The 288,358-nt window shown below is 46.8% G+C and overlaps 1 protein-coding gene and 1 long non-coding RNA gene across 2 annotated transcripts; both read left to right on the top strand.

Moving 5' to 3' along the window:
• The first annotated feature begins 94,727 nt into the window (after nt 1–94,727).
• Nucleotides 94,728–273,349, top strand: TMTC1 (transmembrane O-mannosyltransferase targeting cadherins 1). Its single transcript, XM_054167616.1, has 17 exons — nt 94,728–95,123; nt 112,171–112,348; nt 114,586–114,659; nt 115,797–115,973; nt 164,258–164,339; nt 165,303–165,406; nt 193,698–193,887; nt 215,484–215,605; nt 229,514–229,678; nt 237,781–237,894; nt 255,832–255,975; nt 264,191–264,299; nt 269,116–269,218; nt 272,013–272,148; nt 272,842–272,986; nt 273,113–273,250; nt 273,296–273,349. Exons 1-17 carry the CDS (start codon nt 94,804–94,806, stop codon nt 273,347–273,349), a joined length of 2,355 nt encoding a protein of 784 aa, XP_054023591.1. The 5' UTR covers nt 94,728–94,803.
• A 230-nt stretch (nt 273,350–273,579) lies between these two features.
• On the top strand, nt 273,580–278,565 carry LOC128897882 (uncharacterized). Its single transcript, XR_008462621.1, has 3 exons — nt 273,580–273,698; nt 274,731–274,808; nt 276,053–278,565. It is a non-coding gene; the product is annotated as an uncharacterized LOC128897882 (long non-coding RNA).
• Nucleotides 278,566–288,358: the final 9,793 nt, after the last annotated feature.

The following is a 288,358-nucleotide window of genomic DNA, read 5'->3' as shown; positions in this document are numbered from 1 at the left end:
AAGGCCCTGTACTTCTGAAAGTGTGAAGTGCCAGGCCACTGGATGTACACATCCCAATAGATTCTGTTATCTGTATTACCCCTCTCCTCCCCCTGGCGGGAGGCAGGGCACCCCTAGTTATGGGGAACATGTCCACAGGTGCAACGAGCACACTGTGCAGTGTTAGAACTGGAGCCACTGTTGGAGCTACTAGAGTTGTCCTGGGGAACTGTAGAAGTAACAGCTACCCTTCTGGTATTGCTACCTCGGGTTCTGCCACTTTGCAGTTCTCTCAGTCTCCTGAAAAGATTAGAAGTTGGTTGACCATCCCACCTGTTCATGTTCTCACCAAACTGATCACGCAGGGTAATCCAAATAGTCCTACGTGACTGCCTTGGTGGTCTGTTTTGGTTTGATCTGTTTTGGAATGACCTCCTTGGAGGATGTCTATTCCTCACAGATGAAACCTGTACCCACCTGGAGGAAGAATTGGAATCATCTCTTTGTGCCAGTTGGGAGATGGTGTTTTTAAATTCATCCTTCAGCTCTTTCATGCAATTCTCCAGTTTTCCAGACAGAGTTTCAATGGCTGAAACCAAAGAAACACGTGTCATGCTATCATCCAATTGTCTCAATTGATCAGTGAATTGGCCAACCGTAAGAGGAGCTCCACCATAATTTCTTGCTACAATTCTGCTTGCCAGAATGTTTGCATAATTAGAAGGAGCAAGCTTGATGAGCTTTTTAGCAAGACCATTTCCTACAGGAACATCATCAGGATTCAGAGATTCATGTTCACCATAGAGTACCTCTCTAACAGCAAATTCTCTCAGACGCTTGATTCCCTCATCTATGGTAGTCCAGGGCTTAGGATTCCACGGAAGATCATCTCGGGAAGGGTATCTCATGAGAACCGCCATTAGAAGGCGTATCCACAGATTAACCTTACCGAGAGCCTTGCCTAGATGTCTATCTATTCCATTATCCTTTGAGAGAGTTCCTAGCTGGGCTGCTGACTTGTCTCCAACCATTAGAGCTGGAGCACCTGTATCATAGCATCTACCAAGCCAAGCGAGAACTGGCTCCTTATCTGCTCTGAGATAGTCTTTTCTTACATTTCTAAGCTCCTCCCGGGGTGAAGAGCAGTCGGTTATGTCATCTTGTTGCTCTTCTGCCTCCTCTTCCTCAACTTGTGGTCCAAACAACCTTTCTGTCACTCTCTCAAGGATCCCTTTAAACTGAGAGGCACCACCACTAGCTGCTGTCCTACCAAGAGATGCATCTCGATCCTCTGATGATCTCAATAACTCAGCTATATTTTTAAGACAGATTTTCTCTTCCTCCCCAGCAGAAGAACCTTGCTGTGCATCCCCGTCAGCTCCTGAATCAGCTTTAGTCTTACCCTTCCTTGTTGTTAAAACTGCTACTTGCTTTACTGGAGCTGTGTTTGGGTTTCCAGCTGCCTTATTATCAGAAGCTGATAAGCTTTGAGACAGATTAGCTGCTTTGGAGGACGCTTCCGCTCCTGCCATGGAAGAAGGAGGAAATGACTTTGCCTCGTTAATGGTGGCTGCCTGGGACACAGGAGCCGCCATGTTTGGGGCTACTGTAGCCCCTGGCTGCTTGCCAGAATCATCACCATTGCTATTCAGAGCTGCCTTGCCGATTGACTTTTTAGCTTTATCTTTAACTGACACAGATTCTCCATTATCATCCTCACTGGATGTTCCTGAAACAGAGCTAGGGTGGCGTTTTCGTCTCTTTGTCCTCCGTCTAATAACAAAACATGCCTTATAAACTTTTCTCTCCCGGTACAGTGTCACTAGCAAATACACATTACTTATCACCAGCAGCAGGACTACACACATCAAGAAAATCAGCTTTGGATCCCAGCCATCACTTAAAATTACCCTTTCACCGAGAGGAATCTTAAACTCTTTTATCTCAATAGGGAGTGTGCTAGATGTAACATTCCTGTACTTTTTAACATAAAAGAATTCCAGGCACTGATCATACAGAAGCCGAATCTTGTACTTAAACCACAAATATAATTTTTGCATTATATATTTACCTATCTTATCGATAATCATACCCAGGCAATACTTGTAGATCAATACACCAAAGACCGAGAAGAACAGACGCTCAAAAAGCCAAAACACCTTCATGTTTGCTCGTTCGACTTAAGCAAGCAATAAATCAAACTAATTTGTCAGCAAGCCCCACGTTGGGCGCCAATAAATGCGGTAGGTTGAGAGAGGCCTTAGCTCTCCCTCCTCCACAGAGTAAGAAACCACAGCTAACTCAGTCGAAGAGCAAAAGCTATATATTTACAAGCATATATGGAAAGCAGGTTATATATAACACAATATATATAGGTATTTACAATATATACACAGAAATACACAGCAAAGACAAATAACACAACAAAAATCCCTCCCTCAGGGAGGGATCCCCTCTTTGGAACCCCCTCTCTCCCCCCCTTACCTCCCTTTTTCCCCAAAAAGGGGTTAGAGAGAGAGAAAGGCAAGTTACTAAGGAAAAGAGTTGTTAGCAAGCTTCAAAAGCCCATGCAGGATTAGTGTTTGCTTATCTGAAGGCCAAGTCCAGCAGTTCGCAGAAGAAGCAGGCAGGGAGAACAGGCTGAAACACCAAACTCCCCCAACTCCCAAACCGAACTGAACTGAGGAAAAAATTTTCCAACCGCTTCACAATCTAAAGCTGAATTTTTGTTTATCAACCAATGAAATTCGTTTAGAATATCAGAATGTTTTGGTTCTAGTACCAAAAACATTAGCCAGTGTGTTCCAGCAGTGTTTGTTCTTAAAGGCACAGCCTCAAACGACCACACCAGGGAATCAGACCCAAATCCTGGGAATCAGACCCAAATCCGTGGGGAACAGACCCAAATCTCTAGGGATCAGTCGCAAATCCAGGGAATCAGACCCAATTCCATGAGCATCACTCCCATATTCAGGGGATCACTGAGAAATACAGGGCATCAGACTGAAATCCGTAGGGATCAGACCCAAATCCAGGGACTCAGACCCAACTCCAGGATATCAGTCCCAAAACCAGGGAATCAGATCCAAATCCAGGGAATCAGACCCAAATCCTGGGAATCAGACCCAAATGCGTAGGGATCAGACCCAAATCCAGGGGAATCAGACCCAAATCCAGGGAATCAGACCCAAATGCGTAGGGATCAGACCCAAATCCAGAGAAATCAGACCTAATGTGTAGGAATGAGTCCCAAATCCAGGGTATTGGACCGAATTCATGCGGTTTAAGCCACAATACAGTGAAATCAGACCCAAATCCAGGGAATCAGACCCAAATCCAGGGAATCAGACCCAATTCCATGAGCATCAGACCCATATTGAGGGGATCACTGAGAAATCCAGGGAATCAGACCCAATTCCTGGGGATCAGACCCAAATCCGTAGGCATTAGACCCAAATCCAGGGGAATCAGACCCAAATCTGTAGGGATAAGAGCCAAATCCAGGGGAATCAGACCGAAATGTGTAGGAATGAGGCCCAAATCCAGGGAATCAGACCTAAATCCTGGGAATCAGTCCCAAATCCATGGGGATTACTCCCAAATCCGTAGGGATCAGTGCCAAATCCAGGGAATCAGACACAATTCCATGCGTATCAGACCCATATCCAGGGGATCACTCAGAAATCCAGGGAATCAGACCCAAATCCTGGGAATCAGACCCAAATCCAGGGAATCAGGCCCAAATCCAGGGAATCAGACCCAAATCCAGGGAATAAGACCCAAATCCGTGGGGATCAGACACAATTGCTGGGGAATCAGACCGAAATCCAGGAGATCAGCTCCAAAACCAGGGAATCAGACCCAAATCCTGGGAAGCAGACCCAAATCCAGGGAATCAGACCCAAATCCAGGGACTCAGACCCAAATCCGTGGGGATCAGACACAATTGCTGGGGAATGAGACCGAAATCCAGATCAGCTCCAAAACCAGGGAATCAGACCCAAATCCAGGAGATCAGCCCCAAAACCAGGGAATCACACCCAAATCAGTTGGGATCAGACACAATTGCTGGGGAATCAGACCGAAATCCAGGAGATCAGCTCCAAAACCAGGGAATCAGACCCAAAGCCTGGGAATCAGACCCAAATCCGTGGGGATCAGACCCAAATCTGTAGGGATCAGTCACAAATCCAGGGAATCAGACGCAATTCCATGAGCATCACCCCCATATTCAGGGGATCACTGAGAAATACAGGGCATCAGACTGAAATCCGTGGGAATCAGACCCAATTGCAGGGGAATCAGACCCAAATCCAGGATATCAGTCCCAAAACCAGGGAATCAGATCCAAATCCAGGGAATCAGACCCAAATCCTGGGAATCAGACCCAAATCCAGGGAATGAGACCTAAATCCAGGGGATCAGGCCCAAATCCGTAGGGATCAGACCCAAATCCAGGGAGTCAGACACAAATGCATAGGGATCAGACCCAAATCCAGGGGAATCAGACCCAAATCCAGGGAATCAGACCCCAATGCGTAGGGATCAGACCCAAATCCAGGGAAATCAGACCTAATGTGTAGGAATGAGTCCCAAATCCAGGGTATTGGACCGAATTCATGCGGTTTAAGCCACAATACAGTGAAATCAGACCCAAATCCAGGGAATCAGACCCAAATCCTGGGAATCAGACCCAAATCCGTGGGGATCAGACCGAAATACGCAGGGATCAGTCCCAAATCCAGGGAATCAGACCCAATTCCATGAGCATCAGACCCATATTGAGGGGATCACTGAGAAATCCAGGGAATCAGACCCAATTCCTGGGGATCAGACCCAAATCCGTAGGCATGAGACCCAAATCCAGGGGAATCAGACCCAAATCTGTAGGGATAAGAGCCAAATCCAGGGGAATCAGACCGAAATGTGTAGGAATGAGTCCCAAATCCAGGGAATCAGACCTAAATCCTGGGAATCAGACCCAAATCCATGGGGATTACTCCCAAATCCGTAGGGATCAGTGCCAAATCCAGGGAATGAGACCCAATTCCATGCGTATCAGACCCATATCCAGGGGATCACTCAGAAATCCAGGGAATCAGACCCAAATCCTGGGAATCAGACCCAAATCCAGGGAATCAGGCCCAAATCCAGGGAATCAGACCCAAATCCAGGGAATAAGACCCAAATCCGTGGGGATCAGACACAATTGCTGGGGAATCAGACCGAAATCCAGGAGATCAGCTCCAAAACCAGGGAATCAGACCCAAATCCTGGGAAGCAGACCCAAATCCAGGGAATCAGACCCAAATCCAGGGACTCAGACCCAAATCCGTGGGGATCAGACACAATTGCTGGGGAATGAGACCGAAATCCAGATCAGCTCCAAAACCAGGGAATCAGACCCAAATCCAGGAGATCAGCCCCAAAACCAGGGAATCACACCCAAATCAGTTGGGATCAGACACAATTGCTGGGGAATCAGACCGAAATCCAGGAGATCAGCTCCAAAACCAGGGAATCAGACCCAAAGCCTGGGAATCAGACCCAAATCCGTGGGGATCAGACCCAAATCTGTAGGGATCAGTCACAAATCCAGGGAATCAGACGCAATTCCATGAGCATCACCCCCATATTCAGGGGATCACTGAGAAATACAGGGCATCAGACTGAAATCCGTGGGAATCAGACCCAATTGCAGGGGAATCAGACCCAAATCCAGGATATCAGTCCCAAAACCAGGGAATCAGATCCAAATCCAGGGAATCAGACCCAAATCCTGGGAATCAGACCCAAATCCAGGGAATGAGACCTAAATCCAGGGGATCAGGCCCAAATCCGTAGGGATCAGACCCAAATCCAGGGAGTCAGACACAAATGCATAGGGATCAGACCCAAATCCAGGGGAATCAGACCCAAATCCAGGGAATCAGACCCCAATGCGTAGGGATCAGACCCAAATCCAGGGAAATCAGACCTAATGTGTAGGAATGAGTCCCAAATCCAGGGTATTGGACCGAATTCATGCGGTTTAAGCCACAATACAGTGAAATCAGACCCAAATCCAGGGAATCAGACCCAAATCCTGGGAATCAGACCCAAATCCGTGGGGATCAGACCGAAATACGCAGGGATCAGTCCCAAATCCAGGGAATCAGACCCAATTCCATGAGCATCAGACCCATATTGAGGGGATCACTGAGAAATCCAGGGAATCAGACCCAATTCCTGGGGATCAGACCCAAATCCGTAGGCATGAGACCCAAATCCAGGGGAATCAGACCCAAATCTGTAGGGATAAGAGCCAAATCCAGGGGAATCAGACCGAAATGTGTAGGAATGAGTCCCAAATCCAGGGAATCAGACCTAAATCCTGGGAATCAGACCCAAATCCATGGGGATTACTCCCAAATCCGTAGGGATCAGTGCCAAATCCAGGGAATGAGACCCAATTCCATGCGTATCAGACCCATATCCAGGGGATCACTCAGAAATCCAGGGAATCAGACCCAAATCCTGGGAATCAGACCCAAATCCAGGAGATCAGCCCCAAAACCAGGGAATCAGACCCAAATCCAGGGAATAAGACCCAAATCCGTGGGGATCAGACACAATTGCTGGGGAATCAGACCGAAATCCAGGAGATCAGCTCCAAAACCAGGGAATCAGACCCAAATCCTGGGAAGCAGACCCAAATCCAGGGAACCAGACCCAAATCCTGGGAACCAGAACCCAATCCAGGGAAACAGACCCAAATCCGTGGGGATCAGACACAATTGCTGGGGAATCAGTCCAAAATCCAGGAGATCAGCTCCAAAACCAGGGAATCACACCCAAATCCAGGAGATCAGCCCCAAAACCAGGGAATAAGACCCAAATCCGTTTGGATCAGACACAATTGCTGGGGAATCAGACCGAAATCCAGGAGATCTGCTCCAAAACCAAGGAATCAGACCCAAATCCTGGGAATCAGACCCAAATCCGTGGGGATCAGACCCAAATCTGTAGGGATCAGTCACAAATCCAGGGAATCAGAGCTAATTGCAGGGGAATCAGACCCAAATCCAGGATATCAGTCCCAAAACCAGGGAATCAGATCCAAATCCAGGGAATCAGACCCAAATCCTGGGAATCAGACCCAAATCCAGGGAATGAGACCTAAATCCAGGGGATCAGGCCCAAATCCGTAGGGATCAGACCCAAATCCAGGGAATTGCCCAGATCCGTGGGGATCAGACACAATTGCAGGGGAATCGGACCCAAATCCGTGGGGATCAGCCCCAAAACCAGGGAATCAGACCCAATTCCATGAGCATCACTCCCATATTCAGGGGACAACTGAGAAATACAGGGAATCAGACCGAAATCCGTGGGAATCAGACCCAATTGCAGGGGAATCAGACCCAAATCCAGGAGATCAGTACCAAATCCAGGGAATTAGACCCAAATCCACGGGAATCAGACCCAAATCCAGGGGATCAGACCCAAATCCATAGGAATCAGTCCCAAATCCAGGGAATCAGGCCCAATTCCATAAGCATCAGACCCATATTGAGGGGATCACAGAGAAATCCATGGAATCAGACCCAAATCCAGGGAATCAGACCCAAATCCAGGGAATCAGGCCCAAATCCTGGGAATCAGACCCAAATCCTGGGAATCAGGCCCAAATCCAGGGAATCGCCCAGATCCGTTTGGATCAGACCGAATTGCAGGGTAATCAGACCCAAATCCAGGAGATCAGCCCCAAAACCAGGGAATCAGACCCAAATCCTGGGAAGCAGACCCAAATCCAGGGAATCAGACCCAAATCTGTGGGGATCAGACACAATTGCTGGGGAATCAGACTGAAACCCAGGAGATCAGCTCCAAAACCAGGGAATCAGACCCAAATCCTGGGAATCAGACCCAAATCCGTGGGGAACAGACCCAAATCTCTAGGGATCAGTCGCAAATCCAGGGAATCAGACCCAATTCCATGAGCATCACTCCCATATTCAGGGGATCACTGAGAAATACAGGGCATCAGACTGAAATACGTAGGGATCAGACCCAAATCCAGGGAATCAGACCCAACTCCAGGATATCAGTCCCAAAACCAGGGAATCAGATCCAAATCCAGGGAATCAGACCCAAATCCTGGGAATCAGACACAAATGCGTAGGGATCAGACCCAAATCCAGGGGAATCAGACCCAAATCCAGGGAATCAGACCCAAATGCGTAGGGATCAGACCCAAATCCAGGGAAATCAGACCTAATGTGTAGGAATGAGTCCCAAATCCAGGGTATTGGACCGAATTCATGCGGTTTAAGCCACAATACAGTGAAATCAGACCCAAATCCAGGGAATCAGACCCAATTCCATGAGCATCAGACCCATATTGAGGGGATCACTGAGAAATCCAGGGAATCAGACCCAATTCCTGGGGATAAGACCCAAATCCGTAGGCATGAGACCCAAATCCAGGGGAATCAGACCCAAGTCTGAAGGGATAAGAGCCAAATCCAGGGGAATCAGACCGAAATGTGTAGGAATGAGGCCCAAATCCAGGGAATCAGACCTAAATCCTGGGAATCAGTCCCAAATCCATGGGGATTACTCCCAAATCCGTAGGGATCAGTGCCAAATCCAGGGAATCAAACACAATTCCATGCGTATCAGACCCATATCCAGGGGATCACTCAGAAATCCAGGGAATCAGACCCAAATCCTGGGAATCAGACCCAAATCCAGGGAATCAGGCCCAAATCCAGGGAATCAGACCCAAATCCAGGGGATTACTCCCAAATCCGTGGGGATCAGACACAATTGCTGGGGAATCACAACGAAATCCAGGAGATCAGCTCCAAAACCAGGGAATCAGACCCAAATTCTGGGAAGCAGACCCAAATCCAGGGAATCAGACCCAAATCCTGGGAAGCAGTCCCAAATCCAGGGAATCAGACCCAAATCTGTGGGGATCAGACACAATTGCTGGGGAATCAGACCGAAATCCAGGAGATCAGCTCCAAAACCAGGGAATCAGACCCAAATCCAGGAGATCAGCCCCAAAACCAGGGAATAAGACCCAAATCCGTTTGGATCAGACACAATTGCTGGGGAATCAGACCGAAATCCAGGAGATCAGCTCCAAAACCAGGGAATCAGACCCAAATCCTGGGAATCAGACCCAAATCCATGGGGATCAGACCCATATCTGTAGGGATCAGTCACAAATCCAGGGAATCAGAGCCAATTCCATGAGCATCACCCCCATATTCAGGGGATCACTGAGAAATACAGGGCATCAGACTGAAATCCGTGGGAATCAGCCCCAATTGCAGGGGAATCAGGCCCAAATCCAGGATATCAGTCCCAAAACCAGGGAATCAGATCCAAATCCAGGGAATCAGACCCAAATCCTGGGAATCAGACCCAAATCCAGGGAATGAGACCTAAATCCAGGGGATCAGGCCCAAATCCGTAGGGATCAGACCCAAATCCAGGGAATTGCCCAGATCCGTGGGGATCAGACACAATTGCAGGGGAATCGGACCCAAATCCAGGAGATCAGCCCCAAAACAGGGAATCAGACCCAATTCCATGAGCATCACTCCCATATTCAGGGGACAACTGAGAAATACAGGGAATCAGACCGAAATCCGTGGGAATCAGACCCAATTGCAGGGGAATCAGACCCAAATCCAGGAGATCAGTACCAAATCCAGGGAATTAGACCCAAATCCACGGGAATGAGACCCAAATCCTGGGGATCAGATCCAAATCCATAGGAATCAGTCCCAAATCCAGGGAATCAGGCCAAAATCCGTAGGGATAAGAGCCAAATCCAGGGGAATTTAGACCAAAATGTGTAGGAATGAGTCCCTAATCCTGGGAATCAGACCCAAATCCTGGGAATCAGACCCAAATCCGTGGGGATTAGACCCAAACCCGTTGGGATCAGACCCAAATCTAGGGAACCAGACCAAATTCCATGCGCATCAGACCCATATCCAGGGGATCAATCAGATAATCCAGGGAATCAGAACCAAATCCTGGGAATCAGACCCAAATCCGTAGGGATAAGAGCCAAATCCAGGGGAATTTAGACCGAAATGTGTGGGAATGAGTCCCAAATCCATGGAATCAGACCCAAATCCAGGGAATCAGACCCAAATCCTGGGAATCAGATACAAGTCCGTGGGGATTAGACCCAAATCTGTTGGGATCATACCCAAATCCAGGGAACCAGACCCAATTCCATGCGCATCAGACCCATATCCAGGGGATCACTCAGATAATCCAGGGAATCAGACCCAAATCCAGGGAATCAGACCCCAATGCGTAGGGATCAGACCCAAATCCAGGGAAATCAGACCTAATGTGTAGGAATGAGTCCCAAATCCAGGGTATTGGACCGAATTCATGCGGTTTAAGCCACAATACAGTGAAATCAGACCCAAATCCAGGGAATCAGACCCAAATCCATGAGCATCAGACCCAAATCTGTGGGGATCAGACCGAAATACGCAGGGATCAGTCCCAAATCCAGGGAATCAGACCCAATTCCATGAGCATCAGACCCATATTGAGGGGATCACTGAGAAATCCAGGGAATCAGACCGAATTCCTGGGGATCAGACCCAAATCCGTAGGCATGAGACCCAAATCCAGGGAATCAGACCCAAATCTGTAGGGATAAGTGCCAAATCCAGGGGAGTCAGACTGAAATGTGCAGGAATGAGTCCCAAATCCAGGGAATCGGACCTCAATCCTGGGAATCAGACCCAAATCCATGGGGATTACTCCCAAATCCGTAGGGATCAGTGCCAAATCCAGGGAATCAGACCCAATTCCATGCGCATCAGACCCATATCCAGGGGATCACTCAGAAATCCAGGGAATCAGACCCAAATCCTGGGAATCAGACCCAAATCCTGGGAATCAGACCCAAATCCAGGGAATTGCCCAGATCCGTGTGGATCAGACCGAATTGCAGGGGAATCAGACCCAAATCCAGGAGATCAGCCCTAAAACCAGGGAATCAGACCCAAATCCTGGGAAGCAGATCCAAATCCAGGGAATAAGACCCAAATCTGTGGGGATCAGACACAATTGCTGGGGAATCAGACCGAAATCAAGGAGATCAGCTCCAAAACCAGGGAATCAGACCCAAATCCTGGGAAGGAGACCCAAATCCGTGCTGATCAGACCGAAATACGCAGGGATCAGTCCCAAATCCAGGGAATCAGACCCAATTCCATGAGCATCAGACCCATACTGAGGGATCACTGAGAAATCCAGGGAATCAGACCCAAATCCAGGGAATTGCCCAGATCCATGTGGATCAGAAAGAATTGCAGGGGAATCAGACCCAAATCCAGGAGATCAGCCCCAAAACCAGGGTATCAGACCCAAATCCTGGGAAGCAGACCCAAATCCAGGGAATCAGACCCAAATCCGTGGGGATCAGACACAATTGCTGGGGACTCAGACCGAAATCCAGGAGATCAGCTCCAAAACCAGGGAATCAGACCCAAATTCTGGGAAGCAGACCCAAATCCAGGGAATCAGACCCAAATCCTGGGAAGCAGTCCCTAATCCAGGGAATCAGACCCAAATCTGTGGGGATCAGACACAATTGCTGGGGAATCAGACCGAAATCCAGGAGATCAGCTCCAAAACCAGGGAATCAGACCCAAATCCAGGAGATCAGCCCCAAAACCAGGGAATAAGACCCAAATCCGTTTGGATCAGACACAATTGCTGGGGAATCAGACCGAAATCCAGGAGATCAGCTCCAAAACCAGGGAATCAGACCCAAATGCTGGGAATCAGACCCAAATCCATGGGGATCAGACCCAAATCTGTAGGGATCAGTCACAAATCCAGGGAATCAGAGCCAATTCCATGAGCATCACCCCCATATTCAGGGGATCACTGAGAAATACAGGGCATCAGACTGAAATCCGTGGGAATCAGCCCCAATTGCAGGGGAATCAATCCCAAATCCAGGATATCAGTCCCAAAACCAGGGAATCAGATCCAAATCCAGGGAATCAGACCCAAATCCTGGGAATCAGACCCAAATCCAGGGAATGAGACCTAAATCCAGGGAATCAGGCCAAAATCCGTAGGGATAAGAGCCAAATCCAGGGGAATTTAGACCCAAATGTGTAGGAATGAGTCCCAAATCCATGGAATCAGACCCAAATCCAGGGAATCAGACCCAAATCCTGGGAATCAGACCCAAATCCGTGGGGATTAAACCCAAACCCGTTGGGATCAGACCCAAATCTAGGGAACCAGACCAAATTCCATGCGCATCAGACCCATATCCAGGGGATCACTCAGATAATCCAGGGAATCAGAACCAAATCCTGGGAATCAGACCCAAATCCGTAGGGATAAGAGCCAAATCCAGGGGAATTTAGACCGAAATGTGTAGGAATGAGTCCCAAATCCATGGAATCAGACCCAAATCCAGGGAATCAGACCGAAATCCTGGGAATCAGATCCAAATCTGTGGGGATTAGACCCAAATCTGTTGGGATCAGACCCAAATCCAGGGAACCAGACCCAAATCCAGGGAATCAGACCCATATCCAGGGGATCACTCAGATAATCCAGGGAATCAGACCCAAATCCAGGGAATCAGACCCAAATGCGTAGGGATCAGACCCAAATCCAGGGATATCAGACCTAATGTGTAGGAATGAGTCCCACATCCAGGGTATTGGACCGAATTCATGCGGTTTAAGCCACAATACAGTGAAATCAGACCCAAATCCAGGGAATCAGACCCAAATCCACGGGAATCAGACCCAAATCTGTGGGGATCAGACCGAAATACGCAGGGATCAGTCCCAAATCCAGGGAATCAGACCCAATTCCATGAGCATCAGACCCATATTGAGGGGATCACTGAGAAATCCAGGGAATCAGACCCAATTCCTGGGGATCAGACCCAAATCCGTAGGCATGAGACCCAAATCCAGGGAATCAGACCCAAATCTGTAGGGATAAGAGCCAAATCCAGGGGAGTCAGACTGAAATGTGCAGGAATGAGTCCCAAATCCAGGGAATCGGACCTCAATCCTGGGAATCAGACCCAAATCCATGGGGATTACTCGAAAATCCGTAGTGATCAGTGCCAAATCCAGGGAATCAGACCCAATTCCATGCGCATCAGACCCATATCCGGGGGATCACTCAGAAATCCAGGGAATCAGACCCAAATCCTGGGAATCAGACCCAAATCCAGGGAATCAGACCCAAATCCAGGGAATTGCCCAGATCCGTGTGGATCAGACCGAATTGCAGGGGAATCAGACCCAAATCCAGGAGATCAGCCCTAAAACCAGGGAATCAGACCCAAATCCTGGGAAGCAGATCCAAATCCAGGGAATCAGACCCAAATCTGTGGGGATCAGACACAATTGCTGGGGAATCAGACCGAAATCAAGGAGATCAGCTCCAAAACCAGGGAATCAGACCCAAATCCTGGGAAGGAGACCCAAATCCGTGCTGATCAGACCGAAATACGCAGGGATCAGTCCCAAATCCAGGGAATCAGACCCAATTCCATGAGCATCAGACCCATACTGAGGGATCACTGAGAAATCCAGGGAATCAGACCCAATTCCTGGGGATCAGACCCAAATCCGTAGGCATGAGACCCAAATCCAGGGAATCAGACACAAATCTGTAGGGATAAGAGCCAAATCCAGGGGAATCAGACTGAAATGTGTAGGAATGAGTCCCAAATCCAGGGAATCGGACCTCAATCCTGGGAATCAGACCCAAATCCATGGGGATTACTCCCAAATCCGTAGGGATCAGTGCCAAATCCAGGGAATCAGACCCAATTCCATGCGCATCAGACCCATATGCAGGGGATCACTCAGAAATCCAGGGAATCAGACCCAAATCCAGGGAATCAGACCCAAATCTGGGGAATTGCCCAGATCCCTGTGGATCAGACCGAATTGCAGGGGAATCAGACCGAAATCCAGGAGATCAGCTCCAAAACCAGGGAATCAGACCCAAATCCAGGAGATCAGCCCCAAAACCAGGGAATAAGACCCAAATCCGTTTGGATCAGACACAATTGCTGGGGAATCAGACTGAAATCCAGGAGATCAGCTCCAAAACCAGGGAATCAGACCCAAATCCTGGGAATCAGACCCAAATCCATGGGGATCAGACCCAAATCTGTAGGGATCAGTCACAAATCCAGGGAATCAGAGCCAATTCCATGAGCATCACCCCCATATTCAGGGGATCACTGAGAAATACAGGGCATCAGACTGAAATCCGTGGGAATCAGACCCAATTGCAGGGGAATCAGGCCCAAATCCAGGATATCAGTCCCAAAACCAGCGAATCAGATCCAAATCCAGGGAATCAGACCCAAATCCTGGGAATCAGACCCAAATCCAGGGAATGAGACCTAAATCCAGGGGATCAGGCCCAAATCCGTAGGGATCAGACCCAAATCCAGGGAATTGCCCAGATCCGTGGGGATCAGACACAATTGCAGGGGAATCGGACACAAATCCAGGAGATCAGCCCCAAAACAGGGAATCAGACCCAATTCCATGAGCATCACTCCCATATTCAGGGGACAACTGAGAAATACAGGGAATCAGACCGAAATCTGTGGGAATCAGACCCAATTGCAGGGGAATCAGACCCAAATCCAGGAGATCATTACCAAATCCAGGGAATTAGACCCAAATCCACGGGAATGAGACCCAAATCCTGGGGATCAGACCCAAATCCATAGGAATCAGTCCCAAATCCAGGGAATCAGGCCAAAATCCGTAGGGATAAGAGACAAATCCAGGGGAATTTAGACCGAAATGTGTAGGAATGAGTCCCAAATCCATGGAATCAGACCCAAATCCAGGGAATCAGACCCAAATCCTGGGAATCAGATCCAAATCCGTGGGGATTAGACCCAAATCTGTTGGGATCAGACCCAATCCAGGGAACCAGACCCAATTCCATGTGCATCAGACCCATATCCAGGGGATCACACAGATAATCCAGGGAATCAGACCCAAATCCAGGGAATCAGACCCAAATGCGTAGGGATGAGACCCAAATCCATAGGGATCAGACCCAAATCCAGGGAATCGCCCAGATCCGTGGGGATCAGACACAATTGCAGGGGAATCTGACCCAAATCCAGGAGATCAGTCCCAAATCCAGGGAATCAGACCCAAATCCGTAGGGATCAGACCCAAATCCAGGGAAATCAGACCTAATGTGTAGGAGTGAGTCCCAAATCCACGGAATCGGACCCGAATTCAAGGGGTTTAAGGCCAAAATACAGTGAAATAAGACCCAAATCAAGGGAATCAGACCCAAATGCGTAGGGATCAGACCCAAATCCAGGGAAATCAGACCTAATGTGTAGGAATGAGTCCCAATTCCAGGGTATTGGACCGAATTCATGCGGTTTAAGCCACAATACAGTGAAATCAGACCCGAATACAGGGAATCAGACCCAAATCCAGGGAATCAGACCCAAATCCGTAGGGATCAGACCCAAATCCAGGGAGTCGGACACAAATCCGTAGGGATCAGACCCAAATCCAGGGGAATCAGACCCAAATCCAGGGAATCAGACCCAAATGCGTAGGGATCAGACCCAAATCCAGGGGAATCAGACCCAAATCCAGGGAATCAGACCCAAATGCGTAGGGATCAGACCCAAATCCAGGGAAATCAGACCCAAATCCAGGGAATCAGACCCAAATGCGTAGGGATCAGACCCAAATCCAGGGGAATCAGACCTAATGTGTAGGAATGAGTCCCAAATCCAGGTTATTGGACCAAATTCATGCGGTTTAAGCCACAATACAGTGAAATCAGACCCAAATCCAGGGAATCAGACCCAAATCCTGGGAATCAGACCCAAATCCATGGGGATCAGACCGAAATACGCAGGGATCAGTCCCAAATCCAGGGAATCAGACCCAATTCCATGAGCATCAGACCCATATTGAGGGGATCACTGAGAAATCCAGGGAATCAGACCCTAATTCCTGGGGATCACACCCAAATCCAGGGGAATCAGACCTTATGTGTAGGAGTGAGTCACAAATCCACAGAATCGGACGCGAATTCATGGGGTTTAAGGCCAAAATACAGTGAAATAAGACCCAAATCAAGGGAATCAGGCCCAAATCCGTGGGAATCAGATGGAAATCCAGGGGATCACTCAGAAATCCAGGGAATCAGACCCAAATCCGTAGGCATCAGACCCAAATACTGTGGAATCAGACCCAAATCCAGGGAATCAGACCCAAATGCGTAGGGATCAGACCCAAATCCAGGGAAATCAGACCCAAATCCACGGGAATGAGACCCAAATCCAGGGGAATCAGACCCAAATCCGTAGGGATCAGACCCAAATCCAGGGAGTCAGACTCAAATCCGTAGGGATCAGACCCAAATCCAGGGAAATCAGACCTAATGTGTAGGAATGAGACCCAAATCCAGGGGAATCAGACCCAAATCCAGGGAATCAGACCCAAATGCGTAGGGATCAGACCCAAATCCAGGGAAATCAGACCTAATGTGTAGGAATGAGTCCCAAATCCAGGGTATTGGACCGAATTCATGCGGTTTAAGCCACAATACAGTGAAATCAGACCCAAATCCTGGGAATCAGACCCAAATCCTAGGAATCAGACCCAAATCCGTGGGGATCAGACCGAAATACGCAGGGATCAGTCCCAAATCCAGGGAATCAGACCCAATTCCATGAGCATCAGACCCATATTGAGGGGATCACTGAGAAATCCAGGGAATCAGACCCAATTCCTGGGGATCAGACCCAAATCCATAGGCATGAGACCCAAATCCAGGGAATCAGACCCAAATCCGTAGGGATAAGAGCAAAATCCAGGGGAATTTAGACCGAAATGTGTAGGAATGAGTCCCAAATCCATGGAATCAGACCCAAATCCAGGGAATCAGACCCAAATCCTGGGAATCAGACCCAAATCCGTGGGGATTAGACCCAAATCCGTTGGGATCAGACCCAAATCCAGGGAACCAGACCCAATTCCATGCGCATCAGACCCATATCCAGGGGATCACTCAGGTAATCCAGGGAATCAGAACCAAATCCTGGGAATCAGTCCCAAATCCAGGGAATCAAACCCAAATCCGTAGGGATCAGACCCAAATCCAGGGGAATCAGACCTAATGTGAAGGAGTGAGTCCCAAATCCACGGAATCAGACCCGAATTCATGGGGTTTAAGGCCAAAATACAGTGAAATAAGACCCAAATCAAGGGAATCAGACCCAAATGCGTGGGGATCAGATGGAAATCCAGGGGATCACTCAGAAATCCAGGGAATCAGACCCAAATCCGTAGGCATCAGACCCAAATACTGTGGAATCAGACCCAAATCCAGGGAATCAGACACAAATGCGTAGGGATCAGACCCAAATCCAGGGAAATCAGACCTAATGTGTAGGAATGAGTCCCAAATCCAGGGTATTGGACCGAATTCATGCGGTTTAAGCCACAATACAGTGAAATCAGACCCAAATCCATGGAATCAGACCCAAATCCAGGGAATCAGACCCAAATCCTGGGAATCAGACCCAAATCCGTGGGGATCAGACCCAAATCTAGGGAACCAGACCCAATTCCATGCGCATCAGACCCATATCCAGGGGATCACTCAGATAATCCAGGGAATCAGAACCAAATACTGGGAATCAGACCCAAATCCGTAGGGATAAGAGCCAAATCCAGGGGAATTTAGACCGAAATGTGTAGGAATGAGTCCCAAATCCATGGAATCAGACCCAAATCCGTAGGGATCAGACCCAAATCCGTGGGAACCAGACCCAATTCCATGCGCATCAGACCCATATCCAGGGGATCACTCAGATAATCCAGGGAATCACAACCAAATCCTGGGAATCAGACCCAAATCCAGGGAATCAGACCCAAATCCGTAGGGATCAGACCCAAATCCAGGGAATCGCCCAGATCCGTGGGGATCAGACACAATTGCAGGGGAATCAGACCCAAATCCAGGAGATCAGTCCCAAATCCAGGGAATCAGACCCAAATCCATAGGGATCAGACCCAAATCCAGGGGAATCAGACCTAATGTGTAGGAGTGAATCCCAAATCCACGGAATGGGACCCGAATTCATGGGGTTTAGGCCAAAATACAGTGAAATAAGACCCAAATCAAGGGAATCAGACCCAAATCCGTGGGGATCAGACAGAAATCCAGGGGATCACTCAGAAATCCAGGGAATCAGACCCAAATCCGTAGGCATCAGACCCAAATACTGTGGAATCAGACCCAAATCCAGGGAATCAGACCCAAATGCGTAGGGATCAGACCCAAATCCAGGGAAATCAGACCTAATGTGTAGGAATGAGTCCCAAATCCAGGGTATTGGAACGAATTCATGCGGATTAAGCCACAATACAGTGAAATCAGACCCAAATCCAGGGAATCAGACCCAAATCCAGGGAATCAGACCCAAATCCGTAGGGATCAGACCCAAATCCAGGGGAATCAGACCTAATGTGTAGGAGTGAGTCCCAAATCCACGGAATCGGACCCGAATTCATGGGGTTTAGGCCAAAATACAGTGAAATAAGACCCAAATCCTGGGAATCAGACCCAAATCCGTCGGGAACAGACCCAAATCTCTAGGGATCAGTCGCAAATCCAGGGGAATCAGACCCAAATCCAGGGAATCAGACCCAAATGCGTAGGGATCAGACCCAAATCCAGGGAAATCAGACCTAATGTGTAGGAATGAGTCCCAAATCCAGGGTATTGGACCGAATTCATGCGGTTTAAGCCACAATACAGTGAAATCAGACCCAAATCCAGGGAATCAGACCCAAATCCTGGGAATCAGACCCAAATCTGTGGGGATCAGACCGAAATACGCAGGGATCAGTCCCAAATCCAGGGAATCAGACCCAACTGCGTAGGGATCAGACCCAAATCCAGGGAATCCCAAGTCCAGGGAGTTAGACCCAATTCCATAAGCAGCGGACCCGTATTGAGGGGATCACAGAGAAATCCAGGGAATCAGACCCAATTCCTGGGGATCAGACCCAAATCCGTAGGCATGAGACCCAAATCCAGGGAATCAGACCCAAATCCGTAGGGATAAGAGCCAAATCCAGGGGAGTCAGACTGAAATGTGCAGGAATGAGTCCCAAATCCAGGGAATCGGACCTCAATCCTGGGAATCAGACCCAAATCCATGGGGATTACTCCCAAATCCGTAGGGATCAGTGCCAAATCCAGGGAATCAGACCCAATTCCATGCGCATCAGACCCATATCCAGGGGATCACTCAGAAATCCAGGGAATCAGACCCAAATCCAGGGAATCAGACCCAAATCTGGGGAAATGCCCAGATCCGTGTGGATCAGACCGAATTGCAGGGGAATCAGACACAAATCCAGGAGATCAGCCCCAAAACCAGGGAATCAGACCCAAATCCTGGGAAGCAGATGCAAATCCAGGGAATCAGACCCAAATCCTGGGAAGCAGACCCAAATCCAGGGAATCAGACCCCAATTCGTGGGGATCAGACACAATTGCTGGGGAATCAGACCGAAAACCAGGAGATCAGCTCCAAAACCAGGGAATCAGACCCAAATCCTGGGAATCAGACCCAAATCCGTAGGCATCAGACCCAAATCTGTAGGGATCAGTCAGAAATCCAGGGAATCAGACCCAATTCCATGAGCATCACCCCCCATATTCAGGGGATCACTGAGAAATACAGGGCATCAGAATGAAATCCTTGGGAATCAGACCCAATTGCAGGGGAATCAGACCCAAATCCAGGAAATCAGTCCCAAAACCACGGAATCAGATCCAAATCCAGGGAATCAGACCCAAATCCGTAGGGATCAGACCCAAATCCAGGGAGTCAGACACAAATCCGTAGGGATCAGACCCAAATCCGTAGGGATCAGACCCAAATCCAGAGAGTCAGACACAAATCCGTAGGGATCAGACCCAAATCCAGGGGAATCAGACCCATATCCAGGGAATCAGACCCAAATGCGTAGGGAACAGACCCAAATCCAGGGGAATCAGACCCAAATCCAGGGAATCAGACCCAAATGCGTAGGGATCAGACCCAAATCCAGGGAAATCAGACCTAATGTGTAGGAATGAGTCCCAAATCCAGGGTATTGGACCGATTTCATGCGGTTTAAGCCACAATATAGTGAAATCAGACCCAAATCCAGGGAATCAGACCCAAATCCTGGGAATCAGACCCAAATCCGTGGGGATCAGACCAAAATACGCAGGGATCAGTCCCAAATCCAGGGAATCAGACCCAATTCCATGAGCATCAGACCCATATTGAGGCAATCACTGAGAAATCCAGGGAATCAGACCCAATTCCTGGGGATCAGACCCAAATCCGTAGGCATTAGACCCAAATCCAGGGAATCAGACCCAAATCCGTAGGGATAAGAGCCAAATCAAGGGGAATCAGACTGAAATGTGTAGGAATGAGTCCCAAATCCATGGAATCAGACCTAAATCCTGGGAATCAGGCCCAAATCCATGGGGATTACTCCCAAATCCGTAGGGATCAGTGCCAAATCCAGGGAATCAGACCAAATTCCATGCGCATCAGACCCATATCCAGGGGATCACTCAGAAATCCAGGGAATCAGACCCAAATCCTGGGAAGCAGACCCAAATCCAGGGAATGAGGACCAAATCCTGGGAATGGCCCAGATCCGTGTGGATCAGACCGAATTGCACGGGAATCAGACCCAAATCCAGGAGATCAGCAACAAAAACCAGGGAATCAGACCCAAATCCTGGGAAGCAGACCCAAATCCAGGGAATCAGACCCAAATCCGTGGGGATCAGACACAATTGCTGGGGAATCAGACCGAAATCCAGGAGATCAGCTCCAAAACCAGGGAATCAGACCCAAATCCTGGGAATCAGACACAAATCCGTGGGGATCAGACCCAAATCTGTAGGGATCAGTCACAAATCCAGGGAATCAGAGCCAATTCCATGAGCATCACCCCCATATTCAGGGGATCACTGAGAAATACAGGGCATCAGACTGAAATCCGTGGGAATCAGACCCAATTGCAGGGGAATCAGACCCAAATCCAGGATATCAGTCCCAAAACCAGGGAATCAGATCCAAATCCATGAGCATCAGACCCAAATCCTGGGAATCAGACCCAAATCCAGGGAATGAGACCTAAATCCAGGGGATCAGGCCCAAAACCGTAGGGATCAGACCCAAATCCAGGGAGTCAGACACAAATCCGTAGGGATCAGACCCAAATCCAGGGGAATCAGACCCAAATCCAGGGAATCAGGCCCAAATGCGTAGGGATCAGACCCAAATCCTGGGAATCAGACCCAAATCCGTGGGGATCAGACCAAAATACGCAGGGATCAGTCCCAAATCCAAGGAATCAGTCCCAATTCCATGAGCATCAGACCCATATTGAGGGGATCACTGAGAAATCCAGGGAATCAGACCCAATTCCTTGGGATCAGACCCAAATCCGTAGGCATGAGACCCAAATCCAGGGAATCAGAACCAAATCTGTAGGGATAAGATCCAAATCCAGGGGAATCAGACTGAAATGTGTAGGAATGAGTCCCAAATCTAGGGAATCGGACCTCAATCCTGGGAATCAGACCCAAATTCATGGGGATTACTCCCAAATCCGTAGGGATCAGTGCCAAATCCAGGGAATCAGACCCAATTCCATGCGCATCAGACCCATATCCAGGGGATCACTCAGAAATCCAGGGAATCAGACCCAAATCCTGGGAATCAGACCCAAATCCTGGGAATCAGGCCCAAATCCAGGAAATTGCCCAGATCCGTGTGGATCAGACCGAATTGCAGGGGAATCAGACCCAAATCCAGGAGATCAGCCCCAAAACCAGGGAATCAGACCCAAATCCTGGGAAGCAGACCCAAATCCAGGGAATCAGACATAAATCCGTGGGGATCAGACACAATTGCTGGGGACTCAGACCGAAATCCAGGAGATCAGCTCCAAAACCAGGGAATCAGACCCAAATTCTGGGAAGCAGACCCAAATACAGGGAACCAGACCCAAATCCTGGGAACCAGACCCAAATCCAGGGAAACAGACCCAAATCCGTGGGGATCAGACACAATTGCTGGGGAATCAGTCCAAAATCCAGGAGATCAGCTCCAAAACCAGGGAATCAGACCCAAATCCAGGAGATCAGCCCCAAAACCAGGGAATAAGACCCAAATCCGTTTGGATCAGACACAATTGCTGGGGAATCAGACCGAAATCCAGGAGATCAGCTCCAAAACCAAGGAATCAGACCCATATCCTGGGAATCAGACCCAAATCCGTGGGGATCAGACCCAAATCTGTAGGGATCAGTCACAAATCCAGGGAATCAGAGCCAATTGCAGGGGAATCAGACCCAAATCCAGGATATCAGTCCCAAAACCAGGGAATCAGATCCAAATCCAGGGAATCAGACCCAAATCCTGGGAATCAGACCCAAATCCAGGGAATGAGACCTAAATCCAGGGGATCAGGCCCAAATCCGTAGGGATCAGACCCAAATCCAGGGAATTGCCCAGATCCGTGGGGATCAGACACAATTGCAGGGGAATCGGACCCAAATCCATGGGGATCAGCCCCAAAACCAGGGAATCAGACCCAATTCCATGAGCATCACTCCCATATTCAGGGGACAACTGAGAAATACAGGGAATCAGACTGAAATCCGTGGGAATCAGACCCAATTGCAGGGGAATCAGACCCAAATCCAGGAGATCAGTACCAAATCCAGGGAATTAGACCGAAATCCACAGGAATGAGACCCAAATCCTGGGGATCAGACCCAAATCCATAGGAATCAGTCCCAAATCCAGGGAATCAGGCCCAATTCCATAAGCATCAGACCCATATTGAGGGGATCAAAGAGAAATCCAGGGAATCAGACCCAAATCCAGGGAATCAGGCCCAAATCCTGGGAATCAGACCCAAATCCTGGGAATCAGGCCCAAATCCAGGGAATCACCCAGATCCGTGTGGATCAGACCGAATTGCAGGGGAATCAGACCCAAAGCCAGGAGATCAGCCCCAAAACCAGGGAATCAGACCCAAATCCTGGGAAGCAGACCCAAATCCAGGGAATCAGACCCAAATCTGTGGGGATCAGACACAATTGCTGGGGAATCAGAACGAAACCCAGGAGATCAGCTCCAAAACCAGGGAATCAGACCCAAATCCCGGGAATCAGACCCAAATCCGTGGGGAACAGACCCAAATCTCTAGGGATCAGTCGCAAATCCAGGGAATCAGACCCAATTCCATGAGCATCACTCCCATATTCAGGGGATCACTGAGAAATACAGGGCATCAGACTGAAATCCGTAGGGATCAGACCCAAATCCAGGGAATCAGACCCAACTCCAGGATATCAGTCCCAAAACCAGGGAATCAGATCCAAATCCAGGGGAATCAGACCCAAATCCAGGGAATCAGACCCAAATGCGTAGGGATCAGACCCAAATCCAGGGGAATCAGACCCAAATCCAGGGAATCAGACCCAAATGCGTAGGGATCAGACCCAAATCCAGGGGAATCAGACCCAAATCCAGGGAATCAGACCCAAATGCGTAGGGATCAGACCCAAATCCAGGGAAATCAGACCTAATGTGTAGGAATGAGTCCCAAATCCAGGGTATTGGACCGAATTCATGCGGTTTAAGCCACAATACAGTGAAATCAGACCCAAATCCAGGGAATCAGACCCAAATCCTGGGAATCAGACCCAAATCCGTGGGGATCAGACCGAAATACGCAGGGATCAGTCCCAAATCCAGGGAATCAGACCCAATTCCATGAGCATCAGACCCATATTGAGGGGATCACTGAGAAATCCAGGGAATCAGACCCAATTCCTGGGGATCAGACCCAAATCCATAGGCATGAGACCCAAATCCAGGGAATCAGACCCAAATCCGTAGGGATAAGAGCCAAATCCAGGGGAATTTAGACCGAAATGTGTAGGAATGAGTCCCAAATCCATGGAATCAGACCCAAATCCAGGGAATCAGACCCAAATCCTGGGAATCAGACCCAAATCCGTGGGGATTAGACCCAAATCCGTTGGGATCAGACCCAAATCCAGGGAACCAGACCCAATTCCATGCGCATCAGACCCATATCCAGGGGATCACTCAGATAATCCAGGGAATCAGAACCAAATCCTGGGAATCAGACTCAAATCCAGGGAATCAGACCCAAATCCGTAGGGATCAGACCCAAATCCAGGGAATCGCCCAGATCCGTGGGGATCAGACACAATTGCAGGGGAATCAGACCCAAATCCAGGAGATCAGTCCCAAATCCAGGGAATCAGACCCAAATCCGTAGGGATCAGACCCAAATCCAGGGGAATCAGACCTAATGTGTAGGAGTGAGTCCCAAATCCACGGAATCGGACCCGAATTCATGGGGTTTAGGCCAAAATACAGTGAAATAAGACCCAAATCAAGGGAATCAGACCCAAATCCGTGGGGATCAGATGGAAATCCAGGGGATCACTCAGAAATCCAGGGAATCAGACCCAAATCCGTAGGCATCAGACCCAAATACTGTGGAATCAGACCCAAATCCAGGGAATCAGACCCAAATGCGTAGGGATCAGACCCAAATCCAGGGAAATCAGACCTAATGTGTAGGAATGAGTCCCAAATCCAGGGTATTGGACCGAATTCATGCGGTTTAAGCCACAATACAGTGAAATCAGACCCAAATCCAGGGAATCAGACCCAAATCCACGGGAATGAGACCCAAATCCAGGGGAATCAGACCCAAATGCGTAGGGATCAGACCCAAATCCATGGAGTCAGACACAAATCCGTAGGGATCAGACCCAAATCCAGGGGAATCAGACCCAAATACAGGGAATCAGACCCAAATCCGTAGGGATCAGACCCAAATCCAGGGGAATCAGACCCAAATCCTGGGAATCAGACCCAAATGTGTAGGGATCAGATCCAAATCCAGGGGAATCAGACCCAAATCCAGGGAATCAGACCCAAATGCGTAGGGATCAGACCCAAATCCAGGGAAATCAGACCTAATGTGTAGGAATGAGTCCCAAATCCAGGGTATTGGACCGAACTCATGCGGTTTAAGCCACAATACAGTGAAATCAGACCCAAATCCAGGGAATCAGACCCAAATCCACGGGAATGAGACCCAAATCCAGGGGAATCAGACCCAAATGCGTAGGGATCAGACCCAAATCCATGGAGTCAGACACAAATCCGTAGGGATCAGACCCAAATCCAGGGGAATCAGACCCAAATACAGGGAATCAGACCCAAATCCGTAGGGATCAGACCCAAATCCAGGGGAATCAGACCCAAATCCTGGGAATCAGACCCAAATGTGTAGGGATCAGACCCAAATCCAGCGAATCAGACCCAAATCCAGGGAATCAGACCCAAATGCGTAGGGATCAGACCCAAATCCAGGGAAATCAGACCTAATGTGTAGGAATGAGTCCCAAATCCAGGGTATTGGACCGAATTCATGCGGTTTAAGCCACAATACAGTGAAATCAGACCCAAATCCAGGGAATCAGACCCAAATCCTGGGAATCAGACCCAAATCCGTGGGGATCAGACCGAAATACGCAGGGATCAGTCCCAAATCCAGGGAATCAGACCCAATTCCATGAGCATCAGACCCATATTGAGGGGATCACTGAGAAATCCAGGGAATCAGACCCAATTCCTGGGGATCAGACCCAAATCCATAGGCATGAGACCCAAATCCAGGGAATCAGACCCAAATCCGTAGGGATAAGAGCCAAATCCAGGGGAATTTAGACCAAAATCTGTAGGAATGAGTCCCAAATCCATGGAATCAGACCCAAATCCAGGGAATCAGACCCAAATCCTGGGAATCAGATCCAAATCCGAGGGGATTAGACCCAAATCCGTTGGGATCAGACCCAAATCCAGGGAACCAAACCCAATTCCATGCGCATCAGACCCATATCCAGGGGATCACTCAGATAATCCAGGGAATCACAACCAAATCCTGGGAATCAGACCCAAATCCAGGGAATCAGACCCAAATCCGTAGGGATCAGACCCAAATCCAGGGAGTCAGACACAAATCCGTAGGGATCAGACCCAAATCCAGGGGAATCAGACCCAAATCCAGGGAATCAGACCCAAATGCGTAGGGATCAGACCCAAATCCAGGGGAATCAGACCCAAATCCAGGGAATCAGACCCAAATGCGTAGGAATCAGACCCAAATCCAGGGGAATCAGACCCAAATCCAGGGAATCAGACCCAAATGCGTAGGGATCAGACCCAAATCCAGGGAAATCAGACCTAATGTGTAGGAATGAGTCCCAAATCCAGGGTATTGGACCGAATTCATGCGGTTTAAGCCACAATACATTGAAATCAGACCCAAATCCAGGGAATCAGACCCAAATCCTGGGAATCAGACCCAAATCCGTGGGGATCAGACCGAAATACGCAGGGATCAGTCCCAAATCCAGGGAATCAGACCCAATTCCATGAGCATCAGACCCATATTGAGGGGATCACAGAGAAATCCAGGGAATCAGACCCAATTCCTGGGGATCAGACCCAAATCCGTAGGCATGAGACCCAAATCCAGGGAATCAGACCCAAATCTGTAGGGATAAGAGCCAAATCCAGGGGAATCAGATCGAAATATGTAGGAATGAGTCCCAAATCCAGGGAATCAGACCTGAATCCTGGGAATCAGACCCAAATCCATGGGGATTACTCCCAAATCCATAGGGATCAGTGCCAAATCCAGGGAATCAGACACAATTCCATGCGCATCAGACCCATATCCAGGGGATCACTCAGAAATCCAGGGAATCAGACCTAATCCTGGGAATCAGACCCAAATCCAGTGAATCAGGCACAAATCCAGGCAATTGCCCAGATCTGTGTGGATCAGACCGAATTGCAGGGGAATCAGACCCAAATCCAGGAGATCAGCCCCAAAACCAGGGAATCAGACCCAAATCCTGGGAAGCAGACCCAAATCCACGGAATCAGACCCAAATCCTGGGAAGCAGACCCAAATCCAGGGAATCAGAACCAAATCCATGGGGATCAGTCACAATTGCTGGGGAATCAGACCGAAATCCAGGAGATCAGCTCCAAAACCAGGGAATCAGACCCAAATCCTGGGGACCAGACCCAAATCCAGGGAATCAGGCCCAAATCCAGGGAATCGCCTAGATCCGTGTGGATCAGACCGAATTGCAGGGGAATCAGACCCAAATCCAGGAGATCAGCCCCAAAACCAGGGAATCAGACCCAAATCCTGGGAATCAGACCCAAATCCAGGGAATGAGACCTAAATCCAGGGGATCAGGCCCAAATCCGTAGGGATCAGACCCAAATCCAGGGAGTCAGACACAAATCCGTAGGGATCAGACCCAAATCCAGGGGAATCAGACCCAAATCCAGGTAATCAGACCCAAATCCGTAGGGATCAGACCCAAATCCGGGGAATCAGACCCAAATCCAGGGAATCAGACCCAAATGCGTAATGATCAGACCCAAATCCAGGGAAATCAGACCTAATGTGTAGGAATGAATCCAAAATCCAGGGTTTTAGACCGAATTCATGCAGTTTATGCCACAATATACTGAAATCAGACCCAAATCCAGGGATTGAGACCCAAATCCTGGGAATCAGACCCAAATCCGTGGGGATCAGACCAAAATACGCAGGGATCAGTCCCAAATCCAGGGAATCAGACCCAATTCCATGAGCATCACACCCATATTGAGGGGATCACTGAGAAATCCAGGGAATCAGACCCAATTCCTGGGGATCAGACCCAAATCCGTAGGCATGAGACCCAAATCCAGGGAATCAGACCCAAATCTGTAGGGATAAGAGCCAAATCCAGGGGAATCAGACCGAAATGTGGAGGAATGAGTCCCAAATCCAGGGAATCAGACCTAAATCCTGGGAATCACAACCAAATCCGTGGGGATTAGACCCAAATGCGTTGGGATCAGTGCCAAATCCAGGGAATCAGACCCAATTCCATGCGCATCAGACCCATATCCAGGGGATCACTCAGAAATCCAGGGAATCAGACCGAAATCCTGGGAATCAGACCCAAATCCAGGGAATCAGACCCAAATCCAGGGGATCAGACCCAAATCCTTGGGGATCAGACACAATTGCTGGGGAATCAGACCGAAATCCAGGAGATCAGCCCCAAAACCAGGGAATCAGACCCAAATCCTGGGAATCAGACCCAAATCCAGGGAATCAGACCCAAATCCGTGGGGATCAGACACAATTGCTGGGGAATCAGACCGAAATCCAGGAGATCAGCTCCAAAACCAGGGAATCAGACCCAACTCCTGGGAATCAGACCCAAATCCGTGGGGATCAGACCCTAATCTGTAGGCATCAGTCACAAATCCAGGGAATCAGAGCCAATTCCATGATCATCACCCCCATATTCAGGGGATCACTGAGAAATACAGGGCATCAGACTGAAATCCGTGGGAATCAGCCCCAATTGCAGGGGAATCAGACCCAAATCCAGGATATCAGTCCCAAAACCAGGGAATCAGATCCAAATCCAGGGAATCAGACCCAAATCCTGGGAATCAGGCCCAAATCCAGGGAATGAGACCTAAATCCAGGGGATCAGGCCCAAATCCGTAGGGATCAGACCCAAATCCAGGGAGTTGCCCAGATCCATGGGGATCAGACACAATTGCAGGGGAATCGGACCCAAATCCAGGAGATCAGCCCCAAAACCAGGGAATCAGACCCAATTCCATGAACATCACTCCCATATTCAGGGGACAACTGAGAAATACAGGGAATCAGACCGAAATCCGTGGGAATCTGACCCAATTGCAGGGGAATCAGGCCCAAATCCAGGAGATCAGTACCAAATCCAGGGAATTAGACCCAAATCCACGGGAATGAGACCCAAATCCTGGGGATCAGACCCAAATCCATAGGAATCAGTCCCAAATCCAGGGAATCAGGCCCAATTCCATAAGCATCAGACCCATATTGAGGGGATCACTGAGAAATCCAGGGAATCAGACCCAAATCCTGGGAATCAGACCCAAATCCAGGGAATCAGGCTCAAATCCTAGGAATCAGACCCAAATCCTGGGAATCAGGCCCAAATCCAGGGAATCGCCCAGATCCGTGTGGATGAGACCGAATTGCAGGGGATTCAGACCCAAATCCAGGAGATCACCCCAAAACCAGGGAATCAGACCCAAATCCTGGGAAGCAGACCCAAATCCAGGGAATCAGACCCAAATCCGTGGGGATCAGACACAATTGCTGGGGAATCAGACCGAAAACTAGGAGATCAGCTCCAAAACCAGGGAATCAGACCCAAATCCGTGGGGATCAGACCCAAATCTGTAGGGATCAGTTGCAAATCCAGGGAATCAGACCCAATTCCATGAGCATCACTCCCATATTCAGGGGATCACTGAGAAATACAGGGCATCAGACTGAAATCCGTGGGAATCAGACCCAATTGCAGGGGAATCAGACCCAACTCCGGGATATCAGTCCCAAAACCAGGGAATCAGATCCAAATCCAGGGAATCAGACCCAAATCCTGGGAATCAGACCCAAATGCGTAGGGATCAGACCCAAATCCAGGGGAATCAGACCGAAATCCAGGGAATCAGACCCAAATGCGTAGGGATCAGACCCAAATCCAGGGAAATCAGACCTAATGTGTAGGAATGAGTCCCAAATCCAGGGTATTGGACCGAATTCATGCGGTTTAAGCCACAATATAGTGAAATCAGACCCAAATCCAGGGAATCAGACCCAAATCCTGGGAATCAGACCCAAATCCGTGGGGATCAGCCCGAAATACACAGGGATCAGTCCCAAATCCAGGGAATCAGACCCAATTCCATGAGCATCAGACCCATATTGAGGGGATCACTGAGAAATCCAGGGAATCAGACTCAATTCCTGGGGATCAGACCCAAATCCGTAGGCATGAGACCCAAATCCAGGGAATCAGACCCAAATCTGTAGGGATAAGAGCCAAATCCAGGGGAATCAGACCCAAATCCAGGGAATCAGACCCAAATCCAGGGAGTCAGACACAAATCCGTAGGGATTAGACCCAAATCCAGGGGAATCAGACCCAAATCCAGGGAATCAGACCCAAATGCGTAGGGAACAGACCCAAATCCAGGGGAATCAGACCCAAATCCAGGGAATCAGACCCAAATGCGTAGGGATCAGACCCAAATCCAGGGAAATCAGACCTAATGTGTAGGAATGAGTCCCAAATCCAGGGTATTGGACCGATTTCATGCGGTTTAAGCCACAATATAGTGAAATCAGACCCAAATCCAGGGAATCAGACCCAAATCCTGGGAATCAGACCCAAATCCGTGGGGATCAGACCAAAATACGCAGGGATCAGTCCCAAATCCAGGGAATCAGACCCAATTCCATGAGCATCACACCCATATTGAGGCAATCACTGAGAAATCCAGGGAATCAGACCCAATTCCTGGGGATCAGACCCAAATCCGTAGGCATTAGACCCAAATCCAGGGAATCAGACCCAAATCCGTAGGGATAAGAGCCAAATCAAGGGGAATCAGACTGAAATGTGTAGGAATGAGTCCCAAATCCATGGAATCAGACCTAAATCCTGGGAATCAGGCCCAAATCCATGGGGATTACTCCCAAATCCGTAGGGATCAGTGCCAAATCCAGGGAATCAGACCAAATTCCATGCGCATCAGACCCATATCCAGGGGATCACTCAGAAATCCAGGGAATCAGACCCAAATCCTGGGAAGCAGACCCAAATCCAGGGAATGAGGACCAAATCCTGGGAATGGCCCAGATCCGTGTGGATCAGACCGAATTGCACGGGAATCAGACCCAAATCCAGGAGATCAGCAACAAAAACCAGGGAATCAGACCCAAATCCTGGGAAGCAGACCCAAATCCAGGGAATCAGACCCAAATCCGTGGGGATCAGACACAATTGCTGGGGAATCAGACCGAAATCCAGGAGATCAGCTCCAAAACCAGGGAATCAGACCCAAATCCTGGGAATCAGACACAAATCCGTGGGGATCAGACCCAAATCTGTAGGGATCAGTCACAAATCCAGGGAATCAGAGCCAATTCCATGAGCATCACCCCCATATTCAGGGGATCACTGAGAAATACAGGGCATCAGACTGAAATCCGTGGGAATCAGACCCAATTGCAGGGGAATCAGACCCAAATCCAGGATATCAGTCCCAAAACCAGGGAATCAGATCCAAATCCATGAGCATCAGACCCAAATCCTGGGAATCAGACCCAAATCCAGGGAATGAGACCTAAATCCAGGGGATCAGGCCCAAAACCGTAGGGATCAGACCCAAATCCAGGGAGTCAGACACAAATCCGTAGGGATCAGACCCAAATCCAGGGGAATCAGACCCAAATCCAGGGAATCAGGCCCAAATGCGTAGGGATCAGACCCAAATCCTGGGAATCAGACCCAAATCCGTGGGGATCAGACCAAAATACGCAGGGATCAGTCCCAAATCCAAGGAATCAGTCCCAATTCCATGAGCATCAGACCCATATTGAGGGGATCACTGAGAAATCCAGGGAATCAGACCCAATTCCTTGGGATCAGACCCAAATCCGTAGGCATGAGACCCAAATCCAGGGAATCAGAACCAAATCTGTAGGGATAAGATCCAAATCCAGGGGAATCAGACTGAAATGTGTAGGAATGAGTCCCAAATCTAGGGAATCGGACCTCAATCCTGGGAATCAGACCCAAATTCATGGGGATTACTCCCAAATCCGTAGGGATCAGTGCCAAATCCAGGGAATCAGACCCAATTCCATGCGCATCAGACCCATATCCAGGGGATCACTCAGAAATCCAGGGAATCAGACCCAAATCCTGGGAATCAGACCCAAATCCTGGGAATCAGGCCCAAATCCAGGAAATTGCCCAGATCCGTGTGGATCAGACCGAATTGCAGGGGAATCAGACCCAAATCCAGGAGATCAGCCCCAAAACCAGGGAATCAGACCCAAATCCTGGGAAGCAGACCCAAATCCAGGGAATCAGACATAAATCCGTGGGGATCAGACACAATTGCTGGGGACTCAGACCGAAATCCAGGAGATCAGCTCCAAAACCAGGGAATCAGACCCAAATTCTGGGAAGCAGACCCAAATACAGGGAACCAGACCCAAATCCTGGGAACCAGACCCAAATCCAGGGAAACAGACCCAAATCCGTGGGGATCAGACACAATTGCTGGGGAATCAGTCCAAAATCCAGGAGATCAGCTCCAAAACCAGGGAATCAGACCCAAATCCAGGAGATCAGCCCCAAAACCAGGGAATAAGACCCAAATCCGTTTGGATCAGACACAATTGCTGGGGAATCAGACCGAAATCCAGGAGATCAGCTCCAAAACCAAGGAATCAGACCCATATCCTGGGAATCAGACCCAAATCCGTGGGGATCAGACCCAAATCTGTAGGGATCAGTCACAAATCCAGGGAATCAGAGCCAATTGCAGGGGAATCAGACCCAAATCCAGGATATCAGTCCCAAAACCAGGGAATCAGATCCAAATCCAGGGAATCAGACCCAAATCCTGGGAATCAGACCCAAATCCAGGGAATGAGACCTAAATCCAGGGGATCAGGCCCAAATCCGTAGGGATCAGACCCAAATCCAGGGAATTGCCCAGATCCGTGGGGATCAGACACAATTGCAGGGGAATCGGACCCAAATCCATGGGGATCAGCCCCAAAACCAGGGAATCAGACCCAATTCCATGAGCATCACTCCCATATTCAGGGGACAACTGAGAAATACAGGGAATCAGACCGAAATCTGTGGGAATCAGACCCAATTGCAGGGGAATCAGACCCAAATCCAGGAGATCAGTACCAAATCCAGGGAATTAGACCCAAATCCACGGGAATGAGACCCAAATCCTGGGGATCAGACCCAAATCCATAGGAATCAGTCCCAAATCCAGGGAATCAGGCCCAATTCCATAAGCATCAGACCCATATTGAGGGGATCAAAGAGAAATCCAGGGAATCAGACCCAAATCCAGGGAATCAGGCCCAAATCCTGGGAATCAGACCCAAATCCTGGGAATCAGGCCCAAATCCAGGGAATCACCCAGATCCGTGTGGATCAGACCGAATTGCAGGGGAATCAGACCCAAATCCAGGAGATCAGCCCCAAAACCAGGGAATCAGACCCAAATCCTGGGAAGCAGACCCAAATCCAGGGAATCAGACCCAAATCTGTGGGGATCAGACACAATTGCTGGGGAATCAGAACGAAACCCAGGAGATCAGCTCCAAAACCAGGGAATCAGACCCAAATCCCGGGAATCAGACCCAAATCCGTGGGGAACAGACCCAAATCTCTAGGGATCAGTCGCAAATCCAGGGAATCAGACCCAATTCCATGAGCATCACTCCCATATTCAGGGGATCACTGAGAAATACAGGGCATCAGACTGAAATCCGTAGGGATCAGACCCAAATCCAGGGAATCAGACCCAACTCCAGGATATCAGTCCCAAAACCAGGGAATCAGACCCAAATCCAGGGGAATCAGACCCAAATCCAGGGAATCAGACCCAAATGCGTAGGGATCAGACCCAAATCCAGGGGAATCAGACCCAAATCCAGGAAATCAGACCCAAATGCGTAGGGATCAGACCCAAATCCAGGGGAATCAGACCCAAATCCAGGGAATCAGACCCAAATGCGTAGGGATCAGACCCAAATCCAGGGAAATCAGACCTAATGTGTAGGAATGAGTCCCAAATCCAGGGTATTGGACCGAATTCATGCGGTTTTAAGCCACAATACAGTGAAATCAGACCCAAATCCAGGGAATCAGACCCAAATCCTGGGAATCAGACCCAAATCCGTGGGGATCAGACCGAAATACGCAGGGATCAGTCCCAAATCCAGGGAATCAGACCCAATTCCATGAGCATCAGACCCATATTGAGGGGATCACTGAGAAATCCAGGGAATCAGACCCAATTCCTGGGGATCAGACCCAAATCCATAGGCATGAGACCCAAATCCAGGGAATCAGACCCAAATCCGTAGGGATAAGAGCCAAATCCAGGGGAATTTAGACCGAAATGTGTAGGAATGAGTCCCAAATCCATGGAATCAGACCCAAATCCAGGGAATCAGACCCAAATCCTGGGAATCAGACCCAAATCCGTGGGGATTAGACCCAAATCCGTTGGGATCAGACCCAAATCCAGGGAACCAGACCCAATTCCATGCGCATCAGACCCATATCCAGGGGATCACTCAGATAATCCAGGGAATCAGAACCAAATCCTGGGAATCAGACTCAAATCCAGGGAATCAGACCCAAATCCGTAGGGATCAGACCCAAATCCAGGGAATCGCCCAGATCCGTGGGGATCAGACACAATTGCAGGGGAATCAGACCCAAATCCAGGAGATCAGTCCCAAATCCAGGGAATCAGACCCAAATCCGTAGGGATCAGACCCAAATCCAGGGGAATCAGACCTAATGTGCAGGAGTGAGTCCCAAATCCACGGAATCGGACCCGAATTCATGGGGTTTAGGCCAAAATACAGTGAAATAAGACCCAAATCAAGGGAATCAGACCCAAATCCGTGGGGATCAGATGGAAATCCAGGGGATCACTCAGAAATCCAGGGAATCAGACCCAAATCCGTAGGCATCAGACCCAAATACTGTGGAATCAGACCCAAATCCAGGAAATCAGACCCAAATGCGTAGGGATCAGACCCAAATCCAGGGAAATCAGACCTAATGTGTAGGAATGAGTCCCAAATCCAGGGTATTGGACCGAATTCATGCGTTTTAAGCCACAATACAGTGAAATCAGACCCAAATCCAGGGAATCAGACCCAAATCCACGGGAATGAGACCCAAATCCAGGGGAATCAGACCCAAATGCGTAGGGATCAGACCCAAATCCATGGAGTCAGACACAAATCCGTAGGGATCAGACCCAAATCCAGGGGAATCAGACCCAAATACAGGGAATCAGACCCAAATCCGTAGGGATCAGACCCAAATCCAGGGGAATCAGACCCAAATCCTGGGAATCAGACCCAAATGTGTAGGGATCAGATCCAAATCCAGGGGAATCAGACCCAAATCCAGGGAATCAGACCCAAATGCGTAGGGATCAGACCCAAATCCAGGGAAATCAGACCTAATGTGTAGGAATGAGTCCCAAATCCAGGGTATTGGACCGAACTCATGCGGTTTAAGCCACAATACAGTGAAATCAGACCCAAATCCAGGGAATCAGACCCAAATCCACGGGAATGAGACCCAAATCCAGGGGAATCAGACCCAAATCCGTAGGGATCAGACCCAAATCCATGGAGTCAGACACAAATCCGTAGGGATCAGACCCAAATCCAGGGGAATCAGACCCAAATCCAGGGAATCAGACCCAAATCCGTAGGGATCAGACCCAAATCCAGGGGAATCAGACCCAAATCCAGGGAATCAGACCCAAATGTGTAGGGATCAGACCCAAATCCAGCGAATCAGACCCAAATCCAGGGAATCAGACCCAAATGCGTAGGGATCAGACCCAAATCCAGGGAAATCAGACCTAATGTGTAGGAATGAGTCCCAAATCCAGGGTATTGGACCGAATTCATGCGGTTTAAGCCACAATACAGTGAAATCAGACCCAAATCCAGGGAATCAGACCCAAATCCTGGGAATCAGACCCAAATCCGTGGGGATCAGACCGAAATACGCAGGGATCAGTCCCAAATCCAGGGAATCAGACCCAATTCCATGAGCATCAGACCCATATTGAGGGGATCACTGAGAAATCCAGGGAATCAGACCCAATTCCTGGGGATCAGACCCAAATCCATAGGCATGAGACCCAAATCCAGGGAATCAGACCCAAATCCGTAGGGATAAGAGCCAAATCCAGGGGAATTTAGACCAAAATGTGTAGGAATGAGTCCCAAATCCATGGAATCAGACCCAAATCCAGGGAATCAGACCCAAATCCTGGGAATCAGACCCAAATCCGAGGGGATTAGACCCAAATCCGTTGGGATCAGACCCAAATCCAGGGAACCAAACCCAATTCCATGCGCATCAGACCCATATCCAGGGGATCACTCAGATAATCCAGGGAATCAGAACCAAATCCTGGGAATCAGACCCAAATCCAGGGAATCAGACCCAAATCCGTAGGGATCAGACCCAAATCCAGGGAGTCAGACACAAATCCGTAGGGATCAGACCCAAATCCAGGGGAATCAGACCCAAATCCAGGGAATCAGACCCAAATGCGTAGGGATCAGACCCAAATCCAGGGGAATCAGACCCAAATCCAGGGAATCAGACCCAAATGCGTAGGAATCAGACCCAAATCCAGGGGAATCAGACCCAAATCCAGGGAATCAGACCCAAATGCGTAGGGATCAGACCCAAATCCAGGGAAATCAGACCTAATGTGTAGGAATGAGTCCCAAATCCAGGGTATTGGACCGAATTCATGCGGTTTAAGCCACAATACATTGAAATCAGACCCAAATCCAGGGAATCAGACCCAAATCCTGGGAATCAGACCCAAATCCGTGGGGATCAGACCGAAATACGCAGGGATCAGTCCCAAATCCAGGGAATCAGACCCAATTCCATGAGCATCAGACCCATATTGAGGGGATCACAGAGAAATCCAGGGAATCAGACCCAATTCCTGGGGATCAGACCCAAATCCGTAGGCATGAGACCCAAATCCAGGGAATCAGACCCAAATCTGTAGGGATAAGAGCCAAATCCAGGGGAATCAGATCGAAATATGTAGGAATGAGTCCCAAATCCAGGGAATCAGACCTGAATCCTGGGAATCAGACCCAAATCCATGGGGATTACTCCCAAATCCATAGGGATCAGTGCCAAATCCAGGGAATCAGACACAATTCCATGCGCATCAGACCCATATCCAGGGGATCACTCAGAAATCCAGGGAATCAGACCTAATCCTGGGAATCAGACCCAAATCCAGTGAATCAGGCACAAATCCAGGCAATTGCCCAGATCTGTGTGGATCAGACCGAATTGCAGGGGAATCAGACCCAAATCCAGGAGATCAGCCCCAAAACCAGGGAATCAGACCCAAATCCTGGGAAGCAGACCCAAATCCACGGAATCAGACCCAAATCCTGGGAAGCAGACCCAAATCCAGGGAATCAGAACCAAATCCATGGGGATCAGTCACAATTGCTGGGGAATCAGACCGAAATCCAGGAGATCAGCTCCAAAACCAGGGAATCAGACCCAAATCCTGGGAAGCAGACCCAAATCCAGGGAATCAGGCCCAAATCCAGGGAATCGCAGAGATCCGTGTGGATCAGACCGAATTGCAGGGGAATCAGACCCAAATCCAGGAGATCAGCCCCAAAACTAGGGAATCAGACCCAAATCCTGGGAATCAGACCCAAATCCAGGGAATGAGACCTAAATCCAGGGGATCAGGCCCAAATCCGTAGGGATCAGACCCAAATCCAGGGAGTCAGACACAAATGCATAGGGATCAGACCCAAATCCAGGGGAATCAGACCCAAATCCAGGTAATCAGACACAAATCCGTAGGGATCAGACCCAAATCCGGGGGAATCAGACCCAAATCCAGGGAATCAGACCCAAATGCGTATTGATCAGACCCAAATCCAGGGGAATCAGACCTAATGTGTAGGAATGAGTCCCAAATCCAGGGTTTTAGACCGAATTCATGCAGTTTATGCCACAATATACTGAAATCAGACCCAAATCCAGGGATTGAGACCCAAATCCTGGGAATCAGACCCAAATCCGTGGGGATCAGACCAAAATACGCAGGGATCAGTCCCAAATCCAGGGAATCAGACCCAATTCCATGAGCATCACACCCATATTGAGGGGATCACTGAGAAATCCAGGGAATCAGACCCAATTCCTGGGGATCAGACCCAAATCCGTAGGCATGAGACCCAAATCCAGGGAATCAGACCCAAATCTGTAGGGATAAGAGCCAAATCCAGGGGAATCAGACCGAAATGTGGAGGAATGAGTCCCAAATCCAGGGAATCAGACCTAAATCCTGGGAATCACAACCAAATCCATGGGGATTACTCCCAAATCCGTAGGGATCAGTGCCAAATCCAGGGAATCAGACCCAATTCCATGCGCATCAGACCCATATCCAGGGGATCACTCAGAAATCCAGGGAATCAGACCCAAATCCTGGGAATCAGACCCAAATCCTGGGAAGCAGACCCAAATCCAGGGAATCAGACCCAAATCCGTGGGGATCAGACACAATTGCTGGGGAATCAGACCGAAATCCAGGAGATCAGCCCCAAAACCAGGGAATCAGACCCAAATCCTGGGAATCAGACCCAAATCCAGGGAATCAGACCCAAATCCGTGGGGATCAGACACAATTGCTGGGGAATCAGACCGAAATCCAGGAGATCAGCTCCAAAACCAGGGAATCAGACCCAACTCCTGGGAATCAGACCCAAATCCGTGGGGATCAGACCCTAATCTGTAGGCATCAGTCACAAATCCAGGGAATCAGAGCCAATTCCATGATCATCACCCCCATATTCAGGGGATCACTGAGAAATACAGGGCATCAGACTGAAATCCGTGGGAATCAGCCCCAATTGCAGGGGAATCAGACCCAAATCCAGGATATCAGTCCCAAAACCAGGGAATCAGATCCAAATCCAGGGAATCAGACCCAAATCCTGGGAATCAGGCCCAAATCCAGGGAATGAGACCTAAATCCAGGGGATCAGGCCCAAATCCGTAGGGATCAGACCCAAATCCAGGGAGTTGCCCAGATCCATGGGGATCAGACACAATTGCAGGGGAATCGGACCCAAATCCAGGAGATCAGCCCCAAAACCAGGGAATCAGACCCAATTCCATGAACATCACTCCCATATTCAGGGGACAACTGAGAAATACAGGGAATCAGACCGAAATCCGTGGGAATCTGACCCAATTGCAGGGGAATCAGACCCAAATCCAGGAGATCAGTACCAAATCCAGGGAATTAGACCGAAATCCACAGGAATGAGACCCAAATCCTGGGGATCAGACCCAAATCCATAGGAATCAGTCCCAAATCCAGGGAATCAGGCCCAATTCCATAAGCATCAGACCCATATTGAGGGGATCACTGAGAAATCCAGGGAATCAGACCCAAATCCTGGGAATCAGACCCAAATCCAGGGAATCAGACCCAAATCCAGAGAATCAGACCCAAATCCTGGGAATCAGGCCCAAATCCAGGGAATCGCCCAGATCCGTGTGGATCAGACCGAATTGCAGGGGATTCAGACCCAAATCCAGGAGATCACCCCAAAACCAGGGAATCAGACCCAAATCCTGGGAAGCAGACCCAAATCCAGGGAATCAGACCCAAATCCGTGGGGATCAGACACAATTGCTGGGGAATCAGACCGAAAACTAGGAGATCAGCTCCAAAACCAGGGAATCAGACCCAAATCCGTGGGGATCAGACCCAAATCTGTAGGGATCAGTTGCAAATCCAGGGAATCAGACCCAATTCCATGAGCATCACTCCCATATTCAGGGGATCACTGAGAAATACAGGGCATCAGACTGAAATCCGTGGGAATCAGACCCAATTGCAGGGGAATCAGACCCAACTCCGGGATATCAGTCCCAAAACCAGGGAATCAGATCCAAATCCAGGGAATCAGACCCAAATCCTGGGAATCAGACCCAAATGCGTAGGGATCAGACCCAAATCCAGGGGAATCAGACCGAAATCCAGGGAATCAGACCCAAATGCGTAGGGATCAGACCCAAATCCAGGGAAATCAGACCTAATGTGTAGGAATGAGTCCCAAATCCAGGGTATTGGACCGAATTCATGCGGTTTAAGCCACAATATAGTGAAATCAGACCCAAATCCAGGGAATCAGACCCAAATCCTGGGAATCAGACCCAAATCCGTGGGGATCAGCCCGAAATACACAGGGATCAGTCCCAAATCCAGGGAATCAGACCCAATTCCATGAGCATCAGACCCATATTGAGGGGATCACTGAGAAATCCAGGGAATCAGACCCAATTCCTGGGGATCAGACCCAAATCCGTAGGCATGAGACCCAAATCCAGGGAATCAGACCCAAATCTGTAGGGATAAGAGCCAAATCCAGGGGAATCAGACCCAAATCCTGGGAATCAGACCCAAATCCAGGGAGTCAGACACAAATCCGTAGGGATCAGACCCAAATCCAGGGGAATCAGACCCAAATCCAGGGAATCAGACCCAAATGCGTAGGGATCAGACCCAAATCCAGGGGAATCAGACCCAAATCCAGGGAATCAGACCCAAATGCGTAGGGATCAGACCCAAATCCAGGGAAATCAGACCTAATGTGTAGGAATGAGTCCCAAATCCAGGGTATTGGACCGAATTCATGCGGTTTAAGCCACAATATAGTGAAATCAGACCCAAATCCAGGGAATCAGACCCAAATCCTGGGAATCAGACCCAAATCCGTGGGGATCAGACCAAAATACGCAGGGATCAGTCCCAAATCCAGGGAATCAGACCCAATTCCATGAGCATCACACCCATATTGAGGGGATCACTGAGAAATCCAGGGAATCAGACCCAATTCCTGGGGATCAGACCCAAATCCATAGGCATGAGACCCAAATCCAGGGAATCAGACCCAAATCCGTACGGATAAGAGCCAAATCCAGGGGAATCAGACTGAAATGTGTAGGAATGAGTCCCAAATCCATGGAATCAGACCTCAATCCTGGGAATCAGACCCAAATCCTGGGGATTACTCCCAAATCCGTAGGGATCAGTGCCAAATCCAGGGAATCAGACCAAATTCCATGCGCATCAGACCCATATCCAGGGGATCACTCAGAAATCCAGGGAATCAGACCCAAATCCTGGGAAGCAGACCCAAATCCAGGGAATGAGGACCAAATCCTGGGAATGGCCCAGATCCGTGTGGATCAGACCGAATTGCACGGGAATCAGACCCAAATCCAGGAGATCAGCAACAAAAACCAGGGAATCAGACCCAAATCCTGGGAAGCAGACCCAAATCCAGGGAATCAGACCCAAATCCGTGGGGATCAGACACAATTGCTGGGGAATCAGACCGAAATCCAGGAGATCAGCTCCAAAACCAGGGAATCAGACCCAAATCCTGGGAATCAGACCCAAATCCGTGGGGATCAGACCCAAATCTGTAGGGATCAGTCACAAATCCAGGGAATCAGAGCCAATTCCATGAGCATCACCCCCATATTCAGGGGATCACTGAGAAATACAGGGCATCAGACTGAAATCCGTGGGAATCAGACCCAATTGCAGGGGAATCAGACCCAAATCCAGGATATCAGTCCCAAATCCAGGGAATCAGACCCAAATCCATGAGCATCAGACCCAAATCCTGGGAATCAGACCCAAATCCAGGGAATGAGACCTAAATCCAGGGGATCAGGCCCAAATCCGTAGGGATGAGACCCAAATCCAGGGAGTCAGACACAAATCCGTAGGGATCAGACCCAAATCCAGGGGAATCAGACCCAAATCCAGGGAATCAGACCCCAATGCGTAGGGATCAGACCCAAATCCTGGGAATCAGACCCAAATCCGTGGGGATCAGACCAAAATACGCAGGGATCAGTCCCAAATCCAGGGAATCAGACCCAATTCCATGAGCATCAGACCCATATTGAGGGGATCACTGAGAAATCCAGGGAATCAGACCCAATTCCTTGGGATCAGACCCAAATCCGTAGGCATGAGACCCAAATCCAGGGAATCAGAACCAAATCTGTAGGGATAAGATCCAAATCCAGGGGAATCAGACTGAAATGTGTAGGAATGAGTCCCAAATCTAGGGAATCGGACCTCAATCCTGGGAATCGGACCCAAATCCATGGGGATTACTTCCAAATCAGTAGGGATCAGTGCCAAATCCAGGGAATCAGACCCAATTCCATGCGCATCAGACCCATATCCAGGGGATCACTCAGAAATCCAGGGAATCAGACCCAAATCCTGGGAATCAGACCCAAATCCTGGGAATCAGGCCCAAATCCAGGAAATTGCCCAGATCCGTGTGGATCAGACCGAATTGCAGGGGAATCAGACCCAAATCCAGGAGATCAGCCCCAAAACCAGGGAATCAGACCCAAATCCTGGGAAGCAGACCCAAATCCAGGGAATCAGACATAAATCCGTGGGGATCAGACACAATTGCTGGGGACTCAGACCGAAATCCAGGAGATCAGCTCCAAAACCAGGGAATCAGACCCAAATCCAGGAGAGACCCAAATCCTGGGAACCAGACCCAAATCCAGGGAAACAGACCCAAATCCGTGGGGATCAGACACAATTGCTGGGGAATCAGTCCAAAATCCAGGAGATCAGCTCCAAAACCAGGGAATCAGACCCAAATCCAGGAGATCAGCCCCAAAACCAGGGAATAAGACCCAAATCCGTTTGGATCAGACACAATTGCTGGGAATCAGACCGAAATCCAGGAGATCAGCTCCAAAAACCAAGGAATCAGACCCATATCCTGGGAATCAGACCCAAATCCGTGGGGATCAGACCCAAATCTGTAGGGATCAGTCACAAATCCAGGGAATCAGAGCCAATTGCAGGGGAATCAGACCCAAATCCAGGATATCAGTCCCAAAACCAGGGAATCAGATCCAAATCCAGGGAATCAGACCCAAATCCTGGGAATCAGACCCAAATCCAGGGAATGAGACCTAAATCCAGGGGATCAGGCCCAAATCCGTAGGGATCAGACCCAAATCCAGGGAATTGCCCAGATCCGTGGGGATCAGACACAATTGCAGGGGAATCGGACCCAAATCCATGGGGATCAGCCCCAAAACCAGGGAATCAGACCCAATTCCATGAGCATCACTCCCATATTCAGGGGACAACTGAGAAATACAGGGAATCAGACCGAAATCTGTGGGAATCAGACCCAATTGCAGGGGAATCAGACCCAAATCCAGGAGATCAGTACCAAATCCAGGGAATTAGACCCAAATCCACGGGAATGAGACCCAAATCCTGGGGATCAGACCCAAATCCATAGGAATCAGTCCCAAATCCAGGGAATCAGGCCCAATTCCATAAGCATCAGACCCATATTGAGGGGATCAAAGAGAAATCCAGGGAATCAGACCCAAATCCAGGGAATCAGGCCCAAATCCTGGGAATCAGACCCAAATCCTGGGAATCAGGCCCAAATCCAGGGAATCACCCAGATCCGTGTGGATCAGACCGAATTGCAGGGGAATCAGACCCAAATCCAGGAGATCAGCCCCAAAACCAGGGAATCAGACCCAAATCCTGGGAAGCAGACCCAAATCCAGGGAATCAGACCCAAATCTGTGGGGATCAGACACAATTGCTGGGGAATCAGAACGAAACCCAGGAGATCAGCTCCAAAACCAGGGAATCAGACCCAAATCCCGGGAATCAGACCCAAATCCGTGGGGAACAGACCCAAATCTCTAGGGATCAGTCGCAAATCCAGGGAATCAGACCCAATTCCATGAGCATCACTCCCATATTCAGGGGATCACTGAGAAATACAGGGCATCAGACTGAAATCCGTAGGGATCAGACCCAAATCCAGGGAATCAGACCCAACTCCAGGATATCAGTCCCAAAACCAGGGAATCAGATCCAAATCCAGGGGAATCAGACCCAAATCCAGGGAATCAGACCCAAATGCGTAGGGATCAGACCCAAATCCAGGGGAATCAGACCCAAATCCAGGGAATCAGACCCAAATGCGTAGGGATCAGACCCAAATCCAGGGGAATCAGACCCAAATCCAGGGAATCAGACCCAAATGCGTAGGGATCAGACCCAAATCCAGGGAAATCAGACCTAATGTGTAGGAATGAGTCCCAAATCCAGGGTATTGGACCGAATTCATGCGGTTTAAGCCACAATACAGTGAAATCAGACCCAAATCCAGGGAATCAGACCCAAATCCTGGGAATCAGACCCAAATCCGTGGGGATCAGACCGAAATACGCAGGGATCAGTCCCAAATCCAGGGAATCAGACCCAATTCCATGAGCATCAGACCCATATTGAGGGGATCACTGAGAAATCCAGGGAATCAGACCCAATTCCTGGGGATCAGACCCAAATCCATAGGCATGAGACCCAAATCCAGGGAATCAGACCCAAATCCGTAGGGATAAGAGCCAAATCCAGGGGAATTTAGACCGAAATGTGTAGGAATGAGTCCCAAATCCATGGAATCAGACCCAAATCCAGGGAATCAGACCCAAATCCTGGGAATCAGACCCAAATCCGTGGGGATTAGACCCAAATCCGTTGGGATCAGACCCAAATCCAGGGAACCAGACCCAATTCCATGCGCATCAGACCCATATCCAGGGGATCACTCAGATAATCCAGGGAATCAGAACCAAATCCTGGGAATCAGACCCAAATCCAGGGAATCAGACCCAAATCCGTAGGGATCAGACCCAAATCCAGGGAATCGCCCAGATCCGTGGGGATCAGACACAATTGCAGGGGAATCAGACCCAAATCCAGGAGATCAGTCCCAAATCCAGGGAATCAGACCCAAATCCGTAGGGATCAGACCCAAATCCAGGGGAATCAGACCTAATGTGTAGGAGTGAGTCCCAAATCCACGGAATCGGACCCGAATTCATGGGGTTTAGGCCAAAATACAGTGAAATAAGACCCAAATCAAGGGAATCAGACCCAAATCCGTGGGGATCAGATGGAAATCCAGGGGATCACTCAGAAATCCAGGGAATCAGACCCAAATCCGTAGGCATCAGACCCAAATACTGTGGAATCAGACCCAAATCCAGGGAATCAGACCCAAATGCGTAGGGATCAGACCCAAATCCAGGGAAATCAGACCTAATGTGTAGGAATGAGTCCCAAATCCAGGGTATTGGACCGAATTCATGCGGTTTAAGCCACAATACAGTGAAATCAGACCCAAATCCAGGGAATCAGACCCAAATCCACGGGAATGAGACCCAAATCCAGGGGAATCAGACCCAAATCCGTAGGGATCAGACCCAAATCCAGGGAGTCAGACACAAATCCGTAGGGATCAGACCCAAATCCAGGGGAATCAGACCCAAATACAGGGAATCAGACCCAAATCCGTAGGGATCAGACCCAAATCCAGGGGAATCAGACCCAAATCCAGGGAATCAGACCCAAATGTGTAGGGATCAGACCCAAATCCAGGGGAATCAGACCCAAATCCAGGGAATCAGACCCAAATGCGTAGGGATCAGACCCAAATCCAGGGAAATCAGACCTAATGTGTAGGAATGAGTCCCAAATCCAGGGTATTGGACCGAATTCATGCGGTTTAAGCCACAATACAGTGAAATCAGACCCAAATCCAGGGAATCAGACCCAAATCCACGGGAATGAGACCCAAATCCAGGGGAATCAGACCCAAATGCGTAGGGATCAGACCCAAATCCAGGGAGTCAGACACAAATCCGTAGGGATCAGACCCAAATCCAGGGGAATCAGACCCAAATCCAGGGAATCAGACCCAAATCCGTAGGGATCAGACCCAAATCCAGGGGAATCAGACCCAAATCCTTAGGGATCAGACCCAAATCCAGGGAATCAGACCCAAATCCAGGGAATCAGACCCAAATGCGTAGGGATCAGACCCAAATCCAGGGAAATCAGACCTAATGTGTAGGAATGAGTCCCAAATCCAGGGTATTGGACCGAATTCATGCGGTTTAAGCCACAATACAGTGAAATCAGACCCAAATCCAGGGAATCAGACCCAAATCCTGGGAATCAGACCCAAATCCGTGGGGATCAGACCGAAATACGCAGGGATCAGTCCCAAATCCAGGGAATCAGACCCAATTCCATGAGCATCAGACCCATATTGAGGGGATCACTGAGAAATCCAGGGAATCAGACCCAATTCCTGGGGATCAGACCCAAATCCATAGGCATGAGACCCAAATCCAGGGAATCAGACCCAAATCCGTAGGGATAAGAGCCAAATCCAGGGGAATTTAGACCAAAATGTGTAGGAATGAGTCCCAAATCCATGGAATCAGACCCAAATCCAGGGAATCAGACCCAAATCCTGGGAATCAGACCCAAATCCGAGGGGATTAGACCCAAATCCGTTGGGATCAGACCCAAATCCAGGGAACCAGACCCAATTCCATGCGCATCAGACCCATATCCAGGGGATCACTCAGATAATCCAGGGAATCAGAACCAAATCCTGGGAATCAGACCCAAATCCAGGGAATCAGACCCAAATCCGTAGGGATCAGACCCAAATCCAGGGAGTCAGACACAAATCCGTAGGGATCAGACCCAAATCCAGGGGAATCAGACCCAAATCCAGGGAATCAGACCCAAATGCGTAGGGATCAGACCCAAATCCAGGGGAATCAGACCCAAATCCAGGGAATCAGACCCAAATGCGTAGGAATCAGACCCAAATCCAGGGGAATCAGACCCAAATCCAGGGAATCAGACCCAAATGCGTAGGGATCAGACCCAAATCCAGGGAAATCAGACCTAATGTGTAGGAATGAGTCCCAAATCCAGGGTATTGGACCGAATTCATGCGGTTTAAGCCACAATACATTGAAATCAGACCCAAATCCAGGGAATCAGACCCAAATCCTGGGAATCAGACCCAAATCCGTGGGGATCAGACCGAAATACGCAGGGATCAGTCCAAATCCAGGGAATCAGACCCAATTCCATGAGCATCAGACCCATATTGAGGGGATCACAGAGAAATCCAGGGAATCAGACCCAATTCCTGGGGATCAGACCCAAATCCGTAGGCATGAGACCCAAATCCAGGGAATCAGACCCAAATCTGTAGGGATAAGAGCCAAATCCAGGGGAATCAGATCGAAATATGTAGGAATGAGTCCCAAATCCAGGGAATCAGACCTGAATCCTGGGAATCAGACCCAAATCCATGGGATTACTCCCAAATCCATAGGGATCAGTGCCAAATCCAGGGAATCAGACACAATTCCATGCGCATCAGACCCATATCCAGGGGATCACTCAGAAATCCAGGGAATCAGACCTAATCCTGGGAATCAGACCCAAATCCAGTGAATCAGGCACAAATCCAGGCAATTGCCCAGATCTGTGTGGATCAGACCGAATTGCAGGGGAATCAGACCCAAATCCAGGAGATCAGCCCCAAAACCAGGGAATCAGACCCAAATCCTGGGAAGCAGACCCAAATCCACGGAATCAGACCCAAATCCTGGGAAGCAGACCCAAATCCAGGGAATCAGAACCAAATCCATGGGGATCAGTCACAATTGCTGGGGAATCAGACCGAAATCCAGGAGATCAGCTCCAAAACCAGGGAATCAGACCCAAATCCTGGGAAGCAGACCCAAATCCAGGGAATCAGGCCCAAATCCAGGGAATCGCAGAGATCCGTGTGGATCAGACCGAATTGCAGGGGAATCAGACCCAAATCCAGGAGATCAGCCCCAAAACTAGGGAATCAGACCCAAATCCTGGGAATCAGACCCAAATCCAGGGAATGAGACCTAAATCCAGGGGATCAGGCCCAAATCCGTAGGGATCAGACCCAAATCCAGGGAGTCAGACACAAATGCATAGGGATCAGACCCAAATCCAGGGGAATCAGACCCAAATCCAGGGAATCAGACACAAATCCGTAGGGATCAGACCCAAATCCGGGGGAATCAGACCCAAATCCAGGGAATCAGACCCAAATGCGTATTGATCAGACCCAAATCCAGGGGAATCAGACCTAATGTGTAGGAATGAGTCCCAAATCCAGGGTTTTAGACCGAATTCATGCAGTTTATGCCACAATATACTGAAATCAGACCCAAATCCAGGGATTGAGACCCAAATCCTGGGAATCAGACCCAAATCCGTGGGGATCAGACCAAAATACGCAGGGATCAGTCCCAAATCCAGGGAATCAGACCCAATTCCATGAGCATCACACCCATATTGAGGGGATCACTGAGAAATCCAGGGAATCAGACCCAATTCCTGGGGATCAGACCCAAATCCGTAGGCATGAGACCCAAATCCAGGGAATCAGACCCAAATCTGTAGGGATAAGAGCCAAATCCAGGGGAATCAGACCAAAATGTGGAGGAATGAGTCCCAAATCCAGGGAATCAGACCTAAATCCTGGGAATCACAACCAAATCCATGGGGATTACTCCCAAATCCGTAGGGATCAGTGCCAAATCCAGGGAATCAGACCCAATTCCATGCGCATCAGACCCATATCCAGGGGATCACTCAGAAATCCAGGGAATCAGACCCAAATCCTGGGAATCAGACCCAAATCCTGGGAAGCAGACCCAAATCCAGGGAATCAGACCCAAATCCTTGGGGATCAGACACAATTGCTGGGGAATCAGACCGAAATCCAGGAGATCAGCCCCAAAACCAGGGAATCAGACCCAAATCCTGGGAATCAGACCCAAATCCAGGGAATCAGACCCAAATCCGTGGGGATCAGACACAATTGCTGGGGAATCAGACCGAAATCCAGGAGATCAGCTCCAAAACCAGGGAATCAGACCCAACTCCTGGGAATCAGACCCAAATCCGTGGGGATCAGACCCTAATCTGTAGGCATCAGTCACAAATCCAGGGAATCAGAGCCAATTCCATGATCATCACCCCCATATTCAGGGGATCACTGAGAAATACAGGGCATCAGACTGAAATCCGTGGGAATCAGCCCCAATTGCAGGGGAATCAGACCCAAATCCAGGATATCAGTCCCAAAACCAGGGAATCAGATCCAAATCCAGGGAATCAGACCCAAATCCTGGGAATCAGGCCCAAATCCAGGGAATGAGACCTAAATCCAGGGGATCAGGCCCAAATCCGTAGGGATCAGACCCAAATCCAGGGAATTGCCCAGATCCATGGGGATCAGACACAATTGCAGGGGAATCGGACCCAAATCCAGGAGATCAGCCCCAAAACCAGGGAATCAGACCCAATTCCATGAACATCACTCCCATATTCAGGGGACAACTGAGAAATACAGGGAATCAGACCGAAATCCGTGGGAATCTGACCCAATTGCAGGGGAATCAGGCCCAAATCCAGGAGATCAGTACCAAATCCAGGGAATTAGACCCAAATCCACGGGAATGAGACCCAAATCCTGGGGATCAGACCCAAATCCATAGGAATCAGTCCCAAATCCAGGGAATCAGGCCCAATTCCATAAGCATCAGACCCATATTGAGGGGATCACTGAGAAATCCAGGGAATCAGACCCAAATCCTGGGAATCAGACCCAAATCCAGGGAATCAGACCCAAATCCAGAGAATCAGACCCAAATCCTGGGAATCAGGCCCAAATCCAGGGAATCGCCCAGATCCGTGTGGATCAGACCGAATTGCAGGGGATTCAGACCCAAATCCAGGAGATCACCCCAAAACCAGGGAATCAGACCCAAATCCTGGGAAGCAGACCCAAATCCAGGGAATCAGACCCAAATCCGTGGGGATCAGACACAATTGCTGGGGAATCAGACCGAAAACTAGGAGATCAGCTCCAAAACCAGGGAATCAGACCCAAATCCGTGGGGATCAGACCCAAATCTGTAGGGATCAGTCGCAAATCCAGGGAATCAGACCCAATTCCATGAGCATCACCCCCATATTCAGGGGATCACTGAGAAATACAGGGCATCAGACTGAAATCCGTGGGAATCAGACCCAATTGCAGGGGAATCAGACCCAACTCCGGGATATCAGTCCCAAAACCAGGGAATCAGATCCAAATCCAGGGAATCAGACCCAAATCCTGGGAATCAGACCCAAATGCGTAGGGATCAGACCCAAATCCAGGGGAATCAGACCCAAATCCAGGGAATCAGACCCAAATGCGTAGGGATCAGACCCAAATCCAGGGAAATCAGACCTAATGTGTAGGAATGAGTCCCAAATCCAGGGTATTGGACCGAATTCATGCGGTTTAAGCCACAATATAGTGAAATCAGACCCAAATCCAGGGAATCAGACCCAAATCCTGGGAATCAGACCCAAATCCGTGGGGATCAGCCCGAAATACACAGGGATCAGTCCCAAATCCAGGGAATCAGACCCAATTCCATGAGCATCAGACCCATATTGAGGGGATCACTGAGAAATCCAGGGAATCAGACTCAATTCCTGGGGATCAGACCCAAATCCGTAGGCATGAGACCCAAATCCAGGGAATCAGACCCAAATCTGTAGGGATAAGAGCCAAATCCAGGGGAATCAGACCCAAATCCAGGGAATCAGACCCAAATCCAGGGAGTCAGACACAAATCCGTAGGGATTAGACCCAAATCCAGGGGAATCAGACCCAAATCCAGGGAATCAGACCCAAATGCGTAGGGATCAGACCCAAATCCAGGGAAATCAGACCTAATGTGTAGGAATGAGTCCCAAATCCAGGGTATTGGACCGCATTCATGAGGTTTAAGCCACAATATAGTGAAATCAGACCCAAATCCAGGGAATCAGACCCAAATGCTGGGAATCAGACCCAAATCCGTGGGGATCAGCCCGAAATACACAGGGATCAGTCCCAAATCCAGGGAATCAGACCCAATTCCATGAGCATCAGACCCATATTGAGGGGATCACTGAGAAATCCAGGGAATCAGACCCAAATCCTGGGAATCAGACCCAAATCCGTGGGGATCAGACCCAAATCTGTAGGGATCAGTCGCAAATCCAGGGAATCAGACCCAATTCCATGAGCATCACCCCCATATTCAGGGGATCACTGAGAAATACAGGGCATCTGACTGAAATCCGTGGGAATCAGAACCAATTGCAGGGGAATCAGACCCAAATCCAGGATATCAGTCCCAAAACCAGGAAATCAGATCGAAATTCGTGGGGATCAGACCCAAATCCTGGGAATCAGACCCAAATGCGTAGGGATCAGACCCAAATCCAGGGGAATCAGACCCAAATCCAGGGAATCAGACCCAAATGCTCGCGGATCAGACCCAAATCCAGGGAAATCAGACCTAATGTGTAGGAATGAGTCCCAAATCCAGGGTATTGGACCGAATTCATGCGGTTTAAGCCACAATATAGTGAAATCAGACCCAAATCCAGGGAATCAGACCCAAATCCTGGGAATCAGACCCAAATCAGTGGGGATCAGACCGAAATACGCAGGGAAAAGTCCCAAATCCAGGGAATCAGACCCAATTCCATGAGCATCAGACCCATATTTAGGGGATCACTGAGAAATCCAGGGAATCAGACTCAATTCCTGGGGATCAGACCCAAATCCGTAGGCATGAGACCCAAATCCAGGGAATCAGACCCAAATCTGTAGGGATAAGAGCCAAATCCAGGGGAATCAGACCGAAATGTGTAGGAATGAGTCCCAAATCCAGGGAATGAGACCTAAATCCAGGGGATCAGGCCCAAATCCGTAGGGATCAGACCCAAATCCAGGGAATAGCCCAGATCCGTGGGGATCAGACACAATTGCAGGGGAATCGGACCCAAATCCGTGGGGATCAGCCCCAAAACCAGGGAATCAGACCCAATTCCATGAGCATCACTCCCATATTCAGGGGACAACTGAGAAATACAGGGAATCAGACCAAAATCTGTGGGAATCAGACCCAATTGCAGGGGAATCAGACCCAAATCCAGGAGATCAGTACCAAATCCAGGGAATTAGACCCAAATCCACGGGAATGAGACCCAAATCCTGGGGATCAGACCCAAATCCATAGGAATCAGTCCCAAATCCAGGGAATCAGGCCCAATTCCATAAGCATCAGACCCATATTGAGGGGATCACAGAGAAATCCAGGGAATCAGACCCAAATCCTGGGAATCAGACCCAAATCCGTAGGGATCAGTCCCAAATCCAGGGGAATCAGAACTAATGTATCAGAAGGAGTCCCAAATCCAGGGAATCGGACCTGAATTCATGGGGTTTAGGCCAAAATACAATGAAATCAGACCCAAATCCAGAGAATCAGACCCAAATCTGTGGGGTTCAGACCGAAATCCAGGCGATCACTCAGAAATCCAGGGATCAGACCCAAATCCAGGGAATCAGACCCAAATCCGCAGGGATCAGACCCAAATCCAGGAAATCACCCAAATCCATGGGGATCAGACCCAATTGCAGGGGAATCTGACCCAAATCCAGGAGATCAGTAACAAATCCAGGGAATCAGACCCAAATCCAGGAAGTCAGTCCTAAATCCTGGGGCTCAGACCCAAATTCGTGGGGATCAGTCCCAAAACCAGGGAGTCAGAACCAAATCCACGGGAATGAGACCAATATCCTGGGGATCAGACCCAAATCCGTGGGGATCAGTCCCAAATCCATGGAATCAGACTCAATTCCATGATCATCAGAACCATATTGAGGGGATCACTGAGAAATCCAGGGAATCAGACCCAAACCCGTAGGGATCAGACCCAAATCCATGGGAATCAGAACCAATTCCAGGGAATCAGACCCAAATCCGTAGAGATAAGACGCGAATCCAGGGGAATCAGACCGAAATGTGTAGGAATAAGTCCCACATCCAGGGAACCAGACCCAAATCCTGGGAAGCAGACCCAAATCCGTGGGGATTAGACCCAAATCTGTAGGGATCAGTGCCTAATCCAGGGAATCAGGGCCAATTCCATACGTGTCAGAGCCATATCCAGGGGAATCAGACCCAAATCCAGGGAATCAGACCCAAATCCTGGGAAGCAGACCCAAATCCAGGGAATCGCCCAGATCCGTGGGGTTCAGACATAATTGCAGGGGAATCAGACCCAAACCCAGGAGATCAGCCCCAAAAACAGGGAATCAGACCCAAATCCTGGGAAGCAGACCCAAATCCGTGGGGATCAGACCCATATCCATAGGGATCAGTTGCAAATCCAGGGAATCAGACCCAATTCCATGAGCATCACTCCCCTATTCAGGGGATCACTGAGAAATCCAGGGAATAAGACCGAAATCCGTGGGAATCAGGCCGAATTGCACGGGAATCAGACCCATATCCAGGAGATCAGTCCCAAATCCAGGGAATCAGACCCTAATCCAGGGAATCAGACGCAAATCCGTAGGCATCACACCCAAATCCAGGGGAATCAGACCTAAATGTGTAGGAATGAGTCCCAAATCCAGGGAATCAGGCCCAAATCCATGGGGATGAGACGAAAATACAGTGGAATCAGACCCAAATCCAGGGAATCAGACCCAATTCCATGCGCATCAGACCCATTTCCAGGGCATCACTCAGATAATCCAGGGAATCAGACCCAAATCCAGGGAATCAGACCCAAATCCAGGGAATCAGACCCAAATCCGTAGGGATCAGACCCAAATCCAGAGAATCACCCAAATCCGTGGGGATGAGACCCAATTGTAGGGGAATCAGACCCAAATCCAGGAGATCAGTCCCAAATCCGTAGGTATTCAGACCCAAATCCAGAGAATCACCCAAATCCGTGGGGATCAGACCCAATTGTAGGGGAATCAGACCCAAATCCAGGAGATCAGTCCCAAATCCAGGGGATCAGACCCAAATCCAGGAATCAGACCCAAATCCATGGGGATCAGACCAAACTCCACCTTTCTGAGACAATATGAATAGAACCAAAACAATGCTGTGGTACAACCTAAAGGGAAAAGGCTAGTACCAAATTGCATGTTCCAGATGACTTGCCTTCTGGGGGCAGTCAAAATGAGGTTTTGAATTTTGCCCTACCTCTTTCCTGTGCTGAGATACATGCTGTTCTCTGCAGATGACAAAGGCTTGATTTCGGGGTTAATCGAAACTACTGAAAGCAGTGTTGTGGTACAACCTAAAGGGAAAAGGCTAGTACCAAATTGCATGTTCCAGATGACTTGCCTTCTGGGAGCAGTCAAAATGACGTTTTGAATTATGGCCTACCTCTTTCTGTGCTGAGATACATACTGTAATCTTCCCAGGCAAACTCCACCTTTCTGAGACAATATGAATAGCACCAAAACAATGCTGTGGTACAACCTAAAGGGAAAAGGCTAGTACGAAATTGCATGTTCCAGATGACTTGCCTTCTGGGGGCAGTCAAAATGATGTTTTGAATTCTGGTCTACCTCTTTCCTGTGCTGAGATACATGCTGTTCTCTGTAGATGACAAAGGCTAGATTTCGGGGTTAATCGAAACTACTGAAAGCAGTGTTGTGGTACAACCTAAAGGGAAAAGGCTAGTACCAAATTGCATGTTCCAGATGACTTGCCTTCTGGGGGCAGTCAAAATGAGGTTTTGAATTCTGGCCTACCTCTTTCCTGTGCTGAGATACATGCTGTAATCTTCCCAGGCAAACTGCACCTTTCTGAGACAATATGAATAGAACCAAAACAATGCTGTGGTACAACCTAAAGGGAAAAGGCTAGTACCAAATTGCATGTTCCAGATGACTTGCCTTCTGGGGGCAGTCAAAATGAGGTTTTGAATTCTGGCCTACCTCTTTCCTGTGCTGAGATACAAGCCGTTCTCTGCAGATGACAAAGGCTTGATTTCGAGGTTAATCGAAACTACTGAAAGCAGTGTTGTGGTACAACCTAAAGGGAAAAGGCTAGTACCAAATTGCATGTTCCAGATGACTTGCCTTCTGGGGGCAGTCAAAATGAGGTTTTGAATTCTGGCTACCTCTTTCCTGTGCTGAGATACATGCTGTTCTCTGCAGATGCCAAAGGCTTGATTTCGAGGTTAATCGAAACTACTGAAAGCAGTGTTGTGGTACAACCTAAAGGGAAAAGGCTAGTACCAAATTGCATGTTCCAGATGACTTGCCTTCTGGGGGAGTCAAAATGAGGTTTTGAATTCTGGCCTACCTCTTTCCTGTGCTGAGATACATGCTGTAATCTTCCCAGGCAAACTGCACCTTTCTGAGACAATATGAATAGAACCAAAACAATGCTGTGGTACAACCTAAAGGGAAAAGGCTAGTACCAAATTGCATGTTCCAGATGACTTGCCTTCTGGGGGCAGTCAAAATGAGGTTTTGAATTTTGGCCTACCTCTTTCCTGTGCTGAGATACATGCTGTTCTCTGCAGATGCAAAGGCTTGATTTCGGGGTTAATCGAAACTACTGGAAGCAGTGTTGTGGTACAACCTAAAGGGAAAAGGCTAGTACCAAATTGCATGTTCCAGATGACTTGCCTTCTGGGGGCAGTCAAAATGAGGTTTTGAATTCTGGCCTACCTCTTTCCTGTGCTGAGATACATGCTGTTCTCTGCAGATGCCAAAGGCTTGATTTCGAGGTTAATCGAAACTACTGAAAGCAGTGTTGTGGTACAACCTAAAGGGAAAAGGCTAGTACCAAATTGCATGTTCCAGATGACTTGCCTTCTGGGGGCAGTCAAAATGAGGTTTTGAATTCTGGCCTACCTCTTTCCTGTGCTGAGATACATGCTGTAATCTTCCCAGGCAAACTCCACCTTTCTGAGACAATATGAATAGAACCAAAACAATGCTGTGGTACAACCTAAAGGGAAAAGGCTAGTACCAAATTGCATGTTCCAGATGACTTGCCTTCTGGGGGCAGTCAAAATGAGGTTTTGAATTCTGGCCTACCTCTTTCCTGTGCTGAGATACATGCTGTAATCTTCCCAGGCAAACTCCACCTTTCTGAGACAATATGAATAGAACCAAAACAATGCTGTGGTACAACCTAAAGGGAAAAGGCTAGTACCAAATTGCATGTTCCAGATGACTTGCCTTCTGGGGGAGTCAAAATGAGGTTTTGAATTCTGGCCTACCTCTTTCCTGTGCTGAGATACATGCTGTTCTCTGCAGATGCCAAAGGCTTGATTTCGAGGTTAATCGAAACTACTGAAAGCAGTGTTGTGGTACAACCTAAAGGGAAAAGGCTAGTACCAAATTGCATGTTCCAGATGACTTGCCTTCTGGGGGCAGTCAAAATGAGGTTTTGAATTCTGGCCTACCTCTTTCCTGTGCTGAGTTACATGCTCCCTAGGAAAGTCCCAGCTCTGGATCCCAAGCAGATCCTGTGCTCTTGCCTCTGGGCAGTTTCTGACTGGCTTTTAGGCAGTTCCCCATCTCTGGCTCCTCGAAATTCCCAGCTCTGGATTTCAGGCTCTTTCTGAGCTCTGGATCCCAGACAGCACCGAAGCTCTGGTTCCTGGGCAGTTCACTGATCTGGGTCTCAAGCAGATCCCCACCTCTAAGTTCTGGCCAGAAAATGATTGAGGAAGAAAGTGTAGAAAGAAGTTGAATTCTGTAGGTCTCAGGAGGTACAGAAGGCTCTTAGGGTAAACTCTTCCCCACTAACAAACCCAGGAGGCCCTTTCACTGCAACCTTGGCCTAGGGCAGCTTGGGAACAGGTTTACTCAGTGCGAGTGAGCCCTTTTAGGGCAGTCCTGGTTTGCCCACAGTGCCAGGAAAGGCTGCTGTGGTATTTCCCTTAGTCACCCAGGGGGCTGCTATTTATTCCCTTGTCATTTATGTGGAACAACCTGAATCTACTTGATTTTTCTCCCCTCCTCTCACTGCTAATGCTCTGAATAACCTTTATGAAGTTGTTTGTACTTCAAAACCACAAAGGTGCTGAAATCAGAGGCACAAAACCACAAAGAACACTTCTCTCTGAAGAATGGAAGGGTGAGAGCAAGTGGGGAGCAAGGTGCTGCCAAAGTCCACCAGCTGTTTGCTGAATTCCATGCCAAGTGATTTTCTTGCTGTGCAGAACAAGTTTTCCTCCCATCCTTCGAAGGAATGCAGAGATGGGAAGTGGGCATTTGATGGAACTGGGTGGTGTGTTCGATGTGCTGGAGGGAAGGGAGCTCACCCAGAGGGACCTGGGCAGGCTGCAGAGCTGGGTCATCAAATTCAGCAAAGAAAAGTGCAAGGCTCTGCCCCTGGGTTGGGGCAATCCCAAGCATAAATCCAGGATGGACAGAGGATGGATGGAGAGCAGTCCTATACAGAAGGACTTGGGGGTGCTCGGTGAAGAGCACTGAGCACTGCCAGCCCAGCCCCAGGCTGTCCTGGGCTGATCCCCAGCAGTGTGGGCAGCAGGGGCAGGGAGGGGATTCTGCGCTTCTACTGTGCTCTGCTGAGACCTCCCCCTGAAGTGCTGGAGCCAGCTCTGGAGTCCCCAGCACAGCCAGGGACCTGCTGGAGCAGAGCCAGCGCCACAGCAATGCTGGCAGGGCTCGAAGCCCTCTGCTGTGAGGCCAGGCTGAGAGAGTTGGGGTTGTGCCACCTGGAGAAGAGAAGGCTCCAGGGAAACCTTCTGGTGGCCTCTCAGTGCTGAAAGGAGCAGACTTTTGAGCAGTGCCTCTTGTGACAGGACAAGAAGTGATGGTTTGAACTGAGAGAGGGAGATTTAGGCTGGAGAGAAGAAGGAATTTTTTATGCCAAGGGTGGTGAGAGCCTGTCCCAGGTTGTCCAGAGAGGTGGGAGGTGCCCCATGGCTGGAACCATCCCAGGTCAGCTGGTTTGGGGCTGTGACCACCCTGCTCTAGTTGCAGCTGTCCCTGCTGGCTGCAGGGGGTTTGGACTGGGTGAGCTGGAGAGGTTCCTTCCAAGCCAAGGCATTCTGGGACTGTACAATTCATGGGTGCATGCTGAAATCTTTCACATTAAACAAGAGTGGAAGTTGTTCTTGATCTCATTCAGTAGAACTCAGGACTTTTTATCACAGGGTGAGGAATCACAGCCATGTATCCAGAACATTCAGCAGCAGCAAAGGAAGATTTTCCCCCTTGCTCTTCTACAATACCTGCCACCCACCCCTTTCCTCCCACTCACTTCCCATCTTCACCCTGGATATGACCTTTCTGGTGCCTGGGGTTGTTCAGTCTGAACAATAGAAGGCTCCAAGGATACCTTCTTGTGGCCTTCCAGTATCTGAAGAGGGCTACAAGAAAGCTGGGGAGGGACTGTTTAGGGTGTCAGGGAGTGATAGGACTGGAGGGGGATGGAACAAAACTAGAGGAGGGGAGATTTAGATTAGCCATTAGGAAGAAATTTTTGCCCATCAGGGTGGTGAGAGCCTGGCACAGGTTGCTCAGGGAGGTGGTGGAAGCCTCATCCCTGGAGGTTTTGAAGGCCAGGCTGGATGTGGCTGTGAGCAACCTGCTGTAGTGTGAGGTTTCCCTGCCTATGGCAGGGGGTTGGGAACTGTCTGATCCTTGAGGTCCCTTCCAACCCTGACAGTTTTGTGATCCTGTGAAACTCGATGGCTCTCATGTGCCCTGTGAGTTCAGTCTCAGATGGCTCTCAGCTGCACTGCAGGTTAGGGTTTGTCACAGACAAATGCAGGAGATTGCTCTTTAACTCGTGTGTCGGGCGCCGAAATAGAAGCATAACACAAGAAACTTACTGAGTCTCTTGTCTTGCTCTAAGTCAATGCTGTGCTGTCTTGGAGCAGCAAAGCAAGGTGCAGTCAGATGTAGAATTTATTTCTTTGAAGCTGTTGGGTGTGCCAGGTATGTGTGTGGATGCTGCGCTGCCGCTTGAGGAGCCGTGGGTGCCTGCCCAGGGCTTTAGTGGGGTTAAGGTAGAGTGTCCTCTCCACATATGCACAGCTGCACCAAGCCCCCTGCCCTTGCTGGGGCTGCTTTTGCTGGGGGCCCTGCTGGGGCTCTGGACACTGCTGCTGCGGCAGGAAATGGCAGTGCTGCCGGAGTGGGAGCTGTGCCTGCCAGGGGCTCGGTGGGTCTGGAGCTGCCTCCTGGAGGAATGGGGTTGTTGAGAAATGTTAACATTAGAATGTTTTGTAATCTAAACACTTAATCAAGACTGTGAAACCAGAACACTTAGTTATTTATGATTGATGCATAACTATCTGCATTTAGCTTTGCAGTACTTGGTACGTACTGTAACCTCTATGTACCAATATTCAAAGATATGGCAAATTCTACTGCCAGATAACAAATTGTGCTTAGCACCAAGTATCTGTAGAATTTCAGGTAATCCTATGGAATGTGTTTTGAAGATACCTATCCCATGATCTTAAAGGTTACTGCTGAGAATTAAAATTTTTATGATAATAAGTTGTATCCAAAACTGTATAAATGCTGCTTAAAATTGATGGTTCAGTGGAACAGTGCTTTGGACACTAGTCCCCTGTTCCCTGGCACCAGAATAAAGCACCTTTGCATTATCCTGTACGTTCATGTGATCCGTCTGCTTACATTTTGGTGACCCAGGTGGGACAAGGTGAGTGCTGCTGAGTGAGTCTGTGACTTACGACACTCCAGCCAGCACCGAGGCTTTCTCGGGGAGTCTCTCGGCTGCATCCACTTCTGCTGCTCATAACGTCCCTCCCCATCAGGTAAGATGCTTTATTCATTATTGAGTCTGGTGCCTGCCAGTAAGTTGTAGCGAAAGTTACACTGGTGGGAAGGAGTTCCGGGTGATTAGGAGCCTAGGTATCGTTCCGTAAGACATGGCAAAAGCTGCGCAGGTCCAACATGTAGTGGTATTGTTTGAAGGCTTGGTGGAAAACTCCAGGTCTTCTTAACACCAAGAACTGGAAGGATGCAGGCTGCTAAAAAGATGTTCGGGGCTATGGATGATTTGATATCGTCCAGCAGCTCATTGGGTTGTATCCTAAATCACTGGCAAATGGCTTGGAAAATAGCAGGGATAAGTATGGGAAAATTGATTTATTTCTGTAATACATTATGGCCTACATATCCACTGGATAGGGACCCATGGCCTAGGAATGGAACAATTGATGATAAAATTTTATTTTATATGGCATTTTATTTGAAAACAAAAAATAAGGATGAGGAAATGTTGTATTTACACTGGTTTAATGAATTGCAAGATCATAGTGACTGGAGGAAGGAGTGTGGCATTGGGAACAATAATCTAATGATTGTAAAGGATGTAAAGATATTAAGAAATGTATGTCCTGTCTATGTTTGGAAAATCAGAAAGAACATAAGGAATTAGACTTTGATACTAATTTCATAGCAAATGAAGGCAGGGCTACACCTACAGCTTCCCCTGATACTGATGAAGAAGATGACGAAAGGGATGAAAGACAAGGACCTCACCAGACTCCTGTCTCTAGGAGGACTCGGGGCCAACAAAGACAAAAGGAGAGAGAAAATACTGCTACCATAGCTCCATTAAGACAAGCAGCAGGAGCAACAGGTCCAATATTTGTTAAATTACCATTCTCTCCATCAGACCTGGTAATATGGAAGCAATCAGCAGGGGCTTATAGGGAAAATCCAGAAAAGACTGCAAGGGTATTTAAAATGATTGTAGAAATTCAGAATCAGGACCGGGATGATACACAGGTAATCTTAGATACTCTCATGGACCCTACCGAAAAGGATATGGTCTTGAGGAAAGGCAGAGAATGAGCTGAGGAAGACATTAGGACAGTAGTGATGGTAGGAAATATTAATGTTCTATTTTCATTGGCAAATCCAGGGTGGGACCCGAATGACAACAATGACGTGGTCTCCTTGAGAGCCTACCAGGGTTGGGTTCAAAGGTTCAAAACTGGGCTAGACTTTATGACATTAGACAGGAGCCTAAGGACTTGCCCTCGGCATTTCTCCAGAGGTTGAGGGAAGCATTTTCTAAGCATACAGATTTGTGGGAGGCTGATGAGCAGACTCCTATTCAGTTAGCACTCATCTTCCTGGGACAATCCAGTGATGACATAAGGAGAAAATTGCAGAAACTAGAAGGAAGGGAATTACAAAACCTGGATTGGCTTCTGGAGGTAGCCTGGAAAGTGTATAATAACAGAGAAAAGGGTAAAAAGGTAATCCCAGAGGAAGGGAATGAGGGATGAACAAGGGAAATTTTAGAGGACAAGGTCCTAATAGGGGAAGAAGAATAAATAGAGGAATAATACCTCAGTTAGAATTCAGCCAGTGTGCTTTCTGTAAACAGATAGGACACTGGAAAAATGAGCGCCCAGCAAGGCAAAATCCTTATTTAGGACAAGAACAGATGGAGGAGAGCATGGCAAAGGCCTTGGTCTTAGGGGAATATTGTAGCTGACTAGGCAATGGGGATGAACCAGTTGTAACAATCCAAACTGGAGATGAGGATGTTACCTTTTTACTAGACACAGGAGCAACATACTCAGTATTAAACAAATTGATAGGCAAAATTGGGAAAAAGAATACAGATGTAGAAGGGGCCACAGGGATTAGCATCACTCAACCATTCCTTAAACCATTAGAGTTAAGCTTTGGAGGTAAAGCTATGCAACATGAATTTTTATATATGCCAGAATGTCCAGTCCCACTATTAGGTCGAGACCTCTTGGCAAAACTTGAGGCTACAATTAAATTTAAGAAGGATAAATTGATTATGGAATTACCTGAGAAAAACATAGAAGTTTTATTTCTAATTAAAGAAAAGGTGCAAGGAGGAATTCCTGAAGAAGTAAAAGCTGCAGTAATCCCAATTGTATGGGAAACAGAGGTTCCAGGCAAAGCAAATTCAGTGATACCAACTCATATTGATTTAAAGGAAGGATCGCACAAGGTGCAACAGAAACAATACTATCTAAAGCCAGAAGCTAAGCAGGGAATTAGAGGAGTAATTGACAAATTTCTGACATGCAACATTTCAGAAGGATGTGACTCGGAGTATAATGCTCCAATATTTGTGGTGAAGAAACCAAATGGTGAGTATAGGTTAGTTCAGGATCTAAGGGCAATAAATGGAATTGTGAAAGATATTCACCCAGTGGTGCCCAACCCATACATTTTGCTGACAGCCATCAAAGACAATCACGAATGGTTTACTGTTTCAGACTTTAAAGATGCCTTCTTTTGTATACCTTTGGATGAGTCAAGCTGGAACCTCTTTGCCTTTGAATGGGATGGAGATGGGAGAAAGCAACAAATAACATGGACCAGGCTTCTGCAAGGGTTTAAATCCAGCCCAACGACATTCGGAAGGTGCCTTGCCAGAGACCTGGAAAAGTGGAGTACTCAGGGTAGGATACCAGAGTCCCAATACCTATTATTACATCAATGACATCCTGATTGCAGCAGAAAGTCGAGAAACAGGTTTGCAAGTGACAATTGATATCTTGAACTATTTGGGGTTAGGAGGGTATAGGGTCTCTCCTAATAAAGTACAGATTGGTTTACAGACTGTTATATACCGAGGGTGCCAACTCTCAAAAGGACGACGGAAGCTAGGAACAGAGCGAGTGAAACTTAAATGTTCCTGAAAAACACCGGAAAATTTTCATGAGCTCTGAGCCTTTTTGGGAATGGCAGGATGGTGCCAGTTGTGGATCATGGGTTTTGGTTTAATAGCTAAACCTCTGTACGATCTTTTGAAAGGATCTGTTTTTCAGTGGGAAAATGTCCATCAGAAGGCTTTTGTCCAAATTAAGAAGACCTTAAGCAGTGCTCCAGCTCTCAGACTACCAGACCTCTTGAAAGATTTTCTGCTATATGTAAATGAGAGGCAGAATCTTGCCCTGGGAGTGCTGACTCAGAAACTGGGGTCCTGGAAGAGACCTGTGGGATATTTCTCTAAACAATAGGACCCTGTAAGTAAAGGATGGCCTATTTGCCGGCAGGCAGGAGCAGCCACTGTTCTTTTGATACAGGAAGCTCAAAAATTAGCAATGGGTCAGCCAATGGTGGGATATGTTCCACATATGGTAACTATGGTACTGGAACAAAAGGGAGGACATTGGTTATCTCCCAGTAGGATGATGAAATATCAAGTGGTCCTGACAGAACAAGATGATGTGACCCTGAAGGTAACAAATTCAACAAATCCAGCAGTGTTTTTAAGTTCTTTGCAGGAAGAAGGGGAGTTGGAACACGATTGTGTCAAAATAATTGAATATACTCATTCATCGAGGGAAGATTTAAAGGACCAACCCCTGACCAGCCCAGATGTCGAATGGTTTTCAGATGGAAGTAGTTTTATGGAAAATGGGGTGCAGTATGCTGGTTATGCAGTAACTTCAGTAAAAGCAGTAATTGAAGCCAAGGCATTGCCCCCAGGTACTTCTGCACAGAAAGCTGAATTAATAGCTCTAACCAGAGCACTGACATTGGCCAAAGACAAGAAAGCCAACATTTGGACAGATTCTAGATATGCGTTTGGAGTCCTGCATGTACACGGAGCCTTATGGAAGGAAAGGGGACTACTGACTGCTAAGCATGAGGAAGAGGTAATATCTCTTTTAAAAGCTGTTCAGGAACCCAAGGAAATTGCAGTGATGCATTGTAAAGCTCATCAACCAGGGCAATCGATGATACACAAAGGAAATCGACTCGCTGACATTACTGCCCGACGAGCAGCAAAGGTAGTGACACAGCTGATTCTGATCCCCTGTAAGACTGTTTCCTCCTTACCCAAAGAACCACCTCTATACTCCCCTATTGATGATAGGCTTGCTCAGTCTCTGAAGGCGCAGAAAAATCCTGATGGCTGATGTGTAACAGCAAATGGTCAGGTTGTGGTATCCACATTAATAATGAAAGAAATTTTAAATTTGAAACATAAGGAAAATCCTTGGGGAGCAGATGCTCTAGTAACATTTGCATGCAGAAATATAGTCTCGGTAAGAGTGTTATCCCTTGCCAAATCTGTTATAATGCACTGTGATACATGTTTAAAGAATAATCCAGTAGCAAGGAAACATGCAAAATTAGGAAGGCTTAGAGTTGGCATTGAACCAGGAGACTATTGGCAGGTAGATTTTGTGGAACTACCTAAAGCAAGAGGAGGATTCAAGTACCTGATAGTGGGAGTGGATACATTTTCTGGATGGCCTGAGGCTCTTCCCTGTCGCACCTGTCAAGCATCTGAAGTCAGTAAATGGCTATTACAAGAGATAATTCCAAGGTTCGGGGTACCCTTGGGTGTATCATCAGATAGGGGTCCACATTTTGTGGCTAAGGTAATCAAGGACATTAATGTGATGCTAGGGATATCATGGGACCTGCATACCCCCTGGAGACCACAGTCTAGTGGACAAGTTGAGAGGATGAATCAGACAATAAAGCAACAACTAAGCAAAATCTGTCAGGAGACTCGGCTGCAGTGGCCACAGGCCTTGCCAATAGCTTTGTTAAGAATCAGTTAAACCACATAGTGGCATGGGAGTTAGTCCCTATGAAATCTTACATGGAAAACCATATGAATCTCCAATACCAAACCCAAATACCCATGTGATAGGTAAACAAGAGATTTATAACTATATTTTTTCATTAGGAAAAACTTTATTGGTCTGGAACAGGCCTTTGTCTCTGGAAAACCCAGTCCACGACATTGTTCCAGGTGACATGGTATATGTTAAGGTCTGGAAAGAGGAGCCTTCAAAGGAAGGACGGGAAGGTCCTTTTCAAGTATTATTAACTACTTTTACAGCTGCTAAAATTGCAGGATACGAGCCTTGGATTCATTCTACTCATCTGAAGAAGGTGTGGAATTGGGAGTCTCCAGACGTCTGGAGGACACAGCAAACAGGACCTACAACTCTTCGTTTCACTCAAGTGGGATGTCTTCAGCACCCTATCAAATAGTGATTTTCACTTGGAGGCAATTACTAACTGTTTGCTCTGGCTTTTAGGAAACTGTGCCTCAATACGCTAATGATGTTCCTATCATTGGGTGACCAGTGATGCTGCTTTGCCCTTTTACTCATTATGGCAACATGGCATTCACCCAGGCACACGTTGTTTGGCAATCCATAGGGCATTAGGGGGATCAGGGTATTTATGACGGTCATTCTGTTAAGCCCCAATGGGCAAGTAGAGTTTATGTTACAGTCCACATTAATAGAAATGTCAGACATTGGTGAATCACCTGTTTAGAATTTGTTACTCCAACTTTGGGAGACACAGGTGAATATAGGTGCATCGTACGCTCTGGTAAGGAAGCTGATTATTGGCAACGCTCTCTACGAGTTCCCATGGGTTACGGCTATGGAACCAAAGAACGGCACAAACATTACATGGCCGTTCCAGGTATGAACATCATCATGACTTGTGACCTCGTAAGTCCTAATGAAGTTCAATGGGTTAAAATCAATAATCAAAGCCAAATTCTGTTGGAAGGGGGGAAAGGGAAATATGATTTCCAATCTGTAAATAAGGGAAGAGAGATGGACTTAATCATTTATGGTATCTCTGAGAAAGATAAAGGTCAGTATCAGTGCATACATGAGCCTCTGTAGAGAGGCTCTGCAGAGGGACCTCGACAGGCTGGACAGATGGGCAGAGTCCAATGGCATGAGATTTAACACATCCAAGTGTCGGGTTCTGCACATTGGCCACAGCAACCCCATGCAGAGCTACAGGCTGGGGTCAGAGTGGCTGGAGAGCAGTCAGGTGGAAAGGGACCTGGGGGTGCTGGTTGATGGTAGGCTGAACATGAGCCTGCAATGTGCCCAGGCAGCCAGGAAGGCCAATGGCATCCTGGCCTGCATCAGGAACAGTGAGGCCAGCAGGAGCAGGGAGGTCATTCTGCCCCTGTACACTGCACTGGTTAGGCCGCACCTCGAGTACTGTGTCCAGTTCTGGGCCCCTCAGTTTAGGAAGGAGGTTGACTTGCTGGAGTGTGTCCAGAGAAGGGCAACAAGGTTGGTGAGGGGCTTGGAGCATAAGCCCTATGAGGAGAGACTGAGGGAGCTGGGGTTGCTTAGCCTGGAGAAGAGGAGACTCAGGGGTGACCTTATTGCTCTCTACAACTACCTGAAGGGAGGTTGTACTGAGGCAGAGGTTGGTCTCTTCTCCCAGGTAACCAGTACCAGAACAAGAGGACACAGTCTCAGGCTGCATCAGGGGAGGTTTAGGTTGGAGGTTAGGAGGAAGTTTTACACAGAGAGAGTGATTGCCCACTGGAATGGGCTGCCTGAGGAGGTGGTGGGGTCGCCGTCGCTGGGGGTGTTCAGGGCGAGGCTTGACAGGGTGCTTGGTTGCATGGTTTAGTTGATTAGGTGGTGTTGGATGATAGGTTGGACATGATGATCTTGAAGGTCTCTTCCAACCTGGTTTATTCTATTCTATTCTATTCTATTCTATTCTATTCTATTCTATTCTATTCTATTCTATTCTATAATGGACTATGGGGCTATGGATCAATTAATGTAGAGGTGATTGAACAAAATCAATATGGTAGGAAGAGAGAGTTCAAACAAGCCGATGAGCAGGCAGAAAAGTTATTGATAGGTTTAATACGAGACTTTGCAAATCTTAGGAATTTGAGCAGTATTACAGCTTGCCTGCCTTTCCCACAGGCAGCCGGGGCTCCGATTGTGTGGGGGATCTTAACATCACCCCTTCCAGAAATGGAGGGAAACGAAACAGTCAGATGTGAGTGAGTCGTGAAACCTAGGCAAATCATAAAAAACATTTTGAGAAAGGTAGGGGAATCGATTCACCAGCTGACAAGACGGGACTGTCTTAAACAACATGGAGTAGCTGGAGAATTTATTAGCTGGATACAAGCAGGTAAAGGAGAATTAGGAAAAAGGAAATGTATTATACCTCGTTATGAACGGGTCCCTGAATGAGTAACAGAAAATGGAGTTGAATGGCAATAGAACAAACCAGGTTGGAAGAGACCTTCAAGAGCATCATGTCCAACCTATCAACCAATCCAACCCACCTAATCAAGTAAACCATGGCACCAAGCACTCTATCAAGTCTCCTCCCTCCTCCCTCACCTCCAATGACGGTGACTCCACCACCTCCCTGGACAGCCCATTCCAATGGGCAATCACTCTCTCTGTGTAGAACTTCTTCCTAACCTCCAGCCTAAACCTCCCCTGGCACAGCCTGAGACTGTGTCCTCTTGTTCTGGTACTGGCTGCCTGGGAGAAGAGACCAACCTCTGCCTGTCTACAGCCTCCCTTCAGGTAGTTGTAGAGAGCAATAAGGTCACCCCTGAGTCTCCTCTTCTCCAGGCTAAGCAGCCCCAGCTCCCTCAGCCTCTCCTCATAGGGCTTGCGTTCCAAATCCCTCACCAACTTCGTTTCCCTTCTCTGGACTTGTTCCAGCAAGTCAACCTCCTTCCTAAACTGAGGGGCCCAGAACTGGACACAGTACTCAAGCCTAACAATGTGAACAGCAGAATAAAACAATAAAGAAGGATTGGAACAGCATTTGGGGGACAAGTATAATTCAAAAGGTTTCATATATGGAAACCACCCCCTGGTGTATTAAGTGGATTGGCACACAAAATTATATTGATAGTGTCTCTAAAACTAAAAAGGCAACACGACATTTGATGGAGAAGGAACAGGTTTGGAATTGTAGCCAGATTTATACTTGTGATTCAGCAGCCCCGTCATTAGAAAGTACCTGCCACTGGCAGGAGCGATACAGTCTGGCTGTGCCTGTAGAGGGTATAAACAAAACTTAGGTAAACTGAAGGATAGATTAGGAAATGTGAACCTCAATTGCACCTCGACTGTTAAATCTCCAGGAGCCTTTGTATGGGTAAAGAGTGATGGAACCTGGATGACGCACCTCCCATTAGATGGACCGGTGATGGAAATTACCTTAGGCCTCCCGACTCTGTGTCCTCTATGGAAACAGTCCTCAATACCTATGTCTAGGGTGACCAGTAGAAGACGAGAGTTAAAAGACAATAATGGGGAAGAATGGCATGAGCCATCCTTCAGTGACAAGTTTAGTTGGGCTTTAGAATCTATGTTTGCCCCAATAGCAGTCATGACTAACTAAACCATAAACTAGAAACAGCTCCTACAGAAAATACAGGCAGGAGTTGAAAACACACTCCTGACTGCAAGGCCATCTTCTGTCCCTGAGGCCACAGATGGATTGGAAAGAGAAAGACCTGCTTGCAGCAAGAAAGGCTCTCCCTTTGGGATTTCACTGGCTCGTGTTCTGGTTCACACTGGGAGGAGGTGGGAGAGAGAAAAGTGGGCATTATTGTGTCAGTGCTTCTAGCAAAAACTTCAGCAGTAGCTGTTGTTAGAGGTCTCAATAGAACCAGCTGTGTCTCTGCCCCGGCCAAGGACCACTACACTATACCAGAGGTTGGAACAGGGCTTTCAGGCTTTTTCTGTCTTTGTACTCCAGGATTTTCAGAGGGACAGGACTTCTCTTAGGAGACAAAATCCCATGCCCTCCCACTTCTGAGCTCAGGACAGGGTTTTCTGTAAACCAAGCCTACAGCAAATTCCCTAACAGGGAGTATGGGAAGATGTCACATCACCACGGCTTCTTGCAGCAGCCTGTGCTTGTGTCAGAGTCTGAAAAGCAGGAATGCACGTGCCCTTACAGTGACAGCATGGGAGATTTTGTTTTGGTTTTGAATAAATGATTGCTGGGCTAAAGGCAGCTAGGGGAGGAGTGGTCATATACAGCTAACAAAAAAACCAAATCCAGTCATCATCATGTTATATGCTAATAGTGTTTAGCAGAGCTTGTGTGTTGTAAGTCTTAAGGTTATCATCAGAGTGACTGCAGAGCTAGTTAGAATTCATCCTGCATCTGTGACTGTAATCCAGCAATTTAGATGAAATGTACTCTGCATAGGTGCATGACATAGACTATTAATCATACAGTAATAGTTATAATAAATCACATATTGAGTGTGTTTGTGATTCTGAGAAAAAGTTAACTACCATTTCTAAGCTGGCAGCATTTGATTTACTTTTTGCTATCTCTGAAATGGTGTAATTAGTTCCCAAGTTAGAACTCCTGTGAAAATCTCTGCCCTGTTGAGAGTAGGAGATGTGGAGTTGCATCTGCAGCTATTGCTTTGGCAAAGACAGCTTTCCCTTGAGAATATAAATTTTTAACATAAAAATGAAAAACGAGTAAAAATTCCCTAAAAAGGGTGCAGCGGGAGGGGATGGGGGAGGGGAATCGGGGGATGCTAGGAAGATGCCTATCAAGGAGCCTCCCTTCGCATTGTTGGTCTGAGCTGTCTTGGGTAAAAGGAGCCCTCTAGTGGTCAGTTGTAATACTGCAGCTCAGGCAAAAGGTAACTGAGCACACTTGATCCAAGCAGCAAACAGATCTCTAGGTCTCTTCTTTTAGGTACTCAGTGATAATGTGTAAACTGCAAAGTGCTACTTAAACTACACTGTCACCCAAACCTCTCCATGGCACATCACTCAGGAAAGGCCAAGAAGTGAAAAAAGATAATTGGAAATAGTTTTTCTCGTTATTCACTCTTTCTTTTCATGGCCTTTCTTGCTCAAGATAGGCCGAGAAGGTGGGGGGGGAGGAGAGAAAGAACATGTTTCTTCTCCTCCTTATCTCTTTATTTTTTTCTAATTACCCTTTTTTTTGTTAAAGAAAGACCAGGAAGAGAAAAGAAATTGCAAGTTATTTCTTCAACCTCTTCTCTCTGACTTTTTCTACTTTTCTACTTGGAATAGAATAGAATAGAATAGAATAGAATAGAATAGAATAGAATAGAATAGAATAGAATAGACCAGGTTGGAAAAGACCTTCAAGATTGTTGCGTCCAACCTATTATCTAACACCACCTAACCAACTAAACCATGGCACCAAGCACCCTATCAAGTCTCCTCCTAAACACTTCCAGTGATGGTAACTCCACCACCTTCCTGGGCAGCACATTCCAGTGGACAATCACTCTCTCTGTGAAGAACTTCTTCCTAACATCCAGCCTGAACCTCCCCTGGCACAGCTTGAGACTCTTGTTCTGGTGCTGGCTGCCTGGGAGAAGAGACCAAACCCCACCTGGTTACAACCTCCCTTCAGGTCTCCCCTGAGCCTCCTCTTCTCCAGGCTAAGCAACCCCAGCTCCCTCAGCCTCTCCTCACTGGGCTGTGTTCCAAACCCCTCACCAACTTTGTTGCCCTTCTCTGGACATGTTCCAGCAAGTCAACATCCTTCCTAAACTGAGGGGCCCAGAACTGGGAAACCTTTTTCTGGTCTAAACCTTTTTCAAGAAAAGCCAAGAAGAGAAAATTGGACAACTTTTCTTCTCTTCCTTCTCTCTTTCTTTTCTCTACTTGGCCATTCTTGTTCAAAAAAGGCCAAGAAGAGAAAAGAAAATTAAATATAATTGTTCTTCTTCTCTCTTTCTTTTCTGTACTTGGCCATACTTGAACAAGAAAGGCCAAAAAGAGAAAAGAAACTGGAAAAATACTTCTTGTCTTCCTTCTTTGTGGTGAAAAGGAGGTTATTAATTTATGAATTATGAAAATTATGAATTATGAAAATTACGAATTATGAAAATCATTATTTTTTTAATATTATAAAATTGTCAATAACCAATGAATCACCAACTTATATACATGTTCTAGTGCACGTTCGTGAAATATATCCCATAACTGGCTTAGTATTATGATTAGAACTTGTTTGAACTAATTACAAACTATTTCTGTATTTATATGCAAGAAGGGTGCAGTTCCGCCGCTTGGCCACTAGATGGCGACTCGACGGGATGTGTGCGGCTTCTGGTTGAGCTTAGACGAAGCTCTGTTCTGTGTGGAGCCGGTTCGAGGCAGGGGTCCTGTAGAGTTGGCTCGCATGAAAGGACGGGCTGGCAGGGCTGGTCCGGAGATGAGCTGGCCCTCAGAGCTGATCCGTACCACACGGCAGGACGACGATCGCCGGCAGGCGTGCCTGGGGGACACGGCGGTACGCGGGTCTGCAGAGGCAGCCCCAGGAGTGAGGAATACCGGTGGGGCGGGCCCGACAGGGGTTGGCCCGGCTCAGCAGGTTTCTCAGCCAGCGGCTTCTTGTTCGCTGGGCTCAAAGCAACAGCAGGCTACCCGGAGCGGTCCAGGGGTTTCGGTACAGTGTAAGCACGAATGCTGCTGAGTAATCCCTGGAGTTAACAGGGCTCAGAGCGGCACGTGGCGCTCTTCTCTCCACTATAGTGGGGTTAAGCAATTGCGCGGGCGACCTGGTACGGTCAAGTCCCTTCTTCCCTGATAATTAGGCAGATCTTACCCTCAGGGATTGATCCAGTCCATGCAGTAGCGACAGGGGGGGTTCCTCTCCCGGTTGGGGTGACTGGCTGTGGCAACGCTGGCTTCTCAGCTCAGCGCGATGTCCTTCCTCTATGGAAATAACTCCTCCAGTTGCTTCTCACATGCAGATGCCTTGATATGCGTGCATGTATGTAACAGAAGCTAAACAACAAACTCAGTTGCAGAGGCAGCGGCTTGGACTCTGTGCTCGAGCTAGCACAGAGACAGAAATGGAGGAGGAAGGCAGGAAGGCAGGAAGGCACTTGTTTGCTCACTGGGGTAATATTTATAGAATCCCTCGAGGCTAGGTTTGACCAATGGGCATTCTCATAAACAACTGGCTTCAGCCTAAGGGAAAGCATGAAGCTAGAATTCTTCCATATTTGGGGAATGCACGAGCACAGCATGCACCAGCAGCGTGCTAGCCTGGCTTTTCACAGTATCACAGTATCACAGTAACTAAGGTTGGAAGAGACCCCAAGGATCATCAAGTCCAACCTGTTCCAACAGACTTCACAACTAGACCATGGCACCAAGTGCCACGTCCAATCTCCCCTTGAACACCTCCAGGGACGGCGACTCCACCACCTCCCTGGGCAGCCCATTCCAATGACGAACGACTCGCTCGGTGAAGAACTTTTTCCTCACCTCGAGTCTAAACCTCCCCTGGCACAGCTTGAGACTGTGTCCCCTTGTTCTGGTGCTGGTTGCCTGGGAGAAGAGACCAACCCCTTCCTGGCTACAACCACCTTTCAGGTAGTTGTAGAGGGCAATGAGGTCACCTCTGATCCTTCTCTTCTCCAGGCTAAACAATCCCAGCTCCCTCAGCCTCTCCTCATAGGGCTTGTGCTCAAGGCCTCTCACCAGCCTTGTTGCCCTTCTCTGGACACGTTCAAGTGTCTCGATGTCCTTCTGTAAGAGTCTACTCCTGGTGTGACTCAACAAAGATAAAATCACTTGCTGCTTGCCCAGACAGTACCAATCCTGGATGCAAATCACCTTGCGATCGCATCGTGATAACACTGGACTGCAGCTGGCTTATAACAATGACCCAAGGACCCAGCCATCACAAGAGCATTCCTAGCTATCAGATACCCCCAGGAAAGGAAGGTGATGAGTCAATGGACTCTCCACCTGTCTCCTGATGTGTGATAAGTGGGTAGGCAGGGAGATGGAGAGGAAGGAGGCGGAGGCCCCCCCCCCCCCTTCATCCAGACCACTGTCCAAACTCACATGAATACACAAAAAGACTTCCTGGGGAACGATATCTGGATAGTTATGATTTCCTGGCTCCTGAATTCCTGAGGGACAATGCTTGGACACATACCTAAGGACTAAAAACTGTATAAAAGACTTGACCACTACTGGCTCAGTAGGAAGAAAAACGCGGAGGAAGAAAAACGCAGAGAGAAAAACGCTGAAGGAGGACCATGCCGCTGAGAAGGAAGGAAGCAGACTGAACCCTCTCTCCGTGTCCTAAGTCCCGCTTGCTGCTACTCATGGAGCTGACCCACGCTGCCCAGAGGGACCTCATCTATTCTCCAGCCAAAGCCTCAGCACCCTTTCTCTACAGACCCAGGCTGCCCAGAGGGATCACATCGCATCTCCAGCCAAAGCCTCAGCACAAACCCAGCACCTCATGCAGCACCTTGCCTCCACAGACTCAAACTGTCTTGGGGTGGGTGAGGGGTGTGGTAATATAACTCCTTTCCTCTTCTCTCTCTTCTCTCTTTCCCTCTCTATCTTCTCCCTCTCCCCTTCTTATTTCCATTTTATTTATGTAATAAATAGTCTAGCTGTTGATATTTTGGCCTTGTTTGTGCCTCTCATTTCACAACACGGGAATATTCAAAAGAACTAGTCTCCTTCCCTCTCCGGACCGAGACACATTCTTAAACTGAGGGGCCCAGAACTGGACACAGGACTCAAGGTGTGGCCTAACCAATGCAGAGTACAGGGGCACAATGACCTCCCTGCTCCTGCTGGCCACACTATTCCTAATAGAGGCCAGGATGCCATTGGCCCTCTTGGCCACCTGGGCACACTGCTGGCTCATGTTTAGGTGGGTGTCAATCAGCACCCCCAGGTCCCTCTCTGTTTGGCAGCTCTCCAGCCACTCTGACCCCAGCCTGTAGCTCTGCATGGGGTTGCCGTGGCCAAAGAGCAGCACCCGGCACTTGGACTTATTAAATGCCATCCCATTGGCCTCTGCCCATCTGTCCAGTCGGTCGAGGTCCCTCTGCAGAGCCTTTCTACCTTCTAACTGACTAACATCTGTTCCCAACTTGGTGTCATCTGCAAACTTGCTGATGACTGACTCAACCCCCTCATCCATATCATCAATGAAGACGTTAAAGAGGATGGGGCCCAGCACCGATCCCTGAGGGACACCACTGGTGACTGGCCGCCAGCTGGATGTGGCACCATTCACCACCACTCTCTGGGCTCATCCCTCCAGCCAGTTCCTAACCCAGCACAGAGTGTTGCTGTCCAAACCACGAGCTGACAGCTTAGCCAGCAGTTTACTGTGGGGGACGGTGTCAAAGGCCTTGCTGAAGTCCAGATAGACTACATCCACAGGCCTCCCCACGTCCACCAGACGGGTCACCTGATCATAGAAGGAGATCAGGTTGGAGAGGCAGGACCTGCCCTTCCTAAATCCATGTTGGCTGGACCTGAGCCCTTGGCCATCCTTCAGGTGCACAGTTATTGCCCCCAGGATAATCTGTTCCATCACTTTCCCTGGCACTGAGGTCAGGCTGACTGGCCTGTAGTTTCCGGGTTCCTCCATCCGTCCCTTCTTGTGGGTGGGCACCACATTGGCCAGTTTCCAGTCATCTGGGACCTCTCCAGTGAGCCAGGACGGGAGGAAAATGATGGAGAGCGGCTTGGCCAGGTCATCTGCCAGCTCTTTTAGCACCCTAGGATGGATCCCATCCGGACCCATGGACTTGTGGGTGTCCGAGTGGCTCAGCAGGTCCCGAACTAATTCCTCATGGATTTCTGGGGCATTACACTGCTCCCCGACCCTATTACCCAGCTCAGGAGGCCACTCATCCTGGACTCCTACCTTGCTGTTAAAGATCGAGGCAAAGAAGGTGTTCAGGACCTCAGCCTTTTCCTCATCTTCAGTCACCGTGTTCCCCTCCAGGTCCAGTAAGGAGTGCAGGTTCTTCTTGCCCTTCTTTTTAGCGTTGATATATTTGTAAAATTGCTTTTTATTGTCTTTCACAGAGGTGGCCAGCTTCAGTTCCAGCTGGGCCTTTGCCTCTCTAACTTTATTCCTACATAATCTAACCACTTCCTTGAACATACCTCAAGAAGCCTTCTCCTCCTCCAAAGGTGATACAGCCTCTTTTTTCCCCTTCAATCCTCCAGGAGCTGCTTGCTCATCCAGGCCCAGAGCCTTCCCCTGGGCTCACCTTTCGGCACATGGGCACTGCCAGTTCCTGTGCCTTCAAGAGCTCCTTTTTGAAGTAGGTCCAACCCTTCTGGACCCCTCGGTTCATGAGGGTTGGTACCCAGGGAACTTTGTGAATAAGTTTCTTAAAGAGGCTGAAGTTTGCCCTCCTGCAGTCCAAGGTGAAGGTTCTGTTGGTGCTCCGCCCTATCTCCCTGCATATTGAAGACTTCACTATCTCGTGGTCTCTGCACCCTAGGCAGCCTCCCACGGTCACATCTCCCCCCAGCCCTTCCCTATTGGAGAGCAGCAGGTCAAGCAGAGCCTGGCCCCTGCTAGGCTCACTTAACAGCTGCGTCAGGAAGCAATCCTCTATTCGCTACAGGAATCTTCTGGACTGCCTTCTCTCTGCTGAATTAAGTTCCCAGCAGATATCTGGCAGATTGAAGTCACCCACGAGGACAAGATCTGATGATCTTGAAACAGCCTCCAGTTGTTTGTAGAATAATTCATCAACCTCCTCATCCAACCAGGATGTCAGATTTGTTGGGCTGCCCTCTGATTTTAACCCACAGGCTCTCAATTCCCTCATCTTCCACCTCAAGTTCTGAGGCAGAAAGTGTCTCCCTAATATACAAAGCCACCCCTCCTCCTCTTCTCCCTCGCCTATCCCTCCTAAAGAGCCTGTAGCCCCCCAGTGCAGCACTCCAATTGTGCCTGTTGTCCCACCATGTTTCTGAGATGGCAACTACATCATAGTTGCCCTGGTGGATTAGGACCTCCAGCTCATCTCGCTTATTGCCCAGGCTGCGTGCATTGGTGTACCTGCACTGCAGCTGGGCTCCCGACCTCTCAACTGACCCTACCTTGTGCCCTACTCTTACCTCTGCAGAGGGACCGATGTCTTCACCCACCCCCTTCAGACCTAGTTTAAAGCCCTCCTAATGAGCCCTGCCAACTCCAGTGCTAGGACTCTCTTGCCCCTTCTAGATAAATGCACCCCATCAGGACCCAGCAGGTCGGGTGATGTAAAAGTTGCCCCATGATCAAAGAAACCAAAGTTCCTCCGCTGGCAGCATCCCCTGAGCCACTTGTTGATGGTGTGGGTTCTCCCGTTCCTCTCAATGTACTCCCCTGCCACTGAGGGAACTGAGCAGAACACCACTTGAGCTCCTGCCCCATCAATCAATTGTCCAAGGGCCCTGAACTCCTTCTTAATTGCCCTGGTGCCCTTCCTGTCGATCTCATCACTCCCAGCCTGTATTACCAGTAGAGGGTAATAGTCAGAGGGACTGATGAGCTTGCAATGTCCCTTACCCGCGCCCCGGGTAGAGAGCAGACCACCCTGTGGGATAGGTCGGGACAACATATGGGTCCCTCAGTACCCCCCAGGAGAGAGTCCCCAACAACTATAACCCTTCTCCTTTTCTTTGTGGAGCTGGTCGTTATAGCTGGTGGGAACTGCTTGGCCTTAGGCTTGGCCTTAGGCTGCTCCCCAGGGCTGGTCATTACAGCCGGCGGGGACCGCTTGGCCTTGATCTCCCCTCTGGATAGCTGCTCCTCAGCCCTCTCACCCCCACCACCCTCAGCCTGCAGGGCCTCATACTTATTATGCAAGGGCAGCGGAGGAGGAGGAGAGGGCCGGGGTGGATTTCTCTTGCCACCCTTGGCAGGGACCTGTGTCCATCCCTCTCCATTTTCAGGGGTCCGTCCCTCAGCAGGGGAGATCTGCAGAGCCTTCTCCCACAAATCTAACTCCCTTTCGCTTTCCCTTATTGACCTCAGCCTAGACACCTCCTCCTTCAGCTCGGCCACTTCATCCTTCAGCTCAGCCACCAGGCTGAGGAGAAAGTTCACCTGCTCACACCTGACACAGGTGTCCTCTCCCTCTCCCTCTCCCTCTCCCTCTATTCCAACTGCCAGGCTGAAGCACTCTCTGCAGCTGGCAGCCTGGACTCCAGCATGCTGGAGAAACAACTCTGTCTGGGTAGATGTTGTTTTTCTACCCTTGGTCCGAGTAATGACCATGGTGCAGCGTATGAGTGAAAACAAAAACAAAAACAATTCCTTTTTTTTTTTTTTTGGTGCAAGCAGCCGAAAGGCTCTCGGCTCTCGAGCCAAACTGGCGCCGCGCGCACAGCCCGCCCGGGATTTAAATCTCCCGCCGCTGACGTCAGGCACTAGCTCCCGTGCACGCTTGCGAGAGCACGAGCCCGCCTCAATCCCTGCCCCCGAGGAGTCCTCCTGACCCGCTAAACCCCGAAAGCAAGGCAAAAAGCCAAGCAGAAACTCACAAAGCGAGCGGTGCTGTCCCGAAGGAGCGGTTCTGACCGGCTATCGAGCCAAACTGGCTCCTGAGGGAGGGGGAGCTCGCCCACATGCTGGGGCAAGATTCAATATCTCGGCACAATGTGCCTTTCACCACATTCTTCTTTTTCTCTACTTGGCCTTTCTTGTTCTCTTGTTGATATTTGAAAAGTCCTGGCAGTCACGTGCAGTCATAGAATCATAGAATCAATAAGGTTGGAAAAGGCCTCAGAGATCATCAAGTCCAACCTATCACCCAACACCTCATGACTAACTAAACCATGGCTTCAAGTGCCACATCCAATCCCTTTCTGAACCCCTCCAGGGACAGTGACTCCATCACCTCCCTGGGCAGCACATTCCAATGGCCAATTACTAGAATCCAGGAGCATTTAGACACTGCCAGCAGCATGGGCTCTTGATGAAGCAGTTACAGTCCATGCAAGGACCAGTGACACTTGCTCTGCAATAAAGGCAAAATGTTGGACTTTTTCCATGTGGTTTAAATTGAAAGTAGGGATAGAAGACTGTGTTAGCTGAGTTTCAAGTGAATGTTATACCTGGCATTTGTGGTATCCTCAAGGATACCTTGGGAGGCCACACCTTGAATCTTGGGTTCGGTTTTGGGCTCCTCACTCCAAGAAGCACACTGAGCTGCTGAAGCAGGTTCAGAGAAGGGCAACACAGCTGGGAAAGGATCTGGAGAACAGGGCTGGGGAGGAGCAGCTGAGGGACCTGGGGTTGTTTCAGCTGGAGAAAGGGAGGCTTGAGGAGAGACTTTCTGGCTCTCTAGAACTCCCTGAAAGGAGGCTGAAGCCAGGTGGGGGTTGGGCTCTTCTCCCTAGGAACAAGTGATAGGATGAGAAAAAATGGCCTCAGGTTGCACCAGGGTGTGGGGGAGTGCCCCAAACCCCCCATGGCTTCCCTCCTCCCCCTTAGCGATTTGAATGGGGAAAAGCGAACAGCAGAAAAGGAGCCCCCAAGGGCTTCTTCTCGCTGTGGGCTGGGGGCTGCACACTTAGTTTACCCCCATGCCATGGGAGGCTCCTGCGCTCTGAATCCTGTGCTGGGTCCTAATAGGCTGAGTATTTATGTCAGTGGACACAGCTGTCTAGTGAGTTAATAATTCGGAGTGATCTGAAGGCAGGAGGGCACTGCTCCAGGATTGCTGCTCCCTGTGCCCTGTCTCCTCCACGCCAGATGAGCAGCTGCAGCGCCAGCCATGAGCTGCCACTGCCTGCTGCAGGCAGTGCCACACTCAGCTGGGAGCACCCCTGTGCTGCCAGCCTGCAGCACCCTCGGGGCCAGAGGGCTGCAGCACTCACAGAAAGCCATTTGCCTTGGTTTATTGCCACAGCACTTTGTGGGTTACTTTGCAGTTTGTGGAAACTTCTCCCGGACCACAAGCCCAGGAGCAGTTCTCCCTGCTCAGGGCAGCAGTTCCATGGGTGGATTTTGGCCTCACTTGCCTAAACTGTCAGTGGGGAAAAGCTGTCTTGTGGGCTTATCCTTCCCCACTCTTCTGAACTTTCTACATTGTTTGTACCTATTAATAATCTCTTATTGTGATAGTATCTCCCTACCAAATATCAAAACTTGTAAATAAACCTTTGCATTTTGTGTACATTTTGGGGCAGGATCTTTCCCAGATTAATACATACTTTTATAATCCCATCTTGGGTATTGCTTATTGATAACCATAACACAGGGGAGGTTTAGGTTGACTATTAGAAGAAACCTCTTCCCTGAAAGGGTTCTCAAGCACTGGAACAGGATCCCCAGGTTTTGGAGGTGCTGAAGGCCTTGGGAATGGTTGACTGGATGATCTGAAAGGGCTTTTCCAGATGAAACCATTCTAGGATTCTCTGATCACTACAGTATAGATGTTGTGACAATAATGAGGATACAGATGATTCACCTCTTGTTCTTGAGTGTGTATTGATTATATCCGACCACTTAAATATCAGAAACTACTCAATTCCATCTGAGAAACATAAAAACCCATCTTGGATGCTGTCTCGGTCTGGAGAGGGAAAGAGACTCAGTTCTTTTGAATATTCCTGTGTTGTGAAATTAGAGGCACAAATAAGGCCAAAATATCAACAGCTAGACTGTTTATTACATAAATAAAATGGAAATAAGAAGGGGAGAGGGAGAAAATAGAGAGGGAGAGAGAGAAGAGGGAGAGAAGAGGAAAGGAATTATATTACCACACCACTCACCTCCCCCCCCAGACAGTTTGAGTCTGTGGAGGAAAGATGCTGCAGGAGATGCTGGGTTTGTAGAGAAACGGTGCTGAGGCTTTGGCTGGAGAAGAGATGTGGTCCTCTGGGCAGCCTGGGTCTGTAGAGAAAGGGTGCTGTGGCTTTGGCTCGAGAAGAGATGTGGTCCTCTGGGCAGCCTCTTCAGCTCCATGAGTGGCAGCAGGCAAGATTTAGGACATGGAGAGAGGGTTCAGTCTGCTTCTTCCAGGCTCCAGGGCCTCTTTTTCTCTGGAGCAGCATTGTCCCGGGCTTTTCCTTCCTTCTCAGCGGCATGGTCCTTCTTCTGTGTTTTTCTTCTTCCAAGCCAGTAGTGGCAGGCTTTTATACAGTTTTTAGTCCTTAGGTATGTGTCCAAGTATTGTGCCTCAGGAATTCAGGGTCCAAGAAATCCTCCTTAGGTAAATATCCAGGTATCGTTCCCCAGGAAATCTTTCTGTGCATTTCTGTGTGTTTGGGCAGGGGTCTAGATGGAGGGGGGGGGGGGGGGGCTCCACCTTCCCCTTCTCCATCTACCTGACTACACACTCATTACACATCAGGAAACAGGTGGTGAGTCCATTGTCTTGCCATCCCCCCTTCCTGGGGGTATCTGATAGCTGGAAATGGTCTTGTCCTGAAGGTGTGGTGGCTGGGTCCTTGGGCCATTGTTGTAGGCCAGCTGCAGTCCAGTGTTATCATGATGCAATCGCAAGGCGATTTGCATCCAGGATTGGTAGACAGGATTCCTCCATGATCTTTGCACCTTCTTTCCAGTGGCTCTGCCCAACAACACATTGTCTGGGCAAGCAGCAAGTGATTTTATCTTTGTTGAGTCACACAAGGAGGGACAAGCTTTAGTCTCTCACAGATGCAAATGTGGAGGAATGGATAATAAGCCAGTTGTTTGGCCTGGACATAAACAAATCAGGTTTGGAGGTGATTTCATTTAGACTGAAATTTCCATCTTCCTATTGATTGTCAAAGTCAGGATTGCAGGGTGTTTTGCCAGGAAGAGTCACCAGTTGCAAGTATGGATGTGCCAGAAGCAGAGGGTCCAATGTGTTCCAGAGGCATTCAGGCCTTTCTGTTCCAAGTGGCTCACTACCCACAGAGCGAGCTGCAAACCCATGTCTGTCTGGGGCAGGGACATTGTCAGTAGTCAGCAGCTTGGACTTCTGGTACTGACTTGCCTACAAATCCCTGCAGCCTGAGACTTTGCTGAAACCTTTTGTCTCAAAGGGAGGAAATCTTTCCCTGAGACTTGATCAGACCAGAAGATACCATTTGTGTATTTGTGATATGATTCTTGTGAGAAATTGTTTTTAATATTTGGCTTTCGCAAGGGGAAATGCTGGGGACCGTGAGGTTTGATCTTTGGGCTGATTGGTTGATTGTGGTCTTTATTGTGTGGGGAGAAAGTTGAGGCGCTGACATGTCTGAAGACTGGCCAGGTCAAAAGCACAGGTTTTGTCCCAGCCCTGATGGAGAAGGGTGGGAACTACTGGGGAAAGGTATGAATATGTATGAATACCTATGTTTGACGTCTATATAAGTTCAACTGGTGTTGTTATGGTGCCTCTAGCAAACCTGCTCTGCGCCCAGCGTTGTTTTGCCTTTATTTTATGATAAACTGGTTGTATTTAAAATTTAGCAGTGAGCTGGTTTCTCAAAATTTGGTGACCCCGATGTGATTACCCTGTCTGCAACGGCTTTCGAGACCCTTCCAAAGGGGGAGCGCCCATGCTGATTTCAGTGGCCCAGAAGGAGGACCCTGGAAGCCTCTTGGAACACTGGTGAATGATCCAGCCAACATTATAAGATAAAGGCAAAGGGAAGAAGCTCCTGGTTACCATGGATGCCTGTAATTCTTGTGCACAGGATCTGGACAAAAAAAGGGCTGTAAGCATTGTTCAGCTGGGTGGGAATTGAGGTTGGTGAGTATGTGCATGGGCCTGCGAGGGACTTGGCTGGTGAGCGGTTGGAAAGAATAGACCTTGAAAAAAAGGGGCAGGGGTCGGGTATAGACCAGCCCTGGGAAACATGGGAGCAACAAGGGTACCCAGGGATATACCCCCAGACAGTCCTCTGGGGTTACAATTAGTGTATTGGAAGCACAATACGCAGGATAGGGATAAGGCAAAAATGATAATGGAGGAAAAGATGCTAGAGGATCTCCCTGGATGGGTTACAGCAATGGGGTCAGTTAGTTCCAGTGGCTCAGACATTCCTCTGCATTTTAAAGAACCTCTTCCCAGGGGTAGTTCTCAAAATCTGAATTGGTTTGTTAGAAATTGGTGTGCTGAAATTTATAACCAGTTTATTATAAAATAAAGGCAACACAGTGCTGGGCACATAGCGAGTTTGCTAGAGGCACACCCTAACAACACGAGTTGAACTTATATAGACGGCAAGCATACACATTCATATATTAAAACGTACATATTCATCTATCCCTCAGCACGCTCCCACCCCTCTCCATCAGGACTGAGACAAAACCTGTACTTTTGACCTGGCCAGTCTTTAGACCTGTTGGCGCCTCACCTTTCTCTCCCAATGCCCCACACAATACAGACCATCACCAACCAATCAGCCCAACGACCGAACCCCATGCTCCCCAGTAATTCCCCTTGCGAAAGCCAAATATTAAAAACAATTTCTCACAATGGTCAAGCAGCTGATGTCATCCCCTGGACCTGAGCAAAGGCTTTGACACTGTCCTGCACCGCATCCTGGTCTCCAGGCTGGTGCAGGATGGGTCCCATGGATGGAGCATTCAGTGCCTACAGAACTGGCTTAAGGGATGCACCCAAAGGGTGGCTGTCAATAGTCCATGGCCAAGTGGAGGCCAGGGACAAGTGGAGTCCCTCAGGGATCAGTCCTGGGACCAGTCTGGTTTAACATCTTTGTTGGTGCCATGGACAGTGGCACTGAGTGCACCCTCAGCAGGTTTGCTGATGACACCAAGCTGTGTGGTGCAGCAGACGGCTGGAGGGAAGGATCCATCCAGAGGGACCTGGACAGGTTGGGCCCATGACAGCCTCATGAGGTTCAACAAGACCAAGTGAACAAGAGGACACAGTTTCAGGTTGCACCAGGGGAGGTTTAGGTTGGATGTTAGGAGGAAGTTCTATACAGAGAGAGTGATTGCCCATTGGAATGGGCTGCCTGGGGAGGTGGTGGAGTCACCATCATTGAGGGTGTTCAGGAGGAGACTTGATGGGGTGCTTGATGGGGTGCTTGGTGCCATGACATAGTTGCCATCACAGAGACGTGGTGGGATAGCTCACATGACTGGAGTGCTGCAAATGATGGCTACAGGCTCTTCAGGAGAGATAGACAAGGAAGAAGGGGTGGAGGGGTGGCCCTGTACATCAGGGAGGCACTAGATGCCATTGAGCTAGAGATTAGGGACGATCAGGTTGAATGCTTGTGGGCAAGAATTAGAGGGAAGACCAGTAGGGCAGACATCCTGTTTGGAGTCTGTTATAGACCACCCAACCAGGAGGATGATGTTGACGAAGCATTCTATAGACAGCTTAAGGCTGTCTCAAGATCTCCTGACCTTGTCCTTATGGGCGACTTCAACCTGCCTGACATCTGCTGGGATCTCAACACAGCAGAGAAGAGACAGTCTAGGAGGTTCTTAGAGTGCATGGAGGACAGCTTCTTATCCCAGGTGCTGCGTGAGCCTACCAGGGGCAAGGCTATGCTTGACCTCCTCTTCACCAACAGGGAAGGGCTGGTGGGGATGTGGTGGTCAGAGGCTGTTTAGGGGCCAGCGACCACAAGATAATTGAATTTTCGGTATTTGGTCAAACTAAGAGGGGCAGCAAGAAGACCTCCACTCTGGACTTCCAGAGGGCGGACTTCAGGTTGCTCAAGGAAATAATTCAGAGGGTTCCTTGGGAGAAAGCCCTTAAAAATAAAGGGGTCCAGGAGGGCTGGACCTGCTTCAAGAAAGAACTGATGAAAGCTCAGGAGCAGGCTGTGCCAGTGTGCCGGAAGATGAGCCGCTGGGGCAGACGGCCAGCCTGGTTGGGTAATGAACTTTTAACAGAACTAAGGGAAAAAAAGAGGGTGTATCATCTTTGGAAGAAAGGGGAGGCAACCCATGGAATGTTTAAAGATGTTGCTATGGCATGTAGGAGGAAAATTAGGGAGGCAAAAGCACATTTGGAACTTAAACTGGCCTCTGATGTGAAGGACAACAAAAAGTCCTATAAATATATTAATAGCAAAAGGAATGGCAGGGACAACCTCCACTCCTTGGTTGACATGGAGGGAAATGTTCTACCACAGGATGAGGAAAAGGCAGAGGTACTTAACACCTTCTTTACCTCAATTTTTACTAGTGGGAAAGAACGTCTACCAGACAGCTGGCCTGCAGAGCTGGCAGAAGGAGCCAGGGAGCTGCATAGTTTCACTGTGTTCCATGAGCAAGTGATAGGAGCTCTCCTCAGCAGCTTAGACCCCCACAAGTCCATGGGACCAGATGGGATCCATCCTAGGGTGCTGAGAGAGCTGGCAGATGAGCTGGCCAAACCACTATCCATCATTTTCCAGCAGTCCTGGATCACTGGAGAGGTCCCAGAAGACTGGAAGCTGGCCAACGTGGTGCCCATCCACAAGAAGGGCCGGTTGGATGAGCCAGGGAATTCCAGGCCTGTCAGCCTGACCTCAGTGCCAGGCAAGATTATGGAACAGGTCATCCTGAGTGCAATCATACAGCACTTAGAGGATGGCCAAGGGATCAGGCCCAGCCAGCATGGGTTTAGGAAGGGCAGGTCCTGCCTGACCAAGCTGATTTCCTTCTATGATCAGGTGACCTGACTGGTGGATGTGGGGCAGGCTGTGGATGTACTCTACCTGGACCTCAGCAAGGCCTTTGACACCGTTCTCCATAGCAAACGCCTGGCCAAGCTGTCAGCCCATGGCTTGGATGGGAGCACACTGCGATGGGTTAGGAACTGGCTGGAGGGCTGAGCCCAGAGAGTGGTGGTGAATGGTGCCACAGCCAGCTGGCAGCCAGTCACCAGTGGTGTGCCCCAGGGATCAGTGCTGGGCCCCATGCTCTTGAACATCTTTATTGATGATCTGGACGAGGGCATTGAGTCCATCATCAGTAAATTTGCTGACGACACCAAGCTGGGGGCAGGAGTTGATCTGCTGGAGGGTAGAGAGGCTCTGCAGAGGGACCTCGACAGGCTGGACAGATGGGCAGAGTCCAACGGCAGGAGATTTAACACATCCAAGTGCCGGGTTCTGCACATTGGCCACAGCAACCCCATGCAGAGCTACAGGCTGGGGTCAGAGTGGCTGGAGAGCAGCCAGGCAGAGAGGGACCTGGGGGTGTTGGTTGATGGTAGGCTGAACATGAGCCTCCAGTGTGCCCAGGCAGCCAAGAGGGCCAATGGCATCCTGGCCTGCATCAGGAACAGTGTGGCCAGCAGGAGCAGGGAGGTCATTCTGCCCCTGTACACTGCACTGGTTAGGCCGCACCTCGTGTACTATGTCCAGTTCTGGGCCACTCAGTTTAGGAAGGAGGTTGACTTGCTGGAACGAGTCCAGAGAAGAGCAACAAAGTTGGTGAGGGGTTTAGAACACAGCCCTGTGAGGAGAGGCTGAGGGAGCTGGGGTTGCTTAGCCTGGAGAAGAGGAGACTCGGGGGTGACCTTATTACTCTCTACAACTACCTGAAGGGAGGTTGTAGACAGACGGATGTTGGTCTCTTCTCCCAGGCGGCCAGTACCAGAACAAGAGGACACAGTCTCAGGCTGCGCCAGGGGAGGTTCAGGCTAGATGTTAGGAAAAGGTTCTATACAGAAAGAGTGATTGCCCATTGGAATGGGCTGCCTGGGGAGGTGGTGGATTCGCCATCACTGGAGGTTTTCAGGAGAAGACTTGATGGGGTGCTTGGTGCCGTGGGTTAGTTGTTTGGGTGGTGTTGGATTGGTTGATGGGTTGGACGTGATGATCTTGAAGGTCTCTTCCAACTTGGTTTATTCTATGTATATTCTATGGTTTAGTTGATTAGGTGGGTTGGATTGGCTGATGGGTTGGACACGATGATTTTGAAGGTCTCTTCCAACCTGGTTTATTCTATGTAATTCTAATTCTATGAAAGGTCCTGTATGTGGATCAGGGCAATCCCAGGCACTGATATAGTCTGGGCAAGGACTGGCTTGAGAGCAGCCCTGAAGAAAAGGACTTGTGGGTACTGGGGGAGAAGCAGCTCAACAGGAGCCAGCAGTGAGCACTTGCAGCCCAGAGAGCCAAGCAGAGCCTGGGCTGCAGCAAGAGAAGTTTGGCCAGCAGGGCAAGGGAGATGATTCTTCCCCTCTGCTCCACTCTGCTGAGACCACAGCTGGACCTCTGTGTCCAGTTTTGGAGCCTCTGCTCCAGGAAGGATCTGGAGGCGCTGGAAGGTGTCCAGAGAAGGACCACGAGGATGAGCAGAGGGCTGGAGCTGCTCTGCTATGGAGACAGACTGAGAGAGTTCAGTCTGGAGAAGAGAAGGCTCTGAGGAGACCTTCTTGTGGCCTTTCAGGATCTGAAGGGGGCTACAAGAAAGCTGGGGAGGGACTTTTTAGGGTGTCAGGGAGGGATAGGACTGGGGGGAATGGAAAAAAAATAGAAATGGGTAGATTCAGATTGGATGTTAGGAAGAAGTTGGGCCCCATGAGGGTCGTGAAAGACTGGCACAGGTTGCCCAGGGAGGTGGTGGAAGCCTCATGCTTGGAGATTTTTAAGGCCAGGCTGGACGTGTCTCTGAGCAATCTGCTCCAATGTGAGGTGTCCCTGGCCATGGCAGGGGGGGTTGGAACTGCATGATCCTTGAGGTCCCTTCCAACCCTGACAATTCTATGATTCTATGAACTAGAAATAGACCCAAATTAGAAACTGTATCTCTGCAGCATTTCTTTGAAGTTGGGCTATGCCTGAGTTTTTCTTTAGGCTCCCTTCCAGTCCTTTCTGTTAGAAAACTATTCAGGGTAAACTTGGTATGCGTTTACCTTTTGTATCAATAGATCTTTTAAGCAGTAGTGACACAATTATGTTGACTCTCAGGTAATTAATATTTTTCCCTCCATCTTTTCCCAAGGAAGGGAGTGATGGGTGTAAGAAAGCCAGAGAGACTCATCTCGGTGGAGAGAGAGGCTGTTTCCAGATTCTGAAAAGTCCTCTGGGTGTCACCGCAGAGCATTTCAGGCAAGCAAAGAGTTTGCCCTCATGTGTACAAGAGGTGCCCTTACGGCTCAGAACTGTGACGCTGCCAGGTCTGTACCCCTAAAAGTAATTTTGCAGCATTGCAGTAACAATGTAGCAAAGCTCCATGCCAGCTGATAAGGGCAAGAAAGGTGAGGAAAACTGCCTGTGCACCCTCCTGTCCTGTGCCTGGATTAGGATTGAGTTTGGTATTTGGTGTTCTGTTTTGTTTTCACAGTTTTAGAATACATAGAATACATAGAATAAACCAGGTTGGAAGAGACCTTCAAGATCATCGCGTCCAACCCATCAACCAATCCAACTCCGCCCAAGCAACTAACCCACAGCACCAAGCACCCTGTCAAGTCTTCTCCTAAAAACCTCCAGTGATGGTGACTCCACCACCTCCCCAGGCAGCCCATTCCAATGTGCAATCACTCTTTCTGTATAGAACTTTTTTCTAACATCCAGCCTGTATCTCCCCTGGCGCAGCCTGAGACTATGTCCTCTTGTTCTGGTACTGCTTGCCTGGGAGAAGAGACCAACATCCGTCTGTCTACAACCTCCCTTCAGGTAGTTGTAGAGAGTAATAAGGTCACCCCTGAGTCTCCTCTTCTCCAGGCTAAGCAACCCCAGCTCCCTCAGCCTCTCCTCGTAGGGCTTATGTTCCAAACCCCTCACCAACTTTGTTGCTCTTCTCTGGACTTGTTCCAGCAAGTCAACATCCTTCCTAAACTGAGGGGCCCAGAACTGGACACAGTACTCGAGGTGCGGCCTAACCAGTGCAGTGTACAGGGGCAGAATGACCTCCCTGCTCCTGCTGGCCACACTGTTCCTGATGCAGGCCAGGATGCCATTGGCCCTCTTAGCTGCCTGGGCACACTGCAGGCTCATGTTCAGTCTACCGTCGACCAGCACCCCCAGGTCCCTCTCAGCCTGACTGCTCTCCAGCCACTCTGACCCCAGCCTGTAGCGCTGCATGGGGTTGCTGTGGCCAATGTGCAGAACCCGGCACTTGGATGTGTTAAATCTCATGCCGTTGGACTCTGCCCATCTGCCCAGCCTGTCGAGGTCCCTCTGCAGAGCCTCTCTACCCTCCAGCAGATCTGGGTGTTTGATGGCTCTAAACCTGCTGGGTTTGTTGTTGTTGTTGTTTTGTCCTTGTATAACTTCTTCAAGGTCTTGCTTTGTAGTCTGTCCTCTCTTTTACTCTGCATATAGGCTTGTCTTCAGTGTAGGTAGGGAGGTCTTGCTAAGGTCTGTATAATGACCTAGGTGCTGTCTGCACCTGCTATTCTCCCAGCACTTCTGCTCCTTCCAGTGCCTCCACACATGCATCATCAGTGTCCTTCACAATAGGCTTAATATTTTTATGAACATTTCCTTAAGTGCTGAAGAGTAAAGGACGCTGGAGAGGGTCCAATTTATCCTATCACCAGTTTGAGGCTCATGCAGATGCATGGTTTATGGAGACAGTGGAGAGGGAAAATGGAGCAGTCAAAAGCTACACCAATCATCTCAGCGGTCGCCTTCTCCATCCTGCTTCATCCTGGTGCTGCCCTTCTGAAGCAGGATTCCAAACCGTTTCCTTTGAGGATCTGCACAAGGGTTGATAGCTTTGGCTTTTAACTGATCTATTGGCTACCTGTTAACTTCTGAAACGTTTTGGGAAGACAGCAGCTGGCACACAGCGATGTTTGCAGGGGTAAGCAGGCCTGTGTGACAGCTTTCCTGCTAGTGCAGCACTGCTGCCTTAGGTGGTTGGAGCCACACTCAACATTTTCTTTTTGCTTTAACACAGCTAGAGATCCTCAGCACAGCTTGGTGTGAGAGGACTAGTGAAAAGAAGCAGTGGCTTTATCTGCAGTTCAGCACAAACATTAGAAAGCACTGCAAATTAAAACTGCTTGTAAAAAGAAAATCTAAATAAATCAGCTAAAAGAAAAAGTCATCTTCCTTACTCAATAGCTCTGATGGAACCATTCCCTCTCCTTAAGTCACAACAAGTCCGTGTGGCTTATTCTACAACATAGATTTTAATATTTTTGCTAAAATTCATTCCACACAGTTATTAATATTATCATTATATAGAGAAAAGTCTTGACTGGGTTCAGTGCAGAATTGTTAATTGTATTTTTTCCATCTTAAACACAACTATGAAAAATGTACAAGAACTGTAACCCCTGGTTTCTACTTCACCATAATGAAATCATGCTTGCTTGGTAACCAGGGAGTAAATGTAGAGATTTCCTGATTTTATCCAACTGCTTGATTTTACCATACTCTTTGCAGTGACTACAATTCAGTTGAAACAAAGGATGCAGGAAGATCTGACAGAGAAATCAGTTACTTTTTGGAGAGAACTGCTACTGAGTTCCAGCTCAGAGATGCCCAGAAACCAGAACCAACTGAACGGAATAGGGAACACACTTGGGGTCTTTAATATCTGTTCTTATTTTGACATATACACTTCCAAGGGACAATTACATTGAGGAATGCACAGCCAATTCTGAATGATAAAGTGTAGGGTCAAATTAAACTGATATAGATCACTCCAAGCTGAAAAAGCCTCCTTTGTCTTGTCAAAATCAGATTCTTCTTCTAAATCCAATGCCTCCCTGCAGAAAGAAAGTGAATCCAAAACACTAAATATTGATCAGAATTCTATGCTCAAATCTCTTTCTTATGCTGCCCCAGCAACTCAACATCCAACTTTACAGATGTGTGACAGTTTGTACGTCCCTTGGCGCCACCTTTTAGGAAGCAGATGATGTCTAACTTACTGATGTCCATTTCTCAGCTCCACTCCCCTTCTGAACTGCTTGCATTCAGAAACAATGTTTCAGGTAGAGTCAAAACGTAGTCCAGACCTATGTATAGTTAGTGGAAAATATGTTGGGTCATCAAAGAATCACTTCATTTGCTCATGTAGGAATGGGTCTGTCCTGAGCTGGTTTTTCTCTTTTTAATTTCAGTGGTTCTGAACCATTAGCTGATTTTCATGAAGTACATATAAATCCAGTTTAAGATGTCTTGTACTTTATCAGCGTTAACTAGATGAATGTTAGTCTTATGATTCAAGCCCTATAGGCTGCACTGTTTCCTTGCTCTGCTGCAATAAATAAAAGATTTTTCATGTATGAGCGAGACTGAGAACTCTTTGGCTTTGGGAAGATTATGCAGTGCTCCTAGATGAGGAAAAATGCAGATACATGCTCAATGCTGAAAGAAAAATGCTTTGTCTCCTGCACACCCAAATCATGCATGCAAAATTGGGAAGTACTAATGCCCTCAGCTGATGAGTGAGTCCACTGGAGTGGACAACTTTGGCAGCCTATGCTGTATTCTGTCTCCACTCTGTAGGTGAAGAATCTGTCCTTCTCATTACTGGGACTTGTCTCACCTTTGTATTGTCCCTGGCCTTTAAACTGCCAACCCCAAGGCATTCTGTGCTGTGTGTTGGTAGCCTCTCTGTTGTTGAATTGTGGATGTTCCGCCCACCACGGGAATTCAAAAACCCTTGTGCAATTCTGCCCATAGACTGAGGCTTAGCCTGGGTCTCTTCAAAGGCAGGAAATGTATTTGTTGTATAAGCTGAAAAAAAGATCCCCTCTAATCCAGTAACAAGCTTTTTTTTTCAGCTTGAAATCTGTAATTTTACACAGACATTTGAAACAGGTGACAAATGGGTCATGGAGGATTCAGTGTCATGGATGGGAAATGTTTGTCCATGGGGAGCCACCAAGCAGTGATTTACCATGTGATGTCTTCTTGTTTATACTACTTTGTGAAAACTAAGGGGTTTGGATTTTCAGGGCTAATGTTCAGCATACACCATGAGTGCCACAGGGAAAAGATTTATTAAGCATTCATGGGCTGAACTTGAAAGACAGATCATCCTGAGGTTACTGGATTGCTTTATATTCTAACGATCACAGGACCAGGGGGTGCTAAGAGCAAGAAGCTTCTCATGATCATAGTACTTCTTGGCTCTTGGCCGCAGCTGAAAGTGGGAACTTTTACTGGGCTTTAGGAAGAATTCACCAAAGAGAAACTTTCTGTAGTACACAAAGACCTAAAAGCATCATAATCAGGATTTTTCCAGACCAGTGCAGTCTTTCACTGCATCATTTCAGTGCTCCTGGTAACTCCAAAATCCTACTGGGCTAAACAGGATGATGCCTGCACTGAACTCTTTGAAGGGGTTCTGGATCGCATGAATTGCTCTGCATCTCTCCAAACTATCCCAACATTGCAGAGGGCACACCGGATTAAATACACCAAACTTGTTTTCCAGTTTTGCAACATTCCTTCAGAGCGACAATTTCCTCTTAACAGCTGCCAGAACCTGGGAGATGATTCTTTTCTTTCTTTTTTAAAATGATAATTTATTTATTAACTGTATGAACATCTATATCAGCCAAGGATTTTATGCATGGTAGAGACAGAGATTCATCCTGGGGCTACTGAAATTAATTGCAAGATAATTCAGTAACTGACTCCAAGCAGTAATCAATTGTACTAGCTACCAAGTGACTTTAAATGTAAAATTATTTGTTCAGACAGCGAGGAACTATTTACATGTGCTACTTTTGACATTTACCTCTAGCTATGACCATATGGACATTTAACTTTTATTCACTGCATTCTTACAGTTTAATCAGTAAGTGTGAAGCTAAGCTCTTCAGAACTCCACAGTAAGGCTTGAAACCCCAAACTTTGGCAGTTTCTGCCTGCCTTTGAGTGCTTGCCATTTTCTTCAGATAACAACAGATCAATCGGTGCTCAAGCCTGTGAAATGTAACTGTTCAAATGCATCTACTGTCTTGTATACCCTACCATATGTGTTACTCTTGAGTGAAGGCTAAGCTTTCCTTCAGAAGTAATGAGCTCTGCTCAATTAGTACAGCTAGGCTACCACGATTGAGAGATGGAGATGAAGCTTGATGCAAGGAAAGTGTCTACTTTATTGTACAAAGTCATTTCTTCATATAGGCTAACATGTTAAGAAGGCTCCTTGTGATTGGTAATTAGATGTGTCCGTGCGACAGTTACAGAATCGTGGTTGGCTGCTGAGGAAATGCCAGGGAACACACATCCCTGAGCAAGGCTCAGACAGGTGTTAGACAAAAGGCAAACTATTGCGCGTCTCTTATCTAAGTCCAGAGAGGAGACAAAAGACTCTCTTGCAACGTTTACCCGCTGTCATAAACAGGTAGTTGTGTGCTTTCCTGAGTCACAATGGCCGTTGGTAATTAGCTAAATACTTTTTTCTCTTCTACATAATTGCAGTTGGCTCACAGGGTTTGTGGCCCACAAGAGCAAAAACTTTTCCTTCTATCAGCTGACCATTGCTTCAGATTCTACTCCCTAAATTCAGTGCAACGCTAGGCTGTTTTTTGAGCATGGTAGGTAACTAGCTTCAAGGTCTCTAGTTTTAACAGCTATTTGTTAGCAGTCTTTCTACACAGCTGGCATGAAGCTTGTGATTCAAATACAAGTAGGCAGCCAAATAGCTGAAGTGCTTCAACCACACATGTGATTCAAGAACTCAGCTAGGCTTTTCTGAGAAGCAGTTTGCCTTCACATTTCAGAAGTGATGACATGGCCTGTTTAGGCAGAGAAAGAATCAAGGCTTGCAAAAGGAGGAAATACATTTTACTAGACCAGACATTTTTGGAAGTGACAAAGCAGCTTTGGAGCAAACCATCCTACAGCTGGATTTGCTTCTTTCTCTCTCTTTCCTGTGCCTCTCTATATATGCTTGCTTATGTCTGTACAGAATTAAGAGCCAACAGTGCTCAATGTGTGTTCTCCTGCTCTCTGATTTCTGCCTTTCTGCAATTACTTTCTTTATAGGTTGTCAGGATTTCTTGCAATAGGCAACATATCGAATTCAGTCTATCACAGTGGCAGCTGCCTGAGAAGTTTCCATTTGTGGACTGAAAAGAGAAGACTACATGCTTATTATTTCAGCAGTTGTTGTATGAAGAAACAGGTCTTCCTCCATGGCAAGCTAGGGGATTATGCAAGTGAATGGGAAATCACAGATGCAGTGACATTTATTCTGTAGCACGTATTTTTTATTATGTGATGTTATATGGCTGTGTATGTTACTGTCATAAGATACTGACAATAAACCCCTTGATTAGAAAATTGTATTTTATCACCTTTTTATAACTTACCAGTTTGGAACTCTGCTTTTTTGGTGAGCTTTATGTGGGGAACCAGTTCAGTTCTGTGGGTGGATGCTGGGACATGCTGGGACAACAAGTAGAGACACCTGTCCCCTGCCACAAGACCAGATTTCCTGATGGTAGCCCTGGGTCCTCATTTGTGGCAGAAGTGAGCTATCGGCAGGCTGCCCTCTTACCTGTAATAGAGGAGGACAGAAGGCCGAAAGACATCAGCAAGAAAGGTTGTGTGGCCCTTAGTTCACGGCTGTACCATAGATCCAGGGGATATTGTTGGGAGGAGCAGCCTGTCAAGGCCCATCTGGGCTGCTGGGTGAGTTGAATTTGTTTGGATCACATCAGCAGTGCTGCTGGCCCCCTCTTTAGGCTGCCTAGCTTTGCTCACAAGTGGTACATCTACCCCAAAGGACAGCTAGACCTTTAGCAATCCCACAGAGGACTGCATATTTTGTTTGGTGAAGTAATTTAAGATTTAAAATATTAACTGGCATCTACTGTAAGGCAATTCCAACTTTTAAATCTTACACAGCTTTCATCAGTATTGCAAATGCATCATTCCCCTCATCCCACCTCCCAGTAACTGTCACTGTTTTAATTTGTGTCATAAAAAGTCCTGGTTCCACCTTTTAGGCATGTCTGCAATATTGATTTTGTTTCCAGAGCTGCTGGGCACTTGTGGGATTTGGTACTTCAGTGCCTCTGGATACCAGGCTGTTTCTGTACCCAGGCACAGATGTTGGAGTCTAACTTTATGCGCCTAAGCTTCAAAACTTTGGTGGAAATCAATAGCAACACACCACAACAAACAGCCTCCCATGCTGGGGAAAGGTCCAAGGAGCTGACTGACAAAATGTCATCAGCCACTTGAAGGGAAAGTTTGAGTGATAGCCCTACTTCTGGTGGAGTTTCCTTCTGTCCCACTGTCCTAGTTGGAGTTAACTGTGTTTTTAGTAGCTATGACAAAAGTGCATCTGAAAAGCCTGTTCTGCCTCCTTTAGATCACTCAAAGTGCCAAACATGTGGAGGGGAAAAACCATTCCTGGAGAAGGCTTACACTGGATAGTCTGCATGAACACTTCATGGCTTCTTCTGCCTTCTTCCCACATGCAGGCAGGCATGCAGACAGAACAGCCTGGAACTGCACAGGCTGATTGGTGGTGGCAAACCATGCTCAGTGTATTTCTTTTTGAAGAACATATTTAAAGTGTGTCCAGTATGTTCATTCACCTAAGTGAATCTATGCTTCTTTGCCATGAAGTGTTCTTTGTTTTGTTGTAAGGAGGAGGTTTTATTTAAATGGTAAAAAGCATTAACAGCGTTCTTGTTTTCCTGTTATCTGGAAAAGCCCTGGCCACATACCTTTTATACGTGGCTGAGCAAATGATGGCCTTTCCTTAAGTGAACGTTATCGGGAGTTGTCAACGACAGAAGAAAGGCTGCATGTGGGAGGGGATGGATGTGCTGCGGTCATCGGAATAATGCTTTGGAGAAGGCACGTAGTTCCCAGGTGATTTTGGAAGAGGGACATGGGATGGAACACAGTAGAGAAAGCAAGTTCCATGGCACCAAAACGCTTTCCCTGCCAGCAGGGCAGGCTGCAGGACAGTTTGACACAGACGATGCTGCAAAGGATGTTGTGGACCACTGTTGAAGGAAAGAGGAAACGGTGCAGCAGCATCGATACCTTGGATCGGCACGCGTGCTGGGGGTGCTATGGAGTAGCGTGGGTGCGGTGGAGTCGCCTGGGACATTCCTACCCCCGCGGTGAGCATCGCCTAAGGGCAAGCATGACTAGCTCTGGAGGGGGTTGCCCGTGGCGGGACGGATGAGGAGGCCCCGGCACTAAGCCAGCCTTGCAGCTTTCTCCTGCGAGTGACAGGGGCGACCCGCCGCACCAGGGTTCCGACCTCAGACGCGCAGCGCACCCCTCCCGCGGGCAGCACAGGCTCGCGTGGGAGCTGCGCGGCTCCCTCCCCGCTGTAGCGGGGGGGCCACCTCGGGCAGAGCCCACCCCGCCAGCAAGCTGAGGTGGCGGCAGGGTGACAGCGCGGCAAGGAGCATGCGTGCACGGAAGGGGGAGGGGGGAGGAGGAGGAGGAAGAGGGGGAGGAGGGATGGCGTGGGGAGGCGGCCGCAGTTTATTTGCAACCGAGCAAGCTTTACCTCAGCAGAGCGCAAGTGGCCAGCGGCGGTCTTGCTGCCCGCTCTGCACCATGCGGGCGCCGCCGCCTTCCCGTACCGACGCGGCGGCGGACCCGGGGCCGGGACAGCCGGCGCGGCGCCCCGCGACATGGTGATAGGCTGTACACTGGGCTCCCGCAGCCGGGACCGAGCCGCGCCGCCCCCCTACCCGGCGGCGGGCGGGCGGCGCGGCGGGGCGGCAGTGCTGGCGTTGGCTGTGCTGGTGTTGGCGGTGCTGTCTGCCCTCTGCTACCGCAATTCCTTGTGGGGCGAGTTCGTGCACGACGACGTCTGGGCCATCGTGAACAACCCCGATGTGCGGGCGGCAACCCCAGTGGCGGCCGCCTTCGCCAACGACTTCTGGGGCAAGCGGATGGCCGAGAACACGAGCCACAAGTCCTACCGGCCCCTCTGCGTCCTCACCTTCAAGTAAGTGGCCGGCGCCGCAGCGGACCTGGTGGCGTCGCTGGCAGCCGCTTTCGCGGAGCCGTTGCCCGGGCCAGCCAAGCTGAGGGACGCGTCCAGCCCCTCGTTGCGAGGTCAGGGACACTTCTCGTACCGACGCCTCCGGTCCGGCGTCTTCGTGATTCAGCATTTCTGCCCGCGGCTGTATGGGACGGGGCGCGCCCCGGCGTGGGCGGGGGGACTACATCCGCCTGTTGCCGCTGTGGTGGCCCCAAGGCTGGGTGGAAATCAAGCGGAGAAGAAGGATGATATGCCGTTGCGGGGGTGGCTGCCGCTCTCCCGGCAAGAACCCGCTTTCTTCGCGGTTTGGGAACAGGTTGCGTCGCTTCCCCGAGCTGTCGGGGGATAAAAGGGAGCGTTTCGGAAAGCTCTTGACTGCGATTGGATTATCTTTGGGTTCCTCCTTTTAGTTTCCACTGATTTTTCTCCGCAATTGAGCGATGATGCCAGAAACTTCCTCGGTGCTGTTTTGAAGCAGCCTTGTAGTCATCCCTGCCTTTCTTTTTACAGCAAAGCAAAGGGGTCTCCCTCAAATGTACCACGCTGATGCTTGCAGCCACTCTGGCAGCTGCAAGTGTCTCATGTCAGTCACGGAGTTCCCTGCCTGCTTCGCCTGCTTCACATGTTCCTTGTGTGCTGGGCAGAGTTGTTGAGGAAGGTTTCGGTTTCACAGGAATAAAGAAAAGTTGAGCAGTTCCAAAGTAACTGACAGTTACCATCGCTAAATTATAGAAGGAAAACCCAGATGCCCCTCTGATTCTTCAAGGCGGGTAATTTGTAGCAGACCATCTGAGTTACAATTTGTACAGTTTGTCTTAACTTCTCTTTTAAATTTATTCTGATGAACTGTCAATCATGGTGAATATTTTAGTATTTACAAATTATATGGATGTTTGCAGGGAACTCTGCTGAAGAACTAGTGTGGCTGGGTGATGTTCAGTGCTAGAGTCATGTTTGTAGGTGATCAGTAGATCCTCATTGTAAATCCATGACAGGCATAAGGAGCAAACTATATAGACAGTGGTAAGTATGCCAGGAGGAGGTGGTACTGGAGCCTGGTTGACTCTGATAGCTAATTATTCATTAAAACACCTGATTTATAAATAACATTTGATGAACTACATGACCGTTGCAAATTTCTGAGGCAAGAGCAGTTTTGGGGGAATGCAGCATCACTTTGGCAGTGTCGTGGAGCACTTGCCACCCTTGGGTTGTAAGGGTGGGCTTGGAGCCGAAAGCCATTGGTATCAGCTAGCTGGAGAAGTGGGGTGGGATGAGCACAGGGTGATGTCTCCCTGGTAAAGCAAAGCTGAACAGCACAAGACCCTTGTAAAGTGAACCATTTAGGACAGCATTTTCCCTCTCCTTGAGGGGCCTCTTGGCAGGTTTCTGTAGAGTGAAGGGGGATGTAGGCACCCATGCGTTGAGCTGGCTTTGTGTGCACAGTGTTTTCTCCATCAGGTGTCCAGCCAAGCTATTGCAGTTTGGGGAGCAGTCTGAGGAATCCATTCCTCCAGCAGCATGTCTGGGGGTCATTGGAGAGGTAAGCAAAGCTGCTCGTGTCGCCGTTGACCACTGTGCGTGTGGTACCGGTGCTGGACATGGCCTCCTAGATCAAGTCGTAGGTCTGATGTTACATCATGCTAATTAGCAAAAGAATGTTAAACTTTAATAGCTGAATGGAAACTAAATGCATTTATGTCATGACTCTGAACTGGATTTTCCCTTTGCTCCTTGAAGGATATGTATGTTAAACAAAAAAAAGATGCCTCAGTCTAGTTTTTTTGTAAATTCCTTGGACTAATTTTGTGAACATCATTTCATCCTAGAGTGCTTGTAGTAACCACATAGCTAAGACACAGGGTCAAAGGCAGAGTCACTGGGCATTGCATTTGGAATAGGGAAGCAATCATTTATCTTCCCTGGCTGCAGATGAGGATTATTTTCCACCATGTCCCAGATATCCTTCCTGCCCTCCAGTTTCCACATTTTTCCCACTTTGTTTCTGCCAGCCAGGTGTCAGAGGAAGACATTAAGGTCTGGGTAGAGTGTATCCTTCAGACATGGCACTTTCTAAGAGGCTGCTGGGAGCTGCTGTCAAATGCTGCTGAGTCTGTGGTGCCATACTCTGCCTGCCTGAGCCCTCTGCCCCTGCCTTGCCCAGCAGGAGCTGGTTTTGCTCTGTCCTCCTGCAGAAGGAAAAAATATTTACCCTGGTGCTTATAAAATGCTCTACAGAAATGGACTTTTAAGAGAATGGAAATTAATGTTGTTTAATACTTTCATTAGAATTTACTGTATTCAATTAGGATGTGTTTGAAAGTTGGATGTGCTTTTCTGGATCTTGCTGAGGAAGGGAAGGGGGGGACCAAAGTATTCTGGTATCCTTAAACTTTAATCTTTTTATGTGCTTATTTGATTTCTTCTTGTGCAAATTTGAACAAGTCCTGAAGTTAAGTATCTGGGAGATCTCCAAACTACATGAACAGAACAGATATGGGCTGAAAATGTTATCTACAGAAACTTTGTCTCAGTTTCTTTTCTGTCCTTTTTGGCTGTGAAATTGAGAGGAAGGACTCGTGATCCCATGGTTGAACTTATCCTTCATATATGCTACATACTCCTGAAATTCTCAGTTAAAAAAAAATTATCACCCACCTGTCAGAAAAATCATAAGCAGAGATTACTGAAATTTTGTAACAGTAGGTCACTGTCCCTGACAAATTGGAAACCTTAAGTTCTGTTCCTTGTTCCTGTAGACTAATGCTCTGGAGCATTTGACATTATTCACAGTGGATCTGTCAGTATGAATGAACAGAGGAAAATATGAGCAGGATGTGTTACTAAAACCATCAATCAAAACTTAAAATATCCAAAGAACTGCTGCAGTTTGGTGTTGGTTAACATCAGGAGGGAAAGAAAAGCCTGCATGCAGATTTACTTTTCAGTAAAGGAGTGTCAAAACTAGGTGGTTCAGAGATGTTCCTCTTACATGTGGGTAACTGTTAGGTGACAGATCTAGCCCAACTTCTCATCTGCCCAGGAGCTGATATGTTAGGCAATGGTTTTGCATAGTCCTTAGGAAGAAAATCTTACTTTGTGCTCTTTTACCCAGTTGCTGTCACTCAAGAGTGTTTACCTGCAGTTACTTTCTCCTCCAAGAAGTGATCCATTATACTTCTTCCTAAAGAGTGTGGCTTTTTGGACTCGGGATATACTATTTCTTGGCATCTTCCTTATAAAATGTTAAGATGCAGGGAGCGTTGAAGGGGGTTAGAAAAGAAAAAACCCACCCTGCTAGTTCTGTAGTTCACTCAGAATTTAGTATTTAAACTGGGTGCTGTGTTACACCTTGTCTCCAATGACAGAAGGTTAGTGAGTCATTCCCTCAGTAGCACTTGTTATTCCTTGGTTCCACTAGTTTTGCAGAAATATATTTTAGCTATTGAAGCAGAAGGTGCAATCCTCAGTGCTGTCTCTCTCCCTCTTTCTCCTCTTGTCTGCCATGTTCTCATTTAGATAGTTGTTTTGGTTTGTTTTGTTGTTGTTTTTTTCCCAGCCCAGAAGTAAACAGGTTATGGAGATTTGTGCAAATGGCAGACATAGCCTGAAGGTGTCAGTTGAAAACCCCTGATGCCCAGATCTAAAGACTGTTAATTAGAAATCAGTCATCTGGTTTTATGGGTATTCAAGAAGTGAAAGCCCAGCTGCTCAGTTGCTTTGGTAGTGGGATGCAGGGCACTGCCAAGGCTTGTGAGGGACATGCTTCAAGTGACATCCCATGGGTGAAAAGTAAAAGGCCAAGCCATGTAGCTATGAGAGAGACTCAGGAGGTGTTTTGATTGGGAATACTTAATGAGATGGGAATGATAAAAATACAATCATCTTTATTTTCCTTGAAAACCCCACCCCAAAATTATGTACAAGACTAGTTAGGTTTTATTTACAGGTTCTGTTTGGTCAGGAATTCTACAAGGATGCTTATGGCAGCTTTAGTTCAATGTAGAGAATTAAGAAAATGGATAAGGCTAAGCTGCAAAATAGCTTTATCCCACTTGTAAAATCAGAGGAAAGCCAGGACCCTGGGGAAAAGCCGAGGGTGCTGGATTTGACTCACGAAAGCGGAGTAAGAATTTGGAGATGGTCCCTGAATCTCTCCTTGGCGGCAGCCTCCAGAACTGCACGCTTTATTATCTAATTTGTGGATCCTACGGCATAAATCCAAAGAAGAGGGACCCGTTAAAGTAAATCCCGACACGGCTCGCATGAGACAGATCCTGTGGGACAGCACTGCCCCAGCGGCGCAAGAGCAGCCGCACTGCTGGCGCGTTCCCAGCCAACAGCCGCAGGTTACGGCAGGCAGGATCGCTCCAGCAGGAGGTAGGGAGCAGGAACCCAGGGGACGCAGGCCGGACGAGAAGCCAGGTCCGGGTGCTGCAGGCAAAACTTTACACTTTCGCCGCGAGTCTGGTGAATGCAAAACGCATCCGAGACCACTTTTCTGTTCACTCTAAGATTTGACCAGACAATGTGTCCAGTGCCAATATATCCTGGGCCTGAAGATCCCAGCCGATCACTATTCCAGATCCCAACGCGGGCTGCCCCACGAGTGAATACAGGTGAGGGACTTTAGCTGCCGGTGGGAGGAAGAGGCCTTTGACCTTTCCCTGCCCAAGCCCTCAGGGGGAAAGGAACTCCGCAGGTGGAGGTGGGGGAAGGGGGTTTGGAGCACCCTACAACAGGAGGATGATGCTGGGCAGAGAAGCACAGGAGATAACCCGGTTTTCCTCAAAGGAGGTGGAAGTGACTGTTCACTGGAAATGTGCTTGGCTCTGTGGAAAGGGTGTAAGAGTGTTCACTCCAGCTGCTCCTGGGTGACTCTGGTGGGCCAGGAGGAGGGGGGCTGAGGCAGACAGGGTGTAATGAGGAACGCAGTTCTGCCACCAGAGAAGGCATAAACAGAATTTGTGTGCAGAGCCATCCTGGTCATCTGGCTGTGGAAAATGGAGACAGAGTTAAATTAAAAAGTCCAGTCCTTTGCTCAGCAGCACTGTACAACAGATGGCCCTCCAGGTCTGCTTACTGAGGCTTCTAACCAGTGATGGCTTGAGTACATACATGTCTAGGAAGTAAATGGGACGCTTGGTTCAGTATTCTGTGTAGGCACTGAGAGCCTAGTGTAAGACTACTCATGTCTTCATGACATGCTAAACTGTCACACTTCAGATTAAAGCCTTAAGTGGCTATGAGCTTGTGTTTGATGTAAATACCTAGTCAAAGGGAGAATTCAGTAGTTCATTGCCAGCTTTCTGCTTTATCTAGTTGCTTACAGCTGATCTTTCTGTTTTTTCAGCTGTACCAGTGGCATAAGTTTCAAGGATAGGAAGCTTAAAAAACCAAAGACAGTCCTGGGAAGTAAAAAAGACCGTAGATTTTATTTGGGTTTGATTTAATGCTGTTACCTTTTGACAGCGCAGGGTAATATAGTGGAGCTATAATGTGTCAGGTTAAATACACAGTGCACAAGTATTTTCTTCGCTCTGTATGTCTGTGTTAGGGCAATATCACTGTGGTTAAGAGTGTGTCAGTATTTTTCCTGTACAGCTTAGTTTATTTTACTCTAGCTGTAGCAATTAGTCTCCAAACTGGTATGGCGAGACCTGCCATGAAACTCTGTCGTTCTGGTGTGGCCATATTGAGCAAGGTGGAGCCTGTGAAGGGAAGCAATTGCTTTTACTGGGCCAGTTAGAATATATGGACCAGTTTATAGTCATATAGGCTTTTCTTGTGAGAGCAGAGTGCCTGGCTGCCAATTCAGGCTGTGTGTTTCCAAAGCTTGTTCCAGGTGCACAGAAGTCCTCTCCTCTCCCTGTCTGGAACATAATTTTCATAGCAGGTATCTGATGGTTCTGGCTGTGGGTTTCAGCTGTGTTTCTCTAGAGATTGTCAGGGTTGCTTGCAGTCACTGGAAGGAGGACAGGACTCCTAGGGAGGGCTAGGGAGGAAGAGGCCATAGACCTGGCTGGGGTCTGTGCTGCCACACAGCCAAGCCCAGAGGTGAGGATCTTTCCCAGGTGGAGAGGTGTGTATAAAACATGTAGGACTTCTGCCTAATCACAGCAGTTTCTCAGTGCTTAGTACACGGTAAGAATCTATCTTTTGAATTAAAAGCCTATTATTATGAGGGGAAGAGTTCACTGAAAGATCCAGGCAGAGTGTGCTTAAAGATTTGGATGAGATCAGTCCAGTCACTCCTTGCTTCAGTTGTGTTTTGTCTCTTTTTAGCACCTACCAATTCCTATGGATTTTCTCTCTTTCAGCATCCTACTCCGCTTCACAGTATCACCAAGGTGGGAAGAGACCTCAAAGATCGAGTCCAACCTGTCACCACAGACCTCATGACTAGACCATGGCACCAAGTCCCACGTCCAATCCCCTCTTGAACACCTCCAGGGACAGTGACTCCACCACCTCCCTGGGCAGCACATCCCAATGGCGAACAACTCTCTCAGTGAAGAACTTTATCCTCACCTCCAGCCTAAACTTACCCTGGCACAGCTTGAGACTGTGTCCTCTTGTTCCGGTACTGGTTGCTAGAGAGAAGAGGCAACCCCTTCCTGGTTACAACCACCTTTCAGGTAGTTGTAGAGAGCAATGAGGTCACCCCTGAGCCTCCGCTTCTCCAGGCTAAACAACCCCAGCTCCCTCAGCCTCTCCTCACAGGGCTGTGCTCAAGGCCCCTCCCCAGCCTTGTTGCCCTTCTCTGGACACGTTCAAGTGTCTTAATGTCCCTGCTAAACTGAGAGGCCCAGAACTGGACACAGGACTCAAGGTGTGGCCAACCAATGCAGAGTACAGGGGCACAATGACTTCCCTGCTCCTGCTGGCCACACTGTTCCTAATGCAGGCCAGGATGCCATTGGCCCTCTTGGCCACCTGGGCACACTGCTGGCTCATGATTAGGCAGCTGTCAATCAGCACCCCCAGGTCCTTCTCTGTTTGGGAGCTCTCAGCCACTCTGACCCCAGCCTGTAGCTCTGCCTGGGGTTGCTGTGGCCAAAGTGCAGCACCTGGCACTTGGATTTGTTAAATGCCATCCTGTTGGACTCTGTCCAGTTGGTCGACCAATTTGGTGTCATCTGCAAATGTGCTGATGATGGACTCAACCCCCTCATCAAGATCATCAATGAAGATGTCAAAGAGGGTGGGGCCCAGCACTGATCCCTGGGGGACGCCACTGGTGCCTGGCTGCCAGCTGGCTGTGGCACCATTCACCACCACTCTCTGGGCTCAGCCTCCAGCCAGTTCCTAACCCAGCACAGAGTGTTGCTGTCCAAGCCATGAGCTGACAGCTTAGCCAGGAGTTTGCTGTGGGGGACGGTGTCAAAGGCCTTGCTGAAGTCCAGGCAGACCACATCCACAGGCCTCCCCACGTCCACCAGGCAGTCACCTGATCATAGAAGGAGATCAGGTTGGTCAGGCAGGACCTGCCCTTCCTAAATCCATGCTGGCTAGGCCTGAGCCCTTGGCCATCCTTCAGGTGCAGTTATTGCCCCCAGGATAATCTGCTCCATCACTTTCCCTGTCACTGAGGTCAGGCTGCCAGGCCTGGAGTTTCCAGGTTCCTCCATCTGTCCCTTCTTGTGGATGGGGACCACCTTGGCCAGTTTCAGTCATCTGGGACCTCTCCAGTGAGCCAGGACTGGAGGAAAATGATGGAGAGCGGCTTGGCAGCTCATCTGCCAGCTCTCTCAGCACCCTAGGGTGGATCCCATCCGGTCCCATGGACTTGTGAGTGTCCAAGTGGCTCAGCAGGTCCCCAACCAATTCCTCATGGATTTCCAGGGCATCACACTGCTCCCTGACCCCATCACCCAGCTCAGGAGGCCACTGGTCCTGAACTCCTCCTGCCTTGCTGTTAAACATTGAGGCAAAGAAGGTGTTCAGGACCTCAGCCTTTGCCTCATCTTCAGTCACAGTGTTCCCCTCCAGGTCCAGTAAGGAGTGCAGGTTCTTCTTGCCCTTCTTTTTAGTGTTGATATATTTGTAACAATGCTTTTTGTTGTCTCTCACAGAGGTGTTCAGCTTCAGTTCCAGCTGGGCCTTTGCCTCTCTAATTTTTTCCATACATAATCTAACGACTTCCTTGAACATACCTGGAGAAGCCTTCCCCTCCTTCCAAAGGTGACACAGCCTCTTTTTCCCCCTTCAATCCTCCAGGAGCTGCTTGCTCATCCAGGCCCAGAGCCTTCCCCTGGGCTCATCTTTCGGCACATGGGAACCGCCAGTTCCTGTGCCTTCAAGAGCTCCTGCTTGAAGCAGCTCCAACCCTCCTGGACCCCTCGGTTCTTGAGGGTTGGTACCCAGGGAACTTTGCAAAAGAGCTTCTTAAAGCGGCTGAAGTTTGCCCTCCTGCAGTCCAAGATGAAGGTTCTGTTGTACCAATGTCACCCTTAATGTTTTTCAGTCATCTTTTACGTAAAAGGCTCAGCTTCTGACCACTCTTCTTCCCCACAGAAGCACCTCGGTCCATAAAAATAAAATGCTCTGGCTGCTGCTGGTTTGCTAAAGGCATTTCTCTGTATTTACTTCCTGTTTCTGACTGCTTTCCTGGGCTTTCTCATTTTTCTTCTCTCAGGCTTAGAGACAGAAAGGGGGTGGGGGATGGTGGGAAAAAGGCAGTTCTTTTGTCACTCACTTTACTTGTTTTTCCCTTGCTTCTGTATAAATTAAAATGGCACTTCCTTCATGGTCTGCAGCTTGAGCAGAAAGATTACCAGACATTTCAGATTTGGTGGAAAACTCTTTTATCCAGTTTGAAATACTGCTTTCCTGGTAACTGCAAACTAGATTGGTTAGCATCGTTTTCAGTTCCTGATGAGTCTGATGACTCTCCTAGCTTGGTTCTTGATCACATCCATCCCTTTCTATGCACTCTGAAGAGGAGTGCTTGATGGCTGCTGAGGAGTTTTGTGAGATGTTTGTTTCCTTCAGCGCTCTTGCTGAAATACTACTCGAATTATTTTAAGGCAAAGTCTTTTAAGTCTAGGTAAAATGACCTGGTTTGTCAGTTTGTGAATTGCTGTGGTCTAGCCCTTTGAAAATTTAATTTTCCAGGGCTTTTTGTAGAGAAAACTAATATGTGTGAATGATGCTTTTTGTATTCTAAACACAGGAATGATCATCAAACCATGGTTTCTAAGTTTTCACTACAAATTTCTGCCCTGGTGTATTTGCTGCTTCTAAAGTGCTGCTGCTTAGCAGTCTACTTGTGATTTCTGTTTTCTTTTCCTAACTATGCTGGAAAGCAGTAACCTGCTTTGAATGTCAACATTTAACTACTGCTCTTCTGATGACTGTTGTGCTCTGAAGGAATTTCTATAGCTTGGGAATTGATATAGCCTCTCTCTTCCCACCTGTCCCTCTTATAGTAATTCAATTACAAACCATTTCCATCCTTATCGTCCATTTAATTCTGAGGCATTTTACTGTACTATGAAAAGATTTTTTGGCACAAACCAGCACGAAGTGCTGCTGCACTGTGATGGGAACTCTGCCCTGCTTGTTCTGGCCATTGCATGAACAGTGCTGCAAATGGGTCTTTTTTTTTTAGCTACTGCAGCTTTTTCATTAATCTTTGAGCTGTTTCCACACAGCTTTAACCATTACTGCCACCGATGAAGCTGCACCATTTTAGGAGTGCAAGTGCTCTTGGTATGCTGTAGGTGCATCTGTGGAGCTTGTAAGGAGATTCCACTGCTCACTGAAATCAGGCACTAGTTTTCATGAAGTTTTCTGTATTTATTGCACAATTCCACAAGGAGAGGAAGATCTCAGGAAACTTAAACCATTCTTGCGTGTTAGATTAAGTTCTGTAAATCTGCACGTGAGTCTTCCAGTATAATGCCCTGGGGGAGTGTGAGATGGGAAATGCTCTGAGATTTTCCTTTAAGTGTCAGTTGTTATGACAAATTGCCATTATTATCCTGTGCATTTTCTATTTCATAACATGTTGTGGGTTTTGTTAGTCTTTTGAAAATAATAAAACAGATTATCCCTGGACAGCTCTTGTTTAGTTCAATAACAAAGTCTATAAAAAGAGAAACTCTCCAATTAGAGTTTACAATATTAAGTCATAAGAGGCCTTTAAAAAAGCTTGAATGAGTCTTTGTGCATGCAAATTGTAAAAGGCCTGGGGATGCTAGTGGTTATACACTGTAACTGGGTATGTGTGGGATTTGTCTGTGAGCTCTCACATCAGTGGTGTAGACCTTCATCCTCTGGGCCTGTGAGGATGGAGTCACTGAAAACCACTTTATTTCTAGGCCCTTGTAGGGGAAATGTCTTACCCAAGGAGATGTGATCCTGCATGATTACTTATCTAGAGGAAGAGTGAGTGTCTATGGCTTTGGGATAGCATGGTGCACAGTCCATGCTCTACAAATGCCATTCTTAAAACAAAGCGGCTGTGCGGAGGAGAGGTAAGGCAAGTGGTCGACTGAGGATACTGATAGATGTTGCTTATTCTTTTAAGAGTAAAAGTGATTTGTTTTCTTTGGGAGAGCTCTTTTACAAGCTCTGTGCAGTGAATCTTCAAGTGGTGCCTCTGAAAGTCTTTTTTTCCAAAGAGACTAGCTATGTAATTGCTTTTCCTAGAGTGGGCAGTGGGAAATGGAAATGCTGCTTCAGGTGGCAAGGCAAAATACTTGCCTGGAAAACAGCCAATAACCTAAATAAACCCAAGGAATTTCTGTATTGGGGCATATGCTGAAGCATACACATGCCCCATCCTGTGCAATATCTTTATTGATGATCTGGATGAGGGGATTGAGTCCATCATCAGTAAATTCGCAGATGACACCAAGTTGGGAGCAGGTGTTGATCTGTTAGAGGGTAGGAGAGCTCTGCAGAGGGACCTTGCCAGGCTGGACAGATGGGCAGAGTCCAACAGGATGGCATTCAACAAGTCCAAGTGCCAGGTGCTGCTGAAGTCAGAGTGGCTGGACAGCAGCCAGGCAGAGAGGGACCTGGGGGTGCTGATTGACAGCCACCTAAACATGAGCCAGCAGTGTGCCCAGGTGGCCAAGAAGGCCAATGTCATCTTGGCCTGCATTAGGAATAGTGTGGCCAGCAGGAGCAAGGAAGTGATTGTGCCCTTGTACTCTGCACTGGTTAGGCCACACCTTGAGTACTGTGTCCAGTTCTGGGCCCCTCAGTTTAGGAAAGATGTTAAGATGCTGGAAGGCGTCCAGAGAAGGGCAACAGAGCTGGGGAGGGGTCTGGAGCACAGCCCTATGAGGAGAGGCTGAGGGAGCTGGGGTTGCTTAGCCTGGAGAAGAGGAGGCTCAGGGGAGACCTCAGAGGACACAGTCTCAAGCTGCACCATGGGAGGATTATGCTGGAGGTGAGGAGAAAGTTCTTCACTGAGAGCAATTGGCCATTGGAATGTGCTGCCCTGGGAGGTGGTGGAGTCACTGTCCCTGAAGGTGTTCAAAAAGGGATTGGACTGGAAACCATGGTCTAGTAGTCATGAAATCTTGGGTGACAGGTTGGACTTGATGATCTTTGAGGTCACAGTACCACAGTATCACCAAGGTTGGAAGAGACCTCAAAGATCATCAAGTCCAACCTGTCACCACAGACCTCATGACTAGACCATGGCACCAAGTGCCACATCCAATCCCCTCTTGAACACCTCCAGGGACGGTGACTCCACCACCTCCCTGGGCAGCACATCCCAATGACGAATGACTCTCACTGAAGAACTTTCTCCTCGCCTCGAGTCTAAACCTCCCCTGGTGCAGCTTGAGACTGTGTCCTCTTGTTCTGGAGCTGGGTGCTTGGGAGAAGAGACCAACCCCTTCCTGTCTACAACCACCTTTCAGGTAGTTGTAGGGGGCAATGAGGTCACCCCTGAGCCTCCTCTTCTCCAGGCTAAACAACCCCAGCTCCCTCAGCCTCTCCTCACAGGGCTGTGCTCAAGGTCTCTCCCCAGCCTTGTTGCCCTTCTCTGGACACGTTCAAGTGTCTCAATGTCCTTCCTAAACTGAGGGGCCCAGAACTGGACACAGGACTCAAGGTGTGGCCAACCAATGCAGAGTACAGGGGCACAATGACTTCCCTGCTCCTGCTGGCCACACTGTTCCTAATGCAGGCCAGGATGCCACTGGCCCTCTTGGCCACCTGGACACACTGCTGGCTCATGTTTAGGTGGCTGTCAATCAGCACCCCCAGGTCCTTCTCTGTTTGGCAGCTCTCAGCCACTCTGACCCCAGCCTGTAGCTCTGCATGGGGTTGCTGTGGCCAAAGTGCAGCACCCGGCACTTGGATTTGTTAAATGCCATCCTGTTGGACTCTGCCCATCTGTCCAGTCGGTCGAGGTCCCTCTGCAGAGCCTTTCCACCCTCTAACTGACCAACATCTGCTCCCAGCTTGGTGTCATCTGCAAACTTGCTGATGACTGACTCAATCCCCTCATCCATATCATCAATGAAGACGTTAAAGAGGATGGGGCCCAGCACTGATCCCTGGGGCACACCACTGGTGCCTGGCTGCCAGCTGGCTGTGGCACCATTCACCACCGCTCTGGGCTCAGCCTCCAGCCAGTTCCTAACCCAGCTCAGAGTGTTGCTGTCCAAGCCATGAGCTGACAGCTTAGCCAGCAGTTTGCTGTGGGGGACGGTGTCAAAGGCCTTGCTGAAGTCCAGGTAGACCACATCCACAGGCCTCCCCACGTCCACCAGGCAGTCACCTGATCATAGAAGGAGATCAGGTTGGAGAGGCAGGACCTGCCCTTCCTAAATCCATGCTGGCTGGGCCTGAGCCCTTGGCCATCCTTCAGGTGCAGTTATTGCCCCCAGGATAATCTGCTCCATCACTTTCCCTGGCACTGAGGTCAGGCTGACTGGCCTGTAGTTTCCGGGTTCCTCCATCCGTCCCTTCTTGTGGGTGGGCACCACATTGGCCAGTTTCAGTCATCTGGGACCTCTCCAGTGAGCCAGGACTGGAGGAAAATGATGGAGAGCGGCTTGGCAGCTCATCTGCCAGCTCTCTCAGCACCCTAGGATGGATCCCATCCGGTCCCATGGACTTGTGAGTGTCCAAGTGGCTCAGCAGGTCCCCAACCAATTCCTCATGGATTTCCAGGGCATCACACTGCTCCCTGACCCCATCACCCAGCTCAGGAGGCCACTGGTCCTGAACTCCTCCTGCCTTGCTGTTAAACATTGAGGCAAAGAAGGTGTTCAGGACCTCAGCCTTTGCCTCATCTTCAGTCACAGTGTTCCCCTCCAGGTCCAGTAAGGAGTGCAGGTTCTTCTTGCCCTTCTTTTTAGTGTTGATATATTTGTAACAATGCTTTTTGTTGTCTCTCACAGAGGTGTTCAGCTTCAGTTCCAGCTGGGCCTTTGCCTCTCTAATTTTTCTCCTACTTAATGGTTGTTTTCAACCTTATTGATCCTATGATCCTATATAGCAGTGCTTGAATGCAAAGATTGCTGTTGGCCTAAGAGTCTTTGGAGATGTTTCAGTACAACCTTCTTTGCCCTCATGAGGCAACCTGTCTCATGCTGAGATTTCCCGAAGAGGTGTTGAAGTAATGCAAAAGCCTACTCTGAGTGTTTTGCAGAGGGTTCTTCCTGAGGAAAGACCATGTCTTAAATGGAGTCTCTTCTTTCAAGTGTCTCCATTCCTAGGACCATTGTCACTCCCCATATTCTGCACCAAGCCTTTAGGAAAGTATTTGCAAGCCTGGCTGGTTTGGTGAGCAGTCAGCTCCCAAAAGCCTAGCCAGCCCAAAGCATCTGTTCTCCAGATGTATGCTGCTTAGGCCATAACATGTGTCTCAGGCATGTTACAACCTTCGTGCAGAAGCAGCTAAGGTATTTCTTCCCACACGATGCTGCAAATTAGAAGTGAGGGTAGTATTGGTGTCTTTGGGGCTGGCAACATAAAAAGTTAAATATTTTCCCCAGTCATAGGCCAGTTTAGATATGGAAATACCTAAACATACCCTGTCCCACCAGACTACAGTTGCTGCCTGCCAGAGCTTCTGTTCAAAAACACTGTTGGAGAAACACCACTTCTTACTTCATTTGAGATTGCTATCTCTGCTTTACTTTCTTTGCTGAGCTGTATACTGTATAGAATTACTACATGACTCTAATAATGCTCCCAGTAAACAAAGACAAGACTGAATCTCTAAGAAGGGAAAAGAAATTTTTTAATTTACCCATCCGTGCCTGATTCCATGCTCTTAAGTTGTTCTGCAGTGGAGAGAATTCGGCTCTTCATGGTAGGTTGCATTTAGTTCCCCCTTGGGTGTATGAGGGTGGAGCTTTGTCAAGGTCTTGTGACTTGGATTAGAGCTGTTTAGAGCCCCAGAATTGCTCACTTGTGTGATGTGCAATAAATACAGCTGCTGCTAAGGCTTTAAAATGATTCTGCTGAGATTGTTTCAGGACAAAATAATGTTTCCTTTGTTGCCCTGTGGCCTCATTTCTTATGAAAAAGAGCTTTAGCAATAAGAAACACTGATGTGAATGTAGAACCTGCACACATTCAGTGTTCTTGGTCCTGCAAAGATGGTATTTAAAGGACATGGTGAGGGCATGCTTGCTGTCAGATGTTGGTGTTCAGTGGAAGGTTTGGTTGGTGTTTTTTTGGCTTTGTGGGGTTTTTTTGTTGTTTTGAATGTTGGTTGGTGGGGTTTTGGTTTTTGTTTTGTAAGAATACACAGCAGAATAGCCTAGCTGTGAGGCTGATGTTTTTGCATAGTTCTGGTGCTCTTCCATAGCTGTTCTCGGAGACTTACATGTGGTAGCTCACAGTTTACAAGCCTTGTTGACTTGATGTTTGCCCCAAGAGAGGGCATGACAAGCACACCCTACCTTCAGAACAGGTGACCTGATGGGGGTAGGAAGATTCCTCCTGTATAAGATTCTGCCTCTCTTGCCAGTAGACCTGTTTTGCAGGATGGGAAGTGATCAGATGTGAACCATGGAGACTAATGAGAGATTTTTCAAGAGTATTTTCAGTTCTTGTGATTTTAGCAAATTGATTCTTATGACTTGGCCAAATACGTAAATAAATTAGCATCATTCACATTCTGGTGCATGGCTTCATATCACCTGGTAGCCTGAGTGCTGTCCTTATTGTCCTCACCTACCCACATTTGCGTTCTCCAGTAATCAAATTGCCAGAGCACACTTTGGAATTTCAGGGGGAGTAGAGGTGACAGCTGTGCTCTGTGCAGCTAGTTTGCACCCAGAAATGATTAGTCTGTATGAAGAACAGGTTCTAAAAGTGGTCCCTGCCATTGCACACATGTGCAGATGCCTCAGAATGGGAACATTGGCTCCTTTGGGGTAGGGTGGCCCTGTGCTACTTCTTTTTTTTCTCCAATGCTCTGAAAATAAGGTTTAGGGCTAGGGGTTCCTGCTGCTGCAGTGTATTTACAGGTGAAACTCTGGCTGGGTGTCTGTGACTGCCGTTTGCTGCGGGTTTGTCATTCTGTGCTGGTGGAAGTGAAAGAAAGTGATGTGTACTGCTGCCCTGGAGTGGTTTGCAGAGCTGGGGGGGAAGTGTTCTTGAATCACATGGACTGACGTCTTGTCAAAATGTAGCTGCATCAACCCATACTTCAAAGGGAAAGGTTGAGTCATGTTAAAATCTCACTTTTGCCAAATTCTTTGGGTTTCAGCTGTTGCTTCCAAAAACACTCCAGTGGGAGCAGCAAAAGCAAGACTCCTGGTCTGGCAATGTTAGGTTGGCATTGGAAAATGCAGCTCAGAAATGATAGCACTCTGTCTTATGAGTAAGGAGCGCAGAGAGTATTTATAAAAAACTTAGGCTGGCTGGCCGTCACAGACATACCACAGCCTCTCTGCCCTACAAAAACCCAAGGGTGTTTGCATAGTAACGGCTCGCTGACTTTGCTGTTGTGTTGTGTATATCATGGGAGATCTGGAGTCTTGGTAACAGGAAGGATTCCTGATCCTCTAGCATGTTTACAGCTACATGTGAAATATTTAGATTGAATCTTTTTCACTAGCTGTCTTGTCACTTTTATTTTTAAATGTCCTTTTATGTTAGTGCTTCCAAATTCCTTGTTCATATATGGAGTCTTCTCCAGCTAGATAACATTTTTCCAAATGTACAGATGCAGTTAATTCTAAAGAGAATGGAGTTATTATCTTCAGCTTCATGTAAGGCAAAGCCTTTCAGCAGCTGTTAAGCAAGCTGGCTGCAAAAAAACAGTGACCAGAAAAATGTGTTAATATGCACTGTCAAACAAATGTCGTGGCAGCTTGGGTTTTGTGGGCTTTTTAAAAATGATTGAGGCAAATAATGAACCTTAATAGTCTTATTCAGTCTAGGCTGATGTAGGCTAACTTAACCTTTACCATCAATATCCTTATGAAACTTAACATTATACCAGCTTCTTAGAGTAGTCCTGGTGTCAGTAAAGCTTAACCTTTGGTATGTGAAAATGTTTGCAAGAGAAATGGAAATACAGGCTCCAGTAACACCAAGCAGATGCTCTCATGCCTTACTAAGTCCTTGTCTTGGATGTTCCCAAGCAAAAGCATCTACACTCTAGCAGCAAATCACCACCCATGTAGTGAGGCTGCTGCATGGCTGAGACAACTGCAGAAGGTGCCAACAGGGAAGCAGGACAAGTGCTGTGCTTCTGGCACTTGTGGGTGCTGTTTGCTGCTAGGGATATGCACAGACATTTTTGGTGCAGTGAATTGTACTGGGAGGATACAAACCTCTCCCGTCTCAGTGTCAAGACAGCCCCAGATGCAACCACATGATTTGAAAACTGGGGAATTGGTTTCTGTTTAATCAGATAAACCAGAAGTACTGAGCAATTTCCATTCATTAATTTAATAGTGCTTATTAGAAGACTGCAGATGGGGCAAAAAGCATTATTTAGAGTATTTGAAAGATGTCCTGCTATTCCAAGACCTCTTCAGAGTAGTAATTGTTCCATTTTGTTTCCTTGCAGGTTGAACGTATTGCTGGCTGGTATGAACCCCTTCTATTTCCATGCAGTGAATGTAATTTTACACTGCCTAGTGACTCTTGTGCTGATGTACACTTGTGACAAAGCTGTCTTCAAGGACTGTCGACTTGCTTTTGTCACAGCACTCTTCTTTGCTGTGCATCCCATTCATACTGAGGCTGTAAGTATGTGACACTTAAAAAAAAAAGGGGTGACACAAAATCTAGGAATAATAAATACTTAAAATTGGTTGTTGTTTTTTTCCTAAAGAAGTCTCTGAGCAAAGATGACAATGTGCTGTATTATCAGCCCCTGGTTTGGGAGCCACTGGATGAGGAATGAAGGCATGAGCCCCATTGCTGTATGACAACAAGATTCCAGAAATGCAGAGGGCAGAGAATGTCAGACATCCTTTATTACAGAGTTGTAGAATCCCCACCCAGCAGTACAGAGTCTCAGAGTGTACTTAGCAGCAAGAACTTACAGAAGCCCTTAACAGATGAAGCAGCTAACAGAAGTCCTGAGCATATCCCTAGTGGTGTCCCCACACCCAAGCCCTAGCTAGAAGTAGCTAACTAACAGGAACAGAAGTCCCCAGCAGCCTTAAGCCCCCAGGCTGATCCTGATCTAAGTCCCTAGCCCAGTAACTGTTGCTCAGAGTGGCCACTTCTATACTCTTTGTTATCAATCCCTTAACCAGTAAAACCCAACCACATCTATAAGCTAAAGTCTTTTCCCAGTAAGAGGTGCCAGCATGTCAAGGAGGTGGCTTCTGCAGCATATTCCAATCCATGAGTGCCGATGTGATGCTGTTGCTCTTGACACTCTTGGAGTGTGATTGTTTTGCTCTACGCAGCTAAGGAATTGGTCAGCTAAGGAATCCTGCACTCTGCATGTGTCCAGCAGCTGCCCTCAGAGCAGTGGCTGCAACACTGTATTTCAAAGAATTTGCAGGAGTCATTAAGAAAAATGAGTTTGATACTTGCCATCTCTCTGCTCTGCCATTAAATTTTAATTAATGGTACTAACCAGTAATGCCAGAAGAAGTGGGCAGTCTGATGAGAATGTCGAGTCTGAGTCTTCTGAAGCCAAAGAGCTCAATGAAGCTCTCTTTCCTGCTGGAACATGATTGCATACCTTCAGTCATCTCCTGTAGTCATCACTTTAAGGGAGAAAAAGTGAAGGGAGCATTTGTGTGTTCACTTAGAGGTGAAATGACCCATAGATTAATATTGATTTTAATCAAAAGCTCGGAGAATCATGTTGAGAAATAACTTAATAAATGTCAGGGTAAATGTACAGCAACAGTACATAGTGGACATCTTTCTGTTAATTGTAAAGAAACACATAAAGATGTGGTTCTGCTAATACTGCAGCCTGTTAGGATGGGGAAGTACTTCTGTAGAGGAAATCAGTCTTGCTGTCTTTGAGAAGGAAAGGCCACGTCTAGCCACCTGTTCTTCAAGAAAGAAATGCTCTGGTGAGCAGAGATAGCACTGACATCCTGCGCTCTTGTGATGAGCCTCTGCAAACAAGTAAGGGAAAGGGTGGTGCTAGCTGAGAACTTTTGAGGAGAAACTACCCTAACAAAAAGCCACCAGCCTGTGTCTTGTGTAAACTAATCAGCCAGATTCCTTTTGATAATACAGATTTATGTTATAAGGGAGGTTTTAGAAGAGGGACTCTTCGAATTTATTTTTATCTGGGTCAGAACTTAAAAAGGTTGAAATAAATGCTGAAGTGCTCAATATAACTTAATTTGTAATCTTGAAAGAGGAGAGATTTCAAAGGGCTTTTCATTTGCTTTATGGACAATTTTTAGGTCTTTATGAGGAAATGGTTTGTAAAAAGAGTGTTTATGCTTTTCAGTGTTCCCTGCCTTTTGAAAAGATTTGGTTAATTAATATGTAGAAAAAAAATAAACTCAGGTTATTCAGAAAGCCTAAATTTTACATAGTGCTCTATCACTTTTTGGTAATAAAGTTCATTTAAGTAATAATTATTAACTCATCCCTATATTATATGTCTGCTCCAAAGAGCAGTTCTTTCATTAGTATCTTTTGCTAAGAAACCTGTTTTGGGGTTTGGATGAAATGCTTATTTGAGCCTTATTACACAATTAAAACAGATCCCCAGGCTGGCACTTTGCTATGCAAAATTATTTAATAGGAAAGTAAAGAACATAAAGAACAACTTAACTGTTGGCTTACTTATTCTACTAAATGAGAAATTCAGGAGACAAAACTGAGCATATCCTATATGGACCAAGGGACATTTTGCTGTGTTGAGGCAGGGTAATACTGAAAGGTAAAAAGCTTCAAGTAGCAGCACTTAGCATGGATGTTGGGACAGTCACTGAAGAAGTGTGCCTTCTGTGTATGTGCTACTATACCTTGCTGTCTCTCTTTTTCCTTTTAGGTTACAGGTATAGTAGGCAGAGCAGATGTCCTAGCCTGTCTACTCTTTCTGTTGGCTTTTCTCTCCTATAATAGGTACGGATCCTTGCTTTTGTGATAGTTTCATGAGATGCTCTTGTCTGAGAAGGAGACAAAGGGGAAACCTGTCAGTTTTTGCATGGGTGCTTCCCCGACCACTGCTGTGTGGAAGCGCTTTGGTCCCAGTCACACTGCCAAATAAGTGACACTTATGAGAACAAGTAAATATAACAAGAGAAGCCAACATTTACGATCCCCTCTTCCATTGCTATTACAGCTGACCATACACTAGAGGAGGTCTTGCAGAGCTAAAAATTACAAAGAAAAGTTTTAAACTGAAAGCAGATTGTCTGCATTTAGAGTGAAGAATGGACAGACTCATGCCTGCTTTTGCAATACATGCTGTGTGTATAGGACTCTGAAATACCTTGAGAGTTAAGGACTGTGTCCAGACAATTAAGTAATCATTTGTATATGAAAACTTGGCAATGTTTGCTGGTCTGTGTCCTAAAACTGTGCCTAAACAAGTACAGATAAAGAAATAGCTTTATTCAGATGGGATTTCTGCCCCTGTTTCATTTAGGAATGGCACCATGTTGTCATGGCCACATGGGAAAACTGCTTACATCCCTCCTGGGCTCTTTGCTACAAATCTGTGTGAAAGGATCAACAATCTCTTGTCAGAAGGTTTACAAGGCACAAAACTGACAGTGACCCTGCAGGAATCCCTTGGTTTGCTTTTGCTTCCTACTTCCCTCTCGTGAGGGCTTGCTGCCCAGTCTGTTAATGATTAGGGCACGTTTTTGACATGTGGGGGGTGGGATGGGATGTGTCGAGGAATTTTTGCTTGCGTTTTGTCACACCAGGAGAATTAAGCGTGTGTCTGTAGATGAGGGAAAGCAGCTGCTTTGCTGCTCTCGGTGTGTTTGTCTTGGAATGTTTTGGCTCCACTTTATGTCTGCTTATCTTTTTTCCCCTCCCCTTCTCAAGTCTTTGAACTTCTTAGTATTTGTGCTTTTGTTTCCTGTCCTGTGTCGAGACCTTTCCTCGTTGATCAGTGAACAATGTAGATTGTTCATGTCACTTAATACCAGCATGTTAAGAAATTAATAGAAAGTGTCTCAGTATTTGTGTGAATGTATCAAACATGAAAATAACAGCGAAGCTTAAATATTTGTCAAATCTAATTTTCAGGAGTGTGGATCAGCTTTATGTTGGGGAACATTTCCCTCCTACTGCCTCTCCCTTCTTTTTGCTGCTCAGTTTATTTCTCGGGACATGTGCAATGCTGGTGAAAGAAACTGGAGTCACTGTGTTTGGTGTTTGCTTGGTTTATGACTTCTTTTCCCTCTCCTGCAATGGAATCAAACCGTAAGTAACTTGCTATGGTTTTCAAGGGCAATGAGGCTGGGGAGGGGTTTGGACCACAGCCCTGTGAGGACAGGCTGAGGGAGCTGGGGTTGTTCAGCCTGGAGAAGAGGTGTCTCAGGGGAGACCTTATTGCTGTCTCCAACTACCTGAAGGGAGGTTGTAGCCAGGTGGGGGTTGGTTTTTTCTCCCAGGCAGCCAGCACCAGAACAAGAAGACACAGTCTCAAGGTGTGCAAGGGCTTGATCTTAGACGCTCTTCACAGACAGATTGCCCTTGGGATGTGCTGCCCAGGGAGGTGGTGGGGTTAATGTCCCTGGAGGTGCTTAAGAAAAGACTGGATGAAGCACTTGGTGCCGTGGTCTGGTTGTTTAGTTAGGGTTGGGTGATTGGTTGAACCTGATGATCTCCAGTGTCTTGATCTCTTGATGATCTCAGGTGTCTTCCAACCTGGTTGATTCTGTGAAGTGTTGCCACTTGTGTGTGCAAAACATTATTATATACAGTGCTGTGGGAGCTGGACTTACCCTCAAAACATTTGACAAATGTGGGGGGCACCAAGGTGTTCTGCTGGGTGTTTTTTGTTTATTTGAGGTTTGTGTTACTTTTTATTTTGTTTCTGTTTTGGTTGGGGTTTTGGTGGTGTGGTTGGTTTTGTGGTTGCTTGGGTTTGTGGTGGTGATGGTTTGGGGTTTTTTTTTGGGGGGGTGGGGTTTGGGGGGGTTGGCTTTTTTGGTGTGGTTGTTTTTTTTGTAGTCTTTAAACTCTGCTTGATAGATAGGCCAGATGTGAAGAACTGATAGCTCTAAAATGCTCAGTTGACTCTGGCAAGGCTAAGTTGTGGGGTTTTCTTTTGGTGGGAGTTCTGACTGGAGCATCAACATTTTAAAACTGCTCTGGCTTAACTCCTTCCATTTGCAACATCTGCTTGATTATTCAGTCACAATGTCATGGTTGTAGAAACCCCATGTGATGTTTAGTAGTAAAATTGGGTTTGAATAGAAAAAAGGGGAAAATATTCAGCCAGCTGTGTTCTGGAATGATTGGAATAATTAGCAGCTCTCAGCAGTGGTGGAATTAAAATCAAATATTTTGAAGTTTTCTATCCCTCACCCACCTAGTGTCACAAATAATGATGCTGCTTTGTCTCTCCATTGCCAGGAGTCTTTTTGCTTGGTGGAAGCTGGACTTTTTTTTTTTTTACTCCCTTTTTCTCCCAAACCATTTCTGGTGCAGATCTGTCAGTGAGTGACTTAAGAGCTTACTGGCACTGAGGGTGGGAGATCCCAGCCCTGTCATTGCTGCTTGCATTTCCCCAGTGCTGCCCCCAGGCTTTAGCGCCTGTCTCACCCTTGCATGAGCTAGTGCTTGTAGGTTATAAAAAAGGACACTGAGTTTGCGTTTCTGCAGTAGTGAATTAAATCAGCTCCCAAAAGGGTTTGAGGGGTGCCAGAATGAGGACAGCAAATGCAGGGAGGAGAGAATCTCCTGTTTTCAGAACAGCCTGGCTTCCTTCCAATGTTAGCCCTTTAGGTAGTAGTGGGGGATGGACCACAATTCAGGCACACCTGCCCCTCTAGCAGTATTGATGGATTGGCAGAGGATTTCTCCTACACTGACAGGATAAGTAATTCGCAATGGTGTAACCAGTGGGCAGATAGTGAGTGAGGAGTCTGCTGGGGACTGGCTGCCAGCACACTTGTTAGCACTTGCATTTACAGTCTCTACCAGCAGTGTGCCAGGAGCTGCCTGGCTAAAGGTAACACAAATCTGAATTGGATCTAAATCGGTTACCTTTTTCTTCCCCCTCCAGTTGATATTCTCCATCCTGTAGGTTCACCTTCCAGTGGCCTCTTCAGGTTATTTCTTCATGTCTGCCATCTAGTTGCCCAGAAATTGTACTTCTTGAGCTTGTAGGAATGAATCTGTGTAGTCCAGAAATGCTACATTTTGCTGTTTGCTCTGTCTGCATCTATTATGTGCTGCTTTGTGGTATTCGGGATTTTATGACTGCATTTGGCTTTCTTAGGGGGCAACAGAAATCCAGCAGCTTTCATCATGTGGCTGAAACTTGCTTCTTTCTGCTCCTTCCTCCAGCCTGTACAGATGTTTAAATGAGGCAGAACAGCAATTACTTCTTGCAGAAAAAACCAGGGATAGCACCATATTCTTCTTCTCGGTGCTTCCTGTCTTAGCAGAGATCAGCTTGATAGGGGAGTGATCCTCTTCTGTTGCTTTTGGGTCTCTTCCTCTAGATACAGTTAGGAATTAATAAATCCTGTCCTTGCAGCATGCAAAGGCTTTATATTTTGGATTAAATACAGTGTTGTCTGTTTTAGTTAGATATACCACATTGTGCTGTTTTCATGATGTTCAACCTTTTAACAAGTAAATGTGAAAATGAAAATTCCTTAAATCCTTTTCTTTTCCCTCTCCCTTACTCTGCTCCATCCCCCCACCCCCTCTGCTTTTCTCTGCATGTATAATCAGGAGAAATGGGGGCATCCATCAGAAACCTGCCTGGCAGCCTGTGGCTTCTTCCTCTGCCTCGCTGCAGATTTCTCTGGCAGGCTGGGAGAGCAGGAAGCATCGCTTTGCTCACCGGGGTGCCTGGACTGCCCGAGGAGCAGTGCAGTGGTGACCTTTCTGTGCCCAGCAAAGCCGTGTGGGCCGTTTGGAGGTACTGCTGGCTACTTTAAAATGTCAAGACATTCACTTTGGTTTAGCCATTTCTATCCTGAAATGTGCTGTAGATTTTCATTACGTTACTGGAGAGAGAGCAGAAGGAGGAAGGTGGAAGGAGGGTTAAGAGAAGAAAGAAAAGGGAAACCAAAAGAGCATTTCTTCAACTTGAAGACAATATCTGAAGATTGTTCCTGTCTTGAGACTTTCCATCCTCATCCCATATTGGTGGTCATTGGTCATTGCTCTCCTTTCCCTCTTCTCCACGGAGAAAGCCAAAACTCTAATGCAGGGGGGGTGCGTGTGTGTGTGTGCAATGTGTGCATCTGTGCAGCAGTGCCTGAACCAGTGAGGGGAGCAGTGTGTTATGTGATGTTGCTAGATGCAGAATATGCTATAATATGTTTAATAATTCTCACTCTAACATCTCTCTATATAATCAGTGTAATAGATACCTGTAGCAGTTTTGGGCTGGGTGCCCTCTGCTGTGTTCATACGAGGGGTGCTTCCTGTGTCCAGAAGTCCAGTCCAGTGGGTGGACACAGGAAGCCAGTTATTTCAACCCATAATACCCTGTTTCACTATAAGGTTTCAGCGGGGGTCCTGGTACTTTCTCTTTCTTCCCTCGCTGCCACCCGGTAACTTGGGGGAGATGTCTCCCAGCCTTTTGGGCCTGGTTAGGCCCCAGGCTGGGGGGATGGGCAATCTCAGATCTGGCCAGCTGAGATTAGCCTAGTAGCGGAGTGGGAGGGGGTAAGAAGGAGCCCTGGGTGTCTTGGGTATACCCTCAGGTGGGGATGGGATGTTTCTGGGTCTGGTTTTGGGATCTCTTTTGTCACTGCACTTCTGGCTCTCTGTAAGCATTTACCACTTCCCATTTAAACTTTCCACCACTTTTGCAATCCATTTGTCTGAATCATTATTTTTGCCTGTGGTGGGGAGGGGGTCTGCCTCAACCCTTCACAATACCATTACAGATATTGTGTGTAGGCATCATTTCTGCATGTCTATGTGCATGTTGGGGGTGTGTATGTATGTGTATCGTATGCTTTATGTTGAAAAATGCACATCTAATGATGAGAGCTGACCTCAGGCAGTAACAGAAGGGTTTTCTTCTACCTGTAATCCAAATGGTTCAGCCCACTTGAGCTTCTGCCCTGTAGCTGTTTTGTCTTACTGGTCTGACATGGGGATACTTGGTTGGGTTTTTGGTGGTTTTTATTTTTAACAGTGAAAGGATTGGGTTTCATCATGTTCCCATGTGACACAAAAATGGTGAGGAAGTCAAGACTTTCTGGAGTGGGTAACTCCTCACTGCTTGGGCACAAAGAGCATTCAGAAGACCTTCTGAAGTTGTTTGTTTAAAGTTTACTACTTCTCCTGTATACCCAAGTGAGTAGCACAGCTAGAAAGTGTGGGTGACCCTGGTTGCTTCTGATTTTTCAGGCCAGAATGGGTGGTGCAAAAGCCTCATTTAATATATTGCCTCTAAAGTTTAGAACCAACTGGAGAGGAGTAGCCTACACTGCTATTCATGGCACTTTGCTCACTCCACCTTTCTCTTTTGCTCTCTTTGATACTTGTATTTGTATTCATTTTTCCTGATGGATACTGTGCTGGAAGGCACCAATATAAAAAACCTCTGTCTTCTCCATCATCTTGTTTCTTCCTACTGCTCCTTTCCCCCTTTGTTTGCTTTGTGTTTTGTCCCCCTGCTTTTGGGAATGTCCCTTTCTTGCACTAAGAAGAAAGCTTCTGGATCTCCAGCCTCTTCAGGAGAGGCACAAAAATTGTGTTGGAGAGACAGTGCATGTGAGATGGCTTCAGAGGGAGCTCATTTATGCTGCCAACTGGCATTTGCTCTTTGGCATTTCTGCACGTGCCAAATCAAGCTCTGCATGTATATAGCTGCTCTCTTTTTAAAAAGAGGCTTTTTTATTGCAAGCTGCTCAGCTTCTCTTTTGAAGTGATGTGCTGCATACAACACACTAGCAACAACCTGTTTTGTGATAGTTTGCTGTGGGATGCTCACAGTAGAGCTGGCTTGGTCTGACTGGCTGAAAGGGAAGCCTGCTGCCACACATCTAATGTTTCAAAAATTCCAGTCTTAGAGGACGGATTTGACACAGTGAAGTAGCTTCAGGTACCTAATCCAGTGCACCAGATCTTCTTTAGAATAAAATGGTTGTGCACTGCTTAATTTGTAAAGTGATCAATTAGGTTTCTATTTAATAATAGTTTATTATGTATATTGATACTAGAGCTAACTGAAAAATGCAGGGAATTGAATGCAGGAATAAAGGGAATCAGTCTAATTAGCAGGAACTGGAGCTAGTTATGTAAATTCTTGGCACAGAGAGATTTCTGTTTTCTTGTCATTTGTTCTTGTCTTCAGCTATCCAGCAAATGTGTGGGTTGAAGTCCTGGGTGCCTTTGGGAGGAAGGAATGAGTCTGGACAAAATTGCAGGGTTTATCACTACAATTTATTGCAATTTTAGGGGATGCTGGCATATGCTACTGAAATGAGGTAATGAGGGTCTTTCAGGAGTTTGATCCTTCTCCCCAAGTGTTAAGACCTGAAAGAGGCTTGTGACCATATGAAATGAATTGAGGAGGACAGGCAGGAGCTTTCACACCTGCTTTGTACTTCTGTTTGGGATAAGGCCAGAGCTTCAGTATGATGGTACAGTATATGTGTCCTACTAAAAAGCAGTATTGGTGACCACACCAGCTTGCTCACCACTCTGATACTCTGTTAGCTCCATGAATATGTTAATTAGGGTGGTATGTGTAAAACAACAGTTGTCACAGTCCCTTCTTTGGCCATGGCTATTGTCACTCATTTTCTTTTTCTTGATTTGTTGAACCTACTCAAAACTGGCATCTACTTTTCTCACTTTCTTTTTCAATTCTGAGGCTACATGTAGCTGTAGTCAGGCCATATCTGTACCTCAGGCTCAGCACTGCTGAATGCTGTCCAGACCACAGGCACTCTTTTACCACCTAATCTCTCTCATGTTTTTGAGATTTGTAAATGACCCTGTGGTGGAGCTCACACTCTAAGCTTCTTGAAAAACAAGAATCCTCAGTAACTGGTATACTTTTGAAACTGAGATCTCTGTTTCTCTTTCATGACTCAGAAAGTGATTGTTTTATTGTTTCTACTGTTGGTGATTTGGTTGGTGAGACTCTTCCTTTAGAGCAGACAATAGAGTGGTGCTCAATGCTGCCATGTCCCATTCACGTGAAATGTTGCATCATGTTTTTTGGGGGGGAGGGAGGGTGTTTGGGGGTTTGTGTGTGGCTTGCTTCTTTGTGTTTTTTGGGGTTTTTTTGGTGTGTTTTCTTACTTTTTGCCAAGTGACAGAATGAGAGAAGAAGCAGATATGCTTGGAGCTGTGCCCAATAGCATCACTTTAAATCTCTGTGTACATGCAAAAAAAAAGGGCACGAAGGGAGCTCCCTACTTGTTAGCACTGTGGGATCCAGACACAAAACTCCAGATTCCAAATTCAGTGAAATGCTTAAGGCTGTAGCAGGGATAAATGTGATCTGATGATGAAACCACAGCAGTGTTGTTTCCTTTTGCAGCAGCAGTGGAAATAAAACTGAAGTGCTCTGCAGAAGATGGTGCATTCCAAGGCTGGCTGACCCTAAGATTGATATACTATGAGGAAAAGTATGTTGAGGTCCTAAGGTGTCTGCCCTGAGTCCCGATGCAGCACGTCTGGTCTGTGTTTGAGTTAGAGGAGATGCTGTTCTCTGATGTGAAGAAGAAAGGGGGAGAAAGCATTGGCACACCTGTGACTATGTAGCAATTGCTTGGAGTTGATTTGATTTTTCACTGGGTGCTTCTGTTTCCCATCTGAGAGTGTAGGGCATTTCTACTTTAATGTGCAATTCCTGTTTAAAAATCGGAAGTCTCAGCTGCATTTCTAATGCTTCCCCATGCCGTGCAGTGTAATGCTGCCTCTTAGGATCCTATCCAGGGGAGGCAGAATAGTGTGTCTGGCTTCCCAGATGTGGGATTTCATGTGTGCAGACTTTACCTGTCTTTAAATTTGTTAGAGGGAGCTTTATGGGAACGCGTGGCTCAGGATATGCAACTGAGTGCATTACAGAGATGTGAGAAAGACACTGGTACATTTGGTACAACTTTTTTAAACTTAAGTTGCTCTTAGTTCCACTTACACATTCTGAAGGTCGATGGTGGTCATGTTCATTTACAAAGAACAGCAGTAAAAAGCTTGGCATGCCCCTGAGAGAACACTAAGGTAACTGTTGTAAATGTATTATTTGGTCAGCAGCAAGCATACAACAAAAGAAAAACCTGGATGCTTGTCACTGGCCTAAAAGGTCCTTGCCATGCAACAGCAAAAGGGTGAGGAAAGGATATAAGCCTTTACAAACATCACAGCAATAGTTAGTGGAGAAACTCCAAGACAGTGGCCTGGTTTATGATTCAGCCTGTGGTGAAAAAGGTCTGGAAGTCTAGCAAAGTTATTTTCTCCTCTAGGAAAGCAAAATGATTAACCTGGACCACTGAGCAATGGAGCCAGCCTAGGCTTTTCCTTTCCTTCCTCTCTCACTGGTGCTTTCTTGGAGCAAACTCTTAGCCTGTGATGCTCTGAGTAGAGGTTGGTGTTGGGTTGCCTCTGTGTGAAAAAAGACAAGGAAGTGATGAACTCTCAGTGGCTTGTCCCCCACTTCCCCTTTAGAACTGATGTTTAAAATTGAACTGAGAATAGAACAACACAACTTCACTCTGAAAAACAAGTAGGACTATGAGTCCCAAGACCTAGGAAGGCACAAGGTGTGCTGAAAGATAACAGATTAAATAAGTGCCATTGTTACCTTGGTGACTATGGGATACTTCTACTATGATGTTGCAAGTTTTGGTTAGTCCTAGCATGTTTTGTAAGGCTCTGCCATTCTTGTTATTCAGTAAGCTTAAGTTAAGAACAAAGTTTGGCCCCCTTTGAGGATATATGATATATATTGCAGAGGTGGATTTGAGCTGTAGCTTACTCTTCTATGAACTCAGTTCTTGTGACTTTTTCTGTTGTGAATCTGACCAATAGCTCTGGCTACTGCTGAGGCTGTGTCCTGTTTTCTTAGGAAATCCTCGCTAGCAATAACACAGGAATCTTCTCCTTCATCTGCAGTCAGTGATGATATTTGTTGTCATGCTGAGGTGGCACCTGATGCTACCAGAAGACTCTGGTAGTCTGGAAGTGTGAGAGGTGGGTGCAGTGATGCTTAGAGCTTTAGATTCGGCCAATGATTTACACGCGCTGTGTCCTGAGACTCTCTTGCAGAGAACCTTTGTGTAATCTTGGGAAACTAATTACATCTCTCTGTTCTGATGGCATGTACTGGAGGATGAGGTGCAGTAATGCATGCTTCTTTTTCACCTCCATTTGTGTAATGTAGTTGTTGTTTTAAGACTCCCCCCAAAAATCCAAGGACTGTCTCTTTTAGATGGGCCTAATGTGCCTGCATTATGTCTTAATATCTGAAATCTGAAAGTGCTGTTTCAACACAAATAACAGAACTCCTTGCTTCCTAACTACAGTTGATTTGAAAACAGCGCTGCTTTGGTGTGCTGATGACTAACATTGGATATACATGCCAAAAGACTTGTTTAGACAGCAAGACTTGTTTAGGCTACAAAATTTAGTGCTTACCAGCCCTGATTTAATTTTGTCTTTGTGTGTTTATATTATGACAGATTTCAATTACACTATTGCATGCTGATTTTCCTATATGACCCCTGCCCAGAATGGATGGTGCTCACTTAATGAGCAGCTATTCAGTATTTTGTTTCTTCCTTGTCTAGAGCATGGCCCCGTGCCCTATTTACTTCATGTTATTCAAGTCCTGAGCTGAGACAGATGAACAACCTCTCATTAACGTCTCTCTGTACGAATGGCCAAGTGCTGGTATTTCCTCGCAGTTTGTCGTTTGTTCTGTAAACGTTTAAAGTACTTTTGGCATAGTTTCTGGATGTGTGATTTCCTTGCTTTTTCTAAACAGTACAGGGAACAGCCAGAATTCTTGCCTTGGGGAGCCACGTGGGTGTAAACAGTTGGATAAGAACCACCTCATCAACATGTGCTACTTTAGCAAACAGACTAGCTGGTGGTAGCAATGAATTGTGCTCTGTAGGAGTCAGTATTAAGAGACAGAGGACTTTTCCCATTAGATGTTTTCTGGCCAGTTTCTTGCACTCTTGGCTTATTTGTGTATGGAAATGCAAGCACTTGTCCATGTGCTTATATGAATAGAAGAGGCTGTTTTAAACCTGACTTTCTTTTTTGCATTGTTTTAGATGCTATTTTAGACAGTTGTTGTCTTGCAGCACAGAAAAAAACACACCTCACTCCATCTCCTTAAAGTAAAAGTCAGTAATATTCCCTAGACTATTAATATGACAGTATCAAGAGGCCCTATTTCAGTAAGCAGCAAATAAACTTAAGTTTGGCTTCATGTATTTTAGATGTTGGGGCAGACTGTGTCTGATGTTGTTTTTCTTAGCTGATGATGACAGCATGTTTTAGCTATTTTTTTTGTAAATTAAGAGAAGACTTTTTAGTCTTCTAAGATCCTTTAGAATTTCATTTAGTCTGTGAAAATCTGTTTTTATTAATTCATAAGTGGAAACTCTGCCTGGGACAAAGAACCACACTGCACAAAGCAAATGAAGAGGAGGAGTTAATGGCCGTTGTGGTGTTTTCCCCCCATCTTCTGAAAGATGCTGATCACTGATTCACTCATGTGCAGAGGGAGCAGGGCTTTTTGCTCATTAATGGGAACTGCATTTGAGCCCTGCAGTTGCAGTCACTTCACTGTACATCAGCTTCTTCTGTTCCCTGTGTTGCTAATTGGAAATCCCCAATTTGTAGGTGCAGTCTGTGTTCCAGAGCCGACTCACAGGAGATTCTGTTCATCGCCTTTACTTCACAGGACTGTCTTTCTATTCGCAGTTCATGGCAGTCTCGTTAAACCAGCGCCTGGGGCAGCAGCAGGCCTGTGTTTCTGTGGCAGCCCTGTGAAAGGAATTAAAGCGTTTGAGAAACAGGGAAACCTTCGTGTCTTGCTATGGCTTTCCTTGCAGTAGATCTGGATTAGTTTGACACAGAATAGTGTTTCAGTCACTAAGGAAATAAAAAACCCAGCCCACAACACCTGAAGGTAGATGATACCCAGATTAATGCAGGAGCTAATCTAACCAAACAGTGTCTCTTGTACATCTTTGACTTCTAGGCACATTTTTGGGCTTCTATTGGAAACATTTAGGCTGTTCTCAGGAGTGAAGGATTCAGCAGTAACTACCTACCTCATTAATGACCAATGCTTTCTGAGGTGGTCCAGATCTCCTCTGTGAACCTGGTAGTCACAGCCTGTATTAACTGAGGGACAGCAGAGTCTCAGCATTAAATTACGTGGCATTAGGTTTCACAGGCTGATACAAGCAAACATTTGTTCAAAACCATGAGGATGCCAATCTTACAAAATCTGACTTGGGGTGGATGGTTCCAGTTGTGTGATGAGTGTTACTTTGAGTTGCTTTTTCATGTGAAGTAGCTGTTGAGATGTCTAGTGCTTCCCCTGTCTTCCTTGCGTGCTTCCTGAGATGCGTAGATCCTTCCCAGATGAGAAACTTAATCTTCAACTTAATCTTAAGAAGAACAGTGGTAAATCCACTTTCACATTTCTAAGTCAGCTACCCCAATAGTCTTTCCCAACTGGTGCTTTAGAGAGCTTAATCCTCTAGTTGTCTTGGAAGTGCTGGAACACACATTTTACTCTTGACTGCAGATCTTTGAAATGCAGATTATTTTTTTTGTTGCTTTTCTTCTAAGCAATTTCCAGCATGTGAACGTCCAGTGCAGCGGGAATTTCTTGTAAATGCATTCCACATTCCCAAGCATCCATGCTGAAATTCAGATACCAGCTGAAGTGAGCCTTGAAAAACAAGGTTTGTGCTAGGGCTGCTGGAATGCTGCTGTCGAGTGTTTGCTTTCCAAATCGTAGTAGATCTCGCAGCATCTGGTGATTTTTTTGCTTTGCCTTATGAATTCTCATTACCTGCCATAGCTGATCATGGAGTAGCTTAAATGAAAATATTCCACTGAAATGTGTTTTGGCGATGGTTATTTATTGATTTTTTTTTTTAAACCTTTTTTTTTTTTCTTAGTTAGATTTGTTTGTCTTAATTATCCTTCTGCTGTGTGGATAATGCAGTCTCCCTCTGTCTAAAGCTTTGGTTGGCAGAGTGTTTGCTGTAGGTCCTCTGTTCAGGCCGGGGGCTGAAAAATCTATTCATATCTCTCCTTTTGTGACCTGTGCATTCCTTGCTTTTGCAAATCAGCTGTGGAGTAAGGAAATACTACGCATCAGCTGTGTACTTGGAAGCTCATTGTGGTTGTACTAGTGGGAAAAAAACCCTATGGAATAAAATTTAGTTCCTTTTTAATCTCAAAGATGACAACAAATCTGATAGGTGTTCATTTTAGAAGAGGAAAATTAGGAGGAAAATGTCGGTGACAGAGAATGGAGTTGATGCAGGCGACCAATATGATCTAGTATCGTTCTAGTGTTGTACCTTTATCGTACGAGTATAGTGCAAGTATAGTGCGAGTGTATTGTGTATTAAGGGAACTTCTACAACTTATATAGACTCAGAGAGCGTCATTGGCATAGCTTGATTGGTTCCCATGAGTGACCACACATTGTACTGTCAAACTACTAATGACACATGAGGTTGTTGATGCAGGTGTGCGTCCTGTTATTCCCAGATTACTTCCTGTGTTTATAGCTACCAGTGCCCTGCTTTAGGTACAGTGCTGCAGGCACAGCACTGTTTTGCTAAGCTGCTAGTTACTTCTGCACTTACGCTGCGCATGGCCTACCACCATGTCAGGCTCTAAGCCTATAGTGCCAGATTGCTCACACTACTTACTGCCACCATTGCCACAGGAAAAACTGTCTCTTCTCTATTTTCTATGGAGAGAAGGACTTTATTGATTGTTCAAACTAAAATTCAGGGAAAGGGTAATTATCAGTTAGGGAGGGAAGTCAGAGGAAGCATTATTGCCTTCCCATAAAATGCCATTTTATATGATCATAGAATGGTTTGGATTGGAAGGGACCTCCAAAGGTCATCCAGTCCAACCCCCTCTGTAGTGAGCCTGGGCATCCTCAACTAGACCAGGCTGCCCAGAGACCTGTTCAGTCTCACCTTAAGTATCTCCAGGGATGAGGCCCCAGCCACCAAAGAACAATGGGTGCAAGTTAGAACACATGGGGTTCCACCTGAACACAAAGAGACTCTTCTTTATGGTGAAGGTGCAGGAGCGCTGGAGCCCTGGAGCATGCTGCCCAGAGAGCCCCTGGAGCCTCTATCTCTGGAGACACCCAAAACCATCCTGGGTGCATTCCTGCATGCCCTACCAGGTGATCCTGCCTGGGCAGTGGGGTTGAACTCTGATCTCTGGAGGTTCCCTCCAACTCCCAGCATTCTGTGATTTTTCTTTACAGAGCCCTTCCCACGCAACATAGTACTGAGTATAACAAGGTATTACAGTCCTCCGCTGAAGTTATCTTCAGTACTGAGGACCAAGTCTTAATGGAGAGCATCAAATGGAGGAAGTGGAAAACTAGAATGAGACAGGATGATAAAAACAAAGAAACAAAACCAGGAAATCACCTTTCTACTGAAAGGACTGTGAGATCCAGTGCATGTCAAATCTCACCTAACATTTGTATTCCATGGAAAATTCAAAAATCTAAGATGATAATCCCACTTTGAAGCATCAGTTGGACTAATTTTCCGCTATTTCCTTTCAATCAATGTTTGCATGACTATATGACTCATAGAAAACCCAATTTTCTTGTATAATCTGTTTTGTTGTGTTTTTTTGCCCCTGAAATATTACCAGACATATTACCCTAAATGTACTTAGGGTATAATTAGTATTTTTCCAAGTAATAAATACTAGTCTTTAACAAAACAAACCAAAAAAGCCATTTCAGAATATGTGTGGGTTTAGTAAATGTAACTTTTCAGTTCAGATCCATTATCAAAGCATTTCAGTGTTAGAAACTCAGTTATTTCTGTAACTACACTTCAATTTTTAAACATCATAAGACCTTAGGTTCTCTTGCAATATTTTGCCATGGTTTGATTTAATTACACATATCATCATCTCTGCCTAATCTCAGTGGTTTTTGTCAATGTTGTGACTTACCTGTAAATGTCTGAGGAAAAGATGTTTCCCTTGTATTTTGATAGTAAGCTCAAGTAATCTGTTACTGTTCCTCTCCCTCTTCTACTCCATTCTCTCCAGTGTTAATTGTGGCATGCATTTATTTCAGAAGATGAATTGCTTACAGTACAAATAGGGTTTTTGGTACAATCATCAGTAGATTCATCTTTAGAAAGCTGTCAGCTGGTCTGTGGTCTAAATGGCTGCTAATGCTGCCCTTTCTAATCTGTCCACTACAGATCAGCTTTCCTCTGCTGGTCTTGGCTGGATTCTGTAGATTCACTATCATGACCCTGTTTATGATCCTGAATGGTATCTCCATCATGGAGTTACTCAACATGGAAAACCAAATTCTTTAATTTTTTGCTCGGGGACATAGATAACTTTCCACTTAGATGGCACTTGTTTATGCATTTGGCCTAGCTAGTGCTATGCAGGAACATGAATAGAAGAATTTTGTGCATGCTATTTCTTCATTAAAAAAACCTCCAACAAACAGAACTTCATCTTTTATTAGGATTTGTCTTTTGAGGTCGTGTCAGTGTATCCAACAGAATAGGAGAACATTGTGGGAACAGTATATCAAACCAGTAGCCCATCTAGCTCTTGTTTTCTGTTTGTCGTCATTACTCAATGCTTACAGAGAAGAAAAAAAATGGGAATGGGGCCAGTACAAGATTATCTTCCCTCACCATGCATGCTGAACATGTGCCAGTCAGTGATTCACAGTCTATGGATCTGGATGCATTATGTGGAGCTCTGTGTTTAGGACTCTTCATGGACCTGTCCTCTGTGGAGTTGCCTAATTCCCTTTTTAGAACTCTTCTCCAACTCTGTTGCAGTGAGTTCCTGGATTTTCTCACATACAATATGAAGAAATTTTTGACTTTACTTGAAAACTGATAATTTTATTGAGCCCTTTGACTTTGTGACAAGAAGTGCAAAGTGATTTCTCTGGTGCTTCCCCAAGCCCTTTGTAATGTTACAGTATCTTTATGGTGTACTCCTTTTCCAGGGCGGGCAGCCCTTCTCTGTTGAGTGTCTCCTCATGCAAAAGCCATTCTGGTGAGCCTTATTGCCCTTTCCTCTACCTCTCTGATCTTTCAAATCCTTTGAAAACTGGGCAGAGGAAAAGGGGATCTTGGAATTGTGTGCAATATTGCAGATGCAGAGACACCTTGGATTTCTATGCAGTGTTTCTATTGCTTGTTGTTTCTGTTACATTTCTTGCTAGGCTTGCTGTACGCTTAATGCTATTCACAGGCACCACCCTTTCTTTTCTTGCCCCCCTTTTTCTTTTCTACTGATTTCAGTAAAAAATGGAGTATCTTCTGTGGTTTTGAATTCTGTGCACTGGCTTTGGCTGAAGAATATCATGCAACTGCCTGGCCTGTTCCCCATTACGAGGGATAGGCTGGAGCATGAGGTTGAACTGACCTGAGGTGGGGTTGGCTGATTTCAGGGCCAGAGATGACACCATCAAACTTTGTAGCTGCTCTGTCTGGGCCTCAGTTACTTAGATACAGCTTTACACTGTATTCTCCCTTTCTTGACTGCTATTTGGGGAAGAGAATAATTCATAGTAACCTGGTTTGGGCAATATTCATGAGCCTCCTCAGACATCCATTTGGGAGACAGGGTCCTCATTGCTTTTTCTCAGCTTCAACAGTTTTCTCCTTTGTAGTGTAGTTCCAGTGCAGAAGGGCTGCGGCCACTGCCTTAGCTGCCCAGGAACCAGGATGCACGTGTCCTCTGTTCATGTCCTCTGGCTCAGCAGCCAGGAGGCAGTGGTACCTCTCTAAACCAAAAGGCAGAAAGTCTGAGCATTTTCCTGAATTCACAAACACAATCTGACATAAAGCGGAGGCTTAATCCAGGATTTCCCAGATCTTAAGCAGATCTACCTCAGCAAAAGTCTTCCTATTTTTGCCAGTAAATTGACCTTTTGTCTCTGAAGATGTGCTGAAAATACAGTCCTAGACCCCATCCCCCTTTCCTGCAAGCTGAAGATTTTAGCAGCATTTTTGTTTTCAAGTCTGAAGACGGTGCTTTCCCAGAGCTTTCATGTCACTGTTTGTTGTATTATTTACTTTGATCTGATTTGGCCTCTTGACTCCATAAAAAACAACTTTCAATGTGAATTAATTCTTCTTTGAATTGCCTTTAAAAGATAAATGCTCCCAGATGACACTAGAGAAAGTGGGAGGTGTTTTTCCCTCTTCACAAGCTATGGTTTGTTGTAGACCAAAAGCATTCTCTGCTCTGTTACATTTTGAGGGTCTGCCATTTTGATGTATTGGAAGTGCTCTCTTCTGCTGGGACTTTGGAAATGCCAGAATTCAAGACACCTTCAATGGCTTCTCAGCCCAAATGAACAGCTTTCTAATAATGAAGATTACTTTGCTATTGCAGCATCCTGTCTCTGCACTCCAGTTAATTACGAGGTGTGAATAAGGAATATGTTTCACGGTGCCGTGGCAGTTTTCTGAGTTCACTGATCCATAAACAAGATTATTCCCTAACACACCTTCAGCTCTGCCATTACATAAGGATGTTCAACTTTAAATTAAATTAAAAATTATAATCTTTGAAGTTGGTTGAGGCCACAGCTAATCTTTTGAGAGTGTTTTCTGGATTAACTATTCCAAAATTTCTTAGTTATCTGGGGAAGTGAGAAATTTTTTTGCGCTTCCTCTGGTGCCATTTTTTTAAAGCCTCCACTTTAACAATTCTGTGTTGGGAAATGCAAATTAGACCTGTTTTTTCTTCCTTTCTTTTTGAAGTCCCTGATGTCAGACAACTGATGATGTGGGGGGAAGCTGTTTCATCAAGGTACATGGCAGTTTTTCACAGTTCTTTCAGCAGTTGCCAGCCTGGGACTAAGGGACTGAATTTGGTTCCCGAATGCCAGCTGTGTCCCTGGCCCTCAGACAGTTTGTATGGGATGGAAAAGACATGGGCTGCTGGAGCAAAATTGTCATAGAGTTTGTGATCTCTTGGGGTGTGCAGAACTACAACTCCTTGAAGACATTTTTACCATCAGTAGCAGTGTCATTGGAGACGTTTATGATCATCTAATCTGAGCTGGAGCATAGCTTAGAGAAGGAGCTTTGTCTAAGAATTGCTATATGGAGCCTGCATTTCTCTGAGCTGTGTGGCACATCTGTCAGCAGCTCTGACTTTTAAGACTTGATGTGCTGGAGTATTTGAAATATCCCTAGTTGGATGGTTGCAGTGGTATGCTATTCTTGCTGTTAACAATGTGTGCTTGTTTCTAGTCTGGTTTATGTAATCTCAGTTTCCAAGCACTGCATTTTGTTATGTCTTTTTCCACTAGATTAAACAGGGCTCTCCTAGCTGAAAGCTTTGTAGTCTGTGAAGAGTTGTTTTATCATTCTTCCAGACACAGGGAAGGGTTGGACTTACTTGGTGTACATCTACCCAGCAGTCACCATTGCAACACAGTTTATGTGTGCAGATCTGAACAAGTCTCAGATTAGGTAGTTTGAGTCCTGCTGCTAATATGTTTGCAACGGCATGGAGATCCAGGCAGGTGAAAGAAGCTTTTAAAGTGTTTGCCTGTATTATTTTCTTAACTTTTTCCCCCCTGTAGATGCCATGCTAAACTGTTTAAAAACAGTAAAAGGCAGTTCATTTTTTGCAGGACAATATTTGCATAATGTAAATGTCAGTACTTCGCTGAGTAAAACCAAGTAGATTAGGGAAAAATTAGTGTATGTTTATAGAGCAAGAACAAAATCTTCCCGCGTGTTTGTTGTGTTTCTGGCACAACGGAATTTCGCTCTCAATGGGGAAATTAGTCATATGAGATGGTGCACTTGATACTGCATCTGCACACGCTGGTGACATTTGGATGGTGTGCTGCTCTTGATCTTAACGAGCCTTGCCATGGAATCCTTAGCAAATGCTTGGAGTCTGGAGTTGACATTGGGTCTGGAAGAGCTATTGGTGAACCTGTGGTCTTTGCACTGCTATGCTGAGCCCTTGTTCGTGGAAGCAAAATGCAGGGAAAGGAGATGGCAAAGTTTTGGACAAAGATCATCCCTCATACTGTAGTTCATAGCAGGTTTTATATTAAACCTAGTTTTAGAAATGAGAAAAGATATGGTTTGATATCCTTATTTCCCAGTCAGTATGTTTTATAATTGGCAGGTATAATTTCAGAGGGGAAACACGCCTTCTGCTGAATTGCTGGCAGCCTTACCTTGAGCACACAGGAAGGTCTCAGGAATGCAGGGATGTCAGGTGTCAACCTACACTGATGATGCTTCATTCGTGAGATTTAGTCAGATTAAAGCACAAAGTAATATGGTTAATTTGGCCTCAGGCTCAGTATTTAAGAATATGAAAGACAGAACATCATCAGTGTTTCTTTATACCAGCTGAGACTGTGACCCAGCTGGCAGACTATTTCATTATCTTTTATGTAACAAGTTCCATAAGCCCCCATTTCATTTTTTAAGCATCTGTCATTACCTCTTCAGAAATCCCTTGCCCATCTTGCATAGCTGAAGAGCAATTATTTCAAGTAATGAAGTGCACACTTACGTGGTAAAAACAATGACTCCAAATGTAAGATATCTTGATTCCCAAGATAATTTCTGGAAGTGTTTCCTAGTTTCAAAATGTCAATAGGGGCAGACCTTATGTCCAGTATCTTCTTCAAAAAACTATTAAAGGAGAAAACAACATATGTGAGAACTTGCAAAAGGGAGCTTCCATATGGAAGTCAAAAGAACTGTTTTGCATCATCATTAAAGATGCTTTCCTGCCATGGTCCAGAGTTTGGGGTTGTTTGGTTTGCAGTTAGTGTCATGGTTCTGTATGTTATTGGCCCCCTGGTTATTCTATCAGGACATGGTGGAGGATTCTAGAGAGGCAGGAGTCCTGGGAGTTCAGCACGCTGTGATAATCCCCACCATGATACATTGAAGAAGACTAGTTTTCACCTGGATAGAGTAGCAGGGCTCTTGGGAGAGTCCAGATGGTGCTCACAGGGCCTGCTTTTGAGACGTGGGGTTCCTGGTGATAACCTGGAGCGGTAACACTCTCTGCCAGTTAGGGCTCTCAGACATTGAGGCACTTGAGCAGGAAATTATTTTTAACATTTAGTCATCATGTTTAATCTTTTTATGAGTAGAGCTTAGTGTGACAATCATGACCTGCTTATCTTGCTAGCAGAGTGTCCCAGTAACTGGGACATGTAATCATGGTGATTACTGGGTCACTGCAGCCAAGCAGCTGCTGTTGGTTGATGTGACCACATCTTGGGTGAGATGCCAAACAGAGAGGGACCTGGGGGTGCTGATTGACAGCCAGCTGAACATGAGCCAGCAGTGTGTCCAGGTAGCCAAGAAGGCCAATGGCATCCTGGCCTGTATCGAGAATAGTGTGGCCAGCAGGACCAGGGAAGTCATTGTGCCCTGTGCTCAGCACTGGTTAGGCCACACCTTGAGTCCTGTGTCCAGTTCTGGGCTCCTCAGTTTAGGAGGGACATCGAGACTCTTGAACATGTCCAGAGAAGGGCAACAAGGCTGGGGAGAGGCCTTGAGCACAGCCCTATGAGGAGAGGCTGAGGGAGCTGGGGTTGCTTAGCCTGGAGAAGAGGAAGCTCAGGGGTGACCTTATTGCTGTCTACAACTACCTGAAGGGAGGCTGTAGCCAGCAGGGGGTTGGTCTCTTCTCCCAGGTAACCAGCACCAGAACAAGAGGACACAGTCTCAAGCTGCACCAGGGGAAGTTTAGGCTGGAGGTGAGGAGAAAGTTCTTCACTGAGAGAGTTGTTAGCCACTGGAATGTGCTGCCCAGGGAGGTGTTGGAGTCACCGTCCCTGGAGGTGTTCAAGAGGGGATTGGACATGGCACTTGGTGCCATAGTTTAGTCATGAGGTCTGTGGTGACAGGTTGGTCTTGATGATCTTTGAGGTCTCTTCCAACCTTGGTGATACTGTGATACTGTGTGATTCTGTGATTGGGTATCCTCATGACAAGATTCAGGCTCTTGCAAACCTAGCAAGTGGGGGTAAAAGTGCAGATCTGACCTGCTTGCTAGTTCTGCCTGTGTGTTTCTCTTCACCTTCTGTGGTGGTTTAGGCTCGGTGCTGGCCCAGATGCCACTGCACAGACCACACCTGGGATGTCCCAAGGGGTGGGCCCAGCCCAGGGGGGTGGTTGCAAGAAACCAGGTATTCCATTCCCATAATGCCCGGCTCCCCTATAATACATCAGCGCAGGGTCTTCACTGCCTCTGTCACCCCCCGCTGCTGCCAAGGTAAGATGGCGTGAACTGCCTCCCTTGGGGCTGCTCAGGCCCAAGGCTGGGTTGGGGGTGGTGGTGGGGAGAAAGAGCCCGGGGGGGGCAGGGGTGGGGGTTGGGTGTACCCCCAGGTGGGGATGGGACATTCTTGGGTATGTTCTGGGATCTCTTTTGTCATGGTGCTTGTGGGTCTCTGTAAAACTTTCATTGTTGGTTTTTTTCATTGTTTTTCCATTTAAACTTTCCATCACTTTCGCAATCCGTTTGTCTGAGTCGTTATTTCTGCCCGTGGTGGGAAAATTTGGCCTCCCAAACCACGACACCTTCTTAAACTAGGCTTGGTGAATTTTAGACCATTAATATTTGGAAGTCTTTTCCCATCTGCTAGTGTTTATTTGCTTACATGGTTTCTCTGTTGAGAGTTTAGCAGGAAAAGCTGGTGATTCAGTAGCTGCTCTCTGACTCAAAGCAAAAAAACCCAACCCAAAACCTAGACAAAACAGCACCACCCAGAAGATAGTTTGTAGATTGTCACTTCTTAAACTAATGGCCTGTCTTCTGAAGCAAAATTTTGACTTCAGCTTAGTGAAAGATTACCAGTCGTGGGACAGGCAGCACCAATCTCAATTACTGTACTGTGGAATGTAAGCATTTGGTAATCTTTTTGAGAGGAGTTTTATCTACAGGAGCAGATGTTTAAGGCTGAACCTTGCTGGAATCGATATGGGTTTCTAACAAATGGCACAAAGAATTCTAAGGGCACAGGTCCCAAGAAGAACCAGAAGAAACAGCAATAAAGTAACTTGCCACCTAAAGATGATAGACAAAGAGTGTAAACCTATGATCATGAGTTTATGGAAAAATAATCACAGAATCATGGAATCATCCAGGCAGGAAATGCCCTCCAAGCAGCTGTGGTATCAATTATGTACTGGGGTCCAAAGGGCTGAAAGTGTATGAGTGAGGAAGTCACTTCACCAAATACAGAAATCTGCCACTCCCCTGTTACATCTCAGCACTACCCCAATGTGATAATGACCTCCCACTCACCAACCCTAGCTGGGATACCTTTGTTAGCTGCTTTCCTCTTGGCAATACATTGGGGCTGGGTGTTCACATTGTGATTAGTAAGAGAAAAAGGCACCATTTTATCAATCTGGATGTTGTCTTTTCTATTCACAATGCTCTACCTCCTTTTAAGATTCCTTAAGGCTTCCTTGTGAAGCATCTTAGTTGTCCAACAAGCTGAAGGAGTCCTTTCTGTTTCACTTCCTAGCCCTGGCATGAGCCTTTCAGAACCTTTGTTCACTTTGATGGAATAGTGTTTAGGTATTGAAGTAATACATGTTCAGTAGAAATTAAATTGTTGCTGCTTTTCTTTTGTTCACAAACCTGTTGAGCAAGTGGATATTTATTTATGGGTTAGGTACCTGATGTAGAAAAGTGTTTCCAGAAGGCAGTAAGAAGTTACTACATCTGTACCATGCTGCAAATGACATTGAAATAGCTATCGCCCTCATTTTTCCACACTGTGGTAGGTCACACACACTCAGGGAAATCACGAGAGAAAGAATGCTTCTGTGGTGAGTCTTGCAAGAAGTCCAGATGAGGCATCTTTACAATGAGATGCGATGATTAGAATAGAATAGAATAGAATTAACCAGGTTGGAAGAGACCTTCGAGATCATCGTGTCCAACCTATCATCCAACACCATCTAATCAACTAAACCATACAACCAAGCGTCCTGTCAAGCCTCGCCCTGAACACCCCCAGCGACGGCGACCCCACCACCTCCTCAGGCAGCCCATTCCAGTGGGCAATCACTCTCTCTGTGTAAAACTTCCTCCTAACCTCCAGCCTAAACCTCCCCTGACGCAGCCTGAGACTGTGTCCTCTTGTTCTGGTACTGGTTGCCTGGGAGAAGAGACCAACCTCCGCCTCAGTACAACCTCCCTTCAGGTAGTTGTAGAGAGCAATAAGGTCACCCCTGAGTCTCCTCTTCTCCAGACTAACAGCTGCCTTCGTGTGTATTTGGATGCAGCAGTTGTGTAGATGTGGTGACAAAGCAGAAGAGGGCCAGGATTAAGAAAACTGGCTCTGAAATACCCATTTTTTTAATCTCAACCAACCTAATATCACATACTAGAAGCATAGGCTAGTAGAAACACTGCTGAGAGATGAACCACTGGGTTTTACTCTTCCTCTCACACCTCTCTTTCCTCCCAGCATCACCTCTCTGCAGTCCTCTGCAGCATGTTTTCTTTGAGGTGGTTGGTCTGTTGTCAGAGCTTTTTGTCCTTAGTTTTCAATCCTGGCATTTTCCTTGTTGTAAAGCAGAAGATCCAGACTTGCTCTGCTCTTCTTGCCCTGTGGGATTTGATTCATGATTTTGCAAAGTGTCTTGGGTAGCAGTGTGATTCGGTCTCCTAGGGAAAATTGTATGCCTTAGAGTCTAGGAAAAAGAAAATCAATCTCAGATGTTTTTAGGGTTAGAAATGGTTGGTTGGAGTTTTTTAATTTTTTTTTTTTTTTTAAGCAAGGTTTAGTGGGGTTACAAAAATTGGTTTTGTTTGACTCCTGTAATCCAATGTTCTGGTCTCATGACAGCACATTCCTTAGTATATGGAGTGTCTTTCCTCCTGGACTTGGGAGTCATCTCTCTTCAAACCTTGGGAACAGTACTTGTTTTGCACTGGTTTAGCTCCAAACCAGTATTTCCTTAGGCTTTGCACTGCTGTTTTTATGATAGAAATGAAAAGGAGACTTTGAAACATGTTCAGCTGTTGTCTTCAGATAAACTGGAGCACATCCTTTTTTGAGCAGTCAAAGAAAGCAAGCCACAAAACTCTGGGTTGCTGTCAGTCCACAGTGTGGTAAAGATCCTGAACATATAAACTATGCCAGTTTATTGCTCACTCTCTGATGTCAGTGCTTTGAAACAGATCACCGTCAGGTGACCCGTCTGGTGGATGTGGGGAGGCCTGTGGATGTAGTCTATCTGGACTTCAGCAAGGCCTTTGACACCGTCCCCCACTGTAAACTGCTGGCTAAGCTGTCAGCTCGTGGTTTGGACCACAACACTCTGTGCTGGGTTAGGAACTCGCTGGAGGCTGAGCCCAGAGAGTGGTGGTGAATGGTGCCACATCCGGCTGGCGGCCAGTCACCAGTGGCGTCCCCCAGGGATCAGTGCTGGGCCCCATCCTCTTTAACATCTTCATTGATGATCTGGATGAGGGGGTTGAGTCAGTCATCAGCAAGTTTGCAGATGACACCAAGTTGGGAACAGATGTTAGTCAGTTAGAGGGTAGAAAGGCTCTGCAGAGGGACCTTGACTGACTGGACAGATGGGCAGAGTCCAATGGGATGGCATTTAATAAGTCCAAGTGCCGGGTGCTGCACTATGGCCACGGCAACCCCATGCAGAGCTACAGGCTGGGGTCAGAGTGGCTGGAGAGCTGCCAAACAGAGAGGGACCTGGGGGTGCTGATTGACACCCGCCTAAACATGAGCCAGCAGTGTGCCCAGGTGGCCAAGAAGGCCAATGGCATCCTGGCCTGTATTAGGAATAGTGTGGCCAGCAGGAGCAGGGAGGTCATTGTGCCCCTGTACTCTGCATTGGTTAGGCCACACCTTGAGTACTGTGTCCAGTTCTGGGCCCCTCAGTTTAGGAAGGACATGGAGACACTTGAACGTGTCCAGAGAAGGGCAACAAGGCTGGTGAGAGGCCTTGAGCACAAGCCCTATGAGGAGAGGCTGAGGGAGCTGGGGTTGTTTAGCCTGGAGAAGAGAAGGATCAGAGGTGACCTCATTGCCCTCTACAACTACCTGAAAGGTGGTTGTAGACAGGAGGGGGTTGGTCTCTTCTCCCAGGCAACCAGCACCAGAACAAGGGGACACAGTCTCAAGTTGTGCCAGGGGAGGTTTAGACTCGAGGTGAGGAAAAAGTTCTTCACTGAGCGAGTCATTCGTCATTGGGATGGGCTGCCCAGGGAGGTGGTGGAGTCGCCGTCCCTGGAGGTGTTCAAGGGGAGATTGGATGTGGCACTTGGTGCCATGATCTAGTTGTGAGGTCTGTTGGAACAGGTTGGACTTGATGATCCTTGGGGTCTCTTTCAACCTTAGTTACTGTGATACTGTGATACCATTTTAGACTGTCACTATGGTGCTGAGTCATAAAGTCATCAGCAGGACAAAACTGGTGAAATGGTCACCAGCTTCCCTGTGGTTTAATTCAGTCTGCCATGCTGGAAGCAAAGTCCTTGAAACTTCTGATGACCATACATTTCTGTGTATGTGCCTAGTGAGTACTGCAGGAGACTGTAGAGTGGGCAGCTTGCTGAGATACACAAACATGGATAATAATTACCAAAATTTATCTCTGAGGAGAAATGCAGCAGCGCAGCTTGTTCAGCAGTGGTTGTGGGGAGATGGTCTGGGGAGATGTAGCAGCTGTGGGGCACCCAAGCACTCCCCTCTCAAACTGGAGGTGTGTGGTCCCAAAGAGCATCTCAGAAACTGTTTGGTCTCCCCCCTCAGACTGGCGGTGCATGGTCCCAAAGAGCCTGTCCAGGTTGAGTATCTCAGAAACAGTTTGGTCTCTGGGTCTTGGCTGAAGGGAGTGACTGAGGTATGATTGCACTGACAGAGACAATCGGCAAGCCATAAAGCAAATATCTCCACCTTTTTTTTCCAGAGTTGCCTCTGCCAAAGTGCTGTAAGACTGCTTGGTAGCTGGGGCTCTGGACAAGCTCTCCTAAGGCCTCCTCCTTCCTGATTTTAAACATGGTACTGTATCAGTGTTATTTGTAGTCTTTTTTTCCTGTCAAGGGGCAGCCTGAGGTGAGCAGCCTGCAGGGTGATGCAGCAGGTATAGTTTGGCCAAGACTTTAAACTAATACAGGTGATTCGTTGTGAATTTTGTAATGTGATTTTCAGGAAGTGGCTCAAAGCACAATAGTTTCCCTTGGTTTGCTTCATCCCTCTTATAAAATATTTTTTCTTTCTGGCCCTTGTGAAGGATTCCTTTTCTGCCTTCTCCACCATAGCCCTTAGTTGTCAATTCAAGGAAACAAAACCATACACAGTAAGCTTTGCTCAAGTAAAGTTCACCTGGGCAAGCTTGTGCTCTCTGGAGAAAACCTTGAGTAGCAGCAGCCACTTGGCGAAATTCCACCACTTCTCTGCTCCTAGGAAAGGGCTGCAATAACCCCTGCCCTGGGCAGGGAAGGTTAGAGACTTATTGCCAAAGTGCAGAAGCTCTGAGTTAGGGCTAATGACTGTAGTATAGGTAGCGTAAGCACCATAAGCCTGAGCACCAGGAGAGGGTAGTGATGGCCAAATTTAATAGAGACTGCTGCTGGTTTGGATGATGAAGGGACTGGAGCACTGCCATATTGTAATGGGTTGGGGCAGACCCCCTCCCCACCACGAGCAGAAATAACGACTCAGGCAAACGGATTGCAAAAGTAGTGGAGAGTTTAAATAGAGAACAGTGAGTGTGCACAAAAGGAAACATGGTGACAAGAAAGAAACCAAAGTAAACCCAGAAAGACTCCAAACCCCACCTGAGGGTGCATCCAAAACCCCCAGGGCTCCTTCTTCCCCCTCCCTCTGCTGGGCTAGTCTCAGCTGGCCAGGCCTGAGACTGCCCATCCCCCTGTGGCCTTGGGCCCAATCAGGCCCATGGCCGGGAGATCTCTCCCCCAGTTACCAAGTCTCGGAGAGGGAAGGAAAGAGGAAGTGCCAGACCCCACCGCAAAATTTATAGTGGTGCAAGGGATTATGGTAGAAATACCTAACTCCCTGAGTCCACCCACTGGGATGGACTTCTGGACACAGGAAACACCCCTGTAGCAGAGGGCACCCAGCCCAAACTACGACACATATGAGGAAAGGCTGAGCGTCTGGGGGCTCTTTAGTCTGGAGAGGAGAAGACTGAGAGGGGGTCTGATCAATGTCCATCAATATCTGAGGGCATGGGGTCAGTAAGGAAGGGACCAGGACAGCCTCTGCTCACTTGTGCCCCGGGGGTAGGACAAGTGGCAATGGATGACGAGAAATGACAAAGAGGTGATTGGGCACAATCAGCAGAGCTGCACCAAGGGCAAATCCTGCCTGAAAAACCTGGTGACCGTCTATGACAAGGTCACAACATCAATAGATGAAGGTCAAGCAGCTGATACCAGCACCTGAACCTGAGCAAAGCCTTCAACACAGTCCCGCACCACATCCTGGTCTCCAGGCTGGTGCAGGATGGGTCCCATGGATGGAGCATTCAGTGCCTACAGAACTGGCTTAAGGGATGCACCCAAAGAGTCAATGGTCCATGGCCAAGTGGAGGCCAGGGACAAGTGGAGTCCCTCAGGGATCAGTCCTGGGACCAGTCTGGTTTAACATCTTTGTTGGTGCCATGGACAGTGGCACTGAGTGCACCCTCAGCAGGTTTGCTGATGACACCAAGCTGTGTGGTGCAGCAGACGGCTGGAGGGAAGGATCCATCCAGAGGGACCTGGACAGACTGGAGAGGTGAGCCCATGACAGCCTCCTGAGGTTCAAAAAAGACCAAATGCAAGGTCCTGTATGTGGGTCAGGGCAATCCCAGACACTGATATAGGCTGGGCAGGGACTGACTTGAGAGCAGCCCTGGAGAAAAGGCCTTGGGGGTGGTGGTGGATGAGCAGCTCAACAGGAGCCAGCAGTGAGCACTTGCAGCCCAGAGAGCTGAGTAGAGCCTGGGCTGCAGCAAGAGAAGCATAGCCAGCAGGGCCAGGGAGGTGATTCTCCCACTGTGCTCCACTCTGCTGAGACCCTACCGGAGTACTGTTGTAGTTTATAAATTTATTGGCCAGAAATATGATAGAATATGAATATTATTTATTAAATATCAAAATTTGTTTTCCCATGCCAATTTATCCAGGTTGGTTTGCCTGGTCCATGACAGGTTGCTTACACACAGGAGAAGGCTAACAAACAGTAGAGTAACAGTCTAGAACAATCAGAACTCAGAATACAGAGGAGCAAACTGGAATGTCCCTGTGCACGCAAAACTAAACAGCACTGCTGCCTCGGGTGGCACAGACGAACCACTGTCGAGTTCACAACGGAGCTAACCAAGAGGTCACAAGCTATAAACTTCAGAAATAACCAGGTGAAGTAGTGTATTTTACTCACCATCCACTGAGCTGCTGACTACCAAAACCTTTGCCCAACGAAGAGGTGCTTGAGTTGGTAGTTATAGTCTGAAGGGCAGTATCCACAGATTTAGAGGAAATGAGAGGGCAGGCTGCTGCAGCGAAGGCCCAACTCTAGCACTGCGCTGCTGAAACAAAGAAGCTAATTGCTCTGAGGATAGGAGCAAGTAGGGTGCTTGTTGCCGCCTTGAATCCCATTAACCAACGGGGCAGAGAGGTGAGAGAGTAACAAGCATGCAAGCTATGAGTGTAACCAACAACAAGCAAAAAGTATAGGAAGTCTTCCCCCTATCAGTTTCTTTTTGCAAAGGGAAGGGCCCCATGGCACATTAGCCATCCAAATCCCACCAAGCAATTCATGATGTTTAGGTAGCGAGTAAACTGCACAGGCCTTCTCTCATGGCGTCTGACACCTGCAGCTGCCTCTCTGAAATGTGAGGCTTGGGGATCAGTTTCCACTCCCCTCCAGGCAGCCTTAATGGTGCCTGCCTAGACTCCTTGACCTCAATCTGGACCCTGTAACAGAGAGGGAGCAGAAAGGGGCAGTGGCTCAAGACAGATTTAGCTGTCTTGTTAATGCCTCGTCCAGGACAAGTACTGCTATGAGGACAGACTGAGAGAATTGGGGCTATTCAGTCTGGAGCAGAGAAGGTTCCAAGGAGACCTTCTTGTGGCCTTCCAGTATCTGAAAGGGGCTACAAGAAAGCTGGGGAGGGACTTTTGAGGGTGTCAGGGGGTGATAGGACTGGGGGGAAATGGAGCAAAACTAGAAGGGGGTAGATTCAGATTGGATGTTAGGAAGAAGTTCTTCCTCGTGAGGGTGGTGAGACACTGGCACAGGTTGCCCAGGGAGGTGGTGGAAGCCTCATCCCTGGAGGCTTTTAAGGCCAGGCTGGATGTGGCTCTGAGCACCCTGACACAGTGCGAGGTGTCCCTGCCCATGTTAAGGGGGTTGGAACTAGATGATCCTTGAGGTCCCTTCCAACCAATTCTATGATGGAAACTACAGCACAGGAGGTTCCACCTCAACATGAGGAGGAACTAATGCACTGTGAGGGTTGCAGAGCACTGGAACAGGCTGCCCAGAGAGGCTGCGGAGTCTCCTTCTCTGGAGACTTCCCAGCCCTGTCTGGATGGGTTCCTGTGTGACCTGTGCTGGATTCTATGGTCCTGCTCTGGCAGGGGGATTGGAGTTGAAGATCTTTGAAGGTCCCTTCCAAACCCTCACATCCTCCGATCTGTGATTGCTCCTTTGTTGCCCGTATGGGATTGATAAGCTCATGTGCACCAAAGGCTCATGCTCTCAGTACAAATGTATGGCTGTCCTCTTCCAAAACACCTGGTCTCCTTCCTGCCTTAAGCAATAGCAGCGTGCAGGGCTTACCACTCCCTTGGCTGGGCTGTGGAGTCTCATTGAAGTGGTCCCTCATGTCACTCTGACATGGCTTCTGCATCTGGCTCTGCACCTTCATTGAGTTTCACAGCCTTTGGTGAGGATACTGCACTCTGCATTGGTCCCTAGCAATCAAACCAAGAGTGCTGAATCAGTACATTTGTTAGGTCTTTTTCTTACTCTCTTGGGGACCCTACTCACAGGGAAGTTTGTTGCCTCCCAGGAGCTAAGGTTAGAGATGTTGCCAGAAGGATGCCCAGTTTGATGCAGCCCTCTGACTACTACCCCTTACTAGTTATGCAGTTAGGGAATGATGATGTTGCAACCAGAACTCCCAGAACTATCAAGAATGACTTTAACGCCCTGGGGGATCTCGTTGAGGGGTCAGGTGCACAAATAATTTTCTCATCTATACCCTTAGTTGCAGGAGGGAGTACCATAAGGAACAGGTCAGCAGTTATAGTCAACAAGTGGTTTGGGGCTGGTGTAGTCAAAAGAATTTTGGGTTTTTCGATCTTGAAAAACTTCCTACTGCACCAGGTCAGCTGGCAACAGATGAAGCACATCTCTCCCGGAGGAGGGGAAAGATCAGAGTGTACGAGAATGGCCTCTCCCCCAAAGGGAAAAAGATTCTAGGAAGGGAATTGGCAGCTCTCATAGATAGGGCTTTAAACTAGATTCAAAGGGGGAAGGGGCTGAAACCAGTCCCCCCAGGCAGGAGCCTGGGGGTGATAAGCTGGAGCCAGAGGTGAAACCAGCAGCCCAGCTGCAGTGCATGTACACTAATGCACGAAGTAGGGGCAACAAACAAGAGGAGCTGGAAGCCTTGCTGCAGCAGGAAAGTTATGATGCAGTTGCCATCACAGAGTCATGGTGGGATGACTCACATGGCTGGAGCACTGCAATTGACGGCTACAGGCAAAAGCACATTTAGAGCTTAGACTGGCCTCTGCTGTGAAGGACAACAAAAAGTCCTACTATAAATATACTAATAGCAAGAGGAGGGCAAGGACAACCTCCACTCCTTGGTGGACACAGAGGGGAACGTTGTGACAAAGGATGAGGAAAAGGCAGAGTTACTTAACACCTTCTTTGCTTCAATTTTTTTCTAGCAGGACAGAATGTCTTCCAGACAGCTGGCCTGCAGAGCTGGCAGAAGGAGCCAGGGAGCAGCATAGTTTTCCTCTGTTCCAGAATGGGGTAGTTGGTGATCTGCTTAGACGCTTGGATCCCCACAAGTCCATGGGACCAGATGGGATCCATCCTAGGGTGCTGAGAGAGCTGGCAGATGAGCTGCCAAGCCACTCTCCATCATTTTTCATCAGTCCTGGCTCACTGGAGACATCCCAGAGGACTGGAAGCTGGCCAATGTGCCCATCCATAAGAAGGGCTGGTTGGATGAGCCAGGGAATTCCAGGCCTGTCAGCCTGACCTCAGTGCCAGGCAAGATTATGGAACAGTCATTTTGAGTGCAGTCACACAGCACTTAGAGGATGGCCAAGGGATCAGGCCCAGCCAGTATGGGTTTAGGAAGGGCAGGTCCTGCCTGACCAACCTGTCTCCTTCCATGCCCAGGTGACTGCCTGGTGGATGTGGGGCAGGCTGTGGATGGAGTCTGCCTGGACTTCAGCAAGGCCTTTGACACTGTCCCCCACAGCAACCTCCTGGCCAAGCTGTCAGCCCCTGGCTTGGGCAGCAGCTCTGAGCTGGGTTAGGAACTGGCTGGAGGCTGAGCCCAGAGAGTGGTGGTGAATGGTGCCACATCCAGCTGGCAGCCAGGCACTAGTGGTGTGCCCCAGGGATCAGTGCTGGGCCCCGTGCTCTTTAACATCTTTATTAATGATCTGGATGAGGGCATTGAGTCCATCATTAGTAAATTTGCAGATGACACCAAGCTGGGGGCAGGAGTTGATCTGCTGGAGGGTAGAGAGGCTCTGCAGAGGGACCTGGACAGGCTGGGCAGATGGGCAGAGTCCAAGGGCAGGAGATTGAACACATCCAAGTGCCAGGTTCTGCACATTGGCCACAACAACCCCATGCAAAGCTACAGGCTGGGGTCAGAGTGGCTGAGAGCAGCCAGGCAGAGAGGGACCTGGGGGTGCTGGTTGATGGTAGGCTGAACATGAGCCAGCAGTGTGCCCAGGCAGCCAAGAGGGCCAATGGCATCCTGTCCTGCATCAGGAACAGTGTGGCCAGCAGGAGCAGGGAGGTCATTCTGCCCCTGTACACTGCACTGGTTAGGCCGCACCTCGAGTCCTGTGTCCAGTTCTGGGCCCCTCAGTTTAGGAAGGAGGTTGACTTGCTGGAGCGTGTCCAGAGAAGGGCATCAAAGTTGGTGAGGGGCTTGGAACACAGCCCTGTGAGGAAAGACTGAGGGAGCTGGGGTTGCTTAGCTTGGAGTAGAGGAGACTCAGGGGTGACTTTATTGCTGTCTACAACTACCTGAAGGGAGGTTGTAGTCAGGCAGAGGTTGGTCTCTACTCCCAGGCAACCAGTACCAGAACAAGAGGACACAGTCTCAGGCTGCACCAGGGGAGGTTTAGGCTGGAGGTCAGGAGGAACTTTTACACAGAGAGAGTGATTGCCCATGGGAATGGGCTGCCCGGGTAGGTGGTGGAGTCGCCATCACTGGAGGTGTTCAGGATGAGGCTTGACAGGATGCTTGGTGCCATGGTTTAGTTGGTTGGGTGGTGTTGGATGATAGGTTGGACATGATGATCTTGAAGGTCTCTTCCAACCTGGTCTATTCTATTCTATTCCTTCAGGGTCTGAGGGCAAGAGTTTCATATAGTTAATTCAGGAATGTTTTTCTTCCCATCCATTTCACCTCTTTGTTTCTCTGGGAAAGTTTGTAACATAGCAGTTCTGATTGCTGTTTCACAGTTGGTACAATAATCAATAGCTCAAATACAGGAATAATGGCAGCTGTCTGTTTTCAGTCTTCACTGGCAATATTACCTACCCATTGTTCAGCAATGTACAATGCACACCAATGCAGGCAGCATGGGCAACAAGCAAGAAGAGCTGGAGGTCCTGGTCTACCAGGGCGACTATGATATAGTTGCCATCTCAGAAACGTGGTGGGACAACAGGCACGATTGGAGTGCTGCACTGGGGGGCTACAGGCTCTTTAGGAGGGATAGGCGAGGGAGAAGAGGAGGGGTGGCTTTGTATATTAGGGAGTCACTCTCTGCCACAGAGCTTGAGGTGGAGAATGATGGGATTGAGAGCCTGTGGGCTAAAATCAGAGGGAGGCCTAATAAATCTGACATCCTGGTTGGAGTCTGTTACAGACCACCCAGCCAGGATGAGGAGGCTGATGAATTATTCTATAAGACGTGACGGTGGGAGGCTGCCCAGGGTGCAGTGACCACAAGATAGTGAAGTCTTCAATCTGCAGGGAGATAGGGAGAAGCACCAACAGAACCTTCACCTTGGACTGCAGGAGGGCAAACTTCAGCCTCTGTAAGAAACTTATTCACAAAGTTCCCTGGGTACCAACCCTCAAGAACCGAGGGGTCCAGGAGGGTTGGAGCTGCTTCAAGCAGGAGCTCTTGAAGGCACAGGAACTGGCAGTGCCCATGTGCTGAAAGGTGAGCCCAGGGGAAGGCTCTGGGCCTGGATGAGCAAGCAGCTCCTGGAGGATTGAAGGGGATAAAAGAGGCTGTGTCACCTTTGGAAGGAGGGGAAGGCTTCTCCAGGAAGCTGTTAGATTATGTAGGAATAAAATTAGAGAGGCAAAGGCCCAGCTGGAACTGAAGCTGAACACCTCTGTGAGAGACAACAAAAAGCATTGTTACAAATATATCAACACTAAAAAGAGGGCAAGAAGAACCTGCACTCCTTACTGGACCTGGAGGGGAACACTGTGACTGAAGATGAGGAAAAGGCTGAGGTCCTGAACACCTTCTTTGCCTCAATCTTTAACAGCAAGGCAGGAGCAGTTCAGGACAAGTGGCCTCCTGAGCTGGGTGATGGGGTCAGGGAGCAGTGTGATGCCCTGGAAATCCATGAGGAATTAGTTGGGGACCTGCTGAGCCACTTGGACACTCACAAGTCCATGGGACCGGATGGGATCCATCCTAGGGTGCTGAGAGAGCTGGCAGATGAGCTGCCAAGCCGCTCTCCATCATTTTTCTCCAGTCCTGGCTCACTGGAGAGGTCCCAGATGACTGAAACTGGCCAGTGTGGTCCCCATCCACAAGAAGGGTTGGATGGAGGACCCTGGAAACTCCAGGCCTGGCAGCCTGACCTCAGTGCCAGGGAAAGTGATGGAGCAGATTATCCTGGGGGCAATAACTGCACACCTGAAGGATGGCCAAGGGCTCAGGTCCAGCCAGCATGGATTTAGGAAGGGCAGGTCCTGCCTCTCCAACCTGATCTCCTTCTATGATCAGGTGACTGCCTGGTGGATGTGGGGCAGGCTGTGGATGTGGTCTACTTGGACTTCAGCAAGGCCTTTGACACCGTCCCCCACAGAAAACTGCTGTCTAAGCTGTCAGCTCATGGCTTGGACAGCAACACTCTGTGCTGGGTTAGGAACTGGCTGGAGTCTGAGCCCAGAGAGTGGTGGTGAATGGTGCCACATCCAGCTGGCAGCCAGGCACCAGTGGTGTCCCCCAGGGATCAGTGCTGGGCCCCATCCTCTTTAACATCTTCATTGATGATCTGGATGAGGGGATTGAGTCAGTCATCAGCAAATTTGCAGGTGACACCAAGCTGGGAGCAGATGTTGGTCAGTTAGAGGGTTGAGGTGCTCTGCAGAGGGACCTCGACCGACTGGACAGATGGGCAGAGGCCAACAGGATGGCATTTAACAAATGCAAGTGCCAGGTGCTGCACTTTGGCCACAGCAACCCCATGCAGAGCTACAGGCTGGGGTCAGAGTGGCTGGAGAGCTCCCAAGCAGAGAGGGACCTGGGGGTGCTGATTGACAGCCACCTAAACATGAGCCAGCAGTGTGCCCAGGTGGCCAAGATGGCCAACGGCATCCTGGCCTGCATTAGGATTAGTGTGGCCAGCAGGAGCAGGGAGGTCATTGTGTCCCTGTACTCTGCACTGGTTAGGCCACACCTTGAGTCCTGTGTCCAGTTCTGGACCCCTCTGGGACCTTGAGACTCTTGAAGGTGTCCAGAGAAAGGCAACAAGGCTGGGGAGAGGCCTTGAGCACAGCCCTGTGAGGAGAGGCTGAGGGAGCTGGGGTTGTTTAGCCTGGAGATGAGGAGGCTCAGGGGAGACCTCATTGCCCTCTACAACTACCTGAAGGGAGATTGTAGCCAGGAAGGGGTTGGTCTCTTCTCCCAGGCAGCCAGCACCAGAACAAGAGGACACAGTCTCAAGCTGCACCAGGGGAAGTTTAGGCTCGAGGTGAGGAAAAAGTTCTTCATGGAGAGAGTCGTTCGTCATTGGAATGTGCTGCCTGGGGAGGTGGTGGAGTCCCCATCCCTGGAGGTGTTCAAGAGGGAATTGGACGTGGGACTTGGTGCCATGGTCTAGTCATGAGGTCTGTGGTGACAGGTTGGACTTGATGATCTTTGAGGTCTCTTCCAACCTTAGTGGTACTGTGATACTGTGATCATAGGATCAAACATAAGCAGTTCAAATAGGAAAGAGGAACAGGAAAAGTCTTAGTGTGGTAGGTTGAGAGAGGGCTTAGCTCTCCCTCCTCCACAGAGTAAGAAACCACAACTAGCCCAGTCGAAAGAGCAAGCTATATATTTACAAGCATATATGGAAAGCAGGTTATATATAACACAATATATATAGGTATTTACAATATATACACAGAAATACACAGCAAAGAGAAATAACACAACAAAAATCCCTCCCCGAGGGAGGGATCCCCTCCTTGGAACCCCCTCTCTCCCCCCCCACCTCCCTTTTTCCCCAGAAAGGGTTTACAGAGAGAGAAAGGCAAGTTACTAAGGAAAAGAGTGGTTAGTAAGCTTCAAAAGCCCATGCAGGATTAGTGTTTGCTTATCTGAAGGCCAACTCCAGCAGTTCGCAGAGAGAGCAGGCAGGGAGAACAGGCTGAAACTCCAGCTCCCCCAACTCCCAAACAAAACTGAACTGAGGAAAAAAAAAATTCCAACTGCTTCACAATCTAAAGCTGGATTTTTGTTTATCAACCAATGAAATTCTTTTAGAATATCAGAATCTTTTGGTTCTAGTACCGAAAACATTAGCCAGTGTGTTCCAGCAGTGTTTGTTCTTAAAGGCACAGCCTCAAACAACCACAGTTAGTTTAATGAAAACACCTGTTTCCTGCAAGTAAATCTGTGCAAGATTCTGTTGATCATTTTTGCTGCAGCACCACTTGTCCTGGGGTTTCTTTATGAGAGAATTTGGGATCAGTTCTCCTGTGCAGCTGCAGTGGCACTGTTGCCATGCTGTGAAGCAGAGGCTCTGCTGCTGTTCTGCTGTAGCAATCCTTCTGATGTCCATTGAGGCCCAGGTCCTGGTCATGTCCATGCACCTGTGCTGCAAGAGCCTACCATTATGCCTTATGAATGAGCAGATGTGTTTGTGGTAGCTCAGATACATCTTCCCTTTCCCCAACTCCATCTCTTGTTCTCTGGACATCTGAATCATTTTCGATCAGATCCTATTGCTGTTTGGAGTCCAGACAAGCATCCTCTGAGGGAACTCCAACCTTTCCCACAATGTGTGGCTCTTCCTCTTGCCCACACCTCCTTTAGGCTGGCTTGTGGAATACGTGATTGCAGAGGATGCCCCACATGGTAGCCAGAGTGATTGTGCTTCTGACATGTGGAGATGCACTGCACGATGGGGCTGCGGAGGCAATGAGAGGACCTTGTGGTTTTGGTAGCAGCTTGATAGAACGACCCAGACCATAGCTGTGCTGGAGCCTTGTATAGAGTTCATGGAACGTTTCCATGGGTTTCCATCAAGCCAAACAAGTACCCTCTGTTGTGGGTTTTCTGGGGAAGAGAGGCTATCCTTTGTATGAGAAGGTTTGGTTGTCCCTGCAAATCTGAGCATTACTGGGTGTCAGCTCCAGCCTCATCCTGTAAAAATTTGTGGTTGAGGGATGTATCACAGCCCCCTGAAAAATCCCCAGGGGAAAGCTGCTTGTATTTTTGGCTGAGCACAACATCCCGCAGGCTTTGCTGTGAGCAGCTGTGCAAGAACTTTCATGCTTGCCAGGCTTTTAAATGCCAGAATTTAAATCCTCTTCTGTGGAGGTGGAGACTACAAAACCATATAGGTTTCTTGCTACTGCTTATTTTTGGAAGTTGCCAATGCAATTCAAAGCAAACATCCTAGTGACTTAAAGAAGACTGGAATATTTGTGGTCTTATTTTTCTGGCAATAGATGATGCTGAATTGTGATCAAAATAGGATAAAATGCAATTATTTTGTCTGCTTCTGCCAAGTGTCAGAATGATTCTTTTATTGATGTGCTTTTGGCTTTTACCATTTATTATCTGGTTGGATGAGATAGAAAGAAAAGCTTTGCAGAGGAAATCCATTTAAAGAAAGCCATTAATTTTTACTGGCCATCCTGGATTTTTAATTTTTATTTTTCACAGGTGAACCCTGCCATAACCAAACCATGAGTATCCTGTGGTGAAAGAACAGGTTCCATTTTCATTTGAACAATTTAAGGATTTGTGTGTAGATGGTTGTGTGGAAAATTGACAGAGATAAAAGTTGTTGGAAGCAGAGTGTTTGGTATTTCATGTAAACAGCAATGGCACAGACACAGTTGACTTACAGGCTGCTGACAGAAGTAATTTGCTGCCAAGTTTGGAATTTTCTTCGTTCAGATTCTTTCTGTGGTGCTCTGTGACTTTGGCACTGAGTGTCATTTGATTGCAAACATCAAGAAGTTTCTCTGAAGGGATTCCAGCTCTGCAGGATGTTACTTTGCTTCTTTATTACATTGCCAGCAGACAGGTGCCATTCCTGTTTAAAAAGAACAAGCTATTTTGTAGGAGGTTAAAAGCAGCAGACCATTTCCTAACAAGAAAATACTGAAGAAGGTTTTTTCTTTAATTTGGTTGGTTGGTTTAATTTGGTGCTGTTTTTTGATGGTTTTATTTATTTTTAATTTGGAGCTGGCTGTGGCATATTTATGGGTTGCTTTATTTAATCTGACAGAAGCAAAGGCACATACCAGATCAAATGTCAGACTAAGAATTTTCAGGAGAGGACGTACCTTATTCCTGAAGTATTTAGCATTGAAATCGAGTAAACTGTTATTTAAGCAGCGGATGCATAGGCTTTATTTTGAAGGAAAAGTTTGTGTCAAACAGGCTGAGCTTCAGTTTGAGGATGATACGGCTTTTGACACACAGCCTGGCTCCAAACTAGGACTGTCGCTTTCCAATTTGTGAATTTGGCCAAATTCTTGGTGCAAATGAATAGGTTGATAAACATTTCTCAATTTAGACAGCATCTTCAAGAGAATCCATACAAGCTTTTTGGTCTTCATTTACACAAGCAAATTCAACAGTAATGCCTCATACACTAGCTCTTGCTTTCTCCATGCTCGCTACCTGCTCCCAAAACATCTGTGCTAACATGGCCCTTTAACCCGTCCCTCAGAGCTTGCTGTCCTAAAGCAGAATCAGTCAGGGGAGGAAGAGAAGGGTAGTTTATCAAATGCATGAATCTACTCCTGTAATAGTTCAAATCAGGAAAAACAGGTCAGACCCAACCAGTGTGTTAGCCTGTTTGCCCAACACAGCAGTGAGGGAAAAGTAACACACAAAAACTTGGGATCGAGACAAAAAAGTGAGATTTACTGAGCAAAATCAGATAAACAGGGTACAAAATGCACAATTCCCTTAGCCTGTTGGCAGGAAAAGCACAGCACAAAGCATCAGCAAGCAAGCCAAAAGCCCAAGCCAGAAAACTGCTCCCCATTCCTTCTTGTCCTGCTGCAATGCCTGCAGAAAGCCAACCCCCAAGAACCCAGAACTCAGAAGCAGCAGGCAAAACAGGAAGCCTTCCACGTTGCAATCTGAACTTCAAGCCCCATCACACTTTGCTCCAGCCAGCACTTCCATTTTTGAAGCTGGCATGACTGCAGCATGGTTGGATAACAGCAGCAGGTTCAACTCAGCCCATGACAACCCTGCTCAAATTTTACCTGTCCCTTGTTTTCACTTACTTTCTTGTTATCACTTACTGTGTCTTTCTAGAAGTTTATAAATTGATGGTGCTTGACATTAGGGCTGTGAACTCCTCACGCACATTCTGCTGTACTGTGCTGAAGGTCCACAGTTCTCCTGCCCCATCACAGTGGTGTGATAACTGCTCCTGCTTCTGTCTTGTGTCAAGGACTCAAACTGTGGCTGCATGATTCTTCCCCACTCTCCAATTAGGTGGAAAATGACATTTTAAATTGAATTTGACAAATGGTTTCAGATTACAAGTGAATTGTGGAAGAATTAAATAAAACAATTCAAAACCAAGCAGGTTTTGAAGTAAAGCAATACTTTTCAAGCTGCATTTGCAGGCAGCTTGAGGTGCTTCTTTTGTCCCTACATTTCTTTACTGGTTGTGCTCACATTTCCTTCTGAAACTAGACTTTTACTTACCACTTTCCCATGCCAGCTGGATCTACCAGAAATGCTCACCACTCAAACATTATGGACCTCTCTAAGCAATGTACAGTTTCTTTTAGTGACGATTCCGAACGACAGCTTAATGTGATTCAGTCCAGCAAATAGATTTAAGGAGTAATAGAACATCCTTTGCCCTGATTGAGAGCAGGCTCTACTGTACAAGTGTGCTTTTTTCCCCTCCTTCTTCAAGTCAAAGTCTGTATCAGTAAGTTAGTTAAATTCTTTAGAGTATTGTTTTGGGAGCTGCGATTTGGACCGCTTGACCCTTCACTGCCCTTATGCTTCACATCACTGCCTGTCACCTTTTTTAGGGTTGATGCATGAAGGAGGGAGAACTTGATGGTTCTTTTCTCTAGGTGAGCTCTTTTCTGTTCTCAGCATGTCCTCCTGGTTGTGGTAGGAACAAATGCATCCATCCCTGCCTTGGGACTGGGTGCTTGTGCTCCTGCCTCTGGTCAGCATATTTACCACTGGACTGTGCTGATCAGAGTCCTCACTGCGCTTTCTGGGGGCTGGTGCCATGTGTTTGCAGTAGGTAGACTGCCTCAAAGCGGTGGTTTCTCTTTTGTACTCTTACCTTTGGAGACTTTTTTTCCCCTGATCCTTATTTGATCCTTTTTTGGCACTGTCTCTGAATCCAGGGTGGTTTGCTGTTGCTGGCAGTGGTATGTATTATTTCCTACTTTGAGGTGTGTATCTTTCCTCTCCTGTGTGGAGAGCAGGAGGCTTGCCAGAAACAAACACTGATTCCTGTGTGCTTTCCCTGACCTGAATGGATTTATTCCTCTTCTTATGTCCTGTGTTAATTTTCTCCAATTTTTAAATTTGTCTTTAGAAGTTTGGTTACTGGGATCTTAGGTAAAGACAATGGCAAAAAGCCACTACATATACACAATGGTAAGGCCACTGTGATTCCTTCTGTATATTAGCAGACAAGGTGGACCAGTGTGTGTTTGCTGACGTGAAAAGCGTTATGGAGACCCTCAAAGCAACACAGCAGGCCTCTGTATCTCTTGTGGCACACTTGTCAGTTTTTATTCTGACACTGGATTCCCACCTCAGTAATTCCCATTCACAATAATGGAGTCTTGTGCATGACTGCAGGATAACCTCCTCCCCTCTTCATATAAAAGCTGGTGAGTCAGTCAGATTTTTGTGGTCAAATGAGTGTGTTTTAGATACCTCGTAGACCCCAAGAGTCCATGTCTGTGTGTAGTGGGTCTGCAAGTGGCCCCTTTACCAAGGATGGCCCTGCAGAATAAGTGTGGCTGCTGGATGCCATGCTGTGATTTGGGGCAGGCTGTATTTGAGAGCAGCCAGCTCTGTTTCATGCAAACACACAAAGGCAACAGTGAGCCTGTAGGAGTCACGGCTGTCCTCTGTGGTTTTGGTCCCATCTGCTCATGCTAGATTGGCTCATGGAAAGCACAGCTGCTTTATTAAGTGGAGCTGCCCTGGGGAAGGCAGACTCTTTCCTGCCTTTGGTGCTGCAGTCCAGCTCTTGAGTCTCGCTGGGGATGGAACTGAATGGAGCTTCAGCGGTGCCAGATTTCTGGGATACTGCCACTGGATCTCTAACATCAGCAGAGGTCTAAATATTTCCATGTATCTCCATCTCTTGCTTCCATTCTCTCCTTTCTGACTTCTCTATGTTCCCCTTCTTTTCATGCCTACCTTTTCTTTCTCCTTTTTTCCTTCTCTTCCTTGTAGCACATACTCACATAGCCTTTTCTTCAGACGCTAATTATCAACCTCTGCAGTCCAAGCAAATGGTCTCTGCTAGGTGGGTGCAGGCATTGCAAGGGAGTGAGAGTCTCCCATCTTGGTGGCTGTATAGAAGCAATGCAAGGAGAGTCTGATGCTGTTCCTGATGTAGGCTCCTGCTAGATGGTGTTTGGTAGGGATAGAGACCCTGGGGAATTGATACAAATCTGTAGTAAGCATTGTGAGTGGAGATTAACATCCGCCCCCACCAGTGGCTTGTACTCAGAAGCAGAGTGAGTTGTCACTGAAAGCAAGAACAAGAACATCTTAGCAGTTCCTCTACTAAATATCAAATCCCTGCTCCACAGTACAGAACCACTGAGGTTTTCCCAATTGAAGTAGTTGTACAACTTGGTTGATGCAGGCAAATCTTGCTAATTGCTTTTTCAGGAACAGCCGAACTGTTTTACCTAACACTTTTCAGAAAGAAAACAGTTTCAGCTTGACACAAGTTCCTGGAATAGAAAACTTTCAGACTGACTGAATAAAGCTTGCCAAAACAACAAGCAGCTGAAAATAGGGTTTGCAGTTGATTGTGTGGAGTAGCCAAAGCTGCTATTAGTGCTGCAGTTGCTTGAAATACCTACCCCTATGCCAGCCCTTAAGTGGTCTCGGACAGGGAATAATCAGCCCAGTGGTGAATTTCTGTGCCTTGGGTGTGCAGAGAAAAATATAATGGCTTAGATCAATGGAAGCTTTAAATTGCAGACATAGTGCTTTGGTTTCCTGAGATCTGGTGGAAGGTGGCTGTGCTTTGATGAGGTCTTATTTTCCATGACAGCCCTCCTGCACCTTGTCTCTTCCTTGCATTGGTGGAATGTCAGGTACGAAGGGAAGCCCTGTTTAATCTTTCTTCTTTGGCATGTTAACTCCATTTTGCTGATTTCTTTTTTTTTTTTTCTCTCTCTTTATATTTGTGATGACTTACTGTGCCTCTCTCTCCTCCATTCCCTGTTCCTCCCAGTTTTCTTCCTCTACTTTCATCCTCCCCACACAGAATGGTCTGGGTTGGAAGGGACCTTCAAAGGTCATCTAGTGCAACCTCCTGTGCAGTAAGCAGGGGCATCCTCAACTAGATCAAGTTGTCCACACAGAATAAATTTGTCTTGCCTAAAAAGAACAAGGAAAAGGCACAACTGGGATCACTTTTTCTGCTGTGTGTGCCAGTGTAGTTATGCCCTGCTCTGCTTTCCCCAAAAGTCCAATAAACAGGAAGAACTTCAAATGTGGCCACAACTGAAAATGTATATGAAGAATATGTGACACTATCAGTGGGAGTGAGATAAAACAGTCATGCCTTTCATAAAATCTCTCCATGACCCCCTGAAGAATTGGTGATCCATCTTGTGTTTGTGTGTGTTTATGCATGTGGGTCTGCGTGGGCACTGGTGGCTGTGGTTTGAGGCTCTCCGGGGTGATACTGAGAGAGGATGCCACACGTATGTGGCAGAGAATGCCAAGACTGCTCCTAAAGAAGGAAGTAGGAGGCTTTTACTTTCTTCCCCCTTTGCAAAACCTGTGACTATGCCAGGTGTTTTCTTCTCTGCATTGACAGGTATTCTAAGCAAGTTAAAAATTCAGACATACCTGTAATGTGTTGGGTTTTTTCTTTCTCTTTTTCATTTTTTTAGCCCCATGATGGATTTTCTCCCTGGGATATCACATACACTTGCCCTTCAGTGGCTGTCCTCAAGGAGCTTGAAAGGTTACTTCTCCAATATAAGACTGGAGAGATTATAAGGAAGTTATAGAATCATAGAATCATTTTGGTTGGAAAGGACTTTTAAGAACATTGAGTCCTGTGGCTCCTCTAAAACTTGCACATTCTCAGCAGAGGAGTCTGTCAGAGTGGTTTGGAAGTGTGTGTCCATTTAGCTTTGACATTCACTTAAAATAGCTGCCTCTAAGTTTAAAAATGGGCTAGAGGTGCCTTATTATGCATAATTGATATTCTTGATTTTATACTCATCTTTCTAACACCTTCCTTTAGTATTAGGGTTTTTTAAGAGCTAGTTCAAACCCCTAGTGGTTGCTGGGAGTTGGATCTGCTTTCTGATAAGAATACAAATGGGAGCAATGATCTCACAGTGGAGAGACCTGGCCATAACAAGCTGTTGAAATACCAAAGCTTGTTCTACAGCAGTATTTACCTTGGTCTTTGTCCTGGTTTTGAGCCAAGAGCTGCCCAGGGCAAAAGAATGGAAAAGATTTTTACCCCTTCCCAAGGAGTAAGATAAAAAGGCTCCACACTGATTGGATGTTTAAAAGGAAGTTCTATTTACAAATATATACAAAAGATATTCAGGTAGAAGAATTACGTTCACAGACTAGGCTCAATCCTTCACCTGGATCTTGCCAGGCCAGAGCCTTCCAGAAACCTCATTCCCCTCTGCCTCAGCAGCCCACGAGCAGCCAAACTGCCCCCCGCCCCCCCAACACTAGACCCAGGCCTACTGCAGGCTTTGACATGCCCTTTGGCTGGAAATTCCCTGCCAGTTATGGCCAGGAGAAAGCCTCTCCCCACAAACCATAAGATAAGGTGTGTGCTCTTCCCGAGACAAGGAGAGAGATTGGCTGTATGCTCCCTTAAATAGTGAGATAAGGGAAATGGAATAGAATAACAGATGACAATATCCTGGGATGAGCTGTCCATCCCCTTGGCACTCTCTGTCCTTTGGAGAACTTTTCTTTATAGTTATAGCAGTTAATTTTTTATTTCCCTTAACCTACAACAGCCTTCTAGATGTCCCTGATGGCAAGCATCCATCATGCATCTTAACTGTTTGTTTGTCTGGTGAGAAAGCTTTCAGAGAGAACACGAGAGCAAGTTCATGTTTTATACCAAAGCTGAGTCAGCTGCAGTGTGGGGTCAGGGTGCTGCCAATACTGGTCTGCAGTAGCTCACACAACTGTGGCAAGGAAGAGCAGCTGAGCATCTCCCCTGCTCCATTCTGTGAACTGGAGATGCCTCCAGTGGTACAGGCAAATTAAAAAAGCTGCCTGCTTCTCCGGTTTGTTTTGATTAACACAGAGTCCATCTGGTACCAGAAAAGTTTACATTCCTGTAAACTGCACAGTACTGAGTTTTACTAGGCCACCTATGCTGCTGGCTTCAATTATAAAACCTCTGAGGGCCCTGATGATGTAATTGATTTCAGGATGAACTGTGATTTTCAGGAAGCTGGAGCTGCCAAGTATCTGTCTTGGCCTCTGTCTCGGTCCAGAGAGGGTAAGAGACTCAATTCTTTTGAATGTTCCTGTGTTATGAAATTAGAGGCACAAACAAGGCCAAAACATCAACAGCAAGGCTCTTTATTAACAGAATAAAGTGGATGGATCAGAAGGGGGGTGGAGGGGGCGGAATAGAGAGAGGGAGATGAGGGAGAGAGAAGTGGAAAAGAATTATATTACCACCCACCGCCCCCCAAGACAGTTTGGATTTGTGGAGGGAGGGTGCTGCCACTTAGGCATGGAGGAGATGTCATCCTTGTTGGTTGTACTGTCCTCCACTGGGTGAGGGAAGGGAGAGATCCCAAAGTCCAAGTCCAAGTCCTTCTCTGAGCAAGCTCTTCAGCTCCATGAGTTGCAGCAGGTGGAACTTAGGACACAGAGAGAGGGTTCCTCCTGGTCTGCTTGTTGCAGGCTACGTGGTGATGTGTCTGTCCTTTTCTCTAGAGGTATTTTCTTTGTTTTCCTTTAGAGCAGGCATTGCCCAGGTCTTTTCCTTCTCTGAGCCAGTATTGCTCAGGTCTACAGTTTTTTAGGTGTGTGTCCAGGTGGTGAATCCATTCTTCTTTGCACCATCCTCCCTTTCCCCTTAATTTCACCATTTCATTGTGAATGTCTGGGAGACCCACGCCTTGAAATGTTTGCCTGCTCTGGAGGTAGCATTTTGCTGCAGAACCAACAATACTGTTTTTCTACATACATCCCACGCCTGCTCTCATGTGGGAATGAATGCATGTGTATGTGTGTGTGTTTTGGCATGGGGGGCCACATTAGACTGCTCAAGGTGGAGCTGGTGATAGAATAGAATAGAATAGAATAGAATAGAATAGAATAGAATAGAATAGAATAGAATAGAATAGACCAGGTTGGAAGAGACCTTCAAGATCATTGTGTTCAACCTATCATCCAACACCACCTAATCAACTAAAACATGCAACCAAGCATCCTGTCAAGCCTCGTCCTGAACACCGCCAGTGACGGCGACCCCACCACCTCCTCGGGCAGCCCATTCCAATGGGCAATCACTCTCTCTGTGTAGGGTGTGGTTGCCATGAACAGGGGGATGTTTGGAATCCTGGTGTAGTTGGCAAATGCATGGGAATCTGACCTGTAAATAACTTTATTCAAGGCAGCTATTTAAAACATGTACAAAACAATTAAACTGTGGTAATAGTAGTTTTTTTGGTTGTCCTAGCTAGAAAACAATTGAAAAGCTTTGGCCAATCTCAACATTGTTTGAGCACAGTTCAGAGTAACTTTAGATGTATTTGCAAGCTGCAGTTTTACCTGTAAAATGCTGCTGTGTTTTACATGCAGTGTCACTGACATTTAGCAAACTTCTTACTCAGCTCCCATTTGCAGTTAATTTTTATTTTAATGCATAAACTGTGCGTTATTTTTCACCTGCACCAGACATGAGGTGTTCTACTAGTTACCTTCCCTGAAACAAGCAGTAGCCTCAGTAAGTTTCACTGGAAGCCAGGAGGTTCTTGTAAAGGTTTGATGTGTGGAACATAACCCATACATTTATGCCACTGTCACGGGTTGATCTGTTGGTGTTATGGGTTTACAAACCATAGAGGAAGAATTGGCCTTCCAGAAGTACAGGAAAGTGCATCCCTCTATATAAATGGACATTACTGTCTGCTCTGCCCTTTTCTCCCACTCTCTGCTCCCAGCACATTGGCCACTATCTCTTGTTCGGTGTTTTGGGGCCTTTCTGCAGTCTTGGCCATGTAGCAAATTTCATGCTATATGCAATTTGGCCTAGGTTGCGCGGGGGGAGGGGAAAGAGGCATGGCGGAAGCAGGGCAGGGATTTAGGCCTGGTTTTTGGCCTGGCTTTGGAGAAAGTTTTGGAAGGTTTTGGCCTAGTGAGGTTTTGGAAAAGCCCAGGTGGAGAACTGGGCCAAGGCTGAATACAAATTTGTGTGTTTTGTGTATATCTGTGAGTAGTTTTTCCATTTAAGTTTCCAATTCTGTGAGAGAGGTTTTATTCTAGTCCTTTGGGGTGAGGGGGTGTGTGTGGGGGGGTGTATAAAACAGCTTCCTGTCTGCTCAGCCCAAGACAGATGGATAGACAGCTGGATTACCACCCAAGGAATCATGTTTTCAGGACAGCAGCTTTCTCAAAGTGGAAAAGGGGTTGCTTTTTAATTGGTTCCTTCCACAACAGTTCATTACTTGACTGAAGCTGCAAAGCAGCGTTTGAGGGAAGGACCAGAAAGCTCAGGGCTCTCTGAGCTCCTGGCTTCACCCATTTCCAGTTGCTTTCACTCCAGTTTGCTGCCCATCTGATCTCTAGCACAGAATGGTGATTTGGAGTTGGTGTCAGTGTGGGTTTGGTTGTTTTTTGCTTTTTGTTGGTTTGGGGATTTGTTTGGGTTTGGGTTTTTTTGTCTGTTTGTTTGTTTTCCTGGACATGTAACTGCTTTACAAGATAAACCATGAGGGGCCTCTCAGGGTGTTTTGAAATGCTTTCAAAGGCCAGTTCTGCCGTGGCTGGAGCTAACCTGCAATTTGCTAACCTGAAGTTTAGTGGAGTGCTTCACATTAACTTTGACTTGCTCATGCCTTAAAACAGTATTGAGTAGCTTGCATGGTGTTATGCTTGCTGCAAGGAAGGTGCAAGATGTGGACAGCATTTTAATTACTTATAGGCAAACAAAAAAGAGTCAAATTCAAGATGTTTAAAGAGTAAGTGTTCCTGCACTGCATTGCCAAGGATGAGAGAGCAACTGCTGTCTTCCACAAATTTTCTGGCTCTTTTCTGCTCAGGCCAGGCTTGAGAGACCAGGGGGATTGTAATAATGAAGGTTCCTCTACATGCTGTGATGGTGTTCAGACCTAGATCAATGTTTGCAAGGCCCCAAAACACAGATGCACTTTTTTCTGGCTCTCAGCAGCCTAAAATGAAGCTTACTATTCTTGCTGAGGGGCAGCACATTAGCCCTAGCAGTTGCTCCAGCTGGAACAACTTTGGTGCAAACTTTTTCTCTTAAAAGCCAGATACCTGCTGAGCATGCAAAATAGTGGGGACTGCACATCCCCAGCTCCCCACAGGCACTGCCACCTGTTCTTGTAGCTTGCCTGACCATGGGTGGCTGTTCTGGAAGGTGGCAGATAGTATGGAGATGACAGCCACCTCGTTAGTCTGAGGTGGTATAAGGTGATACAGTTTCTCATGGATGAAGTTAGCAGACTTGTTGGCACCGACAAAAGTGCTCCTCTTAATCTAGGCTTGGAGAAAAAAGCTGAACTGTTTTGGCTGTCCTTTACCAGAATAATTTCACCTAAAGCAAGTATTTGTCATGGAAATTTTGTGCCCAAAGTGTTGCAGTTAGTTAAAACTACAAGCAAGGGACAACAGGCTCCTGAAAAGTCAGGCAAAGTGATTAACAGAAGACTCTCCTCCCTCCAGCCATTAAAATGTAAACAAGATGCAACCTAACACTTCTGTTCCTGTGGCAAGTCCCAGGGTGACTGAGTTTCCAAAACCCAAAAATAACAGTAGGGAACAAAGACGGAGGTTCGATCTAAGGCTATTAAAGTCACTGAGAGCCTTTCCTTTGGGCTCTGCTGGGTTCTGCTGGATCAGCGCCACGGTGAGCACTTGAAGGCCAGCCTGACCTTTCATAGACAGGGAAAGCCGAAGGCTTAGTTTCATCTCACTTGTACTTTCTGGAGCCTGGTGAAAGTCAGTGGCTGCTGAAAAATCTTTGCGCTTTCCAGAGTTCAGTCCTTGAAAACTGGTCTGACGTTTAAGTCAGACTTGGTGCTTAAATGTTAACATTTGTAAATAAGTAGACCCCAAAGACTGAAAGTCACCTGGCTTGCTTTACAATGTGTGGTTTGGTTCCCAAGTTTTAATCACAACACAAATAAAGTTTTCTAAAGAACAGTCATTTAGTAGAGAGCTCCTAGATAATTATGAGCCAGCAGTGTGCCCAGGTAGCCAAGTGGGCCAACAGCATCCTGGGCTGTGCCAGCAGTATTCTGTCCAGCAGGAGCAGGGAGGGGATTGTCCCCCGGCACTCAGCACTGGTGAGGCTGCACCTCCTGCGCTCTGCTCAGCTCTGGGCACCGCAGCACAAGAAGGACATCGAGGGGCTGGAGCCGGGACAGAGAAGGGCACTGAGCTGGGGCTGGAGAGCAAGGCCTGAGAGGAGCAGCTGAGGGAGCTGGGGCTCTTTAGTCTGCAAAAAAGGAGGCTGAAGGGAGACCTCATTACTCTCTACAGCTACCTGAAAGGAGGCTGCAGAGCGGTAGGCTCTGAGCTCTTCTCACAAGTAACTAATGACAGAAGGAGAGGGAATGGCCCCAAGCTGTGCCAGGGAAGGGTTAGGCTGGACATTAGGAAAATTTTTCTTGGAAAGGTTTGTATGGCACTGGCACAGGGAGGTGGTGGAGTCACCATCCCTGGATGTGTTTAAAAGCCATCTAGGTGTGGTGTCTGGGGACATGGTGCGGTGACAGACTCAGAGTGGCAAAATGGCTGCACTGGATGATCTTGGAGGGCATTTCTAGCCAGGATGATTCCATGATTCTGTGATTCTAGTTGTACTTACTTCCTCTTTTTAAACTCTGCCGCTGTTTATTGGCTGGCTTTGCCCCTAGTGCTTTTGTCTGCAATGTAATCTTTTCTCCATCTTGCAAACTTCCTACTACAGAAAATCTGAACAAAAAGCCAGATATTAAAGACTCTTGGCAGCATTAGGAAGTGCTGCTATCTTGGGTTTTTTTAAGACTTGGAGGGTGGAAGCTGTCAGATAGACTTATCTTGAGGATTGGAGAAGTAACTTGCTAAACATTCACAGGAGAAATGCTTTCTTGCTTGTAAAGGTAACTTGCATGCAGGTGTTGTGATTCATGTTGCAGTTTTGTAAATAATTTAGAGTATCCGGATACAGATTGTATGCTGCACAGAGAAACCTGCAAATGTTTTTCCTTCTGAATTTATTTTGTTTACTTGATACTTGTAGCTTCTTTAAATTGTCTTCCCCCCCCAATCATTTTCTAGCTCCTATATGCTTAAAATATTCCTGTTGTCTCTTCTGTATTTTCTTTTTGTTTCTTGTCACTTTATTATGAAGGTTCAATAGGAATAGAATTATCATTGAAATAATGTCATAGGTATGGCACCATTTGTTATGTTAAGTAAGCTGCTTTGAATTTGGCATATGCTTCTACTCTGTATTAAAATAAAGGTATGGCTATGGCTTCATGTATAGCTTAATTTTACTGATTGAGAAACAGGAAGGTTTTTATGAACACTCTTACAACAATAAGCCACCTCTGTGTTTGTCTCTGTGCAGTTAATTGCTATAACACCTGTCAGCAGACTTGTAATGAAACTAAAGTGTGCAGAATACACTTAAAAATAAAGCATGAAAGAAATTCTGTTCTGTGAAACAGTTATTCCCAGCCCCAGAGACTGATCAGAGAGCTGGGAACAAGGAGGTTTTGCATTGTAATCATGGGCTAAAATTGAATTGGGCTGTTGGGGTGACCTTTTAAAAACATGGCTTGGTGGTAGTCTTCTAGGTGCCTGAAGAGAGCAATCCTAGCGAGACACCCATGGGGGTTTTCTGACGATTAAGGGGTTAACTGATCATTAAAAACCCCCGCAACAATCAAAACAAACCAAACACACCAAAGCAAAACTAGATTTTGGTGGGGAAACTGCAATGTATGATAGTGTGTATTATTTTGAAGTGGTCTCTGTATTTTGCTTCAGTCATGTGGAAAGAATGTTGAAGAGCAAGAGTGATGTTAGCGTGCCATGGCTTCAGGTGGTTGAAACAACATACAGGGCTTTTTTCCAATTTGGAAAATGAGTTACTCTTTCAAAGTATTTCAACAAATATTTCTTTACTTTTATTTCAGCTACCTGAGTGCATATAACAACCAGAATTTCTTATATATTGCAAGGCCTTTTATGAAGAGAGCTGCTTTGGTGATAAGCTACGTAAGTACCAGTGGACTTGACCACGGCAAGAATTAACATTATGTGATGGTATACCAAGAGACTCAGAAAGCTTAGATGAGAGATCTTAATATAAACTAGTCTTGAAAAATAGTCTAGAAAACTTAAGCTGGGCAGAGACAAGAACATTGCTGTGTTTTCAGTTTACATTTTTGTTTATAGTGGTTGCCTATACAACCATGTAATCATCTCTAAGTGTTTCCTGCCCCCCTACAAGGGGACTGGCTGGTGCTGGGCATGCTTTTAGTGGCATGCTGTTAGTTTCACTGCAGGGCTCAGCAGGAATCATAAGAAAAGCGCTGTTTGCAAATATTTACTGCTTGGTATGCTCCGAGCAGGACTTGACACATTACAGAGGAAAGATAAGCTCGTCCGTGGGCCTGTGCTGGGCCTGCGGCTCACTATACTGCTCTAGGAGCCAGATCTTGCTTGTCCCTTGACAAGCAGTTCCCAGTAAGGTGGAGGAGTGCCAGCCTGTGGAATTCCTTCCAGGTATTAAGATTACACAACATGAGAAACAGTGATGGAGCTTGTCCTGGCACCTGTGCCAGCGTGAGTAAACCACAATAGCTTTTAAGATATCAGCCCCTCTGGATTTAGGTAGATGTCAATAGCAAAGTGTGGCAGTCTGAGCCACAGTAGGGTGATAAAGTTGTCCTTCAAAATGCTGCCTTTGTCATGGGTAGCCAAGATATGCCAGTTCACAGTCAGTAGCGCACATATGAATGGGGAAGGTACAAAACAGCATAGGGTGCTGCCTGTGCTGAGGGTTGGCACATCGGTCACCCTGTGTAGGGTGGCAAAATTGGATTTTGCAAAACCTGCTGAGCTGGCTCACTTCTAGGTAGAGAGCAGAGCATGGAGAGCTATCACAACAAAAATATTTGCTGGAGGTCTTGCTGCTTCTTAGTAGTGCATTGCTAACTGAGATACTCTTCTTTGAAGGTGATTCTTGTGTTGTATTTCCGCCTGTGGATAATGGGGGGATCCATGCCGATGTTTTCAGAGCAGGACAACCCAGCCTCATTCTCACCATACTTCCTGACGAGGTACAAAGACAACAAAAGTTTATGAAAGATTTGACATTCGCTTTGGTATTAAGTTTTGCTTGCATGGAAATGTTTTACAGATGGCAAATGAGAAGACTTACTTGATTGTCTGAACTTATTACTTCTCTTTAGCCAGATATGGCGACGACGGAGGTTCTTGGAATCAATACGGCTGACCAATATGATCGGGTATTGATCCTTTATTGTTCCAGTATTGCAGGCCTATGGCTCAGGCCTATGGTGAAAGCATGGTGCAGTAAAGCATGGAAGGAGAGGAGACAGGACAGGCAGGAAAAGAAGAAGAAGAAGAAGAAGTGCGTAGCAAGGAAACTGCTACAATTTGTATAACCTTGGTATGCCTTGTTGGCATGGAGTCATTGGTTCCCTATGAGTGACCACACATCACACTATCGTAGGTTATTGGTCCAACTATGGATGACACACGAGGTTTGTTGATGCAGGTGCATGTCCTGTTGTCCCGAGATAACTCACTATGTTTCTAGCTACCAGCATCTTGTTTTAGTTACAGTGCTGCAGGCACAGCACTGTTTTGGCATACTGGTAGCTGGCTCTGCACTTATGCCAAGCATGGCCTACCACCATCAGGCTCTTAGGCCTGAACTGCCAGATTGCTCACACCACTCGTTGCTGGTGTTCCCACACTTCTCCTTATTGCTCTGCCTAGAATAGAAAGGTACCAGCATTATTTGAACCCTAAAGCATCCTCTGAGTTATGTTACAGATGCTTTCTTACTGAAATATATGGGCTTATGTTAATGCAAAGCCAAAAGAATAGAGTTTAATTGCCTGAGCTGGAAAGTCCAGGGACTGCAGCCTAATCCTAAACCTTTAAACTGGCAATGGAGATGGAATCATTCAGAGTTTCAGCTTCAGCTGAAGTTTGTGTGAAAAGGGGATGACCATGCCTGTTGGTGTCAGTGGCTGATTAGTGACGGTGGGAGGCAGGACCCTGGTGGCTCAGAGGACTGAGCAGCACTGGTTCAGCATAGGATGAGCTGCTGTGGATTAATTAAAAACAATGAACCCAAAATGTCTATTAACAGCTTTTTATTATTTTATCACTATAGTTTCTTAAAAGATACATGAGTGGTTACATTTGGTAAAATATTGTTTTTCCTTCCCTGGAACCTAGTATGTTTTTAGGTTGGCTGATACGACATCCCTCTGGCTCTGCTAGGCAGCAGCAAGGCAGTGGCAGCTGGGACTTAACTCTTCCCTCCAAATTTAACCAAACTGGTGCTACCAGAAGGTGGTAGGAAGTTGGTTTCCTCTTAAAGCAGGGGCATGTGCATAACTGTTTGCTCTGGTTACCTACTGAACTGGGGAAAGCTGCTTTGGAAGCTTCTGAAGGAATTTCCTGATGTTTCAAATGAGAATGGGAGCAGCCCACTCTGTTACTTTCTGGCTCTTCATTCCAACAGTAGAATTTCAGCTGAGACGCAAGTTGAGATCAAGCAATCTTTAGTCAACATCTGCTGCATAACTGGACTGGATCTCTTTTGAGAGACCTTTATGGTAATGTGACAACAGCTTCCATTGCCATCAAAGCTGAAAGTGTCTGATTTGGAAATCACTGATCTGTTCACAGCATTTCTGGCAGAGTCATTAGCACCAGATTCTGTGTGGCACAGTGTGAAGGATTTGCTGCTGTCCCTCTTTGGTACGTTTATGATGAGATAGGGGTCTGTTGTAGTTTGGGCTGGGTGCCCTCTGCTACAGGGGTGTTTCCTGTGTCCAGAAGTCCATCCCAGTGGGTGGACTCAGGAAGTTAGGTATTTCTACCATAATCCCTTGCACCACTATAAATTTTGCGGTGGGGTCTGGCACTTCCTCTTTCCTTCCCTCTCCGAGACTTGGTAACTGGGGGAGAGATCTCCCGGCCATGGGCCTGATTGGGCCCAAGGCCACAGGGGGATGGGCAGTCTCAGGCCTGGCCAGCTGAGACTAGCCCAGCAGAGGGAGGGGGAAGAAGGAGCCCTGGGGGTTTTGGATGCACCCTCAGGTGGGGTTTGGAGTCTTTCTGGGTTTACTTTGGTTCCTTTCTTGTCACCATGTTTCCTTTTGTGCACACTCACTGTTCTCTATTTAAACTCTCCACTACTTTTGCAATCCGTTTGCCTGAGTCGTTATTTCTGCTCGTGGTGGGGAGGGGACCTGCCCCAACCCGTTACAGGGTCATTAAGTCATAAATGATCCTGGCCCGATTCCAGCTACGTATTCTGTTCTGTGACCATCTGTCGAGTGTTTGTCTTTTTATATCTTGTAATGATAGGGGAAACTTTTTAAAATCCAAAAGCCAAGTAATTGTTGGGGTATGAAACAGCTCTTCTCCTTCTACTGAGTATGATCTTAATCCTTGCCTTACACAATTTACCAAGAAGCCTCTGTCTTCCATCCAGAAAGCGCATCCTTTTGGCAAGCCTGCGTGCCAGCCATGGCTTTCTAAGATGCAGAGTTAAATTTAGCTAATCAGTTCCTCCCACAGCTGATGCTCAGACACAGGCCCTGACAACAGAAGCTGAAAAGCACATTTGTTGCTGAATCCTGGTCAGGGTCCTTATCTTGACAAAACCCTCTCCTCACATCCTCTGTCAGACTCAGACTATAACTCTCACCTGAGACTTTATCTTACCATGGTTAGAGCTGAAGCTATTGCTGCAGAACTGACAATATGCCAGTCATGATGAGTGCAGAACTGGGATGGAGCCACCAAGGTTGAGTGATCTGTGTCAGGCCAGCAGGAAGCTTACACTGAGGTACAAGGCTGGGTGCTCAGCTTGGGTGCAAGGAAGAGGGAGGCAAAAGAGGCAAGATACCAAGTTTTAAAACCTGGTATGTCTGCAAGGTGGAAATGAGGAGAGGTGTCAGCTGAGTAAATTGTTTGAAGGTGGATTTGGAGGTGATACAACTTTCTGGAGTTACATTAGGTTAAAATGTAGGACATCAAGGCTCAATGATGTTCAGTAGGTGCTGGTATTCTGCTGGCTGGTGAATGTCCAGTCACATGGGAGAGTTTGTTATGACTGAGGAGAGGTGCGCTGGTGAACCTTGTATTAACTAATAGAGAAGGACTGGTTGGGGACATTAAGGTCAGGAACAGCCTTGGCAACAGTGGCCATGACATGGTGGAGTTTAGTATTTTACAGTGTAGAAGCAGGGCAGTAAGTAGGATTACAACCCTGGACTTCTGCAGGGCCAACTTTGTACTCTTCAGAGATATACTTGCAGGAATCCCATGGGCTAAGACTCTAGAGGGTAAAGGAGCCCAAGAAAGTTGGTCAGTTTTTAAATGCCTCTTCCTCCAAGCCCAAGATAGGTTTGTTTCCCTGAGCAGAAAATTGGGTAGAGGTGCCAGGAGGCCTGCATGCATGAGCAAGGAGCTTCTGAAGGAAATCTCATGGAAGAAAGATACAATTCATAGAAGGGACTTGTCACATGGGAGTAGTTGCTAGGGCATGTAGGAAGGCAACAAGGAAGGCCAAAGCTTGCTTAGAACTAGAACTGGCAAATTAAGGAAAAGAGAACAAGAACTTCTTCAAATGTATCAGTAGTAAAAGGAAGAATAGGGAAGGTGTGGGCCCAGCGCTGAGTGAGGAGGCAGCCCTGAGAGCTGAGGATGCAGAGAAGACAGCGTTGCTCAATGTTTTTACTCTTAAGACTAGCCCATGTGAATTCCAGATCCTGGATGAAGGAGAATAAGCCTGGAGGAGGGAAGACTCTCCACTGGTCGATGACACAAATTGAATATACACAAGTCCATGAAGGCAGACCAGTGGGTGTAGTCTACCTTGATCTTAGTAAGTCTTTTGACATTGTTTCCCATAACATCCTTGTGAGCAAGCTCAGGAAGTGTGGGATAGAAGAACAGACAGTAAGATGGATAAGGAACTGGTTACAAAATAGAGTCCAAAGAGTGGTGGTCAATGGTGCCAAGTCCAGCTGGAGAGCTATGACCAGTGAATTTCCCCAGGGATCAGTGCTTGGTCTGGTCCTGTTCAACATCTTCATCAATGATATTGATGAGGAGGGAGACAGACAGTCAAGAGTCCACTCAGCAAGTTTGCTGATGATACCAAGGTGGGAGGCTTGGCTGAGACACCTGAAGGCTGTGTGGCCATTCAGTGAGACTTGGACAGACTGAGAACTGGCAGACAGGAACCTAATGAGGGTCAGGAAGGATAAGTGCAGAGTCTTGCACCGGGAAGGAAGAATAAACTGCAGCAATACAGGCTGGAAGGTGATCTGCTGGCCCTATGGAGAAAGTCCTGGGAGTCCTGGTGGACAACAGGTTCTCCATTAGCCAGCAACGGCCAAGAAGCCCAATGGTATCCTGGGGTGCATTAAGAGGAGTGTGTCCAGCAGATTGAGGGAAGTTCTTCTCCCCCTCTGCTCTGTCCTGGTGAGGCCACACCTGGAATATTGCATCCAGTTCTGGGCTCCCCAGTTCAAGAGGGACAGGGATTTGCTGGAGAGAGTCCAAGGGAGGGCTACAAGGTTGCTGAAGGGACTGCAGCACTGCCTGGGGAGGAGAGGCTGAGAGCCCTGGGGCTGTTTAGTCTGGAGAGGAGAAGACTGAGATTGAATTTAATAAATGTTTATAAATATCTGAGGGCTGGGGGTCAAGAGGGAGGGGACAGGCTCTGTTCACTTGTGCACTGGGATAGGACAAGGGGCAATGGATGGAAGCTCCAGCACAGGAAGTTCCACTTCAACATGAGGAAGAACTTCACTGTGAGGGTCACAGAGCCCTGGAGCAGGCTGCCCAGAGAGGTTGTGGAGTCTCCTTCTCTGGAGCCTTTCTATCCCTGTCTGGATGTGTTCCTGTGTGACCTGTGCTGGATTCTCTGGTCCTGCTCTGGCAGGTGGGTTGGACTCTATGATCTTTGAAGGTCCCTTCCAACCCCTGACATCCCATGAGCCTGTGAGCCTGTGACTAGAAGGAGCTGCTAAGCAGTGTGCGTGCTGCAGCTGTGGACACCTACAGCAGCAGCATGTGAAGAGCGGATGTGAGAAGCTTCTAACAAGTTTTGAAGGCAAAGCACTGAATCTAAAGCCAGGATGTTATTTGCTGTTTGGGTTGTGTTAGAAGGAAGAAATTAGAAAAGCTAAGCTGGGTGTTAGGACCAAAAGGGAGAAATCTTGTGAAACAAGAAGTAAGGTCAGTTTTGAGTGGTGGTCTTGAGGTGGTTACTGACACCTTAAATATTGTCTGAAGCAAGGGTTAGTCCTCAAGCAGCAGGCAAGTTGTTCTGTAACTCTTAGAAGAATGTATGGCACACAAATGGGAGTTTCTGTTTGCAAGCAGTCACATTGATTTGCACTGGGCTAGGAGTGTAGTTATTGTGCATGTCTCACCAGGGTAAATGTGATAGTTTTCAACAAAGTTGAAAATTATTACAAGACTTGGCCAACTCTTTGAGGCTAGGAGGAAGGCTGATGGAAGCAAGTGGAATAAAAAAGGGAAAAACAAGTTAGGAAATTTGTAGCACTCTTCGTAAAAATTTGTAGCACTCTTCGTGAAATGTGTAACATTAAATCTGGAGTTAGGGTCATAGGATGAACCCAAGGGAGTGTTCTCAACTCTTGCAAGGTTTCTTTGTCAGCTGGTGAACTGTACAGGCTCAGTTCATCCCAACGTTGCCAGGGATTATTGGAACTAAGATTAAGCATAGAAGATAGAGGTTTGAAAAAGTATTGAGCAATGACATCAGATTTTTTGAGCCCTTATAGAATGATAGAACAGTCCAGGCTGGAAGAGACCTTAGAGATCATCTAATCCAACCTCCCTACCATGGGATAGGGTTAGGAGGGCAGGGACATGGACATGGGCAGGGACACCTCTCAACCAGCCCAGGTTACTCAAGGCCACATCCAACCTGGCCTTGAACATCTCCAGGGAGGGAGCATCCACAGCCTCTCTGCACAATCTCTTGCCAACCTTGTAGGAAAGAATTTCTTCCTAAAATCCAATCTAAACCTATTCTCCTTCATTTTCAGTCCATTCCCCTTGTCCTATGGATGGACACTCTTGTAAGTGTCCCTCTGCAGCATTCCTTTAGGATCTCTTCATCTATTGGAAGGCAGCTCTAAGGTTCCCCCAGATTCTTCTCTTCTCCAGGCTGAACAATCCCAGTTCCCTCAGTCAGTCCTCATAGCAGAGGTGTTCCAGCCCCTGGATCATCTTTACAGCCCTCCTGGTTGTATGAATTAGATGACTTGCAGCTGTGAGAGGTCTGTCTATCCATGATTGTGTGGCAGAGGGAAGCATATGGAAATTAAGGTGTATCAAATGAACCTAAGAGGACAGAGGTTCATAGCAAGCCAATGAGGTGGCTTTCAACAGGTAGTTGAGCTGGGAAGCCCCTTCCTGCAGGATGCTGTGGGAGTACTGAAAATTTATGCAGACCTTAAAATTACAAGTGACATTCCTGTATTAATATGGTGCAGGTGTTTGAGTCACTTCAAGCACAGCTTCCAGGCCAAGATGTTACCAGGCAAAGACATTTATTACAATATGCAGCAAGGTTATATACTCTTTTAGAAAGCACAGGTGTCACATCTTCATTGGTTATTTTCTATTGGCCATACAATAAGTTAAAATAGCAAAACAATAATTCAACACATCCAACCAAATTCTGCCAAGTCTTTCTACTCAGTTACAAGATGCTTACATTCTTTTCTAATTCAAAGATTAAACATGGCCTTCTCTAACGCAAGCAAGGGCAAATCTTCCCCTACATTTCCCTCTTTCTTTCTTTCAATTACTGATAAGGTGTGCATTCCTACCTCAAGGGCAAAACATAGCTGTTCCAAAGCTATCCAAAAATAACCCTTCTCCTACATCTCCCCCTCTTTCTGATAAAACCACACTTTTGATCGACCTTTCTAACATTCTTTGCCTACATAAAAGCAAGCAAGGTAAAATTAACAATATAGCAAAAGCAATCAATAAAATCAACAATTCAATTTTGGTAAGAGTTTGTGTCCACCCTGTTAACAACATATCCATCAAAGTCTTCACATCCATGGCTGTGGACAAGTAACAAGAAATCTACCATGGCCCTATTCTGTAATGTAGCGTGTCTAACAGACTGATGTAACCCATAAAAGATACAATACTCAGAACTGTACCAATTAGCTCATTCTAACACAACTGGCATAATACATGGTTAAAGATAAGAAGACTTCCAGCTACACTAAAATAGCATTCCTTTCCACTTATCTTACATGGTCAAGACACAAACAGGACAGTTGCTTCTTTCAGACAGAGAGGTTTATCCTAAAGGAGAACTTAGACCTTGCTAGTTCCAATTCTTACATTTCCCTTTTCTTATTAATGAAGAAATGATCAACCATACCAGTTCTAGCCTGAACACATTGTACACAGGGATTAAGATACAAAGACCCACAAATACAGCAAACACAATCTTCAGCACTGTCTTTTACAATCCACTTCAAAGGCATGAATGTTACACCTTTGTCTTTTTCTAAGATGGTAAAAAATCATTGAAGTGTTAGAGCCTGGGCAGGGAGGACCTTGCTGACACTATGTCCACAGATAAGGAAAATACCTGCAGGCAGACAGCAAGAGTGAAAAGACCCCTTTGCTGGGTCAGAGATGACATCCTGAATATTCATGGTTCTGCCCAATGTAAAATTAAACATAACACAATAATCTATTTTTACTCATCCTAGCATAATGATCTCTTGATACTCTGTCTTTGCTAAGGAAAAATACTGTTGTTCCTACCTTTGGTCTAATGTTGTTTGTTTTTTCTTTCAAATGTCTTTAACTAAAGCATCCAAAATTTTTATATCATCCATAGATTTTGTTAAACCACACTTAAAACCACATAAAAAATGAAATTTTGAGAACATAACATGCTTTAACTATTCTTTCTTGTGACATAATACTCACAATTCCCCAATTTTTGTTTTTTATAACCTAAAATGAAAATGTCTTTTGTGGTATAATCCATTTGACCTTCCCTTTGACTATTTGAGACTATTACTTAACTATGACAGACTGTTAACGTATAAATCCATGTGAACATATTCCCTAATCATGCAACAATTGAGCAATCACAATATTCAGTCCCAATTCAGATGTTTTCTGGTGGCATTCTCATGCAATCAGCCTCTGATTGACGCTTTTGATCTCACATTATAATGACAGTCATTGTGATCAGTGTTAGGTCTTTTGATTTTCATTTTCATGGGCACTGCTGTTTTTCCCATCCTCTTGATTCTTGTGCTGTCTTCTGCTGAGATGATTGCAGTGCTGAGCTGCAGAATGTCAGGTCATGACATGGGCTGGCTTTTCCTTGCTGGTAGGTGATAAAATATTCATCTCTTTCCTAGACCTTTTCTTTTCCTAGGCTAAACTTCTGTGTGATGTATCAAAAATTCCATCCCGCCCCTGCCCTTTTTTCCCTCTGTTTTTCTTCTTTTTTGTTTTTTTTAATCCAAGCTATTGTGAATACAAAGAAAAGACAAAAAAAACCAAACCCATTTTATAATATCCACATATAAAACTCCTAACTTAGGCTAATACCAAAAATCCCTAAAAAGCCTAAAGAACTATGTTAAAATTAAACCATCAAATCAATGTCTAAGAAAGAAACAAAAAGGTGTTGCATTAACTAAAGCGTGCTCTTTTAAATGAAAACCTATTTACCACAGCCCTCAGGTATATTGCACACACATAAAAAGAGAAGGTTCAAACCAGAAGAAAAACTTAACTTCTGAACTTGTAAAATAACTTATTCTGCTTAGATTTACCCATTATCGCTCACATCTTTTATTAATTACTATGTCTATTATAACCAATTACTAATTATAATAGTATGATGTAATTACCATATGCATAACATATGTATTAATATCAATTATTACTTGATATACCTTATTATAATTACTAAATACTTATCATGAGTACTCACTATTCATTATGCTTACTATTAAAATTTAACTACTAAAAGCATCAAAATAACAAATCTCCAAAGTCTCTTCCAATCAGAATTAATGCTGCAATTATTATCCATATCAGGATTGCACTCACAAAATGTTCAATATTTTCCTTAATAAAACTTGGCACTGTTACTTTAAATCAGAACACAGCTTTTACAGACAAGGGAGAGAGAACAGAGAGAGAAAGGGTGGGGCGGGAGGATGGGGGGAACTGGCAGGCTCAGCAAAACCACCATAGCCACAGGGGGGGAACGATGGGGGGATCATTGCCCAATCTACAGCAGCTCGCTTTCCAGGTGGCTCTCAGGGTTGAACGGTAGGATCCCTCGGTGGTACGGAGGGTCCCGTAGAACCATGAGGTCAGGCTGCAGCGTGCTTTGGAGATGTGGCAAGTCTCGTATGTTCACTAAAAGTTCTAAAATTCTCACCCAAAGATAACAAGCAAGTCCCAGGCAGAGCTGATAGCAGTGACTCTGAGCTTAACTGATGAAATCAGCTTAACTGATGAAATCAGTCCCTCTGCAGAGGAAAGAGTAGGGCACAAATTAGGGTCAATTGAGAAGTCGAAAGCCCAACTCAAGTGCAGGTACACCAATGCAGGCAGCATGGGCAACAAGCAAGAGGAGCTGGAAGTCCTGGTCTACCAGGACGACTATGATATAGTTGCCATCTCAGAAACGTGGTGGGACAACAGGCACGATTGGAGTGCTGCACTGGGGGGCTACAGGCTCTTTAGGAGGGACTGGCAAGGGAGAAGAGGAGGAGGGGTGGCTCTGTATATTAGGGAGTCATGATGGCATTGAGAGCCTGTGGGCTAAAATCAGAGGGAGGCCTAATAAATCTGACATCCTGGTTGGAGTCTGTTACAGACCACCCAGCCAGGATGAGGAGGCTGATGAATTATTCTATAAGACGTGACGGTGGGAGGCTGCCCAGGGTGCAGTGACCACAAGATAGTGAAGTCTTCAATCTGCAGGGAGATAGGGAGAAGCACCAACAGAACCTTCACCTTGGACTGCAGGAGGGCAAACTTCAGCCTCTGTAAGAAACTTATTCACAAAGTTCCCTGGGTACCAACCCTCAAGAACCGAGGGGTCCAGGAGGGTTGGAGCTGCTTCAAGCAGGAGCTCTTGAAGGCACAGGAACTGGCAGTGCCCATGTGCTGAAAGGTGAGCCCAGGGGAAGGCTCTGGGCCTGGATGAGCAAGCAGCTCCTGGAGGATTGAAGGGGAAAAAAGAGGCTGTGTCACCTTTGGAAGGAGGGGAAGGCTTCTCCAGGTATGTTCAAGGAAGCTGTTAGATTATGTATGGAAAAAATTAGAGAGGCAAAGGCCCAGCTGGAACTGAAGCTGAACACCTCTGTGAGAGACAACAAAAAGCATTGTTACAAATATATCAACACTAAAAAGAGGGCAAGAAGAACCTGCACTCCTTACTGGACCTGGAGGGGAACACTGTGACTGAAGATGAGGAAAAGGCTGAGGTCCTGAACACCTTCTTTGCCTCAATGTTTAACAGCAAGGCAGGAGGAGTTCAGGACCAGTGGCCTCCTGAGCTGGGTGATGGGGTCAGGGAGCAGTGTGATGCCCCGGAAATCCATGAGGAATTAGTTGGGGACCTGCTGAGCCACTTGGACACTCACAAGTCCATGGGACCGGATGGGATCCATCCTAGGGTGCTGAGAGAGCTGGCAGATGAGCTGCCAAGCCGCTCTCCATCATTTTTCTCCAGTCCTGGCTCACTGGAGAGGTCCCAGATGACTGAAACTGGCCAATGTGGTCCCCATCCACAAGAAGGGACAGATGGAGGAACATGGAAACTCCAGGCCTGGCAGCCTGACCTCAGTGCCAGGGAAAGTGATGGAGCAGATTATCCTGGGGGCAATAACTGCACCTGAAGGATGGCCAAGGGCTCAGGTCCAGCCAGCATGGATTTAGGAAGGGCAGGTCCTGCCTCTCCAACCTGATCTCCTTCTGTGATCAGGTGACTGCCTGGTGGATGTGGGGAGGCCTGTGGATGTGGTCTGCCTGGACTTCAGCAAGGCCTTTGACACCGTCCCCCACAGCAAACTCCTGGCCAAGCTGTCAGCTCATGGCTTGGACAGCAGCTCTCTGATCTGGGTTAGGAACTGGCTGGAGGCTGAGCCCAGAGCGGTGGTGAATGGTGCCACAGCCAGCTGGCAGGCAGGCACCAGTGGTGTGCCCCAGGGATCAGTGCTGGGCCCTGTGCTCTTTAACATCTTCATTGATGATCTGGATGAGGGGATTGAGTCAGTCATCAGCAAGTTTGCAGATGACACCAAGCTGGGAGCAGATGTTGGTCAGTTAGAGGGTTGAGGTGCTCTGCAGAGGGACCTCGACTGACTGGACAGATGGGCAGAGTGCAACAGAATGGCATTTAACAAGTCCAGGTGCCAGGTGCTGCACTTTGGCCACAGCAACCCCATGCAGAGCTACAGGCTGGGGTCAGAGTGGCTGAGAGCTGCCAAACAGAGAAGGACCTGGGGGTGCTGATTGACAGCCGCCTAAACATGAGCCAGCAGTGTGCCCAGGTGGCCAAGAAGGCCAATGGCATCCTGGCCTATATTAGGAATAGTGTGGCCAGCAGGAGCAGGGAGGTCATTGTGCCCCTGTACTCTGCACTGGTTAGGCCACACCTTGAGTCCTGTGTCCAGTTCTGGGCCCCTCAGTTTAGGAAGGACATCGAGACACTTGAAGGTGTCCAGAGAAAGGCAACAAGGCTGGGGAGAGGCCTTGAGCACAGCCCTGTGAGGAGAGGCTGAGGGAGCTGGGGTTGTTTATCCTGGAGAAGATCAGGCTCAGGGGTGACCTCATTGCCCTCTACAACTACCTGAAGGGAGGTTGTAGCCAGGAAGGGGTTGGTCTCTTCTCCCAGGCAGCCAGCACCAGAACAAGAGGACACAGTCTCAAGCTGTGCCAGGGCAAGTTCAGTCTCAAGGTGAGGAGAAAGTTCTTCACTGAGAGAATCGTTCACCATTGGGATGTGCTGCCCAGGCAGGTGGTGGAGTCACTGTCCCTGGAGGTGTTCAAGAGGGGATTGGATGTGGCACTTGGTGCCATGGTCTAGTCATGAGGTCTGTGGTGACAGCTTGGACTGGATGATCTTTGAGGTCTCTTCCAACCTTGGTGATACTGTGATACAATTAATCACAGGGCTAGTGGCTAATTGGGATCACTGGTATGTTAGCCTAGAGAACAGAAGACTGAGAGGGGATCTAATAAATGTTTATAAATATCTGAGGGATGGGGATCAAGAGAGAGGGGACAGGCTCTGCCCACTTGTGCCTTGTGATAGAACAAGGAACAATGGCTATAAACTCCAGCACAGGAGGTTCCACCTCAGCATGAGGAGGAACTTCTTCACTGTGAGGGTCCCAGAGCCCTGGAGCAGGCTGCCCAGAGAGATTGTGGAGTCTCCTTCTCTGGAGCCTTTCCATCCCTGTCTGGATGTGTTCCTGTGTGACCTGTGTGCTGGATTCTATGGTCCTGCTCTGGCAGGGGGGTTGGACTGGAAGATCTCCATAGGTCCCTTCCAACCCCTAACAGCCTGTGAGCCTGTGTGATCCTGTCATTCATTCCAAAGACTTCCCCCTCCCTAGAACATGAAGGATTTTGAATTGATGATCCTTGAGGCCTGGATCAGAAACCCAGAAGAAATTTCCTTTACACCTACCTCCTTATTCACCTTCCCTTTCAATGTGAATGAGCTGGGTGCCATCTCCCATCACAGCTTGAGGAAAGCAGGCACACTTTTAAGGTGACATTTTTCATTGTTCTTATTTCTCTCCCATTTCATGCCTGCATTTCTCTAACTGTACAACTCCATGATGTGGCTTTTGAAACTGGGAAAACAAAGCTGCCTGACATAAAACCAGAATATGCATTTGCCACATCTCAGGCCAGAGACCCAAAGAGCTGCTTAGTAGGTATTTTGTAGTTTGTGCTTCAGACTTCTTGTGTTCCTGTGGTTTTAAATCACTTACCTTGGGTTGCTGGTGGAGGAGAAGCTCAATATGAGCTCTCAGTGTGCACTTGCAGCCGGGAAAGCCAATCAGATCCTGGGCTGCAGCAAGAGAAGTGTGGCCAGCAAGTCGAGGGCAGTGATTCTCCCCCTCTACTCAGCTCTGGTGAGACCCCACCTGGACTACTGCCTCCAGTTCTGGAGCCCTTATTACAAGAGGGATCTGGAGGTGCTGGAAGGTGTCCAGAGAAGGGCCAGGAGGATGAGCAGAGGGCTGGAGCACCTCTCCTATGAGGACAGACTGAAGGAGTTGGGGCTGTTCAGTCTGGAGAAAAGAAGGTTCTGAGGTGACCTTATTGTGGCCTTCCAGTATCTGAAGGGGGCTACAAGAAGGCTGGGGAGGGACTGCTCAGGATCTCAGGGAGTGATAGGACTAGGCGGAATGGAATGAAGCTGGAGGTGGGGAAATTCAGGCTGGATTTGAGGAAGAAGTTCTTCCCCATGAGAGTGGTGAAGCCCTGGAATGGGTTGTCCAGGGAGGTGGTTGGGGCCCCATCCCTGGCGGTGTTTAAGCCCAGGCTGGACGAGGCTCTGGCCAGGCTGATCTAGTGTGGGGTGTCCCTGCCCATGGCAGGGGGCTTGGAACTAGATGATCCTTATGGTCCCTTCCAACCCCAACTGATTCTATGATTCTACTTTTTGAGCCTCCTGCTTGTCCTCCCGCTGTGGCTGGCACCACCACTCTGATGCTCGAGAAGGACAGAGCAGCAGCTATTGCTTCCTCCTCGCTCCATACCGCTGTCCATGCTGAAACATCAAAGGCTGGGGAGAAGCTGCAACAGCCTCTGTTGCTAAAGCCACAAAAGAAAGCCACATTTGCATATCCTTCAAGTGTTTTGCTTGGCAAGGGTGATATGAGAAGATGAAATCTGTCCATCATTCTTTTTCTCAGCAGAGGCACAAATGAATGTGTTGGGAATCCTGCTCTTCATAAGCCCTGCCATTAGTAAGTTGCAGTAACCTACACTGAAGGACACAGATTTCTGGTCATGGTGGCTTGCCATAGAATTGTCAGGGTTATAATGGACCTCAAGGATCATCCAATTCCAACCCCCTGCCATGGGCAGGGACACCTCACACTAGAGCAGGCTGCTCAGAGCCACATCCAGCCTGGCCTTAAAAACCTCCAGGGATGAGGCTTCCACCACCTCCCTGGGCAACCTGTGTCAGTGTCTCACCACCCTCATGGTGAAGAACTTCTTCCTGACATCCAATCTGAATCTACCCATTTCTATTTTTACTCCATTCCCCCCCAGTCCTATCACTCTCTGACACCCTAAAAAGTCCCTCCCCAGCTTTCTTGGAGCCCCCTTAAAATACTGGAAGGATGCAATAAGGTCTCCCTGGAGCCTTCTCCTCTCCAGACTGAAAACCCCTAATTCCCTCAGTCTGTCCTCATAGCAGAGCAGCTCTAGCCCTCTGCTCATCCTCATGGCCCTTCTCTGGACACCTTCCAGCACCTCCAGATCCTTCCTGGAACAGAGGCTCCAGAACTGGACACTGTGCTCCAGGTGGGGGTCTCACCAGAGTAGAGTAGGTGGAGAGAATCACCTCCCTTACCCTGCTGGCCACACTTCTCTTGATGCAGCACAGAATGTGATTTGCTTGCTGGGCCATCCCAATATCAGTTATGGGTACGATGTTGCAATAGAAAAAACAATCCCAAACCTTTGCTAAAGCATTCTTGCTTGTATTAGATGAAAGTTGAGGGGGAATGCAATTAGACAGGTTTGAGAGCTACTCAGCTTTAGGTAAAGAGTGTGATGAAGTGCAGCTTGAGTATCAGCAGGGCATTGAGACATGGGCTGTCGTGCTTCAGACATTTTGCACAATGTTTCTTTCTTCTGCCATTCTTGAAGGAGAGAGAAGTAGGAGGCTGTCGGGAAGAGAAGTCCATCGGCGAGGGGGGTGAGGGAAAGACTCGCAGCAATCAATATGATTGATAAGCAAGCTTCAACTTTATTGTTCCACACTTCCTTATTTATAGTCTTATCTTATACATAGTTAATTCTATTCTAATTTAACACACACTATTGGTTACTTTCTAAAAGGTTACATCATTATTTTCACTACTCTGTGGAATTTCCTAATTGCCCTTTTTCCCAGATCTTCACCTACTTCTTATCTTGTTTGCCTTCCTTCTCAAGGGCAGCTTGACTTCATCATACCAAGCATCAGACTTTTCCACAACTCCTACTCCATTGCTATATTAATAACAGAAAATCCTTCAAGGTCTAACTTGCACAGATGTTCAAACCATTTCCCAACAATTCCCCCGTTTTTCTTTTGTGCAAGTAAGGCCTTGGAGGTTATTTTTTGAACACTTTGCATAATACAATTATACACAAGTTTAACAATATTCAAAATTAATACAATGATACCTAAAAACCTAAAAGCTTCTTTTGTCAATCAGGCTCTAGGCCTACACTGCCAGATTGCTCACACTACTCGTTGCTGGCATTTGGTCATAAGAGTTGTTCTCATCTTATACAAGATATTACTTGCATACACAAAAGCAAACAAATTAAAGCTAAGCTATATAGCAAAAACAAAAGTTCCATAACACAGCATGTCTAACAGACTGATACAAGGCACAAAGCTTAAGTTAAACTAGTTACAATGTTCTAACAGAACTAGCATAATACATGGTAAAAGATAACAAACATTGTAAAGAAGAACTTAGATCTTAATAGTTCCAATCTTTACATTTCACTCCTCTTGTAGACAGAGAAGACTTGATTATGCCTGAACAGCTTGCACACAGACATTAAGACACAAATGCAATCCTTAGCACTATCTTTTACAATCTGCTTTAGGGGTATGTTGCATTCTTATTTTCTCTAGGATGCTCAAGAATCATCAATTGTTTAATGGTAGCAAGATTTCTTTAATCTGTAAAGGTAGATCTGGCCAGGCTCTAGCTTCACAGGCAGAAATCTGCAGGCAAACAGCAAGACCAAAAAGCTTCATTGCTTTGCCCAATATAAAATTATACAAAATAACGTGTTTTTGCTCATCCTAGTAATTCCAATCTCTTAACATCCATGCAACAGTTAAGCAGTCACGACACTCAGTTAGAAGTTAGATGCTTTCTGTTGACATCTTGGATCATCGTGACAGTCGTTGAGGTCACTGCTAGGCAGGTTTGCTGACTGTCATTTCATGACAGTTGTGCTGTGTGTCTTGTGGTGAGAGGGTTACAGCACTTCTAGGGTTACCATGAGCTGATTTTTTCTGCTATGGGGGTATTCTCTCTTTTCCCCCCCTTTTTTTGTTTGTTTATTTTGATTTTGTTTTGGTTCAGTTTTTTTTTTGGTGAAATGTAAAGATGAAACTTTATCCCCTAGGATGTCTGCATTCAGAGGCACACTTAGTTAACAAAAGAGAAGACAAAGTTATCCAACAACCATAATATTCAGTCCTAATTCATGTGGTGCCATGGCACATTCTTCTGAATGACGTTTGTGATCCCAGATGATCAATGTTCAGCTTCATGGGCAATGCTGTGTCCTCATGGTCTTGATTCTTCTGCCGTTGTTTATTGCGACGATCGCAGGTAGCAGGAAAGAAGGTTCGAGGCGACCTACTTGTCATTTGTTTTTTAAAAATTTATTTCTTGTCTACTTTCCTAATTATTATTTGTATTTTGTCATTGTAATTTTTAATCTGTATTTTAATTTGTTATACTAATCACCTTTTTTATTTTTAACCCCCTTTTTTTTTTCTAATCCAGTATTTAATCCTTTATTTTGTTTGATCTTATATTCTTCAATTGTTTTTTTTTTTTGCATGTTTAGTTCATTTAATCTATTTTCTATTTTTATTTGTATTTTTGCCTTTTTATTATATTTTGTAACCTGCTTTTCTATTAATTCCTTTTATTATTATTGTGCATTTTAACTTTCTTGACGTCTTCTTTTTACAGAGTTTTTGTTTTAATCTAGTAGTCTTGATAATCCTTATTTTTTATTTATTACTAGCAATTCTTACGTTTTTGTTAACAGCTATTTTGTCAGCAATCCTTATGATTTTTTAGTTTGTCATTTTGTTTTTAATATTTTAATTTTATTGTTGCTCTTCTTATTACTCTGTTATTTAATACTCTATTGTTTATTATTCTGTTATTTAGTACTCTATTTTTTGTATCCAAAGTTTTTGTACCTGTTATTTTTTCTATGTTTAAACTTTTTCTTTACACTTGATACCTTTTTGTTTACCATTTTAAAATTTTTTGTTCTTTGCACTTGTTACCTTTGTTGTTCACACCCTTTTTTTTTTCTTTTTAAATTTTTTTTTTTTTTAAATTTTTGTAGTCTATGTCTAAGAAAGAAATCTAAAAACCTTATATTAGCTAAAGAATACCTTAGAAAATGAATACCTATTCACTACAAACCTTAACATTATTACAATATTACATGGAGCTCCTTTGAAATGCCTAGGCAGACACAAAAACAAAGACAAGAAGGTTCGAACCAAAAGAAAATCTCACAAGGTGAACTCATCACTAAGTACTCACACCTCAGTACAACCACTATGCATTAATTACCCACAAATACTAAATGCATACCATTCATCATTCTTATTACAAAACTTAACAAAACTCTAAATAGCAAATCTCTGAAAGACATTACAACCAGAAATGAGAAAATTAGCACTGTTGCTTTAAATCAAAGCAGAGTTGCGGCTAAAGCCACTGGGAAGGGGGGTCGCTGGTGCGAGCCTCTGCGGGGGAAAGGGTGGGGGCCGGGCAAGCGGCCGCCGCTGGGCTGCTGCTGCTGTCAGTGCTGCCGGTATCAGTGGTACGTCAGTCGGTACTGCCTTGGTCGGAGCCGTCGGCATCCGCGGGGGCCGGCAGGGCTGGCGGGCGGGGTGCGGTGGTAAGAACGCCGTCACCGCGAGCCCCCAAGCGCTCCGCTGTTACTCAGAGGGGCCGTTAAGCAAAGTCGGCCCTGTTTGAATTCCTCGCTGTCGGTGTTGTGGTCCTCCGAGAGCTGCCTTTTCTCGGCTTTTTCCCCGCTGGGTGCAGACAGTAGTGCTGGCTAGCAAAACGCGATGTGGCCGCCGTAAGATGTATCGGGGGCGGCCCCGGTCGATCGGTCGATATTTTTCAAACACATCGTCCGGCTGCAACTCAGATAGAACTGGGGCTCTTTCTTGTCCTGACAAAGTTGCTGCAACTGCAGCAGCCATTCGCTGTTCTAGCTTATATTTTTTAATACAGTTTATGCATTCTCTCCACGGCTTTTGCAGCTTGATAGTGACCCAGTCCCACAGTCTGTTTCCATAGTCTCTCCAAAAAATTTCATCAAAATAACTAAGCTCAATAACTATCTTAGACGATACGTCTGCCTTTTGTTTTTCTAAAAAACAATGAAGCAATGAGAACTCTACCTCTTTTTCCATAATCAGCAGTATTCGTCCTTCCACGCTGGTGTCCTTAAAGCTCTTCTGTGTCACAGACTTCCCTAATTGTTCTAAATAAAGCAAGCCTCGTTTCTCAAGGAAACATTAAAAGGGCTACTTCGCTCTCCATACCCCCGGGGGATTTCCTTCCTAATTATTTCCTTAAGTGCAGCCTTGAACCTGAGCCGGTAGCCCTTACCCGGACGGCGAGCAGAATTCCTCCTAGTGAATCCTTGCCCAGGCACGGTACGAACCCCCTACGCCAGCGTCGGGTTCATACTTTTGCCCGTCGATCGCTGCACAGACCTGGGAATACCCAATCGACGCACTCCGGCCTCACCCGTGCCTCCTTCCTCCAGCAGCCGTAGACCCTGAGCCCGCTGAAGCAGCCATCGGATACTCTTCCGTTCCTATAAAGCCTTCATGTCCCTGTGTTCGGGCGCCATATGTCGGGAAGAGAAGTCCATCGGCGAGGGGGGTGAGGGAAAGACTCGCAGCAATCAATATGATTGATAAGCAAGCTTCAACTTTATTGTTCCACACTTCCTTATTTATAGTCTTATCTTATACATAGTTAATTCTATTCTAATTTAACACACACTATTGGTTACTTTCTAAAAGGTTACATCATTATTTTCACTACTCTGTGGAATTTCCTAATTGCTCTTTTTCCCAGATCTTCACCTACTTCTTATCTTGTTTGCCTTCCTTCTCAAGGGCAGCTTGACTTCATCATACCAAGCATCAGAACTTTTCCACAACTCCTACTCCATTGCTATATTAATAACAGAAAATCCTTCAAGGTCTAACTTGCACAGATGTTCAAACCATTTCCCAACAGGAGGCCTCTGAATAAACAGATTGTATTGCTAACACTGTGGTTAAGACAAGGCAAAACTCCATTGTAAAGCATGTTTCAAGGTGTGTAGAAAAGAATAAATCCTACCAGTAATTTCCAACTAGGAAAGTACAGGCTTTTAAACTACATCTTTGGTAGTCAAATTACTAATATCTGCTAGCATTTGCCTTGCAGCCCTCCTTGACTTATCACTCTGAAGTAAGTCTTATTTGTGGTGTTGCTTTAAATAGTTAATGCATTTCTACTTTCACTACCTTGAAAAATAACCTTGGTCCTATGGTTGGACTCCTCTCTCTGTAAGCTGGCTTTCTGTATTTCTTTGCTGTTTCAATCAGCAAAATGGGAATTCTATGCTGCAGAAAGCTGAAGAAGTGCTTACACATAAAACCTGCACATCATCCTTTTCGTAGAGATCTGTGACTGTTTTCTGAGCAATGCATTTAATCATCCCCCTTGTAACTTCAAAGAGAAAGAACTACCGTGAGGCACGTAGTGGACATGTGCTGGAGAAGCGTGTGCCTGTGCCAGCCACTTCTGCCAAGGCAATAGAAGTTAAGTGCAGCAAGTGCTCTGGTATGGAATTTTCACTGACCTGTGGCTAGGAACTGGCGTTAAAATAGACTTCTGTGGCAACATATCAGTTCTTAATTAGCCAGTCTTGCACATGCTTCTGGAGTGGAGAAGTTCTGCCTGTTTTATTAGTGCTTTCTTTTGTGTGCCCAAAGGTGCTTAACATCAGCCCTACAGGTAAATCTCTGCAAGCCCCCAGCATTCAGGGCTTGCTTTAAGACTAAAGGGAGGACAACAGCATCAGTAAGAAGTACTGTCATGCCTGCCTAGGGCCCAGCAGTCCATACATTCAGTGTAAAAATGTATTTTATATTCCAGGAGGGATGGGAATTGTGGGGATACTCATAAGGAAGATGATGCTACAAAGCAAAGACTATCCTACAGTAGCAGGTTCCTCTGGGAACCTCCTCTGAAATCTTTCACAGAGCCACATGAAAGATTTCAGTGTCTCTCTTAGCTGTCTTGATTTATTGAATAAACCAACATATGTAGAGCTTCTCTGGAATTTGGCCTGGTATGCATTTTTAATGGGTCATGGCACTTGCTGCAAGTGCTGGTTCTACAAAAAGCCTTCCTTGCCAAAGTCCTGCTTGTGGTGTGGAGGGGTGCAACCAAAGAAGAGGCCATTGACTCCTAATGGGAGTGTATTTTGGTTTTCAAAATAATTCCATGCCGGAAAGCTAGACCACAGCCAGTCTCTGAGGCAAAGCAGTATGCCCAGGAAATCCCTTTGGCTCCTACCTTACTGGGTGCAGTGGTAAAAGTACTGGGGTACAGTGGTAATGGCACTGGGATACAGTGGTAAGGGTCGTGGGGTGCAGTGGGCTGTTTCCAGAAATGTTATCACAGTACAGTGGTTTTGTGAGCTCTGATTTTAATTTCCTGAAGATTGGCCACCAGTATCTTGGCAACTCTCCGGAGCACCCTCCATCCCCTGTGGCCTCAGTGAGCCACTTCTGAAGGTGCCTAGGGGAGTTTGGCTGCATGACTTCTGGAGCGTGCTGGCGTTGGTGGTGACCTGATCATCACATTTGACCACAAGGCATGCTCTCACCCGCAGTACATGAGGGTTTGCAGAGGGGAAGCAGTATGAGACCAATCCCAGATTTTCCAGCACTGAGAATCTGACTTCAGGCTTGGGTTTCACTGGAACTTCACAGGCTTTCTGAAAGTCTTTACTCTTTCACAATTTGGCATTTTTCAGATTCTTAGCCACAGAGCTGAAATAAGAGAGAGCTGTTCACCAGATCAAAGCTGTTCAGGCAGTGAAGTTGTAGGGGACAACATAGTCTACTCTTGCCCCTGTGCCCCTGATCCACACAAAGCCACCTTTGCAGAGTAGTTACCTTGCTATTCATCATGCTGCAGCTGCCCGCTTATCCATGCCATTGCCTTACCTACTCCTATCTTCTGACTGGCAGCTCTTCTCCCCTAGCTGCTGTGATGGTTTAACCCACGCACATCAACAAAAGCTTGGCTGAGCACAGTCTGGGAAGCAAATTAAGCTGTATTTTACAAGCAATAATGGAATGCAATGAATATGTACAGAGTATGCAGTATTTACGCTATTATACGGGTATTAACAAAAAGAAAACAGCACAGAAATCTTTCTTGGGCAGGAGGACACTGCCCTGTGTCCCCCCAGCCTCTCCCTCCCTTTATCCTCTGGTTAATTAGAAGAAAAGAGGAGAGATGTTAGGGGAATTTCAGTTAGTTCAAAAGCATCATTAGAAAAGCTAGTAATGCTTATCTCTAGTTTGCTGATAAAGAGTCCTACATTGAAGCAGCCAGCATGCCAGCAGAAAGACAGAAGAGAACAGAATGAGAGCAGAATGTAAGGTCATAAAACTACATTCCACTCATCTGACCAATGAAATTTGTTTAGAATTCTCTCTCTTGTTTTCCTTTTTACACTCAACTATTCAGCTAGAGAATTTGCAGCTATCTTTCTTAAAGGCACAGCCTGAAACTATCACAGCTGCAAAGGTTTTGATGAAAGGCAATGCACCAGCACTTTACCCAGTTGTGAGTGGTGTCTGTCTAGCTGATACTTGCATTTGAATGTCAGATTGGAGTTCTGTCTCTGTTGTTTATGTAGTCTTACTCCACAATCACTGCGGAATGTGCTGGATAGACAGTGGGTGATTTTTCTTCTGAGGCTCTGAAAAGAAAATGTTTAGGCTGACAATATACGGAGTGGAAAATAAACTCATGTGGGAAGGTATGACTGGACTGGCAGTTCCTGGGGGAGAAGTGCAAATATATACAATTTAAAGACAATATGCTAAAATACCACCACCTGGTTATAATTGCAGCCACATGTGTTCTAGGAGGACATTATTGTGAAGCAGCTCATCAAACACACTTGGTTTTAGGGCTCTGTAGAGGACAAAGAGAGTCTTGAGGTGAAATCATTTCAGCTGTTCAAGTGAGAAGCTCTTTTCACAGAATCACAGAATTGTCAGGGTTGGAAGGACCTCAAAGACCATCCAGTTTCAGCCCCCAGCCATGGGCAGGGACACCTCACAGTAGATCAGGTTGTCCAGGGCTCCTTGTAGCCTGGCCTTAAAAACTTCCAGGCATAGGGCTTCTACTGCCTCCCTGGGCAACCTGTGCCAGGGTCTGTTGTAAAATACACTTAATATTTGATATTTCAGGCTATGGTATCTTCAGACACTGCTGTAACAAAGTATATTTACAGGTATTGATACTTGGTTGTGGGTAGCATATTCCATATACAAGCAATATGAAGACAGTTTAAACGATTTAGGCAAAAATCCAAGAGTTTCCAATGCAGTGATGCAGATTGGAAAGAGAGGTGCCATGATCTGCGGTTTCCCACAGAGGGAACTTTATACTTTACAGCAGGTTAGCCACTCACAGCAGCAGGTTTTCAGGGGGTTGTGTCACAGGGCATGGTACAAGGAAGGTTGTTGCTGCTGGGGCTTATCTGGGCAGCTCCTCAGGTCCTTTCAAGTCAGGCTGCAGTAGCTCTTGCTAGGGACCCATCCTGGGCGCGTAGCTGGCAGGACAGTTGATGTGCTGGGCCAGCCGGCTGCGCCTTGGAGTTCCTTCGGTGCTCTCACTGCAGCAGCTTCTGGGCACTGGGAGAAGCCCTTGCAGATCTTGGTTCAGCCAAGGTGTAGCTTGCCTGCTAAGACAAGCTTTTCAGCTGTGACTTCAGCAGCATATCAGTTCTTGTGGCTTTCTGGGTAAGAAGGTGGCAAATTGTTTACCATCTTGGCTGTTTGAACGCTGTCCACAGACAACTGATGTCTATTGGTAACACAATGCCTTAAGCCAAAGCCAGTCCAAACATGGCCAGAGGCATACTCAGTCCATAGGTGTGTTACAAGGTCAGTTACACGTGCATCTCATGAAACACATTTATCTGGACCATCTGGACCCCAGGAAATGTCCAGGTTTGCAAATTCAGAGGTGCTTAGCCCATTGTCTGGGTTAGGGCATGTTTTGGGGCTTGTCCCTTCAGCACAGTGTCTCACAACCCTCATGCTGAGAAACTTTTTCCTAATATCCAATCTGAATCTACCCATTTTTTTTTTTTTTTTAATTCCCCCCAGTCCTATCACTCCCTGACACCCTCAAAAGTCCCACCCCAGCTTTCTTGTAGGCCCCTTCAGATACGGGAAGGCCACAAGAAGGTCTTCTTGGAGCCTTCTCCTCTCCAGACTGAGCAGCCCCAACTCTCTCAGTCTGTCCTCATAGCAGAGCAGCTCCAGCCCTCTGCTCATCTTCATGGCCCTGCTCTGGACACCTTCCAGCACCTCCAGATCCTTCCTGTAATAGAGGCTCCAGAGCTGGACACAGTGCTCCAGGTGGAGGTCTCACCAGAGTGGAGTAGAAGGAGAGAATCACCTCCCTTGCCCTGCTGGACACAATTCTCTTGATGCAGCCCAGGCTCACTGCTGGCTCCTGTTGAGCTTTTCTCATCCATCAGCACCCCCCAAGGCCTTTTTTCCAGGGCTGCTCTCAAGCCAGTCCCTGCCCAGCCTATATCAGTGCTTGGGATTGCCCCAACCTAGATGCAGGACCTTGCATTTGGTCTTGTTGAACCTTGTGAGGTTGGCTTGGACCCAGCTCTGCCGCCTGTACAGGTCCCTCAGGATGGATCCCTTCCCTCCGGCTGTCTGTTGTACCACACAGCTTGGTGCTGAGGGAGCCTCAGTGCCACTGTCAATGTCACCAACAAAAATGTTAAACCAGAATGGTACTAGGACTGATCCCTGAGGGATTCCACTTGTCTCTGGCCTCCACTTGGCCATGGACCCATGGACCCTATGGGTGCAGCCATCAAGCCAGCCAGTTCTTTATCCACTGAGTTTTCCCTAATAAAGGAGCTCTTCTCACCCTTTCAGTGAACCAAAACCTCTCTGAGTCCTTTATAGTGTGAGGGTCACCTTCTCATTTCTTCTTCATTAGCAAGATCTGTGATTTCTGATGTGGCATCTATCTTCCTGCTTGCTTCAGATTCCTCCCCTCTTTTCTGTACACCCCTTCCTTTTTCCCACATGCCAGCTAAGTGCAGTGTTATTGCCTCTCTTACCAGTAAGACCATTTTTTTCCCCAACCAGAAGGATATTTTGCCTTTGCCTTGCTAAAATTCCTACTGCAGGAAAATCCTTCCATTGCAGTTGGATACCTCACTGTGTCTTTGGGGATAAAATTGTTTGTCAAGAATGGGGTGAGTTATCCCAGAACTGGGTGGGTGGGTGGTTGCACCATTGTATGCACCTAGAAAGAGGAGGGTCACTGCTCCCTACAGCATTGGTGGAGCATGTTCTGAGTCTTATGATCACACAGTTTTAGAAAGAAATCTATTATCTGAGCTCCAGGCAACTGGGGAAAACTGCTATGAATGTTCCCAAATCAGAGAGCTAATGAAACTCCTCGTAAACTTTCATAAATCTTGTGGGGTTTTAGTGCATCTCTCAGTCCTCAAGGGTTCTGATTGCCTAGGTTTGGCAGAGCTGAGACTAGGGCTGTTCCAATCTTGTTAGTCTCTATTACAGCAAAAAGTAAAGGCCAGTCCCTTAGGTGTTCTTCTGTTGTCTACTTAGGTATTACCCTCGACTTTCACTTTTGCTGCAGAAGCATTAGGATGAGATACTTGTTTTCTGCATGGTCTAGATATGAATCCTCCTCCATTTACCTCGAGCAAAGCACATAGCAGTGCATTGAAAATAAAAAATTTAAAACTAAACAAGCTGTATTACCATGGGAACACCTGCTGCCTGCAAGAGGATCCGTGTGTTTCTGATCAAGCCAGAGATGCTGAGAAATGAAAAGAAACCCTTGGTAGCCACTGAAAGCTGGATTTCCATGTTCAATCTGCAAATAAAAAAAATTACTCTGTTGTAATGCAAATGCTGTTACTCAGCCTGGGATAGAAATGATTGCCAATTAAGAGGCAACTTCTTTCAGTCACCTCACCAGTAATACTCTGTCATGTGTGGGATTAACTGATAGAGCAGGAGATATTACAGGCTGGGATTTTCCTCCCTTGGAATTCCAGCACACATGAACAGCCATATAGAGAAGAATTTAAACTGTGGTTCACCTAGTCTAATTAAAAGAAAATGTTTTTGTTGCCATTTGCAGGTAGGCTCCTGAAATCTAACAAGCTCCTGGGATAACACAGCCCCCTCTCTGCCCACACAGACAGGAGGAAAAGCAACACCAAAACCCCTGTGGGCTGAGATGAAGAGAGTGACTGAGATGATAAGATGCACAATTGCCTCAGCCTGTTTGCAGATAAAGGCAGCAAAAAACAGAAGAGGCAGAAGCCAATGACCTGCCCCCACCCCCTGACCTGCAGTCAGCCCAGTGTAAAAGACCAACATGCCAAACCTGGAAACCAGAAGCAGCAACTGGAACAGGAAGCCTCTCACGTTAACTTCCAGCCCCATGACACTTTGCTTCAGCCAGCATTTTCATTTTGAAGCTGGCATGACTGCAGCGCAGTGTTGAACAGCAGCAGCTTAAGCTCACCCATGACACTCCTGCAATGATTCAGTGAATCTTCAAGCCTTTTCAAAGTTTGCAGATTATTTCCATGCAGTATCAACTTTGAGAGGGTACTTTCAAAATTTCTTCTGCATTCCACTTTCTCCTTAGTGAACAGCTTGTGATAGGAGAGCTGCATGATGTCAAGGAGCATCACACACATTTGAGTGCCATGAGTAAAAAGCAACACTGAATTCTCAGACTATTATTGGCATCTTTCCCTTCCTAGTACCTCCAATAAGGATAGTTTGTAGTGCTTGATTTTGTTCACTATCCCATCACGTTCTAGGACAAGAATATCCAGACTTTCATTTCTCCTTGCTCAGAGCTTGCTCAAGACTGTGTGGCTTACTGAGGCCTTCTAATATCAGGCAACATCTTCCTGGATCTCATCCCCACGCCTGCTAATAGCATGTGCCTGTTCAGTGAGGGTATTCAGGCTTGACAACAAAAGGCATGGGCAAGGGTTCTCCAGTAGGATGTCCGGAGAGGCAAACCAGTTGACTGCACAAAGATGCTAATGACTGTCACAGGCTTTAAAATAATAGTTTACTCTGTTGGCAGAACATATTTAAGGCACTAATTACTGTGGTAATGCAGTAGAGCGACTGTTCATCTCCTCTGGGACCTGCCTCTGGCAGCAACTTGTACACGGCTCCTAAGTAAGAAAAAAATGACTCAAGCACATAGAGGAAGGGATTGTTTGCAAACCTCTCCAGAACAGGACATGTCCTGGAGCATGTCTTACCATCTGCAACAGCATTTCCTCCTGACCTTCCAGCAGACATGCATTAAAGCACACTGCCTGGCTACCCACAATCCTCTGTAGATGTGTTACTCTGATGTGGTTTGTTACGGCAGCAGACTGCATTTGTGTACTCTGCACCGCGTCAGGATGTAGCAGTTCCTGCCTTGTCAGTGAAGATGCAGGAAAGCAGCTAGTCTGTTTTTAACTGCAATGCTGCAGTTGCAAAGATTTCAGATGTTGTCTAATTCATTTCTACCTGGCAGTAGGTAGGAAGCCTAAGTCTGAATTAAGTAGGGGAGGATTTCTGCTGTGTGTTGTGGCTTGTATGCAAACTTCCCGGGATATTGCAGTGCTTATTGAAAATGTTCATCTGCCAGGGAATTAAAGCACACTCCCTCCAAGAACTAGGCTTTCCTAAGGCATCAAGTGCAAAAGTTAACACTTGTGAAAATCCTGTCTGTCTGTAGCAGTACTCCATGCCATGCCATTACTCAGATTGATGTAAATGGACATGTTTTTGCTTTCAAAAGTGAATCTAGAAATGGATCTCCATGTGGATGTTAAGTAAAGTAGTTGTAAATAAACGCCACATGTCCCACCACAAAGGAGTGCCTTGGAATGGTGAATGTCCACTTGGTTTTGTTTCACTGTGTTTCTCTGTAATGTGGGACAGGAAAGATTGGCTTAGTGACTAGAAGAGATGTGTTTGTTTCTGTGGAAATAGTGAACAATCAAACTTGTAAAACTTTGAGTAAAATTAGATTGGGTTTGAGGTTTGCTTTCTTAAATAGAAACTGGCTTTTAATCACTGTCTCTGTTAAGTATAAAGGTGCATTTTTTTCTCACTTTTCCCCTTGTTTACTACCTGAGGATGGAGAATGGGGAAGAAAATGGGGAGATGGAAGCAAATAGCTAAAACATTTTAAAATGTGGCTGGAGTCACATTTAGCATCAGTGTCTTACCCCTTCTGCCACGAATATAATGTGACATTGTAAATACTGCTGTAAGGGGCTGCATTTTGCCCCCAGAGAGGTATTCTTGTAAGTAGTGAGTGAAACAACCCTCTTTCTACATGTCTTGTCATCTCTTGGGCATCCTATGTTATCATTTTAATAAATCTGCTAAGCCTCCATGGCAACTGGCTGTGATAACAGCAGCCAAAGCAGGCTAAGGTGGAAGAAATCCTATACAGTACAGAATAGAGTTGTATTTCTTGTTGAGTATTTTCTGTCTGGTGATCTGTACAATGTGGATTTTTCCATTTGTGACCAAAGAAAGGGTTTGTCTGTACTAAGGTTGCCACTACTTTGCTTGTTGGACTTCATGATTGCTGCCATATCTCTAGCCTCTTGCTTGCAGAATTATTTGAACTTTGTAAATGTGGTTTGAGGGGGATGCATTTTGGGGCAAGTAGGAGAGAAGGTCTGTTGTTCTTCCAAAGGCTGGTGCGCAGAAAACACACAAATACTGCTGATCTTGTGTTGTTTCTTGAAATGATCTGCTGAAGTGCCTCTTGCCTATGTTAGCGTCTCTTTGTTGACAGAGAGGCATGCTATTGCCTCTGTCTGCTGCCTTCCCATGCAGCACGTGGGAATTGCCAAAGGGCTGTGTTGGCAGGCACTCCATGGATTATATTACCTGTTTTCTTTTTGCAGGTTTCTAACTTATTCCTATCTTCTGGCCTTCAATGTGTGGCTTCTGCTGGCACCGATCACTCTGTGCTATGACTGGCAGGTTGGCAGCATCCCTTTGATCGAGTCCATCTGGGATGTGAGGAACTTAGCCACAGTGTCCCTGGTGCTGGTGATGACATTACTCAGCCTACACTGCATAGCTGCATTCAAGGTAACAGTAGAAGACATGCAGAATACAACATTTTGTTTGAAGTCATTGGTTTCCCAGACTTCAGAGGACATGGTCAGCAAGCGCAAGGTTTCCTCTCAAAAGCACCATATCATACATAACAAATACAGGCAAGCTTTGTAGGTGAAAATACCCCTCTAGCTGAATGTCTCAGTCTCTAATGGGTCTGATTTGAGGGCAAAAAACTTGCCCTAGAGTCCTGCATTCAATTACTGTCAATGACCCAATCCCACTGAAATTATTAAGCATATCTGCCTCTCCCGTAGTCATTAGTCTCTTTGTCACTTTCTTCAAACAGGACTGGGAACTGTCACCTGCAGAGACATTTCAAAATGAAATCAATTATTATATTCATATCTTTGCTATGCATCTGAAATCTAAGCATTGGCTATCTCCTGATGAGATTTCCCATCAGCAAAATAATGGAATGTTGGAAATCTGAAACATTCTGGAAAGGGCTATTTGGAATAACTAATGCAGTACTTCACAATTCAGCATTTCAGAGCCACTCTAATTGCAGAAAAAAAAGAGACTAGACTTATCCAGAGATCAGCTATGCACTTAGGTGGAAGAGATTTTTATGTGGATGATAAGTGTGGTTCTAGGATCCACATGAGGGATTCTCCTTCACTTGTATTGCAGAAGCTTCTTTAGGAAAGCTGTTGACAATAGTTTTTTGAGTAGCACAGAAGATTCTCTTCCTTAAACACACCTATCACTAAAAAGCATAGTAAGGGAGTGACCGGTTTTTAATACCTATGTTAGGCCAAAATGTGCAGGTCATGTCCATGCATCAGTCTGCCCTGGTACTCTTCCCTGTGTTTCCTGATAAGACACAAAAAATGAACCAAACATTTTGAGAGTGCAGAGTCATTAATTTAGATTATACAATGACAGATGCTATATGGTGAAAGCACCCTGTTAGGTATTCATTTGTTCTACCAGTGGGTTGTACATCATCTTGTATTGCTCTTGCTTTCAATACTCACTGCTAGAAGAGTTTGTATTAGCCCTGGCCCTGCTTACAGTGCAGTTAATGAAAAAATTCTCATTAACCCAATACCGAACCCTCCGCAAACATCCTGTGTTCTTTGAAGTTTCAATTGCTTTTCATTTCTTCTCTTGTTGTCAAATTTGGTCCTCTGTAAGATTAATGTTTTTGATTTGCTGGGGAAAAAAATCTTTCATGATTATCCAAAGTAATTTTGTGTTATTTAGAAATGATTTTAGAAATATTATAATCCAGAAAGATTCCTTGGAGTAACTGAATTGTTTCTCAAAGTGTGAAAGGAAATCTTTCAAAACACCTTGTGCACTAAATGTCTAGATTTCACCATCTTTTTGTTTTGATTTGTTTGGGGCTTTTTTCCTGGAAGGCAGCCTGATTCCGTCTGGAATTCACATTCCACTGTTTGATGCGAAACTGCAAATTCCAAGTTTTTTGTGTGAATAAGTTCACTGCTTTGGTCTTAGCCACTGTTAATGTTGCATTAAGCAATAGGAGTTTCATTCTCCTGGAATGTACTTACTGGATGCTTGTAGATTCCTTTGTGTTTTTCCTTTAACTCCAAACATGGAATAAATTGAATCTGAAGTGATCTACTTTTGCATCTAACTCAGGAAAAGCCAGACCCATCACCTGCTTTTGACAAAGTGTTCTAATCGGACTCTTGCTTGCAGCATCCCTGCAAACCCACTGTGGATGTAGAACTGGTAATGATTCCTGGGAGTCAACTTGGCCATGCTTGCCCCAGCCCTAGGTACACCTAGAGGTAGCTGAAATGCTCCACTTCTAAATTTCTGAAGCTATTTTCTGTTTTGTTTTTAATGACTCCTGTAACAATTGTGACACTGCTGTTAAGTGGTATGAAGATGGCTGTGTTGTGCTGAGTAATGTGAACTACTGAGGAAATCAAACAATAGGAAGAGGCACATTTCCTGGAAATATATTATCCTGTGTGGCTTTGGACACTGTCAAGAATATCCTCCTACAGCAAGGAGAGGGCAGTTTGGGACATGTGAACTGCAGGCACAGTATAAGGCTCTTAAGAAAGTGTCTTTCCAGATACAACAGCAGTGACCTTTTGTATTACTTTGCTTCCCCCAAGAAGGACCTTCTTTCAGTCAAGCCCCAGACAGGCTGTTTCTCATGTTTTGCACCTTGTAGGCAGCATGAGATGCATCAGTTGATTTTTCATACTTAATGAAGTGTAAGATGTTCCGCTTTTTTTTTGAAGCGGACAACAAACTGTCTTAGCAGCCATTTCCCTCTCCTTTGCCATTGCAGAGTCTAAGCAGGAAGCAATAGCTTGCAATTTCCTAAGGGATGGTTTTAGAGCAAAGCAGCATGCAGTTCGTGTGCCTTCTGTTTGAGTGTGTGCATGGTTAGGAGAGGACAAAACCTCTTGTTCATCTCCATTGGCACTGACACTTGCCCTTTCTGTGGCTTGGAGAATGGAAACATGGGAAATAATTTTGGCAGAAGTGAAGACATTTGTGCAGTGAACACTGAACTGATTTTCAGTGGCACGATGTGTATGTGCCTCTACATATCCACAAAACAAGCTCACCAGAGACTCACAGAATATATTGCATGGCCTGTAATTAGAGAGTGCAGGGATTGGATTTCTGCCTTTGTTGTCACTGAATTTTACAAAAGGTTAATTTGTTGCCACGTGTGATTAGGGTAGTAACCCTGCTGGCATGTATGTGTAGTGCAGATAAAGGACGTCTAAGGCACGAAGCTTTCTTGTTCCCTTTCATTTTGTGAATGTTACTATATCTCAGAAGGAAAAGACACAGTGCTTTGCTTGGAGCTTGTCTTTTACTAGATGTTCATCAGTTTTATGCTGAAAACTGCAGAAACAGAGAAGGCAGCTCTCCAGTTCATCAATGTTGGGAGAGAGAAGCCTCCATCCTCATCCTTCTTGTGCACTTTCACTGTTCTTCCTCTTACATAATGAGAAAGCAATTTGAAAAATTGCTTTCCATTTAATTCCTTCAATTCATAGTCCTAATCCCTCTTGCTTATTGGTGAAAGCATGATCTCCCAGTGAGCAGATCCCCAGGAAGGACCTGCTGCTCTGCAGGGTTTAGGTGCACAGCTATACTCATCATTTGCTGCAGCCATCCTTATCACATGTGACAATTAATATCCATCCTCAGGAGGACTGACAGCTGTAAAGAAAAGGCCTTCTCCTTGGTGTACCTCCCACTGTGGGAGTGTGGTGGTTTAAATCAGAACAAACTGGGTCAAACTGAACCAGCAGGTTAACCCTACACAGGAGTGAAGGCAAAGTTACACATAAAAAGTTGGGATTGAGAAACCAAAAAAGTGAGATAATAATAGATTTACCGTGCAAAATCAGATAAACATGGTACAAAATGCACAATTCCTTTAGCCTATTGGCAGAAGAAATGCAGGAAATACAGGGAAAAAACAGCATAAACCAGAAAGCCAAACTCAGTGAGGCTACCCCACTCCCACCTGACTCACTGCCATGCTACAGAGGAGATCTAAAAGCCCAAGCCAGAAGATGCTCCCCATCCCTTCTTGCCCCACTGCTATCCTATCGGAAAGACAACACCTAAGAAGCTGGAACCCAGAAGCAGCAACCAGAACAGGAAGCTTCCCATGTTGCAATCTGAACTTCAAGCCCCAGCCAGCACTTGCATTTTTGAAGCTTGCATGACTGCAGCATGGTGTGTGTAACAGCAGCAGGTTCGACTCAATCCATGACAGGGAGTGAAGGACCTTGCTGTCATCTGTGGCCAAGACTTTTTTCATAGTGACTAACGTTGCAACCGTGCAGTCCATTATGGTAATGGTTGCAATAAGCAGTGTGAGCAATCTGGCAGTGTAGGCCTAGAGCCTGACATGGTGGTAGGCCATGTCCAGCATGGGTGCAGAAGTAGCTAGCAGCATAGCAGAATAGTGCTGTGCCTGCACCGTGTAACCAAAGCAGGACACCGGTAGCTATAAACACAGAGAGTTATCTCAGAATAACAGGACACACACGTGCATCAACAATCTTGCCTGTTATTACTAGTTTAACCAATAATCTATACTAATAGTATGTGGTCACTCGTGAGGGGCCAATGAAGCCATGCCAGCAATGCCCTCCGAGTTGATATAAATTGTAAAGGTTTTCTTACTGCGCACTTCTGCTAAGTACTTCTTCTATGCACTACTTACTAGCCTGTCAGCTCTACTAGTCTGTCTGCTCTGTACTATGCTTGCATTATAATCGAACAATACTGAAGCAATAAAGGCACAATACTAGATTATACTGATCAGCTGTATTGATTCCATTCTCCAATGTGGGGCACCAGATTTAGAGACGACGGAGAATGGAATCAATACAGCTGATCAGTTTGATCTAGTGTCCATAATTAAGCAGCTCTCTGAAACCCTTTAAGACTTGGTATTTCACTGCTCTGCTGCGCAGCATGCTCTGCGAGTTTCAGCCGAGGCACCAGTTAGACTCAAAATCCTCAGGCTCTGCTCAGCTCTCTGTGGTGAACTTCCTCACCCAATCTGGTCAGCATCAAGGGTGTGACAAAGGCTTGGGATCCTGTTGCAAATGCCTGCATCCCAGAGAAACAGTAATTGGGAAAAGAGGATGAGATTTGTTTATTTTCAATGATAGCCTCAGCTGGAAGGGAAGAGACATGGCCTGCCTTCCAGCTTTGGGACTAGTGTAGTGGTTTGAGCCTTAACTGAGAGTTAAGAGCTCAGATGGGGGCAAGGCTGAGAATCTCTCCCCCATTCCCCCCTCCTTCCTCCCAACAGAGAGGGGAAAAAAGGAAGGAGCAAATCCACCAAACAATAATTTGGAGTCGAGAGTTGTCTTTAAACATATATATATATATATATATATATATATATAACAACAACAGGAAAGGTTCACAAGGGCAAGGAACAAGGATGGATGGGAGTGGGACCAAAAAAAAGAATAATACAAAACCAGTCTCTCTCTGAGGAGGCGAGGAGGCAGCAGGGAGAAGGATCAGGTCCAACCACGTGGCAGAGGAGCAGGAGGGCAGCTGCAATGGCTCTCATCCAGCAGAGGCAGGAGCCAAAAGGAAAGCCAACAGCTACAATGTCCTGCTCTTTAAACCCTAGCTGGGCAGGGAGCAGGGTGTGGAACAGACTCAGCTTCCCAGGGGAAAACGCCCTGCAGGGAGGGTAAAGTACCTGCAAGCCCTCCACCCTGCTTTGTTTGTTTTGTTTTCAGAAAAGGGCATTAACCCACCACAACTAGATAGACTACAAAGGTACCAGTGAAACAGATGAAGTGCTCTCTTTTGGGTTGCCAAGCATGCTAGTGACTAGGCCAGAGAAATAATGTGTGATGCTTCAAAAGTCCAGTAGCCTACCCAACAAGGTCCTGTAGTACTGCCTTCTTGTGCTGGAAGAAATAGTGAGCACCTGGTGAACTAGAGAGAGGACAACAATTCTTGGCGCGTCATCAGGATGACAGTTATGTCCGTGACACACCATAGGCATTAAATGAGTAGGAAAGGGAAGCCCCTTGAAGCTTTTTTGAAGCACCGCTCTGCGTAGCATTGTTAGGTCATTGCTTGATTAGCAGCACAATTAAAATGCAGCTTATCCTGTAGCTGTAGCTGCGAACCTATATTCAGAGCACAGGATGGATTAGATCCTCTTTTCTGTGCGGAACCTAATACATGGAAGACTGATAGTGGGAAGACTCATTTGTGTGTGATGTGGTAACTCAGACCAAAGTGATCTGGAAAGTTAATTTGAAACAGTAGCATTTGCACCTGACTAATCTGGGGGAACTCATTGCACTCCATAATGCTTGGCCCTCATCTTGTGTTTATACTCAGGAGCAACACTAGGAGGTACCTTAGGGTCATTTGCAGCACCTTCTACTTTTTCAGCAGGAACATGTAACGATGTGCAACAGTTTGCTCATGTCTGAGGGGGAATTCTACGCAAAAATAACCCAATCAAATAAGGAAAAATCAATCTCTAGTGTCTTTTAGGATATATAATTTTAAAGAACATGCTTTGCTGCTGCTGCATGTGACACGGTTACTGCTGTCTCTGCATTTCTCTGCCTGCTGCTTCTTATCCAAGACAAGGTATTTTATACCAAATAACGATGTCTTTAATTTGTGCTGTAATTGGCATCATGTTGCCACTTATCTGGTGGGTTTTATGTAGGAATACCATTTAGGGCATATTCCTCAGTCACTCACAGAGTATATGTCTTACTTAGTTGACAATGTTTAATACCATCAAGGAGAGGCATTTGTGTCTAATCTTTGTGTGCACGTTTCTGTTGGCTTTGCTGGCACTCATTATGTGTATCCTGGAATGCCCTGCCTACTAAGACCTTTGCCTCGCTTCTCAGGTTTGGCATTCCATTAATAAATTGCGTCTTATGGACCTTTCTGGGGAACAAATGGCTTTTATAATATTCTACAGTAGTATCAGCACAGTTGGAAAGTATGCCTAGCAACATTCGTATGCCACAACATTTACAGAACAGTACCTGCTTCAAAGGCACAGTGAGGTGAATAATACTGTTTATCAACAGTCTATCTGATGAGCTGGAAACCACAATTGTTTTCATAAAGGTCCATTTAAAATAAATCCTGCTTTCATTTTCCTGAGGGCCCTCTTGAATTCCTTCCACACAGAGAGAAGGTCAGGACTGATGTTCTTAATCCTTTGCACTGAAGTTTTTCTGTGCTGCTTCAGTTGTTAATGTTTGCTGCAGGGAGAGAGTAATAAGCCAGAAAGACTGTTTAGTGAAGGCTGGAGGAAGGAGGGTGTGGTGGCTTAGGCTGAGTGCCGACCTGGATGCCACTGCATAGGCCACACTTGAGATGTTCCAAAAGGGGGCCCTGCCCAGTGGGTGGTCACAGGAAGCCAGGTATTTCACCCATAATTCCCTGCTCCTCTATAACACATCTGTGCAGGGGTCCTCTCCCTCTCTTTCCTCCCTTGCTGTTGCCTAGGTAAAGTGGCATGAGCTGCCTCCCTTGGGCCTGCCCAGGCCCAAGGCTGGGTTCTGGGGGAAGAGCCCTGGGGGTGGTGGGTTTGGGTGTACTCCCAGGTGGGGATGGGACGTTCTTGGGTACCTTCTGGGATCTCACTCTCTTTGTCACGATGCTTGTGGTTTTCTGTAAAACTTCCATTGTTTTTCTATTTAAACTTTCCACCATTTTTTCAACCTGTTTGTCTGAGTCTTTCTTTGCCTGTGGTGGGAGAATTGGTCTCCCAACCCACGACAGAGGGGAACCCATTCAGGGCCCTGTGTGCCTTGCCAGCCATGTTTCTGGTCTGTGGAGTGCAGCAAGCAGATCAGCTGTAGATCCCTGGTGGGGCTGGAAGAAACACAAAAGCCTCCCCAGGGTACTTGCTGTGCCAGCTGACAAACAAGCAGAAGAAGAAACCTTCCTCAGTCTGTCTGATTGCGATTGCCCACCTGAATTACACAGGCAAACAAAACCTGTCAAAATACCTTTTGCCTAAGGTGTTGGGTTTTTTTAAATGAACAGGTTTGGAGTGTGGTACTCTGAGCAAACACAGCCTCCGCTGCAGTAGTTCTGATTTGGCTTACCACAAAAGATCTCATTCATTGTCTTTTCACTCCTGCAGGAGTTACCCTAGGAAGGTAATTTTTGCAGGGGCAGAGTTCTGGCTTTTTCAGGGTACTCACACTGTATTGCTGTCTTTTCAAAGATTGTGACCATTTGAGGCTGTGCCTTTAAGAAAGGGACAGTGCTAGGACACTATGGCTGAATGTTTTTGTAAATATTGATACTCTAAATGAATTTCATTGGTGGATTGGTAGAATGTAGCTTTAAGTTTTAGTGCAGCTGGAACTTCCCTTCAGCCGCTCCTCGCCGCTTTTGGCCGGGCCCTGCGCCACTGCCACCATGCGGCTCCGCTTCCCCCTCCACAACATGGCGGTGGCGGCAGCGGCCCCCGCAGCTGGGCCCGGTCCTGGGCCTGCAGTTGGGGCTTCGGCCCCGAGTGGAGGCGCCGGCGGTGGGGCTGGGGCCACGGTGGGGAACGGAGCGGCGTTCCAGGGAAGTTCCAGCTGCACTAAAACTTAAAGCTACATTCTACCAATCTGCCAATGAAATTCGTTTAGAGTATCAGTATTCATAAAAACATTCAGCCATAGTGTCCTGGCACTGTCCCTTTCTTAAAGGCACAGCCTCAAACAATCACAAAAGATAATCTCTTTGTTTCTGGTATTTTCTTCTTTGTATTGGAATTAATCCTTCATGGCACACTCAGAGCTGAAAGGTTTCAAAGTGGCACAATAGTAGGACTGAGTAAGAGAGTGTAGGTGGAATGAGGACGAAGAAATTTACAGCTGGAGAAGATAATGATGCTCATTGTGTCTGCTCAAGTTAGTGATGCTACCACAAGGCTGCCTAGTCTGATGCAGCCCTCTGACTACTATCCTTAACTAGTTATGCAGTTAGGGAATGATGATGTTGCAACCAGAACTCCCAGGGTTATCAAAAATTACTTCAAGGCCCTGGGGGATCTCGTTGAGGGGTCAAGTGCACAAATAATTTTTTCATCAATACCCTTAGTTGCAGGAGGGAATACAAGAAGGAACAGGTCAGCAGTTATAGTCAACAAGTGGCTTAGAGGCTGGTGCAACCAAAAGAATTTTGGGGTTTTCTATCTTGGAGAACTTCCTACTGCACCAGGTCAGCTGGCAACAGATGGAGCACATCTCTCCTGGAGGAGGGGAAAGATCAGAGTGTACGAGAATGGCCTCTCCCCCAAAGGGAAAAAGATTCTAGGAAGGGAATTGGCAGCTCTCATAGATAGGGCTTTAAACTAGATTCGAAGGGGGAAGGGGCTGAAACCAGTCCTCCCAGACAAGAGTCTCAGGGTGGTAAGCTGGAGCCAGAGGTGAAACCAGCAGCCCAGCTGAAGTGCATGTACACTAATGCACAAAGTAGGGGCAACAAACAAGAGGAGCTGGAAGCCTTGCTGCAGCAGGAAAGTTATGATGCAGTTGCCATCACAGAGTCATGGTGGGATGACTCACATGACTGGAGTGCTGCAATTGATGGCTACAGGCTCTTCAGGAGAGACAGGCAAGGAAGAAGGGGTGGAGGGGTGGCCCTGCACATCAGGGAGGCACTAGATGCCATTGAGATGGAGATCAGGGATCATCAGGTTGAGTGCTTGTGGGTAAGAATTAGAGGGATGACCAGCAGGGCTGACATCCTGGTTGGACTCTGTTATAGACCACCCAACCAGGAGGAAGATGTTGATGAAGCATTCTATAGGCAGCTTAAAGCTGTCTCAGCATCAGCTGACCTTGTCCTCATGGGCGACTTCAACCTGCCTGACATCTGTGGGATCTCAACACAGCAGAGAGGAGGCAGTCCAGGAGCTTCTTAGAGTGCATGGAGGACAGCTTCTTATCCCAGGTGCTGCATGAGCCTACCAGGGGCAAGGCTCTGCTTGACCTCCTCTTCACCAACAGGGAAGGGCTGGTGGGGATGTGGTGGTCAGAGGGTGTTTAGGGGCCAGTGACCAGGAGAGAATTGAATTTTCAGTACTCAGCCAAGCTAAGAGGCGCAGCAAGAAGACCTCCACTCTGGACTGCTGGAGGGCAGACTTCAGGTTGCTCAAGGAACTAACTCAGAAGGTTCCTTGGGAAACAGCCCTCAAGAACAAAGGGGTCCAGGAGAGCTGGGTGATGAGCTTCTGAAGGAACTAAGGGAAAAAAAGAGGGTGTATCATCTTTGGAAGAAAGGGGAGGCAACCCATGGAATGTTTAAGGATGTTGCTAGGTCTTGTAGGAAGAAAATTAGGGAGGCAAAAGCACATTTGGAGCTTAGACTGGCCTCTGCTGTGAAGGACAACAAAAAGTCCTACTGTAAATACATTAATAGCAAGAGGAGGGCAAGGACAACCTCCACTCCTTGGTGGACACGGAGGAGAACATTGTAACAAAGGATGAGGAAAAGGCAGAGGTACTTAACACCTTCTTTGCCTCAATTTTTACTAGCAGGACAGGTTGTCTGCAGGACTGCTGGGCTGCAGAGCTGGCAGATGGAGCCAGGGAGCAGTATAGTTCCCCTGTGTTCCAGGAGGAGGTGGTTAGAGATCTCCTCAGCCGCTTGGATCCCCACAAGTCCATGGGAGCAGACGGGATCCATCTTAGGGTGCTGAGAGAGCTGGCAGATGAGCTCCAAGCCACTCTCCATCATTTTTCAGCAGTCCTGGCTCACTGGAGAGGTCCCAGGTGACAGAAAGCTGCCAAGGTGATGCCCATCCACAAGAAGGGCCGGTTGGATGAGCCAGGGAATTACAGGCCTGTCAGCCTGACCATAGCGACAGGCATGATTATGGAACAGTCATCTTGAGTGCAAGCACACAGCACTTAGAGGATGGCCAAGGGATCAGGCCCAGCCAGCATGGATTTAGGAAGGGCAGGTCCTGCCTGACCAACCTGATCTCCTTCCATGCCCAGGGGACTGCCTGGTGGATGTGGGGCAGGCTGTGGATGGAGTCTGCCTGGACCTCAGCAAGGTCTTTGACACTGTCCCCCACAGCAACCTCCTGGCCAAGCTGTCAGCCCATGGCTTGGACAGCAGCTCTCTGAGCCTGGTTAGGAACTGGCTGGAGGCTGAGCCCAGAGAGTGGTGGTGAATGCTGCCACATCCAGCTGGCAGCCAGGCACTAGTGGTGTGCCCCAGGGATCAGTGCTGGGCCCTGTGCTCTTTAACATCTTTATTGATGATCTGGATGAGGGCATTGAGTCCATCATCAGTAAATTTGCTGATGACACCAAGCTGGGGGCAGGAGTTGATCTGCTGGAGGGTAGAGAGGCTCTGCAGAGGGACCTTGACAGGCTGGGCAGATGGGCAGAGTCCAAGGGCATGAGATTGAACACATCCAAGTGCTAGGTTCTGCACATTGGCCACAACAACCCCAGGCAGTGCTACAGACTGGGGTCAGAGTGGCTGGAGAACAGCCAGGCAGAGAGGGACCTGGGGGTGCTGGTCGATGGTAGGCTGAACTTGAGCCTGTAGTGTGCCCAGGCAGCCAAGCAGGCCAATGGCATCCTGGCCTGCATCAGGAACAGTGTGGCCAGCAGGAGCAGGGAGGTTATTCTGCCCCTGTACACTGCACTGGTTAGGCCACACCTTGAGTCCTGTGTCCAGTTCTGGGCCCCTCAGTTTAGGAAGGAGGTTGACTTGCTGGAAGGTGTCCAGAGAAGGGCAACAAAGTTGGTGAGGGGCTTGGAACACAGCCCTGTGAGGAGAGGCTGAGGGAGCTGGGGTTGCTTAGCCTGGAGAAGAGGAGACTCAGGGGTGACCTTATTGCTGTCTACAACTACCTGAAGGGGGTTGTAGACAAGTGGAGGTTGGTCTCTTCTCCCAGGCAACCAGCACCAGAACAAGAGGACACAGTCTCAAGCTGCACCAGGGGAGGTTTAGGCTGGATGTTAGGAAGAAGTTCTATACAGAGAGAGTGACTGCCCCTTAGAATGTGCTGCCCAGGGAGGTGGTGGAGTCGCCATCATTGGAGGTGTTCAGGAGGAGACTTGATAGGGTGCTTGGTGCCATGGTTTAGTTGATTAGGTGGTATTGGATGATGGGTTAGATGCGATGATCTTGAAGGTCTCTTCCAACCTGGTCTATTCTATTCTATTCTATTCTATTCTATCCTATCCTATCCTATCCTATCCTATTCTATCCTATCCTATCCTATTCTATTCTATCGTATCCTATCCTATCCTATCCTATCCTATTCTATTCTATTCTATTCTATCCTATCCTATCCTATTCTATTCTATTCTATCCTATCCTATCCTATCCTATCCTATTCTATTCTATTCTATTCTATCCTATCCTATCCTATTCTATTCTATTCTATCCTATCCTATCCTATCCTATCCTATTCTATTCTATTCTATTCTTGGGCTTAGTTAAACATTGGGCTGCCCAACTCTCGAGACATGTTCATTAGGACTCTCTTGTTGCATGTTGTCTCTTTGCAGCAAATTCAGCATGAACAGAGTTGCTTTTCCAAAGATCATGCTTTTACATACTGCAAGCAGTGCACATGTATTTAAAATTTACCTTTTGGGTTGTTTCTTTGGTTTTTGGTTTGTTCCATTCTGTTTTTACCTTTTTCCCCTGCGTGGTGTATCAGCCTGCTGTCATGGATTGAAAGGGAAGAGGGGAGAAGAACCACAAGGTCAATTCCAGTGCCTGGAGCAATTTGGAATGTTCCACATCTCTTCCAAAGATGCATGTGCTCTTGCTTCCTGCTTAATCAGCTTGTCAAGTGGAATTAGAGTTTGCAGAGATTAAGGACTGGGAAAATGAGTTTATGTCTTCAGGGAATTTTAGAAACTTGGTTAAGAAAGTGTGGTGGTTTGGCCCTGGCCTGGAGGCCAGATACCCACCAAGCCGCTCTATCACTTCTCCTCTTAAGTGAAGAGGGGAAGAAGGGAAAGAAAATCTAACAGAAGCCGGGGATAAGATAGGAGCAATTTAATAACACCAATAAGCAAACAGCAATAGACCACGCAGAAGCAAAGAAAGCAGAGAGAGAGAGATTAGTCTCTACTTCCCATCAGCAGGATGGTGGTCGGGCTCGTGCAGCACGGCTCTCTAAGCTTGGTAGTTCCTTGGGAGGATAAACGCCACAGACGAATCCCCCACTTCCTTCTTTCACTTCCTATTTATACCTGAGCTGATGTCATATGGTATGGAATATCTCTTTGGCCAGTCTGAGTCAGCTGGCTCAGCTGTGTCCCCTCCCAAGATTTTGCCCACCCCTCAATGTACTCCTGGGGCAGGGAAACGTTGAAAGGACACAGCTTGAATACTGGATTTAGCTGTAGCCAAAACACTGCTGTGTTATCAACTACTGCTGCAAAAAAAACCACCACAGCACTAGAACAATACTGTGAGGAGAATTAACTCCAGCTCAGTTCAACCCAATACAGAAAGACCATAAACACACAGCTGAATGGCTGGGTAACAGGTCTACAGGGGAAAAGAAAGTAGTAGATACCAAAATTTTACTTTAGTATACTAAAATAAAAAGTGAAATATCAGTGGAATATACTTCTGAGCCCTGCTGTGTATTATAGGATTGGGAACTGACTACTTAGTCTTTCATTCTGTGGTTGGAAGCCTGATATCCAGAGCTGTTGAGCATTTAGTGAAGAAAATAAAATTTGTAGGCACTTAACAGTTTTTCTGAAAAATAGGCTGCTTTACCTTGTGGCCATGACTGGAAATGGCAAGTCAGGGTCTTCTGAGATACGTGCCAAGGATTTCTCTTCAGATAATCCTGGGTTAGGAAGTCAGTGATTACTTTCAAGGGGATTGACTCAGTTTCTGACTTGTGTCATTCAACTGTCCACCAGTTCCTGTGTAGAAGCTGCTGCTGGTGAACTGGAAAGTAGTTTCTGCTGCTAACAAATGCTGGAAGTAGGTACAATGTGTCAAGTGGTTAAGAAGCAGTCAGAAGGAACAATCAAAATGGTGTTGGAAATCTCCATAGCTTTGGACTGTCTGTGAAGAATAAATTCTGCTTCTTTCCAATCATTAGTAACTGTGGGTGATGTTATCAGGACTAGCTGATCACCAAGGAAAACAGTTATTTTAGGAACACAGTGAGTTGCTAAGCCTGGCATTCAAGCAGCTGGTGCTATTGAAGATACTGGACTTTTAGTTTTGTGTTTGGTTTGGGTGGGTTTTTTTGGGGGGGTTATGAGATGAAATAATAAATCTCTTGATAAATGGCAGTGGTTATGGAATTTGTGGCTCTGTATGAGTAAGATGATTAAGCTGGGTGTTTGAGCCAGAATTGAAGCTAGGCAGCTACCTTTTCTTTACCAAGTGTTTGAGGTTTTCAGACCATCTGTTGGCACCTGACTTTTGGCAGCAGAGCAAAATAGCCACAGCTCCACGGTGCCCTCCTGTTTGGCCACAGAACACAAAGATGTATATGTCCCATTCTGATTTCTGCTGATGATCTAAAGAAGACTGTGCAGAAGGTCCATGGAGTATGGTACAGTTCTGCCATGATGTGTCTGTGCTTGCTCCAGTGAGACGGGGACTTGGGAGCACCCAGTGCTTGCTTGATTCTGTGAGCTTTGCATTCAGCAGATAGGAGTTTCTTTCTCCTGTGAAGGGATGAATCCCTAGGGTTGATTCCTGTTTAGTTTAAGTTTGCTTTTTATCACCTTATGCATGAATGCAGAGTGAATTTGACATGCTCCAACATGCTCCTTTTAGCTTTAATGACATACATGTGGAAAGTGCAAGAGTAGATTTGTACAGATCCTGACCTTTTGCCAGGTGAGATGCTGCCAGTGACCTGATGCAGGCTGGTGAGGAGTCATGCTGCTGAGCTGCTTGTGGCTTCACAAGTGACTGCTGCAAGAAGAAAACATTAATTAAGTTCGTGTGCAGTCTGCACTGGGAGACTGCACAAATGGATGTTAGGAGTAAACAAGAAGTGTCCTCTCTCTGTGCTCTACAGACAGTAATGTAGCTCCTTGGAACTCTGTGTCTCTTTGATGGGTAATGCACTTACCTCCTAGGCCTGCGTGCATCCAAGAACGTGTGACAGCAATCATTATTTCTATAAAGCCATGCACTAGCAGCTTTCCTGGATGCCAGCTTTTCTGTGCTTGCAGTCGGATGTTCCAAGCATAACATCTCACTGGCGGCAGTGGACCATCCAGAGCTAGTTGGCAGAGGGTAATTTATGCTTGAGGTAGGAAGAAAGTCTACTCCATGGAGCTATTGGTGGAGAGGTGACACTTGCCTTATCCTCAAAAAAAACAGTTAATGGAAGGAAGAAAAAACATTTCAAGGTACAATTTGTTTGGACTTGTTTCCTCAGCTGCTGTCTACCCTGAGGTGTGACTTTGTCCAGCTGGGATGAAGGTTGTCCTCTTCGCTCCATTTGGCAGTGGAGGTGCCAGGGAATGTGAACATAAGTCCTGCCATCACAATGTGAGACTTAAAGGATCTGGTACCTCAGATGATGCTTTCTAAATGGGAAAACCAGGAAATGTAAGTGGGCTTGTGCAAGTCCATAGTTCATGGCATATACATGGAAAAAGTCTGCACACCTCCTCTGTTCATACTTAGTAAGCTCTGGCTTGTAGAAGCCTTGTGACTTAACAGTAGTCAGGAAATACTTATGTGTAGCTCAGTAATGTGTATTAAGTGCAATATGGGAGGATCCTTTTCAGTTGTAAACTCAAGATATTCTTCCTTTTTGCCCAGATTGACAAGGAACCATTTTTTGATGATTTATTGCTGTGTTGGTAGTATTTGGCCTTGGACTGATTCTTGGCTATTTTATTGGAGTTATTGTGACAATTTTTTGCCTTGCCTTTGGGAGAAGTAGTGTTCTTTAGTTCTTTGCTAGGTCTATGAAAGATAGCAGATTAAAAAAAAATGGCATCTTTATTGGTTTCATTTGTTGGTTTGGTTTGTGTTTTGGTTTGTTTCCTTTTGGTTTGGGTTTTATTACAGTGTAATGATGGCCTAATTCTAAGTAGAGGCAGACTAATTTGCACCACTCACCCCCAAAATATCAGCTATAGGGAGTCATAGAATCATAGAATTGTTAGGGTTGGAAGGGACCTCAGTTCCAACCCCCCTGCCATGGGCAGGGACACCTCACACTACAGCAGGTTGCTCACAGCCACATCCAGCCTGGCCTTCAAAACCTCCAGGGATGAGGCTTCCACCACCTCCCTGGGCAACCTGTGCCAGGCTCTCACCACCCTCATGGGCAACAACTTCTTCCTAACATCCCAGCTGAATCTCCCCACTTCTAGTTTTGCTCCATTCCCCCCAGTCCTATCCCTCCCTGACACCCTCAAAAGTCCCTCCCCAGCTTTCTTGGAGCCCCCTTCAGATATTGGAAGGCCACAAGAAGGTCTCCTGGGAGACTTCTCTTCTCCAGACTGCACAACCCCAACTCCCTCAGTCTGTCCTCACAGCAGAGCAGCTCCAGCCCTCTGCTCATCCTCGTGGCCCTTCTCTGGACACCTTGCAGCACCTCCAGATCCTTCCTGGAACAGAGGCTCCAGAATTGGGCACAGAGCTCCAGCTGTGGTCTCACCAGAGAGACTCTCATAGAATCAACCTACCTTTAACAGGAATCACTCTGAGTAGTTCAAGGGTGCTTTCCCCACCCTGACCTCTGTGAGAGATGGGAAGCCAAGTGCTATGTTTCCCAAGGAAAGCGCTGTCTGTAACAGGAAAGGCCTCTCTCTGTAAAAGGAACAAAGGGATCTAGAAGTTCTGGTCCTAGCTTTTTTACCACTCTTTAGGATCATGGAATAGTTTGGGTTGGAAGGGACCTTAAAAATCATCTAGTTCCACCCCCCTGCTATCAGCAGGGACACCGCTAGACCAGGTTTCTCATTTGGCTTTCAGCACTTCCAGGCTTGAAGCCTTCTCTGGGCAGCCTTTGCCAGTGCCTTACCACCTTCATGGGGAAGAATTTCTTTCTAATACCTTATCTAAATCCAGTTTGAAGCCAATTTACCTCATCCTGTTACTACAAGCCCTTGTAAACAGTTCCTCTGCAGCTTTCCTGTAGCCCCCTTCAGGTACTGGAAGGCTGCAGTAAAGTCTTCCTGGACCCTTCTCTTCTCCAGGCTGAAGAGCCCCAGCTCTCTTGGTCTATCTTCACAGGAGGTTCTCCAGCCCTCTGATCATCTTTGTGGACTCCTCTGGACCTGCTCTAATGGTTCCATGTCCTTCTTGTGTTGAGGGCTGCAAAGTTAACATAGGACTCCAGGTGGGCTCTTACCAGCTTTTTAAAAGCTTTTACTACTGCTTCAGGCACCTGATTCTGCCACCTTTAGCTCAGACATTTCTTCAATGGGCTCATATGACCAGAGCAGTGAAACAAAATAAATGATCCCAATATTATTTTTTTTTCTCCCCTGAAAAATGTAGCAAGCAACAGATTGGGGTTTTAATTTAAAAAACTGGTGAAGGGCATCTCCTGTGCCTTGTCTGGATGGAAGATGAGGGGGCAGTGTCTGCTCAGCAGGTTTGCTGATGATACCGAACTGGGAGGCTTGGCTGATATGCTTGAAGGCTGTGTGGCCATTCAGTGAGACCTGGACAGACTGAGAGCTGGCAGACAGGAACCTAATGAGGGTCAAGAAGGACAAGGGCAGAGTCTTGCACCTGGGCAGGAAGAACAAACTGCAGCAGGACAGGCTGGGAGGGGATCTGCTGGAGAGCAGCCCTGTGGAGAAGGACCTGGGAGTGCTGGTGGCTAACAAGTTCTGCATGGGACAGCAATGTGCCCTGGTGGCCAAGAAGGCCAAGGGGATCCTGGGGAGTATTAGGAGGCATCCAGCAGATCCAGGTAGGTTCTCCTTCCCCTCTACTCTGACCTGGGGAGACCTCACCTATAATGTTGTGTCCAGTTCTGTGCTCCCCAGTTCAGGAGTGTCAGGGATCTGCTGGAGTGAGTCCAATGGAGGCTACAAGGATGCTGAAGGGACTGCAGCACTGCCTGGTGAGGAGAGGCTGAGAGCCCTGGGGCTGTTTAGTCTGGAGAGGAGAAGACTGAGAGTGAATTTAATAAATGTTTATAAATATCTGAGGCCTGGGGGTCATGAGGGAGGGGACAGGCTCTGCTCAGTTGCACCCTGTGATAGGACAAGGGGCAATGGATGGAAACTCCAGCACAGGAGGTTCCTCTTCAACATGAGGAGGAAATTCTTCACTGTGAGGTTCACAGAGCCCTGGAACAGGCTGCCCAGAGGTTGTGGAGTCTCCTTCTCTGGAGACTTTCAAGACCCATCTGGACATGTTCCTGTGTGACCTGTGCTGGATTCTATGGTTGTGCTCTGGCAGGGGTTGGACTTGATCTTTGAAGGTCCCTTCCAACCCCTAACATCCTGTGATCCTGTGAAGATCCTGCTGCACACTTTCTGTAGCCCTACAGTCCCAGTCCCTGGTATTCTTGCACCATACTGTCTTGCTTGTCTACTGATTTATATATCTATTAGGGCTTCCATGGGAAGGGGACTAAAAGATGAACCTACTAATGAAGTTTTGATAAGGATAAAGCTATGGGAGAATATAATGTGATATGGGACTTCTGCTGTTTGCTTTTAGGCATCTGTGGTTATCACCTGTGGCACACACAATCCTTTCAACACACTGTGGTTGGATTTGTGTCCATTTTTCCTGTTTTCTCTGAGGTGCCTAGGTGAGCAGATGTCACTTGCTGGGAAGTCAGGGACAGATAGCTCTGCTGTGCCTCCAGCCCTCACCTGGCTTGGAGACAAGAACGTGCAACTCTTGAGTTAGGTTTTGCTCAGTATTTAATTAGTCAGTATAAACTATTTAAGGAAGTGAGAAATAAGATCTGGTTATGAACAGGCAATTTTTTTTTCCTCCAGTATAAATTCCAAACTATGGACAGGCAGTGATTTAGGAATTGCTTGCAGCAGAGTCTGCATCCAGACCCTGCTGTTAATGGTCCCAGATGAGTTTCAGATGACCAGAAACCCCACCTGCACTTCCTGCTCAGGCACTTTCCCCAGGCTTTCCTTCTGGGCAGGACCCAGCCACAGGGCCAAGGTGTCAAATGCACAAGTGCCAGCAAAGATTTTGGAAAAGTTAATGACTGGATAGAGAAGAGAAACCTGAAGTGAGCTCTGGAGCGAGTGCAGCATGAAGTCAGCAGTTTGACCTGCCAGCTCACAGGCAGGACCACATGTAGCACATCAGCCCAAGCCTGGCTTTCCAGGACCAGCTCTTCACAAGGTCTTCTGCCGCCTTTAAAAATGGCACTGCCAGATGCAAAACCTTTCTGATTTCAGAACCAGAACTAAGTAGTGCCACAGAGATCTGTGCTGCTCCATGAGGCTGGTTTGTGAGTGCTGGATTCCCATCTCCAACCCCTGCCTAAGGGGCTGAGCTGACAGCCCTCAGTGACATTAAGCAAGAGCTGTGACTTACTGTGAAAGGAGAAAGGACCTCCTTCAGCTGAGCTAACTGCCACGCTTTCCTCTTTCCCGTTTGATGTACAGGTTTTATTTGTCTTTATACAGCATTTGGTTTCCTTTGCTTATCTGCAGTGCTGCAGCCTTTAACAACACTGTATTCTTCTTAGAGATGTCAACACAGTGTCACAGTATCGCCAAGGTTGGAAGAGATCTCGAGGATCATCGAGTCCAACCTGTCACCACAGACCTCATGACTAGACCATGGCACCAAGTGCCACATCCAGTCCCCTCTTGAACACCTCCAGGGATGGTGACTCCACCACCTCCCCAGGCAGCACATCCCAATGACGAATGACTCTCTCGGTGAAGAACTTTCTCCTCACCTCGAGCCTAAACTTCCCCTGGCACAGCTTGAGACTGTGTCCTCTTGTTCTGGTGCTGCTTGCCTGGGAGAAGAGACCAACTCCTTCCTGGCTACAACCACCTTTCAGGTAGTTGTAGAGGGCAATGAGGTCTCCCCTGAGCCTCCTCTTCTCCAGGCTAAGCAACCCAACTCCCTCAGCCTCTCCTCACAGGGCTGTGCTCAAGGCCCCTCCCCAGCCTTGTTGCCCTTCTCTGGACACGTTCAAGTGTCTCAATGTCCCAACCCCCAACTAGGGGTTCATTTCCCAATTAGTGATTTAATGAACAGCAACTGGAGAAATAGCTGGTTCATTTGAAAGCAGTTTTTCCTGGGGTCTGAGAACATTTTCTACATTAGCAGCACACTCTATTTGGCTCAACATAGCTTCTTGTGCATCTGGGTCTTTGTTGTAAACTCCTTGGTTACAGTGGTGTCAGCAGATGGGTACCACAACTAGGCAAGACAAAGTGGAAGGGGAATGTCAAATGGCGGGAGAAAAATGGACTGTATGTCCAGACATATGTGGGAGGGAAGCTGGAGCTGACCTGGAACTGATAATTTGCTTTCAGAGTTGAGCTGTCACTCTTAATGCCTTTAAAAAAATGATTATTATTTTTAGCATTCATTTTTCTATGGTAATGGTAAGTTAAAATAAGCTCTGCTCATCAGCTTTATGTATTGTTGTCAGATTTGTCTCTGGGAATAATACATTTTAGATGCTGTTGTGACTGCAAGAAGACACTAGTAACTGTGATTCCAAGACACTAAAAGTGGATAATAGAGGTAGTTAACTGAGGTGATGTTTAAAGCAGTTGTCAGTAAAGAAGTCTGGAGATGTCTTCAGAGTCTGCTTATCTCTATGCCTCATATTCCTCTTTGAGTTAGGTGTACTTTTGGTGATCCTGTGGCTCAGCTCCTCTAAAGTGACTTCAGAGCCTCCTGGCATGTCCCATTTGGTACCCATAGGCAATATTCCCTGTGTTTCCCACCGAGTAGGATAAATATTTTTATGCTGAGACTTTGCATTTCAGCCGCAGACCAGGCCAGTGGCAGCTGGTGGTGCAAACGCATGAGAGGTTGAACTGCTTAGCCTCATATCAATGACTGAGCATCATTCCTCTTCTTCAACATTTCTAAATTTAGATCAGTCCAGTAAAGAGAAGTCCATTTGCTCTCCAAAGTTGAGAAATTGCCTCCAACGATTTGGAAGTGCTGCATCCATTTTGTGATTCTTGCTGCATCTGTTTCAAAGCATGACAAATCATCTCCCCATGGCTTGCAGAGGGGAGGAGGCAGCAGTATCACAGGGCAGGAAAGCATAGGTGTCTGCCTGGGTGGTGTAACAGGCCTGATGCTATATAGCCTGATGTCATTCTTTGAGATCATCAACGGAAAGCAATTTACTCTTTTGGGGTGGAACTAAATCTGAGACTTGACTTGTTCAGGATGGTTTGAGCCTCTCTGTGGCAGGGATGGTGGCTGCTGATGGCAGCACCTTGAGATGCTTGTGCCAACTGTGCAGAGCACAGCTGTTTGGAAATGCGTCTGGCAATTCAGTTGCTCCTCAAAGAGAAACCAACTTTAATGTGGGTTGGGAGATAAGTGAAGGGACATTAACTGAGCTCAGATAAAAGACCTGAATTTTAACATACAGCACATCTTGATTTTCTAACTCTGTGTAAGCATGGAGACCTTGTGCAGAAGGATCATTTCACTGTTAATGCTATCTCAATAGGGACAAAATGACTGCATTCCTGTGCCATTTCGGGCTAGTTTTCTTTACACAAAATGTGACTGAACAGCTTTTTTGCAGTTCTAAACATTCAGTCTGTGTGTATGAGATGCATTTGTTTGTTTATGTACAGCCAGGCTGTGGCAGACATGCTAATGTCTACGTTCACACTGTTCTATACTTCTGTATTACCAAGACGGGGCATCGCTGTAAGCACTACCTACGCCATCTCAAGAGAGTGGTATACAGTGGAGCTGGCACTGTGTCTTGTGTGTGTATCAGCAGCACAAACTGTGTAAACATTGAAGAACAGTGCCTTGCAATAATTACTTTTCAGTGCAAAGCATATCAAGCGTTAATCTAAGTTGCTGCTTTTATGAATAAGAATCTTGAAAGGGGAAAGTTAGTTGGACTCTTTTAGTTGATATTGTTTAATCTTGTGTTATTGCAGAAACTGGAACACAAAGAAGTTTTGGTTGGCTTGTTGTTCCTGGTTTTCCCATTCATCCCAGCCAGCAACCTGTTCTTCAGGGTGGGATTTGTGGTGGCAGAGCGAGTCCTTTACATGCCGAGGTAACTATTGCAATTCAAACCACTGCAATTGAATTCCTTTCTGATGAGACCACCATCCTATTTTCTACAAGCAAACATGATTGCTTCTTCCCTTTTGCAATATTTCAAACATTATTTTGCTAGTCAGTGTGTTCTCTGCCTTTGAGTTTTGGTGTGATAGCATGAGAGATTTTACAGTTAGTTGAGAGCACATTGCTTATAGAAGCAAAGCTACCCCAAATCCTGATATTTTACACAGACTTTTTTTAGAATAGAATAGAATAGAATTAACCAGGTTGGAAGAGACCTTCGAGATCATGTCCAACCTATCATCCAACACTACCCAATCAACTAAACCATGCAACCAAGCATCCTGTCAAGCCTCGCCCTGAACACCCCCAGCGACGGCGACCCCACCACCTCCTCAGGCAGCCCATTCCAGTGGGCAATCACTCTCTCTGTGTAAAACTTCCTCCTAACCTCCAGCCTAAACCTCCCCTGATGCAGCCTGAGACTGTGTCCTCTTGTTCTGGTACTGGTTGCCTGGGAGAAGAGACCAACCTCTGCCTCACTACAACCTCCCTTCAGGTAGTTGTAGAGAGCAATAAGGTCACCCCTGAGTCTCCTCTTCTCCAGGCTAAGCAACCCCAGCTCCCTCAATCTCTCCTCATAGGGCTTGTTAGTGTACGTGAAACAGCTCAATACAGAGAGGAGCTGTTGTTTCTTGTGGAGTGTTCTCTAAGACTCTTTCTCTTGGTACCACATTGTTAAATTCTTAATTTAAATTCTCCTGTCTTTATTAAGGACAGCAACTGAAGAGTTAACCTGCTGTGGTTTTGTTGTGGTACTGCTCAGCTTTCCCACTGCATTACTCGGTCAGTAAAAACAGAGGTGACTACTGCTGTCTTTAAAAGCTGCTGGCTTCACTTGTGAAATAACGTGCATGCCCCATTAGGTGATTGACTGCATACATAGCCAAAAGCAGAGGAATTGCCACTGATGAAGAGGATGAGGAAAATCCAGCCACTTCTGCATCCCCCAGGCTTTACCCTAGGATTTTCATCAGCTTCCATACTCTTAACAATTGTCACTTCAGTAGTCTGAATGCTTCCAATTGCATTTACTCAAGGACAACTTTGAGATGTTTCTTCTGACATCTCCACAGTATCCAGACCAGAAGCTGCAGTCAGAGGACATTGATCCAAGGTGCACCAAACCATTTCACATTGCCTGGGACTGTCAAAATGCATAAAGACAGCTTCTGAATATCTCCATGGAGGAAGACTCTGCAACCTTCCTGGACATGGACGACTGGAACCAGTGTAGTTTGCTCCAGCCATGAGCATAAATGGTTGTTCTTGGATGCTGCAAATTCGGAAAGCCCAATTCTACCCTTGGGTGTGTAGGGTCAGCATCTGCCATTGTGAAGCTCTTGACAAAGCATAGCTAGTCAGTTTCTCTCTGGATTACTTTACGAGACATGAAACAATAGTTGTATTCCACAAAATGTTTCAGTTATATTCCTCAGAAAATGTGGACCAAAAAATCCTGAGGAAAACACATTTTGCATCTTTTGCAAAGCTGCTTGCATATTCTGATCATTTGTATAAGCACTGTCACAAAAGGGCTGCCCATGGATGTAAAACCCAGGCTCTGCACAGCTGGGATATTTGTTAAAAGCTTCTAACACGGGCTATGAACTGACATGATGCTGATCTGCTCACATCATTAGCCCTGCTTTTGTTTGCTGAGAGTATTCCTGAAAGTATAGTGAGTGAAAGTTGTCTCTTATTTTGCAGTTGATACCCTTGATCTTGCATCATTTCAAATTAATTTGGAAATCAGATTGCTTTAAATTTGTGTAACAGAAAATGAAGAAACATGTGAAAGAGCAAAGCTGTTACGGAAAGTCAGCTGAACGCAGGGCTGCATTGAGTGGCTGTGTTTCTGAATCGCAAAAGAGCTACTGCAGAAAATACTTCATCCATCAGCAGTTCCTAGTCCTCCTCCAGATGAGACTGTTGATACAGTGAGAGGAGGGGCAATGAAGAAGAACAAAAGATATGTGCAGCGACAATTAATCAGCCTTAACGTGTGTGCATGTAGTTTGCATGATGCTTTTTATCTCCTGAGGGCTTTGCAAATACATAACCTACATTTTTTCAGACATGAAAACTGAGGCAGAAGGATTAAAAGGAGTGAGTCTGTTCTTGAGTCCCTGGATCTCCTACTTTGCTCAGATCACTCACGTCCTGTTTTGCAATATTTGGGTTTTGCTCTTGCCCCGGGCTGTCAGGCAGCTGGCATGAAAAGGGAAGGCAAACCCTGGCAGTTTAAGGGAGAGTTAGACATTTCCCAGACAAAGGATCTGGAGAGAGATGAGCTCTTGGCTCTGAGTTACCAATTACTTAGTTACTCTTTTACATCCTCCAAGTGTGAATGGTGAGGAGACTTCCAAGAACATTCATAAGTGTAGCAGAACAAAAACAATATGTGATTTGTTGGTTTTTCCTCTTGAGAGTGTGGCAGGTTAATAATGATGGCTTTAAGAGGGGTTGGTGCTTTTTATTTAGAACAGCCTTTAGCAGGGTTCTGTGTTGCCATTCCTTCTCTAAAAGTCAGTCAGCAGTTATCATTCAATTCATTTAGACAAAAGCCCTTCAGTGATGGAGAGAATTCAGTGATCTGTGATTTTGGGATTATTCTGGAAGGTGTTTCAAGCCTTTCATTGGTATTTACAGATAAGTGTGTCACAGCCTGAAGTCCTAATTCACTGTCACTCGGTAGTTACCTGGGCAAAGTGTCAAGCATTTTCTTTTCAGTCAAAGTAAGGACCCAAGGATTTATGTAAAAGATGTTCTAAATGGAAAGAAAAAAAGAAATAAGCCTCTCACTCAACATCTAGTTATATGGCTGGGCTTAACTCCCTCAGGGAAGAGGGGTCTAAGTCAGAATGCTTGAATGTTTTCTTTACTTGATTTTACCAAAACAGAAATATTTGGGGGTTACAAATATTTATTTGATTAAATCAGGAATTTTTAATAGTCATTGTTCACCTTGCAAAAAATTCATTGGAAAGCAATTTATTGTCTTTTAACTTTCAATGTTAATATTGTTATTTTCTTGTCCCTTAGATGAGAATACTTTTTTGAGGGGAGAATATTTATCTTGGGGGTGGTTGCCAGGGTTCAACACTACAGGCTACAGTTTTTCAAAGAGGCGTCACAGTGATTCACCTCACAACGAGATGAATCAGTGAAAGACTTAAATCACTGTGGGTTTTTCTCTCTTCAGAATGTGAATGCTGTTGTGCTTACTGCCTGTCTGCTAATGCTGCTTCGAACACTGCAGACAGCCTAATTGTTTGAAAATCCAGACCAGCTGTATGGTGTTGCTCTGAGCCATGACCACTTTGCCTGTACTTCAGCAGCAGTGCTTCCTCTGTGTTGCCCTTCACCATGCAGAAGCTTGAGTGGCAATACAGACTCTCAGGCCATGCAGCTGCCTTACTGGTGTACCAGGAGAGCTGGGGTTGCTCTCTCCTCATGGGATCAGACCATTTTTACCAAAGTAATTTCTGTGTTTTCCTCATGTTTCGCTTCTACCTTGATATCTCTGCTGGGCTGCTGTACTGTAGCTGGACAGTTGCTTTCACAACCGCTCATGAACGAACAGATTAGCCAAATATTGCTATGTGGTGGACCTCCAATGTGCTGAAAGCAATAGGTAGACCAGTGGTACCTGCACCATTTTTATTTGTGGTGTCCATTGCAGTGTTGCAGAGTGCAGTTAGTATTGCCCAGCAGCACAGGCAGTTACAGGTTGCTGTTATCTTTTTTCACCAGATCCTCGCTATATAAAGAGCTGATGCTGCAACCCCAGTTGTCAATACTAGAAGATGACTTGCACATAAGGATGGCATTCGCCTCAGTTTTTTATCTCCAAATCTACCACAAAGCCAGCAGCCAGGAAAAAAGTGCACCCGTACATTTCAGGAGCTTAGCACACCATGGTAAAGCTTTCCCTGTGCTGCAGCAGAGCGGGGACTGTGTGAGGCTTTGCCTTTGCACAGAGCACAGTTTTGCTTCTCTGTGCTAATGCACTCATTCCAATCAGTGTTACAGTAGTAACTTTGGGGTTTTTTTAGTTGGAAAAAACAGAGCACACAAACCCAACCTGTTACCTAGTGGAATCTTCTGTAATTGTTATGAAGCTCAATATCCCTGAGCAGAAGTCCCCTTTGCTTACAAGGCAGCCGCTTAAGGATGGTACTTACTGGTGCTTCCGTTTTCTGGGAACACGTGATACTCTTCAGATTATCTTAAGTTTCCTAAAGACCAGCTGTGGTGGTGTGTTTTCAGTTCCTTTGCTGCCCCTTTCTTTAACAGTATTTGAAGTTTCAGTTTCACCAGAGGCTGAGTTCCTATTCAGAATTCTGTCAGTATTAGATCAGATCCCATGAGGGATCATATGATTTACAAAAGAAGCTTCTTTTTTCAGTTGGAGACAAACCCTAACCCCAGTGAAGTCAGCAGTGACAGTCCCGTTGACCCCATGGAGCCAGTTTATCAGCTCTGCAACCTCACTTCAGCACCATAACTAAGCTTTTCCCCTACTTTTCTGTTAAATCCTCAATTCACTTTGGATTTGGATATGGAACCCTACATGTTCCATTTCCTTAAAAGCCCTGTGATTTCAATGCCTTACTTGATTCTGGTGAAGGCCGTGAAGAAGCTGAAGGTCAGGAGTGAACGGGATTATATTCCCTGTCATTCAGCCACAGACCTCAGGACACTGGGAGGACATTGTATGATGGCACTGGGCCAGACCCCAGTCCCAGCCTGGTTCCTCTTTACCATGCTGATGTCCCTGCTCCAGGATGTCGATTTGAGCAGTGGTCTGCAGAATGGAGGGGAGAAAGCTGGGACCTCATATGAGGCAAGCAACTCTTCTGTTTCCTCATCTATTCAGTAGGGATATGTGGCCGTTTGAGCTGTGCCTTTAAGAAAGGGGCACACTGGCTAAATGTTTGTAAACAACTCCACTCTGCCATTAGGAAAGGAACAGAAAGAGTTTTCCTTAAGTAATGAGAATTAACTGCTTCTGAAAGGGCTAAACACTCAAAGCAGCCATCTTCCAGATACATGTCCAGACAAGCTCAGAGCTTCTGAAGGCTTGTCGACCCCTGTTAAATGCTTTAAGGAGAAATCAAAGCATCCATTGTCATTAATGTAGGCAGGGAGGGCTGAGATGCTAATGCTGTGTATTTTGACAAGAAGCAGTAAATGTATAGGAATAAGACCTGAAATGGTTCTGCAAAGCTGAAAAATATTAGCTCATGGTGCATTTGGGCTGGACTGCAGTCTTGTGTTATTTTAGCTACCTTTAAAATATGCATTTGAGAAACTCTTTGTGTTTTGGCCACGTGTGAGTGATTCAGGAAATAGCCACATTTGAGTGGAGTATCAGCATTAATGGCTTTGCTGGAAAGATATTTGAGTTTGTTGGGATTTTTTTTTAGGTAAAGGGAAAGCCTTCAAATGCATTTGTCCTGCTCTTTAAAATAATACAGATTTGCAAAGATACTGCTTGTAAAAAGTAGAAAAAACTTAAATTGATGTAATCTTGTGGAATGCCTTCATGTCAGTTAAAAGGGGAACTCTTAATTACAAGGGACTATGGTGACCCTAAGAAGATGCCTTGTGAAATGTCATAGGAAATAGTTTCCTAGATGAACTTTTTGGAGACTTGCAATGGAACAGAACTGGAAATTGTGTCCCTATTCCAGAATTTCAGAAATTGTTACAGCACTTCAGTTAAATTACTTAAATTACTTTACTTAAAACAGTAGTATGCAGAACCTTCCCCAGTAAAGCACAGAAGATTTAGGGAATTATATTGGATTTTTCATTTAGAAAATGTTTTCTTTCCATAATGCATGTCCTAATCCAGAGCCTGAAAAGTTTCTGTGTTGCCTGTAAATATTTGAGACAGGAATTTGTTGGAGGTTAAATCTTGGACTCAGTGTAATGAAGTTAATTTGTTTATCACATGACTTATTGGAAGGAGGGGAAATGTGTCCAAATGTTAAACAGCTATTCAGAGGTTAGCAAAATCACTCAGTTCCTGCATTTTCTCTAATGTTCTGCCTAGAGGACCACATTGCTAGTGGCAGTAAATGATTTTGATGACTTAGCTGATCATGTCTAAGTGTCTTTAATACAGGCCTGCATAGCTTTTCGTTTAGAGGCAAGGACAAAGCCTAACACTAACTCTTAAGGTACTTTCCAAATTAGCTGTATTCTGCCAGTGTTTCTGGTGTATTGCAACTTGCACACCTTATTTCAGGAAAAGACCTCTTAATGCTGTGAAAATGTCAGATTTTATTCAGCAGACTCAGTAACAAGTATGCTGCCAGTCACTTGACTGTCACACTGATATTTCTGAGCTATGAAGCTCCTTTTTTTCCAGTACATTTAGTTTTTAATATTACACCTTGATGGTTGTCTTGAAGTCTTTACAAATCTCCAGTAACTAAATCCATGTCATCTTACTGGGGAAAGGCAATTTGAACAACACTTTCCCTTTGTCCCCCAACTCAGTACAGGTGAAGAAGCAGAGCTGCATAGTGAATGCTGCTGGCTGGCTGTGTGACAGAAACACATCCCACATCTTCTTTCCCCTTGGACATTTAGCGCAAAACCATAACTGTTCCAACAGGGTTTTACCTTGCAGTCCTAACTGGTTGAGAAGATTCTGATACAACATTCCCCCATAGAAAATACGACATTTTAGTTTACCCATTTTAGTTATGTGTCCCAGAACTGCCTCTTTGAGGACAAATTGTCTGAGAATTGGAACATAAAGTTCCATCTGCCACACAACATTTTTCCCAGATGTGTGGTGCTGGATCTACATCCTGGTGCATCGCTCAGTGGTGGCAGTATGATCCAGACGTGGTCTAGGTCCATGTCTGCATTCCTATCAAATTAGCCACCCTGCAACTTGCTGAATTTAGGCTAGCCTTGCACCAACTGCGAGGGAAAAACCTTCACCTGGCAGTGAGCTTGGCAGGACAAAGTAAATGTCTCAAAACATCTGGAAATAAATTTGGACTGGTTGGAAGTGTGGCTGTTCCAGATCAACACTGGGGCTTTGATAGCTGGGGAATTTTGAGGACCCCAAAGTCAAAGCCTTTCAGAGGCCTGCATCTACAGCATCCTCAGCTCTCAGCCTGACCTGCTGCAGCAGCTTGAATGCAGGTGATCCAGGTCACTTCTGAGAGTCTGGCTGTAATGGGTGACCTGGGTGTAAGCTAACACTACAAATATAATTTCTTTCTAAATGAGAACACTATTTTATTTTAAGTGCAGGTTTTATCATGGCCCAAAACAGGCCCAGACTTGGAAAACTTGGTATTTTTCATGAAACAGCACCCTGCCATCACTGCTCATGGCTGGAGCTCCATGCCTGAGAGTGCTTTTTCGAGGTAGAAAGAGACACTCTGGCCATGCTTTTTTTTTTCTTTCCCAGTATCTTTCGGTATCTGATTGCTGTGTAGTGAGGCATGAGCCGCCTACATGGCATGCCAAGAATGCTTTTTGCAATCAATTACTCCCTATTAGAGAAGTGAGAGCACAGCCGATGAGTGTAATGGGGATGGAGTGCCTTTTGTCCCCTGCAGCAACAGCTCTGCCTGCAAGCTGCATTTCAGCTGACGTTGACTTTTCCTCTCAGTGTGTTTCCTCAGCCCAGGCTGCAGAGCTGGTGTGGCTTGGTCAGGAAATAGGAGTGGGCATATCATGCCAGGTAACAGATGTAGGGGATTTGAGCTAGGGAGGTTGTGGGGAACTAAAACAGAATCAAATGTTTGTATTCAGCATTTGGACCTGGCTGCAAACACCATTTTTCTTAAGGCTGAGCTCCCCACACTCTGCAAGACAGCAGCACGGTATGCACTTAGGGTCCTGCAGGCAGGGGTTAAACTTGCTTGGGAGCAGCCTGAATGTGAGGGTCAGTTATGGAGGGAAAGTGAGGCATCTTAAATAAGTGCTGGAAATCAAGATGGAGGTTTGCAGCCCAGAAAAAGCCTCTGGGGTGAAATGTCAAAGCCAAGCACATTTTCTGGTCTCAGTATAGTTTTGAGAGAATCCTTTCTGTTGCATTAGCAGCCTTTGAACAGGGTAGTGTTTCTTCCATACCTATGCAAGTTGCTCATAGGCAACTCCTTTCCTGACTGATACGTGTTTATGCATCTGGATTCTTATTTTGGCTGAGTTCTGAGATTAACTTAGTGGATTTACTGCAAGTTTACATGCATGTAGGTGAGATTAAACAAGCAAACAATACTAAACAACAAATAAACAAACCCTCCTACTTCACAAGATTTGACATGCCCAAGATAACCATTACAAAGTGTGAGGCAGGCATCTTTTCTGCATAGTTTCTCCCATGCTTTTTAACTCCTGAGCTTACAGCCCTGCCTGGCTGAGTTAGAACAGGCTGGGGCTGCCGCACTGGTGTGTGGCTTGGTGCCTCAGAGCTGCAGCGCTCAGGCTGCTCTGCCTGCTTGCTCCATGCATGGAGTGGAAACCTGTGCTGTGGAAAGGTGCAACTGGGGAAATACAATAAGGGCTGCGATGGGAATATTCCTTGGTTTTCAGGAGCTTTCTGCAGCAGTAGGTCTCCAAACAATTTCTGGAGGAGATGAGATGGTTTCTGATGCAGGCAGACTGCTATAGAAGAAGTCCTGATAGTTCTGGGCGGTACTAGTGTGTCTTTGATTAGATGCCACTGCCAAGAACCAAATGCAGCAAAGTCGTTCCTGGTTTACTTAAAAGTGGGAATCCTGGTCAACAAAGGCAGAGGAGCTGCATGTAAGCATAGTCAGTAATGGCCTTGTCTTGGGAGAGGAGCCATAATGGCCAAAGGAAAGGCTGAAGTTGTGTTGTAATTACCCGAGCAGTATCTGCTGTTTGGCTCTTGTTTTAATCAGGTAACACGCTTAGTGCACTGTGGGAAATGAGATCTGTATGCCACCTCATTGCCATCTGCTTGTACCTCCTCTCACTTCACTTCCTTGCAGGTAGAAGGGTATTAATAAACCACAGATATTGCAGATGAAAGTCTGGCATTGCACAGCTGCCTGCGTGCAGTCTGCCATAAACTTGTGTCCAGTGGTGCCGAGGGTTTGCCTGCCGAGCGCTGCCCTGCCCTCACTGCAGTTCTGAGTGTTCCTAAGGTGACACTTTAGTGCAGCGGGAGCTACAAATGTGAGGAACTGAGAAAATGTTGGCCTGTTGGGCTGTGTGCTGAGTTCTCCTGCAGAGTCAGTGAATTTCTGAAGCCACAGGTACTTCAGTCATCAATGTGCTCGTTGTAAGCCCGTGGGAAAACTACTGCCATGTTAACCTGTTGGGCTGTTCCTCAGGTCCAGCTTTGCATATGGCTCTAGGAACAAAGCTGGCATGGATTTTTCACAGTGGGGAAGCCTTTTGGCAGCAAGCTGCTGCTTATCCTACAGAATAAAAAGAAGAAGAAAAAAAAGCTTAGCAGTTTTACAGTAATCCAGTGAGAAATGGACTTAAAATAGTAGTGAGGTTGGGATTTTGCTTGTTCCCCATTGTTTTGTTTTGGCTACAAAGTATTTTAGAAAAGTGCTAGTGGGACAGGGGATGACAGTACCAAGAGAAAAATCCTTCAGGAGAAATAGTTCCCTGCCTTCTTCTCTCTATGAAGTGCTGGAATTAGCAAAAAATAACTAACAGACCACCCCAATCAAACAACAACAAAAACCCCAAACCAAAACCACAAACAAAACCAAACCCACAATCACAGAATCTGGCAGGGACCCTGCCTTCCCCTCTCTATGAAGTGCTGGAATTAGCAAAAAATAACTAACAAACCAACCCCAAACAAACAACAACAAAAAACCCCAAACCAAAACCACAAACAAAACCAAACCCACAATCACAGGGTCTGGCAGGGACCTCATCCAGTCCAGCCCCCCTGCCAGAGCAGGAGCACCTAGAGCAGATCACACAGGAGCACATCCAGGCAGGTTTTGAATATCTCCAGAGAGGGAGACTCCACAACCCCCCTGGGCAGCCAGTTCCAGGGTTCTGTCACCCTCAAAGTGACAAAATCTTTCCTCCTGTTTCCATGGAACTTCCTATGCCTCAACATCCACCACTGCCCCTTGTGCTGTCACTGGGCATCACCCAGCAGACCTGGCTCCATCCTCTGTGCACTCACCCTGCACATCTTTACAAATATAAATGAGGTCACCCCTCAGGCTCCTCCTCTCCAAGCTAAAGAGCCCTCAGCCTCTCCTCATAAGGGAGAGGTTCCACAATCCTGCAGGCTCCATGTATAAGCAGACAGCTATGCAGGTATCTGGAATGTAGTAGCTAAGGTGATTTTTTCAAGTGCTAAATGATGAAAGATGCTTTTGAGGCATTTTCATTTCTGTTCTGTAAATACATGAGAGTACTAATGTTTGCTATGGAAGTCCTGATGGAGAAGAAAAGCTAATGTACTTGGACTGTTGCATGTGTTTGCAGGTGATGGCAGGGTCATGGCAGAGCTGAGCGCAATGAAAATGTCTTAGAGTCACCTGGTAAGCTGCTTTCACCAGAGAAGTGTAGTGTCACCTCTATGGGCTATTCCTACCATAGTAGCACTGCTTGGGCTGCTACTGACTCACTACAACTCAGGGCAGCCTGGTGAAGTCAGGATCAAGGGAAACAGGATGAATGTGCATCTCAGGTGTGAAGCACTGCAGGGAGGCTCTCCAGGTCGGGGCATTTTGCTGCAGTAACTCCATTGTAGCAAGCTTAGTGCTCTGCTGGTTCAGAACTTCATGGTCCCAGCGCTAAAGCTAATCTCTGTAGTGGGACTGTTGAGTCTAGGGCAAAACAAGTGTGTTGTAAGGTGTGAGGGATATGTGGTTTGGGGACTAGGAAACAATAGCAATATAAATGCATTATTTTGACAGATACTGAAGCATTGGTGTGGACACTTACTCGTTTAGAGCAGACCACAGAATCTGGAGGAGGGGTCAAGATTTGCCCCGATTTCACCATACTTACTTGGCTTTAAGGTAGAAATGTAAAGCAAGATGCAAAAATTACAAAGGATAATAGCTTTGGAGATATTTCAGGGCATTGTTTTGCAAAGAATTCATAGCATGAAATCACAAAAGCAGCTGCTTTCCTGGTGGCAAAGCAGATGGGAGGGCTTTCTGTGCTTTGGGAGTCCTTGGCCTGCTAACAACCTGCAGCCAGGAATGTGACATCCACCCTCAGCCAGGGCATGGGCTTGAAATCACCATGGCATAAAAAAATCCCTGCAAAAAGATGTGCCTCCACCTGGCACCTGCACTGAAAGGTCCCCAACAGGATAACCACAGTGCGTCCCATCCACCCCTTGATGATCTGTGACAGGAAATGGTCAGGGGTTTTGAGCCAACTTACCAGGCCCTTGAAAATAGAAGCATTTATCTTCTTCATGCTTCCTGATCCTCTCCTTTTGGGTTCTCTCACGTTTTGTAGCACAGGTACATTGTCTGTAGGCTGGCTGGCTGTAACTGTGGCACAACAACTCAGTCCTAGTGTTGTCACAATTATCTCTTATTAAAGTGTAAATCATGCTTCAGCCCTCCTGCCCTCTTCAGCATCACTCCTTTAAGCTCACCCTTTGCAGCTCTGTGGTTTGTGATTCTGGTGCATCAGCTACATGATCCCCATCCCAGCGCTACCTGGGAACACATTCCCCTGTGTATTCATACCTGCTGATGAATCCTGTAGCCTTGCTGGGTGTGGCTGTGAAGCCTGCCTTTTGGTTACTCTCCTGTCTGTGCACTTTGGTTTCCATTGCATACTCCCCTGTGTTTTGGGTAGAGCCCTTTACTATAGCTTAGGTACCTCGTTTGCCTGTCCCCTGTCAGCAGAGCAAATCGCTTTGTTGCCATGAATCAGGTAAGAGGAAAGTTCCAGAAGCACAAAGCAGTAATTACTGGTGCTCTCCATCCTTAGGAAGCTCAGGCAATGGCAACGTGCCCAGCCCTCCAATCTGACAGAAACTGGGCTAAGAAGCACACTCACAATTCCTCAAGGATGGGAGAGTTTGTTTTTTTCCATTTCCAGTCTGACTTTTGCCACATCACATGCTTACTTGCAAAGTCATCTCTGACAAGGGAACTGCATACTTAGTTTTTCTTACCTCATAGTAGTCTTACCAGGAAGTTGCTCAGATATCTCAGCACAAACCAGAAGAGCCTGTATATCTCCAGCTGGATTGTGGACAGATGCAGTGAACTGTCTACCTCCATCCAGACTTCAAGCATAGAATGGTTTCAGGTGGAAAAGACCTTTAACATCATCAAGTCCAACCATGACCTAACTCTAAAGCATATAATTTATGTCATTTTAAACATCTCCAGGGATGGGGATTCAAGCACTTCTCTGGGCAGCCTATTCCATATGCAATCTAAACCTCCCCTGCTGCAACTTGAGGCCATTTCCTCTTGTCGCTTCCATGGAGCTGAAGAAAGCAATGAGGTCTCCTCTCAGCCCCCTTTTCTCTAGACTAAACACCCCCAGCTTCCTCAGCTGCTCCTCACCAGCCCTGTTCTCCAGACCACCTTTGTTGCTCTTCTCTGGACCCTCTCTGGCACCTCAATGTACTTCTTGGAGTGAGGACACCAAAACTGACCCCAGGGTTCAAGGTGTGGTCTCACCAGTATTGAGTACAGTGGGACAATCATTGCTCTGGTCCTGTGTGTCATGCTATTCTTGATACAGGCAACCTGTGGTGGTGTCTGGGGAGAGCTGCCCTTTGTTCCCCATTTGTCCCCATGTACTGGTGTTCCCAAAGCCTTATTCCAGATCCTTCGGCTCCCATTTTTTCCTTCACAGGTAGCCACCTGGACTAAGATAGCTTTTAAGCCTATGACTAAATCTGGTGCTAAATAACTGCACTGGAGAGTTACAGATAAGCTAATGAGATTCCTTGAGCAGTAGGAACTGAATTCGTTTTTCAAGATGCCAAGTAGAACGAGTGGTGTACTAAGTACAGCAACCAAAAGCACTTCATTTCCAGTGCAGAGGGACATCACTGGAAGAATTAACACTTGAATTAAGGTAGATAATTACTGAAGTGATTTAAAGTTATACAGGAGTAAGACTTCAGAATGATTTTTGCTTCACAGAAGATGCCTCAGTAGTTACGTGCTGCAGGCAGCCATGACAGTGCCAAGAAGCTGAGCGCTGGAGAAGGCCATATGTGGTTTCATGAAGGGCAGCAAGGAAGTTCTTCTTGCACATCTTAGCTGTTCTGGACCAGGCCTTAGAAGATGGGCTGGCCTTGATGTACATGTGGAAGACCCACACAGGCACTCCTGCCTTTTGACATGTCTTCTGCCACCAACTCCTGCTGCAAGCACTGGCTGCAACACTTGCTCTCCCTCCTCGGCTTCAGAATTTGTAAACTAGAATTAACAGCAGCCACGACTGGGGCTGTTCAGAGACTTCCCTCTGTTACAATGGTTTGCACAGCCAGGCTGCTGCAGTCCTGCTCAGTATTGCTGTTATTACATGTGCTTTCATAGCTTGCTGCGCAGCAGAGCAGCTGTCTTCTGCGTGCTGGTGTAAGCTAACATTATGCTGGGTGGTATTGTGTATGCTACTGTATTGTTGGCATCTCTCTCTGTCATTTAGATTAATTTGGAAATTATGTAGTGACTTGAGGAAAACTGCTGTGGAATTGGTGTTTGGTAGCCTGGAAAATATAATTAATCCCAAACCTCTGTAATTGTGTAATAAATGCAATACTGAACGGTCTTGCATATAAACCAGAGTACTGGAATATAACTTTTGGTTCCTTTTCCTTTTCTGTTTCTTTTTTTGGTTTTCTTTTGTTTTCCTCCAGCATGGGGTACTGCATTCTTTTTGTCCATGGTCTCAAAAAATTGTCTACATGGTTCAATAAGTGGAGAATTACTGTTCCGACCCTCTTTGCTTTACTGCTGCTGCTCTTTTCCTGGAAGACCGTGAGACAGAATGAAATCTGGCTGTCACGAGAGTCCCTTTTCAGGTATGAATGACCAAGGAGAATCCTTGCGTGCTTGTGTTGTTTAAAATGTTCCATGCCACAGTTCTCTTTAGCACAAGTCCTTCCATTTTGATCATTCTGAAAAACACCCACTTTCTGTTGTCTGGCAACAGTGCAAAGCTGGTGTCAGCACTTTATGTGCTTATGTGCAAACTTTGGTTCAGGCAATTGCTTTTTTAAGACACACTGGTTTTAAATAACTGCAGTTCTGTGGATCTGCCAATAATGCCTTCTGAAAGGCATAGCAAATGCTCCCTGTGCAGCCCTTTGGAACAGCAGAGGAATGCTATGGCATATATTGAATTTTCTTTCTCGATGTCCTTAATGACAAAACTGAGATGCCATGAAGTACCAGACTTAATGTACTGTGTTTCATTTCATTTGATTACTCTTTGCCAAATGTCTTTCTTTACAACTTCATTTATGTATTTTTTTTGCACTGAAGCAGACTGTTTCATTTTGTGTTTTGCTAGCAAATATATTGTATTTGCCTCCAGCTGCGTTCAGCAGTTGTCTAATTGTGAGGTACTTGCAGAGATGCAGGTGATGGCACATGGGTTGCTTCGCTTGGTTTTCTAACTTATTGGCCAGAGCAAACTTTATCTTACACAGCACTGAAGAGCATGAAATTGGGTTTGGTGTCCTCTGGACTTCAGTAAAAGCTACTGAAGTGGCTGGAGCTCTGTTAGTGGGATTTTATTTTTTAAATCTGGAATGAGTTTCTTCCCTCTGAGATGATTCCTTGTCTGTCCCCCTGAAACGGTGTTTGTAGTGGAAAGAGCAGCCATGGTGACTGGTCTGGGTTTGCACAGCAATCCCCATGAAGTACACCTCTAGTCCAAGCTCTTCTGTCTAATTGTGGCCAGTCAGAGGAAAGCTGGATGCCTTACCAACTTGGATGACTCTCTTGATGATAGGGGAGTGGGAAGATGGCAATTCCATATGCTGCACTGCATATAGGAAGGATGTTGACTTGCTGGAGCGTATCCAGAGAAGGGCAACAAAGTTGGTGAGGGGCTTGGAGCACAGCCCTGTGAGGAGAGGCTGAGGGAGCTGGGGTTGCTTAGCCTGGAGAAGAGGAGACTCAGGGGTGACCTCATTGCTCTCTACAACTACCTGAAGGGAGGTTGTAGACAGACGGATGTTGTTCTCCCAGGCAGCCAGTACCAGAACAAGAGGACACAGTCTCAGGCTGCACCAGGGGAGGTTTAGGCTGGAGGTTAGGAAGAAGTTCTACACAGAGAGAGTGATTGCCCACTGGAATGGGCTGCCCAGGGTGGTGGTGGAGTCACCATCATTGGAGGTGTTCAGGAGGAGACTTGATAGGGTGCTTGGTGCCATGGGTTAGTTGATTAGGTGGTGTTGAATTAGTTGATAGGTTGGACACGATGATCTTGAAGGTCTCTTCCAACCTGGTCTATTCTACTCTGTTCTATTCTAGACATCATCTGCTATCATTATGTAAGCTCTGGTCACCTGTGTTTAAGAATGATGAAATCTAGCTGGAGTGGATGATGGGAGGATATTTCCTCCTCCTAAGAAGCACTCTTGAGGTCATATGAGTTGCCAAGGGGTCTGTTGCAGAAGAGAAGGATAAGGTTATGTCTGCTTAGTTGGGCAGGTGTTACTTGGAATTTTTTGCTTTTAATAGCCATTGATGGACTTTCCTCTGTTAATGTCTCTAACTGCTCTTTCAAATCTTTTTATACTTTTGGCTTCTACAGCATCCTGTGCACTGGGCTCTGCTGTTAAATTACACAGCATGCATTCTAAGACTGCCCTTCTGTGCACTGTGTCCCTTCTGCCTGATCACCTTGTCTGGTGTTCCCTAGTTCAGTGTGCTGAGTAGTGAGTAACCATCAGCTCATTTATCCTCTACCTTCCACACCTTTACTCTATGCCCTCACCCAAGGTAATTGTTTTCACACTGGAGTCTGCTGATTTTGAACTCTTCTCACATGGAGCTGTTCTGCATTTGTGATCCTGCTTGTCAGTCTTTGCTGGATGCTTTCAAACTCTAATCTGTCACTTTGCAGAGACCAGAGTCACCTTTCAAGACCTACAGTAAAGCAGGATGGGTTTCTGTTTTATGTTCTCTTCTACTAATTCCTGATCTTCCACTTGCCTTTTGTGACCTCTCATAAGCACTGGGTGATATTTTCACAGCACTATCCACCCAAACTCAAAGATAGAGTCATAGAATTCTTTAGGTTGGAAAAGACCTTTATGGTTATAGATTCCACTGTTAACCTAGCCCTGCCAAGTCCCCTGCTAAACCATGTCACTAAGCACCACAACTACAGGTCTTTTAAGTACCTCCAGGAATGATTACTCAACCACTTCTCTGGGCAGCCTGTTCCAATGCTTTGCAACTCTTTGCTGAAGGATTTTTTTCCCGATATCCAATTAAAACCTCACCTGGCTCAACTTGAGGCCATTTCCCTTTGTCTTTGTTTCTTGTTGCATGGGAGAAGAGACTAACACCCACCTTGCTCCAGCCTCCTTTCAGGGAGTTGTAGAGAGTGCCACCCACCTCGCTCCAGCCTCCTTTCCTGTAGGCTGAAGAACCCCAATTCTCTCAGTTACTCCTTGTAGGACTTTCACTATGAGACCCTTCATCAGTTTCGCTACCCTCCTTTGGACACACTCCAGCGTCTCCCTGTCCTTCATGTAGTAAGGAGCCCAAAACTGCACGCAGTGTTTGAGGTGCCGAGTACAGGGGGGTAATCACCCCAGTCTCTTGTCCCGCTGACCACGCTGGTTCTAATGCAAGCCATCTTCTATTGGCCTTCTGGTGTACCTGTTGTGAGAGGATACTTCCTCAAGGAGAAACATCTGCTGTACAGACATCAGCCTGGGTGCAGATTTATGCAGACTTGGAGTATGGGTACACACTCTCAGATACTCGTGCCTGTAGCAGAACTGCATTTCATCTGCCATCTTCTGCCCTACCCTCAATACCGTGAGATCCTCCTGCAGTCTTTTGCAGTCTGCTTTAATTCTTGCAATGTGATTCATGTTGGAGTCATCAGCAAATGTGTTGCCTCCCTGTTTGCTGCCTTTTCAAGGTCCTTTGTGAACATGTGAAGCAGCTTGAATACCACTGCATGTCTCATGGGGACCCTGCTTGCAGTCTTCTCTGATTGTGAAAACTGTCCACATAATCATGCTCTTCGCTTGCTGCCTTTCAGCTGAGTATTGATTCAGGACAGGACCTTCTCACTTGCTCCATTTAAGAAACTGAAGTCTTTAGTCAAGGATTTTATCCAGAGCCTTTTGAACATTGAAGTGCACACCATTGATATATGCAACTCTGCTCATTTCTCCAGTGGCAGCCTCAGTTAAATGATAGGATACTGCAGCTAATAGCAGCTTCATGACTGATTTTCTTTGGATGCTTACTACCAGATACAATGGATTTACTGCTGTTCATATTGATTTATTGTAAAACCTCATTTACTGCCACTTGAGGCAGTGTTTTAGACTTTACCCTGTAAAGGAGAGGATCCTGTGTGGCAGCCTCGGTTCCCCTGTAGTGAGCACTGGTGCAGGTAATCCATTTAGCTTTTCTGCAGTGGCCTTTTCTTCTTCCAGCACTGCTTTTAGACTTGCACCGTCTGTTTGCCTGAGGGGATATTTGGCAGGTTTCCTATATCTGATGTGTTCCATTGATGGCTTTGGCAAGTTTTTCCTTAAATCTCTTTTGGTCTGCCTAATTAGGGTTTATGTTTAACTTGCTGAAGTTTGTACTCTTTCTCCTTTTTCCTTCAGTAGCTCTGACGTTTACTTTTGAAAGGGTGACTTTCATTTCTCATAACCTGCTTTCCTATGCTGTTTGCCTTTCTGTTGTCCTTTCAAGATCTTCTTTGATAGATGTTATATATCTCTTGTGAGTCTGTGGTATAATAGGAGTCTTCTTCTTGATGGGAAGGCAATGCAAAAGAAGAATAGTATAGCAAGAAGATAATGTCATGCCATGACTGGGAGACCTTTCTGGAGCAAGAGGAGGAGGCTGTATACAGGCTGATGGTGAGAGGAGGGAGAAATGGATGAAGGCATGTGCAGCAGCAACAAATTAGAAAGGACAGAGCAGGAGGAAGAGAAGGAACAGTAAAGAGGTATGAGGAAAAATAATAAGGAAACAGAGCAAATCTATAGATGTGGGAAAAGAGACATAAAACAACCTACTCAGTAGTGTCTGTTTGTTGGATTTTTATTTTAACCAGTGTGTGCTGAGAGAATCCTCACTCCTCTTCCTAGTTCTTTATTCTTCCTCCTCCAGCTGCTGCTTTAATTAATTACCTCTTTTCCCCTCCTTTTTCACTTTAGCTCAACTTTCCATTCATCCACTTTCTTGAAAGTGTTTTTTTCAGGGCTGATCTGTCTCAATTCCCTTGGCTGAGACCTATTCTGTTATACACACTTGCTATGCTGGTCAGTGAGATGTTAGTATACTCAGCCTGTTACCAATTCTGTGCTTATACCACATTTTGACCCCTTCTCAGGCCTTACCCTGCTTTGATATCACTGTTGCCATCTTTGGGGCTTCCTGACTCTTAGTCTTCAGCCCAGGAGCCAGTTTTTCAGCTGTCCCACCAGGATGCTGGCTGAAAGAAGCAGTGCGTCTGAAGATCTAATGCACCCTTCATAGATGCACAAGCATAAGTGCAAGGACTACATGAGAAGCAAATGAACCACAAAAAGTGGCTAACTATACAGAGGTCTAAATGTTTGAGGTATAGTGTTCCAAGAGAAGCCCCACACATTTTGTCTGCAGGTGGGCTGAGAGGGCTTTGTTGTTAAATATTTAAGGAACTGCCCCACAGAGCGAATGCACAGGTCAGGAGGTCAGGCTTCATGGGCTCCAGCTACAGTTTAATGACTGAACCCATAAGGAGGAGGAAGTGAGGGCTGTGGGCTAACCTGTGCATCCTCTGTACTGACCTGTCCAAGGTTTGTCAAGCTCCCACATTTCCTGCTGCTCCTGGAAAGCATCTGCAGGACTGCCCACGTTTGTGACAGTGCCTGCAAACCCAGTGGTACCCAGCAAAGGAACAGTATAAAAGTGGCACTTCCTTCTTAGCAGTGTTGTCTCCCAAGCCAGGTCTGCTGACTTCAGTCATTTGCGAAAAGCAGCCCAGCCCCAGAGGTGGCGTTGGCTGCTGTGCGGTTTTGTCAATGCTAACGATTCCCAAGGCGGCCCCACCCGTCTCCCCGGGCACCTGCTGAGGCAGGAGTGGCCTCCTTTCCTTCTAAACTGAGCACTTTTCATATGGAAAATCGGGGAAGCCTCTGCCCTGCACCCGGTTCCTCTACAGAGCAGGAGACTTTTCCCAAATGAAGTGGGAAATGAGTAATGCTGGCATTTGAGGTTGGAAAATGCCACTGGCATTTCATTTATCAGGTTTATGGCTAGTAGGCCTTTAGTTGTGCCACGGAGAGGAATTGTTATGTAAAAGGGCTTTGCCTATTGCTTATTTCCCATTTCTGTTGCCTATTGCTGTCATAGAAGTCACAAAGGAGGGAAATCCTTTAGAGAGGTGATGTTCAATCTTGGCAGGCTTGTTTCTGACCAGAGCCAGCTCAGTGCAGTAGGTTTTCAGAAGGGCAAGTGTGTGCTGGGGAAGAGGGAAATAGGAGTTTGGAAAAGCATATTGGAAAATCAGATCGAAATTGTGAAAGTCTGGGGGCTTGCAGAAAGCAGAATGGAAAAACATTGTGTTCCACTTTGTTATTTATACTCCACCCTTTCCTGCTTGGCTTTGGTTATGGACGTTATTTCCTCTGTCAAGGAGCAGAGTGTTCTGGCTGGTCAAGAAGCAATTAGCAGGAGTGTTTGCCTAAACTCACCTAAAAAAATCCCCTTCCCATCCATGGCTGTATTTGCTGCTGCCTCCCAGAGCACAGAGATTCCAAGCAGCCCGGATTATCGCTGTGTGCACTTGCAAAGTGAAACACCCCCACAGTTCCCGGAAAATAAAGAGGTCAGGGTGCACCAGCAGTGGGATGCAGAAGAGAGCAGTGTAAGAACTCCAGCTGATTTCTGCCTGCCCTATGGCATCCACCTCCAGCAGAAGCACACAGATGAAAGAAGCCTTATTAGTGATGGATTCAAGTAAGGATTCATAATAAATTCTGCTTAAAGGGAAATGGCCCAGAGTTAAAATATTTAAGCATATGCATCTCTTTGTTCTAACCGTGTCCCTGAGAGCTGGGGTGTGTGTGTGATGTGCTCCTCACCCTTAACTCTGTTTGCTGTGTTTCTGCAGGGGCTGTAGCAGAGCCAGCAACTCTCTGCACATAGCTCAGAGAGCAGCAGTTTTGAGTGCCTGTCCTTGTCTCTGCCTGTAACAGTAGCACCAATGTAATGAAACCTCCCTGTATAAGACTTAATATTCCAGTAATGCCCAGAGGTTGTAAGTGTATAGTTAATAGCTCCCAAGGCCAATGGAAATGAACACAGCTGCAGCAGTCCCACATATTACTTGCTGCTGCTGCAGCATATCTTTGTGAAAACTAATACAGAAAATCATTCTCTTAAGAATAGCATCAATTAACTGATTTAATTCCATGATTAGTCACAAAATGTCTTATTCCTGTAGTGCTCCCAGTAAGCAATGTGGAAGTACCTGATGATGATGAGGCCAGATGTGAGGTCTATTTTTCGTGTCAGTAGGCAAACTGTGGCTGTGTTGTGCAGAACTCTGTAAGGCAAAGCTTTCTCAAGCAGGCATTAGCAATGCTTGGGACCACTTGGCTACAGATAACTACAAAGAATCCTATTTACCACTACAGTTCTTCAGCAATGTTTTACAATTCTCAGCAAAGGGTATCTGCAGCTGTGGCTGCATTTTCCCCATGGGGGAGAGGCAGTGCACCCTACTGCAGAGGCTGTGTGCAACCCCATCTCATTATGATTAACTTCCATGCCCCCCAAAGTTAAACAGAAGAGAGAGACAAGGCAAAGCAACAAGATCTGGGAATTTCCTAATCTTCACTTTTCCCACCTGGAGGGAGGAGGGTCAGAGATAATGGCAAAGAAAAGAGACATCTAGCAGGAATCTACTTGTGAGCAAGAAACAGTGCTTTGTCTGCTTCTACATAAACAGATTCATCTGTCCTTATTTCCCATTCCCTCAGAGAGGCCCTCTTCATGTGCTGGAAAGGATTCTCACGTTAAACAGAGTACTGACTTATCTGGAGTCTTGCAGGGCAAATGTTTCTATGTTGTATGTGCTCCTGTTCCTTTTCTTTCTCTCTTTAACCTTGAAATGGCATTTCCTCTAGCTGTGCAAGGTGTACCTTGCTTTCTGTGCTCTCAAGTAAATAAACATATGCTTACTCTTCGCCTTTTGTGGCCTCACCGTGGATGTTGAATCCAATATACACAAGGCAGGGGAGGCAGAGGGGAGTGGTGGTGTGACTGGGCAGCCGCATGTGTCAGCGGTGTGTTGTAACACCGGAGCCTGCTGCTCACCGGCTAAGGGCCGGAGTCCCATTAGCCCTCCCCTCCTGGCCACGCTCTGCTCAGCACTCAGCAGTGCATAGGTGCTCGGTCAGGACTCGGAGCATGCTCTGCATCCCCTCTGGTGGCTGCTGCCTGTGGGAGCAATACCTTCTGTCTGCTATCTGGAGCTGACAGATTTAAATCAAGGTTTTCATAAGGTGCTTCATGAAACAAAATTTAAGCAGGAGCCTGTTATGGCTGTGTTGTAGAGAGTACTAAGGTGCTTTCCATCTAAATATTAGCCTTTGAATTTAATAATTCACCTTTTGAAATGCAACAGCATTGGCCCACAGAGAGTATTGGGGTGTTTGTGCTAGGGGTGCCTGCAGAGACAGTGACCAGGATGAGCTGAATTGCTGCCTCTTGTTTATGTCTGCCTGGGGCACATGGTGTGCCAGTGCATGGGGCAAGCTTGAGGTTGCAACAGGAGTTGTGTTGGACAAGGGCTCAGCAGGTGACAAGGTGCTCAAAATCCAAGCAAGCTTCTCAGAAAAAAGGGATCATGAGAAGAAGGTGGACCTTAGGGAGGCAGAGTAACCTGCCATTAACACCATCCTGCTTCTGTTCCTCTTCACAGCTCAGGAGTGAAGACTCTGCCCCACAATGCCAAGGTGCACTACAACTACGCCAATTTTCTGAAGGACCAGGGCCGTAATGTTGAGGCAATCTACCACTACAAAACTGCTCTCAAGTAAGTCCCTTGAGGGCCTGGGGGTGCTCCACCTGCATGATGCAGCCTGGCCCTTACCCAGCAGGCATGGGACGAATTGCCTTCTTCTCATCTCTGGCTCCCAGGGTGGGGGAGTAGGCAGCTTTGCTTTTAGAGGCTGTGAAAAGTTTGCTGGCTTGATGTTGCTGTGTCTTTAAATGCGACTGCCTCATTTCCCTCCAGGTCCATGTGTCTGTGGGGTGTGTGTGTGCACACTTTGATATATGAAATAGAAATGTTACCATAGCTACAGAGAGAGCAATGAGGTGTCATTTATGCAGCTGAATGTATGCTGGTAAGCAGGAGGTAGTTGTCATAAATGCATTTTCTGGTTCCTGGGCCATTTATCTTAGTAAATTGTTAATGGTGCATGGCTGGGAAATGCCAGTGCTGTAGCCATCTGAAGTGCAGTAATAATAGTAGTACTTACTACCTGTATTGAGGCTCTGTCCACAGGGCTTTGCATGAACACTAAATTAATTGATTCTGAAAATGCTCTTGTGCAGTAACAGGGTAAATGTCATTATCAGGGGAAAGCTGAGCAAGAGGCTGAATTACCTGGCCCATAGACACATGGTAAATCTGGGCTCAGGGTTGGTCTGTAATGTGGGACATCTTCTGTGGACCTTCCTGACCATGTGTCACGTGTGGATGGAGTCATGTCCTGCAAGCAGCATCCCTTTGCTTGCTGCTCCTGCCGGTGCTGTTATTGTAGCTCAGCTGAGGCCTCTGCTGCTCCCCACTGCCCAGTCAGCACTTGGTGAAGCCAGCAGGTCTCCCCAGTTCCCCAAACCTCTCCTTTCTGGTCCTAGAAGACTGGGAGAAGTGACAAGCATCTCAGGGAAAAGGGTGGGAGGGGCTGGCAAGGGAAAGAAAAGATAGAGCGTACACATAATGTCTTTGGGAATAACAGGCATGGGAAGGACAGACGTGGCGAGGAGTGGCTCTGGTGGACAGAAAAGGCAGAGCTGAGCTCCATGGCACACTTCAGGAGGTGCAAGAAATGTTCTTTCCTGGCATGTGGTGTGGGAAGCTGAAGAAATGAGGTGTGTGTTTTGTCTTCTGGCCAGCTGACAGGGTTATAACACAGGCTCTCCAAGGGCTCGTAACCTATGCAGGTTTAAGCTGGGAGGACAGGAGTTCCTTGTCACTGAACCCGGTTAAAGGTGCAGCCTGAGCAGCCTCCCATTCTATTTTTCTGTGCTGGGCATTTAGGCAGTAATTTGGAAAAACCTTCATCCTGTTTTTTAATGTTTCCAGGAATGGCAAACCCAGCACAACCATTAGTAAATTATACTGAAAGATAAGCTTTTGAAAATGCCCTCTTGTACTTTTAGTCTGATTTGTTTAACATCAGCTTCCAGCTACTGGGTTTGTTTACACCTTCAAATGCTGCAATGCTTCAAGATCCCATTATCAAAAATCCATTTTCCAGAGAGCGATCAACTCCTCCCTTAACCTGCTGCTTGACACAACCCCCTCATGTAGCTGCTGATTTGGCAGTGTTTTGGCAGTCCTCCAGTTGTTCCTGTAGCTAGTCTCTGAGCTTTCTCCAGCTTACCACTAAAGCCCATGGTAAGTTAGAAAAGAAGACAGACTAAGAAAAATTATCCACGTGCTAGTACACAGGGTAACATAGCTGCTCCTCCTGACGTTGCTTCTGCTGGTGTAAATGGGATTCACTGAGAAAAGATTTTGCTCTTCCAACTCAGCATCACCCATTTACTGCAGCTGTGATGCTGCCTTCTGCTCTGCACTATTTAAATTATGAAAGGCTCTGTCCTGAGAAATGACTGCAAACGTTTCCTCAGCTTTATTGGCTAGCATGTTCTGTGCTGCTGGTATTGTTTATAGAGCATCCAAAGCCTTATTTGGGCTTGGAACCAGACCGACACAGCTGGCTTGGTGTCTCAGGGGCACCGGTGCTAGTGCTCCACTTGCTTCAGTGACTGCAGGGTTAGCTGGCACTTCTGAAAAGGGAGTCTCTGTCCCCATCACACACCTTTGCAATCTGACCTGGCAGCACAGACCAGGAGTTCACTCTTTCCAACTACCTGTTGGCTCTGTCTAGACCTGTTGGCTGTGTCCAGCCACCTTGTCTCTTTGCACTTCTGCTTCTCTTATTTTTTACCCCTTCTTCCCACCTCTGTCATAGGGACATTATTCGGGGCCTGTGCAATAAAACGGTGTAAGAAGTGCAGTGTGTGCTCCTGCTGAGAATTACACCCCATGTTTTGCCTTCAGATATACTCCTGCAGTGCCTGGGGTTGTGTGTAGGCCTTGCAGCTTCCACTGGTTGCCTGTGTGTGATGGATGCATTGAAGTGGTGGAGAAGGTGATGGGTGAGGGACAGGCAGCGTGATGATCGATACAGTGCGAGACTCTAGACAGGTATTGCAGATGAGAAGAGATTTCATGTCCAAGGTGTTTACCCATCCTCACAGACTCCAACTGTGCACTCTCTGCTCTGGTTGTAGACTCTACAATTAAAGAGAAGGAAGTAGTAGATGTAATACCCTGATCAGATTTTGATGGTCCAGGGTATTTTTGGATACTGGCTTGAGCGGAAAACAGAAGAACAACTGGGAAGCTGACTCACCCTTCACTCCATTCATCTCCATATCAGGGAGTGGGCAGACCAGCAGCTCAGCTGCTGGTACAAGAAGCTTCCCTGATCTCCCTCGGGTATCCCTCACTGGTATCTGCTCTCCATGTGAGTCTAGGTGGATCCACACTCTCCAGATCACAGGAAACACAAGCAACTCACGAGGCTTCACAGTCCAGGCAATGCTGTCAGAAGTACAGGAGATCAAAATGTTCTATCTGCCTAGTGCACAATGAGCAGATCAATAAGGGGTTTAATAAGGAAATCGAATCGATAAGGATGTGGACTGCTGCTGCCCAGGAGAGAGCTGCTGGGAGGCAGTAGAGGGAGATCATCATCATCCTGTAGCAACTTCATCTGGGGCAGTGGATGATGGTTCATCCATCATTCCAGCTCGCTTCTAACACTTGTGCCAAATTGCAGTTTAAGTCTGCTTGATCTCTGGTGAGTGAACCTAACTGTTTGCTAACAGCAGTGCTCCTGTCAGCCCACACTTGGCTGCCTGGCCACCAGCAACATGATGCTGTCCTGTGCACTGCTGCTCCGCCAGAAGGGCCGGGTGCCATGTCCAGTGAAGCAAGCCCTTGCTCCTTTGAGGTAGGCAGGAGATGATGTAGCTATAGCTGTGGGAAAGGATGTTGAAATGCACACAGGTTGCATAGAGACTGAATCCTGGGAAGTTGATCCCTGAAGCTTTAATGGCTGTTCCCATACCTGCTTCCAAAAGCAGCCAGGCAGGATCCTCTGCTGGCACGTGTTGGTGTATCTCTGTTAGCTTGAGGGCAGGTAAATGATGGAAGAGACAGAATATCACAGGGCAGGATTCCAAGGCTAACTCAGCAACTCATCCCAACTGCCACCTGTTGATGCTGTTGCAGGTGGCCTGTCAAAAAAATCATTCCTCAGCTCAGGGGCCAGTGACACATCACCCTGACTTAGGCTTAGGTAATGAGTGGAATATAATCAATGCTGTCCAGGAGCAGGAGAAATTAAAACTGAAGTGAAATGCAAAGACTGAGAACAGCATTTGAATGGGAGAGAGGGAGACTGAAAAGGAAAAATGTTCTATGTACATAGGAAAATCTCCTCCAGTATGTTAGGTTCCTAAAAGGGGAAGGGAAGCTTTGGAGGTGCAAGATGAGTTACCTGATGGAGAGCTGGTGTTCTGCAGTTGTAGCAATGGGATATAAACCTTTCATTGTAGCAATGGGATATAAACCTTTCAGCTTACCTTCAGGGAAGCAAGAAAAACACAGTGCTGGGTTAGGCTGCTTCACTGCTTTGCCTGACCCACAGTAGTGCCCCCCAGAGATACTTGGGGCCAGAAATACTCCATCTGAGGTGTGAGCTGACCGTGACTGCTCTGAAAGCTGATGTTAACATTCTTGCTTCTGTTGCAGATTGGTGGCTGTTGCTAGGAATTTCTGAAACAAGACTTGTCTCACCATTCTCCTGTGTGTGAGGGTATGAGGCTGTGCCACCTCATGCAAATGTGAAGAACACCTCCAGTGTGCTAATGAAGACGTTCTTGCTGCCGTTGATAGTCACCAAGCTTTTATCCTGCTTCACCCCAGCCTTCTTTGCTTGACATTGCTCTTGAGACTTTTATCACTCCTCAGGAGCACACATGAGCTGCCACACACAGAGAAAATCAGCACAGCCTTAATACCCATTTGATGAAGATTTGTTATGTCTTTAATAACCCTTTTAACAATGGAGGGGGGACAGGGAAATCACCTTCCCTGCTACAATTGCAGTCATTCAGGATTTTACTTCTCAGTGGCTTTGTCTTACTCCCTATCTCCACTGTTGTTGCCAGGGCCGTGCTTCCCATGGATCAGTGTGAGCAGCAGCAGGTGGGGCTGAAGGAGGTTCCAGGGTTTATTGCTAGAGTTGGGTGCTAATAACACTTCTGTGATATTCAAGCTACATTTCTGTGTCTGGCAAAAAGCATCTGAAAACTCACCTTGTACTTTCAGATATAAAAGCAGAGTTGTGTCCCTAATTAAAAAGATGTAACTAGAGTATTTTGTTTAAATTAATAGTGGAGGATAAAGAGTTATCTTTATGTGAAGGCAGATAATGTGACCATCAAATGATACAAAATGGTCAAATCATAGCTGAAATATTTCTTCATAACTGATTTTGGCTGGATGAAAGTCACAGGAATGACCTGAGATTGGCAAACTGAAAAAGAAGAAAAGTACTGGAAAGAAGGAAACACAAACAGTAAGGCTGGAAGGAGAGAGAGAGACTCAGGGTGTCCCTGCAAGCATCAGGGGCTTTGGAGCAACCCAGAGCTGCTCTCTGAGGAACTGCTCTTTCCTAAGGAAGGAATGGGCAATTGTCTGAGCTGACTATTGCCAGCAGTGTAACAGCCAACATCAGAGTCCTGCAGGAAGCATCCAGGATGTGGGGAACACTGAGTTTCTGTACATCCATGCACTGGTGTGCACATATGGGAGTGCACACAGGTATGCAGTGTGTCTCTACATGTCCATCAACATGTTCACAGCCACCAGCTTCCATTGAGTTTCCCTGCAAGCCCTGGTGACTGAGGGGTACCAGCCTGCTGTGCAGAAACCTCCGTTATCCCTTGTGGCATCTTGCAGAGAAGGGAGCCTTTGGCGGCAAGGAGGAACCCTCTGTCTGGCATTCTTTGCAGCTGAGGGAGATGCTCTGGTGCTCAGCCTTGAAAGAGAAGCAAGAGTGGGCCAGGAGGCAGATGAACTAGTATGAAAGCACTGGGTGGTGCTGTGCCATGTGTGGTCTGGCTCCTGCAGAGCTTGCAAATAATAGAACCTAGGGCACTGCTCATGGCATGGAAACTGGGAATGCTGGTGTGTGGCAGCAAGAAGTGTCACAAGGCCATGCTTGTGTATACTTGGATCTCAAATGCGAGCTAGATGGAGGGGGGAGGCAGGAGGAGGCAGTAAGGGGCCTATATCCATGTCCTTCACTGAGAGACTACAATTGGTTCATAACATGACTGCAGTGGCTAGAGAAGGAGGAAGCAGGCTGCTCTCTCTCCTCACTCCACTTTAGAAGTAAAGCCTTCATGCTGTAAGGGACATTCAGGTCTCTTGCTAAGCTTTCCCACACACCTTCCTGCTGAGTTTTTATGTATCTTAAATCAACAGTACCTTGGGTTGTTTAAATTCAGTTAAATTGCACTCTCCATGCAGTAAAAAAATTGTGTTCATACAGCCCTTTATATGTGTGTGTGTGTGTGTCTGTGTGTGTGTGCCTTGAAAATGCCTCTCAGCATCAACTGCAGGTGGCCTTGGATACCATCTGTGATTTATTTCTGGAAAGAATTAAAATACCAGCACCATTTGTTAGCCTGTTTTTACAGTGAGTCAAAAAATGTACAACACTGCTTTGCTGTGACTGCCCGGGCTGCATTTGCTCCTGAAACCATGAGTGTTCTTCTGACACTTAAATGTTGCTTAGGTCAGGCCCTTGGAGCAAGCCTTCTGATTAAGCATTTGATGAAGCATCTTCATGGAGACTTCATATGATACTCTGTGTTAGTGGATGTTACACACTCGAGGCATTTCCTTTTCCCTAGCCTGCTGTCTTTGTCCTTATGAAAACTTTGCTCAAGGAATGACCAGCTAGCACTGATTGCTGTTCTGTTAAATCATCAGAGACTTGTCTTCTCTGCTCCATACCAAGGGTCAGCAGAAAAGTTGTTCCCCAGCTCACATCTCTCAAGGATAACCTTGAGGCTTTTTGTGAAGGTTTGGCAGAGTAGTTGAGGCACTCCACTCATCCCCAGACATACGAATGTCCCGTTTGAGCAACTTGGGTGTTGATGGAATGAGGCTGCTCTGATGTACACTGAATCTGAGGCAAGCCCCAGGCATCTCAGAGACAGCTGTGGTTGTGGATGGCAGTGTGGGGCTGCAGAGCTTCCTCCAGCCACTGTAAAGCTGAGGAGATGGCAGGCGTCTTTCAGCCCATCTGCTTACGAGAGGCTGGTGTGCTTACTTCATCCCCTCATGCTGAGGGACTTGCCCCCCTGCTGGCAGTGGTGCCCTCTGGCGGGCTCTTCCGGGGCGTCTGCACTGTTCTCCCTGTGAGCTGGATGTGTTGTGCATGGTGAGTCCCGTCCTGGGTGTGAGTGATGCCTGGGATTTTCAGGACTTAGATGGATCCTGCATGAATTCTTTATGTGACAGCACAAGCAGGCAGCCCAGTTTGATAATCTCATGTTGTCTCAGCGCTGCAGGGAGCACGGGAGTTTAGCAGGAAGGCTTTTACTCATTTGCATTTAGCAGCGGCATTGTTTTGACTTTAAATCCCCTTTTTTTTTCCATGGGTCTAACTCTTAAGTTTCTACTCTCCCCAAGTTTGAAAATGTAATGAAAATTCATAAATTGTAGTATTGTTTGATGTGCTATAGGTTTGTTTTCTAAATGATGTGCTTCTTGATGTGCTGTGCTTGGATGCTCACATTTGTGAAAGGGTTTGCTGGTGTCAGGGTGCATGTGGGCTGCTGTTCCTGCTGGCTGGGTGCTGGACCAGGGGGAAGCTGGATAGCCAGGACTTTAATTCCTTCCAGTGATTCCTGCCTGCAATTCAGTACTTACTGTTCATACTGAATGGACCTCTGGAGGTTCCAGATCAGCCTCATGCTCTGATGGTCACTGACTGTAGCTGGAGGCTGTCATTGCAGCAGAGACCTTGTGCAAGGAATGGAGAGGCAGTAGCGTGGGGCAGGAGAGCTTTATCACTGGGGGTGGAAACCCTGACAGACAGTTGTTCTGGGCCACATGGGAAGCATGGCAGAGAGAGCACTGTCTGTCAGGGTCCATGTTATAGGTGCTCAGTACCAAAATGTGGATGACTTCTGTGTGCTGGAAGGTAGAAGACATTTGAGGTGAGCCAAGGGTACCCAAGGCATCTAACCCTCTCCCCCCACCACCTGCAGCAGCAGAAGGGGTAGGACACCCTGGGTAGTTGTCCGAAATAGTTGTAGGCACTGGTGATTGGGCATACACCTCCACTGACTTCTTGAGCAGGACCTCACCACCTCAGAAACTTGGTGGGACAACAGGCACAATTGGAGTGCTGCACTGGGGGGTTACAGGCTCTTTAGGAGGGATAGGTGAGGGAGAAGAGGAGGAGGGGTGGCTTTGTATATTAGGGAGTCACTCTCTGCCACAGAGCTTGAGGTGGCAGATGAGGGAATTGAGAGCCTGTGGGTTAAAATCAGAGGGCAGCCTAACAAATCTGACATCCTGGTTGGAGTCTGTTACAGACCACCCAGCCAGGATGAGGAGGCTGATGAATTATTCTATAAGCAACTGGAGGCTGTCTCAAGATCATCAGATCTTGTCCTTGTGGGTGACTTCAACCTGCCAAATATCTGCTGGGAACTTAATTCAGCAGAGAGAAGGCAGTCCAGAAGATTCCTGGAGCGAATGGAGGACTGCTTCCTGCTGCAGCTGTTAAGTGAGCCTAGCAGGGGCCAGGCTCTGCTTGACCTGCTGCTCTCCAATAGGGAAGGGCTGGGGGGAGAGGTGACTGTGGGAGGCTGCCCAGGGTGCAGTGACCACGAGATAGTGAAGTCTTCAATCTGCAAGGAGATAGGGAGGAGCATCAACAGAACCTTCACCTTGGACTGCAGGAGGGCAAACTTCAGCCTCTTTAAGAAACTTATTCACAAAGTTCCCTGGGTACCAACCCTCAAGAACCGAGGGGTCCAGGAGGGTTGGAGCTGCTTCAAGCAGGAGCTCTTGAAGGCACAGGAACTGGCAGTGCCCATGTGCTGAAAGGTGAGCCCAGGGGAAGGCTCTGGGCCTGGATGAGCAAGCAGCTCCTGGAGGATTGAAGGGGAAAAAAGAGGCTGTGTCAACTCTGGAAGGAGGGGAAGGCTTCTCCAGGTATGTTCAAGGAAGCTGTTAGATTATGTAGGAATAAAATTAAAGAGGCAAAGGCCCAGCTGGAACTGAAGCTGAACACAGATGGACAGATGGAGGAACATGGAAACTCCAGGCCTGGCAGCCTGACCTCAGTGCCAGGGAAAGTGATGGAGCAGATTATCCTGGGGGCAATAACTGCACCTGAAGGATGGCCAAGGGCTCAGGTCCAGCCAGCATGGATTTAGGAAGGGCAGGTCCTGCCTCTCCAACCTGGTCTCCTCCTATGATCAGGTGACTGTCTGGTGGACATGGGGAGGCCTGTGGATGTGGTCTGCCTGGACTTCAGCAAGGCCTTTGACACTGTCCCCCACAGCAAACTGCTGGCCAAGCTGTCAGCTCATGGCTTGGACAGCAGCTCTCTGAGCTGGGTTAGGAACTGGCTGGAGGCTGAGCCCAGAGCGGTGGTGAATGGTGCCACAGCCAGCTGGCAGCCAGGCACCAGTGGTGTGCCCCAGGGATCAGTGCTGGGCCCCATCCTCTTTAACATCTTCATTGATGATATGGATGAGGGGATTGAGTCAGTCATCAGCAAGTTTGCAGATGACACCAAGCTGGGAGCAGATGTTGGTCAGTCAGAGGGTAGAAAGGCTCTGCAGAGGGACCTCGACTGACTGGACAGATGGGCAGAGGCCAACAGGATGGCATTCAACAAATCCAGGTGCCAGGTGCTGCACTTTGGCCACAGCAACCCCATGCAGAGCTACAGGCTGGGGTCAGAGTGGCTGAGAGCTACCAAACAGAGAGGGACCTGGGGGTGCTGATTGACAGCCGCCTAAACATGAGCCAGCAGTGTGCCCAGGTGGCCAAGAGGGCCAATGGCATCCTGGCCTATATTAGGAACAGTGTGGCCAGCAGGAGCAGGGAGGTCATTGTGCCCCTGTACTCTGCATTGGTTAGGCCACACCTTGAGTACTGTGTCCAGTTCTGGGCCCCTCAGTTTAGGAAGGACATTGAGAGACTTGAAGGTGTCCAGAGAAGGGCAACAAGGCTGGGGAGAGGCCTTGAGCACAGCCCTGTGAGGAGAAGCTGAGGGAGCTGGGGTTGCTTAGCCTGGAGAAGAGGAGGCTCAGGGGAGACCTCATTGCCCTCTACAACTACCTGAAAGGAGGTTGTAGCCAGGAAGGAGTTGGTCTCTTCTCCCAGGCAACCAGCACCAGAACAAGGGGACACAGTCTCAAGCTGTGCCAGGGGAGGTTTAGGCTGGAGGTGAGGAGAAAGTTCTTCACTGAGAGAGTTGTTCGTCATTGGGATGTGCTGCCCAGGGAGGTGGTGGAGTCACCATCCCTGGAGGTGTTCAAGAGGGGATTGGATGTGGCACTTGGTGCCATGGTCTAGTCATGAGGTCTGTGGAGACAGGTTGGACTTGATGATCCTTGGGGTCTCTTCCAACCTTGGTTATACTGTGATACCGTGATGCCTCCATCAGGATCTGAGGAGGTCCATACAACACGAGTGAAGACACTAATGGGACTACAGAGCTGCTCAGGGATACTCTGAGATCCCTGGCACCATGCTGGAGCAAGCTCCCTGCCTTGTTTCTAGCATGTGTCGAGCCCTGAGCTGGACCCTATCATAGCTGAGTATGTGGAAGTGAGTGTGACATTTCAGCCAGTGCTGGGCCAGCAGTCTGGCTGCTTTGTCATGCTTTCACTGGAGAAGATTATGCCTGAGGCTTTCAAAGGAACCCAGAAGTGTTAGATCTCTCACTGCCTGACCTTCAACAGAATTTACCTCTTTTTTTTTTTAAATAAAAAGGGGGGAATCTATAAAAAAAATTCCCAGCCTGCCTCAAACCTTCTGTCAAGCTGAAGGGTGTTACCTCTGAGGAGGTATTGATGTAACTGTTAAAACTCTTGAAGAGAAACCAACTGCTGCTTAACGTCGCATGATCGTGTCTCCTATCAAAGGGATTAAAAAGCTTCAAATCAGATGTCTTTCTGAGAAAGACACAACATCTGTCTCTGAGACCTACATGTCTCCACATCACGTCTTCCTTGGTCACCACCCACGTCACAGAGGGCAATGGCTGACTCTGGGAGGGTGAAGAACCACCCACAGTAGGAGCGGATCAGGTCTGGGAACACCTAGAAACCTGGAGCTGCTCAAGTCCATGGGACCTGATGAGATACATCCGTGGGTCCTTGAGGAACTGGCAACTGAGATTACTAGGCCACTGGCCTCATATTTGAGAGGTCCTGGCAGTCAGGCAAAGTTCCCACAGCCTGGAAAAGGGGAAACATAACCCCCAGTTTTAAAATATGAGCAAAAGAAAGCCAGGGAAGTACAGACCGGTCAGCTCGCCTCTGTGCCAGGGGAGATCATGGAACAGATCCTCCTGGTAACTGTGGCAAGGAAATGACGAGGTGACAGGTGACAGCCAGCATGGCCTCACTAAGAGCAAATCCTGCCTGGCAGCTCTGGTGGCCTTCTTCTTCACCCTCAGCAAGTTTGCTGATGACACCAAGCTGTGTGGTGTAGCAGACAGATGGAGGGAAGGATCCATCCAGAGGGACCTGGACAGGCTGGAGAGGTGGGCACAAGCCAACCTCAGGAGCTTCAACAAGACCAAGGGCAGGGTCCTGCAGCTGGGTCGACGCAATCCCAGGCACAAATCCAGGCTGGGCAGGGACTGGCTGGAAAGCAGCCCTGAGGAGAGGGACTTGGGGGTGCTGGGGGAGGAGAGGCTCAATATGAGCTCTCAGTGTGCACTTGCAGCCTGGAAAGCCAAGCAGAGCCTGGGCTGCAGCAAGAGAAGTGTGGCCAGCAGGGCAAGGGAGGGGATTCTCCCCCTCTACTCAGCTCTGGTGAGACCCCACCTGGAGTACTGCCTCCAGTTCTGGAGCCCCTATTACAAGAAGGATCTGGAGGTGCTGGAAGGTGTCCAGAGAAGGGCCATGGGGATGAGCAGAGGGCTGGAGCACCTCTCCTATGAGGACAGACTGAAGGAGTTGGGGCTGTTAAGTCTGGAGAAAAGAAGGTTCTGAGGTGACCTTATTGTGGCCTTCCAGTATCTGAAGGGGGCTACAAGAAGGCTGGGGAGGGACTGCTCAGGATCTCAGGGAGTGATAGGACTAGGGGGAATGGAATTAAGCTGGAGGTGGGGAGATTCAGGCTGGAGGTGAGGAGGAAGTTCTTCCCCATGAGAGTGGTGAAGCCCTGGAATGGGTTGTCCAGGGAGGTGATTGGGGCCCCATCCCTGGAGGTGTTTAAGCCCAGGCTGGATGAGGCTCTGGCCAGGCTGATCTAGTGTGGGGTGTCCCTGCCCATGGCAGGGGGGTTGGAACTAGATGATCCTTGTGGTCCCTTCCAACCCTGACTGATACTATGATACTACTATGATACTATGACAAGAGCTACAGCTCTGGCAGATGTGGAAAGAGCAACTGAGGTCATCTGCCCAAACTTGTGCAAGGCGTGTGACACTGTCCTCAAGGCATGCTTGTCTCTAAGGTGGAGAGACATGGACTTGATGGATAACCACTCAGTGAGTAAGGAACTGGCTATGTGGTCGTGCTCAGAGAGTTGTGATCAACAGCTTGATGTCCAGGCAGAAACCAGTGGAGTTCCTCAGGGGTCTGTTCCAGGTCCAGTGCACTTTTACATCTTTGTCAGTGACACAGGCAGTGGCACTGAGTGCACCCTCAGCAAGTTTGCCAATGACACCAAGCTGTAAGGTGTGGTAGACTTACTTGAGGGAAGGGATCCATCCAGAAGGATCTTGACAGTCTTGAGAAGTGGGCCTGTGTATGAGGTTCAACAAGTCAAAGGGTAAGGTCCTGCATCTGGGTTGGGCCAACTCCAAGTGAAAATGCAGGCTGGGTGCAGAGTGGGTTTGGAGTATCCCTGAAGAAAAAGACTTGGGGGTGTTGATCAATGAGAAACTCAACATGAGCTGGCAGCCCCAGAGGTGACTGTGTCCTGGGCTGCATCCAGAGAAGTGGGGCCAGGCCAAAAGATGTGATTTTTCTTTACTCTGTTCTTGTGAGACCCCACCTCCAATACTGCATTCAGTTCTGGTGTCCCCATCATAACAAGGACATAGACTCACTGGAGCAAGTCCAGAGGAGGACCACAAAGGTGATCCAAGGGCTGGAGCACCTCTACTATGAGGATAGGCTAAGGGAGCTGGGGGTGTTCAGCCTGGAGAAGAGAAGACTCTGGGGGGGACCTTAGAGCTGCCTTCCAGTACCTGAAGGGATCCTGCAGGAAGGCTGCAGAGGGACTTTACTTGAGGGGGACAAGGAGTAATGGTTTGAGGGAGAGAAGGTTTAGACTGGATCGTCGGAAGAAGTTCTGCAGCACAAGGGTGGTGAGACTCTGAAATGGGTTTCTCTGAGAGGTTGTGGATGACTCCCTCCCTGGAGGTGTTCAAGGCCTGGCTGGATGAGGCCTTCAGCAACCAAGTCTAGTTGAGAGGTGTCCCTGCAGGGAGGTTGGAGGAGATGATCTCTGAGGTCCCTTCCAACCCAAGACATTCTATGATTGACTCTATGTAGAGCAGCTCTCGAAGCAGGTTACCATGCTGTTGTGAGGCCATGGCCTGAGATGTTACCAGTGCAGGATTGTTTCCTGCAGGATGCCTGGGCTTTAAATTCCATCAAGTCAAGGTTTAATTCAAGCTGACACAAAGCTTTATTGAGAATTATGTAAAAATGTGGCAATGCATGTGATATAATGCTGCAATTGAAAAACTGGCTTGAACTAGTATCCCAAAGTAAATATAGAATGGGCAGTATAAAACATTGGCACAGATGAAGCATTAGTCATGTAGCATTCTTTTGTTAGCAAAATTATGCCAATAAAACGTGTTGGAACGGGGCAAAACATGCATTAAAAACAAGTTGCCATGCTGCCAGCAACTAATTGGGCTGGGGTAATTAAGACCTGACTCTGGCTGGAGTGAGCCTCATGGATGTTGAGTATTGAAGTGGGGTTGTGCAGGCACTGGGAGAGCTGAGAGCCTGTAGTAAGTAGGCATCCTATGGCATGGAGGACCATTGAGAGTAGGCCTGTCCCAGGGCTCTTCAGCCCCTCTTTTCCTTTCACTAGGAGAGAGGCAGCACAACCTTTATCTCACAGCACTGCAGCAGTGGTAATTCATCAAACCTGCTTCAAAGGTGGAGCATTCCTTGCGAGTTCTAAGCTCAAATGCATTCTTTAATCAAAAGATGCATTAACAAAACCCAAGCATGCTAGATCTCCCCAGTGTGCTGATTTGATTTTCTATCAGAAACTGATGTGCTTGGGGTCCCTTTGAATGTTGTGCCAGGTGATGCAGGCAGGTGTTTTTATTCTGCTGCTGCCACTGATGTGGCTGTTAGGCTGATGATGACCAGTGTGCCTTACAGCTTTTATAACAGCTTTAAGAACTTTTGTGTAAGTCACTGGGAATGTGCTTCCATTGGGTTTGTCATTGATGCTTGGCGGGTGGCAAGGGACACGGCACTAGGCTGGGACATCAAGGAGAGTCACCCTGGTGTGCAACATCTTGGGGCTGTCCCAGCTTTGAGAGATGGCTCTGTCCTGTTTTTAATAACCTCTTGTCCCATGTGGTGGCTGTGGGGGCTGCTGGTGGTGCAGCTTTTCCCGGGCTGCTTGTGGTAGTTCCCGTGGGTAATTGCACGTCGGCCTGGCCCCATCCCTGTTGCTCTCTGCCCTCGCGCAGGCACGGCTGTGCAAAAGCCACATAAGGGGGGAGCGGTCAGGCAGATGCCTTTTGCTTCTTGAATGCTCCTGGCACCAGGCCAAGGGCTGCTTAAAGGCAGGACTGCAAGCAAAGCTTGCCAGTTATTTGAGAGGTCTCTCTAGAACTGAGTTAAAAGAATTAAAATTCTTGGTGGATTGTATGTTGTAGCCATGACAACAAATTCCCTCCCTTTCTCTTTTTTCTGGAATTGTCTTGTGGTTCAGATATGTTGCCAAACAAAACCTCTACATTTTTATTTCTATTTTTTAAACCCTTATGTTTCAGGTAACAGCAGCATCAAATTAAAAACAAAACAAATGCTCCTCAGTGTTTTGGTGACCGAGTGTGGCTTATGCCTGCTATCTGCTTATGAAACTGTGCAAGTCAATGTGACTTTTGCTTGGTGGTATTAGAGGGAATTTTGCTAGCCCAAAGTAAGTGAGAATAATTACTAGCAGGAGTCCTTGTGCAGGGTATACCTGTACCAGTTGAAGGGAAAGCTGCTGAAATTGATTCTGACCATTGAGCTACAGCACTGGAGGAATCATTTGAATTATTCATTCTGCAACAAGGAACCATCCCGCTTGTCTTATCCCAGGCTGATTTCAAAGATGTTTTTATGGCATGGGTTTCTTTTTCTAAAAGTAATTTTGACATTTCAAGAGTTACAATTACCTGTTCATGGAGGGGGTTAAAGAAAATTATTTCCAAAAGAAAGGAGAAACTAGTATTTTTTTTTTTTACATGGGCTGCTTCTTGCAGAATAAATGCAATGAAATTCAGCTTTCTTTCATAAATAATGCAGTGCTTGCACTTGATTAGGTGAAGCCTAGAGGAATTTTTGCCTAATCAGATGCATAGCAAGAAGGATATTGCCTGCAGACTCTTATCATTATCAGTGGTGGTGGCAAGGAAAATGCAGCTCCACGTGTGTCCAGACAGGCAGCTGTGCTTCTTTCAGTGTCCTGGCTACTTGTAAAACAAGATCTGATTTCTGAGTGTTATCATGAGGAGACTTCAAGTTAACTGGAGACCTCCTCATCCTGGTGGTGCTTTTCTGACCCTTCCAATAAATAAATCGATGCGAGGAGGAGACAATCTTTGCATCAGAGAGCTTAAGGTCAAAAAAAAAAAGCAAAGTATTAAGTGAGGAATCATTGGGACCAACTCCGAAAGTTATGAAAACCTGCTGTGATACTGTGATAACATAACAATGAAAAACCTCTATGTATACATGTGACTATTTGTTAAAATAGTAGATCACAGAGAGCGAAAACCAAAGCTATTTGAAAATGCTGGACCTGGAAGTTTTGCATAAATGTTTTTGAGAGTTCTTGAGTAGAGGTTGCTTCAGTTACCTGCAGTCAAGTTTTGCACTGCTATGCAAATCTATCCATGAGACACTGTTCTTCTGTGCTTTTATCCCCAGGAAGCTGTCACTAACAGCAGTGGGTATGCATGAAGAGAGAGCAGCGTAAGACCATTGGTCCTTTAGTCATCATCCGTGTTAATGGAAAAAGAGCCTGCGTCCCAATCTCCAGCCCTGAGGCCACTCCCATAAACTGACCTGCAAGTTTCCATGTTTGTGTCCTCTGAGACAGTGGCTGAGCCCCCATGTTAACCTGACCACTTGGGGTACTGTTTGAGGGTGGTATGGAACTGTTAGCTATCATGTTAACAGTGTAAGTGTGGATGGTCTTGGGCACAGGCTCAGGCTCTGATAGTTTACTAGAGGTGGTGCTCTCCTAGGGCTTGGTAATGTTCTCTGCTGAACTCATTTGAGTGACTTCTTGCTCTACCACCATAATAAAGTAATAGTCAAAATAAAACTGTAACAACTGAACCCTAATGACAAAGCCCAACACCAGTAGTACCCTCTCTGACTGCACTCAGATTTGTCACTTAATGTTTCTTCAGGTACATAAAACTACAAATGCTGGAACTTCTTTAGGACAGATGCTAAGTGGGTTTGAGCTGAACACACAGTGCTAGCTGAGTTTCTGGTTTTCCATTTGTGTTTCTTGGAAAAGGTAATGAGATGTAGTGAATAAACATAAAACACAAGCAATAGAGCCCAGGATACATGGAAGATGTGCTTGCATCCTTCGATGTGCTGTTGAGAGGCTTCGGTGCTGAGCTTGGAAGTGTATTTATGGAGCTGCTGGTCTGAACTGTGTGATTTAAAGGTGAAATCAGCTCTCTTTTTTAATCTTGAATTTTCATTCCTCTCCCAAACTGGTGCAAACAAATCTCCTGGGCCTAAAATGTCATGGGAGCACTAGAGGCCAAGAACAGAATTAATTTCTGAAAGTTTGAGAGCAAAGCCATCATCAGGCTCAGGGCTGTGAATGTTCATCAGTTTCTGACTTCCCCAAGTCTGACATACTTTTGCCCACTCATAACTCAAGCAACATCATGTCAGATGCTAGAGATGGCTTTATGTGTGAGTACTGACAGAAGTATTGCACAGCTTTCATCATAGGCAACTGGGGAAAAAAAAAAGCCTCAAAAATTTAACTCCCAGACCATTTTTTTGGCCCAAAACAGTATGAAAATCCCATAGAAGAAATGGGAAACAAGACTGAGTACTCAGTCATTTGCCCTAAGTTAGACAGGATGGTCTGCGCTCATGATCCTGGTCAAGGTATCACACACAGCTGTGTTCCAAGTGCTGACAAGCAAGCAAGCTTGGTCTTTTCCATTAGTGTTGCTCCCATTGATTGTCCTCCCATGATGTTGCTGTGGAAAGTGCTTCTTCCAGCCTGCTTCATCTAGGAAAGCTTAGCCTTGATACCGAGTGGATTTTAGGGCCAAGGCAAGACTGAACAGTATCCTCTCATCACTGCCTAGTTTTTGCTGATGCTTCTTCAAACACAGGCAGCCTCTCACATCCCAAAATGCTTCAGACTCACTGGGTGGCTTCAGTGATACCATTTCTGTGCCAACTGCAATCTCACCATGAATTCTCTACTCTTTGCTACTCTGCAAAAAGATCCGTTAGGGGACTCTTCAAAAATCCCTTGGGGAGGGAATGCAGTGGTATGGGCAAATGGAGACACTGGGCAATGCACCTGAGGGCTTGCAGCAGGAGGTATGGTTACCTCTGGCATACAGGATGTCCATGGCAGGGATGCTGGCAGAGTCTGCAGTCGTTAGTTACTATGAGTGGTATCCACTACCATGTGGCTGCATGTTTGAATGATCTGTCCCCATCTATGTGGCTTTGCCATCCTTGTCTGCTAGGCTTGAGTGGAAAAAGAGCTTCTGGGTCTTCTTTTGCTTAGTTACATGAAGCATCTTGGATTAGTTACCAGTGGTGTCTGCTTCCCCTGCAGTTTGAGCAGTGTGACAAAGCAATTCTTGCTTGTTAGAAAAACATTTTAAAGAAAGATATTCAAGCTGCTTTAGTCACTTTGCCTTTTGCTTGGAGGGTAAAACAGGCTTTGCAAGATATTCAGTGTTCTCTTTTGCTTGAAGTTATACAAGGGCTGTAGGAGAAGGTCTGATTTGCAATCTCTTTGGGAACTGAAAATGTTCCTCAGGATCCCAATAGAACCTGCAACAAACGAAGGGCAAACAGCATTTCCTAGCTGACTGCTTCCCTTTTATGGAGAGCCAGCAGTGGTGGCAGCGCTGGTGACCTCAGCTTTATTTGTCAGTTAATGAGTGTCTGTGGCTTGATGTTTCATTTTTCCTAGGCTGTACCCTCGTCATGCAAGTGCCCTCAACAACCTGGGGACGTTGACCAAAGATGTGGTGGAGGCAAAGGACTACTACAGACAGGCCCTGCAGTTAAACCCTCAGCACAACCGTGCACTCTTCAACCTCGGTAATCTGCTCAAGTAAGTTGAGTGTGGAACTGGCACCAAGGGAATTCCTGTTCTCTCTGCACACATCAACAAATTAGGTTCTTTTCTGCCAATTGATGAAAGAGTGCCATTACTTTTTATTGATGGCCAGGTGTGCTGCCACAAAGGTGAGCCTTACTTTGATAGCCTTATTCTATCTACCACATCACTTCAGACACTGTATACAGTTGTGTTTCAGCTGGAGGGAATTAACTTGCTCCAAGTCAGGCATCAAAAAATGAAGTGCCTAACCCAAACTAGTCACCTAAGACTCCCATCTCAGAGATCTCCAATAGAGCAAGCCATGTTGTTCAAAGACAGGCATCTGATGCAGATATAATAGATCACACGGACCCAAGCAATGCCTCTCTGCAAGTTCCCAATTCTCATTAGCTGCGTGGAAGGTTGATGCATAGTGTAGGAATAAGCACCTAACTCTGAGATGCTCAGAGCAACAGAAGCTTCATCCTGTTAAGAGGGTGGGTCTGGGTTTGAAGGAGAAGCTGGCTTGCATCCCGATACAGCTATTCTCTGAGCAGGAAAACAAGTTCATCAGCCATAATTTCACTTACTGTTATTTAGAGTGCCAGCCTTCAGCAAGGAGAATAGCAGGCAATCATAATCATGCAAATTAACTTGGCTAACCATATCTCAAGACTGAACTTAAACCTACACAAGAAGCTTTGTCAGTATGATGAGATCTGCTAGGAGTACAATTCAAAATAAATACATGTCTATTTTGCAGCAGCAAATCCCCTTGTTTTTTATGTGGATGGTGTGTTACTTGCTGACAGAACTGCGTAAGCTGCAGCAGTAAGAACACATCTTTACTGATAGGAACTTAGCCTGTTTTGTTGGGAACAGGTCTCTGCTAAGTCTTTCAGAGCGAATCAGGCTTCAGTGTCAGACTGGTTTTCAAGTGGCACTGTCTGATTAGAACAAACTTGATCCCTCTGGTTCTGAAATACTATTTTCAGTGTGAGTTTGTGTGACAGATGTTAAGTGTATAACTGAAGCTTTGCCTATTCCATTCAGTAGTAGAGAAGTTGTCAGAATAATATTACAAGTAAACCTGATGTCAGCTGAGAAATTATTAAATAGAACCTAGGGGAGAGCTTTACTGGAAATACTAAGAAGAAAGGAGAATGGTAAGGACAGTCTTGTTACAGGAGCAATTGAGTTTGAAATTAGTCTTCAGTGACAATGCTGTTAAAAATATGTATTGTCCTTTTAATTGATGTTTGCCTTCGTTATTATCCTCTGTGATTTAAAAACAAACAACCAAACTAAAACCCCAAATAGAATTAACCAGGTTGGAAAAAACCTTTTAGATCATCGAGTCCAACCTATCAGCCAGCACCATCTAATCAACTAACCCATGGCACCAAGTGCCTCATCCAGGCTCTTCCTAAACACCTCCAGGGATGGTGACTCCACCAGCCCCCTCCCCAGCTTTGTTGCCCTTCTCTGGACACCTTCCAGCATCTCAACATCTTTCCTAATCTGAGGGGTCCAGAACTGGACACAGGACTCAAGGTGTGGCCTGACCAGTGCTGAGCACAGGGCACAATGACCTCCCTGCTCCTGCTGGCCACACTGTTCCTGATGCAGGCCAAGATGCCATTGGCCCTTTTGGCCGCTTGGGCACACTGCAGGCTCTTATTCAGCCTACTATAAACCAGTACCCCCAGGTGCCTTTCTGCCTGGCTGCTCTCCAGCCACTCTGACCCCAGCCTGTAGCTCTGCATGGGGTTGTTGTGGCCAATGTGCAGAACCTGGCACTTGGATGTGTTCAATCTCCTGCCCTTGGACTCTGCCCATCTGTCCAGCCTGTCAAGGTCCCTCTGCAGAGCTCTCCAACCCTCTAACAGACCAACTCCTGCCCCCAGCTTGGTGTCATCTGCAAACTTACTGATGATGAACTCCATCCCCTCCTCCAGATCATCAGTAAAGATACTGAACGGCATGGGGCCCAGCACTGATCCCTGGGGGACACCACTGGTGCCTGCCTGCCAGCTGGCTGTGGCACCATTCACCACCACCCTCTGGGCTCAGCCTCCAGCCAGTTCCTAACCCAGCTCAGAGTGCTCCTGTCCAAGCCATGGGCTGACAGCTTGGCCAGGAGGTTGCTGTGGGGGACAGTGTCGAAGGCCTTGCTGAAGTCCAGGCAGACTACATCCACAGCCTGCCCCACATCCACCAGGCAGTCACCTGGGCATGGAAGGAGATCAGGTTGGTCAGGCAGGACCTGCCCTGCCTAAATCCATGCTGACTGGGCCTGATCCCTTGGCCATCCTCTAAGTGCTGTGTGACTGCACTCAAGATGACTGTTCCATAACCTTGCCTGGCACTGAGGTCAGGCTGACAGGCCTGGAATTCCCTGGCTTATCCAACTGACCCTTCTTGTGGCTGGGCATCACCTTGGCAGCTTCCAGTCCTCTGGGACCTCTCCAGTGAGCCAGGACCAGTGGTAAATGAAGGAGAGTGGCTTGGCAGCTCATCTGCCAGCTCTCTCAGCACCCTAGGATGGATCCCATCTGCTCCCATGGACTCGTGGGGATCCAAGCGGCTGAGATCTCTAACCACCTCCTCCTGGAACACAGGGGAACTATACTGCTCCCTGGCTCCATCTGCCAGCTCTGCAGCCCAGCTGTCTAGAAGACATTCTGTCCTGCTAGTAAAAATTGAGGCAAAGAAGGTGTTAAGTACCTCTGCCTTTTCCTCATACAAAAGGACATAACCCAGAACAGCACTGGGATGCTTAAGTCTGGCCTGTTGATGGGCTCTTGTGCCCCAGCAGATAGGGAGAAACTGGATTTGTTGCACTGGCAAAGCAAAAAGCAGATGTGGAAAAACATCTCAGAACTGCTGCTGGCTTTGTGTGCAGTATGTCATGTTTGTGTGTCCTGTTGGTCTGTGTGTGCTCTGCACCCATCTGTGGGGCCATCTATTGCAGTATGTTAAAAGATGTCCTGCTTGTGCTGTGTCATTAAAGGGAAGCACTCAGGTTCCATCTGCCCTTTTTCCACACCATTTGCTCCCATTTTCCAGACTTTTAAGATTTTCAAACCAGCCTGGTGCATCTCCACAGACCAATAATATTAATTATAATGGGAACTGGGGTTCCTTATCTTCCTGTTCATCTTTCAAAAATCTGCTGAAAAAAAGGTGGAGTTCATGGTGGAGGGATTAGCACATCTGTAAAGCACTAGTGCACATGCCTTTGCCATGACCTTCCCTGGATCATCCATCAGTTTAGCAGAGGTTATCAGCCATGGTGGGTCATGAGGTGTCTTCTGAGATGACCAGACAGGAACGAGGCAGAGATTTCAAACTCTTCCTTCCTGCAGCTTTTTCTTTATGTTATTTTTGCCTGGATCTCCAATTTATCCCTTCATAGATGTGTATACAGGGCACCCAGTGTTCTACAGTGCTAGCATCATCTAGGCAATAAACGGAAATCCACAGAATATTAGCGGCAGATATTATTTCTGGCTGTGCTATGAGATATTGTGAAGAGTGTTTTGATTTTTAAACACATGGCAGAGAGAGGATAAATGGTCAAGGCCATAAAAATATTTTCTGTCCTCTATGCAGAGGCTTCAGTGCACAGGGAACGAAGAGCCAGATCAGCAATACTTACAGCATGTCCAGGAACAGCACTGTTTGCACTGAGACACATAACAAACCACTTGGCACAGGGAATTCCCAGCTGAAATGTTCTGAATTCCTTATACCCATCCCTGCTCATAACATGTTACTCTGATGGTGGATATTAGTTTTCACCTTCTCCAGAGTGCTGAGAGGGAAACTCCAGGATTTTTGCAGGATGGGTTGGCTATACCCATGTGGGAATCTGCCTCTCATTATTGCCTGTAAATAAGCTCTCTGTTTAAGCATCCATTGCTTGTGATTTAAGCTTGAGTAAAAGTCTGTTGTGAGGACCACAGGGTGGAATCTTCAGTGTTTTGTTCTAAGGAAGTTCTAGATGAAAAAGGCTATTTCCATTTCTGTTTGCACATAATGAAGACAGCTAGCTATGTGCCAGAAGATGAATGGTCTCAGGAAACATTGCAGGATAATGGCTGAATAAGCCTCTGGTTTTGTTTACATATCCTAAAATAAAGTTGTATGTCAACATTTTCTTGCCTAATGTAAATATTGGAGATTAGATAATTAAACCATGCCAACAGATTTCTTGTTTAAAATAGACCCAAAAGATGGCTTACCTAAGAGTGATAAATCTCTTTCTCTGCCCTTGTGGTCTGTGATCAGTGACATGGAGCAGCCTGATACTGCTTTATTGTGTTTTCTTTTGAAGCTTCCTATTATATGAATATTTAACTCCTCAGTATAGACTGATCTTGAAAAACAGAGTTAAGTAAGGTCCAGAATACCTGACAGTTGTGTAGATTGTGGGATGTTCCATAAAGAGACAAGAAACAAAAGAGTAGGACCACTCAGAGTCAATATTTATGTCGCCTTTCTGTTGCGGGAAGAATGGGAGAGAACTCACTTGCGATGCTAAGGCAACTCCAGATTGAGTGCGTGGCCTCTTGTGAGTATCCCTTACATGCTCTGAGAATGTTGCAGCTTCAGTTTCATGGGGAAATACCTAGAAACAATGTCCACTGACAACTTCAGTTTATTCAAAAGATGATTCACTTCTGGATGCAGAACAACACATCCTGTGGGTTTGTTCCCATAATTTAGTCCAAGCTGAGCAAGCCTGGCTAGGAAGGAGGACTGTCTGCCCTCTCTGACATGGGCTTCTGGGTACCTCTGCCGGTGAACGTGCTCCCACAGGCCTGTGGAACTCCCTGAAAATGTTGAAAAACATCAGATAGATGTTATGTGTAGTAAAATTTAAGATCTTCTCTGGGTTCCCTCCACTAAGTCCATGCTTTTCTTGCACTAAGCATGGTCAGATGTTGCTCCATATGTGGGCTTGGAAGTCTCATATAAAAGAGAAGGATCACTTCTCTGGCTCCATTGTTGGCCTTCTTTGCAGTGTAGAGTACATCACTGGCCCATGGACTTGCTGTCCACCAGAACCCCAGTCCTCCCCCAGCCTGTGCTTGTGCATGGGGTTATCCTGCTCTCAGTGCAGTATTTGTATTGTCTTTTGTTGAACTTCATGAGGCTCCCATCAGACCTGGTCCCTCTGAAAAGCATCACCCCCCACCCCTTGCAGGGTATTGCCTATTCTTCCTCTTTGGCATCATTCACATAATATGGATGAATGGCAAATGAGTGCATCTAAAATAGCTGCATCAGTTTCAAACCAGGGAGTTGAGCAGGGTCAGAGGCTTCCTTTCAGACAGGCAGAGTTAGATACTGCAAGTCCCCTTTGATTATGGTGTGAAATCAAGATGAGATGCTCAGAGCAGTTGTGGAGCCCTTGTAGAGTACTGTGCTTCTGACTTTAGTGCAGACTAACTGCACAAAATAAAACTTACATTGACAGTGTAAAGGTCTTTTCTGGCACTAATTTCTAGGCTACTCTTTCTTTTGAAATTGACGTTTGCTCCAGTGCTGACAGCCCACACAGAGCTCTGTGCATCACCAGACTTCTGCAGAGTGGTTTAACCTCATGCTGCTCCAACTTGTGAAACTATGGAAGTGCTGCTTCCAGTGGAAAGAGCTGTTCCTTGCTCTTGGCTCGGACACACCATTATGGAGGGGAGGTTGGGGGCTTCAGTGGAAAAGGGGGTCAGGAGAGGTCATTGTAAGGCAAAGGTAATTTGGGGAAAACTTGGATGAAGTGATCACAGACTGATCACACTGGTTGAATTTGCTCCCCTCTGTCATAGCAAAGGTACACATGACCTGGCCTTTCCTGCTGCAGATCCCCAGTTCACAGTAAATTGCTGTATCAGGCTGTTCTGCCAGTGCCCTGTGCTCTCCCAGATTGCATGGGATTTACATAAGCAACATCCTCCATGCTGCAAAGCATTGGCCTTGATCCAGGAAAGTACTTCAGCCAGTAATTAATTTTCAACTTGCATACATAAAAGCTAAGTATTGCCTTTAAGTGCTTGGCCAGAGCATTTGGTGTCTTGCAGGCCTGAGCTCTCTGACTGGATTTGCTTTTTTTAATACAATTCTGTCTGACACATAAAAAGTTGCCATAATCTTTCCCTCTCTGTCCCCACTTTCAGGAGACAGACACTGTTCTTGGATCAAATTCTTTTAAAAAGAGACCATTTTGGAAATAAAGAGTAATTAAGAGGGCTGCCCATGGCCAGAGTGCATGCTTATGATTAATGGGAGCCCATACTGCTGCTGAGTGGATCACGTAATCCTTTTCTTTCTGTAGCTGCCATTTCCTACTTTTTTTCTGTTTTTTTTCTTTTCTTCTTGCCAAACATCACTACCTTTATGAAGTATCATCTGGTTTGGATTGAGAAAAATGCGTCCTGAAACTCCAGCCAAGGGACCCAGAATTTTTATCCACTGTCAAGCTAGCTAGTCTTTAATTACTGTAGGAGCACAGTCCTTCTGCATTTGTTTTCCCTTCCTTCATGTAGTGTATGGAGAACACCACCGGCAGAAGAAAAAGAGACTGCACAACTGCTTTTACTTAGCTTAACGCAAGGGCAAAATATTCTCCTAGTTACACAACTGGAGAGGCAAAAAGTCTGCAAAGCCACATATATTATCAGCTGAAATTTGCACCTTATAAACAGGATCTGTTTACTTGACCACGTCACCCAGATGAAATCTAAGGCCAAAGCACCAAGGTGTTAAAATCCTTTCTGTATCCCAGAGCCCTTTGCTTCTTTTTGCGTGCCCTGTTGTTCCTATTCTTCATACACTCAACAGAAGGAAAATGTTGTTCCTGTCCAGCCAAATATCCTTAGATGTTTGTTCATGAAACCTTCTCATTTTTCCAAGGAAAGAAATAGAGAGTGATCCTGCAGAAACTGTACCTCAAACAAATCTACATCCTCAGGTTTTCATTCAGGAAAGCTCCGTTTGCATAACAATAAATGCACAGCAAAGGCAAAAGGAACTAGCTGGGAATAGAAAGTGACTCGTTCAGCACAGCCATCTCTTAGCCGTCTCTGCTCGTAATCCTTAGGATCTGACCAACAGCCTAGTGACTTGATAAGGACAGACATACCAAGCAGATTGATCTCAGCAGTACTGTAATTCCAAAGTATTAATTTAACTAAGGGTTATGGAATTTAATGAATTTATAATTAAGATATGGCAAATACAGACATTAATAAAAATATTAATAACCTTTATTAATATGGAAAATTGCCAAAAAATATGCTATAGGTTTGCTGTATGGATAGAATACATGTTTACAGTGGGAATGAGCAGAATTTAGGCAACTCTAACAATGTTTAACAATTTTAAGCAAAATAGGAGGAATAACAGGGAAAGAGAATCCCCGGGAGCTTGACCACAGCGGTAGAGATGCAACAAGAACTGGTAAGCCAAGGAGGCGATGAATTAATTGCTCACAGCTGATTCCACCCAAGCAGGGCGTGCTGCTGCTTCTGCTGTGTATTAGCCATTGAGGCTTTTGGGGGCACGCTGATGCGCCAGGCAGGGCTGGTTGCTGGCAGGGATGCCACGTGTGCTCGGGGCTGGGCTGGCTCCAGCGGGACAGTGGATATTTCTGGGAGGGTCTTATGCCATTCTTCTTCACAGTATTACACTATTTTATGCCTGGAGACAGTTTTGCTATCTTGTTCTTCATATATCTTTAGCTCCTGATGGTATTGATGAGGCAGAAATTGACATATTTGATGTAAAGAGATGCACTGAGAGATGGACAGTGGGACGGGAGAGGTTTATCCAATCTGGTGGTTGTGACTCAGCAGACAGAGCATGGCCTGTACTGCTTGCCTGACAGCCAAAATAAAATCCTTCTTGCTCTTGAGTATGTGGCATTGAAGGATGCACTGTGTTGGATGTGTTTTGTCTTCCCTGGGACAGTCACTATAGGAGCAGGGCAAACAGCAAGTTCATTACAGCCTGTGTCCTCCCAGCTCCTGAGAACAAGGAACGGAAACAGCAGTGGACCAAGGAGGTGCTGTGGAGAGGAGAGGAATGAGGGAATCATTAAGTTTGTGTGAAAAGGTCAAGCCAGGGACATTCAGGTCTCTTTAAAGTAGTTAATCAGTGGGATGACCTAAATATGTCCTCACAGGAACATTTCTTCCTTTTTCCCCCCTTCTTCTTTGTCCTGCAGATCTCAAGGGAAGAAGGAGGAAGCTATCATCTTACTGCGAGACTCCATTAAGTATGGCCCAGAGTTTGCAGATGCTTACTCAAGCCTGGCCTCACTGCTGGCTGAACAGGTAATGGGCATGGCAGGAGCTCTCCTCCTTTCACACATAGTTTATGCCCTGCTGCTGCAGCCATTCAGCAATGCCCCATGGCGGTGTTCTCACCTCCAGCATCCCAAAGGAGAGCCCTTGCCTTGCACACATGTGATGGCAGACGTGGCTCTATGGTTGTCTGCAGAGAGCTCTCAGGCTGCTTTAGAGATGACTTTTTCAGGGTTGGAGACACCTCATTGCCAGTGAGTAATTACTCCCATGTGATATAGCTCTGAATTAAACCAATGCTGGATCTGTGAGTAAATACCGTCTCTGCAGCTCCCTGCATCTATGGCAAAGTCATAATCCATCACACCTTGAATGTTGTGACAGCAGAACAGGCAGGCACTGCCCCCTCAGGCACACACCTACCTAGATAACCTTGAGACTGCAGAATAAATCACTCCAAGGGCAGCCAATGTCAGAAGCCAGGTGGCCTCTGCAACCTGAATCCTGTCCCTTGCATGCATACATCAGAATATGGCCCTTAATTACAATGGCAGATGATGGCGTACAGGAGGTGGGAAGGCTCCCTGGCTTTATGTTGCTTTTAATAAGCAGCTGTTCTGTATTTTATTTAACCTGTGTTCATGATGTGCCCTCAGGCCTCATTTACTGCACATGGCCCAGGCTGTGCTATGGAGGCAGCATTACTCATTTCCTCTCAGGCTTGTTCCCCATGCTCATTACTCAGACCTCTCCCTACTCACTCTAGTTATTACTACAAGTTCCTTGTGAGATGATATGTTGTCCCAGCAGAGGAAAAGGGAAATTGAGGTACAGAATGCTTGAGTTCAGAACAAGCCATGAAGTGTGGGTGTCCATATCGAGACCACCAAGCCCTGCTTTTCTTCACACTTGCAGCAGTGGCCTCAGCCTGGGGCTACAGGAGTGGATGACAAGGTCTTCATAACTACACAGCTCCAGCACACCTCCATAAACCTGTTGAAAGTTGATTTTTTCTTCTTCCCTAAGTTTCAGCTCTAACTGTTCCATAACAAGGGGTGCTAAAGCTTTCTTAAAAGGTGTGGCAAATGCAAATACAGACAGCACAAAAGAGAATCACCTCTCACTGTCCTCCATGAATCTGGTTAGTGAAATCTCTGTAAGGGAAGTGGATACATTCCGGCAAAGCTGTAAGGAGAGCTCTTCTTGTGCTTTATGCTTTTTAATGATGTAGGCACTCTGCAGAACTCCCCTCTGGTACATATGGCCTACTGAAAGATCTGTTGTTTTGTCTTCCCTCTAAGTGACTTTCACGTATTTTAATGTTATCAGTATCAGCTGCACATACCTAGAGATACAGTTCATGAAGTGGAAGTTCCCATTTGTTGAATGGGAACTGTGTTTTGAGTAAGCCTGTCAGTGAAGGGTCTCCTGCAAGTACAGCAATTGAGTTCTCTGCAGTAACACCTGCTTTTTAATATTACATGGAATTATTAGTTAGAACCACTGATTGTAAGGTCAGCAGAGCTATGGAACCGTTACAAAATCCTGAGGCCTTCCGCCTATAGAAAGTGTTGTAGGTAGGTCCAGCAATCATTCATCTGCTCTTCTGTATAGACTGTTCATCCTCCTGGGGCCTGAGTAAGTGGTAGGGAAAAAAGGTGGTACCAGTTTCCTCAGAAAATAAGGATTGCCTGCAGGCTTTCAACACCTTCTCATGGCTCAGCCAAAGAAGATGACTGCTTAATTGTGCAGCTCCTGCCTCTCCTACCAATCCTAGTGACAGCAGCAGGGGCTGTCCTGGTATGTGGGCTGCAGAACCACACTAATATATGCTTCCCAGAGGGGTACAAGCAGAAGTTTTGACATCTTCCCAAAGTCTGATAACAGGACTCCATGTTTTGGGTTTGGGTTCTCCTCTTTGTTCAAGCAATAGCATTAAAAATGACTAAAAGTTACAAGATGTTTTTTCTGTCTCCTTGTGACCCAGAGTCTGTCTCATACCTGCAGGGGCATCTGTGAATGCTTGGCAATATGCAGTCTGCTGCATGGACAGCATCACTGGGGAGCTTTGGGGAAGAGAGTACAAATGGTTTCCTCTTGCTGGCAGGGGACAGAAAGGGGCTGAGTGGCATGTTAAAATAACTCACATGAGGTGACTGTGCCCATAACAGGTTGCTGCTACTCCTAATTTGCACTAAGAAAGCAGGTGATACAGGTGGACATGGCTCAGTGAAACAGTGCTTAGTCTCTCCTGTGCCTTAGTCTCTCCTGCACAAGGTGTTCCCCCCTGCCTTGAAGGCAATGAATCTGAAATAAGGCTTCTCATAAACCTGTAAAAAAGCCTGTTCCTAAGAGGACTGTCTAATGCACCAGGAACTGGCCCCTAACTCATGTAACTGCCCTTTTCTCTCTTTGACAGCTCACTCAGAAGCCAAGGCTGATATGGGAAAACCCCACAACGTTGTATAAAACAGTCTGGCTTGTTTGTGCCTTTCATAAATGCTTGCCCTTCTTCTCTGCTCTGACTGCTTGGCATTGGAACTTGCTGGCAGCATATTGTTTTCCTTGTTTTCCATGATCACTGCACTGGTGCAAATACCAGGAATAAGCTGTGTTTGTTCACCACTTCCACAGCACTCCTGTAACACTGGTTCCTCAGGAATTACTCTGCTGCACCTTCATCTCAGCTCTTGTGGCTTCATCAACCATCTTGTGCTATTTGATAGCTCTTTCCAGGCCTGAGTTTCTGGCTTCAAGTGATTTTTCTGTGTGTGGCAGTATGAGCCTGCACTACGAAAAAGAAACCTTTAATGCACTTAGCTGCAGAGAAGAGCCTGTGCAGGCATAACCAGACTGGAAAACCAAGCCATAAAAAAGGCAGATTTAAACCCCCAGGAATTTAACTGAGATAATTACTTTTTTCCCCAATATCACCAAAATATCTTGCACATTTTTTAAGCCTATCTTCTGAATTTTGTGAGGCTGCTGAGTGTTCCATGAAGGTCTGGGAGCGGCATTACTAAGTGTGAATGAGTATCAAGTCTTTGTGAAATAGCAGCATTTCTCCCAAGAAGGGGAAAGGCTGTGAGAGAGAAAGCTCTTGCACAAAAAGCTGGTCCCACCCTTCCCAACTTCTGATTGTGCTTAATGCAAATCTTTTGTTAGGGAAATCATCCCAGACTGTGCTGATCCTGAGGCATGCAGGGTCAGGACATTAGGTGCCAACAAAGTGATGAAACCATGATAAAAATGCTGTAAGTGCTGGATATTGGTGAGTGAACAGGTTTATGATTGGTAAATAAAATGAAGGAAACTGACAGAGCTGCACACATTCCTTGACTGAAAGTTAAAAGCAGAGGAAAAGAAGTTAATGCAGAAAAGTTTGAAGATATGCTTGTTTACATCTCAGGGACACAGATGCTCTCTCAAGAAACAGCTCTTCATTTTAGCCATTCTGATGATCACTACACTTTTCCCACAGGATAATGGTATCAAATTCCCATGTATTGATCAAAAATGTCCAAACTTAAGCACATTTGAAAGGCATGTTTCTGTTTAATCACACCCTGCTGGCTGACCTTTATCAAATAAATGTGAAAGCACTTACCCGGGGCAAACCCTGTGCTTTCAGCAAGCTAGGCTCACCCAGTGTGATTGATTCCAGCTCTCTAGTGCTGAAACAGGAGGTGAGAATGGAGTCCATACATCTAAGCAGCTACAGAGCAAAAGCCCCAGAGGCTCTGGGATTTGCAGGACTTGAGGAGAATATGTAGCTGGGAATGGACCCAACCTCTTATTTCAACATGGATTCATCTCCCAAGCAGATTTGCCTTGCCAGCTCCAGGTCTTCCTTGGCAGAGACCTGGGTGACTGTTTTCACTTAGGAGCATCATTAAAAGTTGTGGAGGTTGTCTCTGTAAGGCTGTGCCACTCCATGGAAGGGAAAAAACTGAGAAAAGCTTTTTGATGGTGACACTCCTCTGTGCTGTGCTGGTTTCTGCTGGTCAGGGCTTCCTTCCATAAATATACCCAGCAGCAAAGCTCTGAAGTTAGGGAGTGAGGAAAACTCTGATAATTCTTGCTAGTGAGCATGCTGGCAGTGATTGTGCACTGGCTGACTGGAGGGAAATGGGAACCTTATGAAGTTGTCATTTCATTCAAACAAGACACCTCATGTTTGTGTCAGGGCCAGGCTGCCCAGAGCTCAGGCTAAGCAGAGCCAGCTTTTTCTAGAAATGCTCACACCAGCAAGCCTTGAAATCTATGCCAAATGCAAGGAAGGCTGAGTGGTGTGGTGCCACTTTGTCATTGTGCCCCAGCCTCCTCCAGCTTCCCTCAACCCCTGCAGAAGCTCCCTACCCCCCAGCCATCAGACACACCAAGCTTGTCTTCCTTACATTTTCCCCACTGCTTGGGGAACGAATAATGGAGCTCCAGAAGGGACATGTTAGCTAGTGAGAGGCTCACTGGAACAATAATTTGAAACAGATGAGCTCCCAGCTGACAGCTATTCCTCACAGACCCAACTCCACCCAGCTGCGGCTTGTTGATGTTGAACAGGAGCTGCCTTTTCCAGCTGTTATTTTTGTTTTACAGGTAGCTCCAGTTGCAGATACACATCTATGCATCCCCCTATGCAGAGGAAAGCTGTCTAAATTCCTCTGGGGTGCCAGACAGCAGCTACATGGTGTCCATGTCATGGGGTTAAGTTTTGGCCTCCCTGAGGATGGGGTGGGCTGGCTCCCCAAGCTCCCCATGCAGTCAGGGAATGGTCACAAAACATGGATGTGCATCAAGGGGTACTGATACTCTTTCTGCCATGGCTAAGCAATCTGTGTCTTTTAAGGAACAACTGAAGGAAGCAGAGGAGGTCTACAAGGCTGGCATAGAGAACTGTCCAGAGAGCTCTGATCTGCATAACAACTATGGTGTTTTCTTGGTTGATATTGGTAAGTGAGAAAGCACAGGGGACTTTGCTCTCTGCTTGACTTGCTTGGATTTGTTTTATACAGCACTACACATCTAAAGGGGTGTCAAAAGCTTCCAGAGCAATAGCAGTGCCTCCACCATAGCTTGGCAATAAATATCCCTGCGCTGCTGAGACGGCAGAGCGCACAGAGCTGTGTGATCAATGCGAGCACTGTGCGGTGGTGGCACTCGGCCCAGAGACTCACTTCAGCGTTTCTCCCCATCTTGCACAGGCAGTTTTCCTCTTCAATTTGAGCTGGGCAGCACCCTGACAATACTGCTGGTTCTCCAGCAAAGTATGGCCACATTAAACCAAATTCCAGGCACATAAGTGGATCATTATGGTCTTTGGAGCACTTGCAGCTCTGCGCTGTGACAAAGCAGCTCTGTAGTGTCACCGCTATAAAAACAAACGTGGCTTTTAAACCACAATCATCTGTGGAAACAGAACCTAAGATTCTATGATGAGAACTGATTTTGCAGGAGCTCCTTAATGGCATCTAATGCCTTTCTTTTCTGGGCTCCTGGTTTCCGTATAACTTTGTGGGACCCAGGCATTTCCTGGCATCCACATAACAAATTCAACAAAAAATGCCATTGTAACTGCTGCCTTTTATTGACAGCTTTATAAGCAGGGCCAAGTTTGACAGGTGACAAGTGGAAATCAAATTTATGTCTTGCTCCAGTCGCTCCAGAACAGAACTGAGATTCAGTGATTAAATATAGGCTTAAAGTATATAGATGCTACCCATTCTGCCCCTTTCACATGGTGCCTGGCTCCAGTGGTGCTTAGGAAGTCAGGATGATGATGTCCCATCAGTCTGCAGCTGGATGTCCAGCCTCTGAGCTGATGCTCAGCCATCACTCTTATGTAGTGCCAGTCTGAAACAAATATGAAGCCAAAACTGAGTACTCATAGTCAAAAAGACATTGTGGCTTTAGTGGCAGAGGTTGAGGTTCTGAATTTGTGCCCTGGAAAAATTCAAGCTTATAAATAATAAAAATACCTCAGCACTTTCACCCTGACGTTGCACTCATCTTTGCTTCCCAACCCAGGTAAACTGCCTCATTCCTGCCAGAAACTGGGATTCAGTTCTAGTGCAGCACACTTGGGTATCCTGCCAAGCCAAAACTCACTCTTCCTGGTTTACTCTTACACTTCCCTACACACAAACAACAAGAAAAGAAAAAATCACTGAGGTTTCATACTTCAGGCATGATGTGTAAATAACCCTTCTGGAGGTCAGCCAGGGTGTGAAAGAGCTGGCTGGTGGTGAGCGTGTTCCAGGCTGTGCTGCTCCCCTGCAGGCAGGAGGTGATGCTCTGAAGCGCTGTGCCAATTACTTGCAGGATTTTGTGCAACAAGACTCCAGTGAGAGTCAGCGCTGGGAAGCCGTGGCCTAGGCAGCTCTGCAGTGGTCACAGTGTCTGCTCGGTGTGTCTCCTTTAGCAGTGTGCCTACCCCCTGTGTGTTGAGCAGGGGAGGCACTGGCTGACTGACAAACTGAGCTGCATGCACAGCTACTTGCCAAGACGTTTTGCAGATCTGATTCTCAAAAACATCTGCCTGCTTTGCAGTGGGAGGTGAGGCTTCTGCTGGGTCTTTTGAAAAGTCCTCCCCTGAAAGACATGTTGTTGACCTTGGATGTATCTTAAGTGCTTCTAAATCTCTCTGCAGAGGTCCCTCTGCTCTTCTGTAAAGGAGACCCTAACAAGTGTCAGTGTTACTGTGATGTTGTATAGACAGCCTCTGGAAAACCAAGCTGGATGGACACAGCTCTGTCTCGGTTTTCATCAGGAGAGTGTGTGGTCCGGAGTATGCAAAGCCCTTAACCAAACGCTGAGGTTGCAAAAGCAGCACTCACACTGCCAAGGTGCTGCAGCTGCCTCTGCCCCTTCATGTGTTCAGCAGGAAAGGAAAGCCTGAGGGAAGCACTGCAAGATCCTTCCTGAGGAGAACCATCATGAAAACAAGCAGCAACAGAAGCTCAGGCTTTGGGGGCAGTGCCTGGTGCCTTGCTTTTGCCTGCTGCTGGGTTCTGTGGTGCTCAGTTAGGTCAGGGGCTGCAGGCCTGGCACTGGCAGATGTTTTCACACAGTGGAGCAGCGCCACCCGATGGCTTCTCTGAAGCACAGATATAGTGCCTGGGCACTCCAAAATAGGCACCTGGGCACCTCTGCCCTGGGATTTTTTGACCCGAGGCTGATAGCATCTGCTCCCTGTCCTGTTGAGCAATGCACAGAGACTGAGCAGGGCAGCACAGCAAGGGGGAAGGAGTAGCCTCTGTTTGCAAAGAACTGAAACAATCTGCAAATCTTGTGGGACTGTAGGGAACACAGGGTGGCTTGTTCTCTGTGTCTTCATTGCCCAGCTCTCCAGTGGGCCAGTGTGGAAGGATGGAAGCCCTACCAGGAGATGAAACACATGCCCCAGCCCACTTTCTGGGGTTGACTTTGTCCTCAGCACAAGGCTGTCTCCCCCTGGCAGCATGGTAGGAGAGTGCTTTCAGTCAGCATTCTTCTGGCGATCCTACCCCTGGCTTGTAAAAACTTGCCTCTAAGAAAATCTACTCCTCCAGGTCATCTCCAGATACTGGAGCTTAAATCTTCATTTAGACAGCAAGTTTTTAATCTCTAGAAAGGCTGAGGCAGGATTTCTATATCAAACTGGCTCACACACACACATAGCTGAAAGAAATCCAGAGCACTGCTGTGTGCTGAATTCCTGACAGGGTTTTTCTGAGGCGCCAGTTCAACAGTTGCTCTCCTCCGCAGGGGCTCCCGAGCGAGCCATGTCTCACTACAAGCAGGCCATCCGCCTGAGCCCTGCTCACCACGTGGCCATGGTGAACCTGGGCAGGCTTTACCGCTCCCTGGGGCAGAACAAGGAGGCTGAAGCATGGTATAAGAGGTAAGAATTTAGGATGGAAGACAGAAATTTCCATGTTTGGGTTTTTCTCCCTTTCTTCCCCAACCATTCAAAACCAGATTTGTCTTTGTTTGGCTGAGTTTGGGGCTTGGAGAGGCAGCACAGACTCAGGCAGTGTTGACTTCCCTAGAGCATTCCCAAGACCCCAGGATGGACATATTGCTGCTTTTGGCTGGGGATGATGATCTAGTGATAAAGTCAAGAGGTTATTTTGTGGCGTCAGCAGGTTGTTAGCATGACTCCCACCTTGACTGAAGCTGGTCTGTGAGTGCTGCACACCCCAACAACAAATCTTGGCACCCTCTGGAGCTCTGGCCCTTCCCAGCATGTGCCAGTAGGCAACATCTGACTCCCAGTATGCGGCAGGGTGAGCTGGGTGGGTTTTTTTTTGCTTCCTTTTTGACATCCAGATTTTTGCTCACATCCCCCAAGTTCCTTACAATCAGCCATCCCCAGCCCTGCTGCATACTGGTGTGCACAGACAGCCCAGTCCTTAGGCAGAGGGATTGCTGCTGTGGGCACGCTCAGCCCTCGCTGGCACCTTACATGAGTACTGCCCAGGGTGGAATGAGCAGAGTGCAGAGCTCCACTGCTCTATCCTAGCACAAGACACAGCTCACTCTCCTGCTTTCATGGCCACACTACCTGGAAGCATCTCACATTCCTAAATTGCAGGGCGCTGAAGGTGTCGCGGAAGGCTGAGATCCTGTCCGCGCTGGGGGCTCTGTATTACAACACCGCGCGCTATGAAGAGGCCTTGCAGGTTTACAGGGAGGCAGCAGCCCTGCAGCCTTCCAACAGAGAGATCCGACTGGCTCTGGTGAGTGGGGGCAGCCTGCCCAGGGCAGGGCCACAAAAGAGCAGCAGCAGCCCCTGGGCACAGCACTGTGCATGTAGGAGGGCTGAGCTCTCTAAGGTCATAACCCTTGATCATGTGGCTCCACAGGCACAGGTTTTAGCAGTTATGGGGCAGACAAAGGAGGCTGAGAAGATGACAAACCATATCCTCAGCGAGGACCTGGAGTGCCTGGAGTGCTACCGCCTCCTGGCAGCCATCTACAGCAAGGAGGAGCACTATGGCAAGGTACTGTGCTCATGGGGTACCCTTGTCCTGCGGGCTCGCACCCAGAGCTCAGCCTTGATTTTACACTCCCTCTCTGCAGAGACACATCACATGCCATAAATCCAGGAGATTTATTTTTTTCCACTCCCACACTTCTCTTTGTCTGGATACTGGGACTGAACCTAAGCAGCTCCACAGCCATAGGCATCTAAAAACCTAATTTCCATGTGTGTTAATGATGTGGGACAAACAAGGGAAGAAGGAAGATGACTGTTGTGGTGGGAGGAGAATATGAGAAGTGGAAAGGCACAGAATACAGTTACAGTGTCCTCTTGCTTTTTCACAGGCACTTGAAGCTACAGAGAAAGCTCTTCAGCTGAAACCAAAGGATCCCAAAGTCATATCAGAGCTCTTTTTCACTAAAGGAAACCAGCTAAGGGAACAGAATCTCCTTGACAAGGCTTTTGAGGTATGATTTCTCAAAGCCCTATGCATAGTTTTATAGATTAAAAGATAGAGTTGACTGATTGCATCTAATACTCTCTGGTGCACACACTCCAGCTTTGGACCTTAGTAGTTCACCAGTGGTACAGTTAAAGTTTGGGGGTAGCTAACTTTGCCAGACTTAGTTGCAACTTCTTTCCTCATTTTTGTGTGGAAATAAAGATGCCTGATCTGAGAGGTTAAGTACAGAGTTGTGGTGAGATTGTGGAGGAGCCTAGGCTTTTTCTCATTGACCAGATCAATGGTCCTCCAGCCCCAGTCCCTCTTGCTGGTGATGACCATCTCCAGGTGACTCAGCTGGAAGCTTGGCAACCTGTGAGAGCCCCCTGTTGTCATATCTCATCTCATTACCTAATAGCTGAGAAGCTTAATAGCTTAAAAATTATGTTGTCATTAAATATTATTGGCACAGCTCTGAATATTGTCATATCCTTACAGATGATTTGAATCCTTTCCTGTTGTGACACCATAAAACCAGTGCTGTTTGATAGACTTCAGAAGGTCTTTGTTGCTTCTCCCACACAGAGCAGCAGAAGCGGTGGGGAGGGATGGCACTGCCCTCAGGCCCCTGTGAAACCTCCATGCAAGTGGCTGTGCTGCAGTGTGCTGCACCTCCCAATCAAAGCCTTGTCGAAAGGGTGTATTGCAGCCCACACATGGCTTCTGGTAGGCAGACCCTTACCCAAGGAAATTACCTTGGTGTGCAGGAGTCTCCAGTGGTGCAGGGTAGCAGGGAGAGGGGTGCAGCTTCTTATATGGTGCTGTGGGCAGGAAAACTTGAGCTCTGCTCCACAGTGGAGCAGTTCATTGTGTTGCCTCTGCTGTAAAGAAACTGAAATTCATCTCATGCACTGCATATGAGGGGAACCTGAACTATGAGGGGAACTATTTTAAATGGATTCAGAAGGAAAGGAAACTTTATTTCTCTTTCACCTCCAGCACTGTTTTTGTCTAAAGAGTCAGACTCTTAAACTAAAAATGCTTCCTCTTCCTGCAGAGCTATAAACGGGCTGTGGAGCTCAACCCAGACCAAGCACAAGCTTGGATGAACATGGGAGGCATTGAGCACATCAAGGTAGGACAGTTTGGTTTTCTGTAAGCTGTCAAAGGCAGAGGCAGTAATCTCTGCTAAGAGACTGCGAAGGGCTGCAGGTTTGTGAGTAGTGGGTGTGCTCAACGTATTTTTCCAAAAGGAAGGAAAATCTGTCCACCCCAGTTAGAATCTCTTAGCCAGGTTGCTGGGAAATATGTTTCCTGTAATAGAAATCTCATCTTGAGGGTGGGCTGCAAGGAACAACTTTTAACAAAGGTTATTAACAACAAAACCATTAATAAAGTTTTCTTGCTTCAGTTGTTGTAATGGGTTGGGGCAGACCCCCTCCCCACCACGGGCAGAAATAACAACTCAAACAGATTGCAAAAGTGATGGAAAGTTTATATAGGAAAAACAATAAAAAATAACAATGAAAGTTTGCAGAGGACCACAAGCACCGTGACAAAAGAGAGAGAAATCCCAGAACATACCCAAGAACGTCCCATCCCCACCTGGGGGTACACCCAACCCCCCACCAGGGCTCTTTCCTCCCCTCCCCCCACTGCTAGGCTAGTCTCAGCTGGCCACACCTGAGACTGCCCATCCCCCCGTGGCCTTGGGCCTAGCCAGGCCCGTGGCCGGGAAACATCTCCCCCAGTTACCAGGTGTCGGAGAGGAAGGCAAAGAGGAAGTGCCCAGACCCCGCCGTAAATTTATAGTGGTGCAGGGGATCATGGTAGAAATACCTAATTTCCTGTGTCCATGCACTGGGCTGGGCTTCTGGACACAGGAAACACCCCTGTAGCAGAGGGCACCCAGCCCAAACTCGGACACTTGTTGACCTACCTTAGACAAGTGTCACTGCAAGTTGACTTTCCTCTCTAGCAAATTAATTATTAATAAAGATGCAGAGTGCTGCATTAGACATCTTTATGAACTCTGAGGAAACAGCTTGCCCTGTGGTTGCATATCTTCTTGAATACTTCAGCATATGATTATGATTTGGGCCTTAGGGAGTCACATTGTGTGATACCCTCAAGCACTCCTGTTTCTGAGTGGAATCAACTCTTGTGGTACAGCATAACAGAAACTGTAAGTCTGCTTCTTGCTGCCGTGTGTGTTTGGTCCCATTTGGGCTGATGGCACTTGGTGTTCTGTTTCATAGTGAAGTATTCCCATCACCTAACAACATCAAGCTTTATAAACTCTTTTTTCTTCGTTGTTCTTTGAATGAACTTTCTATGTCAAAGAATGTGAATGAGGTCTATCGCTCATTTTCTTTGCAGGGGAGCTACGTCACTGCCCGTGGCTACTATGAGAAAGCTTTACAGCTGGTTCCAAACAGCAAGCTGCTGAAGGAGAATCTGGCCAAACTGGACCGCTTGGAGAAACGATTTCAGGAGATCCAGGAGAAAGACCAAACATAGCATTCAGTCACCAGTGGAAAGAAGCCCATATCCCTTGGAGACAAGTATAGTGGAAGCCTCTTGCTCCAAGGGATGCTGAAGGAGCTTTGATAGGACTTGACTACAGGAGGCAAATTTTGAATGCATGCTTATGTTTGACTGACATTACAGGAGACACTCAGTGCCTGTTGCACATGCTGGAGAATGATGGAATACTTCCCTTTAATCAAGATTTATGTTTAGGCTGAACCCATTTTGATCACACCAGGATTATGGGTGGGATGTGTACCTTCAATATCTTGGTTGTCACTGGGGAAACCGTGGAGACAAAGCACTCATCCATTGTGGCAGGGCTGAAGTAGTACTTCCTGTTACCCAGCACAAGCTCACCTCATCCACATTAAGTACCACTGATGGGCTTTGTTGAAGTGCTGACAGGTCCATCTGAGCCAGGAAGTGGTCACATAACAGTCACATAAGAAGGTTTCAAGGGGTTGACGTTGAAGAAGTGGTGGCCACTCTTACAGCTCTAAATGTGACTTGGAAATGATTCTAAAGAAAGGGAAAACGGTGTCTGAGTATCACCCTGGAAGGATGATTCTACAAGTAGAACAAATGATCCTTTGCAGGAAAACCTCACCTGAATGTTTTACTTGTAAGATAGTAGTAATTCAGGGTCAGGCTTTAACCTTTGCCCTTCCCCTGCAGGCCAAATTATGACTACTCCGGAAAAAAAATAAATAGAAAAAGGAAGCGTCCTAAGGCAATGGGAAGCTCTAGGATTGCCTGTCCCTCCTCCCAGTCCCCATAAGCAACCAAACAATGGGTCTGGTCAATATAGGAGGTAAAGTAGAGCCACAGAGAGATTAGGGAAGATTCCTAGCCTGGAAAGGTACTAAGGAGGCTTTTGTGTGTGTGTACAGGGGCAAGGCCCATGCACCATGGTGATGACGCTCACAAAACACTTTGTCCGAGTGTTCTCGTGCCCTCCCAAAAAAGATACAGAAAATTAACTATAGCTGATCAGTCATAAATCTCTATTTTTAAATACTAAAGTGGGAAAAAAAAATTCTTTTCAGAGTTGGGGCTTTTATTTTTGAGCTGTATTTATTTAACTTATAATAATCAAATGATTAATATATTTTCTCTGTGTTATACAAATTGGGTGGTATCCTTCACAGCTGGCTGCCTAGCTGGGCATTGTGACTTGTGTTACCTGAAGTTAGGAAAACACAGTACCACCAAGGTGTGCTTGAGAAACTCCTCCAGCGATGCTTCAGGGCACACTGGAACGTACTGGTCCCTGGAAAACCAGCACTGCTACTGCCTCCACCATGGTTTGTACCAGTTCAGAGGGCACCGGTGCCACCATGCTCACTGCCACGATTTAGACGTCAGAGTAGGTCAGCAGTTTGTTCCTCTTTGCAGTGGGAAGCTGCTGTGAGAGTTGTTCTATGTGAGCTTGATTGTGGACAGTCTCTGCCAAAGAGGCACAGGGTTTGCCATTATGAGTAAGGGACAGTTCAGATGAGGAATGTGATGCCTTTGTAGCATGGTAGGAAAAGCCTGCGTGGCAGTGACCCAGCCAGCACCAACTAACCCAGGTGCCAGCTGGGTCAGCAACCACTTTCGCATGTCTCTTATGCTCATGGACTTGCTGACCATGTTTCTGCAGGTCCTCAGTGCAGGTGGTATGCTGGATGCTCTGCATGGAGCAGTTTAACACAGGCTGGGCACTGCCAAGAAGGCTGGGACAAGATCAGGTGATGCCAGCAGAGTCCCACGGGTTGGGGAAAACAAATCTTGAATGACCTCTGAGAGCAGTCAGTTTCCCACCATGCACTTCAAAGTTGTAGATGGTTCATTGCCAGGGTGTTCAGAGGTACCTAGACCATAAAGCTGTCTGCCTCTCTCCAAGGTGAGCCTGCCTTTGGGGCAGCTTCACCAGAGACTCGTGTGGCCAGGCTAGCAGGCTGCCTGCAGCACCACTGCATGGAGGCACATGTTGTGGTTGGCAGAGCAGTGCCATGCAAAGCCCCCTGCAGAGGAGACATCTGCAGAGTGTGGCTGAAGCATGGGTGGGGGGAGAAATGTCTAATTTAAAAATATGTATCAGCTATAAACTTTGCCTCAGAAAGTTATATTAAATAAATACTATATATTCTACAAGCCCCACAGCTTTAAATTGTGGCAAACAAAACATATTTTTTTCAGATACAGAAGTTGTATTTTTTATAGCAATGCTTTGTGAGGGGGAAGACTTAGGTTTGTGGTTTTAGCTTTGGCTTAAATCTTAGTTTGTCATTCCTGAGAGACCTGGTAGAAGTTATTGTCTCATACTCATCCTACAACCTGATCAAAGCTATCCTGACCTCCTAAAACCAGGGCACACCTTGAAGCTTTGGTTTTCCCCCTCCCAGGTCCAGGAGAAGGATTACTGGTTTTGCAACAGTCTTACTTGCAGAGTAACCTAGAAAGATGAGAGCATCCTCCCAGTGAGGGAGGTGGTTTGGCTGGAAAGCATGGAGTATGTTCAGCCACTCGCTTGCATTCTGCAGGTAACATATCCATGGAGTTTAGCCTCACCTGAACCAGATTACAATTGTATGCTGAAGGGCTGAGTCTGCATTTTGGAGCTGGGTTTCTCAGCTCAGCAATGAACCCTGCTTTCCTGAGCCACCCAGCTGTGCATTCCCCAGTATGTTTGGGGAACGGCTCAGACCGTAAGCTGCCAAAACAGTTCAACCGTTGTGAAGTTTGAAGCTGACTCCATGTCACACTGGCAGCCATGCTGAAACACTGTGTTTGTTCAGGGCAGTAGTCTTGAGAAAGGTTTATTGCAGACGAAGAGGAAGAATGGAGCATGATATGAAATGAGTTACCTCCACCAAAATGAAATGCAGTGTAGAAGATAAATTGAGTGGCTTACCTGCTGGAAAACTGGATATTACCTTAATTAAGCATAAGAGATGATTAGTGTCCTCTAGCATTGCACAGCTTCTAAAATAATGAGCTGTAAATACATTGTTGTCTGCCAGCTCCAGCGCTCTGCATGACTGCAAATCAATAACTGACTGGAGCTCCGTTGGGTGTGGGCCGAGCGCATTCTCTCTGCAAGCTGCCTTGGCTAAACCGCAGTGCTCTCCAGGACTAGAGTGGAGCTGGTTAGACAGGACTCCCCTGTACTCACTGTGCATTTTAATCCTGAATGGAAAACACTGTTGTGTTGCTTTCCCCTTCCTCCCTATATTATATTTTCAGATTATTACTTTTGGGTTATTTATTAAAATCCAGCTTTCATTGCTTCCATTCCTTTTCCATCCTTCCGGATAACTCAGTGGGGGGCATTCCCCCCCTCTCATAATCTCCTTGGAGTAGATTTTCCTACAAATGCATAGGTAACTTGGTTTGGCCCAACAGTAAGTGAATGCAGCAGTGCAAATGGCCTTAATTCCAGAGCCCTGGCTGAGGACAGGGGGTGTGAGCATGAATGCACATGAATGGAAGATGTCTAAGTGAAAAAAAAATACACAAAATGAAAGAGCCTAACTTTCAGGGGAGGCTGTACACTCCTAAAACTATCTAAAAGCTATGAAATCTTCTCAACAGTTAGAGAAACCAGGTCAACATTTGGCATACAGCATTTGGTCGAGGAAGATGGTGTCACTCTAATGTTAATAGTTGGGCTATTTAGAACCCAGTTGTACGAGCCTTGGCTGTACTCTTCTGCCAGCTCAGTGAAATGGTTGGGATATGCCTAAGTCTCATCAACCTGTATGTGAGTAAGCTGACCAAGTGCTAATTTCTATGCAGAATCTCTGGAAAATATTAGCCCTTAAAGACCTTTTCCCCTCAAGCTCAAGCCTCTTGCAGCAGTTTCAAGATGCACCACTCTGCTTTTGTGTACGGTTAAACCCAGTAGCAAAAAAGAGAAAAAGAAAGAGTGAAAAAAGGCACTTGGCACCCCCTGATATTTCCATGTGGCAAAGCTGCTTCAGGTAGCCTCAGTGACTGTGTGGAAAAGTTCATTGCCATCTTTGTACTGACTTGCTGAAAACTTATTCTTCTAGAAAATACCCCCAGTGGTATCCTCTGTAAAAGTTACGGCTTCTACAACTGCACTACTGTAGAAAGCTCTGCCTGGCGTGGATGTCATGCTGCGTGTTCCTCTCGTGCAGGAGCTGCTTTGCATTGCCTTTGGTTCGTATGATTCTTATCTAGGTGTTTAATTTTATTTTTTAATCAGTTGTGCATATCTTGAAGGGAAAAAACCCAAAACAAAACAAAACAAAACAACCCAGAAGAAAACAGTCCATGGACTAGAAATCTCTTACCAATCACTTCACACTTTGCAGCAGCTGGATGTATGTCAGTGCTACAGGAATTTGCTTTTTTCACTGTGGGGTTCAGATTTCACATACAGGAGTTATGCTCAAACTCTTTGCAAGAGAAAATGTGTGTCTATTTTATATAAAAAGTAAGAAAAGTGCTGTGTCTGGTTGTGTTCTCTTGGCTAAGGGCTCAGCCTGGTCCTTAGCACCAACTGTGAACAAATTCTTCTGGAGGTAGAAATGACAAAGTTTCTTACTCCACTTCATGTTTCACTGCCCAAAGTATCGCAGTGATTGCTCATGTAGGAGCAACAAGGCAGCCCAATTTGAGTCTGGTGACATAAATAGATTGGAACAGGATCATTAGAAAGGATGAGGGCTGGTGCTTACATGGTTTTAATGATTGGATATGTTACACTGGCACAAGCTTTTCATGTCATGCTTTATAGATCTGTGGGAAATGTGTCAAAGAAACTTGTCTGCAGAGTGCATAGAGAAAAGCAGCACAGAAAGGGGGAGTCATTTTTGTTCTAATTCCTTTCATCCTGGCAGATGTTCACAGATGCTCCTGCATGCTGCTGTGCCTTGGGTTCAACTCAGGGGATTGTGATGATGATAAATGCCTCCTTTGAAAATGGGCCTGAAAGAGAATTGAAAGCCCTGAGTGGAAGCTATGGTGGTATTCTGCCATCTTGGTGTGCCTAAAAACCTCTGCAGCCTGTAATGGAATTGCATCTTGCTTTGAAGTCAGCCCATACACCATGAAGTTGTTCTTGATCCCAGCAGTGCAGGGTTTCTTAATGGAGTTTGTTACATGGATCACAGAATCACAGAACATTAGAGGTTGGAAGGCACCTCCAGAGATCATTGAGTCCAACCCCCCTGCCAGGGCAGTATCACCCAGGGCGGTCTGCACAGGAATGCATCCAGGTGGGTTTGGAAGGTCTCCAGAGAAGGACACTCCACAACCTCTCTGGGCAGCCTGCTCCAGGGCTCTGTTGCCGTCACTGTAAAGAAGTTTCTCCTCATCTTGAGCTGAAACCTTCTCTCTTCAAGTTTGTATCCATTGGTCCTTGTCTTACTGCTGTACACCACCAAACAGAGCTTGGCCCCCTCCACCTGACAGCCACCCCTCAGATACTGATAAACATTGATCCCCCCTCAGTCTTCTCCAGACTAAATGGCCCCAGGGCTCTCAGTCTCTCTTCACAGGGGCGATGCTCAAGTCCCCTAATCACGGATAACTCTCAATGAAAAAGTGGTCAAACAATTTCCATCCCTGTGGCAGCTACTTAAGGCTTTCCGTAAGCCCCATGTATTGCTTCACAGGTGAGAAACTGGGGGAGGTTTCATACAGCACTCTTGGTGTTCTCTGAGAAGAACCTTACCAGACCTCATAAAAGCTCTCCTCATGACCAGCATGGGTGAGGAGAGACTGCAGGGCAAGGAACTTAGCTGGACTTGGCTGCCTGTGCTAACCCTCTGCAAAAGCAATGAGATTTGTGTCAAACTGAAAGGGCTGAGGCAGTTTGTGGCTGATGGCAATGGTGAGGGAGGGCACTGGATTCATGGGTTCATAGCATGGTTTGGGTTGGAAGTGACCTTGAAGATATCTAGTTTCAAGCTCCCTGCCACAGTGGGACACCTCCCACTAGCCCAGGCTGCTTGAGGCCTCATCCAGCCTGGCCTGGAGCACTGCCAGGGAAGGGGCATCCGTGACCTCTCTGGGCAGCCTGTTCCAATGTCTCTCCACCCTCACTCTAAAGAATTTCTTCCTCATCTACAGTCTCAATCTCCTCTCCTCAAGCTTAAAGCCATTTCCTCTCATCCTATCACTACAAGTCCTTGTAAAAAGTCCCTTCAGTGTGTCAAATAGACCACACAGCTTGGTGTCATCCTCAGGCTTGCTGAGAGTGCACTCAGTGCCAATGTGTGTCACTGACAAAGATGTTAAACAGGTCTTGGCATTGTCCCTGTAAGGAGCATGGAGCCAATGACCTACAGCAACATAGATTGAGAGCCTCTGAATCCACCTGAGCTGGAGCCCCGCAGCCTTACCTGCATCTGTGAGAGAGGCTTTTTAGCTGGGGAGAAGAGGAAAGTTGTTTCTCATGTGCAAGAGAACACAGCACAGCCTAGGTTCCAGCTCTGGGTCCTTTCCCTGAGTCCTGGTGGAAGCAGGGCTTGTCTTGTGGCTGGTATCCCTTCTTGCTCCATGTGGTGAGACCTGTGTGGGGGCTGTGGGGAGGCCTGCTCCAGGCTGGCAGCTGCAGAAGCAGGCACTGCTGTTACCTGCTCTGGTAAGGTCCCAAACGAGTGAATGTAGCTAGTCAGTTTTCACAGATCCTGCCGGGGCTGGGTGTGCTTGCCCCTGGCAATTGAGTTGTGGCTCTCCTTGCTGCAACTCTGCAACTCTTCATGTAGGTACTGCTCACCATGGCTCTCTCCATGGCTGCTGTGGCAAGTGAGCTGTTCCCTGTGCAGGCTGCTCAGCTGCAGTGTGGTCCCTTGGAGTGCAAGAAAGAACAATACCTTGGTCCCTCTGAGCTTGTAGCTGGACTTTGGGCATGTGGGTAGGAAAGGTGTCTATGAGACCGATGAGTACCAGCACATTCTCAAATCTTTCTTGCACATCCTCTTGCAGTGGCAAATGCATTTATAACTCCCTGTCTGGCCTGCTCCCATATCCATGTAAAAATGTCTTTCCTAGGGATGCTTATAGGCAAGAAAGGGAAATCAGCACAGGGCAGGCTAGGAAGGCCAAGTTGGGCAGAAGAACAGTGATCTTCAGAGTGATTTTCTCCTGCTAATGAAACTAGCGCTAAAAATATCTGTCCAGGTGGGATTGCATCTGTCCCACTCTGCTCCAGTATGATGCTGGTCCTTCTGCTGTTGCTAATGTTATTTCTTTCCCCACCTAAGGGAATGATGCTTTCTCCATCATTTACCTCCCTGATGGAGTCTATTTATTTTCTACTTCACTGGTAATCACTGCAGTCTCTCCATGGAAAGCTACTCAGCAGCAAGGGCTAGGGAGAGCTTAGTCCAGGTCAATGGCTTAGAAAATTGTGCCTGATTTTGTCACTGAGCTTGCTCTGAGGCTGGAGAGTACCCTGGGAATATGGCAAAATGCTGTAAAAGGGAGAGAAAGAGAGGCTGGGCTGAATGGAGCAGCCAGGAGTGCTGCAGTAGTTCTTCAAAGCTGGAGTTGGTAACATTTGGTATCCAGACTTGGTCTCCTGGTGACTCCAGTGAGTTATTCCAGGCTCTTGCCAGGCAAGAATGTACTAAATCATGACCATGGCATTGCCTGGCTGGGAGCTGAACTCATTCCAGTCTTGGCTTAGGAGAAGCACTCTCGTCCAATGTGGTATGAGAAACACCTTGTACAGGAGTGATTATCAGAATGATGTTTAGCTTATAGAGACACAGGGCCAGCTGATGGGAGTGGAGGAAGTGCTACTGTCCTCAGCAAAGGAGCCAGAAGCTCGATGCTACTGCTCTCCCACAACTGCGTATCCTGGAGAAGCAGACTGCTGGTATGAGAAGATGCAGTTGGTTTCCATTTTTCATGTGTCCCACATCTTTGAGATTCCCTGCTGGGCCAGGACTGGTGAGGTTTCTCTAGAAAACATAAATTGGATTGCCATGAATTGATCTCAAGCTGCACGGCTCAGGGAAGCTTAACCAGCCCCAGCCATCCCTGTCACACTTCCCCTCTGCTCATTGTCTGTGTTCTAAGGCACAGGTAGTGCCAAAAGCCACGTGAGAGAGCTCTGTCTCCTCTCAGTGTGTTTCAGATCAAAGCCAAGACTGCATGCTGGGCCAGTGCACTTCAGAGACAAGATCTTTCATGGCGATTTTTACTTGCTTAGGGTATGTGGCTCAGGACACTTAGGTATGACAGCTTTGAAGAAATGAACTTTGGGTAAAGTCAGCTGACAACATTCCAAACTGTTGCACTTGTTACTTCATTTTGTGACTCCCAGTTATATTCCATTAACAATAATAAGCCTACTGGATGGAATCTAAAGTTATGTTTTTCTGACTGTGTACACACATCATGAAAATATCTCACCTCTTGTCCAGCTTCCCTGGCTGGCCCTCCTCCCAGAGTGTGCCTCCTCTTTTGTCCACCCCTTCTAAACAATTTCATTGGTCGTTCGCACTGTCCATCCAATCAGAAACAATATTTACAGTTCGTGAGTAAAGTTTATAGTCCGTTCCGGCTATACTCAGATGTAGACAATTCATAAGTCCAAAAAAGTCAAGAAATAAGAAAATGGAAACCGGCTTGTCTTTCCGCAGACGAAGTGAAGAAAAGGCAAACAGGAACACAGGGACTCTCAGTTGACTCAGGGCTCTCAGGGTTCTCAGGGTTCGTGCACTGTAGATTCCTCAGGGATTCTTCCTTTGGGCGCGTTGTAGCTGTACAACAGTCGGAAATTAAACTCTTTCAGCTAAAGTTAAATTTCTTTGTGGAATACACTGAATTTGACCATTCTCCTGCATTACCCAATAAGTGTGACCCGGACCTTCTGCTGAAACCACCCCTCAGACAGGTTTAGCCTCTCCTGAGGGCGAAAATACCCAAACAGTTTTACCTAACAGATTCTTTTCTCTAACAACAGGAACTCTATCACCTTCTACTCTCCGTAGCAGATCTGAATGTGCCGGTCCAGCTCGGTTCACTGAACCTCTACCTTACTTAACTCTTGAGATCCACCAGTGACTCCCAGAATAGTTATGGACTCTGATCCCTGATAATTTGATGGCAATATGGTGCACTGAGCTCCTGTGTCAACCAAGGCCCTGTACTTCCGAAATTGTGAAGTGCCAGGCCACTGGATGTACACATCCCAATAGATTCTGTTATCTCCATTATCCCTCTCCTCCCCGTGGCGGGAGGCAGGGCACCCCTAATTGTGGGGAACATTTCCACAGGTGCAACGAGCACACTGTGCAGTGTTAGAACTGGAGTCACTGTTGGAGCTGTCATTGTTGTCCTGGGGAACTGTGGAAGTAACAGCTACCCTTCTGGTATTGCTACCCTGGGTTCTGCTACTTTGCAGTTCCCTCAGTCTCCTGAAAAGATTAGAAGTCGGTTGACCATCCCACCTGTTCATGTTCTCACCAAACTGATCACGCAGAGTTATCCAAATGGTCCTACGTGATTGCCTTGGTGGTCTGTTTTGGTTTGGCCTGTTTTGGAATGACCTCCTTGGAGGATGTCTATTCCTCACAGCTGAAACCTGCACCCACCTGGAGGAAGAATTGGAATCATCTCTTTGTGCCAATTGGCATATGGAATCTTTGATTTCATCCTTCAGCTCTCTCATGCAATCCTTTATCTCACTAGACAGAGCTTTAATGGCTGAAACCAAAGAAACCCGTGTCATGCTATCATCCAATTGTCTTAGTTGATCAGTGAATTGGCCAACCGTAGAAGGATCTCCACCATAATTTCTTGCCACAATTCTGCTTGCCAAAATGTTTGCATAATTGGAAGGAGCAAGTTTGATGAGCTTTTTAGCAAGACCAGCTGCCACAGGGATATCGTCAGGATTCAGAGTATCATGGTCACCATAGAGTATCTCTCTAATGGCAAACTCTCTCAGACGCTTAATTCCCTCATCTATGGTAGTCCAGGGCTTAGGATTCCATGGAAGATCATCTCGGGAAGGGTATCTCAGGGAAACCGCCATTAAAAGGCGTATCCACAGATTAACCTTACCGAGAATCCTGGCTAGATGTCTATCTATTCCATTATCCTTTGAGAGAGTTCCTAGCTGAGCTGCTGACTTGTCTCCAACTATTAGAGCTGGAGCACCTGTATCATAACACCTAGCAAGCCAAGATAGGATGGGTTCCTTATCTGCTCTGAGGTAATCTTTGCGGACATTGCGAATCTCCTCCCTCGGTGACGAGCATTCGGTGATGTCATCTTGCTCTCCATCTATCACATCTTCCTGAAACTTTTGTCCCCATAATCCTGCTGTCACTCTCCTAAGGACCTCTTTAAGCTGAAAAGCGCCACTGCCAGCTGCAGTCTTAGCTGCATCTCCATCCTGTGATGATCTCAATAACTCAGCTATATCTCTAAGACAAATCTTCTCTTCATCTCCAGCAGGCACTTTCCTAGCAGAGGTTCCCTCACCAGGATCAGTCTCCTGCTCTTCTCCTCCATTAGTTCCACTAGCTCCTGGATCAGCTTTGGCCTTTCCACCTCTGGTCTTTAAGACTGCTACTTGTTTAACTGGAGCTGTGTTTGAATTTACAGCCATCCTGATAGAAGCTGACAGGTCCTGATCTAAACCAGCCACCGTGGGGGCCCCTTCCGGTCCTGTCATGGTGGACGGAAATGACCTTGCCTCACTACCGGTCGCCATCTTGGGAATGGGAGCCGCCCCTGGCTGCTTGCCAAAGTCATAGAGTGGAGCATTTAAGGCTGCTTTGCCAATAGGTTTTGCTATTTTTCTAACTGACGCAGCCCCTTCCTCGTCACTCGAGGACTCTGGGGCAGATTTAGAGGAACGCCTACACTTCCTAGATTTTTGTTTAATCACAAAACATGGTCAAGAAACCTTTTTCTCTATATATAGAGCCCACAGCAGATAGACATTAATTATCAGCAACAGCAGGATTACACCCGTCAAATAAATCACCTTAAGATCCCAGACAGCACTTAAAGTTAATCTTTGACCTCCTGAAGCGTTACACTCCCTTATCTCGATCGGCAAAGTGGAAGACATTCTATTGCCGTAATTAGTGAGCCGAAAAAAACCCAAACAGTGTTTATACAACAGCTGGATCCTATGCATAAACCACAAATAGATTTTACGCATTAAATATTTACCTATCTGGTCTAACATCAACCCGATGCAGTACCGGTAGACCAGCATGCCACAGACCGAGAAAAATAAACGTTCTAAAACCCAGAGCACCTTCATTTCGTTTCTCCGGCTGAGACAAGCAATAAATCAACTTAATTACTTAATTACCCGGCCCCACGTTGGTCGCCAAAATGTAATGGGTTGGGGCAGATCCCCTCCCCACCACAGGCAGAAATAACGACTCAGACAAACGGATTGCAAAAGTGATGAAAGTTTAAATAGAAAGCAGTGAATGTTACAGAAAACCCAAAGCGCAGTGACAAAGAAAGATCCCATCCCCACCTGAGGGTGCATCCAAAACCCCCAGGGCTCTTTCCTTCCCTCTCCGAGACTTGGTAACTGGGGGAGAGATCTCCCGGCCATGGGCCTGATTGGGCCCAAGGCCACAGGAGGATGGGCAGTCTCAGGCCTGGCCAGCTGAGACTAGCCCAGCAGAGGGAGGGGGAAGAAGGAGCCCTGGAGCCAACACAAAAGTGGTGCTTCATTAAAAATGAGCCTGGAGTGGCCAAGCTGCATGAATGCCTACTGCACTGGTGGGACAGCTCCTGGAAGTTTGGCTTTAGGAAAGAGACTGTGTGCTGCCATCCGAGGCTGCTCTCAACTGCATGCCAAGCACTATCTGGCTGAAACAACTGGAGTGCCATAGCCTGTGCCTTGACCAGCAATGCCTGGACTGCAATACCCCATACAACCCTGTCTCTCCTGGGCTCTTGTGCCAAGCCCTCTCCCTGTGCCAGGGGAGTGCAGTTCCCAAGGTGTCCCGCTCGTTGGCAAGAGTGGCTGCATTTGTCACCCCTAGGCTCTAGAGGATCATTACCCTGGCACCAGGTAACTGTAGTGTGGCTGTAGAAGCCCAAACATTGAATTTTCCTCAGGGCACTATAATGGGTTGGGACAGGTCCCCTCCCCACCACGGGCAGGAATAAAACACTCAGACAAACGGATTGCAAAAGTGATGAAAG

Source organism: Dryobates pubescens, chromosome 15, assembly GCF_014839835.1.
Source record: "Dryobates pubescens isolate bDryPub1 chromosome 15, bDryPub1.pri, whole genome shotgun sequence".
NCBI classification, from domain to species: domain Eukaryota; kingdom Metazoa; phylum Chordata; class Aves; order Piciformes; family Picidae; genus Dryobates; species Dryobates pubescens.
Note: the sequence above shows the minus strand (reverse complement) of the source record. Positions and strands in the feature narration are given on the sequence as shown.

Bases quoted from the DNA above. Each gene is read 5' to 3' on its own strand.
- TMTC1 (XM_054167616.1), top strand. From the start codon at position 94,804: ATGGTGATAGGCTGTACACTGGGCTCCCGCAGCCGGGACCGAGCCGCG. The intron at 95,124-112,170 runs GTAAGTGGCCGG...GTTTCCTTGCAG, and splicing joins CTCTGCGTCCTCACCTTCAA to GTTGAACGTATTGCTGGCTG. The intron at 269,219-272,012 runs GTAAGTGAGAAA...TCTCCTCCGCAG, and splicing joins TGTTTTCTTGGTTGATATTG to GGGCTCCCGAGCGAGCCATG.